The 288358-nt window shown below is 41.3% G+C and overlaps 1 pseudogene; it reads left to right on the forward strand.

Annotated features, from left to right (window-relative positions):
- Positions 1-59048: 59048 nt before the first annotated feature.
- Positions 59049-59165, forward strand: LOC124596972 (annotated as a pseudogene).
- Positions 59166-288358: the final 229193 nt, after the last annotated feature.

Genomic DNA, 288358 nt, shown 5'->3' on the forward strand with positions numbered 1-288358 from the left:
ATGATCTCTGTTTGCGGAATCCATGTTGGTTATGATGAAAGAGATTTGTATTATCTAAGAACGTCATAATACGAGAACACAAAACATGTTCCATTATTCTACAACAGATTGACGTAAGCGAAATAGGCCTATAATTATTCGCATCTGATTTATGACCCTTCTTGAAAATGGGAACGACCTGCGCTTTCTTCCAGTCGCTAGGTACTTTACGTTCTTCCAGCGATCTACGATAAATCGCTGATAGAAAGGGGGCAAGTTCTTTAGCATAATCACTGTAGAATCTTAAGGGTATCTCGTCTGGTCCGGATGCTTTTCCGCTACTAAGTGATAGCAGTTGTTTTTCAATTCCGATATCGTTTATTTCAATATTTTCCATTTTGGCGTCCGTGCGACGGCTGAAGTCAGGGACCGTGTTACGATTTTCCGCAGTGAAACAGTTTCGGAACACTGAATTCAGTATTTCTGCCTTTCTTCGGTCGTCCTCTGTTTCGGTGCCATCGTGGTCAACGAGTGACTGAATAGGGGATTTAGATCCGCTTACCGATTTTACATATGACCAAAACTTTTTAGGGTTCTTGTTTAGATTGTTTGCCAATGTTTTATGTTCGAATTCGTTGAATGCTTCTCTCATTGCTCTCTTTACGCTCTTTTTCGCTTCGTTCAGCTTTTCCTTATCAGCTATGATTCGACTACTCTTAAACCTATGATGAAGCTTTCTTTGTTTCCGTAGTACCTTTCGTACATGATTGTTATACCACGGTGGATCTTTCCCCTCGCTTTGGACCTTAGTCGGTACGAACTTATCTAAGGCGTACTGGACGATGTTTCTGAATTTTTTCCATTTTTGTTCCACATCCTCTTCCTCAGAAATGAACGTTTGATGGTGGTCACTCAGATATTCTGCGATTTGTGCCCTATCACTCTTGTTAAGCAAATATATTTTCCTTCCTTTCTTGGCATTTCTTATTACACTTGTAGTCATTGATGCAACCACTGACTTATGATCACTGATACCCTCTTCTACATTCACGGAGTCGAAAAGTTCCGGTCTATTTGTTGCTATGAGGTCTAAAACGTTAGCTTCACGAGTTGGTTCTCTAACTATCTGCTCGAAGTAATTCTCGGACAAGGCAGTCAGGATAATGTCACAAGAGTCTCTGTCCCTGGCTCCAGTTCTGATTGTGTGACTATCCCATTCTATACCTGGTAGATTGAAGTCTCCCCCTATTACAATAGTATGATCACGAAACTTCTTCACGACGTTCTGCAGGTTCTCTCTGAGGCGCTCAACTACTACGGTTGCTGATGCAGGTGGTCTATAGAAGCATCCGACTATCATATCTGACCCACCTTTGATACTTAACTTAACCCAGATTATTTCACATTCGCATTCGCTAATAACTTCACTGGATATTATTGAATTCTTTACTGCTATAAATACTCCTCCACCATTGGCGTTTATCCTATCCTTGCGGTATATATTCCATTCTGTGTCTAGGATTTCGTTACTGTTCACTTCCGGTTTTAACCAACTTTCCGTTCCTAATACTATATGCGCACTATTTCCTTCAATAAGAGATACTAATTCAGGAACCTTGCCCTGGATACTCCTGCAGTTTACCAATATTACGTTGACTTTTCCTGTTTTTGGTCTCTGAGGACGGACGTTCTTTATCAACGATGATAATGTCCTCTCTGGTAAGCCATCAGGTATTTTATCGTTTCGCCCAAGGGGGGGTCCCTCTAACCTAAAAAACCCCCGTGTGCACGCCACACGTACTCTGCTACCCTAGTAGCTGCTTCCGGTGTGTAGTGCACGCCTGACCTGTCTAGGGGGGCCCTACAGTTCTCCACCCAATAACGGAGGTCGATGAATTTGCAACCATTATAGTCGCAGAGTCGTCTGAGCCTCTGGTTTAGACCCTCCACACGGCTCCAAACCAGAGGACCGCGATCGACTCTGGGCACTATGCTGCAGATATTAAGCTCAGCTTGCACTCCGCGTGCGATGCTGGTTGTCTTCACCAAATCAGCCAGCCGCCGGAAGGAACCAAGGATGGCCTCAGAACCCAAGCGGCAGGCGTCATTCGTTCCGACATGTGCTACTATCTGCAGCCGGTCACACCCAGTGCGTTCAATAGCTGCCGGAAGGGCCTCCTCCACATTACGGACGAGACCCCCCGGCAAGCACACCGAGTGCACACTGGCATTCTTCCCCGACCTACCCGCTATTTTCCTAAGGGGCTCCATAACCCGCCTAACGTTGGAGCTCCCTATAACTAATAGGCCCGCCCTCTGTGACTGTCGGGACCTTGCCGGAGAATCGGCCACTGGCCCAACAGGCGAGGCATCCTGTGGTGGCTCGGAAACGATGTCATCACCACTAGGAAGCACCCCGTACCTGTTGGAAAGGGGTAAGGCAGCTGCCACGCGGCCAGATCCCACCTTCGCCTTTCGGCCAGGCACGCGCGAGCCCACCACTGTCCGCCATTCGCCCTGGAGTGATGGCTGACCGGTAAGATGCTCACTGCCGGAAGACGCAGCGACATCAGGGGTTCCATGCGATTCCAAGGCCACCGAAGTAGGCATAGGTCTCACCACAGTTGCCCCAACGCCACTACGAGCCGACGCCTGCGCCTCGAGCTCGATGAGCCTAACAGACAAAGCCTCCACCTGCCCCCGAAGAGTGGCCAATTCTCCTTGCGTCCGCTCACAACAACCACAGTCCCTACACATGACTATGTTTACCCTACAAGCGAACGGTGTACTCGCCTTATTAGCAGCAGGAAATCGAAGTGCTCTCTCACTGACGGTCTAACCGACACTGAGCTGTTCTAACCAAACAAACAAAAGCCTGTACGATACGAGGGTCGATAGCAACGGCGATACTGTACACTACACTGTTATTAAAATAAACGGTTGTGTCTAGTAGGCACTCAAACACGCAAGAAATTACAAAAATAAAATAGTAACTACCCAGATAACTGAAAATAAGTTGTACCTGTTTGAAGCTCGCAAAAGTGTGTAACAAGCGAACGGTGTACTCGCCTTATTAGCAGCAGGAAATCGAAGTGCTCTCTCACTGACGGTCTAACCGACACTGAGCTGTTCTAACCAAACAAACAAAAGCCTGTACGATACGAGGGTCGATAGCAACGGCGATACTGTACACTACACTGTTATTAAAATAAAAGGTTGTGTCTAGTAGGCACTCAAACACGCAAGAAATTACAAAAATAAAATAGGAACTACCCAGATAACTGAAAATAAGTTGTACCTGTTTGAAGCTCGTAAAAATGTGTAACAAGCGAACGGTGTACTCGCCTTATTAGCAGCAGGAAATCGAAGTGCTCTCTCACTGACGGTCTAACCGCTCGCCATAATTTGATGATAATGTTCATCAAACGCCACGCTAAATAATGGTAGAATGTTTGTCCCGCGACGGCACGTGAAAATACGACATACGCAAACTGAAGATAGATCATTAAAGTCATCCCAGAATTAACACTTCACTTGAAAATGATTTCATGGTTACGCGTAGCCCGAGTAACTTAATACGGCATCCGAGGCTGTTTATAGCAATGATACCGACGCGACGCGACTCCCGACACAGATGGTGTGCTATTCAGCGTCTGGAGAGAACTGGGGACTTTCTTTCTCGCACAGCGTTCTTATGTATAAAGCCGCGGTGCGGAAGGTTAAGGGAACGCCTGATATAATCGGCTCTCCCGACTAGCCGCTGGGCAAGTAATGCACCGCATTAAGTTATTGAATAAAATCATCGCTTCCTTTGCTGATGGCCGATGAAGCTCTCAATTTAAATGTGCAATCAGAACACAGGTAAGTAATCATAATAAGAGTCTGACGTGGCTAAGTAGAATAATTTGGGCGAGAGAATTAATTTAATTACACTACACGCAGTAGACGAGCTCTGAACTTGCCCTTTGGAGATAAGCTATCGCTACAGTTTTATAGTTATTCAATTGAAACTTCTCACATCTTTATGATTATAGCAGATCTTCCTTCTACTTAAATTTAAACATCCTAGCCTTATTTATTCGCCTACTTAATCTATCTTGCTTCCTTAATTTTGAAGACAAAAACCAGAAAATCATGAATTTCAACTAAAATCTTAATTTGTGACATCCAAAGTACTGTTTCTATTAAATTTTTATATAAAAGGAATCTAAATATAAAATTTTAAGTCTCTAGCTCTTTTCTGTTGCGCCAATGATTTTGACAGAAAAACGTCCAAATTTCGAAAATGGTTAAAGTTAATTAACTGACATTCAACACATGTTGATTTAGTATTACTACTGACATGCTAGAAACGTTTCAGGTTATTTACTTGATTTTTAAAGTATTGCACAACATTTATGACGTCAGAGCTAGTTACAGCGGACTAGGCTGGCACACAATGGAAAGACTGATGTGAATTTTATACAGCGTGAGTAGGCTGCTTCCCTACAACAGGACATTTGTTTACTCACTGTCTGTAACCAGATGATGCCTTCTCCTCTACATATTCACGATTAGTGTACCTTGGAAGTCTGGTGACACCAGGACTGACTGCCAACCTTACTGATTTGACTAACTCACAGACACACTACCAAACGTCGACTGGGCCGGTCAGTCATCACTCTGTCGTAATGCCAGGGGCTTTTAGGGCTTTTATAAACAGTGGGTGAAACGAAGTAGTCTGCATCCACGAAATCTGGTAGCTCTCTCGGATTTAATAATCAGGGAGTGAATGGGTTTGACAGGTCTGAAAAAATTTGTCTACTCGCTTCCTCGCCGATGTGAGGCCATTCATAAGGCTATGGGTGATGATACAGTTTGCTGTCGTGACATCTTCTCAGTTGACCAACGATTTCGTCCCGTGTGTGCTTACAAGCAGAAAAGAGGAGGAAAATCGTATCACAAGGAAATTGTCTTTTTCTGCCATTGCGCGGACTGAGCTGATAATCACAGGCAGACTCGGCAAAAAATACGCGGCCCGCTTTCATCATTTTCACTTCTTGTAACAGTGTCTTACGTGATGATTATACAAACTACGAAGTAGGACGACAATATGAAATTGGAATCCTAGCCCAGAAACGACAGAATCAAAATTCTTAAGTTCAAATGAGAAAATTTCAGATGTAGCGTTGGGCTGCTGACGATAGTAAAACGCGTAGCACAGATATTTTTATAACAATTTTATAAACCTGTACAACCTGCACAAGGCACAATAGTTCTTCAAAACAGCTCCTTCTGTGCAGACATCACATGCTCGCGCCAATCTCTATCGTACGACTTCGAACAACTGCGGCACTGTTCGAACTATGTGGTACTTGTGGTATTTGTTGGTGAAAATTCTCTTCATTCTCAAGCGGTGCCTCGTACACAGTGTAGCGCTGCGTTCTCGTTTGCCACCAGGTACCGACACAATGATGTACCAATACGCGGACAAATGCAGAGGAAGCCAAATACAGTATCGTAATTTTGCAAATAGCGTCAAGGTTGCGTTTTGACTATAAAATTATTAATTTGTACAACCGACTATTGAAATTTCGGCCGTGACACCATTGCAAGTGGAAATACTGCAAAACGCAAAAAAAAAGAAAAAAATAGAAAACATTGTATACATCGAATAGAAATCGCGTCACTAGATGCATATGGAATTTAAATAATTAAAGTGCTAAAATTAATAATGTATTACTAATATTGCGCACAAGTCCAAATAGCTATAAACATCATCTGACATATATGAATGTCATAATCACATTTTTCTCTTATTTCATTTCCCACGAAGGTATAGGGCTGGCAGTGGACCAAACCCCTCTTCAGGCAAAGGTTGCACAAATCGGAAAGATGTTCTAAAATACGTGATACCAAATAGCAATAAATGATTTTTTTAAAATAAAAGAGTCATTGGAAGACAATATTTAAGGTTTGTCCATATAAACACATGACAGTAAATGAAGTTTTGTTTAAAAACACATTGGGAACGATATTTATGAGTTTTTAAAACTATATATATAGTTAAGGCTCACCGGCCATTTGACCATTTTCATCTGTGCGGATGCACAAACAGTGCCAGAACTCTTACGGGAATCGGTGATAAAGCAGTGAGTAATGATTATAATGGGCAGGGGCACTATGAACATAGTGCGGGGCAATAAGTTGGGAATGTGGGTCTCACTGGAGGCGTGCCAGAGAAAAGTCCCTGCAGTCGCACTATCCTCTGTGTCCTCGTTGGCTCAGTTGGATCGTGTTTGGTCAGACAGCTCGTTGGTCTATGAAATAAAAAAACTGCGTGAAAGGAATAACAACGAACTTCAACGGATGTTATGTGATGTCCGCCACGACCAAATACAACGAACAAAATAAAATAAAGATGGATAGAGCATCTGCCATGTAAGCACGAGAACCCGGGTTCGAATCCCAGTCGGGGCACACCTTTTTAACTGTCCCCGTTGACTTATATCAACGCCTGTTTGCAGGTAGCGGTATTCATTTCATTGTAATTTTTAAAACTTTACAGATGATTTTATATCACAGTTAAAATACTGTCACTGATGATAACGTGACTGATGCTATGTTAGTATATTGGTGATGGTGATCAAAATTACCATGGTCATTATGGATGTGGTATGGTGCGTATGACTACAGGGTCCTGTGAAACCAAGGTGGCAACTAAAAGTCACTTAAGTGGAGGAAAGAAGATGAAGAAAAATGGTAAGAGGTGGGGGATTGTGACTAAGGTTTGAAAGAGTAGTACATCATGTGACAGATTTCATCATTGAGAAATGGGAGCATGACGAAACTCTTAAGTTGGCTCTTAAACTTCGAAAACGTTTAATCGTTTAAACTAAACAATTAAACAAGAGCGAGGTTATGTACATCGTGAAAATGGCGTAAATTATACGCACCTTCACCACCTTAACAGGTTCCACATCATTCACATCAAATTAATAGTCGTGTTCATTGTAATTACACACGGTAATTGGTGGGAAAACAAATTCACAGGTCGTATGTTTTGCTATCGGCAGCGATCATGCATTTCACGCTAGCCTCGTCAAAGACACACATTTGATGATACTAAAAACAAAAAAGGACCTATGAATGTGTTTTCCTGCTAGTTACCTCATTTATGCAGACAGTGTACACGATTTCTGGTTCGATGTGAGTCATGCATCATACATACACACCATTCAGAATTCTGCTGCATCAAGAATCTGCAATCTGACAGTGAGCTGAGGTCGGCTCTGATCGATCTCATCGTACCAAAGATCTTCGGGTAGCGTGCCTCGCGAGCTTTGTCTCTGAACGCAGGAGGGCAGTGGCGCCGAGCCTACGGGAGAAGTGTCGAAGTCTTCTGCCAGTACGGCTAGACCAAACACAATCTCCAGATTTCTGACTTGTTGGATGGTTGATTTGTGGGACGAGACTAAGCAGCGAGGTCATCGGTCCCATCGGATTAGGGAAGAATGGGAAAGAAAATCGGTCGTGCCATTCCAAAGGAAGCATCCAGGCGTTTGCCTGAAGCGATCTAGGGAAATCACGGAAAACCTAAATCAGGATGGCCGGATGCGTCTAGGAACCGTCGTCCTCTCGAATGCGAGTCCAGTGTGCTAACCACTGCGCCACCTCGCTCGGTCACATTAGACCCAGCAACACACGCGCATTCTGTGACCATAGGCAGTGGGACTCTACGTGGATGTGCAGTCTTGAGAGGAAATTTTGTTTTCTGCTATACATGCCACTGATATTTTTGAAACTGAACCGTTGCTGACATAAGTACCATGTTAAACGTCAGGATACAACTGCATCAGAGCGACTGCACTTCGGTCGTTGTCCCTGGTGAGGATATGCGTTTGAAAACATTGAACACTGCGTCCAGTGGTATTCAGCAGTCTCCTGGTCGTGCTCCGATTATAGCCACACGCCGGTTGCGGTTACAGTTAATTGATTTGCTCCTTCTCTGTGAGCTGTTGGTGTTATTGTTTGCTCTGAAATAATCTTAAGCTCTCCACATATATATGCTTAGTTATATTTTATGGTGTTGGTCTGTTGTCCGTTGAAGTGCTTTTCTAGAATTTCATTCTACACTTAACGAATTGTACTAACTGCAGTGATTCAACTCAGGCTATTACCAGTTGTTCTCAACTGCTATATCATGGAGAACATGAGTAAATATGTACTATTACTGACTGGTGTGGTCTGGTGTCGAGAACGGTTCTCACTATTGTTTACAAGTGTCACTCCGCTATTTCAAACATTGTGTTTTGCCTCCAGAATGAGATTTTCACTCTGCAGCGGAGTGTGCACTGATATGAAACTTCCTGGCAGATTAAAACTGTGTGCCCGACCGAGACTCGAACTCGGGACCTTCGCCTTGACGTATGGTGGCGGAAAAATCTATTTGTATCCGTTCTGTGGAGACTGATTTGCCTAGAATTATTTTCACTTCAGAAGGTGTATCACTCGCAGAATTTCCATGTTGCAAAATAAGTACCTTATATTTGTCAGGTGTTGGTTTATTAGCTGTAATTCTTAAAAAGGAAGAAAACAATATTTTTATCTTCTCTTTGCATGACTTTCGATTCAGTGAAATTGGTTTTTTGCATTTCAGTTCAGTCAGTATAAATTTTGATCAGATTTGGTGTAAACAAAAGGAAACGTATTATCATCCTTTTTAAAATTTTGCCAGACAAAAATAAGTTTATCTCTTGCACTATTTGGTTGTTGAAACAAGTCAAATTTCCTTGCAATACTTCTCTAGGTTAAAATAAGTATCTTATGAAAATTTCCAATTTCTTTCTGTAATACCAGACCTTACCAGTCCCGAGCTCTTGCTTACCTTGCCTAACAATTAATTGACCGGCTTAAGACAGGCACGTGTTCTATCACGGGGCGACACCACCCTGCTACTTTGTTGACACTCCCGCCACGCTGCCCGCTAAGCCAAACATCGTCTAAACCTGCCTCTGATTTCAGTGCACGAGATTTACAGGGTAATGAAATTCGTGCCCCGTGTTTCGACAGCAGAGATATGTCTGTAACCGAGAGAGCGATGAACGAATGAGTTATTTACATACATATTGCGACACGTGTCCACCGAAGTGGGACATGGTTCTGGTGGACTATCAGCGCACTTGTCAACAGCTCTTCTCGCTCGGTAGTGGGGAACGCGATATTTTTTTTATTTATTTTAACGAGGATTCAATGTGTGCTCAAAGTGTTTCATTCTACCAAAGTTTATCTCTGCTGTTAATACATCATGAATCGTTCGTATGTCAATACAGGGTATATCCCATGTAATAGCCGAAAAACTTCTACAAACTGGACCAGCGATTACTGGTTAAGTTAGCTACCTTGGTTATTTCCATTCTCGCCGGCTGGTGCACACATTGTTATGACGTACTTAACATTGAAAAAACCCTGGGTTGCGTAGTTACTTAATTTAAATAAAGCGTTTGGCTCTTTTGGCCTTATCAAATTGTCTACTAAACAGGAAAACAATCCATTAAGAACAAACGGAAGGAGGGACTTAGTCCTGTCTTGTACGAGTATGCGAATAAATAAACTAAAACACGTAGTAAAACTTACGCCAAAGTAACTGGATATAAAACCCACCAATCACAAAGAAATGAGAGGTGAACCTAATTAAAAGAAAGAAATTACGACAATAAGCCACCCCGGGTATGAATAAGACGAGAAACTTTCCAAAAAGTTCTAGAAAACCTATATTACCTTAAGCACAGCAGCAGACACCGCCATCAGACACCGCAATGGCATCACAGCATAGGAACACGCTTACAAAAGACTAAACGCGTCGTTAGCTGCGCACGGCACAACAGGAGAAATACTTCAGCTGATCGATGAATGAAGGACAAAAATGTTGAGGGAAAATCAGGAACACAGAACTAAAAGTCGCTGAGGAATGAAATAAATAGGAAGAGCAGAGAAGCTGAGACGAAATGACAGCACGAAAAATGTGAATAAATCGAAAAAGAAATGATTGAAGGACTGACTCAGCTTATAAAAGGTATATTCACCTTCTGTGAATATACCGTAAAAGCAAGGATTGTAATATTGTGAGTGTAATGGGAATTCCAGATAAGTGCAGATGAGAGAGAGAGAGAGAGAGAGAGAGAGAGGGAGAGAGACAGAGACAGAGAGCAGATAGGTGGAAGGAGTACTCAAATAAGGCAGAAGGGATAGACAACATTCCATCAAAATTTCTAACATCATTGGGCGAAGTAACAACAAGACGGCTACTCGTTTAGTGAGTCTGGCGATATACCATCTGACTTTCGTTAAGACATCATCCATACAGTTCCGAAGACTGCAGGAGCTGTAAGTGCGAGAATTATCGCACGTCAGATTAACATCTAATGCAACCAAGTTACTGACAAGAATACTATACAGAAGAATGGAAAACAAAATTTAGAATTTGTTGCACGACGATTAGGTTGGCTTTAGGAAAGGTAAAGGCACCAGAGGCAATTCTGATGTTGCAGTTCGTAATGGAAGCAAGGCTAAAGAAAAAATCAAGACACGTTCATAGGATTTGTCGGCTTGCAATAAGCGTTCAACGGCGTCAAATGGTGAAATACGTTCGAAATTCTGAGAGAAACAGGGGTTAGTTACAGGGAGAAACAGATAATGTACAAGAACATGTACAAGTGCCACGAGGGAATAGTAAGAGTATAAGAGTAGAAGACCGAGAACGAACTGCTCGGATTAAAAAGGGTGTAAGACAGGGCTGTAGTCTTTCGCCCCTACAGTTGGACATATACATCGAATAAGCAATCATGGGAACAAAAGAAACGTTTAGGAGTAGTATTAAAATTCAGAGTCAAAGGCTATCAACGATGCGATTCGCTGATAACATTGCTATCCTGAGTGAATGTGAGGAAGAATTACATGATTTGATGAACTGAATGAACAGTCTACTGAGTACAGAATACGAACTGGAGTAAATCGAAGAAAGACGAAACTAATAAGAAGAAGCAGGAAGGAGAACAGCGAGAAACTTAACATCAGGACTGATGGTAACAAAGTTGATTAAGTTAATGCATTCTACTATCTAGGCAGCAAAGTAACCAATGACGGACGGAGCAAGGAGAACACCAAAAGTAGATCAGCACTGGCAAAAATGACATTCCTGAGCAAGAGCAGTCTGCTGATATCAAACATAGGCCTTAATTTGAGAAAGAAATTTCTGAGGATGTACGTTTGAAGCACAGCATTTTATGGCAGTGAGGCACGGTCTGTGTGAAAACCAGAAGAGAAGAGAATTAAAGCATTTGATATGTGGTGCACAGAAGAATGTTGAAAATTAGGTGGAATGGTAAGATAAGGAATTAGGAGGTTCTACGCAGAATCGGCGAAGAAAGGAACGTTGACAACACTGGCATGGAGAAGGGACAGGTTGATAGGACATGTGTTGAGACATCAGGCAATAACGTCCATGGTACTAAGGGATCTGTAGAGGGTAAAAACTGTAGAGGAAGACAGAGACTGGTATCCGTATAGCAAGTAACTGAGGACGTAAGTTCCAAGTGCTACTCTGAGATGAAGAGTAGGAGAGGAATTCGTGGAGGGTAACATCTAATCAGTTAGAAGGCTGATGACTTAAAATAACACACCACACACGCACGCACACATCGCTGACAGCGATGTGTTTCAGTTTCCCTAATTTTTTCTACGGAAGGTGAGCTGAGCGGTATCCCACTTATATGGTATACCAGAGACTTGAAAAAGCTCCGTTTGTGCTGGTAAAAATGGCAGGAAGAGGAGTGAATTATATAAAGTCTTTAGTTGTTTTACGACGGATTTGAAATCGAACCCATTTCCCGTGAAGCTGAAACTACAGATGAAAAGAATTAAATGTCCTGTTCCGGTCCATCACTCCGTGAGTAAATATCATGTTTGGATGTAGGGCACTAAATTCTTCACCTAGAAACGGAATATAGGAGACAGTTGAAGACTTTTTTTTTTCAAGTTTTCCCTTCTTCATTTATACAAGTTATGGCTTATTGTTGCAATTTCTTTCTTTTATTAGGTTCACTCTTTAGGCCTCCATGACGGATAGGTTGTCTATCCAGTTACTTTTGCGTAGTTTCTCACATATATTATAATTTATTTATTCACGTAGTCGTTCAAGACAGGGTCATGCCCCTCCCTCTGTTTGTTCTTACTGAATTGTTTTTTGTTTTGTAGACAATCTGATGATAGCCCAAAAGGGCGAAACGCGTTATTGAAATTCAGTAACTTTGCTACCCAGACTGTTTATCAGTTTGAAATGATTTATTCGTCTCAGTATTAAAGGCAGGGCTATGAAGAACTTTAATTTGAATTGCAGAACCCGACCAATTGGCACACATTCATCAGGAAAATTGACTCGTACTGAAGTAAATGCAGAATAACACAAAAGTAAAAAAACACGGATACTTAATTCTCGTGTAGCATGGAGCGTGCTTCGAAGTGGTTGTGGTGCGGTGGTATAAGCCTTATCGACTGCGCCCCTACTGCTGTTTTACAAACGAACAAAAAATACTTGTTCTTGTTACACTAAAAGTGCATATACTGTGTTCCTCCTAAGAGTTTGCAATTACGTTTTTGCAATTCATAGCCGGAATGAGCCTGAACAAATAATGCTTGTGGCGTCTTTTATGCGACGCCCAGTGTAGATGGGAACTGTCGGTTTGTTTCCCTTTACAAACAAAATTATTTTTAAAGTATGAGTTCACGTCCCCATTCCCGGTACGGGATTGGCCTGATGCGATATTTGTTTCGTCGATATGTAGTAATAAGGTTTTTTTTTCTTTATTGTGATTTCATTCCCCTGCCCCATATGGGCAGGGGAGGGCTGTCAGCGGCACAATCTGCGCTCTTCAGCCGAGAGACATGACAACTTAAAAGAATAAAATGTTACATACATAAGGCGGTAAATGGGAACTTAAAACAGAATAATGGGAGAAAATGAAGGTAAAATATAGACTAACACGAAGACGTTCATGGAGGACAGTTACAAAATGTCACCAGAAAGTTAAAAAACACAGTTGGCGATTCTTCAAAACTCGGAGAAGACACTTGAACGGATATGCACAGGTTAAAAGTCGGCCACAGTAGTAAAAACACTCCGGAACAACACACTTAAAACCCACTTGGAGCACACACGACGAAGAATAAAACTGCCAGGCGGGACCTGCCGAGGGAAAGGGCAGAGAGGATGGAAAAGGAGGGGAGAGCAAGGGGCAGCAGGGGAAGCGGCGGGATGAAGAGAGGAGGGGCATCAGTGGGTACACGAAGAGGCAGGAGACACGTGGGGCGGGAGATGAAGAGGGAAGACAGGGCAGGACGGAGTGCAGAGACACTGAAAGGAGGCACAAGAGATGGAGGGGGAGTAGGAGGGGGAAACCGCTCAGGACGAGGGAGGGGGAGGAGAGGGAGCCCTTAGGAGGAGGCAGGAAGATAGGGTTAGAGTTGGTAGGAAATGTTGATGTGAGAGCGAAGCTCATTATCCGGGTGGGGTAGATGCTGGAAGTTGCGTTGGGAAAGGAGATGGAGGGTGTGGAGATGGAGAGATGGAGGGACACAACAGTAAAGGCGCGGCAACTGGTTGGGGTTGGAGAGGAAGGGAGACACCAGGGGGTGAGGGGGATCAAGACGGCGGACAATATATAGTGTGTGGATGAGTTCAAGGAAAAGGAGAAGGTTGGGGAAGGGGATGAGGTCATAGAGGATGCGCGTGGGGGATGAAAGGCGGATGTGGAAGGCGAGGTGGAGCGCATGGCGTTAGAGGATTTGGAGAGCTTTATGGAATTGGGGAGGGGTGAAAATCCAAGCTACGTTGGCATAACAGAGGATGGGGCAGATCAAGGATTTGTAGGTGTGATGGATGGTGGAAGGACACAGACCCCATGTCCGGCCAGACAGGAGCTTCAGGAGGCGAAGGCGATTGTGAGCTTTGTTTTGGATGGTAAGGAGATGGGGAGTCCAGGTGAGGTGGTGGTCGAGTGTGAGGCCAAGGTATTTGAGGGTAGGAGTGAGGTGGATAGGACGGCCATAAATGGTGAGGTAGAAATCATAGAGGCGGAAGGAGCGGGTGGTGTGGTCTATGATGATCCCCTGGGTCTGGGAGGGATTGACACAGAGGAGCCACTGGTTGCACCAAGTGGTGAATTGGTCATGGTGGGATTGGAGGGCACATTGGGACCGTTGAAGGGTAGGATAAAGGGCTAGGAAGGCATTGTCATCAGCGAACTGGAGAAGATGAACAGGTGGGGGAGGTTTGGGCATATCACCAGTGTACAGGAGGTAGAGGAGGGGGGAAAGGACAGAACCTTGGGGCACGCCGGCAGAGGGATAGAAAGTACGGGAGTTGGAATTGTGGATAGTCACATAGGAGGGACGATGGGAGAGGTAGGAAGCAACGAGACGGACAAAGTTGATGGGGAGAGCATAGGTCTGGAGTTTGAAGAGTTGCCTGGGATGCCAGACACGGTCATAGGCGTTCTGGAGATCAAGGGAAACAAAGATAGCGGAGCAACGGAAGTTGGAGGGAAAGAAGATTGGTAAGGTTAAGGAGCTGGTCATTGGCAGAGAAGAAAGGCTGGAAGCCACATTGGGTAAGGGGAAGGAGGCGGTGCTGGTTAAGGTGGCAGTGAATACGGCAAGAGAGGATGGCCTCGAAGACCTTACTGAACACGGAGGTGAGGCAGGTGGGACGACAGGAAGAGGCATCAGAGGAGGGTTTGTTAGGTTTAGGGAACAGCAGGACACGAGAAGTCTTCCACAGGCCGGGGAAAAATTCAGTGGAGAGGAGGACATTGTACAGGGTAGCAAGGACAGACAGGAAGGATGGAGGGGATTCCTTGAGGTGACTGTAGTTGACGCCATCATGACCAGGGGCGGTGTTGCGTTTGGAGCGGAGGACGAGTGTCTTGTGCGATGATGGGAGTGTTGATGTCTGAGGGGGCTAACTGATCCTAGTACTGGAAGCTAGGGGCGAGCAGGGAGTAATAAGGGCATGATGAGCAGCATTTGTATGGGCTGACTCCAGCTATGCGGTGCAAATAACCAACGAAATATCGGTGAAAATACACATGACGGCTCTTAAGAGGAACACTCTGCATGTGCTTATTCATAGCACATCTGGGATTTCGGAACAAGTACGATCGATAATTACAACACATTCAAATATGTAACACACTTTTGTGGATAGAGCATCCCTCCGAGTTTCGAATCGTTATGCGCACTGTGGTGTAGTTGCTGAATGCACTACCAGAGGGCTGGCGTGTCAGAACATGTAAGCAACTCATCTGCTGCATGCGGTCGCACTAATTAGTTCACACTTGCACACTAGTAACCCGCTAAACAATTTCCAAAGTGTGCATAGGCAATATTGTCACATATCCTTTGATTTATAGGTCTGTTTTCTATACGTCTGGTAATTTTCGCGTAATTGTCTTTTGATACTCCGGAGATGTTTATGGAATATGCCGTACATATACCTCCTCGTACCCCTCCATCTTCTTCTCTTCCTTTCCACCTTTCTCTGCCTATCATCTCCCGCCCCTTCTCTCTGTCCGTCTTCACTTTTTCTCTCCTGTCAAATTCCTCTTCCCTCCTTCCCTCCCACCGTCCCAGACCTTTAGCCTTGTTTGTCTTTACTGAAAATTCTGATTCTGTAGCACTAATCCAATCATAAACTGATGAGGCATAACTGCAACTTTCCAGTTTTCTGTGAAAACTCTCTATGAGGAAGAAAACAAAACAGTGGATGGTTGTACATGCAATTTATGTTCAAAAACGTACATAATAACACGTAACTCATACGTGAGAAACAATTTATCTAATGGTTTGCATGCGCCACTATCGTAGTCAAAACTAGCTTTAACAAGGGAAACAAAAACGGCACATTTTTACAGCAGAGTGTTTTGTTTCTCGCAGTCGTTTCTGACAGGAAACCTGTAAATTGATGTTTAAAAAATATAAAATCTAAGCCCATCAGAATGTTTAATAGCATATTGTTTAAAATCCGAAATAAATCGACCAACAGCTCTTCGAGATTTTTGCTAACCGCATTTCACTCTCATATATTTTGAATATTATTTCAAACGGTATACCTCATATTCCTGCAAAGGAATTTGAGTACACTGATCACATTCTCCTGAGATTTTTGGCAACGATGCTTTCCCTTTACATATTACATATATTAAAATATATATAACCTATTGTCCACCTGAATGTTCATTAGAGTATCGTGTAAAATTATAAGTAAGTCTGTCAAGAATGTTTCGAGATTTTTGGTAACAATTTTTCCCATTTGCATATTACGTACAAATGTATATATCACATATATTAAAAGTATATAAATCCTATGTCCGTTCGAATGTTCGTTAGAGGATAGTGTAAAAATCTACAGTAAATCAGTTAAGAATGTCTCGAAATTTTTGGCAACAACGTTCCTCTTTATTTATTACATATGTATTTATTATATTATTTATTAGAAAAACAGATGTATAACAAAAAGTGCGTGTTTGCATGCAATTTTGCCAATACCTTATACCCTTTGTATGCCACTCACATAAGTATATACCATAGGGCGTTCCAGTAGCTATATAAAAACTCTCATATTAGATTGCAACGCATAGGGTATATAGAGCGAGAGAGAGAAGGGGGGGGGGGCGTTGTAACTTGCGTAGCTTGTATGTTTTTTAATTGGAAAATATTTTCTGAATGCTTTAGACCACAGATCAAAGTTACGTGCAGCTGACTGCGTAAAGAAGGTAACAGTGAACCTGCCGTCTGATTGCAGACCAGTTGCACAACAGTCTGAGTCTCCAGACGTGAATGAGTCAGTGTGCCTTTGCTAGGCTGCCTGGTCTGTTAACATGCACTGAAATGACACGTTAAGCTTAGGCGTGAGCGCATTGTCACTTTACGGTCAGAAAGGTTATCAGCACGAAACTCTGCCCACCACTTTAGCGTAGACCACAGCAATGTCATCTGAACACTGAACCACTAACGTGGGACAGAAAACATCACTGCCGATCAAGAATATCAGGTGATATTCGATACCTACAAATCATTACTCGTGTCTACCTCGCGTACAATGCGGAAGATTGGAGCGCTGCCTCTTGGGAGACAGCGGGCAGGTCCGCTCACACCACGCAGTGGACTCCAAGACAGATTTCGCCCCTATACGTCCATTATGAACAACAAAAATCTCAGAGCCACTCTGAATGAAGAAGGGGAGAACACCTGGAACGAAACTTTGATCAATTACAAAGGTTATTTTCTCTTTTTTTTTCATTTATTTTTTCAAGGTCCGATCGGTTACGAACTAGAACCACGGTGAAAGAAACGTTCTATTTCCAGCATTTAGCTATACCATCTAGGTATTTTGCTGCCCCGCCTTAGATATTTGACGTAGCTTGGTACCAACTTTTCAATACCGTCATCATAGAAGGCAGCGCACTGTGCTGTTAATTAATTACCTACGATGGTTTGCAGCTCGTCTGTACCAAAATGCTGTCTTTCTAGAAAGCGCTTCACGTGAAGGAGATGAAAATCTGAGGGACTCATGTACGCGATGGGTGATCAGACACTTCCCATCGAAAACACTGCACGAACGACTTTTTTTTGCAGCTGCAGTGTCTGGCCGCTGAAGAGCGCCTGAGTTCTACAATAAAATATAGAAGTTAAAAAAAAAATGCCGCGCTTGAAGGTCAGCACCCGATTCCTCATGCAAATTCAAGACAAAAGTTTATGTAGCAAAACCAGATCGGGTGCATTTTGAAAACATGTACAGCGTATCGGAATGCACAGAGGAACATATATCACCCCACGCTATTGTACCAGCTTTCATAGTCCACTGATTAGACTGCTGCGACATCAAACCCACATCCAACAAGGAGCAATGGTTTGAGTCCTCTTCTGGTTTCTTTTTTTTATTTTTCAGACATCTGCTCCCTAGTTCTCGTCGTTTATAAGCAGGACAGCCAACCGGAAGTGGCCGAGTGGATCTAGGCACTACAGTCTGGAACCGCGCAGCCAGTACGGTCGCAGGTTCGAATCCTGCCTCGGGGATGGATGTGTGTGATGTCCTTAGGATAGTTGGTTTAAGTAGTTCTAAGTTCTAGGCGACTGATGACCTCAGCAGTTAAGTCCCATAGTGCTCAGAGGCATTTCAACCATTTTTTAAGCAGGACACCAATTTGCAGTTCGTCTCCAGTGGCGGAGTGGCAGGGATGGCTGTTTACGTCCATGCCCGGAAGCACTGCACGTGCAAAGCTGTTTACCTCTTGTGTTCTCGTGAGTAACTACGCTATAGACACATACTGCCGTGTCGTATAGAAAGTCTACCACCATCATCATCTTTACTACTGGATTTCCGCGACCCGAATCTTTAGAAACTGAAGACATCAAAATAGATCCACAGGACCCGACAGGCATCCGCCTTACCATTGTGACTTACGTGGTTTACTTTAAACTGATCAACGATATATGTTGTATTTTCACACCGCCACATCTCGTCACGCAAAACACTGATTTGAGTAATGAAATAGGCCAAGAGCCATTTATTTGCCATTTTATAATATTTAACTACCCATTGTAATGATGTATTTTGACGATTTACAAGGAGAAATGAATTCAACGCCGCTGACGCGCCTTAGAAACTATATACTAATTCAGCGCGCATGTAAAACATCGATGTTAAAGAGCGTAACCCATTGTCCACAGCCGGACGATATTACTCTCTTTTTATCTGCTGACGCACCTTTGCATAGGCGTCATTATTAGATTTGTTATTTGTTTAGTTCTACAGAAATATAATGTTATTTTGTTGCATGTGAGATTGGTGTGTGTGAAAAGCGCAGAGTGGTTAATGAATGAACGTTTCTGCGTGATTTCCTTTGTAGTCTTGTAATTTCGACCCCCACAAACTGACCGACCGTGATTTCTGAACCTTTCAAGCCACTCACGCCCTGCCATTGTTGTTGTGAGTGTTGACCTGTTATATGTGTTTCAAATCCAAGCTCGTAGTTTTGGTGTCAGTTCCTCTAGATCCGTGTGTTTTTTTGGTTGTTGGACAGCCTTGATCATTTGCTTTTTATGTGCCTAGTTTTTTTCACAGAGCCAACCGTGTCCGACGCGTCATTGTGTGGACGGAGCAGTCGAGGCCGTCGTTAACGAACTACTTATATTTCGCCCCCCGCCCTCCCCCCTTGTAATATTCTTCAGGCTCGGTTTTAACCTGGCCCTTGGGTGAATTTTCAGTGCGAGTGACGTCCGGGAATTTTTTAGCAGGCTTCGCTTCTCAAGTCGCACATCGCTCTCACGGGCGTCATACTGATTTTAATTACTTTCAAATCACCTCTGTTTTAAATGTGTTACCAACAATGATAGTATCAGAAATTTAGCAATATTAACAGAATAGAATGGCTGTAAACATTCCTACCGACTACAGTGTCTAAGGCATAAGAAACAGATTGTGTAGGTTTATTTCATGATCACAGTTCCAAACTAAAGTACTTAAGGAATACATGGCGTAGGTTTATTTCATGATCACCTTTCCCAAAGTATAGTATTACTAGTACTACCGATATTGTCACAATTTGGCTATGCTTAGCATTGTTGTTGACATGACATATATCGACACCCCCCCCCCCCCTCCCCCCGGCAGAAAAGATTTGTACAACCAAAGGCTGGACAAAACTTCTGAAGCCTATTCCAGCAAGAGCAGGTTGGTATGATTATACATTTTTTCTATAATTTAAAGGTGAAATAGACGATCGAATTTTATGTAATCAGAACATCATTGAAACTTTCCTATCTGAGTAAAACAATTACTTGTATGCATCTAAATGAGATTAAATTGCTAAGCCTGTAGATCTACATAACTTTAAGCATTAAGTCAGTTGTAATATTACTTAACACGAAATGAATAAAAATATATGATTACCTAATCTCTCAGACATCAATTGGCAAACATAAATTTCCATGTACTTATTTAATAAGGAATCATCGTCTAAACCTACAGTAACACTAGTAACTTCATTCAGCATTGAACAATCGTATTAAATCTTCACTTGAATCATTCCATCTAACTCATCACACAGCAAAGCTTCATCAGTATCATCATTATCATAAGAGAAATCTCTATTAAATTTAACACAAAATTCGTCAATAGATACATCACTCTACATTGAACTGTCGTCTTTAATACCATCATAAATCATTCCATCTAAATCATCACATAGCAAAGCATCACCAATATCATCGTTATCATTAAAAAATCTCTATCGACCTTATCACAAAATTCATCAGTAAACACAAACACCTGGCATCTAAATCATCATCATTTACTTCAGTATTCCTAACATAATCGTCATCAATAGCACCATCATTATTTGTACTTAAATCATTATTCATAGCTTCATCATTTAAGCATCTCTCCATTTTCTAGTAAGTTTCCTTTACTTTACGTCTATACTCACAAACTTTTTGTCAACAGATTACCGATTTAGGTCTATAATGACCATCTTCAGGTCTGTTTTATAAAAACAATGTCCTAATATACATTGTTTTTATAAACCAAATCTGAAGGCGGTCTTTATAGACCAAAACCTGCAATCTGTTGACAAAAAGTTTGTGACCATAGATGTAAAGTAAAGGAAATTTGTTCTATATTCGGGTCACTGTTTTATTCATGATAATGTCGCACCTTGTCTCTACTTTCTTTTCACTACCCCTGAGTACATGACTCTTTGCCACTACACATTCGACCTGAGCACTAACAGGTTCACTAAACACGTCTGCATCGGAATTATTCATTAACCTCAGAGTGCCATACTCATCATAATCACATTATTATTAACATTATGTACAACTGCACAAGTGTTACTTGATTGATAAAAGAAATTTCTCAAAATAGCACTACTAAGATCTGGTTCAGCTTTTTTTCCTCTATTCTCTTTTTCTTTCATCCATTCTCGAATATCCTCCCAAAATTCCATACTAAATTCTAGTCTATTCTTCCATGTGATTTACTGGTGTTTCAGTTCTGGTTTGTCCTATGACAATTAGCTCTCTCCCTCGTCTAAACTTACCGTTGACCTGATTTTAGTGCCCATCATTACTTGACTCAAATCATCATCTGACTTTTCCGTCCATTTTCAAAGTTCCTGTTATCATAATTTGTATCATTACCATCTCCCAATTGTCTATTTCTCTGTTCATGCCCCTCTCTTCATCCCTATGACTATCGTTCCATTGATTATCCTTCCTGTTACTTCTTTTTCTTCTTCTTCTTCTTCTTCTTCTCCTTCTTCTTTCGAATGGGCCATCTAAGGACCACGATATTCAACTTTTCAGCCTGGAGAGGGACTTAATGTTTGCCCAGTAATCCTTCACTCTCTGGCTATGTTTCTCCTTTCTCTCTTTCGTCCAAAAGGCGCCGGTCTTTTTACGGGGTAATCTGTCCTGAAACCTCTTTTCTTTTAGTGTCCTTCTGAGAAGTGCTCGGTTTCTAATGTCACACTCAGCTATGTTCAGTTCCTGGAAGTCTTTCTTGACTTCTATCAGTCATGGTGTTACGGTCTTCCTGCTCTTCCAGTAGTTGAGAAATCGATTTGTCAGTCTTGTTTGATCCATCCTTGTGATATGTCCGTAGAAAGTGAGACGTCTCTTCCTGGTTACATCTGTGATTTTCTCAGTGTGATTGTATAGCTCCTGGTTTGATTGTCTTCTGTACTCACAATCTGTTTTGACCGGTCCCAGAATTTTCCCCCGGATATTCCTCTCCTGAATCTGTAGTTTGTCTGTCAAGCCTGTTCAGATTCAAGCACTCTGAGGCATATAGGACTTCAGGGCAGACAACTATTTGGTAGTGTTTTAGAACTGCCAGATAGGAATTTCTTGTTATAGATGTTCTTGGTTAATCGATATGCTAATTGTAACTTATTAATCCGAGTTGTTAGTGCTGTTCCTTCTGATAGATTAGGTTCCAAACATTCTCCTACGTACTTCAATCTGTCAACTTTCTCAATTTGACCCTTATCACAGCTGTAGTTCACTGGGAGTAGCACTGATGTTGATAAGGTATTTTGTCTTTTCTAGTGACAATTGAAGTCCTACTTTGGCAGCCTGGAGTTTGAGCATTTTGAGCTGCTTTACTGCTACTTTCACTGATATTGCTATAAGTGCCAGACCATCTGCGAAAGTTAAACTGTCTACTACTAGTCCTTTCCCTTTGTGACACAGGTAAATACCATTCGGTACATTTTTTACTTACATTTCTTTCCGCCACTCTCTGATCACCTTGTCCAGTGCACAGGTGAAGAGAAGAGGCGAAAATCTTGTTACTGTTATAATTACATTGATAATTGTTCCTGTTATTCCTCCTCCTTCGCTATCTTATTGATGATCCTTGAAAAAAACGTCCATTCCTACGAAATTCACTTTACCCCTGTCTCTCCCTGTGTCTGTCATTTTTCTCTCAAACCATTACCAATTTACATAAATATTTTAAAAATACCCCTACTAAATCATCTGGCCCAGAGACCAATCCCCATTAAACTTTATGTGGTAATCGTCTTTTAAGAGCAACAGTTTGAATGATTTTGTCTAATGGTTTTTGAAGGTATACTGATGTTTCAATCTGTTCTTCACGAAATGTTTTCATTCTGCTACTACCACCTTTAAAATAAAGTCCATTTGGAAACTCTGACTTTGTTCCAGATCAGTTAGCTTCTGATCAAAATTTGTTCATGAAACATCTTTCAAATGCTACAAAATTCTTACCTGGATTAATAACCTGGTTTGCTCTTGATAAATCCTCATTGTCTAAAACCTTGTTTTACAGATTTGATTGTCAAGTTACTTGACATACTGGTCGAAAAAATTGTCTTTGAATTGACAAATGAAATCTACAGGATGGATTTTAGAACCACCTGGGAAATTTTTGATATTAATATTACTCCAAATATTATTATTACTGTAATAAGTTGTAGCCGTAATACTCTCTTCAAGCTCACCTACTTTTGACTCTACATTCGATATGTTGGTAACACATGCATCAGCATCATTTTTAATTTCATAAAGATTTAGATTAAAAATTTTAGTTGTTTCATCTACTTTCGTATTTATATACTGTATTGCATGCCGTGTCTTGAAATTTTTATTATTACCTTCAATTTCATGAACTACGGATGTATCTCACCTTTTTGTCCTAACATCCACTCTCAATCTGTTACTGATTTTGTGATGTTCATTTCTGAAAACTTCTCTTAAAGGGACTGTTATTCTCAAGGTTTTCCATCTTTTCTATTGTTCGCCTTACATTGATTTTACTTTTAGTTAAATCTTTTGTCACTACTTTCAGAGTTACTCTTTGCTTCTTGCCGTAATTTTATAACTTATCAAACCTTATACTAACTTGTTTACTCTGTTTTCCAGAGAAATGTTTTATTAAACTCGCTAGTCTGTTAAAAAAACTATTCTTACAACTACTGTTCATGCCTTCTCTCTTATCAAAGTGAAATGAAGGTATACAGACATTATTCATTATGTGACCTACTGCCTCCTTCGCAGACTCTACACTATTGTAAGCTTCCACATCATTATTCAGCTCCTCCCCCTGCACCCTCCTTTACATCACCTACTGTTGTTGTTGTTGTGGTGGTTGTGGTGGTGGTGGTGGTCTTCATTCCAAAGAGTGGTTTGATGCAGCTCTCCATGCTACTCTATCCTCTATCGTGTGGAAGCCTCTTCATCTGCGAGTAACTACAGCAACCTATATCCCTCCCTTTATTTATTGCATTTTTATACTTTTTTCCTTTCCTCGGTGAAGGGTATATTGTACATCCTATACCGCCATTGTTAAATTATCGAATTTTGTGACCCATTATCTTGGAAACTTTTTAAGAAAAAAACTTACAATTTTCCATAATTATTGAATGCACCTTTCTTGATACACTGAGCTAGAATTATTACTGAAATTATATTGTTGGGCATGTTATCTTTTTTTTTCAAACACTCAATTTTTGTCAGAATTTTGTAAATAAACTAACATAAAAACAAAACAACTGAGTATATTTTAATTATTCTAGTTCCATACATATTGAATCTCACACTTGGCATGCAGTGAAAATTTCATGTCTCTACCATCAGTACTTATTTAGAAAACATCTTATTTATTGCAAAAGATGTAGTTTAGAGATATTGAGGTATAAAACTTTTTTATTACAAATTCTTATACAGTCTTTTATGTGCTAGAATTCCCCTGGCCCATAGTATGTGTATTCCCGAGTGTTAAAACCGCCCAGTGCTTGCCCCCCCTAACTCTGCTTCACGTACACAAAGCTCATCCATTTCCCGCAGTCCTTTAGCTGTGTTCTGTCCAAATCTTACCCCTAACTTCTCCAGAACCTTAAGTCTTTCATAGTTCCAACCATTAAAAGTTATTTCAGCATCAGACACTGCTAATTTTAGAGGCATAAGGCCAACAAATACATTTTTAAGCACACGGCACCACACAACATCATTGAAGGACTCATTCATATGCTTGGTCTTCCCATGTCAACAATTCTTTAGTAGCTCAGGATTTGCCAACTCTCTGTAAATAGGTTTGATAGTCTCCATTACTCCCAAAGGAAGAGAATGGTTATGTTAAATTTTTGCAGGCTGCCAGAAAATTCAGCTTTCCTATATTTACACCAATTGTTTGGTGTAGGTGGGCACAAAGCATAACATGGCTTTTCGTCGATTGATATTCGATGGAAGGAAGTGCTCCACACAGCTCTTTTCATCTCCTCTAAATTGTCACAGTTATCTCTAGTGGCCATCCCATAATTTTATTTACGTATAAAAATCAATAGAAGTTAGCTTACTACAAAACAGCAAATAATCACACTACTTTCAACGAAAACTAGTATCAGAAACAAAGGACTGATTTGTTTATTCGTAATGCCAACTTCTGAGACGTAGCAGTAGGCACAAAAGAAAGCAATTCACAGCTTTCTAGACTGTTTAGTTCCCAAGATGTGATTGCTCAACTGTGGCCGTACATACGTATCCGTGAAATTTGACAATCACACGTCAACATTCGAAATATTATTTGAAGGTCCCACAATTGTCTGATTTTAATGTGCGAAAATGTTCAGGAAAGATCAAAGTACATTATGCAGTAGAAAACAGAAAATGTCAAATTTCAAGGAATTTCACGTATAATATACCCTTAAATTCAGTATCACTTGTGTTACTCGAGTATTTCTACTAGCCTTAGTTCTTTTACCTACTTGATCCTCTACTGCTCTCACTATTTCATTTCTCAAAGCTACCCATTCTTCTTCTATTGTAACCCTTTACCATGTTCTTATCAATCGTTCCACGATGCTCCCTTTGAAACCCTCTACAACCTCTGGTTCTTTCAGTTAATCCACGTCCCATCTCCATAAATTCCTGGATTCTCGCAGTTTCTTCAGTTTTAAGCTGCAGTTCATAACAATCTGAAACCTTCTGGTTCCTCCAGTGCTCTTCCATGTATACAACCTTCCTTCATGATACTTAAACCAAGTGTAACCTATGATTAGGCTATTCTCTGCACAAAATTCTACCAGGCGGCTTCCTCTTTCATTCCTTTCCCCCCTTTCCATATTCCCCTATTACTTTTCCTGCTATCGAATTCCAGTCCCCAATGACTATTAAATTTTCGTCTCCCTTTACTACCTGAATAATTTCTTTTAACTCATCATACGTTTCTTCAATTTCCTCCACATCTGCGGAGCTAGTTGGCTTATAAACTTGTAGTATTGTGGTGGGTGTGGGCTTCGTGTCTACTTTGGCTACAATAATGCTTTCACTATGCTGTTCGTAGTAGCTTATCCGTGTTCCCATTTTTTTGCTCATTATTACTACTTCTGCAGTACCCCTATTTGATTTTGTATTGGTAACCCTGTATTCACGTGACCAGTAGTCCTGTTCCTCCTGCCACCGAATTTCGCTAATTCCTGCTACATCTAACTTTCACCTATCCATTTCCCTTTTAAATGTTCTAATCTACGTGTGGGTTAAGGGATCTGGCATTCCACATTCCGATCTGTAGAACTCCAGTTTTGTTTCTCCTGTTAACGCCGTCCTCCTGAGTAGTCACCGCCCGGAGATCCAAATGGAGGATTATTTACCTCCGGAATACTTTTTACCCAACAGGATGCCATCATCATTTAATCATACAGCAGAGATGCGTGCCCTTGGGAAGAATTACGGCTGCAGTTTCCCCTAGCTTTCAGGCATTCGCAGTACCACTACAGCAAGGCCGTTTAGGTTGATGCTACAAGGCCAGACCAGTCAATCATCCAGAATGTTGCCTTTGCAACTATAGAAAAGGGTGCTGATAATCTTCTGGAACTAAGCGTTTGTCTGGCCTCTCAACACATACCCCTCCATTGTGGTTGCACATAAGGTACAGCTGTCTTCCCACCAACGGAAAGACCCATGGTTTGTGAGGCGGTAAATTGCATCACCTGTATTTTCCAAATATTTAACTATTCAGAAACATCACTCAAACTAAAATTTTAAAAAATTGCAATCCTAAACAAAAATTCTTACCTGACGTATACTCGCTATTTCTTTGACGAAAAGCGGAAGCGATTGTTTAAATACCTCACTGCAGATTACGGTGTTGCTGGTGCATTTGTACGATGCTGTAGTTTACTGTACTCACTCGTTTGAATTTTGCGTCGTATGTTTGCCAAACAGTTATTGGTCTTTGTTTACTCTCTCCTTTGTCTGGAACGTCAAAACTGTGTTAGCAGGCAGGTCATAAATTTACATTGATCCCAGTTAGTGCACCAGATGAAAATTTTCACATAAAAAGTTCTTCAGCTGGGATCAAATACTTACCCTGTGTTATCTGCTTCAAAAAGATGATGTGGTTACTATTGCTGTAGGAAACAAGACTAAGCAGAAGTCCTGTTGTTACAAACACTGACCAAGTGGGTAGTAATGCCCACGTTAACTCATCCCACACATAATTATGGGTTTCTGTCTTATTTATTTCAAGATACAACTGTTCAAAGTTGGCACAATGTGTGCCTTTTAGAATCGATTACATGTTTACTTAACTAATCGGCACATGTGCCGTGTTGATACTTCAAGCAAAACTGTGCATACGGTAGTGGCTGCTAATGGGCCTTACACACACTATGCTACTATGATGTGATTCCAGAATGAGATTTTCACTCTGCAGCTGAGTGCGCACTGATATGAAACTTCCTGGCAGATTAAAACTGTGTGCCGGACCGAGACTCTAACTCGGGACCTTTGCCATTCGCGGGCAAGTGCTCTACCAACTTCTTTTTCTATTACCACTTTATTTGTTATTTTTATTTTTCCAAATTTCTTAATCCATCTTTTTTAGTTTTTTAGTTTTTTATTATTTATTCTTTTTTGCTCTACAAACTTTTTTTAGAAAGCCCCTTAATAAAAAAAATAAACCTAAGTGCCACTGCCACTTTTCATCCTACAACAAAAAAATCTGGTCCTCTTCAGGCGTTGGCTCCTGACTAAACCTACCCCAGAGAGCTATATACCAGGGGAAATATGGGAAATCAAGGTTAGGGCTATCCTTACAAACAAAACAAAATCTTCCTTTTCTGAATTTTATTTTTATTGTTTTTGTTTATTTTTTTATTAGTTTTGTTGTGTAATTGATCAGAGGCCTTCTGCGCCCGCTGGTAACATATTGAGTCACGTCTTCTCGAAATTGATGTGTTCGGTTCAATTGTTCAGAAATGCTCATTGGTTCAAAAAGGAAACCTTCTTCTCTCTTGGCTTAACACATTCCAGCTGCGAGGAGGGTCGTGGAAAGCACTCCCAAGGAAGTTCGAGAAAAATTGTTTGTATTTTGGGTGACGGACAACGACATAATGACGGTCATTGAGGTATGTCCAAAAATCGAGTACAGAGTCTACAGTTTGTCCAAATAGGTAGTGAATGTCATGTCCGCGAATCCAATTCACAGCATTGGTCTTTGTCCGAGGAAAATAGTCACGTTTCGGAAATAATAATGAAAGGGGAGTAATCCGATCCGGAATGTCCCGCGTTAAAAAAGCCACAATACGACGAATCAAGTGCCAAACCTCCGCCGCCGGTCCGCAAACAAACCGATGTTCATCATTGTCTGGCACTCCACACGTGTAACATAGAGATGATTGGGCGAGGTGGATACGATGAAGGCGAAATTGGTTGATTTGCTTACCATTGACAGTTAGGTACCAGACAGATTGAACATTCGTGTCAAGGTAACAGGCGAACACCGCGCGTCATACATGACGCCAGTCAACCTGAGGGTACTTTTGTTCAGTCGGGTTAGGTGGACTACCTAACTGGAGGATATTGTATTCTGCCTTTGTCTTGAGTAAAAGCTGTCTTGGTAAGGTGAGGTGTAGATAACTGAGTTCAAGAAAGAAGTATCGTATACAATGGAACTGGGCCGGAACATTCGAGATTATCACTGGGGCTGACAGTGAGACCGGCGTATATGCCGACAGGAGGAGACCAGTGAGGCTCGTTGGGCAACGTGTCCATACCGTCATCTGGGAGCTGATAAATAGGGCGCGAGCTCTATCAAGCACGTGAAACAGACCTATCCCGCCTCATTCACGGGGAAGAGTAAGGGTGTCATAGTTAACATGTTCGACCCGTGGTCTAGGGGTAGCGTCTTTGATTCATAATCAAAACGTATTCGGTCCCGGGTTCGATCCCCGCCACTGCCTAAATTTTGATAAATAATCAGCATTGGTGGCCGAAGACTTCCGGCATAAGAAGTCAGCCTCATTCTGCCAACGGCCTTGTCAAAGAGGGCGGAGGAGCGGATAGAGGTTCAGGGCACTCTCTTGTCCTAGGGGTGGGAAATTGCCCCCAAAGGCGGAAGAATCAGCAATGATCAACGACATGAGGATGCAGAAGGCAATGGAAACCACTGCATTAAAGACACGTAACGTGTATCCACAGGACATGTGGCCTGTAATTGAAGAAGTGTCATGATGATCTCTCCATTGGCAAAACTCCCCCATTCGGATCTCTACATCTACATCTACATTGATACTCCGCAAGCCACCCAACGGTGTGTGGCGGAGGGCACTTTACGTGCCACTGTCATTACCTCCCTTTCCTGTTCCAGTCGCGTATGGTTCGCGGGAAGAACGACTGTCTGAAAGCCTCCGTGCGCGCTCTAATCTCTCTAATTTTACATTCGTGATCTCCTCGGGAAGTATAAGTAGGGGGAAGCAATATATTCGATACCTCATCCAGAAACGCACCCTCTCGAAACCTGGCGAGCAAGCTACACCGCGATGCAGAGCGCCTCTCTTGCAGAGTCTGCCACTTGAGTTAATTAAACATCTCCGTAACGCTATCACGTCTCCGGGAGGGGACTGCCAAGGGGGAGGATACCATGAGAAAAAGATTGAATAATCAACGAAAGGATAACGTTCTACGAGTCGGGGCGTGGAATGTCAGAAGCTTGAACGTGGTACGGAAACTAGAAAATCTGAAAAGGGAAATGCAAAGGCTCAATCTAGATATAGTAGAGGTCAGTAAAGTGGAAGGAAGACAAGGCTTTCTGATCAGATGAGTATCGGGTAATATCAACAGCAGCAGAAAATGGAATAACAGGTGTAGGATTCGTTATGAACAGGAAGGTAGGGCAGAGGGTGTGTTACTGTGAACAGTTCAGTGACTGGGTTGTTCTAATCAGAATCGACAGCAGACCAACACTGACAACGATAGTTCAGGTATACATGCCGACGTCGCAAGCTAAACAGATAGAGATAGTGTATGAGGATATTGAAAGGGTAATGCAGTATGAAAAGGGGGACGAAAATGTAATAGTCATGGGCGACTGGAATGCAGTTGTAGGGGAAGGAGTAGAAGAAAAGGTTACAGGAGAATATGGGCTTGAGACGAGGAATGAAAGAGGAGAAAGGCTAATTGAGTTCTGTAACAAGTTTCAGCTAGTAATAGCGAATACCATCTTCAAGAATCACAAGAGGAGGAGGTATACTTGGAAAAGGCCGGGAGATACGGGAAGATTTCAATGAGACTACATCATGGTCAGACAGAGATTCCGAAATCAGATACTGGATTGTAAGGCGTACCCAGGAGCAGATATAGACAGATCACAATATAGTAGTGATGAAGAGTAGGCTGAAGTTCAAGACATTAGTCAGGAAGAATCAATACGCAAAGAAGTGGGATACGGAAGTACTAAGGAATGACGAGATACGTTTGAAGTTCTCTAACGCTATAGATACAGCAATAAGGAATAGCGCAGTATTCAGTACTGTTGAAGAGGAATGGACATCTCTAAAAAGGGCCATCACAGAAGTTGGGAAGGAAAACATAGGTACAAAGAAGGTAGCTGCGAAGAAACCATGGGTAACAGAAGAAATACTTCAGTTGATTGATGAAAGGAGGAAGTACAAACATGTTCGGGGAAAATCAGGAATACAGAAATGCAAGTCGCTGAGGAATGATATAAATAGGAAGTGCAGGGAAGCTAAGACGAAATGGCTGCAGGAAAAATGTGAAGACATCGAAAAAGATATGATTGTCGGAAGGACAGACTCAGCATACAGGAAAGTCAAAACAACCTTTGGTGACATTAAAAGCAACGGTGGTAACATTAAGAGTGCAACGGGAATTCCACTGTTAAATGCAGAGGAGAGAGCAGATAGGTGGAAAGAATACATTGAAAGCCTCTATGAGCGTGAAGATTTGTCTGATGTGATAGAAGAAGAAACAGGAGTCGATTTAGAAAAGATAGGGGATCGAGTATTAGAATCAGAATTTAAAAGAGCTTTGGAGGACTTACGATCAAATAAGGCAGAAAGGATAGATAACATTCCATCAGAATTTCTAAAAGACATTGGGGGAAGTGGAAACAGAACGACTATTCACGTTGCTGTGTAGAATATATGAGTCTGGCGACATACCATCTGACTTTCGCAAAAGCATCATCCACACAATTCCGAAGACGGCAAGAGCTGACAAGTGCGAGAATTATCGCACAATCAGCTTAACAGCTCACGCATCGAAGCTGCTTACAAGAATAATATGCAGAAGAATGGAAAAGAAAATTGAGAATGCGCTAGGTGACGATCAGTTTAGCTTTAGGAAAAGTAAAGGGACGAGAGAGGCAATTCTGACGTTACGGCTAATAATGGAAGCAAGGCTACAGAAAAATCAGGACACTTTCGTAGGATTTGTCGACCTGGAAAAAGCGTTCGACAATATAAAATGGTGCAAGCTGTTCGAGATTCTGAAAAAAGTAGGGGTAAGCTATAGGGAGGGACGGGTCATACACAATATGTACAACAACCAAGAGGGAATAATAAGAGTGGACGATCAAGAACGAAGTGCTCGTATTAAGAAGGGTGTAAGACAAGGCTGTAGCCTTTCGCCCTTACTCTTCAATCTGTACATCGAGGAAGCAATGATGGAAATAAAAGAAAGGTTCAGGAGTGGAATTAAAATACAAGGTGAAAGGGTGTCAATGATGCGATTCGCTGATGACATTGCTATCCTGAGTGAAAGTGAAGAACAATTAAATGATCTGCTGAACGGAGTGAACAGTCTAATGAGTACACAGTATGGTTTGAAAATAAATCGGAGAAAGACGAAGGTAATGAGAAATAGTAGAAATGAGAACAGCGAGAAACTTAACATCAGGATTGATGGTCACGAAGTCAATAAAGTTAAGGAATTCTGCTACCTAGGCAGTAAAATAACCAGTGACGGACGGAGCAAGGAGGACATCAAAAGCAGAGTCGCTATGGCAAAAAAGGCATTTTTGGCCAAGAGAAGTCTACTAATATCAAATACCGGCCTTAATTTGAGGAAGAAATTTCTGAGGATGTACGTCTGGAGTACAGCATTGTATGGTAGTGAAACATGGACTGTGAGAAAACCGGAACAGAAGAGACTCGAAGCATTTGAGATGTGGTGCTATAGACGAATGTTGAAAATTAGGTGGACTGATAAGGTAAGGAATGAGGAGGTTCTACGTAGAATCGAAGAGGAATATGTGGAAAACACTGATAAGGAGAAGGGACAGGATGATAGGACATCTGCTAAGACATAAGGGAATGACTTCCATGGTACTAGAGGGAGCTGTAGAGGGCAAAAACCGTAGAGGAAGACAGAGATTGGAATACGTCAAGCAAATAATTGAGGACGTAGGTTGCAAGTGCTACTCTGAGATGAAGAGGTTAGCACAGGAAAGGAATTCGTGGCGGGCCGCATCAAACCAGTCAGTAGACTGATGACCAAAAAAAAAAGTTAACTTTGAACAACCGGCCAGAGCTGACGAAAGATGCCATCGCTGCCAACATGCGACGTGCCACAGTAAGCGGGAAAAGTAGAACTTGTGCTACATGGGGAACTCGGGATGCGGTATATATATTGACATATCGAGCTCGTTGGAGAATATCTAGAGATCGAAGGCGATGGTCCATAAGACCTGCTCTGATCATTAAAAGGAGGCGTCGGCAGTTGATGGTGGCTGAACGCCGGAGATCAGATGAAAAATCTATTCCCAAACAGCGAATGGTATCAACGGTGGTGAGAGATGTAACGCACTCCACGGGAAGTCCCGTGCCAATCAACATAACTTGTGACTTACGTGCGTTTAAAGAGCTACCCGACGCCTCACCACACGTCGCTACCCACGTCAAAACAGCTCGAACCTCGTCGACATTACGTAAACAGATGACTACATCGTCAGCATAGGCCGTACAACAGAATCGGTAGCGATCTATGGACAACCCTACAGAATGTTGTCTTAGTCCACGTAGCAAGGATTCCAAGGAAAAGGCGTACAAAATCGCTGATAGAGGGCAACCTTGACGTACGGATCGACCTATTTTTATCGGAGGAGTGAGTCTGCCATTGTACATAATCCTGGATGAGGCTCCCCGCAGAAGGCGCATCACTACCGTGGCAACGGTGACTGGGAAACCCATATTGTGGAGAACGGCCGTAACGAACGAGTGGTCAACCCTATCAAAACTTGACTAAAGACCAAAGACGCAAGCGCCCCAAAGAGGCGTTGTGCCTGGGTAACAGCGATCACACCCCTGTAGTGGCATAAAGCCGTGCGGATATTATTATCCCCTCCCAAAGATGCTTGGTCTGGTGACACAGCATATCGGGCAACGTTTTTAAGTCGTGCCGCCAAAAGGCGAGTGAAGATTTTCATATCACTGTTAAGGAGGGTGAGGGGCCGATAATCACCGATATTGTTGCCACCAGGCAGTTTATGCACAGGAATAATAATTCCTTCCATGAAAGCGTCCGGCACAGGTACTTCTGTAGAAATCAGTTCCCGACAGATGGAGGTGAAGGTGGATTCCAACAAATCACTGAAGGTGCGATAAAATTCGAGGGGAAGACCGTCGGGTCCTGGGGAGCGATTGATGGTTCCTGCCCGGATCGCATCGTGGACTTCATCATCAGTCACCTCTGACATCAAGTCAATCGCCGCATCTCCTGGGATACCACCGAAGTTGAGCTGTGAGACTTCCTTGATCAACTCTGGGGAATGTGGAATTGCGGCGTAGAGCTGCTGGTAGTGGGCGTGAAGCACATTCCCTATTGCAGACTGGGCTATGCAGCAACGCCCTTCTTGGTCTGTTAGGACGTGAATCAATTTTCGGCGTCGATTTTGGCGTTCTTGGATGATATGGTACATCGACGGATGTTCATGAGGCATGCGATCAGCAGTACGAGATCGTACTATCACTCCTTCCAAATGCCTTCGCATGAGATTGGAGATTTGGGCCTTAGCATGGTTCATCCTTGTATGGCGCTCAGGGGAGGCTGGCGTCGTGGAGCATTCTCGTAGGATCCTGTAGTAAAAGTCCATAGTGCTCTTCCTCCAGGCGACAACATCTTTGCCATACCGGATCAAAGTTTTTCGAAGAGCAGGTTTTGCACACTGGATCCACCAGGATATGGTAGACGGATACGTGTGAGGGCGTCTATTGCATGTGATCCAAGTGTCTTCTATTAGAAGTCGACAGTCAGGTAAATTAAGAAGTGCCGTGTTCAGTTTCCAAAACCACGTCCGTGCCATACTGCCTGTCTTGTGAGAACAACATCACAGAAGTAAGCCTCATGATCTGAGAAAGCTACAGGCCAGATTTCAGCCTGTCGAGTGTGTTGAATTAGGGATCGCGAGATGTAGATGCGATCCAGTTGGCTAGAGGAGTGTGCAGTGTACTACGTAAAGCCCAAAAGATCACCGTGAACATGTCTCCACGTGTCGACAAATTGTAGCCGCGTGACGACTGTTTCCAGAGCTGCACATGGTGAGTGACGAGGCAATTGATCCTGAGGTCGCTGGGTGCAGTTGAAGTCTCCACCCATGACCCAGTCATCGTGTGGTCCCATAAAAACGGGTCTAACTTTATTCGCGAAGAAGGCATTGCGTTCACGACGGTAGCTGGAGCCCGACGGCGCGTAAATGTTGACGATGCGTACACCATACCTCTGCCGCTGGGGAGGTATAGGACATCTTCGTCAGGAAGAACTTCTCGTAAGATGATGGCAACACCACTACCGGTGTCCGAAGCGGGAGAAAGATGCGCCGTGAAGCCATGTGGTGGTGAAAAATCCGCGACGTGCACTTCCTGAAAAAGCGCAACATCTATGTCCGCATCATAAATCATATCGCGGAGCAGCGCTAGTTTGTGGGGCGCACGAATGGTCGCGAGGTTAATCGTTGCGACACCATAGTGCTGGTGTTCGAGTCCCACAGGCACAGGTGGGGCTCCTTCTTCAGGAGCGAGAGGTCGTCGATCTTGCCGGTCCGCTGAAGAGGTTGCTATTGCGGAGAGTTTGCGGGCGCGGGCGCAACCGATGGGGGCGCCCCATCATCCGCACCGTCCACCCCAGTCCCTTCGATCTCCACGTCGTCTGCCCAAGAGACTGATTCTGCGGTAGGGCACCGGCTGTGCACATCATCCACGTGGAGAGGAGACGTAGTTTTCGGCTCAGCGGATAGGTCTCTTCAGCGTCGACCTGTGGGGGCGACGGCGCCCGTAAGGAGGGGTGTTCGTTGCCAGTGGTCGCCTGTGGCGAGTCGTTCGCATCAGACTTTTGGTCATCAAAGAGCGGTTTGTCGTCCATTCTCGGGTCTGCATCCCTGGTATCCATCTGTAGAATGGATTCATCAGGGGGTGTACGGCTACGTTTCTTTCTCTTTCGTGTCGACCCTTGTTTTCGAGCATGTCGTTCAGAGTCTGATTGCTGGTGGCTTTCGTCATTCTCCGGACCAGTCTGAAGGAAAGCAGAAGTAGGTACCACTCCCGGATCAACGTCCATCTCAGCAGCATTTTCAGTCACAGTGCTGCGAAGATTCGGCAGGTCAGGATCTGGCGTCTGTGGCACCTCAGAAGGAATCTCAGTAGCGGTTGCATCTACCTGATCAGACGACGTCAACGGAGCGGGAAGACACTGTGTAGAGGTGCTACCTTCCTTGGCAACCTTGGCATGTGTGACAGGAATCTGAGTGATCACCGCTGGGAACGCTTCCTCGTCGACCGGCGTCTGCATCAGGCGGCGTCGCATGCAGGCGGATCTGACGTGGCCTTCTTGTCCACAGCCCGCACATGTTCGGGGTTGGCCGTCGTACGTGACAACGGCTCGCACCCCGCCAATTGTCAGGTTTGATGGTATGTTTTTTCATTTCAATTTTGACCTGACGCACACCATTAAGGACATGGTAGGTCGTGAAGGTTTGCCATTTTTCCTCTACGTAACCGATGACGTTACCGTACGGTTATAACGCAGAGACAACTTCGTCCTTCGGCACTTCAAAAGGTAGTTCAATCACCCGAATCGTGCGTTGACCGTACTCTGCGAGTTCAAGTGTTACAGCTCCGACGTGACCATCAGAGTATTTGAACTTGAGTCCAGTGGCATGGCGGCGAATAACATCTTCACACACCTCGGTGTTTGTCATTTTAATATAAACGACACTACTCGTGATCGAAAAATGGATTCCGAGAACGTGGTTAGAATCTAAACGAACTTCTTCACATAGGAACGTTTTCAACTTCATGTGCACGTGGTCGCGCATGTTCAGCTGGGAAGGAAACTGTAAGGGTCGCATGGCGGTAAGCGCTCGACATGTTGTTCACGGTGGACGGACACAAGCCTTACAGCTACGACGCGGAAGTAAACAACGCCTGCAGCGGAGCACTGGCCGGCGCGCAGGGCCGCCCGCACGCTGCCACGGCTGAGAGCCGACTGTGCAACTGAGCTACCCAAGCACGACTCACGCCCCGTCCTCACAGCTTTACTTCTGCTAGTATCTCGTAAAGCTGTGAGGACGGGGCGTGAGTCGTGCTTGGGTAGCTCAGTTGGTAGAGCACTTGCCGGCGAAAGGCAAAGGTCCCGAGTTCGAGTCTGGGTCCGGTACACAGTTTTAATCCGCCAGGAAGTTTCATAATGTGATTGTTAAAAACGGAAAATTAAGGAATTACAATGAATTTTGACATATAACAGTACGTTAAATAACACTGATAAATAGTAAAATAAAATGACATCACACTGTGTACGAATTTCGTTACATAGCAGTCTCATTTACAATGAAAATAGTCAGGTACGTAAATACAAGAACACATGTTACATTTTAGTGGATTATTCGTAAAATATTTAACATAAATTCTTCCTAGCATGTTTCCCAGTTTTAATAAATATGTACTTCATTTCAGTAAAACAATATTCTCGAAACTGAGTTTGGCAGCGAGAACAATTCTTTTACAATACATAGTTACACTTGTGTTTTGGCTGGAATCGGTCCTTTGCTTTTGAATTACTTTAGTTTTAAACTAAGTATCATCGATAACGATTATCACTGAATTTTACTGATTTTAGTTACTTTCAAATGACTTCCTTTTAAATGAGTTATCAACAATGACAGTAACAGAATTTTAGCAATATGAAGAGAACAGTATGGTTTTAAACATTCCTACGAATTACAGCATCTATATGAGGCATAGCCCCCCATGAACCATGGACCTTGCCGTTGGTGGGGAGGCTTGCGTGCCTCAGCGATACAGATGGCCGTACCGTAGGTGCAACCACAACGGAGGGGTATCTGTTGAGATGCCAGACAAACATGTGGTTCCTGAAGAGGGGCAGCAGCCTTTTCAGTAGTTGCAGGGGCAACAGTATGGATGATTGACTGATCTGGCCTTGTAACATTAACCAAAACGGCCTTGCTGTGATGGTACTGCGAACGGCTGAAAGCAAGGGGAAACTACAGCCGTAATTTTTCCCGAGGTCATGCAGCTTTACTGTATGATTAAATGATGATGGCGTCCTCTTGGGTAAAATATTCAGGAGGTAAAATAGTCCCCCACTCGGATCTCCGGGCGGGGACTACTCAAGAGGACGTCGTTATCAGGAGAAAGAAAACTGGCGTTCTACGGATCGGAGCGTGGAATGTCAGATCCCTTAATCGGGCAGGTAGGTTAGAAAATTTAAAAAGGGAAATGGATAGGTTAAAGTTAGATATAGTGGGAATTAGTGAAGTTCAGTGGCAGGAGGAACAAGACTATTGATCAGGTGATTACAGGGTTATAAATACAAATACAAATAGAGGTAATGCAGGAGTAGGTTTAATAATGAATAAAAAAATAGGAGTGCGGGTTAGCTACTACAATCAGCATAGTGAACGCATTATTGTGGCCAAGATAGACACAAAGCCCATGCCTACTACAGTAGTACAAGTTTATATGCCAACTAGCTCTGCAGATGATGAAGAAATTGATGAAATGTATGACGAGATAAAAGAAATTATTCAGGTAGTGAAGGGAGACGAAAATTTAATAGTCATGGGTGACTGGAATTCGTCAGTAGGAAAAGGGAGAGAAGAAAACATAGTAGGTGAATATGGATTGGGGGGAAGAAATGAAAGCGGAAGCCGCCATGTAGAATTTTGCACAGAGCATAACTTAATCATAGCTAACACTTGGTTCAAGAATCATAAAAGAAGGTTATATACCTGGAAGAATCCTGGAGATACTAAAAGGTATCAGATAGATTATATAATGGTAAGACAGAGATTTAGGAACCAGGTTTTAAATTGTAAGATATTTCCAGGGGCAGATATGGATTCTGACCACAATCTCTTGGTTATGAACTGCAGATTGAAACTGAAGAAACTGCAAAAAGGTGGGAATTTAAGGAGATGGGACCTGGATAAACTGAAAGAACCAGAGGTTGTAGAGAGTTTCAGGGAGAGCATAAGGGAACGATTGACAGGAATGGGGGAAAGAAATACAGTAGAAGAAGAATGGGTAGCTCTGAGGGATGAAGTAGTGAAAGCAGCAGACGATCAAGTAGGTAAAAAGACGAGGGCTAATAGAAATCCTTGGGTAACAGAAGAAATATTGAACTTAATTGATGAAAGGAGACAATATAAAAATGCAGTAAATGAAGCAGGCAAAAAGGAATACAAACGTCTCAAAAATGAGATCGACAGGAAGTGCAAAATGGCTAAGCAGGGATGGCTAGAGGACAAATGTAAGGATGTAGAGGCTTGTCTCACTAGGGGTAAGATAGATACTGCCCACAGGAAAATTAAAGAGACCTTTGGAGAAAAGAGAACAGCTTGTATGAATATCAAGAGCTCAGATGGAAACCCAGTTCTAACCAAAGAAGGGAAAGCATAAAGGTGGAAGGAGTATATAGAGGGTTCATACAAGGGCGATGTACTTGAGGACAATATTATGGAAATGGAAGAGGATGTAGATGAAGATGAAATGGGAGATACGATACTGCGTGAAGAGTTTAACAGAGCACTGAAAGACCTGAGGCATGTTCCCTTTTTAAAAGCAGTTGATTTATCCACTACTGGCTTGCTAGGCCTATCGCAGCTTTCCCCCCTTACTTTCAATCACCTGGGAAGCGTGATTGAAAGTAAGGGGGGAAACGCAATGGAAATAAATGAAAGGTGCAGAAAAGCAGGGCAGTTCTACAAATGCATTAGGGAGCTTATTTGGAGCAAGGAGGTGCCACAGAAATCCAAGGGAATTATATACCGAACCTACTTTGTCCCCATATTGGCATACGGAAGTTAGACATGGGTAATGCACAAAAGCGACAAAAGTAGAATACAGGCTAGTGAAATGAAGTTCCAGAGGAGCAGGTTGGGTGTAACAAGACGAGACAGATTGCGAAATGTGTATGTGAGGGAAAGACTAAAGGAGGAACCAGTACAGGACAGGATAGAAAAATCAAGACTGCAGTGGTATGGACACATGAAGAGAATGGATGAGGGAAGAATTCCAAAGAGGATGTTTGATTTGCAACTGGAGGGGAAGAGGCCCAGAGGAAGACCAAGAGATATATGGGTGAAGGGAGTGAAGGAATGTGTGATGAGAAGAGGAGAGAACTGGACGAAGGTGGAAGAGGGGGAATGGTGGAAAGACAGAACACGATGGAGAGGCTTGTGTTCCCGACAGACCCAGCCAGTGGCTGGAAACTGTCCAAGATGAAGTCTAGCATTTGTAGACTTAGAGAAAGCTTTTGACAATGTTGATTGGAATACTCTCTTTCAAATTCTAAAGGTGGCAGGGGTAAAATACAGGGAGCGAAAGGCTATTTATAATTTGTACAGAAACCAGATGGCAGTTATAAGAGTCGAGGGACATGAAAGGGAAGCAGTGGTTGGGAAGGGAGTAAGACAGGGTTGTAGCCTCTCCCCGATGTTATGCAATCTCTATATTGAGCAAGCAGTGAAGGAGTCAAAAGAAAAATTCGGAGTAGGTATTAAAATCCATGGAGAAGAAATAAAAACTTATAGGTTCGCAGATGACATTGTAATTCTGTCAGAGACAGCAAAGGACTTGGAAGAGCAGTTGAACGGAATGGACAGTGTCTCGAAAGGACGATACAAGATGAACATCAACAAAAGCAAAACGAGGATAATGGAATGTAGTCAAATTAAATCGGGTGATGCTGAGGGAATTAGATTAGGAAACGAGACACTTAAAGTAGTAAAGGAGTTTTGCTATTTAGGGAGTAAAATAACTGATGATGGTCGAAGTAGAGAGGATATAAAATGTAGACTGGCAATGGCAAGGAAATCGTTTCTGAAGAAGAGGAATTTGTTAACTTCGAGTATAGATTTAAGTGTCAGGAAGTCGTTTCTGAAAGTATTTGTATGGAGTGTAGCCATGTATGGAAGTGAAACATGGACGATAGTATGGACAAGAAGAGAATAGAAGCTTTCGAAATGTGGTGCTACAGAAGAATGCTGAAGATAAGGTGGGTAGATCACATAACTAATGAGGAGGTATTGAATAGGATTGGGGAGAAGAGAAGTTTGTGGCACAACTTGACTAGAAGAAGGGATCGGTTGGTAGGACATGTTTTGAGGCATCAAGGGATCACAAATTTAGCATTGGAGGGCAGCGTGGAGGGTAAAAATCGTAGAGGGAGACCATGAGATGAATACACTAAGCACATTCAGAAGGATGTAGGTTGCAGTATGTACTGGGAGATGAAGAAGCTTGCACAGGATAGAGTAGCATGGAGAGCTGCATCAAACCACTCTCAGGACTGAAGACCACAACAACAACAACATGAGGCATAAGGAAAACGTTGTGTAGGTTTATTTCATGATCACAGTTCCCAGAGTATAGTATTACTAATATTGCCCGTATTTGGCTATGCTTAGGATTGTTGTTGATATGCAATTAGCTTTTCAGTCAGTTAATTTGAGTAAGAAACAGCTGGTAACTAACTTCAAAGAAGCAGTAAATTTCTAGCTGTTACGTTTCACTACGTATTCTGTTTTTGTACGTCGCTGGTTACTGTATTCACTATTTCCTAACAGCTTTATTTGTGTCATGAACGAAACAAAGTAATCGTTCACCTTTGTAAGAAGTTCATGTTATGTATTAATGTTTAAATAAAGATACAAATAACAGAAAGAAATGCACGTGATATCCCACTGGAGAGGTGTAAGTTGGATACAATTCGATGTTTTAACTGAAAAGAATCCATTTGTGGCACTAGGTTTTGTTAGAAACGTCTTTGTCTTGAATTTGGATGAGTAATCTCACGCTGAACGGCATTTTTTTTTTTTTTTTTTTTTTTTGATCCTGCGTAATCGTAGAAATATGATCCTGCTTTGAACAAACACAAATTCTTTTTGTTTCACAGCCAAATATGCTTCGGTGAACGTTCACCTTTAACACACACTGTCACTGTTTGTCGGATATTCACTTGCTCCCTGAATGATTGGTTAACAGTGATAGTGCGTATCTGAAAACTCTGTTAACATTCTACTTAGACGCTTGAAAATACGGAATCAATAGAAAATTACATACTGGAGGAAAATATCAACTGTACTACAAATGTCAGCCATGAAAACATAAGTGTGTGACACTAAGGAAATGAATTATACCTCTGACGATAGTGAAACTTCACTGTTTTCAGTTTCATTCTGAGTTGCGTGCAAAATTACACTATGTTGATAATTTTTTCTTTTGGACCGTCTAACTACCGTCGTTCCATACGCGTTTCGCCTTTATTCTTTGCAAGGCATCCTCATGGCCTGGTATATGTGCGTATTTTCACTATTTAGTAGACATTTTGGGACAATTAACTTACAGACTATAAACAGTTCTGGTGGCTGGTTTTTCTATGGCGTAGTAATATTTTAATTTCTTCTTACAGTTTCCGTGGATGGTTTTCTACATCTTATATTTCTGTTCTATCTTTGGCGCTGTTGCTCTTCTTATAATAGCCATTTTGGCTTTTATTTTCCAAGGAATCTGTTAGTAGGAATTAAAATATTACTACGCCATAGAAAAGTCAACCACCAGAACTGTGTATAACCTATAAATACATTGTCCCAAAATGTAAACTAAACAGTAAAAATATGTACATATTCCAGACCACTGAAGATGCCTTCCAAAGAAAAAAGGCGAAACACCTATGGGACTAAAATTGTATTTCAGTCAGTTGTTAGACGGCCGAAAAGTAAAAATCATCAACATACCGTAAAATTCACTGAAACCTATTTAACTGTGAAGCGAGAAGCTGTGTTCTCCTACATCTACATCCATACTCCGCAAGCCACCTGACGGTATGTGGCGGAGGGTACCTCGAGTACCTCTATCGGTTCTCCCTTCTATTCCAGTCTCGAATTGTTCGTGGAAAGAAAGATTTTCGGTATGCCTCTGTGTTGGCTATAATCTCTCTGATTTTATCCTCATGGTGTCTTCGCGAGATATACGTAGGAGGGAGCAATATACTGCTTGACTCCTCGGTGAAGGTATGTTCTCGAAACTTCAACAAAAGCCCGTACCGAGCTACTGAGCGTCTCTATTGCAGAGTCTTCCACTGGAGTTTATCTATCATCTCCGTAACGTTTTCGTGATTACTAAATGATCCTGTAACGAAGCGCGCTGCTCTCTGTTGGATCTTCTCTCTCTCTCTTCTATCAACCCTATCTGGTACGGATCCCACACTGGTGAGCAGTATTCAAGCAGTGGGCGAACAGGTGTACTGTAACCTACTTCCTTTGTTTTCGGACTGCATTTCCTTAAGATTCTTCCAATGAATCTCAGTCTAGCATCTGCTTTACCGACGATTAATTTTATATGGTCATTCCATTTTAAATCACTCCTAATGCCTTCTCTCAGATGTTGTTGTTGTGGTCTTCAGTCCTGAGAGTGGTTTGATGCAGCTCTCCATGCTACTCTATCCTGTGCAAGCTTCTTCATCTCCCAGTACATACTGCAACCTACATCCTTTTGAATCTGCTTCGTGTATTCATCTCTTGGTCTCCCTCTACGATTTTTACCCTCCTCGCTGCTCTCCAGTACTAAATTGGTGATCCCTTAATGCCTCAGAACATGTCCTACCAACCGATCCCTTCTTCTAGTCAAGTTGTGCCGCAAACTCCTCTTCTCCCCAATTCTATTCAATACCTCCTCATTAGTTATGTGATCTACCCATCTAATCTTCAGCATTCTTCTGCAGCACCACATTTCGAAAGCTTCTATTCTCTTCTTGTCCAAACTATTTATCGTCCATGTTTCACTTCCATACATGGCAACACTCCATGCAAATACTTTCAGAAATGGCTTCCTGACACTTAAATCTATACTCGATGTTAACAAATTTCTCTTCTTCAGAAAAGTTTGCATTGCCATTTTACCATCATCAGTTATTTTGCTCCCCAAATAGTAAAACTCCTTTACTACTTTAAGTGTCTCATTTGCTAATCTAACTCCCTCAGCATCACCCGACTTAATTCAACTACATTCCATTATCCTCGTTTTGCTTTTGTTGATGTTCATCTTGTATCCTCCTGTCAAGACACTATCCATTCCGTTCAACTGCTCTTCCAAGTCCTTTGCTGTCTCTGACAGAATTATAATATCATCAGCAAACCTCAATTTTTATTACTTCCCCATGGATTTTAATACCTACACCAAATTTTTCTTTTGTTTCCTTCACTGCTTGCTCAATATAAAGATTGAATAACATCAGGGAAAAGCTACAACACTCTCACTCCCTTCCCAACCACTGCTTCCCTTTCATGTCCCTCGACTGTTATAACTGCCATCTGGTTTCTGTACAAATTGTGAATAGCCTTTCGCTCCCTGTATTTTACCCCTGACACCTTCAGAATTTGAAAAAAAGTATTCCAGCTTTCTCTAAGTCTACAAATGCTAGAAACGTAAGTTAGCCTTTCCTTAATCTAGCTTCTAAGATAAGTCGTAGGGTCAGTATTACCTCACGTGTTACAGTAATTCTACGGAATCCAAACTGATCTTCCCCGAGGTCGGCTTCTACTAGTTTTTCCATTCGTCTGTAAAGAATTCGCGTTAGTATTTTGCAGCTGTGGCTTATTAAACTGATAGTTCGGTAATTTTCACATCTGCCAACACCTGCTTTCTTTGAGATTGCAATTATTATATCCTTCTTGAAGTCTGAGGGTATTTCGCCTGTCTCATACATCTTACTCATCAGATGGTAGAGTTTTGTAAGGACTGGCTCTCCCAAGGCCGTCAGTAGTTCTAATGGAATGCTATCTACTCCCGGAGCCTTGTTTCGACTCAGATCTTTCAGTGCTCTGTCAAACTCTTCACGCAGTATCATATCTCCCGTTTCATCCTCATCTACATCCTCTTCCATTTCCATAATATTGTCCTCAAGTACATCGCCCTCGTATAGACCCTCTATATACTCCTTCCACCTTTCTGCTTTCCCTTATTTGCTTAGAACTGGGTTTCCATCTGAGCTCTTGACATTCGTACAAGTGGTTCTCTTTTCTCCAAAGGTCTCTTTAATTTTCCTTTAGGCAATATCTATCTTACCCCTAGTGATATAAGCGTCTACATCCTTACATTCGTCTTCTAGGCATCCCTGCTTAGCCATTTTGCACTTCCTGTCGATCTCATTTTTGAGACGTTTGTATTCCTTTTTGCCTGCTTCATTTACTGCATTTTTATATTTTCACCTTTCATCAATTAAATTCAATATTTCTTCTGTTACCCAAGGAGTTCTACTAGCCCTTGTCTTTTTACCTACTTGATCCTCTGCTGCCTTCACTATTTCATCCCTCAGAGCTACCCATTCTTCTTCTACTGTATTTCTTTCCTCCATTCCTGTCAATTTTTCCCTTATGCTATCCCTGAAACTCTGTATAACCTCTGGTTTAGTCAGTTTATCCAAGTCCCATCTCCTTAAATTCCCACCATTTTGCAGTTTCTTCAGTTTTAATCTATAGTTCATAACCAATGCATTGTGGTCAGAGTCCACATCAGCCCCTGGAAATGTCTTACAATATAAAACCTGGTTCCTAAATCTCTGTCTTACCATTACATAATCTATCTGAAACCTGTCAGTATCTCTAGGCTTCTTCCATGTATGCAGCCTTCTTTTATGATTCTTGAACCAAGTGTTAGCTATGATTAAGTTATGCTCTTTGCAAAATTCTACCAGGTGTCTTCCTCTTTCATTTCTTAGCCCCAATCCATGTTCACCTACTACGTTTCCTTCTCTCTCTTTTCCTACTACCGAATTCCAGTCACCCATGACTATTAAATTTTCGTCTCCCTTCACTATCTGAATAATTTCTTTGATTTCATCATACATTTCTTCAATTTCTTCGTCATCTGCAGAGCTAGTTGGCATATAAACTTGTACTACTGGAGTAGGCATGGGCTTCGTGTCTATCTTGGCTACAATAATGCGTTCGCTATGCTGTTTGTAGTAGCTTACCCGCAAACCTATTTTTTTATTCGTTATTAAACCTACTCCTGCATTACCCCTATTTGATTTTGTATTTATAATCCTGTATTCGCCATACCAAAAGTCTTGTTCCTCCTGCCAACGAACTTCACTAATTCCCACTATATCTAACTTTAACCTGTGCATTTCCCTTTTTAAATTTTCTAACCTACCTGCCCGATGAAGGGATCTGATATTCCACGCTTCGATCCGTTGAACGCCAGTTTTCTTTCTCCTGATAACGACGTCCTCTTGAGTAGTGCCCGCCTGAAGATCCGAATGGGGGACTATTTTACCTCCGGAATATTTTACCCAAGAGGATGCCATCATCATTTAATAATACAGTAAAGCAGCAGGCCCTCGGGAAAAATTACGGCTGTAGTTTCCTCTTGCTTTCAGCCGTCAGCCATTCGCAGTACCAACACAGCAAGGCTGTTTTGGTTAGTGTTACAAGGCCATGTCAGTCAATCATCCAGACTGTTGCCCCTGCAACTACTGCAATGGCTGCTGCCCCTCTTCAGGAACCACATGTTTGTCTGGCCTCTCAACAGATACCCCTCCGTTGTGGTTGCACCTACGGTACAGCTATCTGTATCGCTGAGGCACGCACGCCTCCCCACCAACGGCAAGGTCCATGGTTCACGGGTGGTACTCCCAGATAATAAATGGAATTAACTGCTTCCAGTCGCTGACCTTCTATATTGTAGCTAAAAGATATGGGAACTTTCTTTCTATCTATTCGCAGCACATTACACTTGTCTACATTAAGATTCAATTGCCATTGCTTGCACCATCCGTCAATTCGTTGCAGATCCTCCTGCATTTCAGTACAATTATCCATTGTTACAACCTCTCGATATACTACAGCATCATCCGCATAAAGCCTCAGTGAACTTCCCAAGTTATCCACAAGGCCATTTGTATATATTGTGAACAGCAACAGTCCTCCGACCCTCCCCTGCGGCACACCTGAAATCACTCTTACTTCGGAAGACTTCTCTCCATTGAGAATGACATGCTGCGTCCTGTTATCTAGTAACTCTTCAATCCAATTACACAATTGATCTGATAGTCTATATGCTCTTACTTTATTCATTGAACGACTGTGGGGAACTATATCACACGCCTTGCGGATGTCAAGACACACGGCATCTACCTGGGACCTCTGTCTATGGTCCTCTGAGTCTTGTGGATGAATAGCGCGAGCTGGGTTTTACACGATCGTCTTTTTCGAAACCCATGCTGTTTCCTACAGAGTAGATTTATGGTCTCCAGAAAAGTCATTATACTCGAACATAATACGTGTTCCGAAATTCTACAACTGATCGACGTTAGAGAAATAGATCTATAGTTCTGCACATCTGTTCGACGTGCCTTCTTGGAAATTGGGATGACCTGTGCCCTTTTCCAATCTTTCAGAACGCTACGCTTTTCTAGAGGCCTACGCTACGCCGCTGAAAGAAGGGGGAACAAGTTCCTTCGCGTACTCTGTGTAAAATCGAACTGGTATCCCATCAGGTCCAGCAGCCTTTCCTCTTTTGAGCGACTGCAATTGTTTTTTTATCCCTCGGTCATCTGTTTCGATATCTACCATTTTATCATCTGTGCGACAATCTAGAGAAGGAACTACAGTGCAATTTTCCTCTGTGAAACAGTTTTGGAAAAAGACATTTATTATTTCGGCCTTTAGTCTGTCATCCTCTGTTTCAGTACCATTTTGGTCACAGAGTGTCTGGACATTTTGTTTTGATCCACCTACCGCTTTGACATAAGACCAAAATTTCTTAGGATTTTCTGCCAAGTCATTACATAGAACTTTGCTTTCGAATTCGTTGAACGCCTCTCCCATAGCCCTCCTCACACTACATTTCGCTTCGTGTAGATCGTTTGGCTGGGGGAGCAGTTACTTACCCCCCGTTTTCTGTAGCCCCTCCTGCAGCGGATTTACGGCTTCACATCAAATCCCACTTCGCACAGTCATGGGCCAATTCTTGGGAGGCTACTCCCCTGTCTAATAAACTTCGTGCAATTAAGGTGACACCAGGCCCGTGGCGTTCTTCCTTTCGCATCTCCCGAAAGGACTCGACCACACTGTGTCGTCTCCGCATTGGCCATACTCGGTTGACCCATGGTTTTCTTTTGCGTGATGAGCCACCCCTACTTTGTGGTTGTGGAGCCTTCCAGTCAGTAGCCCACATTTTGTTTGAATGCCCCCTTCTTTTGGCTCTGCGTGCTAAGTACAGGCTCCCCCACACTTTACCTTTGATGTTGGCTAACGATTCCCGGATGATCTCTCTGGTTCTCGGTTTCCTCCGGGAAAGTGGTTTTTATTCTCAGTTTTAAGGTTTTTAATCTCTCTCTGGTGTTGGGGCGGGGCGGTGAGTGTTTGGGTGTCTCCCACTGTAAGCAGGGTTTGGAGATTCCTGATTCACCTCCCTGACCGAATTCCTCTTTTCTTCCCCTTTTACTCTGTTTTTACTCTTTTTTTTAAGGCTTGGTCAGTCTTTCTATTCCCATACGTACTTTCTACATTATAGCAGTTGTACCTTTTAAGTCACAGGTGGTCTTGCCTATGCTGCTTCAGCATAGTGTTGGGTTCGTTCTCTTTCCGACTTCCCGCCTTTTGTTTTTTACCAATGACAACATGACTGCCTTTTTACGTTTTTTCCCTTTTCCCGTTTTATTGTTCTGACTTTACTGAGTTGTCCCATTAGCGGAATGGCGCATATTTGAAACAAGGGACTGATGACATTGCTGTTTGGTCCCTTAAACCTCAACCAACCAACCAACCATCGCTTCGTGTAATTTTTGTTTGTCTGCAAGGCTTTGGCTATGTTTACGATTGCTGCGAAGTTCCCTTTACTTCCGTATCAGTTTTCTAACTCGGTTGTTGTACCACGGTGGCTCTTTCCCATCTCTTACGATCTTGCTTGGCACATACTCATCTAATGCATATTGTACGATGGTTTTGAACTTTGTCCACTGATCCTCAACACTATGTGTACTTGAGATAAAACTTTTGTTTTGAACCATCAAGTACACTGAAATCTGTTTTTTGTCACTTTTGCTAAACAGAAAAATCTTCCTACCTTTTGTAATATTTCTATTTACGGCTGAAATCACCAATGCTGTAACCGCTTTATGATCGCTGATTACCTGTTCTGCATTAACTGTTTCAAATAGTTCGGATCTGTTTGTCACCATAAGGTCTAATATGTTATCGCCACGAATCGGTTCTCAGTTTAACTGTTCAAGGTAGTTAAAAAAATTTCCCTGGATTTTTTGACCCTGCCACCCGTTATAAACATTTGAGCCTCGCAGTCTATGTCTGGTAAATTAAAACCTCCACCCAATACTATAACATGATCTGGAAATCTACTCGAAATATTTTCCAAATTTTCCTTCAATTTTTCTGCCACAACAGCTGCTCAGCGTGGGGACCTATAGAGACATCTAATTACCATATTTGAGCCTACTTTAACCGTGACCTCTGCCCAAATTATTTCACATTTCGGATCTCCGTCAATTTCCTTCGGTACTATTGCACTTCTTATCGCTATAAACACGCCTCGCCCTTCGCTGTCCAGCCTGTCTCTGCGGTATACATTTCAATCTGAGTTTGGAATTTCATTACTGTTTACATCTGGTTTCAGCCAACTTTCCGTCCCTAGTACTATGTGGGCATTGTGACCGTTTATTAATGAAAGCAGTTCTGGGACCTTTCTATAGACGCTCCTGCAGTTTACTATTACCACATTAAATTGTCATTCCCTGTTGATTTTGCCTACTGCTATCTTGTCATGTTTCAGGAAGCGTCTTGTCGGGCCTAGCGAGGGAATTCCCTAACCTAAAAAACCCACATGTGCACTCCACACGTATTCCGCTACACTTGTAGCCGCTTCCTGCATGTATTGCACGTCTGACCTATTTCAGGGGACCCTACGTTTATCCACCCGAAAGCGGCGATTGAGAGATTTGCACTCCAGATCTCCGCAGGATCGTCAGAGCCTCTGGTTAAAGCCTTCCACTCCAAACCAGAGGATCGCGATCGGTTCTAGGATTGACACAACAAATATTTAGCTCAGATTCCACCCCGCGAGTGAGGCTTTCCGCATTCACCAACTCCTGCAACCCCCTGTATGAACTGAGGATGACCTCTGAACCCAGACGGCAGGACTAATTGGTGCCGACATGAGCAACAATTTGCAGTCGGGTGCACCCAGTGCTCTCTATCGCCGCCAGCAGGGCCTCCTCCACATCTCGGATGAGACCCCCCGGCAAGCAGACGTGGTGAACACTGGCCTTCTTCCCCGACCTTTCCGCTGTTTTCTTAAGGGGCTCCATCACCCGCCTAACGTTGCTCCCAATAACTAATAAACCCCTCCCCCCCGTGTGCCTGCTCGGACCGTGCTGAAGGAGCGGCCACTTTCCACTCACAGGCAGAGCGGGCGATCCCACACGGCCAGCCTCCACATTGACCCTCCGCCTCGTGCGCCGCGAACGCCGCTGAACCCGCCACTCTACTTGGGGAGAGGGTGGCCCAACCGCGCCCGGTACCCGCGAAGATGTCTCGACAGCAGGGACCGTGGGTGAAGCAAGTAACACCTGGAGTGTACCATGCGACGCACCAGACTCCCCACTGCCGTTACACTCCGAGGCAGCAGCCTGAAGTCAGCTGACCGTGGCCATCAGCATGTTCAGCTGTTCGCGAACAGTGGCCAGCTCCTCCTGCGTCCGAACACAGCAGTCACATATCCTGCCCATCCTAAGAAATCAACAATTTACTGTAGAGAGTTAAGTAATCAACTTTTAACTAGACTGCTAATTCACTAAAGGCGGCTGATAGTTGACTAAATTGTGGTTACTAGCCACTTCTTGTCGGAAACAATGAAAATATGCACTAAATGTCTCTGGACTATATTCAAAACAAACACGAAATCTATGGAACACTATCACTAGTACTCGAAAATTAAAGCTATCTAAAAGCAAAAACACACGGAAAAAGAAGTGACAAGTAAGAAAAACACAGTTAATACTTAAATTTACGTAGCTTGCTGCGCAGGAGACGTGAAGCAGAGGGCAGAATCGTATTTCCATAATTATATATTGTGCTGCTGAAATCAGGGTCTCTCTTTCTAAAAATTTTTGTTAGAAATTGGTCATACACATTTCAGCTTATAAGAAGTTCGGAGGTAGGACTTCTCAGGTAGTTATCAGCAAACTATACTGTAGGAAACATACAGCTCTTTTCTACGCTAGGAATACTATTGCTCACATTCTGTTCAACACTAAAGATAAAGATTACACCTTTGGAGCAGAGTGGAAGTTACAGGACTTCCTGCAGTTTATGTGCCAAAATATATGCTCGTTAATAATCAGACTAGACTGGAGGTCAAGAAAAAATGATATCACCTTTCAAAGAATGTTCTGAATGAATGCTATCCTTATGTTATTAAATGCGATGTCCTCCATAGATCAAATAAAAGCTAAAGATTGTTTCTGTAAATTCTGGGTATTAATAAACACCAGTCATAGAATCCTGACTTAATCCTTAATGAAAAAATACAGTTTGATTACTCACCGTTCCTAACGTTGCAATAGTCATTTAACATTATTCTCACTACAATATGATGAGTTTGTTGTAAATTGTGTAACTGCTTTCCATTACTCCACATTACCAGTACATTGTTCCCTTCCTCCATTCTGCACTCCAAGTCCTTCTCCTATTTGTCACATTCACCACCCTCCCTACTTTTGTCTATCTACAACAGTAATCTGTCTGTACCTGTACTCACTTGGTGTACTGTTTTGACCTTTATACTCATATATTTTTAATTTTGTAACACAATGTGATATAAGCTTTGTTCGTACATGTCTCCTTTGCGTGTATTAGAATATCGTCATCACTTTTTGTATAGTTTTGGTACTTCAGCTAATAGCTGTACCATTTTTTGGTACAGTACGTTTAGCTCAGCGAGTCACAGGAGCAAGCATACAAAAGTGCACGCTGAGCAGATGCTAAGGCAGAAAAATGCTTAGTTTCGTAGAAGAGGTAGCCTTTACAGTCAAAGAGGAAAAGACATACTGAACTTAACGGACAGCATACTGTAGTACACAATATGGTTTAAGCATTAACGTAACTAAGAGGAAGTAAAGAGGAGAATACTGAGTTGCTTAACATCACAACTGGCAAAGGCACTTTAGTACAAAAAGTAATGGTTTCTCGTATCTACGAAACAAGAGTGTGCAAAATGGTTCAAATGGCTCTGAGCACTATGCCACTTAACTTCTGAGGTCATCAGTCGCCTAGAACTTAGAACTAATTAAACTTAACTAACATAAGGACATCACACACATCCATGCCCGAAGCAGGATTCGAACCTGCGACCGTAGCGGTCGCTCGGCTCCAGACTGCAGCGCCTAGAACCGCACGGCCACTCCGGCCGGCAAGAGTCTGCAAGACGTCCGAAGTGAGGAATATGGAAGTTGAGTGTAGAAGATGAAGAAGGGTTTCATCAAGAAAGGACCTCTGCTGGTATCAGATATTGACAGAGAACTGAGGGAAACAGGTACTGGAGCGCAGTTATGGGTTGGAAACAATATGTCGATCACGGGAAATCTTTATAAGAAAAAGCTGTTAATGTAATGTACAATAAACTGTTGCGCAATGTTAACTGGGCAGAAAACGTATGGAACGAACACTTACGACAATGAAAGATAAGTAGAAATTAGATGGAAAACGTGCACTGTAGGAAGGAATACGTTAGTGAAAAGTATGCTACGGCAGTCTAGAAAGCTTAATGGAACAGTGAAACGAGATGTAGAGGAAAAAAGACATATAAGAAGACATTCATTAGAAAGTGTAAAACATTTAATGGAATATTTTGTAGTAAATATGAGGGATAGTCACAAAATTGTCATTACAACTTCGACAAAAAATTAGGTCATAAATTGTTTGTTTGATTACAGTTAAGTCAGTTAGCGTACGTAGTTGCGACATACATTAAAATCTCTGCGTTACAGTTCATTAGCACGACGCTAGACGAGACAAAACAAAACAGCATAGGTTATTTCCACTATGTCAATCAGCTGATTAACGGTCAAAAATGCAGTTGTGAGCTTAGGAGACAACGCTACGTTCGGTTTCAATGCGTTCTACTACATGAATGCGTTAGAAGCGAAAAAAAGGTCGTAACACAATAACTGAAGCGCATGTGTAATGCATTTGCTGTTAACACATTCTTCTGCAGAAAAAGGTCCGACGTTAAAATAAAACATATTTTACGATCCAATAACTTGAGCTTGGCGTGTATCATATAAAAATACATTTCCTATTAATACAGTATTCTACGGGGACAAAAATCAAATAGAACTTTTGGTGTATGATCTAGTAACTAAGATAGGCGAACAAAGATAAAAGTGCATTTGACATTAAAACATTTTACAGACAAGTGTGTGAAAATAAAATTTATTTTATAATCAAGAAGTTGACATTTAAAGAGTTACGTGGCGAGATACTGCGTAACAAGCGTGCACAATAAGTTTGCCCGATATGTAATGGCTGAACACGTAGCTGTTCTGCGCACAATTCTGTCGCATCTGCTGTTTCGATTGAGCCGCTTCTGACGTCTGAAGCAGCTGTCTGCGAGTCTGGATCTGCTTCGTCAGCCACATCCTCAGAACAACGCGACGAAATTTCGTTATGCTCTCCATTGCAGCCGGAGTCGTTTGTTTAAGTGTAACGCTGCAGACACTGTCCGCTGAAATTTTCTGTTTTGTTAAATTCCGGATCAGTTGGATGGGGTCCAGATCACAAATGTAGGGTGGAAGGTTTAACATTGTAAGTCCCTTTCCCTGATTATTTCAGTACTCTACCTACTGTATATGCTGGCTTATGCCTGTAACGTTTCACAACTTCCATGAGCTCACTCCGCCCCGAACGGAATTTTGTACTTAGTCAGCGATGACTGTATATTTGTTTTAAGAGAAGAAATATTAGGCGGTTTCTTTTTGCGAGCAGAATGGTAGGGTACATTGTCTGCTACTACAATACGTCCAGCTGGAGTATTTGGCATTAGGGCTCTTGCAACCATTTTAAACAATTTTCAGTTTCATTTCGTTGTAATAATGTTCCTACGCAGATCACGAATCATGGATGAACTTTCCACACCCTCGATGAACCCCATTTCTCCTGCCGTGTGAATCAGTGAATCACTACTGCTCTTTGTCCAGAACTTTCATTTTTCATCACACCACTACTTCACTATGCTGCATTAATAGTGGGTACGCATCCATACTTCATCGGTATACATGACGCGTTTCGTCACACCTTTTTCGTTTTTTCCCACTGTTCTAAGGAATGGTACAATGTCCTCCCTCTCATCCAGAAACGGTCTTCTATTTTTACAATATTCAAATGAAATGCCATACCTTTAAAAATTTTCCATAGAGTGAATTACTTCCTTGTGAAGTTAATGTCTGTATTTCTTTTTCTACGTCGTTAATATTGTAAGAACTCTCATCTCACTAAACAGTTACCAAAGCCCTCGAGAGACTTCGTTTTCTTTATCAATTGCTCCTTCCTTGGTGTCAGTATTTCGTGACAACTCCGTCTGGCTTTCGTAACATCATTCACAACATTACGCAATGTCCTTACACTGTTTCCTACTGCGTCTACTGCTCTCTCCATAACGGTATTAGCAAACCTTTCCGTTTGTTTTCTTCACAGAACTGGACTATTATTTGTCGACAGTTTTGCACATGAGCTTACTCTTCAATAGCGTGTATCTGCGCGTTGACTATCCATTTCAGCAGAAGCTAAGAATACGCAGCATTAACGGGACTGTACATTGCAAGGCCATGAGCGTCAATGGTGCATTGTCGAACATTGTCGAAGGCCATCGTCCCGTCTGTAAGTAACGAAGTTTATATTCGTGGTTTGCCGTCGGTAAATATAAAGTGAACAGGGTATAACTGCAAACAAAAAAAAGCTAATAACCTGACTTCTTTTTTTTCGATGTGGTACATAAAGCTTTGGATATTATACATAAGAGAAAGAAAAGTCTGGATTTGTAATTCGATCGCTCGTTGCGTGTTACATGCATATCTTACCCCAGGCTCTGACGGTGAACTTATTCCACTGCTTTACATGCCTATGGGAGTATCTTACAGAGAAATGACGAGGCTTCCCCGCTGGCAGAGATGCTGTTATTATATGACGCCAGACAGGTTTTTAATATCCGGCTGCTGGCCGCCCGAGTTTGGAATACTTGCCGCGGTCTGGGGTGGTGGGGGAACACGGCGCCCGCAGTGGAGCGGTTGAGATGAAGAAGCGAATCCCAGCAAAAAAAACGCAGTTGCGTCACGGCATCGAGACACGACTGTGCATAGTAGGGACGCAAGGACCTTAGTAGCGAGCTCCACTGCAGTCCTCCTCAGACTATTTTAGAGTAGCTGGGGTGCAGCAATAAACATCGACGGCAGTGAATTTGTCTGCGTCCTTCTTGCCACGTTCAGTGAGTCACTGCCCTACAGAACGCTTATAATCGCTGCGAGAGCCATATGTTATATTTAAGCCGGACGGGTCATCAAAACAAACTGTACGAGAGTACTTTGGACTTATACTCCGATTACAATAACTTTGTGACTGATAGACTCGAGCGGTAGGGGCAGTATTGCCAGCATGCAAATGCCATGCTAGAAGAGGGCCGACACGTACCTACAAAACAGGAAACACAGGGAATACGAGGCGCGCTCAAGAATGATTTAGAATTGGCTGATGGCTAGTCCGTATCACTTGACACGCTGAAGTGATCGTAACTGGAGTATAGTAAATACTGCGTACCTCCCTGTGAGTTATTAATTATTACTGGGTCTGGCCAACTCAGGAATACCGGAAAAGCTGATTTATGACATGACATGTGTGACCTGGTTCCAAGGAAGGCAGGATTGGGTCACGATTGTGGACGGGGCCGTAATCAATTGCTGTTGGTTACTTTATTTTTCAATCTCGTACGCATTATTTGGAAACAACAACAAATAAAAGGTGACAATAAATTAAGAAGTGTTCTGCGGCTGAAGGCCTTAATGACAGCAAATTCAAACCATGTCTCGGCTGAAGGCCGGCATAGTGATAATTTAAAACGGTTTCACGGTTGAAGGCCTGAATAGCAATCTCAAGAACCAGTTAAACTTCTTCTACTTCAACCTGCATTTACAGTTATTAAAATATTTTTAAAAGAACATTCATCAAAATGGCACTGCTATAATACAATTGTCTAGTTAAAATGTTTAAGACAAGTAACACCCACGGCTGAAGACCTTAATGACAACAAATTCAAACGATTTCTCGGATGAAGGCCCCCAGTAGTAATAATTTAAAAACTGTAAAACTGTTTCACGGCTGAGGGCCTGAATATCAATGCTTTAAGAACTAGTTAAACACCTTCAGACTTGAAATTACTTCTATTAATTTTTTTTTTTAATCTGACCAAACCAAGGAAAAAGGGGGGGGGGGCAGACATTGCTCCAAGGATCGACCTGGAAAAGTCCCTCTAAATTTCGCAAGCGATGAGACAGGCAGCCAACAGTTGCATTCACTTCACGAAATGGTAACTCAGACTAGTGGCAGTTTAAACGCACGGCCAATAATCATTTGCCGAGTCTACCTAACGTCCGATGACCAATGCAACGAGCCGGCCGGAGTGGCCGAGCGGTTAAAGGCGCTACAGTCTGGCACCGCACGACCACTACGGTCGCAGGTTCGAATCCTGCCTCGGGCATGGTTGTGTGTGATGTCCTTAGGTTAGTTCGGTTTAAGTAGTTCTAAGTTCTAGGGGACTTATGACCACAGGAGTTGAGTCCCATAGTGCTCAGAGCCATTTGAACCAACCAATGCAACGATGGAATAACACACCCAAGCTGGAACCGGCGGTCAGCAATACATATTCAGACTCCGGTATATAGAGTATCCGGAAGCAGAAAGGAGCCACTACTACCAGGGTAGGAAAAACACACACACACACACCACCTGGTCCACAAATCAATGAATGAAGCTATCGAACTACACGTCTTACATGACAGCAGTGGCAAGGCGAGGAAAAGTACACTGCCATAACACACTCTAAGCTCCAGGGCAGGTAATTGGGGCGTTAGCGGCCACTAGGCAGGAAAAATACCACTGGTTGAATTTCACAAATAAGAACATATAGAATGCATAAATTAATAACAAGAAGTAGAGGAAGGCTAATTAGGTTCGCCTTCCCCAAACGCTCCACTCGCTTCTCTTCGTCTCGATGACACTGCGAGCAGCAACACACAAGTAAATGGCGCGATCTCCCAATGGTGGAGGTTTCACTACTTGACTTAAGGTCCACTCAGCATAAACTTCCTGGGTCCGGTTGACAGTGAGGTTGTACCCCCCGCCACTGCAGCCCTTCCATTGGGCAGAGCACGCGTGCCGCCAGTGGTCCCGGAGTGGTCGCGCGCTGCGCGGACCTGGCTGCTCGTCCCTCCCCAACCGCACTGCCGACTCACATCTCCCAGAAACACCACAACGTCCCCCCAAAGATAGAACCATAGTTACTAGATATCGATAACCGCCGCTGCTGCCACTAGTGGACAGACAACGCTTGATAATGGAGTGGCGCCAATGTACACAAAAATACGAGGGCAGTTCAATAAGTAATGCAACACATTTTTTTTCTCGGCCAATTTTGGTTGAAAAAACCGGAAATTTCTTGTGGAATATTTTCAAACATTCCCGCTTCTTCTCGTGTAGTTTCACTGACTTCCGACAGGTGGCAGCGCTGTACGGAGCTGTTAAAATGGCGTCTGTAACGGATGTGCGTTGCAAACAACGGGCAGTGATCGAGTTTCTTTTGGCGGAAAACCAGGGCATCTCAGATATTCATAGGCGCTTGCAGAATGTCTACGGTGATCTGGCAGTGGACAAAAGCATGGTGAGTCGTTGGGCAAAGCGTGTGTCATCATCGCCGCAAGGTCAAGCAAGACTGTCTGATCTGCCGCGTGCGGGCCGCCCGTGCACAGCTGTGACTCCTGCAATGGCGGAGCGTGCGAACACACTCGTTCGAGATGATCGACGGATCACCATCAAACAACTCAGTGCTCAACTTGACATCTCTGTTGGTAGTGCTGTCACAATTGTTCACCAGTTGGGATATTCAAAGGTTTGTTCCCTCTGGGTCCCTCGTTGTCTAACCGAACACCATAAAGAGCAAAGGAGAACCATCTGTGGGGAATTGCTTGCTCGTCATGTGGCTGAGGGTGACAATTTCTTGTCAAAGATTGTTACAGGCGATGAAACATGGGTTCATCACTTCGAACCTGAAACAAAACGGCAATCAATGGAGTGGCGTCACACCCACTCCCCTACCAAGAAAAAGTTTAAAGCCATAACCTCAGCTGGTAAAGTCATGGTTACAGTCTTCTGGGACGCTGAAGGGTTTATTCTGTTCGATGTCCTTCCCCATGTTCAAACGCTCAACTCTGAAGTGTATTGTGCTACTCTTCAGAAATTGAAGAAACGACTTCAGCGTGTTCGTAGGCACAAAAATCTGAACGTACTTCTCCTTCTTCATGATAACGCAAGACCTCACTCAAGTCTTCGCACCCGAGAGGAGCTCACAAAACTTCAGTGGACTGTTCTTCCTCATGCACCCTACAGCCCCGATCTCGCACCGTCGGATTTCCATATGTTTGGCCCAATGAAGGACGCAATCCGTGGGAGGCACTACGCGGATGATGAAGAAGTTATTGATGCAGTACGCCGTTGGCTCCGACATCGACCAGTGGAATGGTACCGTGCAGGCATACAGGCCTTCATTTCAAGGTGACGTAAGGCCGTAGCATTGAATGGAGATTACGTTGAAAAATACTGTTGTGTAGCTAAAAGATTGGGAAATAACCTGGTGTATTTCAATGCTGAATAAAACAACCCCTGTTTCAGAAAAAAAATGTGTTGCATTACTTATTGAACTGCCCTCGTAAGACGACAACCGTAACTATACCAACTAATCGATGCCAACCTAGCTACGGCACCAACGCGAGCCGCAGCATGGCTCAACATGCGTTTCTGTTTTCAAGGGGTGAGCTATTAAAAACAGCCGCGCGGAGTGACCGCTCGGATTAGGGCCCCATGTCATGAATTGCGCGACCCTACCGTCGGAGGTTCGAGTTCTCCCTCGGGCATGGGTGTGTGTGTTGTTCTTAGCATAAGTTAGTTTGCGTTAGTTTAAGTTGTGTATAAGTCTACGGACCGATGACCTCAGCAGTTGGGCCCTTAGGAATTCACACACATTTGAACAGTTGAACTAATAAAGACATTTCTGGCAAATAAGTCGCTATGAAGCTTTGTATAGCTTTGTGTAATGATAATAATGACAGTATGAATTTCTGTTTAATATGTAAAGTACAACTTCTGAAACACACGAATCTGCCTAAAAATATAAGGATGTTGCATACGCTCGTGGCGTTTTTCCGTAAGTTTAATAAACACAACAGATACTGTAATGTTCTTTATAAAGTTTTGTGTTCTTGTTTGCCAATCATTATGAAATTCATAATGTTTGTGTTATGCAAATTTACTGTGTGCTGTGTTGTTGAGCAAACGGTGTGCTTAATCAGTTTTACTGTAATCCAAAAAAATCAAACAACTTAATCTGGAAAACCAATATGCATTGTCCATAATGATATCAAGGGGCAACGGCTTTTCCGCAGTGGATACACCGGTTCCCGTGAGATCACCGAAGTTAAGCGCTTTTGGGCGTGGCCGGCACTTGGATGGGTGACCATCCAGGCACCATGCGCTGTTGCCATTTTTCGGGGTGGACTCAGCCTCGTGATGCCAATTGAGGAGCTACTCGACCGAATAGTAGCGGCTTCGGTCAAGAATACCATCATAACGACCGGGAGTGCGGTGTGCTGACCCACGCCCCTCCTATCCGCATATTCCTCTAAGGATGACACGGCGGTCGGATGGTTCCGGTAGACCACTCGTGACCTGAAGACGGAGTGAGTGATAATGATATCAACCCCTCTGAAATTTACTCAGTCTCGTGAGCACCGAGTTATATGGCCCTGTACAATTTGGCACAGCGAAGTGCAATGCCAGCCGTAAAATAGCTTCATAAAAATAATATCAGTAGATTGCTTCATACATGAATAATCTCGCCAGTGTTCAGTGGAAATACTGGAAATTGGCTCAGCAGTGCAGCACTGTGCAATACTGCCCGCATTGAAGCTGTTACAAACATGAACACTTTTCTGGTTCTGGTACATTAATATTTTTCTGACTCCAGCTGAAAAATGATTTCTTTAAAAAACATTCATTCGGTTCAAATATACACGACATGGAAGAGAATGAGGTACTAAGCCCAAATGTTTCAATTTGAAAATTGTATTGAAAATAAAGTTTCTCCTTCGCAAAATCTGATATGAAACATTTTAAATTAACTTAAAAATCAGTGGACATCTCAACTGTTCTACAGTTCTCACTTACTGTCGTAGTTAAAAACACTTGGATAGTTACATGACAAAAAGTCTGACATAGTTTCAAAAAATAGATTGTAAAATTTAACATCTCTGTATCAGGACTACAAAACATACAAAATAATACAAATCGGGTACACTTAATCAATCTTTACATTAAAACTGATGGGAAACACTTTGTTCCTACATTCAAGGGTCAGCACTGTAAAAATTAGCGAAATCCGCATTCCGTCGCTGCACACTTAAAACTAAATACACAAAATTTCATTACGTTACAGATTCGTTCCAGTTCTTTTACCTTTGAGTTACTGTATGAATTCATTGCTCTTCTGTAATTGCCGTGGACAACGGTCAATATTTGTTAACGATCAGTATGACTTCAGTTCCTGACAATCTTACAGCCTCACAAATTAATAACACACTTTACACTTCTATAGAAATAACTACGACATGACATTTTCTGACTCTTTGTGAGTAAAAACAATATCATTCGTCCATAGACCAACAGCTAAATTCTCCCAGCTAGCCAGCAGCTCTGTCTCACATTCTACTTATGGCAGAGTGCAACGGCAACTGCTACTGCGCTTTGCGCGCCCCTGCTTACAATCGATTCTGCCACTCCGGCAACACCTTTGGTTCAGTGGTGTCAAAATCGTTCCTGCATATGACAATCGTTTCAGGTCATTTTTCATGAATCATATTACAAAATCGGGCTCCACGCACAAGTAGACCCTTCAGAATACACATAACAGACACGTTAGTCATCAATAATCTCCTTCATTGTATACAACAGTCCGCCAACGCTGCGCTAACTTTTCGATTCTGCGACTCTAGAAATCACGAAGTTTCGACGCGAAATAGAGCGTGGAAAAGGTGAAAACCTTAGGGCATAAGTTCAGGTAAATAAAGTGGATGCGGGATGACGTCACAACCCATCTCCTGTATAGCGTTTTTTGTCGGTCTGACGACGGGCGTTTTCGAGGACTGGCATCACTTCAGCTAGTCTTCCTAGTCGTTGTTTTGGGATTGTATCTGCAAAACGTTTCGGTTGTTGACAATTGATATTCGCAATGCTTCTTACATTCCGAACAAGCAGTTCGTCGTACATCATACCGTCGCTGTTCCACCAGATGCATCACATTATCTTTTCTGAATGCCCTCATGTCTTTGTAAGGGGACTTGCTGCTTTGGTTGGGCACGACTATTCCTTTATTTTCCTAGCATAAAGACCCAATTTCTCGACACCAGTAACGATACAGGCTAGGAATGGTCGGTGTTGATCAAGAGCCGCTTGATGAAGAACAAGCAGAGATGCACAAATGGCAACACACAGATTTTTGGCTTACAGCAAGCAGTGCACATACACCAGATTCTTGAACGTTCCCCATTGCATGCAAATGTCGCACGATGGTAGAACGATCACAATTCATCACATTTGTCAGTTCTGGAATACAGTGGCGTGGATCATTGTGGATTGATGCGTTTAAGCGATCTTCGTCAAAACCCCCAAGGCCTTCCTGAACGTGGAGAGTCACTAACGTCAAAACGATCACCCTAAAGCGAGAAAACCATTTTGCTGCCGTGTTCCGTCCAACAGCATTATCCCCATACACGATTTCTGGCTGTCTCCGTTGCTGTCACCCCTGTATTGAACACAAAGAGAAGAATTTGTCGGAAATGCTCCGATTTCTCCATTCGTCACTTCATTTTCTAGCGTCCACAGCTCCACTCACTATCTCCAAATGACAAAATGACGAATTTGAACACAAATAGCAACAGTGAACCACATATAAAAATGGCAGTCGACAAATAAAACCATAGCAGGTGGAATGCCAACATGCAAAACAAAAACGCTACAATCTTATGCACCAACTTAATAGAAAATTCATAACATTTCATGATCAGTGGGTGCCTGGAATGATAACATGTTTTGTGTTAAGGCCAATGAAGAACTTCAGCTAAATACTTTGTAATTAAATAAGTAAGTAACCATCATTTTGGTTTCAGGCAACCGCTGTTACTCGTACTAGATTTGTTGGATTCAGTCGCTTTCATTTCTTGTATTGTCTCAGTGAGTGAGGAGATTATTACGGTTTGTATGTGAAATATTAATAGTTGAAATTTTTTAAGAGTGAATGAGCGTTGGAATCATTTTGCGAACACTTGCTGCTAGTCACGTACATGAGGAAATATGATTACTGCAAAGCAGTCAGTGTTAAGGGGGTACAAGAGAACCAGGAATATTAACACATTACATCAGACTACCTAAGAAGCCAACATCCACATGAATTTGAGGTATTGAAAACAGGTTACAGGAAAAGCAGACTGGTAGAGAGGCCTACACCAAAATTCAGATATCAAGTAGCTACCAAATAAACTGTCATAACTCTGGGGGGTGTATGTGGAAATGACCAGCCCAACTGTTTTTAACACTAGCAATAAGACAATCAAGAATTTACTTGCTGCTCGGCTTCTGACAATAGGAGTTACTTCGGAGAAATATGGAGGGCAGTTACTTCAGGCTCCGACAAAATGACCTTCCGTATTTGGAGAGGTCACTGCTATCGATGTGGAGGGGGTATCGATCGACAGCTGTGTACCTGCCATTTTCGATACGCTTCGCTAGGTGAGCACGTACTTTTGTTGTGGAGGAGTATATTCATAATGTCCGCCCCTCGTGGTCTCGGGGTAGCGTTCTCGCTTCCCGAGCACTGGGTCCCGGGTTCGATTCCCGGCGGGGTCAGGAATTTTTCCCGCCTCGAGATGACTGGGTGTTGTTGTGTCGTCTTCATCATCATCATTCATCCCCATTACGGTCGGAGGAAGGCAATGGCAAACAACCTCCATTAGGACCTTGCCTAGTAAGGCGGTGCGGGTCTCCCGCATCGTTCCCCTACGCTCTGTAAAGAAGCATGGGACTTCGTTTCCATATTCATAATGCGGTTCTGTGATTACTACTCAGCGAACATTTCGCACTCGGTTCCAACTTGACCGACATTATTCTGTCCCTGATAGAAAAACTATTCAAGTTCGGGCATCAGACTTCAGAGTATCAGGTTCCGCGCTGAAAAGAAAATCTACTGACCGACCTCGACCTGCTACAACTCTGGAAAACGAGCGCGTGAGAGAGCGTTCGTCCAGTAGTCTCCAAAGCGTTTAGCACATAATTATGCAGCTACCAGGATTCCCCCCTGGCACTGGTTTGATATTTTCTCGTAACATCCATTACCACTTGTTACATATGTAAACAAAACTGCAAGTAATCCAGATTTCAGGTACTGGTCAGCAGAGAACCTTCAGTGCTGTGCGGAGGAATCCTGCATTCTCGGTTCGCTAGACAAACAGTCAAATAACTCATATTAATGAGCTTTATTATAACAAGACAAATATAATACTTAACTTTGATAGATGTGTGGCAAGCAAAGGGCGACATACAAAGTAATTTCTTCTTCACAGTAGACAAACACAAGTCTGTGCTATGTCGATAGTACTAATGATAGAGGCAACGATGTGTTGGCTAACGAACTGGCTAACGTTGATGCTGCTATCGAAGTGGCTGCCACCATTGGGGAGCAGCGTTTATGTCCTCTTCACCTAGGGGCAGCTGCTGTCGTGTTGTCGTCCTGGAGGAAGGTCGGTCGGCATCCGATTAGCTGAGCTCTTCTCACAGCCCTCTCTTTGTCGTTCCCGACTATCCTGCCGGCGCTGACTTCACACAGTAACATTCAGGAACTTCATCGGTGAATGCTTCTCATCCATCGTGCGATAGTTTGGTGCACCATGGCTAAATGTAGTGTTGAGGTTGTATTTTTTCGTAAAGATGACATAAGATAATGGTTAATTCAAATCGCTACTGTCTGTGAAGCTTTGAGAGGTGAATTAGTGAAGGCAGCAGAGGATCAAGTGGGTAAAAAGACCTGGGCTAGTAGAAATTCTTGGGTAACAGAAGAAATATTGAATTTAATTGATGAAAGGAGAAAATATAAAACTGCAGTAAATGAAGCAGGCAAAAAGGAGTACTAACGTCTCGAAAATGAGATCGACAGGAAGTGCAAAATGGCTAAGAAGGGATGGCTAGAGGACAAATGTAAAGGCATATCTCACTAGGGGTAAGATAGATACTGCCTACAGGAAAATTAAAGAGACCTTTAGAGAAAAGGGAACCACTTGCATGAATATCAAGAGCTCAGATGGAAACCCAGTTCTAAGCAAATAAGGGAAAGCAGAAAGGTGGAAGGAGTATATACAGGGTCTATACAAGGGCGATGTACTTGAGGACAATATTATGGAAATGGAAGAGGATGTAGATGAAGATGAAATGGGAGATAAGATACTGCGTGAAGAGTTCGACAGAGCAGTGAAAGACCTGAGTCGAAACAAGGCCTTGGGACCAGATAACATTCCATTAGAACTACTGACGGCCTTGGTAGAGCCAGTCCTGACGAAACTCTACCATCTGGTGAGTAAGATGTATGAGACAGGCGAAATACCCTCAGAGTTCAAGAAGAATATAATAATTCCAATCCCAAACAAAGAAGGTGCTGACAGATGTGAAAATTACCGAACAATCAGTCTAATAAGTCACGGGTGCAAAATACTAACGCGAATTCTTCACAGAAGAATGGAAAACCTGATAGAAGCCAACCTCGGGGAAGATCAGTTTGGATTCCGTAGAAACACTGGAACACGTGAGGCAATACTGACCTTACGACTTATCTTAGAAGAAAGATTAAGGAAAGGCAAACCTACGTTTCTATCATTTGTAGACTTAGAGAAGGCTTTTGACAATGTTGCCTGGAATACTCTCTTTCAAATTCTGTAGGTGGCAGGGGTAAAATACAGGGAGCGAAAGGCTATTTACAATTTGTACAGAAATCAGATGGCAGTTATAAGAGTCGAGGGGCATGAAAGGGAAGCAGTGGTTGGGAAGGGAGTAAGACAAGGTTGTAGCCTCTCCCCGATGTTATTCAATCTTTATATTGAGCAAGCAGTAAAGGAAATAAAAGAAAATTTCGGAGTAGGTATTAAAATCCATGGAGAGGAAACAAAAATTTTGACGTTCGCCGATGACATTGTAATTCTGTCAGAGACAGCAAAGGACTTGGAAGAGCAGTTGAACGGAATGGATAGTGTCTTGAAAGGAGGATGTAAGATGAACATCAACAAAAGCAAAACGAGGATAATGGAATGTAGTCGAATTAAGTCGGGTGATGCTGAGGGACTTAGATTAGGAAATGAGACACTTAAAGTAGTAAAGGGGTTTCGCTATTTGGGGAGCAAAGTAACTAATGATGGTCGAATTAGAGAGGATATAAAATGTAGACTGGCAATGGCAAGGAAAGCATTTCTGAAGAAGAGAAATTTGTTAACATCAACTATAAATTTAAGTGTCAGGAAGTCGTTTCTCCAAGCATTTGTATGGAGCATAGCCATGTATGGAAGTGAAACATGGACGGTAACTATGGACAAGAAGTTTGGTGCTACAGAAGAATGTTGAAGATTAAATGGGTAGATCATATAACTAATGAGGAGGTATTGAATAGGACTGGGGAGAAGAGAAGTTTGTGGCACTACTTGACTAGAAGAAGGGATCGGTTGGTAGGACATGTTCTGAGACATCAAGGAATCACCAATTTAGTATTGGAGGGAAGCATGGAGGGTAAAAATCGTAGAGGGAGACCAAGAGATAAATATACTAAACAAATTCAGAAGGATGTAAGTTGCAGTAGGTACTGGGAGACGAAGAAGCTTGCACAGGATAGAGTATCATGGAGAGCTGCACCAAACCAGTCTCAGGACTGAAGACCACAACAACAATAACACTGTCTGTGAGCTAGGTTCAACGAGTTTGTTGAGGACCATGAAGTGGGCGAAGTCTGATTCCAGAAAGACTGAGACACAGTTCACACTTCTCGGCATCCTCCAGAAATTTGGAGGCAATTTTTGCATAGATGTTTTCTCTCTTTGTGAGGAGACTTTGCCTGGTTTCCGATAACCACCCGATTTATCAACTTCATATTTTTCTGTGCAGCACTTAAAGGCTCAAGTGTACTAACCTTGCTCCACAACACTGCAAATGCCCCAGGGGGCCCACATTTCTTTTGTGGATACCTACACGGCGAGCACGAGACCCTGGGCTAGTGCACCTCCATTTCCTTTCTGGGCTGTATACCTTCCCTTCTCACATCTCACCCTTTTCCCGATCCTTCCCCCCTCTCCGACCATTCCCTTCCCATCTTCGCTCTCTTTGGGACTATGTTTTGTGCCTGCATCTGGAGATGGACACTTATGACTGTAAGACGTGGTTTCTCTTCTTTTCTCTCTGTATACTGGAAGGTCTCTCTCCTCACTTCATCCTTCTCTTTTCCTTGATTCTTTTGTTAACCTTCTTCTCCGCTGCAGCGTTTGGAACTTCTTCTTTCCTTTTCTTTGTTCCTTCCTTTCTCTTTCTTTCGTCCCTGTGCGTGCCTGAAGGCCGATCCACGCGTTACCATGCGTAGCCGGTGGCGGCGTAACGCGTAATTCCCCGCCCCGCAGAGACAAGTAGGACGTTAACGTACCCCCTGATAAAGGCCAGGCCCAGGGACGGCTCATTAGCCGAGCTGGTACCTTCCCAACTTGCCAATTGGTCCCTCCATCCGTTTCTCAGGAGGTGTGACCTGAGGTGTGCACAATCATCTATCTAAGGGGGGGGGGGGGGGGGTGCCCTCAGAAAGGACCCCCACTAGGAAGGAGCGCGCCATCGGAGACGCCGGTAATCATGGGGGATCCTAGTTGTTTCCCAGTCAGACGAAGGTCAAGAATTCTCCATAGTCGATCCTTTCATTATTCAGAAAGCTGTCGACGCAATCGCAGGCCCTGTCAAGTCTTGTTCATGGTTACGAAATGGCACCTTAGAAACAGACAGCGCCCTCCACGCACAAACATTGCTTCGGACTACACTACTACATACCTTCCCTGTCTGGGTGGAAGCTCACAATGCGTTAAACTCATCACGCGAGGTGGTTTATACGAGATCACTCGACGGACTATCCTATGAGGACATTCAAAATTATCTTCTGATCAGGGCGTAACGGCTGTACATTGCGTCATGAAACGGGTTGAAAAAGAAATGGTAGTGACTCATACTCTCGTCTTGATGACTGACAGAGTTCAACTTCCATCCAACATTAAAGTGGGATATGAGATAATTTCAGTTCGTCCTTACATCCCCAACCTTATGCTTTGCTATCGGTGTCAGCAGTTTAATCATACCAGCCAGTCGTGTTCCAATACAGCCAAATGTGTTACATGTGTCAGGGATGCCCATGAGGGCGATTTTCCACCTCCAATCCCTCGTTGCATCAGCTGTGTGGGCGACCACTATGCTTCCTCTAGAGATTACCATATCTTTAAAGATGAACGAATTATTCAGGAAATCCGAGTGAAGGAAACGGTGTCTACCTTTGCTGTTCATAAATTATTCGCCAGCATAAAACCTACTGTGCTCGCAGCAGGTAAAATATAGCACTGTCCTCGTCTCTCCTCGACCTACTATGGAGGTAACCATGCAGACTTGCGATCTCACCTTTAGCGCCACAGACGTCCGGGCAGCCCAAAGATCGCCTGTTCAACCTCCTCACTATCATCCGCCCACTTTAAGGATCAACCTTCATCGGCTCCTGCTAAATCATGTGCTCCAAAATCAGACGCCTGGACTTCCAAAAAAGACTCTAATCGTGAAGATTTTTTACGTACCCAGACCTCACAACCATCGACTACACCCTCTTCTCAACGTCCTGCTTCCAAGAAGGCTGACAAGAATCAAAGTTCCTCTCCTCCGCCGCGGCCTGTCTCTTCTACAGCACCACCCAGCGGTAGCCGCCCTCGGCCGTCTTCCGTGTCGCCAAGACGCACTGCTGGCGGCCGATCAACCGGCCGATCACTGGCGGCAGGAGCTGCCCCCGAACAACCTATGGATCAGGATCTTCTGCCTTTGGCTGAACGCCGTTCCACGCCATCGACCGCCGGCTCTCAGCGGTCGTTGAGCTGAAGGCAACTGTGGTGAGATTTTTCCCTTTTCTGTCCACCTTATGTCATTTATGAATTGGAATATCCGCGGAATTCGGTCCAATCGAGATGATTTGTCGATCCTCTTACGATTCTACTCCCCAGTCGCATTCTGTCTTCAGGAAACAAAGCTACGTCCCCAATATTGCCTTGTTTTCCCTCGTTTCCAATGAGTCTGGTTTGATCTCCCCTCTGTTGGTGGCACTCCAGCACACGGAGGACTTATGGTTCTTCTCCATGATACTATCCATTATCACCCAGTCCCCATACATAGTTCCTTCCAAGCTGTCGCTGTATGTCTTTCCCTTTTGGGATACATCTTCTTTCTTTGTGCCATATACATTGCATCGTCCACACCAATCGCAAGAACCGATCTCCTTCATCTCATTGGTCAGCTCCCAACCCCCTCCTCCTCCCGTTTGCTGGTTGGGGGCTTCAGTGCCCACCACCCGCTTTGGGGATCTCCACATCCTTGTCCGAGAGGCTCCCTATTGATTGTCCTCTTCTACCAAGCAGGTCTTGTTTGCCTCAACACTGAGAAACCTATATTTTTGTCTACCTCCACGTCAACCTTCTCTCATTTGGTCTTTCGGTTGGTACTGCTCAGCTAGCTTGGCGCTTTGTGTGGTTCACTTTTGCTGATACACACTCCAGTGACCATTTTCCGTGTGTCCTTCGATTACAGCCACAACTGCCATCCATGCGCCCAAGACGCTGGAAGTTTTCCCAAGCCAACTGGACACTTTTCTCTTTTCTAGCAACATTTCATGACCGTCCATTTCCTAGCAACGACGATCAGGTTACTCGTGTTACAGAAGTTATTCTTACAGCCGCGGAACGTGAAATACATCATACCTTCCCTTTGCCTCGCCCCCCCTCCCCCAGTTCTTTGCTGGAATGAGGCGTGCCGTGACGCACGGTAGCGGAGACGTGCTCTTCGCGTTTCCCGCCACCATCCTGCGTTGGCCAACTGTGTCCGCTATAAGCAGTTACGTGCGCGATGCCATCTCATTATCCGCGATAGCAAGAAGGTAAGCTGGAACTTCTTTACCAGCTCCTTTAACACCTTCACTCCCTCATCCGTAGTTTGGAGTCGAATTCGACGGTTATCCGGCACATCTAGTTTCTCCCCGATCTCTGACTAACTGTCGCGCAAGATACCTTAGTGGACCCAGTCGCGATTTATAACTCACTGGGTCAAATTTTTGCTGAGATTTCGAGCTCTTTAAATTACCCGCCAGCCTTTCCCCCGAAGAAACGAGCAGCAGAAGTGCGACCTTTCTTTTTTCTCCTCTCAAAATCGAGAAAGCTCTAATACTTTTTTTTCTCTGCTGGTACTCCAACACGCTCTCTCTTCGTCTCGCTCTTCCACCCCAGGGCTGGACGGCATCCACGTCCAAATGTTGCTGTATTTATCATACCATTGTCTGCGTTACCTCCTTCACCTTTATAATGGAATTTGGACTGTTGGACTGACAGTAGCTTCCCCAGAAGATGACGGGAAGCTATCATCATTCCTTTTCCGAAACTTGGAAAGAACAAACATCTCCCCTCTAGTTTTCGCCTCCTCTCTCTCACGAGCAGGGTATATAAGGTTTTGGGGCGGATGGTTAATTGCCATTTAGGCTGATGTCTGGAGTCCCAAAACCTTTTAACACCTGCCCAAAGAAGTTTCGGGAAGTATCGTTCCGCTGTTAACTACCTTGTTGCTCTCTCCACTTATATCATGAACAATTTTCTCAGGAGACGCCAAACGGTAGCTATATTTTTTGATCTAGAGAGGGCGTACGATACCTGTTGGAGGACAGGCATCCTCCGCACACTGTTCTCTTGAGGCTTTCGGGGTCGGCTACCCCTTTTCATTCGTGAATCTATGACAGAGCGCACATTTATTGTGCAGGTGAACACTACCGTACTTTCTCCCAAGACAATGGGGTGCCCCATAGCTCCGTGCTAAGTGATGTACTGTTTGCGAACGCCATAAATTCAATTATGGGCTGTCTCCTTCCCAATGTCTCAGGCTCCCTCTTTGTGGACGATTTTGCGATCTACTACAGCTCTCAACAGACTAGGCTTCTTGAACGACGTCTTCAAGGATGTATCGATCGCTTCCATTCTTGGAGCATCGAAACTGGCTTCCGCTTTTCTCCCAGTAAGACCGTTTGTGTCAATTTTTGGCGTCGTACGGAGTTTCTTCCGCCTTCCCTACACCTAGGCCCCATCAACCTTCCGTTCATGGACGTCGCCAAATTCTTGGATCTTATGTTTGACAGGAAACCGTGCTGGTCTCCCCAAGTTTCATATCTTTCGGCTAGCTGTCTGTGATCCCTCAACACCCTCCGTGTTCTGATGGTACCTCCAGGGGAGCGGACCGAGTGGTCTTTCCCCACCTATATTGCGCCTTAGTGGGCTCGAAATTGGACTATGGAAGGATAGTTTACTGCTCTGCACGGCCATCTATTCTTCGGCGTCTCGAGTCTGTCCACCACTGTCGATTGTGTTGTGGACTGACAAGACAGCCAGTCCACAGTGACGGGTAACCGAAAGGCACGCTCTTAAACTCACGCAGGCTGGCGTGAGGTCTGAAACAGGATATGTAATGAATGCTATAAAGAAAAGTACGTAGCTGCTGGAATACTTAACTTTAATCCACAGTTGGTGACATTGGTCTTGTTACTGTACACGCTTCATTAGATACATAGCAAAGGATAAATGGCGCCTTGCTAGGTCGTAGCAATTGACTTAGCTAAAGGCTATGCTAACTATCGTCTCGGCAATTGAGAGCGTAATTCTCAGTGAACCATGGCTAGCAACGTCGGCTGTACAACTGGGGAGAGTGCTAGTAAGTCTCTCCAGACCTGCCGTGTGGTGGCGCTCGGTCTGCAATTACTGACAGTGGCGACACGCGGGTCCGTCGTATACTAGCGGACCGCGGCCGATTTAAAAGGCTACCACCGAGCAAGTGTGGTGTCTGGCGGTGACACCACAGATTGCGTTTAGAGTCTAGAGCTTTCTATACCAGCCCCGTGGAGAGCCTATACGTACAGACTGCTGGACCTCCGCTGGCCAATCGGCGAGCTGTCCTTCTGAGTCGTTACGGCAGTCATCTGTCTTCCATGCCAGCTCATCCGATTCATGCCCACTTTTACGATGCCTCCTTGGATTTAGGTTGTGAATGCCGCCCTTCCTCTCTACTAGCACAGGGAGTTCGCTTCCGTCAACTGCTATATTTCCTTTCCTTCCAATTTACAAAAAGTTTCTTCACAAATGGGGGCACAACGCCACCTTGGCTTCGTCCCCGAACCTGCCTTCTCTGTGACCTTTGCCAGCCTCCCAAAGATAGTACTCTCTCTATAGTTTATCTTCGGGCATTGCTGTTCTATGCGCTCAAATGGAGGATGCCACATTTATTTGCACTGACAGCTCAAAGACCACATTTGGTATTCAGATTGCCTATATTGTTAGGGGGTTGATTGGGTTGGGTTGTTTGGGGGAAAAAACCAAACAGCGAGGTCATCGGTCTCATCGGATTAGGGAATGACGGCGAAGGAAGTCGGCCGTGCCCATTCAAAGGAACCAGCCAGGCATTTGCCTCGAGCGATTTTGGGAAATCACGGAAAACCTAATCAGGATGGTCGGACGCGGGATTGAACTGTCGTCTTCCCGAATGCGAGTCCAGTGTGCTAACCACTGCGCCGTCTCGCTCGGTCCTAAATTGTTGGCGACACAACTATTAGATTTCGGCTTTCCGACCAGTGTTCGGTTTATACTGTGGAGCCTTATGCTGCAACTTTCTGGCAGATTAAAACTGTGTGCCGGACCGAGATTCGAACTCGGGAACTTTGCGTTTCGCGGGCAAGTGCTCTACCAACTGAGCTACCCAAGCACACATTTTAATCTGCTAGAAAGTTTCATATCAGCGCACACTCCGCTGTAGAGTGAAAATCTCATTCTGGAGCCTTATGCTGTTCTCCAGGCTGTCCAATACATCCGTCGCCAAAAGTGGATGCAGTATATTACATCCTCGGATTCGCTCAGCTCTCTTCTCAACCTCCAAGCTCTTTATCCCGTCTATCATCTGGTCCACCGGATTCAGAACTGCCTCCACATGCTCCACTGGGGGAGCGTCTCTGTGGCATTCCTCTGGCTCCCAGGGTATGTTGGTATGCGGGGAAACGTAGCAGTCGATACAGCGGCAAAGGCTGCCGTCTCTCTCCCTCGGCCCGCTGTTGGCATGGCTTCCTTTCCCGACCTACAGAGCGCTTTATGTCGTCGTGTTGCTCTTTTATGGCACACTCATTGGTCTGTATTTCCCAATAATAAATTACGGGATGTCAAACCTCTTCCCTGAGCTTGAACCTCTTCCTCTCGGCCTCGTCTCCGGGAGGAGGTAATTTTAACTAGACTCCGGCTAGAGCACTGTCTTTTTAGCCATCGACATCTTTTACGTGGCGATCCTCCCCCGCATTGCCCCCACTGCTCTCAACCCTGGGCGGTGATGCTACGCGGCCGTTTGCAGCTGTCGCCTGACAAATCTTCCCTTTTAGCTGATGACACGCACTCAGCCGATCGCGTCCTTGAGTTTACCAGTGTCAGTGAGATCACATCGGTCATTCGGAGCTCTTTTTCGGGGAAAGCAACCCACCTTCATCTGCAGTTTTCTAAGATTTCCTTCCGTTCTTAGTTTCCGTCTTTCTTGAGTTTCGCTTCCATTGCTGCTCATTTGAAATTTGATTTTTTTTACCCTTCGCTAAGGCACAGAATGGGCGCTTATGACTGTAGCAGTTTTGCGCCGTAAAACTATAACGAAAAAAACCCTGCAAGCACTTAATGAGGCAAACACCCAGACAATTGCTACCATTCCACCGTAAATGCACGAAGAACTGTGGAAAACTTCCTGGAAATACTTTGTACATGTGTCAACACTGGAGGACGCCATTTACCGGACTTAATTAAAAAAAAAAACAGCTAATGGAATATGGCATAGTATTTTTTGTTCAGAAATAAAAGTATTTTATCTGTATCTTCGTTTGTTTGTAATTACATTTTGGAATACGAGAGGTATTTTTGCCGTACCCTGTAAGTTTGCAGGACATAACAGCTGTTGCGAGTAAACTAGTTTTCTTTCCTTATTTTGTGTGGCTGTAAGCAAGAAAAAATTCAGATATGGTTTGAAATTATGTTTGGTGGGAGATGACCTGGGGAGTCGCTGCTACAACCTTGCGACTCTGGCTAAAAATGGGGGTGACATGCGAATACAGGAACTCAACAAGAGAGTTCACCTTAGCCTCACTCACCCCAGTGCTCCACAATCCTATCTACGCGTGGTGCCCTTGTTAAGCTGAGCAACCCAGTGGAAGGTAGGGTAACCAACCCCAGCGGGAAACTAGGTCAGTGGGCCGACAGGATGTTGAGGACAGTGGAAGGCAACGGGATACCACCAATGGAATTACTTCCCTAGGCGCTCATGGGATGGACCTCTTTGTACAATACTCCAGATCAATCGGTTTTCTGGGAGGAGGACTAAAGAGATTAGGGCAAATGGAAAAGGAAGGAAGGAGATGAAGAAGGAAGACTTATTGAGGATTGGGACTTGGAATGTTTTAACAACTCCAGGAAGGGAAATTAGAAAATTCCAAATATGAAACGACAAGAAACAAACTGAATGTACTCGGAATGAGTGAGGTGAGATGGGGTGATTGTGGAGAACTAGAAAGTGCCGACATTCGATTGTACTATTCAGGTGAAGATAAAAATGGAATGTATGGTGTTGGAATTTTGATAGGTAAAACACTGAAGGACAAGGTTATCAAAGTTGAACATGTTAGTTGAAGAATAATGATGATGAGACTGAAAGGGAAAAAGAAGGAAGGAAGGAAGGTCTGAATGCCTACAAGTAGTCATTCAGATGAAGAGGTAGAAGAATGTTATGAGAAAATAGAAAACTTCGCAGAGAGAGAGAAAAGAAAAGCATGTATTGTTATAAAGAAATACAACAATGGACTGAAGGAAGCAGAGGCAGCAGATAGTAAAATGGTGAGTGAACCCCAAGAAATAATGAGAAGATTGGAAGAATACGAGTATATAGAATGGATATACGCTGCAAACATCTGACCAAGTAAGAAGACCTTGGGATAGAAGAAGAAGAAGAAGAAGAAGAAGAAGAAGAAGAAGAAGAAGAAGATAAAGTAGATGACAAAGAAAATGCAATACTAACTAGTGAGATTGAAGAATCTATGAAGGAGATGAAAAATGGAAAGGCAATGGGAATCGATGAGATTCCTGCGTAACTGTTAAAGTCATTGGAGAAAGAAGGGAAAAGGGAGATAACTGCATTGTGTAATCAAATATACGTGACAGGAAAATGGCCAAAGGACCTTACAGAAAGTATCTTAATATCTATACAAAAGAAAAAGAACAGCAAAAAGTCTGAGGAACGTAGAACCGTGAGCCTGATATAGCATGCAGCCTAAGTCTTGCTGAAGACGCCCAACAAAAGGCTATATGGAAAGCCGAATTGCGGAATATGGGATGAACAATGTGGTTTCAGGCGAGGAGTGGGAATTATAGATGCTATTAGGCTACTGAGAGTGATATGGGAGAGGTACATGAAGAAGAAAAGGAAGGTGTATGTTGTGTTCATTGATTTTGAGAAGGATTTTGACTATGTCAGATGGGACAAACAGATGGAAATCCTAAAGAAACTTTAAGTTGACTGGGGGGACAGACGGCTGATTAGAAATTTATTAACCAGTGAGCAATAGTGAGGATAGGAGGTGTGATGAGTGAAGTAATTGAACTGGGAAGAGGTGTCAGACAAGTTAGTTGTTTATCACCAATACTGCTCAATATCTATCTGGAGGAGTAATGAAAGTTTTGATGGAAGGAGAGGAGAGCGTATAGGGGGTCGGAGAGTGGAGTGTATAAGATTTGCAGACGACATGGTTGTGATGGCAGAGAGTGCAAGAGTGGTGGAACAAATGTTAGATGATCTAAACACAAAATTAGAAGAATATGGAATGAAGATTAACAAGAAGAAAACGAAAAGCATGGTAGCTGGAGAAAAGGAGAGATAATGCCGCATGAAAATATGGGGAGAGGAAATATAGCAAGTGAATAAATCGCTCAACAGAAATTAGGAAAAAAATTGCAATGGCAAAAGAAGGATTAAAGAGGAAACAGAAATTACTTTGTGGACCACTAAACAAAAATCTGAGGAAAAGATTTGCCAAATGTTACATCTGGAGAGTTGCACTGTATTTTGCGGAGACCTGGACACTGAGGAAGGAAGATGAAAGAAGACTGGAGGCACTAGATATGTGGATATGGAGAAGACTGGACGAAGTGAAATCGGAAGACCGAGTAAGGTTCAAAATGGCCCTAAGCACTATCGGACTTAACATCTGAGGTCATCAGTCTCCTAGACTTAGAACTACTTAAACCTAACTAACCTAAGGACATACACACATCCATGCCCTAGGCAGGATTCGAACCTGCGACCGTAGCAGCCGCGTGGTTCCGGACTAAAGCACCTAGGACTGCTCAGCCACAGCGGCCGGCACCGAGTTAGGAATGAAGAAGTGTTAAGAAGAGTTGGAGAAGAAAGAAACATGCTGAAAGTCATTATAAAGAGAAAACAGAACTGGATTGGACATTGTTTGAGGAGGGACTGTTTATTGAAGGAAGGTATAGAAGGAATGGTGGAGGGAAAAAGGGAAGAATATTAAGAAGATATTAAATGCTAGACATTATCAAAGGAGACAAATAATGAGAAACGAAAAGACTGGCTATGGACAGACAAAAGTGGAAGAGGCTTAACCCATGAAAAGACCGGCCGTAAAGCAAAATACCATACTACTGCTACTACTGCCGAAAGTCGCCAAGTGCTCTCCTTATCGTCTAACCAGTACCATCCTCACACTTTCCATTTTTCTTTTCAGTATGCAAATCACATCTGAGAGCGATTAAAGGCTTGTGTAGGCCGATCGGTTCGTTTTTTTGATTCCAATCACGAGGATTACGACAGTGAGCGTATGCATCAGCCCAGAATTATTAATTTCTTTCCTCTCTGGCATCTGGAAATTGCTGCGGTCATGTAGAGTACTCGCTTGCAGTCCCAAGCTGTGAACTGCCAGCAGAAAAGGAGGGGCAGTCAGCATCAGGGACCCTAGACGGCAACCTACAGGGCAAGACACCGGCTGGGGCAAGTACGCTGGGAACCTACTGCCCAAGTGGCGGACACAGTAGCCGTCTACGGAGACATTCTGAAGAAAAAGAACTGCGCGTGCAGCCGACGGGTGCTCTAAAAGGATAGACTGTGGAAATGTCCTTTCTGGAAGTGCTCTTTCCGCACAGGGCATTGCACAGTAGCTGGCGAGTTCACAGAAGGCAGGTGACGTAAAAGAAAAGTTTTTCATCCCATCATCGTGGCTAGAGTTTTCTGAAAAAAGATAGCTGAGGCATATAGTAATGGAGGCTGCTTTCAAAATATTTGAGCGGAGAGCGCGAATTGGTTCTTCAAAACTCTCGGAACTTCTTGTTTTTTTCACTGCTGCTGCTGCTGCTCTTTGTAATAACCCGCCATCTTTAAACATATGACGGTCCTTTATAGCCTACAGGCTGGTCTCTTAGCCGACACACAGAGCGATACCACAGTACTGTGTGTGTCGTCGCCCGTGCCCCACCAACGTGGAGATGGACCACTATGCCCTCTTTCTGAGTATTGATTTGCAGCCATAAATACTCATTGAAAAATGACTATACAAAGATTTGACAAAATTATAATTATAGAGTTTTAAATTAATTTTAAAGTTGGGATATTACATAAAGTTAATTAATGATTTAAGATTTTTGTCTTAACATGCAAGAGTGCACTGATAAAATTTTCGTTTCAATTAACTATAGCTTGAACTTACAGTTCATTTAGCAAGAGTGCATACTTTAAACCTGACCTATCTAGGACGTGATAGCATAAAACCTGATATTGACATAAGCATTGACATTGACATAAACAGTGTTATTGAGTCAGGAGCTTAAAATTTTCATACGCAAGTGTAAAGCTTGACATATTACTACTGCGGCAGTTCATAAAACTTACAATTAGTCAGTTCAGTAAACTTACAATTAGTACATCATAGCTGTAATATCTACGTGTACCGCCAGAACATTATAACTCTACAACTCTTGGTTTGACACATGGTGGTAGCTCTCGTCCCTGCCATCTTCCCTGTTTCCTCGCTGACGCTGTCGTTGCTGTGGCCAGAACTGCGCAGCTTGGCGTTGCCTTTCTCTCCTGTACTGGTCCTTAAGGGCCCTTAAGACTCTGTGTGCTGTGTCATTGATTAACTTACATTTATCAGGGTCCCGCAGCGCTCGTCTTGTAGCAGTTGTACTTCCTTACTTGGTTGATGTCTGTTGCACTGGAGAACAACATGCTCTGGTGTTCCCAGGTTTCCACATGTGCAGTTGGCGGCTCTGTCCTGATGTATACGGTTAAAGTATGTTGGGTACAGTTCGTGACCCGTAAGGAAATGCATCATGCCAGCGCCTGGTCAGCATATCTCATTTTTAGGCGCTCTTCAATATTAGGAAAGAACTCAAATACACGCGTGCCTTTTACTCTGGTGTCCCTTGCCTTTGCCACTCCATCAATATCCATCGCTTTAAGTCGTGTGTAGTCGGATATCCTCGTGAGTTATCTCTTGAACTTTAATAACGGGAGATTGGAGGACAACGTTTGCGCAGGCGATAGTGGCAGCATTTAACACTATTAAAAATTACACTACTGGGTTGCGCCAAGCGAGCCTTGTGCTCATTCGTGGGCGATGTTGATCGAATGCGACTCTGAACGAAGTAAGCATGGGAGGCAGGTGCTTTGATTATTCTTGTCGCATTCCTTTGGCAGATTTCAGTCTAGTAGTAATAATCTCATGTCAGGCAGCAGTAGCCGGCCGAGACACAAGCAGCAACAGGAAAGTAACCAATTTTGTAACTTTATGAGTTCCTAACCAGGGGCGAATTTTATAATATCTTCTGTGTGCTTTGTGCTGTGTGTTTCTTGAGCTTCTGCATGTTTATTTAATATCTGATAGCCACCGTTCTCACGTTTTAGTTGGCGTCGGAAAGTAAACCGATTTTGTGACATATTACAAGTTCCTAATCAGGGGCGAATTATTTACTTACACTTGAGTGCTTCGGTAGTTAGGCGTTAGAATCTCTGCGTATTAATCTAATTTATTAGAGACAGTTCCTGCGTTTTCGTCAGGGTCTACAGTAGAGTTACGCAGCACGTGCCGATAGTCCCTTTATCTGCATAGTTTAAGTTTTCCATGGTCTTTAGTATGAACAAGGTCTGCAATTGTTGTGTGCGGATGCGAACCGAGTTGGTGAGACTTCGCCCTCAGCTTCTGGCTGTGATGGCTTCGGTTACACAACTTGAGGCTGCAGTGGATGGGCACCACGGTTGTGGGCCGTCCGTGGGAATCCAGCGGACGTCTAGCACGGCCGAATCCTCCGATCCGCCTTCACCAATGGCCAGCCCAGTTACTGCTCACAGTGAGGTCGACCCCATACATGTGGTCGAGTGGGAGGTCGCTCTGGGTTGTAGCAGGTGGGGAAAGACTTCCCAAGCGGCCGCAAGTAAGGCCTCTCAGGTTTGTCTAACAAACGGGTTCCAGGTGCTGTCTGTGGCTGACACTGTCGCTGAGCCATATGCTGTCGCCTGTCTTTTTTCATAGAAAACCTGTCATCCTGCAAGATCTGGACAGTCACAGTGGGTGGGGTTACTGAAAGTTGGGAGCTCCAAGGTTAGGCGCTTTATGGGGCCCCTTAGGGACATGCCTACCAAGAAGGGAAAGAAAACCAATGTGTACTGCGTGTGCATATCGGGTGGAGTCATTCCAGATATGAAATGGGTTCTTACAGATACCATTCTCCCCTGGCCACCAAGTGGATTTAAACCCAACCGAGAATCTGTGGACTGTTCGTGCCACGGAATACCGGCCAAGAAATTTAGCACAGCTGGCCACGGCAATGGAGCCGGCATGGCCCCACAGCCCTGTCGATACCTCACTGACTGTCTTGCTGCACGTCTCGCAGGAGTTCACGTTGCAAAAGGTGGTTACTCAGGCTTTTACGAGGCGGTCACAATTTTCCAGGGAGGAAGACGACGCTGGGAACCTGGATTTGTGTGTCTTTATCCTCACCCTAATTATAACTGACATTTAGCAGACATGTACCTATGACCACTTGTCCAAACACTGATGATCATTCATTTTGAATGAATGTGGGTGTAATAACAAATGCCTGTAACAAGGCAAATTGACGTGGAGGCTCTGGCTTCAGCTTTCCAGTAGCAGCCTGGGAAGGCAGTTGTACGTCATTTTCGAAGCCCGCTCCAGTGGTGACATCCAGACGTGACAATACGTCGTCAGACGTGGCGGAAAACGGTGTGTTTCCAGGAGTGGAGCCTCGTGATTGACTATTTCTAATCCGAGCATCGTGGACGTCGTCTTCAAAATTTCAGATGTTGAATGGGATGGAAAACTTTAGGCTGGAAGGATCACACGTTTCATCTCCTGTCTTCTGATTCGAAGAAACCCCTGCCCTTTCTAAAAGAGGCAGTTTGGGGCTTGGTCATTACGCTCCAACCATTGTCGGTCCTTGTATGCAGATGAGAGAACATTGAAGGGAATAGTCACCGCAAGCAGTCCCTGCTTCGTGATCAATTAAGTACTGATTTTGGATGGGACTTAGTTTTGAAGTCTGGTTTCTCTATAACGATTTCTCCATCGTTTGGAGCAGTGTGGAATTCTTGCGACTAATTATTTCACTATCGTCTAAAGTAAACTAAGATGGAACAGAATTTGTTGTTTGGTTGGTTACGTAGCAGTCCATATAGCGTGTGCTCAGTTGACTGTCGTGATTCTTTTCACTGAGTGTCACTATCTGGGTCTGATCATTCAATTAGTAACGTAAAGTCGTGAACTTCGCTTCCGAATCGTTATGTGCCAGAAAATGCAGCCATGGTTTGGCGTAGCATCATTGATTGGTAAACATAGCATTCTCGGTCCTAGGTGCGAAACCCGCCACTGCTTAAATGTTGATTAATAATCAGCATTGGTCGCCGAAGACAACCGGCATAAGAAGTCACCCCTATTCTGCTAATGGCCTTGTCAAAGAGGGCGATGCAGCAGACAGAGGTTCAGCAGACTCAACTCACAGTACAGTAGTGATAAGAGCAGACTGAAGTTCAAGCATTAGTCAGGAAGAATGAATACGAAAGAAATGGGATATGTAAGTACTAAGGAATGACGCGATATGCTTTCACTTCTCTAAGGCTGTAGGTACAACAATAACGAATAGCTAAGTAGGCAGTACAGATAAGAAAAATGGACATCTCTAAAAACGACGCCGGCCATGGTGACCGAGCGGTTCTAGGCGCTTCAGTCTGGAACTGTGCGACCGCTACGGTCGCAGGTTCGAATCCTGTCTCGGGCATGGATGTGTGTGATGTCCTTAGGTTAGTTAGGTTTGAGTAGTAGTAAGTTCTAGGGGACTGATGAACTCAGATGTTAAGTCCCATAGTGCTCAGAACCATTTGAACCATAGCCATCTAAGAAGGGACATCACATAAGTTGGAAAGAAAAACATAGCTACAAAGAAGGTAAGTGCAAAGAAACCATGGGCAACAAATTAAACACTTCAGTTCATCGATGAAAACAGGAAGTACAATAATTTTCCAGAAAACTCAGGAATACAGAAATACAAGTCGCTGCGGAATGAAATAAACAGGAAGTGTAGGGAAGCTAACACGAAATGACTACATGAAAAATCTGAAGAAATCGAAAAAGAAACTATTGGCAGAAGGACAGACTCTGCATACAGGAAAGTCAAAACAACCTTCGGTGACATTAAAAGCAAGGGCGATAGTATTAAGAGTGCAACGGCAATTCCACTGTTAAGTGCAGAGGAGGGAGCGGATAGGTGGAAAGAATGCACTGAATGCCTCTGTGAAGGGGAAGATTTGTCTGATGTGATAGAAGAAGAAACAAGAGTCGGTATACAACAGATAGGGGATTCAGTATTAGAGTCAGAATTCAAGAGAGCTTTGGAGGACTTAGGGTCAAATAAGGCAGAGGTGATAGATAACATTCCATCAGAATTTCTTATACCATTTGGGGAAGTGGCAACAAAACTACTATTCACGTTGGTGTGTCGAATGTATGAGTCTGGCGACATACGATCTGACTTTCGGGAAAATATCATCCACACAATTCCGAAGGTTGCACGAACTGACAAGCGAAAGAATTATCGAACAATCAGCTTAACAGCTCGTGCATCCAAGTTGCTGACAAGAATAATATACGGAAGAATGGGAAAGAAAATTCAGGATGTACTAGATGACGATCAGTTTTGCTTTAGGAAAGTTAAAGGCACGAGAGAGGCAATTCTGACGTTATAATGGAAGCACGGCTAAAAAAATCAAGACGAATTCGTAGGATATTTCGACCTGGAAAAAGCGTTCGACGATGTAAAACGGTGCAAGATGTTCGAAATTCTGAGAAAAATAGGGGTAACCTATTGGGAGAGACGGGTAATATACAATATGTACAAGAGCCAAGAGGGAATAATAAGAGTGGATGACCAAGAATAAAGCACTCGGAGTAAAAAGGGTGTAAGACAGGGATGTGGTCTTTCCCCTCTACTGTTCAATCTGTACATCGAAGAAGCAATAATGGAAATAAAAGAAATGTTCAGGAGTGGAATTAAGATTCAAGGTGAAAGGACATCAATGATACGATTCGCTAATGACATTGCAATGCTGAGTGAAAGTGAAGAAGAATTAGATGATCTGCTGAATGGAATGAAGAATCTAATGAGTACAGAATATGGACTGAGAGTAAGTCGAAGAAAGACAAAAGTAATGAGAAGTAGCAGAAATGAGAACAGCGAGAAACTTAACATCAGGATTGATGGTCACGAAGTAGCTGAAGTTAAAGAATTCAAAAAGGGCACTCCTGGCGAAGAAAAATCTACTGGTATCAAACATAGGCCACAGTTCCTTGAATACTGCTGTCTAAAGAAGGTAGCCTTCCTTCTTTATACAGTAGTATTCAAGGAACTGTGACTGACGCCCGAACAACAGGGAGCTGACACGCATAGGGACTAGAGAATAGTGCATTGATAATGGCTAGACACTAGCCGAAATCTGGATTTGCGTAATAAAACCTGCAAAAAAAAAAAAAAAAAAAAAAAAAAAGACGACTGATTGCTGCGCTCTATAATTTATTAATCACATAACAGTCGCTGAGTGCACCCACTTTCTTAATGGAAGGTAAACTGGTTAAGTGAATCTTCTGTTTGCTGTGTTAATTGTTCGCTAATCATTTCTGCTCCTGTCCGGCTTTCCTAAGATGACAGTTGCCACACAACTTTGTAGACGACCCCTCTGTTTTGTAGGAAGTCGTACACAACACTTAGTTAAACTCCTCCCCCTCTGTCCCCTCAACGGCCACACCAGCATATTTTGTCTCATCCCATAATCTTTAACTTCCACAGTGTTGTACCTGATCAGTAGTTCTGGAGTTCACGAACTGAAATTACGTCGTGCCGTTTTCTCTTTAGCATGGAGACCAGGGCTAATAATCAATTAAAATTCATGGACCTTTTAGAGGTTTAGCAGTTAGAGAGAATAAATAATGTTGGGCGCGGTATTTTTTTTTCCACTCAGTGCTCAACTACTGAAGGTCCTTGAGATAAGGCAACGTGAACTTTGGTATAAAAGACATAGCTCACTACTAATAGTAGGGGAGACTGTTGTACGTTAAGGATAGTGTACCTAGAAACACATGATGTATTGTGGTCGGTGTTTCAATCTGATGATCGATTCTACAGTCGCATGACCGCCATAAACAGTTTTCGTCTTTCTACATTGTTTTTGTTGTTGTGAGACACGAGGTTGCGCTACGTACAGCATTTGTAAATATTTCGAGTTTTGTGTGTGTAAGTGTTGTATAATATACGAAAGCTATCTTGAAGATATTGTCAATTCTTCAGTTACAGAAATTTAGGGTGAGTAAAAGTCTGTATATTTAAAAAAATAAATATGTAACATGTGGACAGGGAAGCCATACTTCATCAGTCGCGTACAGTTTTGTACCTTGAAAACAGAAGGAGGTTGTCCGCTATAGAACATGTGATATTCGCAAGTGAAGTGAGTTTTTTAAATGTATCAACACGTTTATCTGTCTGGAGAAAGGAAACTTGTGTCAGTTTGCATAATTTCTACAATGTTGGAATTATTTATTGCATCACATTCTATTACTTTCGTTATAATCGTTGAATATCTTCGGTAAATTGGCTTGATTTCCCTCTGTTGCTATAGCAGACAAATATACAGAAGAACATGTATCAAGGGTATTTTATTTCTATTTCCGTAAATTCAGTTGTTACTTACATTTCAACACTTTCTAAGGAACCACGTAGAATATGTCATCTGATCTTGTTTTCGTCTAAACTATAAGTGTCGGTCTCGGAAAAAACACTTGATATTTATCTTACGACGTAACACTGATAATTTTTAGTGTTTGTACATCCATTGTTGCCATTTAATACTTGGTCAGTCACTCATCGTGTAGGCAAAGAGAGAATTAACTTTTTAATCTATTCCTCGCTCAGTCCATGAACACACACACACCCACCCACCTACCCACACACACACACACACACACACACACACACACACACACACACACTAGAGTCTTCAACAATTACCGTCTATTCTTTAGTTCCTTTTTGCTACAGAATTGCCCGTAACCTTCGAACATTTCTCGATAAGATTAAGATCGGAGCTATTTCCATGTCATTCTAACCTTTGAATTCCATTTAGTCCAAGGATATTTTTTCCCTGAAATGCACAAATTCCTAGCAATTAATTTGGAGTATTGTCTGCTTCATGCTTGATAAAAACGTTGATCAAAGGACTTAACCTTCAAAGTTCTGTGGCATGGAGCAGAATCATCCTGGAAAATTCGAATGGAAACGTCTCCAAACTAGTCTCTTATTACGGTCATATGCTTTATTTCGAGAATGCTGGGATATTCATTGGCATTGGCTGTAACATTTATGAAGCTCAAACGACCTACTCTCTGGGTAGAAATTCATCCCCAGACCATCTCTTCCCCTGAATGTTTGACTGGTGGTGTTATACACGAATGCAAAAATTCTTCACCTATTCTGTGATGCAAGAACGCTTTACCGTTGGAGCCATGAAGATTAAACTTAGACTCATTTGGAACGATTACTCCGCTCCACATCACGTCACATGTAGCTTTTGTCTATTTTAGCCGCTGTTGTCGCATTGTTTTTGTCTATAAAGACTTCTTCCTAGCGCAGCGACTCCAGCTTCCAGCAGTCTCTTTCTAGCAGTTCTACTGGTTACTGAGGCGCCACAAGTTTCTTCAAATGGCTCTAAGTACTATGGGACTTAACGTCTGAGGTCATCAGTCCCCTAGACTTAGAACTACTTAAACCTAACTAACCTAAGGACTCGAACCTGCGAGCGAAGCAGCCTCGCGGTTCCAGACTGAAGCGCCTGGAACCGCTGGGCCACAGTGGCCGGCACAAGTTTCTTCCCAGTCGCGCTTTAGTTCATATGATGACAGACGACGATCGATGAGACAAAGTGTTTTCAGTATCCTTTCTTGTTTGACGGTAGACCTCTCCATTTCTCGGATCAACATTCCCTTTATCCTTATAGTTTTCCAGTAACCTCGAAATTGTAGACTGATTAAAACCTATTTTAGAGGATACCTCTCTTTTGCCAAGAGCAACTGACGCGCAAGCAATTATAGCAGATTTCTTTCTTGGCGTCAACTCCATCGACCTGCCCATCTTTTCAGTTCAGTGTATCAGCAAAAAATTACTGTAGTTGTTGTAGATGACAACAACGGCAACGTAGTGTTGGATATAGTTGGGAAAAAATTGACAGGAAGGAGATGTAACAAGGGACAGGTGTAACCTGAAGCAAAGAGCCACCAAAAAACAATTATGAAGTAATAATTGGTGACACCATAAGTAATTCCATCACTGTATTTCAAATTGTATTTAACTCGTGTCTGGTTTTTGATAATATACCTACTTAATTTGATTTCATTCACTGATTATTGGTGAGAAGCAGACTAATAATGTAACAGTCCATTGAATACAGTATTGACAACGTTTTTCACAATTGCAACACTTTAAATTCTTGTAGAATATTTGTTCGTGGGTAAATGACCATGTTGTACCTTAGAATATCTTTGTCATATTTTGAAAAATTACAGTTTTCTGAGGTAATTTTTGTCATTTCAGAACAAGACTACAGCACTATCATATAAATACAGAATAAAAAATTACATTAAAACTCTGCTAGAGGTGAAAACCTGGAAAGTGTTCGGAGCTACAGCGGTCTGCCATAAATGATTAAACGAAGACGAAAAAGACTGAAAATTTTCATTGAGGCTGAGACGTATGCAAAAGGACGTACTGAAAGTGAAAACGGAGCAGAGGCAGTGAGAAATGGAAATGGAGGTGGAAAAATAGCGGCTGACTGGTCCCGCTGTGTAATCGCAGCACAGCAGTCGCCTCTGCTTCGGAAGACGTTGGGTGTAATTGAGAGTCTGCGAGGGAGAGAACGACAGTAAGCGACAGGAAAATAAACAGACTGCAGGGACGGCAATTAGCTGCTCCACAGAACAATTTTCCAGAGAGCCAGCCATCCCCTGAAATCTCTGCCTCACGAGCTGCACCTCAGTAGGGTTGGAGGAGGGAGGCATCTCGGGGGACTGGGCGCCAGTCAACTGTCACCCACCCACTCCATGCAGCTCACAGGCAGTGGAAAGCGGCACCGACGTGGACACTCGTTCACAGTACGATAATAAGTGCAAATCCAATGAACTAATGGTCTAGAAAAAGAGGAAATGAAAGGATGCAAAGTTGATGATTACAGTTCGGAATGGAGCTAATACTTTACACAAATTTCAGCTAGCTAAATTACAACAAAAATTTTATCCTCTTCCAGTTTCGGTTGAAAGAATGTGGAATTTGTTGTGGGACGTCATTCACTCCCGCTTCAGTCCCTACAGTTTCATGAAGCTCTAATAGATGGCGGCACTATGCGTAGCCTTCAAAATGGCGTCGGCATCGGAGGTGCGTCCCAAGCCGAGAGGTGTCACTGAGTTTCTTTTGCCGGAAAATCAGAGCTTCGCTGATGTTCATAGGCGCCCATACAGACTGTCTACAGGGACCTGGCAGTGAATAAAAGCACGGTGAGTCGTTGACCGTGGCGTCTGTCGCCATCACAACAAGATCGCGCAAACCTGTCCGATCTCCCGCGTGGCTGCCGCCCTCACATAATTGTGACTCTGGAATGTTGGAACGTGTGGACACTCTCATTCGAGGTGACCACTGGATCACAAATACTTCGTTGCACAACTGGACGTCTGTGACAGTACTGCTGACACACCCGTCCACCAGTTGTTGTTGTTGTTGTTGTTGTTGTTGTGGTCTTCAGTCCTGAGACTGGTTTGATGCAGCTCCCTAAGCTACTCTATCCTGTGCAAGCTTTTTCATCACCCAGTACCTACTGCAACCTACATCCTTCTTAATCTGTTTAGTGTATTCATCTCTTGGTCTCCCTCAACGATTTTTACACTCCACACTGCCCTCCAATACTAAATTGGTGATCCCTTGATGCCTCAGAATATGTCCTACCAACCGATCCCTTCTTCTAGTCAAGTTGTGCCGCAAATTTCACTTCTCCCCAATTCTGTTCAATACCTCCTCATTAGTTATGTGATCTACCCATCTAATCTTCAGCATTCTTCTGTAGCACCACATTTCGAAAGCTTCTATTCTCTTCTTGTCTATACTATTTATCGTCCACGTTTCACTTGCATACATGGCTACATTCCATACAAATACTTTCAGAAAGGGCTTCCTGACACTTAAATTTATACTCGATGTTAACAAATTCCTCTTCTTGAGCAATGCTTTCATTGGCAGTCTACATTTTCCATCTTCTCTACTTCGACCATCATCTGTTATTTTGCTCCCCAGATAGCAAAACGCATTTACTACTTTAAGCGTCTCATTTCCTAATCTAATTCCCGCAGCATCACCCGATTTAATTCGACTACATTTCATTATCCTCGTCCACCAGTAGGGGCATTCAGAGCCGTGCGTCCGCTGGGTTCCTCGTCATCTAACACAAGACCATAACGACCAATGAAGCCACATCTGTGCTGAATTGCTTGAGCTCTGAATGGCTGATCGTGACAATTTTTTGCCGAACATCGTCACAGTTGATGAAACGTGCGTTCATCACTTCGAATCGAAAACAAAACGGCAATTCATGAAGTGGTGTCACACCAGCTCTCCCCCGCAGTAAAAGTTCAAAGCCGCATTCTCAGCTGGCAAAGTCATGGCGAGCGTCTTCTGGGACACCACAGGGGCTTCTGTTTGATGTCTTCTCTCATAGTGCAACTGTCAACTCTGAAGTGTATTGTGCTACCCTCAGAAAATTAAAGATTTTAGCGTGTTCGTCGTCACAAAAAACGCTAACGATCTTCTCCTCTTCCATGACAACGCAAGGCCTCAACAAGTCTCATACACCGTGCAGCCATGATCTCGGATCTTCCGACATCTGTCTATTTAGCCCACTGAGGGATGCACTTCGCGGGGAGCAGTACTCGGGTGATGGGAAGGTCACTGATCCAGCAAAACGTTAGCTCCGATGTCGACCAGTAGAGTCGTACCATGCGGGCATACAGGCCCTGCCAGTAAGGTGGCGTAAGGTCGTCACGCTGAACGGAGATTGTGTTGCAGGGCAGGGTTTTGTAGCTAAAAGAGTGGGGACAATATGGTGTATCAGATTCCCTAATAAAACAAACTTGCTTTCAGAAAAGAAGCGCTGCATTACACACTAAACGTCCCTCGTACATTACAGAAACGTTTGATTTGCCCTTGGATGATGTTCGGAATCGTGCCCAGCGAATGAATTGCCTATGATTAATTTAGAGTTCAATGCTTACCTTAGAATTCTGGAAAGTACCAGAGGCATATTTGCCATGGGCACACAACAGGGAACTGCACAGTCTACATAACCCACCAGACAAGTGTCTTACAGCACTCTTTAAAATTTTAAGATTCTACTCAAGTTAAAAATGGAAGTTTAAGTTCTCAATTGGCACTGGTGTGAATTGAGGGCATCCACTCTGATGAAAATCTCGCTGTAACAGAAAAAGACTAATACAAATGTCCTAATTTGGACGGATGCGTGGTTCTAGGGCAGCAAACATTTCATGGAAGTGACACGGAATACTGAATTGAAAAATATATTACTCAACTTTAGCAACGCTAGGGATGGGAAATTGCCCCTAAAGGTGGAAGAATCAGCAATGATCAACGACATGAGTATGCAGAAGGCAATGGAAACCACTGCATTAAAAACACGTAACGTGTATCCACAGGACACGTGGCCTGTATTTGAAGAAGTGTCATGATGATCTCTCCATTGGCAAAAGATTCCGGAATATTCTCCCCCATTCGGATCTCCGGGAGGGGACTGCCAAGGGGGAGGTTACCATGAGAAAAAGATTGAATAATCAACGGAAGGTTAACGTTTTACGAGTCGGGGCGTGGAATGTCAGAAGCTTGAACGTGGTAGGGAAACTAGAAAATCTGAAAAGGGAAATGCAAAGGCTCAATCTAGATATAGTAGGGGTAAGTGAAGCGGAAGGAATACAAGGATTGCTGGTCAGATGAGTATCGGGTAATATCAACAGCAGCAGAAAATGGTATAACAGGTGTAGGATTCGTTATGAGTAGGAAGATAGGGCAGAGGGTGTGTTACTGTGAACAGTTCAGTGACCGGGTTGTTCTAATCAGAGTCGACAGCAGACCAACACCGACAACGATAGTTCAGTGTATACATGCCGACGTCGCAAGCTGAAGATGAACAGATAAAGTGTATGAGGATATTGAAAGGGTAATGCAGTATGTAAAGGGGGACGAAAATCCAATAGTCATGGGCGACTGGAATGCAGTTGTAGGGGAAGGAGGAGAAGAAAAGGTTATAGGAGAATATGGGCTTGGGACAAGGAATGAAAGAGGAGAAAGACTAATTGAGTTCTGTAACAAGTTTCAGCTTGTAATAGCGAATACCCTGTTCAAGAATCACAAGAGAAGGAGGTATACTTGGAAAAGACCGGGAGATACGGGAAGATTTCAATTAGATTACATCATGGTCAGACAGAGATTCCGAAATCAGATACTGGATTGTAAGGCGTACCCAGGAGCAGATATAGACTCAGATCACAATATAGTAGTGATGAAGAGTAGGTTGAAGTTCAAGACATTAGTCAGGAAGAATCAATACGCAAAGAAGTGGGATACGGAAGTACTAAGGAATGACGAGATACGTTTGAAGTTCTCTAACGCTATAGATACAGCAATTATTGGCTTACTTCCCTGTGTGATGACGATCAGTTTCCGCTCTCAAGTTACGTGAGCTTTCAGACCGCGGTGTGTGAGTGCCACCCGTACCGTGCTGCTTCTGACCCAGCCATTTACACCGTAGTTTTTCCTACAATGGGTTTCGTCGTTGCTGGTTCACGCTAGTCATCACCAGCAGTGGGAGTGTCATCAGCATCAGCCAGGCAGTGCCCTTGTCTACAGCCTTCGTTTCCATGTAGTTTTGTACGCCGAAACCTCTCAGTTGCCGGCCGCGGTGGTCTCGCGGTTCTAGGCGCGCAGTCCGGAACCGCGCGACTGCTACGGTCGCAGGTTCGAATCCTGCATCGAGCATGGATGTGTGTGATGTCCTTAGGTTAGTTAGGTTTAAATAGTTCTAAGTTCTAGGGGACTGATGACCACAGCTGTTAAGTCCCATAGTGCTCAGAGCCATTTGAACCATTTTGAACCTCTTAGTCCTATACACTGACAGTAATTGAATTACGAGGTAAGTCAACAATTACGCCTAATTTTCATAAAACACTTTATTTACCTTAAAAAGAGAGTTAGGTTTACACATTATTTTTCAACAGAGTCTCCCTTCTTTGAAATACACTTAAAATGGTTCAAATGGCTCTGAGCACTATGGGACTCAACTGCTGAGGTCATAAGTCCCCTAGAACTTGGAACTACTTAAACCTAACTAACCTAAGGACAACACACACATCCATGCCCGAGGCAGGATTCGAACCTGCGACCGTAGCGGTCGCGCGGTTCCAGACTGTAGCGCCAGAACCGCTCGGCCACCAGCGGCCGGCGAAATACACTTAGCCCAGCGGTCCACAAGCTTGTGTATTGCTGTCGAAAATAAGGTTTTCGGTTGATTGCAAAGCCACTGATGCCCGCTTCTTGCCCCTCTCAGTCTGGGGAAAATGGATGAGCTCAAAAAGCATATTTCAGCCTCCCAAACAAATGAAAGTGTGAAGTAGCTTGACCTGGAGAGTAAGGTGGATGTCTCAGCATCTCAAAACCCAAAGTCTGGTTGGTTTCAGAGCTGAGGTGAGTCGTGTGAGGATAGGGGTTATCGTGCAACAGCAACAATTTCTGCGACAAAAGACTTGTTCGTTTACTGCGAACTGCTGGTTTAAATTTGTTAGTCAACTATGCACAGTAACAGTCTTTGTTGATGGTTTTCTTCTTCTTCATGTAATCTTCCAGCATAGGACCTTTTGCGTACCAAAACACCATTAGCATATCCTCTCCCGACGTTGCTACAAACTTGAATTTTTTCTTCAGTAGTGATTCGTGGTGCTTCCCCTCCACACTCAGGTGTTTCGAGTCTGAGTTATAGTGATGAGCCCACATTTCATCACAGGTCACTATTCTTTCGAAAAATTGCCTGCCTCCTCTGTTACGGTCGAGATCAATATCATATCGTTGCCAGACAAAAAAAAGACTTTTTCGAAGAAACAGTTACAAATATTTCTTAGATGTGTATTAATATTGAGAGGAATTTGTACACTACAGAGACAAGCTAGAACAGCAAAAATGACACTACATGCAAGATACATTTCGATATTTAAAGACAAATGGCAAGATGTCTGAGTTTGTCTTCGTCAGCGAGTTGTCGTAGCATCCATCGCCAACAAACTTTATGGGAGCCAAGTTCGTCATGGATAATGGTAAAGGCAGAACTATGACTGATATTCAACGCAGGCACTACACCATCGATAGTAAGTCCCCTATTCGTCAAAACCATCAACTGAGCCTGCCACATTTTGTCGGCCATTGCGGACGTTGACGGGCGCCCTGTTTCCTTTTCTTGCGTCACATTTGTGCAGCTCTTTTGGACTTAACTGCGGCAATGCATTGTCCCAGTACTGGTGCCAACAGTTTACGACGATTTTCAGACCCTGCACTCCTTTTGACCAAAGAAAAAAATCATATCACTGCCCTTTGTTCTTCCTTCCCGCAAACTGCTAGCGGAGCGGACATGTTTCCACTGCCACTGCCGTCTCACTTCTGTTGAGATGAAGGTCAAACGTGGCGCGCGTCGCCACGGTAGTACCAAGTGTAAGCACGCATTCGTGGAATGTAGTACGACTACTGCAAAAGTGTTTTTTTTTAAAGAAACTCGGGATAATTTTTTACATACTTTCGTAATTATAACAAGGAAAGGCAAGCAATGATTTGTAAGGGATGGGTCATCTCTACCAGGTGCACGGAAAATATGATGACTATACGAACTGCGCGAATTCCGAACGGAGTAAGCCCCAAGACTGTTTAAAAATTGCAAGTGGAAGAATCACAACTGAGTAGCAACACTCTAGACCACTTGACGAGGCAGATGTGCAGATTAAGAAACAAATGAATAACTGCAGGAAAGGAGTCCACGAAGAATATAATGCTCTAGATTTAGTCTCAAATGTCAGATTGTGAGAACACCGCGACTGCATTGCGTAAAGCGAGAACGGAAGCTATTGAGACGATCCAGAACCCTGGCACCCTGGTTCGGAGGTTCAACTGAGGAAAGACATTTAGAAATTAATAGATGGTAAGAGTTCTTTTTTAAAACATTTTTTTTTCAGTGAGACTGTTACTGGCAAATCAATCCTGGTATTCCGTTGTGGAGAAGCTGAGACAGTTCTGTGTGAATGTGGAACTGTTCTTATGGTCGGGACATTTGACAGTTGTTCGAAATAACTTAGATAGTTATACACCATAGATATTAACATCGGAAGCACTTAGGAAATGAAATATTTCCTGTTTTCTTTGGTTTGCTACCATGCAAAAGTCAAAATACATGAGAGGGTATGCTGAAAAGTAAGGTCTCCGAATTTTTATGTAAAAATTCATAAAGCTTTTTAAATAAAACTAACCTTATTAAAATTATACGTTTTTATTCTTCATGTTTACATATTTATTTCTCGAGATAGTCACCCTGGCGTACACGTTTCTCCTAATGAGAGACAAATTTTTTCACACCATCACAGGACAATGTCTGACTTTGTTGACGAAGCTGCAACCTCACTCTGCTTGCACCACTTCATCGTCATCAAAGTGAAGTCCTTGAAGGCATTCTTCAAATTTGGGAACAAATGAAAACCGGATGTGGACGAACTCTTCGAATTTGAAACACTATTACCGCACGCTGTTTGTCACGCACCGAAATAGTTACGTTAACATTGCGATATCACACGCTACAATTCGGAGCCCTCTAACGGTGGAGGGCTGCAAATATGTAGACGTGAAGAATAGAGATGTAGGATGTTAACAGCGTTTGTTTTGCTTAAAAAGCTTTCATATAAAAAATTCGAAGGCACTGCTTTTCTGTAAGCATTCGTATGATACATCTATCTCTGTATTGCAGAATGAGGTGCCTGAGTGGTCACCGAAAAGAGTAGTGCTAGCCTTTCAAATGGCTGCAATTAAAGCCATAAAAACAGTGGTCACCGAAACATTTGCAACTTTCGCTTCAACCAGTGTCTGCGGAAGAATGTACAAGAACTGCGATTAACGGAGGAATACAGGGATAGAGAAAAAATTCAACTGCTTGCCACAAGTGTGCGCCAGTGGCACGCAATCCACAAAACATTGTTAATGAAGCGTGCACGGAGGAAATATCCAGTGGAGAACAGGTCGTGAAATTCGCATAATATATACTCAATCAATGGCTAGAAAATTCTTCAATACCGATTGACATGTGGATTGTCTTAAACTAGTGCCACCGGACTACGAATATTGTCGAAGTTCGGCATAGGAAACTAAACTCCTCCATAACTCAAAAAACATCCGAATGTATATTTCTAACACACAAGCTAAAGAAAGCAGAAGTGAATGCTATATTTGACATTAAAAGAGGTTCTACTGGCTTGCCTCTGCAAAAAAACAACTTGACAGAAGATTAAAAGGTATTAAAAGAAGATATAACGAGTCTGTAGGATTTGAGATGTTTAAAATCTCTGGCGTCATTGCAAAAAGCTGAGTGAGAGATCAAAATTCGTAAAATAAGACAAGAAGTTTATTAATTTACTGTAGTAATGTTTTAGAAACAGAAGAGGTAAATATAAAAAATAAAACATTGTAAAAAGAAAAATTAAAAAGCCTTTAAATATGCCTACGTACTGTATGCACAAGCAATCCTAAACTTAGATAAAATGTGAAGCGATATTATTACAAAGCGGTCGACAGTAGCTGCCTCACTGTTTGTGGTTTCCTTTGACGGCCGGATGAGATATTTAAAGTCGGAAACAACACGCTGACGTCACGGGTTGGAAAGCCCACTGTCGGAAGGCCCACCACACCCTGTAACGTTATTTCCATTGTGAGTAGTCTTCCGCGTGCGTAAAGAGCTGCCGTCGACTGAGAAGAAAAAGATGTTGCAAGGAAATTCTTTTCCAGAAAAGTCATGAACGCTGTAAGCCGCTGGCGGTGCGAGAAGCAACCAAATTTTATAATCTTCTTCCAGAGCTCGCAGCAGGACTATTAAGTTTCCCCTATTGATATCTTTCGTCCATCGAAATTCCTCTCTCCATTACCCATTACGTCTCAATATGTTAAACATTTCCCTCAATAGCGTAACTGAAATTTTCTTTAACTTTACTAGTCGAACACCTAACTTCATCCTATCAAGAAATGAACGTTTCATAGTTCTTTCTCTCTCACGTCTGTGTGAAAGTACATTCACATAACACAAAAATCACTTGTCTCTTAGAAACAGTCGTTCCGTCGCAAGCAGTTTGCGCCGTTAATTTCATTTTCAGTTGATTTTTACTTCCATTAATTGTCATTTCATGTTCTCCATAGCTGATGTTAAGTTCTTTTGAGATAACTACCTTTTCTTCTCAGTAATAGCATGACATCAACAAATACTATGTATTTAATGATCTTTCCTTCTATTTTCACACCATCCGTTCTTGAAAGCAGTTTTTAACTATCTCATATTAACAAATATTAAACAGAGAAAGAGAGTAAGTATAGCTTTCTTTTTTTTGCTAAGTACTGCAAAATGTTATTCTAGGCAGACTGTTCAGTCATTCCTACTGTATGATCAGCACAACTCAGCGTTCTCTTCTTTAAAACTTCGACGATATTACCGTGTACGTGCAGCACTCATAGTTCTTTAATTCTTATTCTTCATTCCATGTTTTCGAAAAATCGACGTCCAAAAGTTTTTCTTAATGTTTTCCTTTCGAATATCAACAGTTTTAAATAATTCTTGATGTATTGTACCAGTACAGTATCTGAATGATACAACTTATTTTTTTCTTTTCCTTTCCTCTCTTTTCCTCAAGACATTGGTACAACTAAAAAGTGCTTTGTTCGCTGCTCCTAGACGGACATCTATTTCGGTACCCGATCTGTTATTTAGCGAAAAGAGTCCCTCAGTACTTGAAGCGGTTAACTGACTTGAAAGTAAATTTATCTACAAAGGTGCCTCATCTAGGATTTTCTTACTTATGACCATACATTCCGACCTCATACATAATACTGCTTTCTCGGCAATTTTGTAATAATTTTGCCTCGTTCTGAATTATTCCGATTTGAAATTACTTATTAATGCTACGTCACATCCGTGGGCAAGTCTAGTAACGCTCACCGCCTGCAGTTGGATCTCTTGTGGATCAGTTTTAGTAAATTCTCTGTCGATCTTCTTTAAGAGAAGGTTAAATAGAAAGGACAAAATAGCGTCCCGCTCGGCTCAGTCTAGTGTACAGCTTAAAATTTACACTTACTCCTACAAATGTCTTATACGACATGAAGTTTTTTTTTTTTTTTCTACGCAAATTTAGCCCGCATCTCGTGGTCGTGCGGTAGCGTTCTCGCTTCCCGTTCCCGGGTTCGATTCCCGGCGGGGTCAGGGATTTTCTCTGCCTCGTGATGGCTGGGTGTTGTGTGGTGTCCTTAGGTTAGATAGGCTTAAGTAGTTCTAAGTTCTAGGGGACTGATGACCATAGATATTAAGTCCCATAGTGCTCAGAGCCATTTGAACCGTTTTTCTACGCAAATTTAACTCAATTGCTTAACTTTGAGGGTGTTTCAGATTCCTTCATTATGTTCTGAAGTGTCTGTCGGTGTATACCATCACAGGCCTTCTTGAGCTCTAAAACTGCATGTGGATCTCTACACTGAATTCCCATGACTTTTCAGTTTGTTTGTCTTAGAGAGAATAAATGATCTATTTCTGCAGAAACTGCATTTTTACTCCGCAGTTAGTTATTCAGTTATAGGGATCAGCCTGTTTAACAGGCAAAAGAATAAGTTTTCGTGATTGAAAAATGAAATGAAATAGCCGTTGGCATCTCTGGCCGGGAGGCCCCATCCGAGGAAGTTCGGCCGCCAAGTGCGAGTCTTAATTCATTCGACGCCACATTGGGCGAATCGCGCGCCGGTGATGAAGATGAAATGATGATGTGGTCAACACAACACCGAGTCCCCGAGCGGGGAAAACCTTGCTGGGAATCGAACCCTGGCCCGTTTGCATGGGAGGCGAGCACGTTACCACCCAGCTAAGGAGGCGGACTTTGTGACATCCAGCAAAGTAGTTCCTCGGTGGTCATCGCACACAAGGGCTTCATTCATCTTAAAAATGCGTCGTATAATTGCGGTTTTCAAACCTGCAGGCATACATTCTCTCCTCCAAATTGTTTCTGTTGAAGACCACAGCTCTAATTCCAGTTGTGGTCTGCCATTTTTGAACAGCTCAGCTTACGTCTGGTCTTCACCGCAAGCCTTGTTATTCTTCAAATTTCTTATTGCTTTCTGTAATTCGTTTACTGATGGCGTAGTGACTTTTACATCAACTGTGTCAAGTTCTTCGCATTTAAAGTTTGACTGTGGATCGCTGCAGTTAAGTCACAGTGAAAATTCTGTCTTCTATGTTTCTGATATGCCACTCTGATTAGTATTTTCCCAAGGTGATCCTTTATAAACTGTTCTCTTTTAGAGAATTTACCAAAATACTTTTGTTTGTATTTCGAAACACCTGCCTCATCACCTTGTGACGCTCGAAACAATTCTACATTTACGTTAGCATGTTGTTGTGGTATTCTTTTCCTCTGTCTTAGGGCTTATTGTGTTTCCTGGTGGATTTTGTGGTATCTTGCCTTCAGCGAATTCGTGATTTCTTCGCATTTCTTCTCTCCGGTACATTTCTTGGCACCTTGTGGTCTACATTTACATCTGCATGATTACTCTGCAATTCACAGTTAAGTGACTGGCTGAGGGTTCATTGAACCACCTTCAAGCTAATTCTCTGCTGTTCCACTCTAGAACAACGCGCGGGAAAAACGCACACTTAAATATTTCTGTGGGACCTCTGATTGCTTCTATTTTTATTATGATGTTTATTCCTCCCTATGTTGGTGGACGCCAACAAAATATTTTCACAGTGTGAGGAGAAAGTTGGTGATAGAAATAGTTGTGGATTGGCAAGACAGCCAACCCACTATGAGAGGAAGCCGAAAGGCACGCGTTTTAGCTCACGCAGGCTGGCGTGAGGTCTGGAACAGGTCAAGGAAATGAGACTAACAAAAAACGTACGTAGCTGCTGGAATACTTAACTTTAATCCATAATTGGTGAACATCGCTCTTGACGGTACATGTTTTACAGCATCAATAGTAACTGGTAATGGCGCCTTGCTAGGTCGTGGCAAATGACGTAGCTGAAGGCTATGCTAACTATCGTCTCGGCAAATGAGAGCGTATTTTGTCAGTGAACCATCGCTAGCAAAGTTGGCTGTAGAAATGGGCGAGTGCTAGGAAGTCTCTCTAGACCTGCCGTGTGGCGGCGCTCGGTCTGCAATCACTGATAGTGGCGACACGCGGGTCCGACGTATACTAACGGACCGCGACCGATTTAAAGACTACCACCTAGCAAGTGTGGTGTCTGGCGGTGACACCACAGAAATTTCACAAGAAGATCCTACTACAACGAAAAACGCTTTTTCTTAAAATGATAGCATCCCAACTCACGTATCGTATCCATGGCGTCTCTTCCTTATTTCGCGACAGTACAAAACGAGATGCACTTCTTTGAACTTGTTCGTGTCCTCCGTAGATCCTGGCTGATGCGGATTCCACACCGCACGGCGGTACTCCAGAAGAGGACGGACCAGCGTAGTGCCAGCAGTCTCTTTAGTAGTCCTGTTGCGTTTTCTTGGTGTTCTGCGTTTGATTTGCTTTACCCACAATGTTATCTATGTTATCGCTCCAAATTAAGTTATACGTAACTGCAATTCCCAAGCATTTAGTTGAATTTACAGTCTTTAGATTTCTGTGATTTACCGTGTAGCCGAAATTTAGCGGATTCCTTTTGGTACTCATGTGAATGACTTTCCTTGGCATTATTTATAATCAATTGCCACTTTTCGCACAATACAGATACTTTGTCTAAATCATTTTGCAATTTGCTTTGATCGTCTGATGACTTTATGTGACGGTAAATGACTGCATCAAATGCTAACAGTCTAAGAGTGCTACTCAAGTTATCTCCTAAATCAGGAGCAGCCGAGGGCCTCTAACACTTCCTTCGGGAACGCCAGATATTACTTCTGTTTTACTCTATACATTCCGTCAGTTACTACGAACTGTGACCTCCCAGACAGAAAATCACGAATCCAATCGCACGACTGAGACGATAGTACATACACACGTAATTTGATTAGAAGTCGGTTGTGAGTACAGCGTCAAAAGCCTCCTGGAAATCTAACAATATGGATTCAGTTTGACATCCCCTGTCAACAGCATCATTACGTCATGAGAATCCGTATTGGCTATTTGTCAATAAATCGTTCTCTTCGAGATAACTTATAAGGTTTGAACATGATATATGATCCACAACCTTACTGAAAATCGATGTTAGCGATATGGGTCCGTAATTTAGCGGTTTATCCATATTTACTTTCTTGGGTATTGGTGTGACTTTTGCAACTTTCCAGCCTCTAGGTACAGATCTTTCAATGAGGATCGGTTGCATATGATTACTATATATGGTGCTATTGTATCAGCATACTCTGAGAGGAACCTGACTGGCCGGCTGGTGTGGCCGAAGGGTTCTAGGCGCTTCAGTCTGGAACCGCGCGACTGCTGTTCTGATTTGTTTAGTGTACTGTGGAGTATCACTACTCTCTCTTATTAATTTATTTGGTATATGTCTCTTTACAGCCGTCGATACTATTCATTTGAATTTAAACCATATTTGATCTACATGTTCAGATTAGAACGAGTTGAGACTATTTCCTAGGAAGGCTTCAAGCAAAACAAAATTTTGGTAGATCGTTTTCTTTTTCCTACAACTCTGGAAGTTACTTCTTGACTACTGTTCTTGTTTTTGCCTATAGGCAAGTCTAGCTTTTGATCAGTTATTTCCTATTACGTTTTCAAAGTTATTTTAATATTATTTTCCGCCAAATTTTCTATGTTGTATCCAATAATTTCCTTTTTATTTATATTTATTAGGGGCAGTCATATGAAAAAAAGATATGTTGAAAAAAATAAACAAAATGCTTATTATGTCAAAATTAATCGCGATAACTGTCAATCAATTTATTCCACGGTGAGACAGGAGGATCAATGCCTTCATCGATACATGTTTGCGGTTGCCTACGAAACAATGATTGTACCCAGGCGTGCAGAAAATGGACGGCCACGAGTGTCTTTCTTAAGGACTCCAGAAATGTGGAAATCGCATGGAACAGAGATCGCCACAAATAACGCACAGCGATACGTGTACACTTGGAAAAAACTGAAGCACGAAATCAAGTCCAGACGGGCGGGCGGAAGGACGGAATCTTTCTGTTGCAGGATAATGCTCCCCCACGTGTTGCCATGGCTCGACTGTTCTATAGAAGTTTGACTGGAAGCCCTTACACATCACTCATACACTCCCGATACCTACTCACGCGATTTCCATGTTTTTGGAATCCTGAAGAAAGGCGTTCGCGGCCGACGATTTGCTTTGGACGAAAGGTTGCGCGCCTGGGTGGAATAATGGTTTGGTAGGCAACCGCAAACATTTTTCTGTGACGGCGCTGACCGTCTCGTCTCACTATGGGGTAAATGCATTAATAGTTCTGGGAGTTACTCTGGAAACAACGAACAACTTACTTTTACCATCTGCCTCGTTTTCATTTGACTACACCTTATAGTTTCCCTTTTAAGGTTTCTAGCTCATTTTCGGTATTCAAGAAAAGTGAAGCAAGCTCTTTTTTTATTCGATGTGTCATACTTCATACCTGTGTACTGAATATTCTTTAAACAGAGGTTTTCAGTAGTCGATGTCTTACGCCATAGAGGTCCTCAGTAGAAGCTACGTGATCTTTGGTTGCTAGTACTAGTCTTGTGCTGTAGCATTCTAAGAGATGCTAATGAGTTGGGTATTTGTCATTCTACTGAGGGGTTTGCAAATACCCAAGACAAAGATACAAAGGACGTTGAATTTCGGAAATGTGATTTGATAAAGATTAATCCCCCCCCCCCCCCCATGAACCATGGACCTTGCCGTTGCTGGGGAGGCTTGTGTGCCTCAGTGATACAGACAGCCCCGTACCGTAGGTGCAACCACAACGGAGGGGTATCTGTTGAGAGGCCAGACAAACGCGTGGTTCCTGAAGAGGGGCAGCAGCCTTTCAGTAGTTGCAGGGGCAACAGTCTGGATGATTGACTGATCTGGCCTTGTCGCACTAACCAAAACAGCCTTCCTGCGCTGACACGGCGAAGGGCTGAAAGCAAGGGGAAACTACAGCCCCAATTTTTCCCGAGGGCATGCAGCTTTACTGTATGGTTAAATGATGATGGCGTCCTCTTGGATAAAATATTCCGGACGTAAAATAGTCCCCCATTCGGATCCCCCGGGGGGGGGGACTAGTCAGGAGGGCGTTGTTATCAGGAGAAAGAAAACTGGCGTTCTACAGGTCTGAGCGTGGAATCTGAGATCCCTTAATCGGGCAGGTAGGTTAGAAAATCTAAAAGGGGAAATGGATTGGTTAAAGTTAGATATAGTGGGAATTAGTGAAGTTCGGTGGCAGGATGAAAAAGACTTCAGGTCAGGTGAATACCGGGTTATAAATACAAAATCAAATAGGGGTAATTCAGGAGTAGGTTTAATAATGAATAAAAAATAGGAGTGCGGGTAAGCTACTACCAACAGCACAGTGAATGCATTATTGTGGGAACGATTGACAAGAATGGGGGAAAGAAATACAGTAGAAGAGGAATGGGTAGCTTTGAGGGTTATATTGTGAAAGCAGCAGAGGATTAGGTGGGTAAACAGACGAGAGCTAATATAAATCCTTGGGTAGCAGAAGAGATATTGAATTTAATTGATGGAAGGAGAAAATACAAAAATTCCGTAAATGAAGCAGGCAAAAAGGAATACAAACGTCTCAAAAATGGCATCGACAGGAAGTGCAAAATGGCTAAGCAGGGTTGGCTAAAGGACAAATGCAAGGATGTAGAAGCATGTATCACTAGGGGTAAGATAGATACAGCCTACAGGAAAATTAAAGAGACCTTTGGATAAAAAGGAACCATTTGCATGAATATCAAAAGCTCAGATGCAAACCCAGTTATAAGCAAAGAAGGGAAAGCAGAAAGGTGGAAGGAGTATATAGAGGGTCTATACAAGGGCGATGTTCTTGAGGACAATATTATGGAAATGGATGAGGAAGTGGAAGAAGATGAAATGGGAGATATGATACTGCGTGAAGAGTCTGACAGAGCACCGAAAGGCCTAAGTCGAAACAAGACCCCGGGAGTAGACAAAATTCCATTAGAACTACTGACAGCCTTGGGAGAGCCAGTCCTGACGAAACTCTACCATCTGGTGAGCAAGATGTATGAGACAGGCGAAATACCCTCAGACTTCAAGAAGATTATAATAATTCCAATCCCAAAGAATGCAGGTGCTGACAGATGTGAAAATTACCGAACTATCAGTTTAATAAGCCACGGCTGCAAAATATTAACACGAATTCTCTACAGGCGAATGAAAAAACTGCTAGAAGCCCACCTCGGGAAAGATCAGTTTGGATTCCGTAGAAATGTTGGAACACGTGAGCCAATACTGGCCCTACGACTTATCTTAGACAATACGTTTCTAGCATTTCTAGACTTAGAGAAAGCTTTTGACAATGTTGACTGGAATGCTCTCTTTCGAATTCTGAAGGTGGCAGGGGTAAAATACAGGGACCGAAAGCCTATTTACTATTTATACAGAAACCAGATGGCAGTTATAAGAGTCGAGGGGCATGAAAAGGAAGCAGTGGTTGGGAAGAGAGTGAGACAGGGTTGTGGCCACTCCCCGATGTTATTCAATCTGTATATTGAGCAAGAAGTAAAGGAAACAAAAGAAAAATTCGGAGTTGGAATTAAAATCCATGCAGAAGAAATAAAAACTTTGAGGTTCGTCGATGAGATTGTAATTCTGTCAGAGACAGCAAAGGACCTGGAAGAGCAGGTGAACGGAATGGACAGTGTCTTGAACGGAGGATATAAGATGAACACCAACAAATGCAAAACAAGGAAAATGGAATGTAGTCGAATTACGTCGGGTGATGCTGAGGGAATTAGATTAGGGACTGAGACGCTTAAAGTAGTAAAGGAGTTTTGCTATTTGGGGGGCAAAATAACTCATCATGATTGTCGAAGTAGAGAGATATAAAATGTAGACTGGCAACGGTAAGGAAAGTGTTTCTGAAGAAGAGAAATTTGTTAACGTCGAGTATAGATTTAAGTGCCAGGAAGTTGTTTCTGAAAGTATTTTGTGGAGTGTAGCTTGTATGGAAGTGAATCGTGCACGATAAATAGTTTAGACAAGAGGAGAATAGAAGCTTTCGAAATATGGTGCTACAGGAGAATACTGAAGATCTGATGAGTAGATCACATAACTAAAGAGGAGGTATTGAATAAAATTGTGGAGAAGAGAAATTTGTGGCACAACATGACTAGAAGAAGGGATCGATTGGTAAGACATATTCTGTGGCATCAAAGGATCACCAATTTACTATTGGAGGGCAGCGTGGAGGGTAAAAATCGTAGAGGAAGACCAAGATATGAATACACTAAGCAGATTCAGAAGGATGTAGGTTGTTTGAGCTTTATTTTCATTTGTGATACTGTTAATATAAATAATCTGTCTCTCAGTCCTCTCCCCTAAGACTTCTAACATCGTTAACACTGTTCTGAAATCTTTCTGGATAGTTACATAGTCAATCTGATTCACTACTTCTTCAGACATCGGTAAGCCAAAGCGCAATCTGGCAGTGTTCGTTCGTCCTCGAAGCTTCCACACATGGATACGACTATCGTGATGCTATAGAGACCATATGGTGCCGGCGTTGCCTCCAGCGTAGTCATTGGGAGCACCACCGGCTCCGCCCGTGTGTCAAGGGGACCCGCAATAATGCTCGCCGTACTGACAGACACTCCATGATTCTGCAGACCTCGTCGCGCCCTACGTATGGCTACATTTCTTTTTGCACACAAGACCATTTCCTGACTCAGAGTACATGACTGGTTCTACGATCCTGCACGGGCATGCAAGTAGTACAAGTTTTGGGACAAACAGAATAGTTTTCTATTTACTTTGAGAAATAACAGATAAACAATTACACGTATTATGTTTGTTATTCCAACAGACAGAGTAATATTGACAGAGCAATAAACTGAACATTTTACTGCATTTAATGACTCACAAAACAAGTTTGATTCCATATTTACTTGAAATGACATAGATTTGTCTTCGCAAAAGTTTTGGGACAAAGTGCAGAAATAAACCGAAAATTAGGAAATAATGAGGAATTAGTATTTTGTACTTCTACCGTAACGTTATAACACTTGTGTCAGCCGTTTTGGCAGCCTTTGTACAAGCTTCTGTAAGTACGAAATACTTAGATTTTTCCCATTCTTCTTGCAGCCGTGTCTTGACGTCTTGTCTGGACTGGCTCAAATGGCTCTGAGCACTATGGAACGTAACATCTGAGGTCTTCAGTCACTTAGAACTACCTAAACCTAACTAACCTAAGGACATCACACACATCCATGACAGAGGCAGGATTCGAACCTGCGACCATAGCCTTGTTAGGACTGTATGGAGACCTTTCGAACATTTCTTTCAAACGCTTCCCGTATATTCTCTGTAGGGTTCATGTCCGGATTTTGTGGAGGGGGGATGTACAACTTTTGGACAGCTGTACAGGAGTCACAACCGTACAATATAGGTGGTGTGTTTGGGGTCGTTGTCCTGATGAAATTTGAAACACTCTCCAATCCCGATATTTGTTGCGCTCTTCTTCAAATTGTTCCCTAGAATCTGCAGGTATACGTTTTTATCCATTGCTTCCTCAATGAAGACCTGCTCACCCACTCCCTCGGCAGCCATACAACGCCAAACCATTACATAGCCCCTGCCATGTCTCACTGTAGCTTGCACATCTTTTTTCTTCCAGCCCTTTGTTGGGTTGCTGCCAGAGCGTTATTCGTCCACCCGGCAGTGATATAATACATTTTGATTCGTCCGAAAAAATTGTTTGATTCCACCACTCCATGTTTTTCTTCATGCGTTCCCTTGCGAATAACTGCCTCTCCTTCCTATTGGCAGGACTGATGTAAGGTTTCCTTCTTGCTGTTCGCCTATGGTAATTTTCTCTGTACAGTACTCGTCTGATTCTCTAGGTCTGGCCTTCTTCCCAAACTCTTCCTAAGCCTCAATGGCAATTCGTGTAGCTGTGATTCGTGGATTTTGGTGTTCTTTTGTACTATTGCCCTCTCTTCTCTCCTCACAAATATCTTTGAACGGGCGGTCTGTGTCAGATTTTCTATCATGTCTTCATATTTATGTCGACGGACGATGTTCCCTGCGGAACTTTTCTTCGTATCGAGTAACGTTGCTACTTCTCGGCATGTTCTTCCGTTTTCGTGGCGGAATGTTACCAACCGCTTCTGTTGAAAGGTACTCGTTTTACCTCTACGTACCATTGTATACAAACACACTTGTGTTTTGTTTCAGATCTCGACAGGTAATGACTGACATTGCAGGAACTAACGAATAACAGAGATATGCACACTGACACTGTTGCCAACATTTGTCCCGAAACTTTTGAAGTGCAGAGTTTCATATCTCGCAGTAAGAAATCGGTCTTGTTCTGTTGCAAACAAGCAAACATATGTTATTGCACTTTTCATCGCCCATAATTATATGTGCAACTTGCAGACGTACATCTTTACTTCTGTATTAACCGTTATAAATTCTTTCATAGGCAGACATATTGTTCACACTGTTTGCCCCAAAACTTATGAGAGGCACTATATCCGTCCTCTCAGGTGCTAGTCGCGTGGGTGGGGCCGTTGAGACCTGTGCCAATACGTCGACAGCATCACAAGTGTCGACAGGTTTGTGTAATAGATTTAACTTGCAAAGAGCTTTCCTCCTCGTGCTTTTGTCGGAAGGACTGACTCAGCAGCCGGCCGTGTCAATATATGGGATGGAGTTCCACGCCTGTTTCACTTGCTAGGAAAATACAGGGGCGGTTAATGCTGGTCGCGGATGACGTTGGGTTGTCGTCCGATAATACCATACGTGCTCGATTCGAGACAGATCTGGTGGTCGAACAGGCAAGGCACTCTGTAGAGCATTCTGGGTTACAACAGTGATATGTGGGCGAGCGTTAGCCTGCTGGAAAAGGCCTCCCAGAAAGATGTTCATAAATGGCAGCAAGACAGGTCGAACCACCAGACTGACGTAGAGTTTTGCAGTCAGGATGCGCGGGATAACCACGAGAGTGCTCCAGCTGTCTTACGAAATTTAACCCCACACAGTAACTCCAGGTGTAGATCCAACGTGACTACAACGCAGACAGGTTAGTTGCCGGTCCTCAGCCGGCCTCCTTCTAACCAAAACACGACCATCACTGGCACACAGTCAGAACCAGCTTTTATCATAAATCACGACAGACCTCCATCTTACGTTCCAATGGACTCTCGCTTAACACCACTGAAGTCGCAAATGGCGGTGGTTTGGGATCGGTGGAATGCACGCTACACGGCGTCTGGCACGGAGATGTACTCCAAATAACCCGTTTGTAACAGTTCGTAGCGTCACTATGGTGCCAACTGATGCTCAAACTGTTGCTGAAGATGCAGTACGATGCGCCACAGCCGTACGTCGAACGGTACGTCGGCCTTTCCTCTCGGTAGTGCCACTTGGCCGTCTGGAGCCCGGTCTTCTCGCGATGCTGTGTTCCCGTTACACCGCTGCCAGCCAAAATGTGCAGTGGCTACATTCATGCCAAATCTTTCTGTAGTATCGCGGAAGGAACATTCAGCTTCTCATAGCCCTATTGCACAACCACGTTCAAACTCAGATAGCCATAATGATGTTTTGTCACCTTAAAGACATTCTCGACTAATATCAACTCACCACGTCCAATCTCAACAGTAACTAACGCTCACGACCGTTACAGCTTGTATTTAATGCAAAACCTGATATCCTTCCTCGTACTGGTGCTTGGCAGCGATGGTGAGTCAATTGGACTTGCCATAAGCAACAAATTTTTCATAATTAATTAACTTTACAATCACAGAATATATACATATATATAGGTGCAGAACATGAAATAAAATATAGTGCACATGCACTGAGTACAGAACATATCAAGCAAAGACAAAATGTATACACAATGAGTACAAATGAAATGACATAAAGTGCACACACACTGTAGTTCAGAGTATATCAGCAAATCACAAAATGTATATGCAATGAACAAAATGAAGAAAGTGCACACGCACTGTAATACAGAACATATCTGGGAATCACAAAAAAATGTATACGTAATGAGTACAAATGGCATAAAGTGCACACACACTGTAAAACTCTCTAACATTTTTACACCAAATAAACATAATGAGTACAAATCATATTGACAAATGACAAAAGTGCACATGCACTGTAGTACTCTTTAGTATTTTTAGGACAACTGATCTTGTCAACAAATGAAATGAAGTGCACACGCACTGTATATGTCTTTATCATTTTACAAGAATTACGGAAGGAATGGGAAGGATTGCGTCATGGTTGTAGCACTTTAGTTTGCACGCAGATGCACTGAAAGTCCATATCTTTCGCCGGCCGCGGTGGTCTAGCGGTTCTAGGCGCGCAGTCCGGAACCGCGTGACTGCTACGGTCGCAGGTTCGAATCCTGCCTCGGGCATGGATGTGTGTGATGTCCTTAGGTTAGTTAGGTTTAAGTAGCTCTAAGTTCTAGGGGACTGATGACCACAGTAGTTAAGTCCCATAGCGCTCACAGCCAGCCATCCATATCTTTCTTCAGAAGCACAACACCAAGTGAGACAATCTGAAGTTCTTTTCCTTGAAGTATTAATCAGTGTAGCCAAGACACCGAAATGTCATAATAATATTCCATGCTATCATTTTGGTAGTACACTAGGTACACCAAACAGTGGGACCGTAATAACATCTCCATCGCTCAAGGTGGTGGACAGCATGTCGTGTCAACACCATGTTCTTGTAAAGTAGACCAACGTAGAATTAGTGCAAAAACCAAATATAGTGCTCCATGATCATGAGGATAGACAGGACAAATGGATATTGCAGTAATTTCTGGAAATTAGGTCAGAAGGTGAAGAACATTAAGTCACATAGTAGTCTTCATTGAGAATTACACTAGTCTAACAATTGGTCTGAGTAATTGGTGGTACTCATCGCCCAGTTACTGAACATTTCTGTACCATGTATGTAGTATTACAGAATAATGTTCATAAATTATCTGAATATAGTAATTATTGGCACTCATTGCCCAGTTACAAACCATCAAAAGTCATCATTCAAAACAGAAGCTAATGAATGGGATAGTATTAACATAATTCACTTAATTGTAGTAATCATTGGCATCATATGTCATCTTATTACAGTAAACATTGGCATTCATTGGCCAGCTACAAAGCATTTTTTTATGCATTATTCAGAAGTTATTATTGAAGTGACATACTATTCAGAGCTGATCAGTATAACTCAGAACTCTCTTCAACTAGTAGCATTATTTGGGACTGGTAATTCCTTTGTTTGCTTTTGAGTTATTGCTGCAAATGAAGATGTGTAACGCCATTCGTCATGAGTCAGCTGTAGCAAGGTTATGAAACAAGTAGAGTATATGTGATCACATTCATAAACGACATAGGTTTAATAAACAACTGCTTATTGCACATTAATTTCATGAATAATTTCTCCTGCAAAACATACAAAATGGATTATCAAACTGAAAGATGAAACGCATACTATGCTGAAAAGTAGTGAACTTCGAATTAACAGGTAGTGAAATGTGTATAAAAAATATATATGTTCTCTAGCTGTCCTTTCCAACACCTTCAGTCATCATACCATGCGATATAAGACATAATGTCAAGGCGAACTGCAACAAATACTTAAATAACTACATAGCATCTCTTAACTAACAGTAAATATATAAACTTCATCATTATTTTCATCTGCAAAGAAAAAACTTCATTATCCATATTATCATAACTCCATTATTATCATCACCTGTAAAGAAAAACTTCATTATCCATAGTAGCGTATTCTTCATCATTATTCATCACTATTCATTATCATCTGCAAAAAAATCACTTCATTATTCATTATACAACTATTCCTTATTTCTAGTATATTTCATCACTAAAACTAAGATGTGTAGTTCTGTCTGACAGCCTGCATCAATCGCCTCGTATTCTGAAAGAAAAAATTAGTTAAGACTGCTATTCTACGATGTGTATAGTATATTCTTGTTAATGCTTGTTAATTCTGATCCATTTACTCTTCATCACGAGGTATTGCATCCTCTTTCGTTCATTCCGATGGTGAAATTCCCATTTCTGTTTAATTTATTTCGTTTACACGTTATTTCTTTCTGAAAATGATGAACAAAGATTAATGTCTTGCATTAATTTATGTACCCATTAGATAAAAACTGGTTTATAGTAACATAATTGAGCATACAGCATAGCATGACAGAAAACGTAATATGTCAAAAACATCGACAGTGTTCAGAAGCAAAAATGTACACAGTGTATCACAATGTAGCAGCAAAAAAGTAAAGTAAACACGATGTTGAGATATCATAAGGGAAAAATGTTAACGTCAACTGGTGTTTGTTATATCTTACCTACATCATAGTGCATACAAACAAACAGGAAAACAATCAAAAATACATGAAGAATGGAAAATGTGCACGGTCTAGGGTGTATAACGACAAGAAGAGCGACCTGCTAACCTTACCTTGCCGGGCACTTGCCAAGAAAAAATGCGATAATCATCAGTAAGTGTTCATGTGAATATAATTGCATTAGTGGTCATAAAAAATTTAGGAAATGGCATTACAGTGTGATGAATCATGAAGTATGTTCATTCAATAAAAGGTTTGATGTTCGATATGTGGCGGTTCCCTTTGGTTTTTCTGGTTCTCAAAGTTTCGACTTGTACTACATTGGGGTGAAGAATGCTGCGAATCCGATATGGACCTGTGTATAGAAGCTCAAATTTACTGCACCTACCTTTTCCTTTATTGGATAAATAGTGTGTACGTACTAATATCTTCTGTCCAATGTGAAAGTCACGGCGTGTACAAACCTGTTTTTGCTGTCTTCTCCGGCGCTCTGCGGCATGTTTGATGTTGTTCAGCGCCATGTCTATTATTTCATGGTGTCGAAGTCGACGAGACGTAGGAAAGGTTACTAATTCTTTAATTTTGTTAGGTGGTTCAATATTTTTCAGTATAACAGACGGAGCTAGCATAGTAGATTCATTTGGTATGGAATTAACTACACCTTGGAATGAGAGTATGTGTGTGTCCCAATCAATATGTTTTTTATGGCAGTAAATTCTACACAGGTTACCAATTTCTTTCATTAATCGTTCACAAGGGTTCGAAGAAGCATTGTACCTGGATATATATATCGGAGAAATGTTTCTTGCTCGTAACATACGTGTCCATATAGCAGATCGAAACTGTGGTCCATTGTGGAAATTACTTTCAACACATGCCCTACATGAAATAGAAAATGTTTTACAAATGCTTTCGAAACAGTTTTAGCAGTTGCTTTGCGTAACGGAGTGAAGGTAACAAACTTTGAAGTGAGTTCAACAGCGACAAAGATGTAGCAAAAACCTCTATTAGTTTTGGGAATCGGACCAAAAATGTCTACAGCGGCCATGTGTCTTAATTTAACAGGTACAATGGGATGTAATGGAGGAATATGTGAAGTCGTGTCTGATTTAGCTTTCTGGCAGATTTTACATGACGCTAAAACTCGTCGTATACGTTTCTCCATGTTGGTAAAATAACAGTTCTGTCTCAGTATAAGAAAACATTTTCTGGCTCCGTAATGTGCGTAACTTAAATGAGTATACCAGATTAATTTGTTAACAAGTTCGTCAGGAATGCATAATAACCAATTGTTGCTGTCAGGATGAGAGCGGCGAAACAGAATGTCATTGCGTACAGTGTAATGGCTTCTAATGGTAACATTATTCCTATCTTGCCAAAGGTGTTTAATCTCTTTCCATACGTTGCCTTTATTCTGCTCTTGTGCTATGTCTTGTAATGACGACGAAATGAAATTTTCAAATGCAACTTGTTGAATGTACATGACGCTGAAATTTGCTTTGCAGAAGTTGGTTGCGATGTCTTGCTGATTGTTGCTAAGAGAACGGGATAGTGCGTCTGCTACAATATTTTGTGTGCCGGGAATGTGAACAATTGTAAAATTAAATTCCTGTAGATAAAGTTTCCATCCGCTTAATCTGTCGTGTGTAAATTTAGCGGAAAGTGAAAACTGTATAGCTCTATGGTCTGTGTAAACGGTGGTATGTCTTCCATAAAGAAAATGCCGAAATCTCGTAAAAGCCCATACAACGTATAATGTTTCAAGTTCTGTAACAGAATAATTTCGTTCAGCAGGTGACAGAATGCGACTTGCAAAAGCGATGTTTTTAATTACTGTACAACCTAAAGCGGTGTTAGAACTGTCGGTAGCAATGGAAAAATTTCTGGTAAGATTTGGGTGCTATAAAAGTGGTGCAATCAAGAAGGCTTGTTTCAAATAACATTCTCGTGAACAAGATTCTGCGTGTCAAAAGTATTGCATGCGTTTCTGGAATGTGCAACCTGTACTGTATCTAGTCAAATTCTATCTGACGTGTTATTATTTTCAGGAGGATGCTGTGGCATTTCGACTGCTTGAACAGTTCTGTTATTTCTTACTGACGTATTACGTTCGGGATGATATCTACTGTCTGGTTCATTCATTATTATATGTTGTGGCGGATGTTCTTGCCGGTGATAAGACCGACTGTTATTAAATGTACGCTGAAAATTGTGCTCATTATTTTTACGTCTGTCGTGATAGTCATTTCTATACGGTGCATTCCGATAAGAACTGAAATAGTGTGTTTTCTGTACGTACTTATTTCCTTGTTGCTGTGCGTTACTATTTGTTGGAGCTGACGCTATACGTGCACGCGGCGAAACATTAAAGCTTGGTTGACCTTGTACATTACATTGTTGGTTAGGTATGGTAACCGGCTGGTTTTGTTCCTATTGCGGTGAAAAACCTGTATTGTCACCAAAAGTATGTTTGCGACTGCTGATAATTTTACACATACTGATGAATAAAATTTTGTCTGTTATTAAGATTATCGTGGTTGTCATTTGTGGAGTGTCTAATCAAAATTGTCGCTTTCGGTAAAACTTGTCGTATAGGGTTTTCTTTACACGTTTCTTAATGCTAGGTAGAGCAATAGTTGAAGAGCTGTTTTAATAGATATAAAGGATAGTAGAAGAGAAGGCAGCAGTGCAGAAAACTAAGGATGAAACAGCACTACTACGGCTCGGGGCCCAGTGCATGCTAGGCACATATTCATTAAAGCGTAATGAATCCCCTGAGGTCTATTACGCGCTGCAAATAAACCTTAGCTTCTGCGTTACAGGCAATGGCGGTGAAAATTCAAAAGCACATTGCTGTATCCATGCTAATTCTAATTTCTGCATTACAGGCAATGCTATTGAAAACACAAAAACAAATTTTCGTATCCAGTTCAATGCGTGTACCTGTGCTCTGACATTTTTAAATACTTTAAATTTTCTCACGGATAGAAAATGCTTATAATCAACGTTCTCATCACTGAATATGTGAACAGGTTCACGATTACATAAGAATCTGTTTGTCTGTGTCTTTTCGGATTTTAAGTCGCGTAGCTTTTCGGATTTTAAGTGGCATAGTCTCTGTAAATTACCTAAGTTACACTGGCTCTGTGAGTGTGACAAATGATCAGATGCTGTGACGTGTTAGTGACCGAAACATTTTACATTTCTGTCACTTTAATACGTTCGTCACCTTGGTTGATCTGTTGTTCAAATTTCTTATCGACTTCCGTATCCACAGCGTGCGAAAGTTCTGTTGACTTTAGATTAAACTCGTCACGTATCTGTGTTGCGTTTTCTGAACATTGTTCAGTGACTGCATTAATTTCATCTCTAATTGATTCTGTTGTGGTTATGTGAGTATTATTTAATTCTTGTGCAACAGATCTATTTTCTTCACTACTTTTCCTAGCATGAGCCTTACTTTCTTCACATGATTCTTCTTTCGTGTCGTGACATTGCATGGTAACAGCTGTAATCTGTTCAATAACTTGTTTGTTCTGTTCGTTAAGGTTGTCGTGTTTTTCGTTCGTCAGTTTGAAACTTTCGTTAATGTTGTCTAGTTTTTCATTAATTTGTTTGACATTTTCATTAATTTCATTAAGCTGTTTGAAATTTTCACTATATTGTAGCAATATTGCCATAATTTGATCCAAGCCAATATTACCTACTCTATTCACTGTGCCGTTTGATGGCGTATCTGCAATTGTCACGTTTTCTGTAACCTTTTGGTTATTCTGTGATTCTTGAAAATGTTTGCTAATCAGATGTGCACTGTTAGTCACTATACCGGAATTAAATAAATCTGTCGTACTCTGATTACACTGTTCATTTTCATAAGAAAACTTTATCTGTTCGTCACGTAAATCCTGCAAACCGGGTGTGTTAAACTGGGCAGCGCTCATTGCAACAGAACCCCCCGCGTCATCAATTGTCGTTAAATTAACAGAGGACACAATCGAATTCGTTTTTTCATCACTAGGATAAAAATCATTACAAGTGGTCGGTACGCACTGATTGTCTGCAAATGGAGGATTGTCATCATTACACTGGGTGTCGCAAGCACTATCGAATAAATTATTCGAGTCGGCTATTTCACTCATTACACATCGCGATGTACTATTAACAGTTTTTCGCGGCATTTATACACGAATCAAAATTATTCCCAAATGAAACAAAGACAATGCAAAATGCAACAAACACAATTATAACAAAGAGCAACAAATTGCCGATGATCTCTGGAAGAAAGAGTGACAAATTAGTAAATGCGTTGCGCCAAATGCTAGTTACATTTACGTAATTAAGAGCAGATATATGACTACTTATCAGAAGATTCCCAAAGAAATACGATCCTGGCCGGATGTCACCAAGTGTAACCTCCCCGCAAAATACGTTAAATAAAAAATGGAAATGGAACCACGCGTAACCTGCCCATAAAAATTAAGGAATGAAAATTGACCATGAACCCACACAATAATATTGATTAAATAATGAACCATATAGGAAATGTAACTTCCTAACAGAAATAATAATGTCTGGTAAATTTTATAAGGACAGCAGCGCTGACCTTCGGCCCTGTATTCTGAATAAAACAAGCAAAAATTCTTACCTCAATAAAACTGCACTTATATCTGCTCTTAGTTATACATTCTTCGACACAGCTTCGTGCAATGCTGGCGTATATATATACATATATATATATATATATATATATATATATATATATATATATATATATATATATATATATATATATATATTGGATTATTGAAAGGAATGATGATCCAATGGAAATGTTCTTTAAATTTAAATGAATGTTTTCCTTTAAAAGAGTTACTTTATAAAAAAGTAATTATTGGGGCATTTTTTTAACAAACTAATTACAATTAACATACATTATTAGATATGCGCAAGGCTGCTTCTTTACCTCCTACAACAATACTCATCCTCCAGAGTCCTGACCAGAGTCGCGAGCAGAGCACGCCGCCGACGCATGCCGACTCCCGCAGACTACAACCCTCCACTCGCTACTAAAGCCGACTGACTACTACAGACTCCGACACGCTACTCAAGCCGACCGACTACTACTGTATCCGACTGACTACTACCGACTCGCTACTACACCAGACTACTACAGTCGACTCGCGCAGTCAAGCGCAGACACGCGACAAGCAACAACTAACAATGAACTACTCTCTGGTCAGAGATTCTGTCATGCCTCGCCCATCGCCGGCGAAGCATACACCTTACAAAGTAGCAGCTGTTTTTCTTGGGTCTGGAAGAGAGTAACGCAGATTATACTGCTGATCTTCCACTCCACATCACGTGACGATAATTATCTTCATTTCATGCGTTTTACAGCGTAAAAGATTAGTCCTTTTACGTACAGGAGTGGTAAGAGGTAACATCTCCCTCAAAGTTCGGGCATCCACTAATTTGTGATCACTTCGATAACTGTATTCGAATACGATACAAAACACACCAAAGACACACAGAAAGTCGAGAACAATGCTGGTGAACACAGCAATGTAGTCATGCCAGCGGCACTTGCTGTGTAAGAGCACAAGAGCACGTGAACACCCTAACTTCCGACACCTTGCCGATTTATTGGCTATTTTTCCGTTAAAAGTAACTTATATGCTGCAATCTGAAACATGTTGTTGTTGTTGTGGTCTTCAGTCCTGAGACTGGTTTGATGCAGCTCTCCATGCTACTCTATCCTGCGCAAGCTTCTTCATCTCCCAGTACCTACTGCAACCTACATCCTTCTGAATCTGCTTATTCATCTCTTGGTCTCCCTCTACGATTTTTACCCTCCACGGTGCCCTCCAATGCTAAATTTGTGATCCCTTGATGCCTCAAAACATGTCCTACCAACCGATCCCTTCTTCTAGTCAAGTTGCGCCACAAACTTCTCTTCTCCCCATTCCTATTCAATACCTCCTCATTAGTTACGTGATCTACCCACCTTATATTCAGCATTCTTCTGTAGCACCACATTTCGAAAGCTTCTATTCTCTTCTTGTCAAAACTAGATATCGTCCATGTTTCACTTCCATACATGGCTACACTCCATACAAATATTTTCAGAAACGCCTTCCTGACACTTAAATCTATATTCGATGTTAACAAATTTCTCTTCTTCAGAAACGCTTTCCTTGCCATTGGGAGTTTACATTTTATATCCTCTCTACTTCGACCATCATCAGTCATTTTACTCCCTAAATAGCAAAATTCCTTTACTACTTTAAGTGTCTCATTTCCTAATCTAATTCCCTCAGCATCACCCGATTTAATTTGATTACATTCCATTATCCTTGTTTTGCTTCTGTTGATGTTCATCTTATATCCTCCTTTCAAGACACTGTCCATTCCATTCAACTGTTCTTCCAAGTCCTTTGCTGTCTCTGACAGAATTACGATGTCATCGGCGAACCTCAAAGTTTTTACTTCTTCTCCATGAATTTTAATACCTACTCCGAATTTTTCTTTTGTTTCCTTTACTGCTTGCTCAATATACAGATTGAATAACATCGGGGACAGGCTACAACCCTGTCTCACTCCTTTCCCAACCACTGCTTCCCTTTCATGCCACTCGACTCTTATAACTGCCATCTGGTTTCTGTACAAATTGTAAATAGCCTTTCGCTCCCTGTATTTTACCCCTGCCACCTTCAGAATTTGAAAGAGAGTATTCCAGTTAACATTGTCAAAAGCTTTCTCTAAGTCTACAAATCCTAGAAACGAAGGTTTGCCTTTTCCTAATCTTTCTTCTAAGATAAGTCGTAAGGTTAGTATTGCCTCACGTGTTCCAGCATTTCTGCGGAATCCGAACTGATCTTCCCCGAGGTCCGCTTCTACCAGTTTTTCCATTCGTCTGTAAAGAATTCGCGTTAGTATTTTGCAGCTGTGACTTATTGAACTGATAGTCCGGTAATTTTCACATCTGTCAACACCTGCTTTCTTTGGGATTGGAATTATTATATTCATCTTGAAGTCTGAGGGTATTTCGCCTGTCTCATACATCTCACCAGATGGTAGAGTTTTGTCATGACTGGCTCTCCCAAGGCCATAAGTAGTTCTAATGGAATGTTGTCTATTCCCGGGGCCTTGTTTCGACTCAGGTCTTTCAGTGCTGTGTCAAATTCTTCACGCAGTATCTTATCTCCCATTTCGTCTTCATCTACATCCTCTTCCATTTCCATAATATTGTCCTCAAGTACATCGCCCTTGTGTAAACCCTCTATATACTCCTTCCACCTTTCTGCTTTCCCTTCTTTGCTTAGAACTGGGTTGCCATCTGAGCTCTTGATATTCATACAAGTGGTTCTCTTCTCTCCAAAGGTCTCTTTAATTTTCCTGTAGGCGGTATCTATCTTACCCCTAGTGAGACAAGCCACTACATCCTTACATTTGTCCTCTAGCCATCCCTGCTTATCCATTTTGCACTTTCTGTCGATCTCCTTTTTGCCTGCTTCATTTACAGCATTTTTATATTTTCTCCTTTCATCAGTTAAATTCAATATTTCTTCTGTTACCCAAGGATCTCTATTAGCCCTCGTCTTTTTACCTACTTGATCGTCTGGTGCCTTCACTACTTCATCCCTCAGAGCTACCCATTCTTCTTCTACTGTATTTCTTTCCCCATTCCTGTCAATTGTTCCCTTATGCTCTTTCTCAAACTCTCTACAACCACTGGTTCTTTCAGTTTATCCAGGTCCCATCTCCTTAAATTCCCACCTTTTTGCAGTTTCTTGAGTTTCAATCTGCAGTTCATGACCAATAGATTGTGGTCAGAATCCACATCTGCCCCTGTAAATGTCTTACAATTTAAAACCTGGTTCCTAAATCTCTGTCTTACCATTATATAATCTATCTGATACCTTTTAGTATCTCCAGGATTCTTCCCGGTATACAACCTTCTTTTATGATTCTTGAACCAAGTGTTAGCTATGATTAAGTTATGCTCTGTGCAAAATTCTACAAGGCGGCTTCCTCTTTCATTTCTTCCCCCCAATCCATATTCACCTACTATGTTTCCTTCTCTCCCTTTTCCTACTGACGAATTCCAGTCACCCATGACTATTAAATTTTCGTCTCCCTTCACTACCTGAATAATTTCTTTTATCTCGTCATACATTTCATCAATTTCTTCATCATCTGCAGAGCTAGTTGGCATATAAACTTGTACTACTGTAGTAGGCATGGGCTTTGTGTCTATCTTGGCCACAATGATGCATTCACTATGCTGTTTGTAGTAGCTTACCCGCACTCCTATTTTTTTATTCATTATTAAACCTACTCCTGCATTACCCCTATTTGGTTTTGCATTTATAATCCTGTAATCACCTGACCAAAAGTCTTGTTCCTCCTGCCACCGAACTTCACTAATTCCCACTATATCTAACTTTAACCTATCCATTTCCCTTTTTAAATTTTCTAACCTACCTGCCCGATTAAGGGATCTGACATTCCACGCTCCGATCCGTAGAACGCCAGTTTTCTTTCTCCTGATAACGACGTCCTCTTGAGTAGTCCCCGCCCGGAGATCCGAATGGGGGACTATTTTACCTCCGGAATATTTTACCCAAGAGGACGCCATCATCATTTAATCATACAGTAAAGCTGCATGTCCTCGGGAAAAATTACGGCTGTAGTATCCCCTTGCTTTCAGCCGTTCGCAGTACCAACACAGCAAAGCCGTTTTCTTTAATGTTACAAGGCCAGGTCAGTCAATCATCCAGACTGTTGCCCCTGCAACTACTAAAAAGGCTGCTGCCCCTCTTCAGGAACCACACGTTTGTCTGGCCTCTCAACAGATACCCCTCCGTTGTGGTTGCACCTACGGTACGGCCATCTGTATCGCTGAGGCACGCAAGCCTCCCCACCAACGGCAGTGTCCATGGTTCATGGGGGATGGATCTGAAACATAAGGGAATTAAATCTGCTGCGCCACTGTTCGTCTATATTCTGTGAAACTTACAATGAGTGACGTGAGCACACCTTCTGTTGTGACACATTTTAAGGAGATTTTGCACATGCACAACTCCCGTGACGAAATTGCCTTATGGGCCTCCCCTTCATAGAGGCCTCCAGTGTACTCTTTCTGTCCGCAGCCCGTGGTCGTGCGGTTGCGTTCTCGCTTCCCACGCCCGGGTTCCCGGGTTCGATTCCCGGCGAGGTCAGGGATTTTCTCTGCCTCGTGACGACTGGGTGTTGTGTGATGTCCTTACGTTAGTTAGGTTTAAGTAGTTCTAAGTTCTAGGGGACTGATGACCATAGATGTTAAGTCCCATAGTGCTCAGAGCCATTTGTACTCTTTCTATCTATCTGCGCTCTCCTCTGCATTTAACAGCGGAATTCCTATTCAACTCTTAACTTTACTGCTCTCGCCGAGGATTGTTTTGATTTTTCTACACTGACGTAAAAAAATTGCCAAGAAGGAGTTGTGCGACATAAACAAAAGTTAGTAGGCGTGTTTCTACATGTCAGAGACGATATCTATTAAAACAATGTGCATGGTTCGCAATGTGCACAGGTAGCCCATGAAGTTTACGTCAGTACCACCAGATGGTAGCACACTGCGGCAGGCGTCATCCCCGTTCGCTCGGCATCAATCCTGCTAGATGATAGCACACTCCTCACATACGCTAATTCATTCAATATATATTATAGTACAATTAGATCGGACGTCAGTATGTGTTATAGTTGTACTGACAGTAAACGTACTTTATATGTTTCTGAATGAGTGTATTAAATTATGGATTTTATCGTACAGTATTCCATTTGAGATGCTGAGAATCACAAGGGTCTAAAGCACATCACTGTCGAATGTGAGATTATAGAATTTATTCATACTTCTGAAATTTGTTTATCTTACGGTGAGTCAGGTTTATCTGTGCTGTGGGCCCACATTGTGTATACGAAAATTCACAGGTTTCTCCGACATTCACTTAAATAAGGGATCGACGGCGGTGTGCTTTAGGCCCTTATGGATTTCAGCTCCTCTTTTCTATTCTAGTCAAGTGACCATGTTGATGGACATAACTACTTGAATTTAATCATTTCCACAAATGGTACTTCGTATTTGGAGTTGGCTGTTTACTGTGCGGGAATAAGGTTTCGTCCGCAATCTAAACATGAACTATGCTGAATCTGTTTTAAATGCTAACAGAAAAGTAAAGCTGTGAGGACTGGTCGTGAGACGTGCTTGGGTACTTCAGTCGGTAGAGCATTTGCCCGCGAAAAGCAAAGGTTCCAAGTTCGAGTCTCTGTCCGGCACACAGCTTTAATTTGCCAGGAACGTATGAGCGCACACTTCACTGCAGAGTGAAAATCTAATACTGGAAACAGAAAAGTACATTAGCAGGAAAAGTTAGGCACTAAGGAACTAGGGCCTCCGACAACAGATCCTTTGGTTGGGAGAATGACGAAACCAAATAAGCGTGACTACAACGACCATTTAACAAGGAAGTGTACTGTTAGTTGTTGTATGGGTACAGCGTAATAATAGGTGATTTTCAGCCTGGAAGTAAATTCGTGAGCTAATACATCTGTTAAGGATCTTGTGCATTTATCCGAAAAAATGTAAAAGTGTGAAAACTCCCAGTTACACGAAAATGCAAAATGGAGAGTTGCGAAAGCTTACACAATGTTTCGTTATTGCCCTAGACTGTACTTAATTATGTACAAAATAACACAATTCCGCAAAATATTTTTTTCTTTTGTCGCATAAGTTACGCATCTTATTATTATCATTACTGTTGTTATTATTATCGGCAGTGGCTGTAGCTGTATAAACTTGTTCATAAGCATAACTGTTATACAGCGGACGCTATTAATTTTACACTAGCACATTTATCTGAAACTAAAACTTTCTGAACAACCAGAATGTATACTCACGAACCACGACTGAGTAAACCGTATTGCAACTTTTGACAATTCTGCTACTCCCATCAACAACCCCCGTAGTGTCAGCTCGGACTGCGCGAATAGTATACTGCAGTTGCGACCAGCAGCATTCCATCTGAACCTCAGCGGCGATCCTCGGACTACGCCAACGGCATCCCTACAGGCTGGTTGGCTTCTTTTCCATCTTTTCAATTTTCACGCAATTCTTTTTGTGTGTGTGTGTGATCAAGCGTACAAAAAAATACAAGTGCCGTCTCGGTGCTCTAGGCCGGTGCCTACCCGGCCTTTGCGTAAATCCGGCCCTGTACACGAAATAGGCAGGTTCTTACGGACCAGTAATAGATATTTTAAACAGTATAAAGCCTCAGCCACCGTTATTTCCCGTGCATCCCCTTAGCACTTCCAGGAAATGTCATCAAGGCGGCTGACTTCGACAGACAAATTAACTTCTGTGTGTTGATATTCAGATGTTCCGCGCTGCACAAAATGTGCGTCGGCAAAGGAAAGGAAAGAAAGACGAGATCTTTGGTTGCCGTCAGTCCATTTAGCGGTTAATTAAAGGGAAACGTGCTTTCCTCGTAGGACGCCACATAATTAGAGGCTTAATGAGTGCTGTATTTGGAATTTCGCAGTAGGGAGCCCATTCTCCCAGCAGACTCGTCAAGAACCATTATTAACCTTGTCTGTGTTTATTCCTCTTCAAACATCCAGAAAATATTCCGCACTTTTCAGTTAAATATAAGTTCATTTACTTTAAATTTAAGAGCCCTGCCCAGCAGCCCACGGGACATATAATTAAAACATTATACCATATTTTTGTACATAATGTGCAAACCATTGCGAAGAGAGTAATTAGCATTTTAACGCAAGTTGGGATATTTTTTCCCCCTTCCGATAGCGGATGGAGCGATAGAAAAGCGACTGCTTAAATGTCTCTATACCTGCTATAATTAGTCTAATCTTGTCCTTCCAAATAGTAGAGCTAGGTTCACACGAGCACAACGGGCCCATTGTTCTCTTTATGTAAGCAATGACGTCACTTTACCTCACCCCCGTGTATTAACAAGATAGACACTTGGCTTAGACTCTGATGTAAGGAAAATTGCAGCAAATGCTTTGATTCTAATGCAAAAAAAAAAAAAAAAAACCTCACTTTGCTTAGTGTCTTTAAGTAAACAAAATGGTGGCCTGATGCTTTGATCCTCATGTAAACAAACCACGCATGTGTGCTCTTAAGTTATGTTTATGCAAGTGTAATTTCTGATTCCAGAGTAAACAAACTGCGCTCTTTCAAGTTTCTGCCTCCTCCCCCTTCTCCTTCTCCTCTCCCACCCTAAACCACTCGCCACATTCCTCCAGGACAACTGCATGACGTATAAATGTTGGATTGGATTGAATTATCCTAATTATCATAATTTTTTCCCAAAAAACCTCAAACACTTTGACTGTGCAGTGGATGTGTGAAAAATAGCGAGACGTTTCCTATTAGCTGAAGTTTAGTAGAATTTATCACCTATAGTTTATTACCCAGTTACATAATCACTATATTTATGCCACTCTTATCTTAATTACTATAAATTTGTACAATTCCACTTACCTTAATTAACATAACTGATGACCACTGGCCGGCCGATGTGGCCGAGCGGTTCTAAGCGCTTCAGTCTGGAACGCGCGACCGCTACGGTCGCAGGTTCGAATCCTGCCTCGGGCATGGTTGTGTGTGATGTCCTTAGGTTAGTTAGGTTTAAGTAGTTCTACGTTCTAGGGGACTGATGGATGACCTCAGATGTTAAGTCCCATGGTGCTCAGAGCCATTCGATGACCACCATCGAAATGTGGCTGCCTCTATCACACCCTTACGTCACTATGATTTATGACCCAAAAATGACATCAGGCACTTAGACAGCACAGAGTATATGTGAAAAATGGAGGGCTGTTTTCCTACCTGCTGAATTACTAAAATTTAACGATATCATGGCTTTCTAGTGATATCTTCTGCAGTGTAGGACCACCTTCCATTTATATTTACAGTTTTGGAGAAACCTGTAGCAATTTTTGTCGCTTTTCTACCAGTATTCAAAATACACACTTTTCAGAATCACGGATAAATACGAGAGTTTAAATCGTTAACAATTATCACAATGCATTATTTCAACAAATTGCACAGACATCTCACATTTATAACTTTTGACGTTGTTAACCAGAAGACACATCCACTGCAGCTCTCACACAAGATATCGCTCACATCCCTTTCTCGCGCTGGCACAGTCTTCAAACATAGATCATGGTCGGTTGTAGTATGAGTGTGTAGTGTTGGCGGACTTGCCAACACTACGCACACTAATTGAAAGAGGCGGCCAGGATGCACGCGCTAACTCACGCAGGTGGGCGTTAGGTCTGAAACAGGATACGTAATGAATGCTATAAAGGAAAGTACGTAGCTGCTGGAATACTTAACTTTAATCCATCATTTGTATGCAGCGTTCTTGATGATACAAGTGAGACTCTCTCTAAATAAATGCAATATAATGCTAATGGCGCCTTGCTAGGTCGTAGCCATGGACTTAGCTGAAGGCTATTCTAACTATCTCTCGGCAAATGAGAGAAAGGCTTCGTCAGTGTAGTCGCTAGCAAAGTCGTCCGTACAACTGGGGCGAGTGCTAGTAAGTCTCTCGAGACCTGCCGTGTGGTGGCGCTCGGTCTGCGATCACTGACAGTGGCGACACGCGGGACCGACATGTACTAATGGACCGCGGCCGATTTAAAGCTACCACCTAGCAAGTGTGGAGGCTGGCGGTGACACCACAGAGTGCAGCAGGATGAGCGACGTAAGCGCTGTATTTAACACAAGCAAAGATGTGAGGGGTTCTTTTCTGTCGTTTGCTTAGTGTGCACCGCGCCAACTCCGGCGAACATTTACACTGTTCCTGCTCACTGCCCAATTCTGGTCAGCTACCGCTGTGGCAGAGAGAGCCACAGAGCTCGCTGTTGTGTGCAGGCAGAATAACGCTGCTGAAGCTAGCGCTCGGAGATCAGTTAGCCTCTGTTCAGTAGCCATGTGCCAGAACCACGATCTGCCACGACCACCATGTCTGGCGGATGGAACTGCCGCAAGTCCTAAACACACTCTAAGAATTTTATGGAACATGTATGGCTGCCACTGCGGATTTTTCAAGAAACGTGACACTAAAAATATTTCTTCATCCTGACGTCAGGTATACTATGTTTAAATGAGTTATGATGGCTATCCCGATGTCACTGAACTAGCACACTTCAAGCAGACAGGGATGCACTGGCATCGAACGTCGTCGTGTATAATCCACCTTTCCTTAGGACACCGAATCTTTAGTACATGTTAAACAACTCCACACGCACACACACACAAACACACACACACTCTTTTTCGACGAACGCTGACTACCACAGATAAAAAAAGTGATGGAACTCTTGTACAGTAACGACATAGTGACTGCATCAACCGTCACCAATATCATGGGTCGTCGATAAAATCACTAGCTGGGCCTTCGCTCGCTGGTCCAACAGTTATTTTACTACCGGGAAGAAAGTTACTTTATAGCCAAATTCTTTACTTACATTTCGTTCCAAAGATGTAAATTCTGGTACTATACTAATTAACTTCAGTCCCTGCTGGTACCACCGTTTAACGTATGTTCCTGTTCCACTCTTCACTGGAGCATGCATAGGATGTTTGTCAGTAGGCCTCCATGTTAACTTCAATTTCTCGCCATGCTTATACCGCCAGATACGTCTAGGAGGAAGTAATATAAGACTTATTTTATAAACAAGTCGATAACTCACATTTCGTTAAGAAGACGCAGTCTTTGTGAGCAGAGTGTAATATGTTACTACTGTATAAACCTAATGCTAGAAAGAGGTCAATTATATTTTGCTTCACAGAGTAGAATCCTCCAATACCAAGGTATCGCATACTACATCAGCGATGACGTCGCTTCCCTTTTAGCTGACCTTATCGTACTCTGCGATCTACATTGTGCATGCACTGTATGATGAAAAGTATGTGGGCATCTACTGGTAGACATTAATACAGTGTGTGTCTACCAGTCAAAATGCAGATCGTATTAAGGTCGCAGATTTAATAAAAATCATTGATACAGCCACGGCGGAATTTTCTTTGGAAAAATGTATTAAGGAGTATTGTGGAAAAGTATGGAAGACGGAATCTACTGTATGTCTCGAAGAGAATGGTTGTGATAGTGAGGATAGGGAGAGCAAGACTAATAGTTCTCCGGAGAAATGATCAAATAACCCTTGCTGTTACGCATTTAACTGTAGATTGTGAAAGACTTGCATCTAGCTTGCACTTCTTTCATTTATTTACGATTTACGATATTGTAGTCATACTGTCATTACTAATACGAAAATAGCATGCCTGCTATTCTGCTCGTTTTTCAGTATCGACAGCATAATGAAACTGGAGGGAGGATTGGAGCAAGGTACCTTTATTTTATTTTCGTATTCAGTAGTCTACATCAGATAACCGTGTTGGCTTTCCTTTCCCGCGCTGACCTTTGAGCTTGGAAGCAAGGGCCGGTAGTTTAAACGACTTGGAGATGCCAAAGTAGTCCTGTTTCGTATTCTTCTGAGTAGCAGTAGCAACCTAAAACTCAGTTTCTCCTGGACGTTTGGCTCTTTAAAGAGGCGTCCCTGACGAATCCCTGACTAAATTCTATCCAATCACGAGTCACCCCGCCAGGTCAGGTATGTGTGCTTGAACGGCAGCTAATTCGGCAGCTAATCCGTTCTCCATCATTGGCCGGCGAAAAGTGCGCCAATTCGCTCCCCTAGAAGGCCAGGCTCCGCTGGAGCAAAGCCAGTAAGTGGTCAGCAGTCGCGGGGAGTCGGTGGCGCCTCAAAGCTTTTGGTTCTTCCTCATTTTGCAATTTTGTTTTTGGCGTCAGAGCCTAGTCGGCTGCAGTAGGCACAATATACGTGGGTCTCTCATTCACCACGTTCGGTAAAATGCAGCCCCCCCCCCCTTGTTACCACTACGCTTTCATGATATTAGTGAACATTCCATAACGGTCTTTTGCGTATTTTGGTTTCCTTTCTTTGTCGCCAATGTGTGAACACGTCCCGAGTAGTACCGGACACGATGTCTAAATTGAGCCAAAAGTAGCATGGTGCACTTCTCTTGTTATTCGTATTTGTAAATTAAGGTGTTGCGGAATGATTTTTATGAATTTTATTAGTTTAGGACTGGAGGCCGCTTTAATAACGTGCATCCACCAGTAGTTCATAGTTTGCCTTTTCAATACATTTACTATTAGCTATTGGATCCTATCTATTACCTTTCACTTATTATTAGAGTAAATTCTTTTCTGGATGGTCAGCTCCCACTTTTCCTTGTCCATTGTGGGTGACTGCTGAATTTAGGCCATATCCCTCTTCCCCATGCCCCCCAATCATGTATTAACATCCATATGTAACAAACTATGTATACTCAATAATTATACTTCGCTTGTGCAACAGTAATTTCGATTTGCAATAAATTGTTGTGCTTTTAATCCAGCTTTCAATGAAAATTGTTAACCCCATTTACAGAGATATCAATGAAATACTAGTATTGAAAAGCCCCCTGTTGAAATGCTCGTCTTAAGAAGGCAAATTAATTGTAAATTCAATTAGTAGTTTTTGTTTGATCGTGGTGGATATTTTTTTATTCAGTCGGATAGACGACCCTTGCGCCAAGCCCTAATCCTTTCTGATGCGCCGACGACTCTCGTATGTGGGGATCTGTATGAAATTCAATCCCTGTCCTCCGTTCTAGATAAGGGAAAGTCACACTAACAGGGCAGTTGTGAGCAAAATCCACGTTATGTGGTGAAAGGGGAGGTCCTGTTATTCCCGATCCCTTTTAATGGGCAAGGCATCTCTTTTAATTGCTTAGGATAACATCAACACGTCTCAGCCGCCAACCTCTGTGTGCTACACTGCTCTGCGGCAGACCTTCTATTAATCGAATCTGGTAAGGCTGGTAGTTTAGCCAGTAATGATCTCTAGACCACCACATTTATTTACGTTCTGCCCCCTTTGCAAGCACCACTCGTCAATCCTCTGCAGGTCTTCGGTAAACAGCTGCAGCCTACCGGTCTTGCAAGCCTCCTATAGAGATCGGCATCGTCTGCAAAACAACCCACATCCAAACACACATTCTTCTAGCGACTATACCGTGCATGATAATGGGATGGATCGTAACAGTACTGCCGATTTTTTTTCTTATTTCACACACGTCCAGACTTCCTCTGTATGTACCCCGATGTCTTTTACCTTATTTTTATGAACGCTACACCTGATATACTCTGAAGATCCAAAGAAACTGGTGCACCTGCCTAATATTGTGAAGTGCCGCAACACGACGTTGCATGGACTCGACAAATGCCTGAAGTAGCGCTGGATGAATCCGACAGGACTGTCCATAGATCCGTAAGAGTACGAGGGAATGGAGATCTCTTCTGAACAGCACGTTGCAAGGCACCCCAGATGTGCTCAATAATGCTCATGTCTGGGGAGTTTGCTGGCCAGCGAAAGTGTTTAAACTCAGAAGAGTGTTCCTCGAGCCTTTCTGTAGCGATTGTGGGCGTGTAGAGGGTCACACTGTCATGATGGAACTGCCCAAGTCACAATGGACATGAATGGACGCAGGTGATCGGACAGGGTGCTTACGTACGTGTCACATTTCAGTCGTATTTAGACGAATCAGCGGTCCCATATCACTCCAACTGCACATGCCCCTCACCATTACAGACCCTCCACCAGCTTGAACAGTCCCCTGTTGACATGCAGGGCCCATTGATTCATGACGTTGTCTCCATACCCGTACACGTCCAACCGGTCGATACAATTTGAAATAACACTCGTTCGACCAGGCAGCATGTTTTCAGTCATCAACAGCCTATTATCGGTGTTGAGGGGTCCAGGCGAGGCGTAAGGCTTTGTGTCGTACAGTCATCGAGGGTACACGAGGGGGTCTTCGGCTCCGAAAGCGCTTATCGATGATATTTCGTTGAATGGTTTGCACCCTGACACTTGTTGATGGCCCAGCATTGAAATGTGCGTCAATTTGCGGAAGGGTCGCACCGATTCTCGTCAGTCAGCGTTGGTCTCGTTCTTGCAAGATCTATTTACGGCCACAGCAATGTCGGATATTTAATGTTTTACCGGATTCCTGATATTCACGGTACACATGTGAAATGGACGTATGGGAAAATCCCCACTTCATCGTTACCTCAGAGATGATGTGTCCTATCTCTCAAGCGCCGGCGATAACACCACCTTGAAATTCATTTAAATATTTATAACCTACCACTGTAGCAGCAGTAACCCATCTAACAACTGCGCCAGACACTTGTTGTCCTATATAGGCGTTGCCGACCGCAGAGCCGTATTCTGCCTATTTACGTATCTCTGTATTTGAATACGCATGCCTATACCAGTTTCTTTGGCGCTTCAGTGTGTAATGCTATTAAAGTCGTCTATGAATGCAAATTCTTTAAATTTTCTGAATAATGTTTCGCACGAAGGAAACACCATGAGCTTCTACTGTATCCCACAAATAATTTTAATCCATGCAACACAAGTAGGCTTTTTTGGATATTCTGCTTAGTTTACATTGCATTAGAAATATATAGTCACAAATCCTAGATTAAATTTAGAAACAAAATACTACACAACTGTATACACCCAAAGGATATCACTGGTTTTTGTTAAGGTGATATACTAAAAACCAATATTCTGTATCAATACACGCAGGTCAACTCTTAATAAGACGGCTATTATTGCATAATGAGCTTAATATTTCATTCGAAAACACTGACAACAGCCAAGACTCGTGATTATAGTGTCAAAATGTATAACTGACAGTCAAGGCCACCGTTCCATAGGGTAAAAACCATCATTTTGTTGCTAAAAGAGTGCTATTGTTAACACCTGTGCTACACAGTTCCCAATCATCCAGTAACGAGTTATTTTCGATGTGAGAATAGCTTGTCAGAGGCAACTTGTGTACTCTGCTAACCTCGTAACCTAGCAACGATACGAGGTTGCTGTGGAAGGTACCCCATGGCGAATACCCAACTCCAGCACATAACAATTGAGCCGTGTGGCTCGATGAGCGATATTGCCGCCGCCGGTGTGGCTCATCTTTCCGGTGGTGTGCGCAGAGCGCGCGGCGGGGCTACCTACCGGGCCAATCGGGGAGCGAGGGGTAAGCTCCAGTCTAGCAAGTGCCGAGGATTTTGCTCTGGGACGTCTGGCAGCAACGTCGTTTGGAAAGTCTGGCGGACAGTACAGGCGCAGTGCGAGGCGGCAGGAAGAGCACATCTAAAAGGGGCTGTTTACCCGGGTGACGGCACCGTAGTAAATATCGCCGGCTTGGAAGCAATCGTGTTACTGGGAAGCCGTTGGTCTGTTTCGCTTCCTGCATGTCTCCTGGCACCGGGATCTGTGGCGGCTGGCTTCATCGAACAAGAAAGAGACTAAGGGCCTTGCTTGTGCTGTAAATTGTGGCCGGAATCGACTACTGGGTGCAGTGCTGTTGACTTCATTTTCTTGGCCGGCCGTTGCTACTCCTACTGAGTCTGTCCTCGAATGTGTTAATTTCAAGTTGCTCAGTACGCATGGCTCTATTGAGAGCTGTATGTGACGTGATGATCGACATTTACTAGGGCATGGAGTTCTGATACATTGTTTGTAGATGGCTACTGTCAGTGTTAACCGCCATTGAAAACAGTTTGGATGGTCCTTTTCAAAGTGCCACCTGGTTATTGTATTTATATCACACGACGGACTTAAGCTGACCAATTACTACAGATATACATGGGTAAAATTTACCCTGGATATATTTTGCTGTGAATTGCAGTAACATTACTTTACGTTTCTGTCTGAGGTGATGGTGTGTCTGAGAGACACGTGTCTAACTCTAAATGGGTAGTTTCATAAATTCTTAAGTTACTGAGAGGCCACTTGTTATTGTGCTTAAATAGTTCGAAAATGATTATATTAATGTAAGTCCAAGAATTCCTTCAATGGCAGTATGTGGATATGGTAACTGATTTAATCACGAATTTGTGACTGTTTGCTGTAAGTCGCCTTGTGTTTTGCGTTTGTGTGTGTGTGGGGGGGGGGGGGGGGGGGGCGGCGGCGGCGGCGGCGGCGGCGGCGGCCCGAGATACACAGTTACCCTGCACGCTAGTTACTTGCATTTGATTTCGTTTTATCGGGACTTCTGCTGTTGTCTTGGTAGCGGGTGCGCGGTCTTGGGTTGCGTCCTGCTGGTGCTGCTGTATGTTTTCCGCCTCCCTTTGCCCGCGCGTGCCGTTCGCTCGTGGCTTAATGTGTAATTGGCCTTACGCACATAATAGATTTGTACTGATTATCTGATGTTCATTAATAGGTTGATTAGTTTCACAGATGTGATGTAATGAATTGTTTTTCTAGCTACTTTAGGCAGATGTCAGTCTGTTGTAGATACCCACTAATTCTGGGATTTTTCGTGCCTATTTGTAACCGTTGCTGCTGCCGTTTGAGGGTCCATACCGAGCCTGTATTGGAAACATCTGAGTGGGCGGGCGTCTGCTTCTGGGCATAGTTTGTTGAATCCCACGAGGTTGCTTGGTCACATGAAATTTTATATTTTATATCCCACATTGTAGGGTGCCTGCCATTTAAGTAACGTGGTTGTGTGCCATGGTATCTGATTTGTTGTTGCCTGTACTCTGAATTCTTTGGTAATACCAACCACTGCAGTAACGAAATACTAAATTTCCTTAAGTTTTAGTAAATTGATCATACTTTTCGAGTAAATTTTTAACTCATTTCACTAAGAGTGCCGTGGCTTATGAATGTTTAAATCTTGAAGTAACTTGCTCTCACCTAAATGGTAATTTTAAAAATGTGTTGGTTTTATTTGTTATGTCTTGTTTAAATGTGCAAAATGTTCGGTGCAACTGACGATGGTTACTGCCTGATGTGTTACTTGGTCCAGTCCTACCACCCCACCGCCTGTTGTGCTGAGCTGGTATCGTTGTGTAAAAGTTGAATTCCATGCTGTGCTGACACACCATTGGCTGCAGAACTTGGTTGTTTCTGGGTCCCTGGCTCAGGCATCAGTATCCATTGTTGTATCTGGTGATAAATTAGGTTTTTTATCTTGATTTTTTTTGTGTGAGCTATCTCTGTTGGCTGTATTATATTAAAGGACGACGAAGGCAGTCACCCGAGCCTCCGGGGGTGTCCGTAACTTAGCCAGTTGAGGAGAGAGCAGGCAGTTCATTAGCTTAAGATAAGTGGGGCGCCGACTGATGGGACGGTGGCGGACCTGAGCGCGCGTTTGCGGGGAGTCTTGGACCGTCCGGTATGCCTCGCTGGGGAAGGCAACGGTGAGGTAGGTTCGGTGTTGTCTGTGTGCTGCGTCGCTTTCCGGTGTGCGGGAGAATCTAGTTTATGAGGGATAGTAACCCTTTCCGTACACGGATTAGTCGGGTTCAATCCCAGCTCATCCACTGGGTTAATAGATTGGGAGGTTTAGAACAGTTGGTTACCCCTGAACAGAAGGCCAATTTTCGCGAGTTGCGTCAAAGAGCTACGGCATTGCAGCTCAATCTCAATGCAGTAGGGTTGCAGGGGGAAGTACATCGGTACAAGACCCGGTTGATGAATCGGGGCTGACAGGGAACTTAACGAAAGTTGGGCAGCCATTGTTCCAGCCATTTGCTATGTTACCCAATCCTATCCTTCTTTTAATTCAGGGATTGGGCGTTCTGGTGGTAGACGAGTTGCAGCGTGTTGTCGAGGTTCTGTGGTTACTGGTACGTTTAGAAACGCACGACGATTCACTAGGTGCTGACCACAGAGTTATTCTTAAACTGATTTATCCTTTGGTGAAGGGGTTATTTGGTATTATTAGTGAAGTATTGAGAGTTAATGGTAGCCTTCCTGATTTGCGGTGGAAGATCATTGAACGTAAATTCACTCCACGCATTAAGCGTAATTTGACAGGCCAATATTTTTATCGCGTCCAGCGTCAAACCGAAACCCTCGAACAGAATATTGATGAAATTCGTGTCGCCATTGAATATAACTGAGAGGGAGGCTGTAGAGCGTTTATTACAGGGCATCAGACAGGAGAACAGGTCGTGGCTTATGTTTGCCCCCAAGCCAACCACCTTCAGTGAACTTCACTTTGGTTTATCAGATCGAGGAGCTCCGTTTTGCTGATAGTAAGAGCCAGGGTGCGAGAGGCGGGACCTATAGCTTCCTGGGTGCAACCTGATCGTATTGAAGGAAAGATAAATGTTGGGAATAGGAGCTGTTTCTGTTGTCGGAGTTTCGAGCATTTGGTGCTTGCTTGCCCGGAGAGACTGAAACCGCGCCCGAGTAGCTGACGGTTAAGGAACAGGGACACCTTTAGTCAGAAGCGTCCGGTGAAGTGATGTAATCGCATAAGTTGGTAGCCAGTGGCTGCCGTTCGTTTGAGGCACCTCGAACCATGAACCAATCTGTGTTAGTAGATTCTGGCAGTAGTGTGTCCTTGTTAGACCATCAATGGTATCAGAAGTATCGTTCAGTATATAAGCTGCCTCCCTTGCAACCGACCTCAGAGGTATGTCGTGCTGTTCATTGGGCAAAAGTTGCCCCTCATGGGCTGATGCCGGGGAATTGTCGATGCAGGGGTTTTTGTGGCCGATTCATTTGTTAGTGGTGGAAAACCTGTCCGTTAATTTGTTATTGGGCTGCGATTCGATACGACGGATGGGTTTAGTATTAGATTACGCCAGTAGGATGTTTCATTTTACGGTTCGCTCCCGCGAAGTAGTTTAGTTTATGTTCATGCCAGGGGCAGACCGAGGTAAACAATATGTCTATTCAGGATTCTGAATTTGAGCTCAGTAATTTGTCAGGCAGTCAGGAAGATGAATTACTGGCGCTTGTCAGTCGTTTTCTTGACGTGCTGACTAATAAGCTCTGTGTGACGGATAAAATTCGTTACCATATCCGCTTTACCGATGATGTGCCAGTTCGACAACCACCGTACAGTCAGTCACCGCCGAAGATGGAGGCTTTGCGCCAGTTAGTTAAGATTTTGGAGGAAGTTGTGATCAAGAAGTAGACTTCTTACGCTTCTCCCATTTTTTTCCGAGAAGGAAATGCACCGTATTTCTTGTTTCTCAGCCGGAAACAATGCTACGGATGCGTAACGTTACATGTGCATTATTTGAAGTCTCTCGAGTAAGCGCGCCAAGCTTGCGTCACTTCCGAAAGAGAGCATAGCTGCAGAACAGTTTCAAAATGTCGTCTATAGGTGATGTACGTTACAAGCAACGTGCCGTCATCGAATTGCAGAGAAAGAAACTGTGCGGAATATTCACAAACGCTTGTGCGGAATCTATGGAGCATCTGCTGTCGACGAAGTATAGTTAGTCGCTGGGCACGGAGTGTTAGGTCATCAGAAGGTGGTGCGGCCGAGCTCGACGATTTGCAGCGGTCGGGCAGACCATCCACGACTGTCACACCTGACATATTGCAGCGAGCCGATGTTGTCATTCGCCAGGACAGACTTCCACTTGCTCGGGCCATTAAAGGACGCCATTCGTGGAAGACATTTCTGGGACGATGAGGTGATTCCGCGCCCAGGTCAAGTATTGGCACCGGCAGGGCATACACGCCCTTGTTTCGCTCTGGAGGAAGGCAACAGAACGGGATGGAGATTACGTGGAAAAGTGGGGTGTATAGATAAAACTCCATTCTTTCGTGTGTGTAATTGTCATTATGTTCAATAAAGAATTGTTACAGAAAAAAATGCGGTGAATGACATTCTGGGCGACCGCCGTACGCTGTGGGGAATATCAGACTCCTATATACCAATTACAATTCATTTCCTACACCTGTATGCCATATTATATCGGTTTATGCACTTAGGAAAAGCAGTCAGCGCAGGGAGTAATCAGGATTTGCAAAAAAAAGCTGGGGCATATGAGGCAGATGACATCACGTATGTGTACTATAATTTAGGGGAGATGATGGTTATAATGCATAAATAAAATTATGTAGCGCATGGTTTCAACAGACTATGGAAGCACATGCTGTTAGATAAAGTTATGCAGCAATATGTTAGAGGGATGACATCCCATAAGAGAGCTCAGGTGCAAATTAGGCAGGGGTATGCTTCTTTAAGCTGCCATCACAACACTTCAATACTCAGTGATTCCTTCATGTTATCATAATTAACAAAAACATTGCAGGTAGACTGGGATTTTGCAGTATGTATCAAGGTAGTAAACGATGTGGTTTTCTACAAGAAGATAGTGAACTGTAGAAGATGGGTGATCATTACAGGGATCTGGATGCACGTAAATCTGCTACAACTAATGTATACAAGCTCCTCAAGCCACTATAGAGTGCGTGGTGCAGGATACCCTGTACCACTACCAATCGTTTACCTTCATGTTCCACTCGCAAACAGAGCGAGGAAAAAGAGATTGCCTGTATGCCTCCATATGAGCCCTAACTTCTCGAGTCTTATTTTCGTGGTCGTTACGCAAAATGCATGTTGGCGGCAGTAGAATCGTTCTCCAGCCACCTTCGAATGACGGTTTCCTAAATTTTCTCGGTAGTGTTCCTCAAAAAGAACGTCACCTTCTCTTCAGCGAATCTCATCTGAGTTCCCGAAATATCTCCATAATACTTGCGTGGTATTCGAACCTACAGGTAACAAACGTAGCAGCCCGCCTCTGAACTTCTTCGATGTATTCGTTTAATCCGATATGGTTCGGATCCCAAAAACTCGAGCAGTACTCAAGAATAGATCTCACTAACTTCCTACATGCTGTTTCCTTTATAGCTGAACCATACTTTCCTAAAATTCTCCCCATAAACCGAAGTCGACCATTCGTCTTCCCTCCCACAATCCTCCCATGCTCGTTCCATTTCATTTGTAACGTTACACGCAAATGTTTAAAAGACGTGACCATGTAAAGTATGGCACTACTAGCGATGTTTTGGAACAGCACGGGTTTGTTTATCCTACTCAGCCTCGTTAACTTAAATTTTCCTATATCTAGAGCAAGTTTCCACCCATCACATCAACTAGAAATTTTGTTAAGTCATCTTGTATCCTCCCACAGCCACTCAATTTCGACACCTTCCCGTTCACCACAGCATCATCAGCCAACAGCCGCAGATTGCTGCCCATCCTATCCTTCAGACTATTTACGTATGTAGAAAATAATAGCGGTCATATCACATTTCCCTGGGGAACTCATGACGATACACTTGTCTCTGAACACACGCCGTCGAGGATAATATACTGGGTTCTATTACTTTGGAAGTCTTCAAGCTACTCATATATCTGGTAACCTGTTCCATCAGCTCGCACCTTTGTTTAGAGTCTGCAGTGCGGTACCACGTGAAATGCTTTTTCGAAATCTAGTAATATAGAATATGCCTGTTGCCCCTCATCCCCAACGATGTTAAAGATACAGGTTCTGTAGTTCTGCGGATCCCTTCTTTTTCCCTTCTTATGTACAGGAGTCATCTGCAATTTTCTCCAGTCGCTTGGGACTTTGCACCGGGCAAGAAATTTGCCGTGTACCGGGCCAATGCCGTACAGCATTCTCTGTAAAAGTGAACTGGGGTTCTAGCCAGACCTGGCGACTTAATTGCTTTCAATTCGTATAGTTGTTTCTTTACACCAGCAGTGTTATTACTATGTTCTCCGCACTGGAGTCTGTGGGAAGGCAAAACGACGGTATGTAGTATATTTGTACGATTCTCCTGTGTGAGCGATTCTTAAACGCCAATTTTAAAACTTGGGCTTTCCTTTCGGTCTCTTCTCCTATCACACCAGACTGGTCAACAGATGACCGGATAGAAGCCATAGACCCGCTTGAGGTTTTGACATAGAGCCAGAATTTTCTCGGGTTCTCGGTAACACTTTTTTGGTAATGCATGACTGTGGTAGCTGTATGCTTTGCGCATCGATCTTGTTATAGGCGCACGAATCTAACTTTTGCCCGTCGTCATTTGCTCGTTCTTTTGAACGGAGAGTGCAACAGCCTTTCATTACGCAGCATTTTCCGAGTATCGTGAAACAACGATGGGTTTTTACCGTCCTTTGTTATTATATCATCAGTCTGCAGGCTGGTTTGATGCGGCCCGCCACGGATTCCTTCCCTATGCCAAACTCTTCATCTCAGAGCAGCACTTGCAACCCACTTTCTCACTTATTTGCTGGACGTATTACACTCTCTACTTCCCCCTAGAGTTTTTAGCCTCTACTGGTCTCTCTAGTACCATGGACGTTATTCCTTGATGTCTTAACAGACGTCCTGTCACCCTGTCTCATCTTCTTGTCAGTGCTTTCAATATATTCCTTTCCTCTCCGATTCTGCGCAGAACCCCCTCATTCCACCTAATTTTCAACATTCGTCTATAGCACCACATCTCAAATGCTTGATTCTCTTCAGTCCCGGTTTTTCCACAGTCTTTGGTTCACTAACATACAGTGCAATGCTCCAAGCGTTCATTCGCAAAAATTTCTTCCACAACTTAAGGCCTATGTTTGATACTAGTAGACTTCTGTTGGTCACAAATGCCGTTTACACGAGTACTATTTTGCTTTTGATGTCCTCCTTGCTCCGTCTGTCGATGGTTATTTTTCTGCCTAGGTAGTAGAATTCCTGAACTTCATCTACCTTGTAACCATCAGTCCAGGTATTAAGTTTCTCGCTGTTCTTATTCCTGTTACTTCTCATTACTTTCGGCTTTCATCAGCTTATTTTCAATCCATATTCTGTATTCATTAGGAATTCATTCCATTCAGCAGATCATATAATTCTTCTTCACCTTCACTGAGGACAGCTATGTCATCAGCGAATCGTACCACCTTTTCATCTTGAATTTTAATTCTACTCCTAAACCTTTCTTTTATTTCCGTCATTGCGTTTTCGATGTACAGATGGAACAGTAGGAGCGAAAGACTACATCCCTGTCCTACTTCCCCTTTAATTCTAGCACTTCTTTCTTGGTATTCCGCTCTTGGCCCTTGTATATGTTGTATATTACCCATTCCTTCCTATGGCTTACCTCTATTGTTCTGAGAATTTCGAGTATCTTGCACCATTTGACACTGTCGAACTTTTTTTTGTGTGTCCGACAAAGCCTATAAACCTGTCTAAAGAAAATTAAGTCTTGCTTCCATTATCGACCACAATGTCATAATTGCCTCTCTGGGGCCTTTACCTTTCCTAAAGCCAAACTAAACCTCATCCAACATATCCTCGATTTTCTTTTGCATCCTTCTGTGTATTAATCTTGTCAGCAACTTGGATACGTGAGCTCTTAACCTGATTGTGCGAAAATTCTTGTCAGATGTTGCAGTCTTCGGAACTGTGTGGATGACATTTTTGCCGAAAGTCAGATGTGTATCGCTGACTGATACATTCTGCACACCAATGTAAATAATCGTTTTATTACCACATCCCCCATGATTTTAGTGATTCTGATGGAATGTTACCTATTCCATCTGCCTTATTTCATCTTCCAAAGCTCTTTTAAATTGTGATTCTAATACTGGATCTCCTTCTATCACATCAGACAAATCTTCCCCCTCATAGAAGACTTCAATGTACTCTTTCAATCTATTCGCTCTCTCCTCTGCATATAATAGTGGAATTCCCGTTACACCCTTAATGTTACCAACCTTGCATTTAATTTCACCGAAGGTTAATTTGACTGTCTTAGATGCTGAGTCACTCCTTCCAACAATCATTTCTTTTTTCGATTTCTTCACTTTTTCATTAGCCATTGCGTCTTAGATTTCCTGCTCTTCTTATTTATTTCATTACTCAGCGACTTGCTTTTCTGTATTCCTGAATTTCTCTGAACATTTTTTTACTTCCACCTTTCATCGATTAACTGAAGTATTTCTTCGGTTACCCTTGGTATCTTTGCATCTTCGCTCTCATCTACTTTGTACCTATGTTATTCTTTCCAACGTCTGCGATTGCCCTTTTTCTAGATGTCCATTCCTCTTCAACTCTACTGCCTACTGAGTTATTCCTTATTGCAATATCTGTAACCTTAGAGTGTTTCCCACTTCTTTTCGTATTGATTCTTCCTGGCTAATCTCTTAAACTTCAGTCTACTCTGCTTCAGTACTATGTTGTGATCTGTGTCTATATCTGCTCTTGGTTACACCTTACAATGCGGTATCTGATTTCGAAACCTCTGTCTAACCACGATGTAATCTCATATCGTCCAGTATCTCCTGGCCTTTTCGAAGTATAGCTCCTCTTGTTGTGATTCTTGAACAGAGTGTTCGCTATTACTAGCTGCAGTTTATTGCAGAACTCCATTAGACATTCTTCGCTCCAATTTCTGATACCAAGCCAATATTACGCTGAAACTTTTACTCCTTCCCCGACAACCGCATTTTAGTCCCCCATGACTATTATATTTTCATCTCCCTTTACATACCTCATTCCCTGTTCAATATTCTCATATACTTTATCTATCTCATATTCAGCTTACGACGTCGGCATGTATAAACGAACTACGGTTGTCCGTGCTCTTTTGCTGTAGATTCTCTGAACCGTTCACAATAACGCACTCTTTACCCTACCTTCCTATTCATTAGGAACCCTGTTCCCGTTATACCATTTCCTGCTGCTGTTAATGTTACTCTATACTCATCCGACCAGAAATAGTTGTCTTCTTTCCAGTTCTCTTCACTGACTCTCACCATATCTAGAATTAGCCCTTGTATTTACGTTTTCAGATTTTCTAGCTTATCTACCACGTTCAAGCTTCAGACATTCCACGCTCCGACTAGTAGAACGTTATCTTTTCGTTTGTTATTCGGGATTTTACTCATGGTCTCCTCCCCCTTGCCAGTCCACTCCTGTAGATCCTAAAGGGGGACTATTCCGGAATCTTTGCCAATGGAGAGATCATGACACTTTCCTAAGAAAAGGTCACATGTCCTGTGAAGATATATTATGTGTCTCTAATCCAGCATCATCAGGCCGTTGGTCATTGTCGATTCTTCCACCTTTAAGGACAGTTTCCCACCCCAAGGGCAAGAGAGTGCCCTGAACCCGTGTCGGCTCCTCTGCCCTCTTTTACAAGGTCCTTGGAGAATGAGGGTGATGATATGCAGGAAGTCTTCGGCCGTCAATGAAGAGTATTATTCAAAATTTAAGTGATAGCGGGGTTCGAATTCGGAAACGAGGCCCGTTTCATTATTCATCAAAGACGCAACCCCTAGACCATCCGTAAAAAAAGTGTGTGAAATCCTATGGGACTTAACTGCTAAGGTCATCAGTCCCTAAGCTTACACACTACTTAACCTAAATTATCCTAAGGACAAACACACACACCCATGCCCGAGGGAGGACTCGAACCTCCACCGGGACCAGAGACCATCCGTACTAGTCAGTTCTGCGGAGCACTATTTACAATCCTGTAAACTTAGCTCATAATTGCTCTGCGGCTCTCGTACTGGAACAAAATGATTTCAGTTCACTTTCTAAGTGAGATGCTAACAACTGCTTATCTGCTCTTTCTAGCAGGAACACTGTTCTCGCCTTCTTAACTGATTTATTAAATTTCGTAACCTTAGTCTCCATGAAGACATCATAATCACTAATCCCCAGTTCTACAATGACGCCATTGATTACGTCCTGTCTGTTTGTAGCTACAAGGTCTGATATTTCCATTTCCCATGGGCTGCCGAACTAGTAAGCCTAAATTATTGCATAAAATAGATGAAGGGGCCCACTACTGTTCTATTATGCTATTGATGATACGTCACTGGCAGCAGTAAACTGCCTACAAGTAACCATTCGAACCGACATGAGTGTAATGACTTAGTAAGATAAATAGCAGGGAAAGCAGGCCCCAGAAATCTTTCCCAAAAAAGAAGTGGTTTACAGAACACTACTCAATGCTTGGCATAGAGAGTGGTTGTGAATAAACGTAACATATCCTGCCTACACAGAATAAGAAATAGAGTACTGTTCTATTACACTACTGCTGGAAACAGTAAATAATGTAAATTACCTAGGAGTGAGTGTCTAATGCGACCTCAAATTGAATGGCTACGTGAAGCAACTTCAGATGCCTGGCTGAGAGAAATCTTAAGGAGATGCATTTCATTCACGAAATACGTGGTTTACAAAACATTACTACCGATAAAACAGCATGATGTGATAAGTTGTGGCTGATCAGAGAAGCAGCCACATCAATATAAATGACAAAGTGGATATGCCACCACAATTACATAACTGGTGTAGCAATCATAAGAATAAGGTAAGAGAAGTTAGGGTACATAGTCATAGAAATACTCATTTTCCTCAATGAGCACGTGTGTGAGATACGAAAGAAATTGGGCAGTATTGTTGCGATCTGTCCCTCCCCATTGCATTGTATAGTGGCTAACACAATATGTGTTTGGATGCAGATTGTTTGCAGACGGTACTGATCTCTATAGGTGGCTTGCAAGAGCAGTATGTTGGAGCAGTTTACCTGAAGACCTGCAGAGTATTGACGAATGGTGCTTGCAAAGGGAGATAAACGTAAATAAATGTGGTGGACTGAAGATTATTACTCGCCAAACTAGGAGCCTGGAGTAATAGATCTGTCTCATAAAGTCGTTTAGTAAGCATGGCTTTTGTGGTAGCTGCTGCAAGAGGAGTGGTGACATAGTACACAGAGGTTGGGGCACGAGGCGTGGATGTCACACTAAGCAATGTATAGTTAAAGGTGCAGCAGCAAGGGTTATTTGATTACTGCTCTGGAGAACTATTAGTCTTGTATTCCCCGTGTCCTCAGCATTACAACTACCATCTTCCGTACTTTTTCACTACAGTCCTTTATACGCACTGCATTTTGACTGGTGGACACACACTGTATTAGTTACAATAAGGTCAGCCAGAAGCGAAGCAACATCGTCACTGCTGGTGTATTGGACATCTAGTTATCGGAGAAATCTACTCTCTAAAGCAAAATATAATGGTCCTCTTTCTAGGATTAAGTGTATACACCAGTAACAGTTTACACTCCACTCACAGAGACAGTGTCTTCTGAACGAAATGTGAGTCACCGACTTGTTTGTAAAATAACTCTTATATTAATTATTCGCACACTCGTCTCACAAAACGGCACGTCAATAAATTCGATTAAATGCGGGAAGTTTACTGTCAAACATGTTTTCCATGCTTCATTCTAGAATGGGACAGGAGTAGATGTTAAATGATGGTAGTAAAAGATGTTCTGTGTATGTAACGAGATACATGTAATTAACTTGGTTATAAATAATTTGTTCTAAGCTTATAAGTACATAATAGAAGAATTCTTTAGCCAGCGAGGGGAAGCCCAACTAGCATTAGTATCAGAGTCCCATGGCCTTGGCTGTTGCCGGTGCGTTCCTAATGTCATTACTGTAAAGGAGTTCCATAATTTTTTTAATCAGTAGTGGTCAACCTTGTCCCAGGAGTGGGCGTTTCAGCTTTCATGGTGGGCTGCAGGGGGTAAGGTTTTTAAAAAATATTTCCATTAGGTTTTCAGAAAGTTTTGACATAAAATGTAATGTAATTATTATTTTATGATTTAACTTACTGTAACTCTGCATTATTAATATAATGAGGAAAAGTTGCGATTACTTCATAACTCACTAGTACTGCGGTACCAATGGGAGGTCAGAAAAGTTTATTAGTAACAGAAATACAAACGTGGACAGAGCGTAAAAAAGCTGACTACCACTGGTTTTAATGTTCATACCTGAAATGTGTGTGTGAATCTCTATACTGGGAAATGTTTAATATGCACTACATATTAGGTGTGTTGAGAAAAGACGAATTACACGTAACAGTGTTCGAAGTCAGAGCATCTCTGGCTGTTGACGTTGGGACAGCCATGATTACTCATTTGAATATAATACAGCTGACATAAAAATGGCTATTGTACTGGTCTTTCTATGGAGAAAATATTTCAGGGTGTCTGAATGTTTATGATGTCTCATTCCTGGACACGTCCCCAATGGGTAATGGACAACTTGTGTAAAATTATTAAAGTGTGTTTAGGACTCGCGGCTACTCCGTCCATCACAAAAGATGGCCATGACAGTGGATGGCTCAGGCAGATGGCAAATCGGACAACGGCTAACTGCTCTCAAAGCGCTAGACTGGGAGGGCTTTACTCTGCTTGCATGAACCAGCGATCACACTGGCTGCATCCACCACAGTGGTGGGCGGTGGCTGTGAGCAGTGTAGAGTTCTGTCGCTGTTGACATGGTGCATACAAAGTACACAACGAAAGATAACATCCTTTACTTTTGATTATTTTAAATAAAGTGCATACATTTTCCGTTTGTTCCTACTACAAACTACTGTGACCTGTGTTTGAGATTGCGCTATTGTGGTAAATTAATTTAACATCAAATATGAAAGATATCTTGTGTGTGACCTGCTGTGGATGCGTACTCAGATTAACAATATTAAGTTGCAAAAATGTGATATCAGAGTAATTTGTTTAAATAATGCATTGGGCTTAACTGTTAAACATTTAATATAAAGTCTCGCATTTATGTGTGTCTGAATGATGATATTTAAAAGTGGGTATCTGAAATACTGGAAGAAAATCAGCAAAACTTGTAACAAGATTGTAACAGATTTCCCCAAAACTGTAAACAAAAATTGCAAAAATGCCATTAGATAGCGATGACGTCATTAAATTACAGTAATTCAGCCAATGGGATAACATCCCACCATTTTTCACTCATTCACTGTACTGCCAACATATCGGACGTATTTTTTTGAAGGAGGCAGGAAACATCGTAATATCAGCACAAACAAAAGTTTATACATCACCCAACTGACTTTGGGGAATGGAGCGAGAGGTTGAGAGGGATGAGAGAGGAAATGAGGTCACAACTTGAAATAGTATCGTACAACAGGGTCACATATTACACTTGAATGAAAGCAACTTAAGTTCACACATGTGCGGTTTGTTTGCATGATTATCAAAGCATCTGGCCGCCACTCTGTTTATATACACTAGTGGCCATTAAAATTGTTGCACCACGAAGATGATGTGCTACAGCAGCGAAATTTAATCGACAGGAAGAAGATACTGTGATATGCAAATGATTAGCTTTTCAGAGCATTCACACAAGGTTGGCGCCAGTGGCGACACCTACAACGTGCTGACATGAGGAAAGTTTTCAACCGATTTCTCATACACAAACAGCAGCTGACCGGCGTTGCCTGATGAAACGTTGTTGTGATGCCTCGTGTAAGGAGAAGAAATGCGTACCATCACGCTTCCGACTTTGATATAGGTCGGATTGTAGCCTATCGCGATTGCGGTTTGTCGCATCGCGACATTGCTGCTCTCGTTGGTAGAGATCCAATGACTGTTAGCAGAATATGGAATCGGTGGAGGGCAATACGGAACGCCGTGCTGGATCCCAACAGCTTGGTATCATTAGCAGTCGAGATGACAGGCATCTTATCCGCATGGCTGTAACGGATCGTGCAGCCACGTCTCGATCCCTAAGTCAACAGATGGGGACGTTTGCAAGATAACAACCATCTACACGAACAGTTCGACGACGTTTGCAGCACCATGGACTATCACCTCGGAGACCATGGCTGCGGTTATTCTTGACGCTGCATCACAGACAGGAGCGCCTGCGATGGTGTACCCAACGACGAACTTGGGTGCACGAATGGCAAAACGTCATTTTTTCGGATGAACCCTGGTTCTGTTTACAGTATCATGGTGGTCACATCCGTGTTTGGCGACACCGCGGTGAACGCACATTGGAAGCGTGTATTCGTCATCGCCATACTGGCGTATCACTCGGCGTGCCGGCCGCGGTGGTCTAGCGGTTCTGGCGCTGCAGTCCGGAACTGCGGGACTGTTACGGTCGCAGGTTCGAATCCTGCCTCGGGCATGGGTGTGTGTGATGTCCTTAGGTTAGTTAGGTTTAAGTAGTTCTAAGTTCTAGGGGACTTATGACCTAAGATGTTGAGTCCCATAGTGCTTAGAGCCATTTGAACCATCACTCGGCGTGATGGTATGAGGTGCCATTGGTTACACGTCTCGGTCACCTCTTTTTCGCATTTACGACACTTTGAACAGTTGACGTTTCATTTCAGATGTGTTACGACCCGAGGATCTACCCTTCATTAGATCCCTGCGGAACCCTACATTTCAGCAGGATAATGCACGACCGCATGTTGCCGGTCCTGTGCGTTCCTTTCTGGATACAGAAAATGTTTGACTGCTGCACTGGCCAGCACATTCTCCAAGTCTCTCACCAATTGAAAACGTCTGGTCAATGGTGGACCGAGCAACTGGCTCATCACAATACGCCAGCCACTACTCTTGATGAACTGTGGTATCGTGTTGAAGCTGCATGGGCAGCTGTACCTGTACACGCCATCCAAGCTCTGTTTGACTCAATGCCCAGCTGTATCAAGGCCGTTATTACGGCCAGATGTGGTTATCCTGGGTACTGATTTATCGGGATCTATGCACCCAAATTGCGTGAAAATGTAATCACATGTCAGTTCTAGTATAATATATTTGTCCAATGAATACCCGTTTATCTACATTTCTCCTTGGTGTAGCAATTTTAATGGCCGGTAGTGTATAAGGGCGCTAGGCAAAGTGAGTGCTTTGTTTACATTAAGATCAAAGCGTCAGCCACAATTTTGTTTAAGAGCCTCAGTCAAGTGACTGATTAACTGAGTGTATGTTTACAAACGACGTCAGAAATGACCTTCTGACTAGTAAATGAACAATCACAACGGTAACAGGCCTGCACGACAAATTGGTGTGATGCAACAGTTTTGTTCATGTGTGTAGACAAACAGGATAACCGATCCACGATCTGTAAACTCCGTTTGGTTAAATAAATATTGCCTGCCCTCAAAAAGAAATACGACGAAGAACCTGGGTGAATCCACGTTACTGAGGCAAATACGTTCCATTCTCTAAGCACAACGCTGACTTACTGGGAGATCTAATCTTAGTGAATGTTTCGGAGTTATTTTGGATTTAGAATCTTTTTAAGGGAGTGGATGGTCCACCTGGTTGATAGGTGGCATGTCTAAGCGTTTTTCAGTATGCGAGGAAGGGGAACAATTTTTTGGATTTTTTCGGCAGCAATGATATTCGAAGATGACAGCTTTGATTTGACCTAGGCGAACGTGTCTTTTTGGCAGCAACCTTATGTGATGACTGCTTTTTCAGTAGTTGCGACCTCACTAAGGCAAAAACTGCTGTCCGTATGTTATGGCAGAGACATTATTCTGTTGAACAAAATTAGTGTGGACTTTTTGTCGGCGTATGATGTCTATTCGTGACTGTTGTTTGATGTCCGCTGTATCGCCGTGGCGCGCGGTGCACATGTGAGGAGTCGTTCACGTGTGAAACTGTATGAAGGTAGCAAAAAAGGTACAGAATCTGTTTGGTGTTTTTGCGTAACTTTCCTCTGAATGCGGCAGACGCGGGTAACATATCTGAAAGTATGATTTTAATGCGCCATATGTTTCCAGTTAAGCAATTGGACATGGATGGGGAGTAGATAGGTCGTGTCTGCTTTAACTAATTTAGGACACCATGAGAAACCTAAATCAGGATGGCAGGTGTAGTATTTGAACTGATGTCCTCCCACAACCAAATCCATTGCTTAACACTACGACCCCTCACCCTGTCACATTCGTCACGTAATTCGCACTTTCTTGTCTTCTTCAGATCAATTACTGGAACTACTCTTTAAACGATTGAAAGTGTGGAAACCAAGATATGTTGCCATAGATTGTTATTTTAGTATATATTTGACTGATATAAACATTTTACACTTTCACAACTTTTTCGCAGTATCGACCATTACAGTGCCCATAGACTTCACGTTTGTGTCATTTATTAATACACTTAACCAAATATATATCTCAGCATATGTCATCAATAACACACTTATTTCATTTTTCTAACTTACACACTATATTTTAAGTAAAAATTTCTAAATAACTCAAACGAAATGTTGAATTATCTGAATTAGTTAAAATAACAGTAAATGAAATGTTAAAACTTCTTACCCATAAGCAATAATACATGAAACAGTAAAAAAACTTAGAGGTAGATCAGTTTTGGAGTCCTTCCCAGAGAGCGCTCGCCTTTCGAGAGTGCCAACTTGTAAGTACAAAAGAAGGAAAGAGGATGAGGAACCTGCTAAAATGTTTGTTTCCTATATGCAGTCGTGTAAAATTTACTGCACAAAAAGATATCTCCAAGTGGAACACTTTTGCCATCATAACGCCGATCACAGCACTTTAAGACATCAGCGTGGAAGAGTAAAGTAACAAGCTTGTGACTGTATCATTACAGGGCTCATGGCTTTTCGGAAACCCGACAACGTTATTGAAATGAAGAGTAGTTATGGTCTCCCGGTGCTAGTGGTTCAATCACAAAAAAATAAATCAGGCTAATCTCGAGACCAGTTGATGGTAACTCTGTTTACCGAAACCGGTCATCGTAAATAAGGTTTTACAAATCCGATCTTGGCTGAGAAATTGTTCCTCAAACTGAATATTTACTGATCTCCCCATGTCACTGAGTATGAGCAAATTAATAGATGAAATATGTGTACAAACATGTATGAAATGTGTTAAATATGTCGTCCCGGCAAGAACAGTGATTCATCTCAGAACTTCAGTACTTGAGAAAACTAGCCTTAATGAATTAACTCTATAATAGTCGTATTGAAATAGTAATAGCTTCCTTTAAATTTCAAGGATATATTGTTGGCAGTAAATTCCACTACATTTTTCGTAAACGTTGGGGTAATTTAGACGTGCTGTTCAGTGACATAAACTAAAAGTTCCGTTTTACGACTTGTCATTTCTCTTGCTGAACTGCAAGATATGTGATACATGTGACACGTGATCATTCGGAAAAAGACGTGACAAAAAAGCTCATTGTAAACCCCTGGATCAATATCAACCAAACTTCGTACACGTGTTACCCTACTAACTGTAAAAAATACTCTGGGGGGCTAGAACGTGCAACCTTCTATTGGGGTGTGTGTGATAACGTGGAAAGAGAAGGGTGGAGAATGGATGAAGGGAAGGAAAGGATGGATGGAGAGGGGAAAGAGGAGATGGACAGGAAAAGGGGAGGACAAGGTCTACAGAGAAAGAGCAGGAGGGAGAAGAGGAGGAGGCGGAGGAGGACGTACTGGACTCGGAGTGGGTGATGATGAGATAGGAGCAGCAGGAGATGGGCATAGAGGGGTGAGGAAGAAATGGGTGTAGAGGGGGAGGAGAAGATGGACGGAGGGGGAAAGTGCAGGTGGACAGAGAGAGGGGAAGGAGGTTGGACAGCGAGAAGGGGAGAAGTCTAGTTAAACGTCTATTTGAAGTGGCCAATGTTACTGAATATCTTTCCGGTTTACGCTCTCTTAGAATAGATAATTTGTTTATTTTCTTTAACGAATGATTTTTAGTTAATTTCTACATGAAATTGTTGACAAGCTTCTGAAGACATCCAGGTGACTGCTCCTGTGTAAAGTAGGTATTCCGGCATTTAGGGAAAAGTGTTCGGCCACATTTAACACTGAGTCCAACTTTCCAATTTTTGGACCTGACATCTCTCGTTGTGTATCCCAACACGCAAGTTCCCTCCGGCGTCCATTCACTCATGGTGATCTTGGTGTTGTCAAAGTCAATTTTTAGACCAGAGCAGACCAACACTGATCCCTACCTGGTATTTTAAGAACATGTCTCAGGTTATTTAATACATTTTGCTGAACTTGGATTCCCTTTATTTTCCACTTTAATTCGGACGTTGATTTACTAAGACTCTTCAGAAAAATTTTGTAGAAATAACGTCTCCTTGTGTTACACCATTTTCAGTGATAATTTCACAGATACAAAAATGAAAATAATGTATAATAAATAAATATGTGAAATTGTCATTGAAAATTGTGTAAAACAATATATACCGGTAAAATTTAGTGCTGAGTCCAACTTTATATATACGAGAGAGAACAGTATGTAAAACCATGCAATACATAGCCACGTTTTTTGATATTTCACTCCCCTCCCCACTGTAAGGGATTTTCTTTAAACTACGCATGATTCATTTATTGCATGTGAATACAGTACTTAAAAGATGGGCGTATAAATAAATAGCGTTTAGGTGTCAATGTGAAGGGAACACTGAGGCTGCAGAGACGATGCAGGCAGCAGGTATCTGAACGCAGCACCCTCTAGGAATCTCTGCTGTTTGCTCTAGCCGGCATGCTCCGTGTCTTGCAAGTGCGCCAGGAACGCAAGCTGGCCCAGATTCCACGCAAAGTTAGGCCTTCCCTGTCCTGCAGCCAGTCGGCTATCCGCCGCCGAACGCCTGTGGTGGCACACAGCCGCAAACTGCCTTCACTGGGGTCTGGCTAGGAGAGCCGTGGGACATCTCTGAGTAATCTCCATCATCGTGCAAGCACAGTCCTTGATGCTTCAGATGTGACTGTTTTGAAACAAAATTTTTAATTTATGAAACTTCACAAGTAATAACAAACATCGTTAAACATAAGTTATTTTCGTAAGTTTAACAAGCATAACAGGAAAGGTGTTAATCTTAATTATTACAGAATGTGGAATTCAAAACAAAATGTTTTCGTCATAACAGGTCGGAAGCCAGTTCATTCTTCGTCTCAGCTCGTAGGCACCCATTCTTGAAACGGTTAAATACAGTCCGATAGTAAAACTGAAACAGAGTAGAGGGTACAGTGTAAAACTATCACAAGATGTACTGAACAGCCAAAGAAACTGGCACATCTGTCTGATATCGTATATGATAGGTTAACCGCGAGCACGTAGAAGCGCCGCAACACGACGTGGCATGGACTCGACTAATGTCTGAAGTAGTGCTGGAGGGAACCGACACCATGAATCCTGCAGGGCTGTCCATAAATCCGAAAAAGTACGAGGAGGTGGAGATCTCTTCTCAACAGCACGCAGCAAGGCATTCCAGATATGTAAGTCTGCAGGCTTTCGCGGCCGTTGTCACTGAAGTTAAAATCTTCTGGATTATCAGGCCGCGTCATGTTTCTTCTAAAATGTTCGACGTTTCGACCGCTCTGCTGGGATCTTCCTCAGGACCTTTAGGTGTCCACTGTTCTAGCGGTAGTGGACACCAAAAGATACTGAGGAAGATCCCAGCAGAAGGGTCGAAACGTCGAACATTTTAGAAGAAACATGACGCGGCATAAAAACCCAGAAGATTTTAACTTCATTCCAGATATGCTCAATCTTCCCTTCTGGGGAGTTTGGTGACCAGCGGAAGTGTTTAAACTCAGAAGAGTGTTCCTGGAACCACTCTGTAGCAATTCTGGACTTGTGGGGTGTCTCACTGTCCTGCTGGAATTGCCCAAGCCCGTCGGAATGCACAATGGACGTGAACGGTTGCAGGTGATCAGACAGGACGCTTACATACGTGTCACTTGTCAGTCGAATCTAGACTTATCGGGGCTCCCACATCACTCCAACTGCACACGCCCCACACCAGTACAGAGCCTCCACCAGCTTTAACAGTCTCCTGACGTGGAGGGTCCATGGATTCACGACACTCTTCCGACAAGAGTACATTTTTTCCAGTCATAAACAGTACAGTGTCGGTGAGGAGTAAAGCCTTGTGTCATGCAGTCAAGGATACGTCGGCCTTCGGCTCCGAAATCCCATATCGATGATGTTTCGTTGAATCGTTCGCACATTGACACGTGCTGATGACCCAGCAGGTTGCGGAAGGGTTGCATTTGTGTCACGTTGAACGGTTCTGTTCAGTCGTTGTTGGTCCCGTTCTTGCAGTATCTTTTTCCGGCCACAGCGATGTCGGAGTTTTGATGTTCTACTGGATTCCTGATATTCGTGATACACTTGTGTAATGGTCGTACGGGTGAATCCCCACTTCATCGCTACCTCGGAGATGCTGTACACTCGCTCGTGCGCAGACTACATCACCAGGTTCAAACTGAGCTAAATCTTGATATCCTGCCATTATAGCAGCAGTAACCGATCTAACTACTGCGCCAGACACTTGTCTTGTATAGGGGTTGTCGACCGCTGCGCCGTATTTTGCCTGTTTACATGTATCTGTATTTTAATGCACATGCTTATACCAGTTTCTTTGGTGCTTCAGTGTATAACCTACTACAGCAAATGAAAAAATCAAAACCAAAACAAATCAAAAATAATCCTGCTACCAACTCAAGTCAGTTAAAAACTGAGTGATTACCCAAGCAGGAAAGTGATTATATTATAATATGTTTCTTGGAATCAGTGTGCAACTAATCACAAGCCTTTAAACGAAAAGCTTAAAATATTTAAGTATTGAAATATCCTATTTCTGAAGCAGAAATGTTAAATGCATTTATAATGAGACAAGTAAGTCTTCAACTGACCAGCTAATGCTCATGGTTTGAACCCAGGCGTCAGTGGAATGACGCACATGTTGGAGGAAGAGGCATGCAGCTACTCGCGTGCCTCTACTTGGGCGTGGGGCAGTCGCTAGCGCGGCGCCTAGGCGCAAGGCCCACAGGTGTAAACGTACGTTTGTAACCATTTGTAAGTGAAATCATGATAATGTGACATGATTTTAAAAAATAGCTTAACAATTGTACTAGAAGAATTTGACTCGGCTAAAGAACTAACCTTTAGTTATGCTATTAATGCTCCGACGCATCGAACACATCCGATGCTCATCTTTTAGTGCAGCCGAGTGAGTTTGTTAGTTCCAGAACCTGTTCCCAATCTGTATTCGTCTGCTGTTTCTACCATCTACAGCTCCCTGTAGTACCATGGAACTTACCCCCTGACGTTTTAACAGACGTGCTATCACTTTGTCAATGTTTTCCTTTACTCGCCGATTCTGCGCAGAACTTCCTCATTCCTTACTTTATCAGTCAACCTAATTTTCAACATTCGTCTGTAGAAACAGATCTCGAATGCTCCGATTCTCCTCTTTTCTGGTTGTCCCTAAGTGTAGGTTTCACTACCATACACAGAAATTTTTCTCCAATTAAGGTTTATGTTTGATAATATTAGACGTCTCCCGGCCGGGGTTCTGCCCAGGTAGCAGAATTTCTTACCTTCGTTTACTTCATGATCACCAATCCTGATAAGTTTCTCGCTGTTCTCATTTCTGCTAGTTCTCACTACTTTCGTCTTTCTTCGTTTCACTCTGTCCATATTCTGTACTCATCTGACTGTTCATTCTGTTTAGCAGATCATGTAATTCTTCTTCACTTTCACTGAGAATAGCAACGTCATCAGCGAATCGTATCAATGATATCCTTTCACCTCGAATTTTAATCCCACTATTGAACATTCCTTTTATTTCCGTCATTTCTTCTTCGATGTATAGATTGAATAGGAGGGACGAAATACTATATATCTGTGTTTCACCCTTTTTAATCCGAGCTTTCCTTTTTGGTCTACCAGTCTTACTGTTCCCTCTTGGTTCTTCTACATATGAAATATTATCCATCTTTCCCTATTTTTCTTAGAATTTCGAACACCCTCCACCATCTTACATTGCCAAACGCTTTTTCCAGGTCGGCAAATCCTGTGAACCTATCTTGATTTTTCTTCAGTCTTGCTTTCATTATCAACCGCAACGTCAGAATTGCCTCTCTAGTGCCTTTATCTTTCCTAAATCCAAACTGAGTGTCATGTGGACCTGGCACATTTTGAATTGCACACTGTAAATGGCGTCAAATTGCTGCGCACGGAGCCGGGTAGATCTCGCACCAACTGCAGTAGACCTCAGTATCGTCAAATAAGCCGCCGATTGTTCTCGGATTGGAGGGTTTATGCCATTGTTAGAACAGATTAAGCCCCCTGCAGAACTTGGCCACAGCGTTGGAAAAGCTTGTGGTGACGTAAATCAAAATAGTCAATGCGCATCTTGCAGAGATAAGGGGTTGACTGCTAGCCGAGACTGCGGTAAAGCCCCTTAGCCACCGGCGACTTGGGCTCACAATCTCCTCGTAGCGCTTGCGACACGCAACGTAGTGGGCGCTACAGCGCATGCCCACCGGTGGCCGTGTCGTAACTGACCAACCGCACTCGAGACAGCACCAAACTCAGTCAAATGTCAGCACTTCGTTCTCAATGGGGAAAAACCCAGGCGTGGCAGAGTTTTCAGGTATACCCAAACTGACTCGTACAGCACCTTGTTCAGGAGATGCATGGATTATGTTGTGAATAAGAGTGGAAGCACTCACTAATGCACATATTAATGCTTATCTAAATTATACTCTGGGAGAAACCTTCAGTAGCACGTGGGAAATTCAGCATCTGGGAGAGCCACAATGGTTATTACAGGAAGCAGACCTAGACAGCAGTATAAACTATTGTACAAGGCTACCTAGTACCTTCAAAGGTTGGCGAACTTATACACTTTTTGTACTCACATCAGAGGACACGGTGAGAACTACCCCAGGGCTTGTCCTGACAGTCACTAGCCTACGTAAATGGTTACATGAAGAATCAACCTTTGATTATGCGCTTGAAAAAGCATTAAAGTATCTAGAAATTGTTGTAAACAAGTGAACCCTTCGTTATGGTGCTAGGGTTCCACACACCCCAGCCAATTTCTCTCTCAACGTTGCCACGAGACAGCAATTTATTTCACCTTCAAGGCTTCGGTAGCTTACTTTTGCAATCTGTAGATGGCATTATTGGGTGTCTGTGACCCATGAGTATCTGGCTACATCATACGAATTCCACAATGGTCCAAAATTGCAGGCCATTTCTGCGGGCATCTCTAATGTATCGGGCCTGCTGATCTGAAGTCCATTGTTTCACACTAACGTGCAAGCCCTGCCCATTGGCTCTAGTCTCACAGATCTGCCCACAGACTGGTCTGTTTAATGTGTATAATAATGCAGTGTAGTTCCATGGTTTATCCAAGGACCCAGGACTGCGGTACTACTCAGCGGGCCAGAGACCACATATTTTTGTTGCCAAATGTGATTCATTTTATTGGAATAAAATAACAACAGTCGTCTTAATGAAACACATTTAGCATTTGGCTGGCTTTCTCTATCTAAAAACAGTTTATTACAAAAGATGTTGATTTTAGTGCTTAAGATTCTTGCTCACATGGGGGAGAAATACAAAACTCCTTACATTTTTTTGTCAACTTATGTTCTTACTCACTTTAGAGATCTCAAAATTTGTCATGGGAAAATGTTAAAATTTGTCTGGAAATAAGGGAAATAACAGGGAATTTCACTTGGGAAAACCTGTAGCAATCCTGATAGTTATTGAGAATGGTGGGAATTACAGTGCTGAATAGAAAGAATATTGCCAACTGGAGGGTCTAACATTACTCAACAACTTAAGGAAGATGCTAATGAAATTCAAAAACATGTGTAAGCTTGGTGTGATGCATTGAAGAGGAAGATGTCCTATCCCAGCAGAAGTTATTGACGAGGTTGCTGTTGCTGTAACTGACCATGCAGTGTGTGCCCCGGGTATGCTAGTAATTGTGCTGTGCCACAAGAGTTGTCCATCCCTTGGCAACAGCTAGAAAAGTTTTGCATTCTATTTTCCATGGGTACCTGGACAAGATTCAGATAGTGCAACTGAAGCCTCGAAATCTTCAGCAATATACTGAATTTGCTCTTCGGATTCTGGCATGAATCAAAGTTGATAACATGTGCCCAGACAATATTCTATGGAGTGATGAGGCACATTTTATACTACAGGATGCAGTGAATACACAGAACTGCCATTGTGTGAATGAAGAGCCATTGCATTCACCATATGTGACTGTGAGGTGTGGATTCACAACCAGCTTCATTCTTGGTCATTTCTTCTTTTAAGAGAATGCACCAAGAGGGCCTGTCAGGTGTACTTGTACAGCAAGTGATTCCTGCTTTGGATGATTGTAGTTGTGTGGAAAATACTGATGGGGCAGCACTTCATGTTGCCCAGTGGAAGCTTTGTCACTTAATTTTTTTTCTTTTTTTCTCATACAGGAGCTGATTTATGGTGCTTACAGAATGAACTGAAGTAAAACTACTGTAGCACCACTTCACTGTGTGTAATTAGTACTTGTGGTTGCTGCTGCTGTTAGAAAGTAGAGTAGTGCTATTTATCAATGTGGTGACCAGTTATGCCAGTGTATGATCATTTGTGTTGAAATTGTGAAGCAACTCAATGATATGTTTACAGCTGTTTTGATTCTCTTTCTGTTTAAAATGTTGAGGTAAGTTTAATATTTTTTGTCAGATTTTACAATCGGTATGTAGTTCAGTCCTTGTTTACTGCTTATAGAGCTCTCTCTGCTTGGCAGGTGCTTCAGTCACAAGTGTTACCAAACTTTTTTCCCTGTTTCATCCTATTTTTTTCTTAGATAAAATTTGTGCAGTATTAACAGTTCTGTATGAATTTCTAATGTTCTTAAATCTTTTAAACATAGCTTCCATTTTTCTTGTTGTCTCCAGACTGTGCAGAAGGTTAAGTTTATGCTTTCTGTGGCCCATTGTTACCCTTGCATTCCCTAGGAAGCAAAAAAGCTAACATTTCGTATATGAACCTTCTGGGTGGATTGAAACTGTGTGTTGGACTGAGACTCAAACTTGAGACCTTTGCCTTTAGCAGGTAAGTACTCTACTGACTGAGCTATCCATGCATGACTCACAAGCCATCTTCACAGCTTTACTCCCATCAGTAGCTCATCCTCTACCTTCCAAACTCCACAAGGTCTCCTGCAAAACTTGCAGAACTAGCCGTCCTGGAAGAAAGCCACAGCGTGAGTGATGTTTCCAGAACAAAATTTGCACTCTGCAGCAGAGTTTGGCAGGTTTTGCAGGAGAGCTTCTGTGAAGCTTGGAAGGTAGGAGATGCTTGAGTAGCTCAGTCAGTAGAGCACTTGCATGCAGAAGGCAGAGGTCTTGAGGTTGAGTCTCAGTGTGACACACAGTTTTAATCCATCAGGAAGTTTCATATCAGTGCACACACAGCTGCAGAGTGAAAATTTTATGTGTGTTGATACATATTTGTGCAGTAAGCCTCTTTGTGTAGCTTATTTTAAGCTCTTATTTATTTGAATCAGGATACCATTTGTTTTACATACTACCTAGGTTCTAATAAGTTGTTTATTTCTTACCAGCAAGCTTTAAAATTATGTTAAGATCAACAAGGACAGGAAACATGATTAAAAAAACATGTTCATTTATTTTCCTGTAAAACATAAGATATAGATAGGAACTGACAGATGCAGCCTCAGTTTTACCATGAGAAGTTATTTAAAATTAGGTATTAATGGCTTCAAAAATCCACTGCTGCTGTTCTATAATATAAAATTATCAGTTATGGTGTATCAGATATTAGATGCTTTCAGGACAGGTCCCAAAGTAGTGTCAATACTTTTTACCACAGTGAAAAACTGAAAGGAAATAAAAGCTCTCTTTGTTTGTATTCTTGAAATACTCTATTGCTCACCAGCTCTCTCTGTTTATATTCTTGAAATATTCTATTGCTCACCAGTGTGACACCTATAGGCAGCTGGGAGTGTTGAGGAACTTATTTGTGGTCTTAAGATTGTCCTCTGGTGCACAGGATTCCACTCTTATTATCCCGGTCAAGCTTGCTCATAATTAAAGGATCAGAGTCAAAAACACCTCAAAATGTATATTAAAATAGATGTCACAACAATGTATTACAGAATTTAAATTATGAGAGGCATTCTGAATATTTCCCAAACAAATAATGAGTCAGCATTTTTGTAACTGTTAATAGAAACTGATGTTGTTTGAACACTAGTAGCTAGTCTTAAGGCTTCACCTTCAAATACCAGTTAGTTATACGTAGTACATGTTCTTGGGTGTGGCTTTCACAGAGCACAGCATTTAGGGGTTCCCAAAGCCTCAACTAGCAGAACACAAGCTGTTGTCACAGGACATGAAAACATATGTGGACAAGGAGCTGGTAATGTTACACTGTGGAATGCAATTTTCCACTTCATTGGAAAACATTAAATGAAGAATCCAGCATGTCAAATTTTTGCCTTGTGCAAAGAAACATGGCCAATGAGATGGGGCATCAGTTTCATGTCACAAGCAGAACACAGGAGCTAAATTATACTATAGAGATAAACTGTGTATTTTGTAGGTTTATTGGCTATAGAGTACATGGTATGAAGAGAAGGTGTTTCAGAACATCAGCACATTGTAGATCTCTTGAAAATGCGACATTTTAGTTATAATTTGTTGTAATAAAATTGGAGGAAACTACATATTGGCACTTGAAGACACATATTTCATGCTTGTGGTGTTGAACTGTCTTCTGTGAAAATATATCATTTGAATGCTACTGCTCATCTATCAAAAGCATGCCATCTTGTGCATAATTCATCATAGTTAAATATAAAATAATAATGATGTTTGTAAATATAGCTGTTACACTGTGTGTACCTTATAACTTTTGTGTTGCAGCTATGTTGGAGCCATAGCATAGTTGATATTGATGTGTATTTCAGATTGAAAGGAAACAAGTTTGTGGCTAGCTACTGCCAACTTTTTTCACCATTTATTTTCTAATTCATTCATGGGATGCATGCAATTGTGGCTGCTTCTGCACTTTATCAGTTTTGTCTGTGGGCAGTGTCGATTTGCACTTTAAAGTATTCAAGCTGTTCTTTTCACTTCTCATTCTTTTTGAAAAATTCCCTTAGGAGTCTTGAGATTGCTGGTGAATCCTTCTTTGTCTAACAGCACATACACTGCATTTGGTACACATGCTGACGAATTTTACAATACTGCTTGTAATAGCACTCTTTTTCTGAGCTCCCACTGTAAATTTTCCATGAGCTCATTAGAAAACTGGTTTCAATTTGATCCATGAATATTTTTAGGAAAGAATTAAATTTCTGATCTATGTATGTCCTTTGTAAACTTCTGCCCTTTTTCACCCTGTTGAAGTTCAGATAAAAGGTATCTGGAATAGTATTTCTTGTGTTATCATCTGGCTGAAACCCTGTTTGGTTTAATACATGCAGAGTATTATTGCAATGGGGTAACACAAAATATTGTTTCATTACCTTGTAGATTTTTTATTTTTTTCTCAAATTTCTTCAGGTCATGTGCAAGCTACATGTTGCAAGCATCACACGGATTCCTTTGTGTTGTTAAAAATTTCATATTCAGGTGTTTGCTTTACAGCACTAGACACAGTACGTTAACTGAGATTGAGTTCTCTTAATTTATATGGTGTGTATGCTGGATGTACTACACCTGACTGGTTTAAATGTGTTTATTTGGTATTGAACCTTGAACACATATTCACAGGCAGTGAACAGAGCAGTAGTCAGCCACCTAAAGATGGCAGTAAGTCCCTTTGCTAAAATGTCCTCGAGAACTTATGACATGATGTGGGTAGAGACCCAAGAATTTTGCAAGTTTGAAGTATACCTGCAATATCTGCCAATTGCACATCCTAGCACAAGTAACAGACAGACATGCAATTACAGCAAGATTCTCTGTACTTCAAAGCACCACCATCTCCCATGATGCTATGAGACTAGCTCCCATAGTACAGTGAATATAGTGGGGAATTTGATCATCCACAACCTTTCATATACTTCTCCCCATCTCTTCCTAATTCGACAAATGCTAGCACCTTGTATCATAAGTGTGTAACTACTGAAGGTGATTCATAAATAAAAATATAATTTGTCTTCAAGACAAGGAATTTTTTATCGCACTGTAGCATACAAAAGGCATAAAAATGAATATTTCTGTAAGTAATAGCACATATTCAGGAGTCCCAGTTTCAAGTCCCAACCCTGACACAAGTTTTGATTTATTACTTCCGTTCTATCTTTCTTGAAGATAAAGTTGAGACTCAGTATGTCTCCAGAAAATGTAATCCCATCAGATCAGTTGTTTAGTCAGTTTCCTCAATGGACTGGAGCTAGTGTCAGGAACATAGCAGTAGGATCATGGTTCCAGAGCCACCAACAGATGTGCAGTGTGCAGCGATAGAGTAAAATGGTGTTTCTACCAAAGAACATTGTATGGTAAGGACTAATTAAATGACACAATGTGGTTGTTAGGACACTGACCTCATATTGAGGAGGGTGAAGCTTGTTCTGTACAGCCAGACTGAATTAAGTTTTCTGTGGTTTCCCTAAATCATTGCAGGCAAAGGTCAGGGTGGTTTCATCTAGGTCACAGCTGTATTATTCCCATAAAGCATACTTACATAAGTATGTATTTTTTGTGTTGTTTATTTTCACTGTATTATGATGACACAAATCCTGTATCATTGTAAGATCATTCCTGGGTGAATGAATGGATAAATAATTAAAACAGAAATGTGGTAAGATACATGTTATAAGACATTGAGGTCAGTTCTGAGAAAGAAGCCTCACAAATCTCAGTTACCTGAGTTGTTTATGTGCCTACAGACCACACTGAACTGTAGCCTTTACTCCTTCCATTATTTATATTCCACTAAGGACTTTCCATTACCATACTTACCATATGAAACAAGTAGATGCAACCAATTATAGTTACAGAAAAATGTAAGCTGAAGTGGTGGCTAATAAATATTCATAATATTTCCAAATGATGTCCCTCTCTATATTTCTTCTGTGTATCAGTTTGAAATACTGAATTAGCTTTTTCTGAAAACAGTATTGTGCTATAATGTTATGCTCAAGAAAGGTAGAAATTATGACATAGTTCTTATGCTCAGATTTCTTCTCTCCTTAGTAATACACTACAAATGGATGTAACATTGCATGATCACTTGCATCATAAACTGATTGACTGAATTTTATTTGGTCCTATTTGATTACATTTTGTACCAAGTGTGTACTTGTAATATAGGACAAGTCAACTTAAACCTATTTTCTTACAGTATTTAACCCATTTATTACAATTGAATACATCAAAGTGGCAATACTTATAATAATGTTGTGTACATTTTTACTCATTTTTTAGGTCCTGAAAATTATTTATGTACTACATTCTATTCATGTTTATATTCTTCTCTCAGTATTCATGTTTTCACATTATTTACATATCATAATATGTTCAGTTAGTTACAGTACCTCTGTAACAGTAATAGTAGCATTTTTCATTCATTGATACATATACTCTTCTACACTATAAAATTCTTTTTCCATTAAATAATCCATTAAAAGTTTTTGAAATGTCTTTGCGCTCACTTTGTCCTGAAAACTCTTTGGAAGGCATTTTATGAGTTTGACACCTGAGTATCCTTTTTCAGCAACTCTCAGTTGGTGTTGTATACTTCATAGCTGATCTTTATTTCTTTTTTCATATGTATGAACATCTGTATTTCTTTCTAGTACTGCATTTCCTTTTATTAATGATATTATTGTTTTTTAAATGTCTAGAGATGGAAATGTCAGTATTGTTAGACTATGGAAAACAGTTCTTCATGAGTCTCTTTGTTTCTTGTTCAAGATAGTCCGAACAATTTTTTTTGCCCCCCCCCCCCCAATGCAAAAATTCTTTTTATATTTTTGCTGCTGGAATTTCCCCAAACAGCAGTTCCATATTGTAGGTGTGCCTCAAATAGAGCATGTTTGTACACAGAAGCTCCTTGATGGCATAATGTGCAAGTTGTTTCATAACAAATATTGCAATGCTTGATTTACAGGAAGCATTATCTATATGTTGACTCCACTGGAGCTTATTGTCACTTGCAATCCACAGAAATTTAATAGTGGTAACTTCTTCCAGCCCTGTTTCATCTATGAATATATCTGTCTCCTCTTCCTTTTTCCTATTTTTTTTTTTTTTTTTTAGATTTAAAATTTGGTCATTTTGTATAAGCCACTGTGCTGTGTTATTTATTTGCATAAATGCACTTCTTTCCAGTGTTTCCAGATTTTTTTCTACATTCATTAGCGTCATGTCATCTGCATATAGTATATTTTGATCTTTTTCACTGACATTGATATTGTTTACAAATAGGCTGAATCGAAGAGGGTCAAGTACAGATCTTTGATGCACTCCGTACTTAAACCTTCTGGTTTCAAATCTGCATCCAGTTTCTGTTTCCACATACTGCTTTCTGTTGCTGATGTATGATTTTATCCACTTGGCTGCATGTCCATGAATCCCATAGCTTTCTAGTTTTTCAATAAGTGTAGTATGGCTGATTGTCAAACACTTTATGCAAATCCATAAACGTAGCAGACACGGTTTCTTTTGTCTAGTGCATCTGTAACTGATTCTGTGAGGCATGGGATGGTGTTTTCTGTAGATTTTCCTTCTTGGAAACCATGGTGTGCGGGAATCAGAATACTGTGTTTCTCCAGGAATGTGGTCAACCTACTATGCATAAGCATCTCTAGTATTCTTGAGAAACCAGAGATGAAAGTCACCGGTCTGTAGTTATTTGGATCATTTTTGTCTCCTTTCTTAAATATTGGCACTACTTTGCTTACTTTTAATTTCTCTGGGAATACTCCTTCTCCAAATGAGCAGTTTTCAGTAGCCAAAACAGGTTTGATGATTTCTTCATTCACATGTTTAATTAAATAATTTGATACTTCAGCATCTTCTGCACTTTTTGGGATTTTATTTCTGGATTATTTTTATGAGTTCTGTTTTTGTCACTGGTTCCAGGAACATTAAGTGGGATGGTTGCTGAAGTGTTTTAAATTGCTTAGACCACAGATGACTTGTTTCTCCTTTTAAATTTTTAATGGCATCTATAAAGTTGTTGTTTAGTATATTAGCAATTGTTGTTCCATCTGTAACTCTGTTGTCATCAATTCTCATTGACTTAATAAAATTGCTGTCTTTTACATCTTTTTGGCTGTATCTTTCACTGTTGATTATATCTCATGGTGTTTTACTTCTTTTTATTTGAAGTTGCTATGTCTCTGTTTATTGAAATGGCTTTTTCTGCTCTTATTAATTGCCTGTACTTCTTCTGATATTGTTTATATGTCTCCATATTCCCTGCTTTTCTGAGTTCCTTCACTCTAGTCCAGAGTTGAACTATTTCTTTTGTAATCCATTTCTTATTGTGTTCCTATCTTTTCTGATAGGCTACTTTGGAGAAGACTACATGCAAATGATGCATTAGTGTGTTAAGAAATACATCATACTTCTCATTTGTACCTTGTGCTTGCACTGTTTCAGCTCATTCTTCTTTCCTCACTATTGTTTTGGAAATGTTCACAATTTTTTACATTGATAATCATAACTTCTTTTTTATCTTGCATTTATTCTGTTTTAGACATGTTTATATGTTTGTGAATTACTAACCCGTGATGGTCAGAGATTGTTGTCTGTAGAAATTTTGCTTCACGTTTACTTTCTTCCATTTTTGTGATTATGTTGTCAATGTTGGCCTGACTATGGTTAGTCACTCTTGTAAGTACACCTATTACTGTTTTCATGTTGCGCTGTAATAATATCTCTTTCAATTTTTGTTTTGTTCTGATTCTTTTTGTTCTGATTACCACTTGAGGACCTGTATAAACAGTTAATTCTGAGCTCTTCACTCATAATGCCAGTAACTTCAAAATCTCTTGCAGTGCAAGCAGGAAGGTTTACATATTTACAGTATTCATTATCTTGTAGGATAACTATGAGCCTCATCTTGGTTTACAAAAGTGTAATTTTCAGAGAAGTCACATGTCTTAACATACTCACCCTCATTCAAGATTTCCTTTAATCCATGTACAAAAAATATTATGGCTATCAGATTGCAATTGTATTAAAAGAACTTATACTTTTACAGTTATTCTTAAATAATCTCCCTTTACACTCATTAGTTACATTTAAAATACATTACAAATAAACTTATGAAAAATTAAGAATTTATTTATGGGTAAGTTCTGTATCTTCCTACTTAAATCTACAAATTTTGCAAAAAATGTAGTTTTTTTTTTTTGAGTGAAATACGTAGTTTTGAAATTTTATACGGATGTGAACCTATGACAGCTCCACTTTCAAATGTGGGGAATTAGTTTTCCATAATGTGAGGTACTACATTCAATTTTTTGAAGATGGAATTTTGACAAATTAAAAATTTAAATTTGAAAAACAATTTTCATCTCAAACCCATATTGTGTTGCACATCACTGGAGAGGTCATGGAAAATGCTGCAAAATGACAGCCCTCCAAATATTTTAGCTTAATTTGGACACTTGCTACAGCAATTTGGAAATTATGCCAGTGGGGCCTTTTTTGATGAGTTTTGACAACTTCAAGCTGCCATATATTCAATGCCAAAGTTTCATCAAAATCTGAGATGCTGAATTAAAATTAATATTAAACTATTGATGTGACATAGAATGTTCTTGCCATAAGAAGTAATTGTGACAGGAAGTAAACAAAACTTATTGTATTTCAAATTACTGATTATTTACTTTTAAGGAAGATTGCTTAAACGTCTAAACAGTGTACACATGTCAATGGTATACACAAAGAATATCACTTTACTTTATTGCTTGAATGTGGATGCAACATTTATAACTCAGTGATTCAAAATTATGTCCTTATATGCTTACATCCTGGATATCATATGAGCCATGAAATAAAACTAGGTAACGTTCAAGTAATGTGGCTATCATTACTTCTTATGTAACCCTGTTAAAACATTCACATAAGTTGTTCTACCTATCCACCAATATTAGGATGATATTGAAAATTAAACATCTGATATATAAAGAAGTAAGAATGATAGAATTTTCTCAAGCTCAAAACAACAATAACAACCAACGAAAAACCCACCGTAAGTGGCTTAGTGGAGAAACAGGTAATAAACTACAAAACCGCTTATTGTACTCTGGTGACACCTATAACACTTTCTGTGCTTGAGAAAACTTCACATCTGATCACATTACTGGATTTTTGTTATTTTCATGCTCTTTAAAGTGAACTGGCATACCTTAAGTTGGACAAGATGTGTTTTGAAAACTACATTTTTTTGTTTCGTTTTGGTGGGACAGAGTGTAACCATCTGCAATACCAAGAAGAATCGCTTCTAAGCTTTTGGCAAGATCAATGTGTAGACTGTTTTGTTAAAAAAAACTCATGGGAAATAATGAAAGGATGGCTAATTTATTTCAGTTGCTATAATAAATGGCAAGGTCACCTGTCACCTTAATTTTTGCAGTTTCCTTGGCTTTTAAACCATACAGTGATGGACTCACACTCATTTATTTTACAATGATTCCTGGTCTTAACAACAAATGGCATATTTGACATGAAATGGGATCTATTAATGTCCTGGCTGAACTCCTTGTTTTCTTGAAAACTGTGATAAGCCATAGTACCTCTGCTATTAAAAGCCTCCGGTTCAACAGCATTCACTGTATCTCCAGGATACCACCTAATTGCAGCAGTCACCCAAACATTACCATGTTGATTTGCATCTTTCTGCTCTAGTGCAAAGTTGAAAACACATCTGCAAAACTTGGATGGCCCTCACTGAGCAACTTTGGTTTGCACATTTCTAGCTATGGTAACGTCTATATTGTCAATGGCCTTACAAACATTAGTAATGTGGGAGCGCAAGTTGTTTAGCATGGGCCGACTGTGTTTTGTTGATGTGTTCTCAACTTTGCAATCTAGAAGAATGATCCAGCTCTACATGGTAATGGTTGGGTGACTGCCTCAATTGGGCAGCATCCTGAAGATACGGTGAAGCCCGTTGCAGGGTTGAAGGCCTTTAGTAGCAGAGATATTATTGCTTATCGCACCTTTCATGTAAACAAGCTGTACAACTGGGACATAGTTGGTCCTATTTCACGTCAAATATGCCATTTTTTGTTAGGACCAGCAATCATAGCTGATTTTCATTGAATTATATTAACAACATAATTTTTAAAGAGCTACTCATGTGTACGAAGGGCTCAGAACTTGAAAATACCTTTTAGCACATGCTTAGCAGTATCAGTTTACTTTCAATAATGTGTACTACCAACTGAATGACCATAAAAAAGGAACTTCTTAAAGAAAATACTACATTCACTGGGGAAATTAATAACTGCTATACAGACTTAAATTTTTGGATCAAGATTAACCAAAGAATGTAACACATGTATCGAATCTAGAAGGAGAATTAATTAAAAACAATCTTTTTTTTTCAAAATATGAAAATATAAAGTTACTTATTAGATTTTGATATTTTCAAGAGGAGGGCATAAATTGCCCCCCCCCCCCCCCCAACCCTGGTATTGCGAGGGTTAACTTGGCCAGTAGAATTGACTAACAGTCTAAGATTTATTCTTATTTCTTGCATCTGTCTCACTGTTGTGCAGCCATGCCAACTGAACTATTCAATTCATAGCTCTATGACAGCATGTGGTGCTGTGTTGCACACCATAGATATTGAGAAGGTCCCAGTTTCTGAAAAGGGCATATTTTTGATCTTGTTATTTCACATGTTTTCCCCACTTTTAATGCAGAGAATAGTCTTATTTTTTTGACTGATGTATTGGGCTCACTACATTAAGTATAGATGCACACATCTACAATATAGCATGGTGGTATTCATCAGTCCACTACAAATGCTCTGCTTTACAACTGACATTGTATGTAAAATCAGCAAATACTCACAGGACTTCTTTGTTGACAGACAAATAGTAAATTGCTGTTGATATTGCTTTGTACAGTGAACATAGGAGACATCCTTAATGGAAACTATGGGCAAATGTCAGGGAAGTACATTTCTGCCAAGTTGATTATGTGCCTAGATTTGGCATCAGTATCTGCAGGTAAGGTTAATTCTAGTCTCAGTTACTTCGTTAGTAGACTGAAAGAGAATTCATAACAATGCCACCTTTTGCATAAACTATGGCTCATGACCAAAGAAAGACTGTGGTGCAGTTTGATAAAGGAAAGAGAGTTAGTGTACTGCTCATGTTTTTGTAATGCATGATAAGAGTTTGCTTACTCATATCAGTGCAGTATCTGCTCACCATAACACCAAAATGTAAACAGAATAAATTTTTAATTTGCAGAATAGAAGAAATTAAGATGAATTGCAACTATAAGCATGTAGAAAGTAATAGGCCTGCCTTACTAGCCTTTTTTAACAGGACCAGTGTTAATTCCATTCAACTGCATCACTACATTTTGATGTACTGGTGATCACATGCAGAGAAATGCATTCCATATTGTGCTGCCGTTGCCTCCCATACATCTAACTGCTCTTGCACCTCCACCTCGCAATTTCTCCATAACATCAGGTCATCGGCAAAAAGCACTGCTTTCATTTTATGATCCCCAATTGCATCCGGTACTTGCTGTAGGATTTCATCTATAACAATAATAAACAATAAAGGCGAAAGTGCACTTCCCTGTCGCAGCCCATTTTCCAGCTTGAACCATGCAGTACGTTCCCTCCCCACTTTCACACAACTCTCACTTCCCTCATACATTTAACTGACTTTTCGTGTTATCTCTTCATCTATCCCTTTTGCGTTCAGCACATCCCAGAGCTTGTCCCTACAGATACTGTCATACGCCTTCTCAATATCTAAAAAGGCCATAATTAAGTCCTTCCCGTACTCATAGTGCCTTTCCTGCAGTTGCCTTACCGCAAATATGAGGTCCGTTGTTGATCTTCCCGGTCTGAAACCATACTGCTCCTCTTGCAGTCTACTTTCAATACTGCTTCTTATTCTCTTCTCTAGGATCTTTTCATAGATTTTTCCACAGTGGCATAGAAGGGTGATTCCTCTGTAGTTCTCACATCTCCTTTTATCCCCTTTCTTGAAGATCGGGACTATAATTCCTTTCTTCCAATCCTCAGGAATTCTGTTCTCCTTCCACACCACCCTCAGCACTCTGTATAGCCACTGGGTTCCTACTTCTCCTGCTGCTCGTATCATATCCACTGTTACTTCGTCCCAACCTGGTGCTTTGCCCCCTTTCATCCTCTTTATGGCTTCTTCCACTTTATTCCAAGTTAGATCATCAATTTCCCCACTATTATAATCGTCTGCTGCCTTAGGCTCTCCATTGCTGTTAGTTACCCGCTTGGCAGCATTCAACAGATCTTCAAAGTACTCCTTCCAAATCTTTTTGAGCTCATGCATTTCCTCCACAACTCTTCCATAATTATCCATGATCCTCAGGCACTCGCTTCTGTCGTTCCTCTTATTTCTTACCATGGTGTAAAGTACTTTTTTGTTCCCTTCACTGTCCTCTTCTAACATTCTTGTCCATTTTTCCATCCACTTCTTCTTCTCCGCCCTTACTATGGTCTGTGCCGCTTTCTTGCTTTCCTTATATTTTACCCTAGCTTCCTCTGTTCGGGTCTGGAACCATTCTCTGAAGGCTTTGTTCTTTCGAAGTACTGCCTCTTTACATATGTTGTTCCACCATGGGGTTTCCTTACTTCTCCTCTTTGTGCTAGTTCTTCCGCACACAGTCTCAGCTCCCTCAACTAGAGCCCTCTTAAAATCTCCCCATTCTTCTTCCCCTGTTCTCTGATCTTCCTTTGGCAGCTTCTTCCTGATCAGTGTCTGGTACTGGGTCCTCCGTTCATCCTCTTTCAGCATCCATGTCTTCAACCTTTTCTCCTGTATATCTGTTGCCCTCCTATCTTTTTTCTCTCTCAGGGTGGCTACCAACAGCCGATGGTCACTATCTAAAGCCTCAGATGGAATGACCTTAACATCTGTGAGGCTGCTCATCATCTGCCTATCCACTAGTACATAGTCTACTACTGAAGTTTGGGACCAGTCTCCACAGTACCAAGTTATTTTGTGGCTACTTCTCTTCTTGTACCAGGAATTTTCGATCGCCAGCCCATTCCTCTTCTTTGTAAATTTTTCAATCACTCAATGATTGAAGGCTGCAGTTCCTAAAACAATGTCACATCTAATAAACATTATTGCTGAAGTGTTGGCAGAAGAGCCAACACCGTGTTGCTAGAGGAGGCCGAAATGCACACGTTTATTTACACGCAGACTGGCGTGAGGTATGCTTCACAATATTAATTATCAAATGCTATGGCGCCTTGCTAGGTCGTAGCAAATGACGTAGCTGAAGGCTATGCTAACTATCGTCTCGGAAAATGAGAGCTTAATTGTCAGTGAACCATTGCTATGAACGTCGGCTGTACAACTGGGGCGAGTGCTAGGACGTCTCTCTAGACCTGCCGTGTGGCGGCGCTCGGTCTGCAATCACTGACAGTGGCGACACGCGGGTCCGGCGTATACTAATTGACCGCGGCCGATTTAAAGGCTACCACCTAGCAAGTGTGGTGTCTGGCGGTGACACCACATTCCTCCCCCGCAAATCGGCGTACGGTTGTGTTATAAGGCTTCCGCCCGCCGTGGGGGAGGACCCCATGTTGACGTATGCGACGAGGTGGGGAGCCTAACAACAGGCGAGGCTGTGCCACCCGCACCCGGCCATTCGGTCCGAGGGGAGCTAGGAAACGCCTGAAAACCTAGTCCAGGGTGCACGCCAACAGGCGGTGTATGCGCCCGTAAAGAGACAGGAGGGGCCGAAGATTCGACCTCCATCGGGGCGGGGCAGCCGACGGGCGAAGACGACATCTGGTCTGGAGCGGGCAAGAGGTCCATGTCGGAGGACAGCTGGTCACGGGAAGCGATCGGCGTCGCGTGACCCAGGGAGGCGCTTGGCGGCTGCAGCGAAGCGTCCACTGCGGGCGGCGCCGGCGGGAGAACAGGCGGCGGCGGCGGCGCGTCGCCATGGGGCAAAATGGAAGGCAGCGTCGGAAACACCTGGGGATGAGGCGAGCCAGTAGATGGGTCCCCAGGGCGCTGACCGGACGGCACCGTCGCTGAAAGGAGACGGGGAGCGGCAGAACCCGTGCGACGACAGAGGCGCAGCTGATTGAGATGCCGACGCACCTCACCAGAGGCCCCCAAAACCAGATACATAGCGCGGCCGAGGCAGCGAAGAAAGCGCCCTGCGAGCCAACGCCGTGAACCTCGAAAGTAGCGATAGTATACAACGTCGCCTGGAGCAAAAGCAGGCGTCTGCCGCCGCACAGGAACCTGATGCGGCGGATGCAGCAAAGACATCAAGTTTCGATGAGGACGACCGTGGAATAGCTCAGCCGGCCAGCGACCATCTCGGGGCTGAAAGCGATACGAGGACAAAAAGAGCAATAACGCGTCCTCCCGAGAATGCGACTCTTTTAACTTCAACATCTGTGACTTGAAAGTCCGGACCAATCTTTCAGCGGCACCGTTTGAGTGAGGAGAAAACGGCGCGGATGTCAGGTGTTGAATACCAATGGCCTTGCAGAATGACTGACATTCTGCGGACATGAATTATGGGGCATTGACGGAAACAATAGTCCGTGGAAGACCTTCTATGCAAAAGATAGCAGATAAAGCGTGGATAGTGGCAGATGACGTCGTGGAAGACATCCTGACAACAAAAGGAAAATTACTGAAGGAATCGACCACAACCAACCATCGGGCATTCCAGAATGGACCAGCAAAATCGATGTGTAAGCGTTGCCAAGGGGAAGTGGCTTTTGGCCATGCAAAGAATTTCCGCGGTGGTGCGGATTGTTGTTCGGCACACGCCATGCAAGAAGAGCACACATTCGTAATCGCAGCATTGATTCCGAACCAAGTACAGTGCTGACGAGCAAGTTGTTTCGTTCGCACTGTACCCCAATGTCCTTGGTGGAGAAGCCGTAAGACAGAGGACTGTAATGAACGTGGGACCACGACCCTGAACTGATCATTATCAGAACGCAACAGCAAAACACCACGTCGTACAAAAAGTCTCTCCTTGTGAGCAAAAAATCGGCGAACCAACGGATCCTCGATCCATGACTTTGACAAGGGCCATTGAGTAGCAACAAAACGCAAAACGGTAGCAAGGACAGGGTCAGCAGCTGTGGCCGTAACTACACGACGAAAATCAATCGGAAACGATTCGACCACGTCATCTGTTTCCGCATCAATGAACATGCAAGCAAGTTCGGAAGAATCGAATGCTCTATCCTCAGCAACAGGCAAACTGGACAACGCATCGGCGTTTCCGTGCTTAGCAGTGGACCGATACAAGATATCGTAGCGGTACTGCGAGAGGAAAATAGACCAGCGAATGAATTTCTGCGCTGTACGTGGAGGTACAGGCTTGTTTGGATGAAAAAGCGATGTCAAAGGTTTGTGGTCCGTGATGATGGTAAAGTGACGACCATACAAGAAATCATGAAACTTAGTAACACCAAAGACGAGAGCCAAAGCTTCTTTCTCGATCTGTGAATAATTTCTTTGCGCAGACGAGAGCAATTTGGACGCAAAGGCAGTAGGGCGATCGTGTGACCCATCTTTGTGCGCAAGCACAGCACCAATCCCGAAATCCGATGCATCTACCATCAACAAAAGGTGTTTCCGGGGATCGAATGGCGTAAGACAAGTATTTGACAGCAACGCCGATTTCAACTGGCGAAAGGCGCGTTCGCATTCCGTCGTCCAGACGAACGGAACACCTTTACGGCGTAAGCGATGAAGCGGAGCTGAAATGGAAGAGGCGTGTGGGATATATTTATGATAATAGTTGATTTTTCCCAGCACACACTGTAGCTGCTTCAAATTCTGCGGCGAAGGCAAGTCTTGTATGGCACAGAGGTTCTCTGGACTGGGATGTATGCCTTGGGCATTGATTACATGTCCCAAATATGGTAAGTCACGAGAAAAAAACACACATTTGTCCTTCCGCAAGTGAAGACCGTTTTGTCGTAAGACCTGAAATAATGTTCTGAGATTGGCTAAATGTTCTTCTTCTGTCTTTCCGGAGATCACAATATCGTCCAGATAGTTTGCTGCAGTAGGGACCGACGCACAAACAGTTTGCAGATATTGCTGAAACAAGGCAGGGGCGGATGCACACCCGAATGGCAGTCTTTTGAATCGATACAAACCAAGATGCATGTTAACCACCAAAACGCTCTGGGATTCGTCGTCCAGTGGTATTTGCAAGTACGCATCTGCTAGGTCCAACTTCGAAAAATATTTACCCGGGCACAGTTTCTCAAAAAGATCTTCCGGGCGTAGTAAAGGAAAAGTTGCAATCACTACTTGTGGATTCACTCTTGCCTTGAAGTCCACACAAAGTCTCAATTTTCCGGAAGGTTTAGGCAAAATTGCTAAGGGTGATGCCCAGAGAGAAGCCTGCACACGTTCAATCACACCTTGTGACTCCAAATCGTGTAAGGTTCTTGCGACCTCATCACGCAATGCGTGGGGAACATTGCGCGCTCTGAAAAATTTCGGTTGCGTGTTTACTTTCAGTTCCAAATGTGCTTTATAGTTCTTAGCGCAACCAAGGCCCGGAGCAAAAATGTCTGCAAACTCTTCACATAGACGAGAAACACTGGCTGAAGGCACAGTCTGATTCACTGATAGGACCTGATTGACTATAGACAAGTTAAACAACTGAAATAAATCTAAACCAAACAAGTTCACAGCAGAAGAAGAACGAAGGACGTAAAAAGACACAAGTTTTGTTTTTCCCTTGTATGTTGCAAGAAGGCTGCACTGTCCTAACACAGGGATAGCTTGTCCTTAATAACTACTGAGCTTAACATTTGCGGCACGCAACGGAGGTGTGCCCAGTTGTATGTACGTGTTGTTATTGATCAATGAAACTGCAGCTCCGGTATCGAGCTGGAATGGGATCACGTTGCCATGAAAGTCCAAGTCTACAAAAAGTTGATTGTCCTGCTGACGACAAGAGCGACTGTCTCATGCAACTTGAACAGACACTGGTACAGAAGCACTTGCGACTTGACGCGATTTCCGGCGATGTCGCCGCACACTATTTGTGGGACGAACAGAGTCACTGTTAGAGAGAGTGGCACTGGGCGGAGTGGATTGAACTACATGAATTTCCATGGGCGAGGGTTCACGAGCCTGAGTATTCTTGGTTCGATTCCGATTCCGGCGCGAAGCAAAGGGCCTGGAATGGGTGTGAGTGTCCGATCGGAGCTTTTTCTGGCAAACACTCTGAACATGTCCTTTTTTATTACAGAAAAAGCAAATAGCCTGGCGTGATGGGCAGTTCTCACGCGAATGTCTAGTAGTACACCACGGGCATGATTTTAGCACTGCATTTGCCTGCTTGGGCGGCATACGTAGCGGACAGCTTGGCGGCAGCCGCGCGGACAGGCGCGAGGGCTGTTTACTGTTCTGTGCAGCGCGCCCGGCGGGACGGTTAATGTGACACACAGCGGGCGAAGTTTCAAATGATTCCTGAGCAAAGTCAAGTGTGTCCTGCCTATCCAATATGCCTATCACTTGTTGAAGGGAGGGATTTACTAGTTTCAAAATCTGTTCCCGTATACGAACATCAGAAACGTTCTGTGCAATTGCATTACGTACCATAGTATCTGAATAAGGGAGTCCACATTCACACTCAAAAGCACAATCCCTAGTAAGGCCTTGCAAAGTTGCAACCCACTCCCAATTAGCTTGACCGACCGTACGTTTTGTACGAAAGAAAGTATACCTTTTTGCAACTACTTTGACTGATTCCTTGAAATATGCATCTAATGCAGACAAAATTTCGTCGTAGGTCAGAGTTGCTACGTCGCGTTGGGGAGATAATTTCACTATCACTCGGTACATCTGGACGCCGACACACGACAATAAGTGAGGCTGCCGCTCATTACCTTGAACTCTGTAGGCGCCGAGATGGAATTCAAATTGGCGTGACCACTCCGTCCAGCTTTCCAGTGCCGCATCAAAAGGACGAAAAGGTGGTGCAACTGCGTGTTGTGGCTGCGGTAGCGGTGGAGCGGCGGCCGCCGCATCGTTTTGCATTGCACGTTGACCCTGGACGAGCCGTCCAAGGGCATGCAATAAGGCCTGCGTCTGCTGATTCTACAAGCGATAAAATTCGGACAGTACATCTGGAGATTGTGGCGAAGCCATGACACAAGTAATTTATCAATACGAACACAAAATCCTCGGCGCCAATATGAAGTGTTGGCAGTAGAGCCAACACCGTGTTGCTAGAGGAGGCCGAAATTCACGCGTTTAATTACACGCAGACTGGCGTGAGGTATGCTTCACAATATTAATTATCAGATGCTATGGCGCCTTGCTAGGTCGTAGCAAATGACGTAGCTGAAGGCTATGCTAACTATCGTCTCGGCAAATGAGAGCTTAATTGTCAGTGAACCATTGCTATGAGCGTTGGCTGTACAACTGGGGCGAGTGCTAGGACGTCTCTCTAGACCTGCCGTGTGGCGGCGCTCGGTCTGCAATCACTGACAGTGGCAACACGCGGGTCCGGCGTATACTAATGGACCGCGGCCGATTTAAAGGCTACCACCTAGCAAGTGTGGTGTCTGGCGGTGACACCACAATTGCAGTTGCTGATAGTCTTTCTTGGTCCATAGTATTCTGGAAGAAGTTTTTGATATGTTTCAGTGATGAAAAACCATGTTCTGATTCTTATGTGATCATTGGAAGTGGAATTATCGCTTTCAAGAGTTTCACAGTTCTGCTTAATGTCTCAAAATTTTATTATCTATTCTGTAATCCATCAGCGTCAAAGTTCCATACATACTTTTGAACTCCTCTATTCCATAAATAAGAGTTCTGTTTGAAGTTACTTTGCTTCCAGAAAAGAATAGCATTAAATTGTAGCTCTGAAAGAACTTTCTGGAGAACTGGAAATTTCTCTAGTACAAAAAGAGAAGCTGCAACCAGGTGCTCAGTGAACTTGAATTTTTCTTTTGCCTCGTAACTTATAACATCACATACTTCTTTTGCCTCTCACAGTAGATTGCACATCACTCCTCCCTATTCATTTTTGCCTCTTTTGTGATACTGGCCCAAATCTCTTGAATTTTTAACCCCTCTTGTAATGTTTGTAATTTCGTGCTCCAATTCTGTCAGCTGGTTGAGCCAATATGGCTTTTCCATAGCTGGTCACACAAAATGCCACATGGAACATAATTTTAAGAAAAAGTCATAAAATGAACCTTGCATCCTTTGATATCATTACTAAGGTGCATGCTTGTAAGATGGTGTTATCATTACAGTTTTTCCCCGTTGTTCATATTATTCATCACTTGGTAATATGTTCCCTATATGCGAAGACAGCATTGTCACTTCTCGACTGCAAATTGTATTGTATTGTATTGTATTTTTATTGATCCAGGCAATCATAGTATTGTACAGCTGTACATATGATATTGGATAGGTCAAGTGAACTATTTACAAGTAATTTTTACAAATTGATTTTTACATTATTTTGTAGCAAGGAAATTATCTATCTTAAACAAAACAGTTAATACAAATCATAGAATTGTAAGGTTGTACATACGATATTGCACAGGTCAAGGGAACATATTTGCAAGTAATATTTAATAAGTTGATTTTACATTATTTTGCAATGAGGAAGTTAGCTATCTTTAACAAAACAGTAAACACAAATGTTGTATGGTAAAATACAAACAGCCAATACAAATGTAATAGTAAAGTAGTCCAGTGTATTTCATAGACATGCACAGTATATAATAATCCAGTATATTTCATAGACATGCACAGTATATAACTTTCAGACCCAATTGAACATTTATCATACTGTTTACATTTTTAACCCCTTTCAAAAAAATTGGTCAACTGCATAAAAGCAATAGTCCAAGAGACATTTTTTTAACTTACGTGTGAAGGCTCTTGGGTTCTTTGTTGCTTTGATTTCATTGGGTAAATTATTATACATTTGTATCCCAACATTTAAAACACTTTTTTGGTAGCAGGTAGTTCTGGACTGAATCATATGTAGGTCAGATTGCTGCCTTGTTGCATAGTTATGAATATCTCCATTGAATTTTAGTGTGCAGTCATTGTTTAACAGGTATGACTTGACAAATGAGACGATATTATAAATGTAAGCAGAGGGCAGTGTCATAATGCCATTTGTTTTGAAATGTTGTCTGCATGATTCGTTATGTCTTAGATTACATATTATGCACATTGCCTTTTTTTGCATTTTGAAAATATATCTACCTCCAGGTGAAGTCCCCCCATAATATGATTCCATACTGTAATGTAGAATGAAGTAAGCATAATATACATGTATGAGAACAGATTGTGTGACTGATTTTTTGAGTATCCTTAAAATGTAACACACAGTTGAGAGCTTTTTTGAGATATAATTTTTGTAAGTCTCCCACTTAAGATTTCCTTCAAGCCATATGCCAAGAAACTTGACAGAGTCCACACACATAAGCTCTTGGTTATTTAGAATCACATCAGGCATTTCTTGTTTTTGGAATGAGAGTCTGAAGTTGATGTACGTTGTTTTCTGTATGTTTATAATCAGTTTGTTCTCGTTGAACCATTCGCTGAATGACGACATAAGCGGTTTAATTTTTTGGTTGTGGTCCTCTGTATCAGTACCCGTTATTAGTATACTTGTGTCATCGGCAAATAGTGTGGTATGTCCTGTAGCAAGCTTCGTGCTTGCAATACCATTGAGTAGGCTCAAAGTGACAGTCATTTCCATTCTATTCCATCGAGAGTTGGTGTTCTTTGTGGAGGTGCTGAAAAGAAGCTTCAAAGTCCCTGGGCTTCAGTGAAACTCATTCATGCAATTTAATTAATTGAAGTGGCTTTAAGCATAATGAGATTCAGCAGATGGACATAACAATGAATGTATGAAGAATTGGAAAGATTTTCGTAAACAATAGGCTGCACCCTATATGGTGAGCTGCTCTTGACTGCTTCACCATCAAATGTTTTTGTACTATTGGTTTGTTTTGACAATTCTCCAAGGCGCAATTTATCTGTTGCATGACGTACATTAGCTGAGATCGGGCATCATGTTTTTCTGGTGCTATGAAGCTGCAAAACCTTTCAACTGGTCTTGCATTAACACTGTACCTGTAAACCTGGAAAACGCAGGCTAAATCACTGATTTCATCAGCTGTTACAGCCAAAAACCCCACATCTTTCATTTCCTTTCTAATTTCCTCTTGGCAGACTTGAAGTATGCACTGAAGGAGTTCATTCTAGGTGATTTTATAGGTATCTTGAAAACTGTTGCTTTTTCTAAAGGCAATTTTAATCCAGGGTCTAATTATGCACTAAAACTGATCAAAGTACAAAAATTCCAGGATTTAGAAATGATTTCATCTCATGTCCTCTGATGGTAAGTTCCAATGCACCACAGAAACATATGTGTTATTAGATTTAATATGTACCCATTATCAGTAACTTTTTGGTTGTACAGTTCCACAGATCTTCTGTACTGCCTGTCTAACTGGGCAGTTACAGTCACATTACCTAGACTTATCAGATTTAAAATGTTATTCACAATGACTGAAGAAAGTCCATGTTTCCAGATTTGTCATGCAGGAGTTAAATGTCAGACTCCATGTTTACTCCATAGCAGCTGTCCTCCAAACAATAAGCAAGTAAAACAAAATAAAGCATTTTTTTTTTTATCTCAACCACACAGCCATTTATGCTCGCAATACAGTTTGTAGTTCAATTTTCTACTGAATTCATGACTTGTCATTTTAAGTCTGTTAAATTGTAGATGTAGGACTCAGCCTATCTAGCCTCTTGAGCTCTAATTTTTCTCTGAACTTGCATGAAGTGAAGTGCCTGAAGAACATGGAAATTACCTGATTCATTATTTCATTATTCCCTTCTTACTTGAGCCTCAAAATTCACTATAGTACATGCTGAAATAATGCACACAATGCACAGCAAACAGTTACTTCATTCACAGCTAGCACACAAACTGGTAAGGAAGTGCAAGAATCCCACTTTGTTCAAAGCTCTGACAGTTCCAGCTCTTGTCAGAAGAGTTTAGCAGACACCGTTTCTGCCCCTGTCAGGGTGGCCTGGTTGAGGTGAGTGTATACACATAAGACCCGTATGCAAGAACTGTGTTGTAAAGTATCTTATCAGTTCCATATGTGGCCAGTGTAAATTTCCAGTGTAAGGCTTGCTCAATCTGTTGTTTTCAGTACACATTCTATTTCTAAGCTTCTGTCAGGTGTATTAAGTTGTTCAGACAATCTTTCTTTGACCATCAGCTCATATCCCTCATTTGGTACAATTGCTGAACAATTTTACAATACTGGTTGTAATGCCAGCCTTATTACAGCTTCCACTGTAATTTTCTCTGCCTCATAGTAAAAGAAAACTGGATTACTAAGCTTCTAACAATATATTTCGAACATAATTAAATTTCTTATCTTTTCTGTGTTCTAAGTACACTGCTACCCACTTTTAATTGTGCTGGTATACAAATGGAAGCCATATGGCATAGCTTTTCAGAGGATCAGCATGATAGCCAGTTTGGTTTAATACCATCGCAGAGAGCAGCCTCAAAGTTTGTTTGTATTGATACGACTACATACAGAGAGTTAGAAAAACAAGGTTGGCCTTACAAAATATTGATTTTGATCACAAAATATTGTTCCATGCTCTGTAGACTTAATTGGCTTTTATATCACTTCAGGCCATAGGAAAGTGATGTCACTTAGCTTCAAATCGATTCTTCCCTTCTGTTACAAATTTGAAAATCAGGTGACTGGTTTACTGCACTATGTACAATTAACTGAGATAAAGTTCTCTCACTTTATGTGGAATGTATGCTGGGTGTATTACACCTCACTGGTTAATATGGTTTGTTAATTTTGGGCTTGAACCTTGAACCCATTTTTTAGGGGCTGTGAGCAGAGCAGCAGCCATCAGTGACAATCTTAAGATGGCAGAAAGTCTGTTTGCCAAAAGCTGGAAAAACATCTGGTCACATTTCAGAGGCAGTGCCTATGAATTACACATCCTAGCACACTCCACAGACCAACTTCAACAAGCTTCTTTGAAATTCTCCCAGTTACCAGTCTTCTGTGGGATTAGCACCTCTGTTACAATGATTTTGATGGGAATTTGGTGATCCACAACTTTTCATAATCTTCTCTCCATTTCTTCCAAATTCTACAAACACTCTCCAACAATGTTGTGAGGCTAGCACCTGGTGACAACAGTGCATGTATATAAATGAAAGCATAATATGTCTTCAAGACTAGGAGACTTTTTTATTGCATTGTAGCATGTTAAAAACAGTTTTATCACAAAAATAAATAATTCTGTAAGTATTGCAAGATGTCAATTCCAAGTAACATGACACACTTATCATAGGTAAGTTTTCTGAATGGACTGGAGTCAGTCTTCCAAACGGTCTATAGTCAGTGCAAGTGGTAAAGCAGCAAGTTCATGGTTCCATAATCACCAGCAGATGTCTTGATGTGTTCCAGCAATGAAGAGTAAAACTATCTTCGTATCAAAGAACAGTGCACAATAAGGACCAACCAAATGATGCAGTGCTGTTGTTGAGGTAAAGATCTCATATTCAGAAAGATCAGGTTTGCTCTGTATGGACAGTCTGAGTTACGTTTACATTATTTCAGAAAAATGACAGCATTGTTCCTTCATCAGCATCACAGCCAAACACTGCCCTATCCTCACAAGTTGTACTTATGTATTATGTGTGGTAGTATATTTTCTGAGCTTTTTATTATTGTTATATTATCACAAATCCTGTGTCAATGTAAGACGATCCCTGGATGAATGACTAAATAAGACAATATAGTAGTAAGATACATGCTATAAAACTAATTGAGGACAGAAAGCTATATGTATGTGTGACAAAGAAATTTGCACTGAAGACAGTTTTGAAAAGCTGAGTATCCATGTCATTTACACGCCAGCAGGCCGCTGTGTCCGAGCAGCTCTAGGCACTCCTGTCTGGAACCGCGCTGCTGCTGTGGTCATAGGTTTGAATTCTGCCTTGGGCATGGGTGTGTGTAATGTCCTTAGGTTAGTTAGGTTTAAGTACGGGTCTGATGACCTCAGATGTTAATTAAGTTCCATAGTGCTTTGAGCCATTTGAATTTACATGCCTGTAGACCATACTGAGTTGTCACCTTTACTCCTTTCACTTTTTACATTCCACTAAGGACTTTCCAATACCATATATACCACAGAAATCAAAGAGATGCCATTCACAGCCACAGAGAAATGAAAGATGGTGTGATGGCTAATACGTTCATTATATTTCAAAATAATGTTCCTCTGAATATTTTCCCATACCTTGGTGTGAAACAATGTACTATGAGGTAATGAAATGTTAGCGGTGTCCCCAAGATAAAAATCTTGTAACAATGCCATAAATGAATTTTGTTTTGTTTGGTCAGAGCAATCTCCCCAGTATAAGCTGCAAGTTACAAGAATGGTCTGAGAAGCTATTTGAAGGCATCCATTACTCTGGAGATATTGTATTCTCCTGTGCTTTGTTGGCATATCTACTTTTCATACCATGCCTCTAAAATAGATTCATTCAAAAGATATCCTAGTTTCCTCATGGACACACTCTGCATGTACCACAAATTTGCAGTATAGTAGAATTGTAAGTTTCCTTGTTGTAAAAAACATGCACAGCATTATGGGTCATTGGTTTCCACAGAAAATCATCTTATATACTGGAAGTTTCTAAAATTGCCATTGACATCTCATAAGTTCAGTTTAAAAATGTACACTATGTGATCAAAAGTATCCAGACACCCCCAAAAACATACTAGGTGCATTGTGCTGCCACCCTCTGCCAGGTACTCCATATCTTCAACCTCAGTAGACACTAGACATCATGAGAGAGCAGAATGGGGCACTCTGTGGAACTGATGGACTGTTTCCGATGTGATAGTGAAGTGGAAATGTGAAGAGACATGTACAGCATGAAAGCATACTAGTCGACATCGTCTGACAGAGATCACTGACAGTCGAAGAGGTTCATAATGTGTAATAGGCAGACATCTATCCAGACCATCACACATAGGAATTCCAGACTGCATTAGGATCCACTGCAATTACTATGACAGTTAGGTGGGAAGTGAGAAAACTTGGATTTCATGCTCGAGTGGCTGCTGATAAGCCACACATTATGCCACTAAATGACAAACGATGCCTTGCTTCATGTAAGGAGCGTAAACATTGGATGAATGAACAGTGGAAAAATGTTGTGTGGGGTGATGAATCATGGTACACAATGTGGAGATCCAATGGCAGGGTGTGGGTATGACGGATGCCGGGTGAACATCATCTGCCAGCGTGTGTAGTACCAACAGTAAAATTCAGAGGCGGTGGTGTGATCATGTTTTTCATGGAGGTGGCTTGCACCCCTTATTGTTTTGTGTGGCATTATGACAGCAAAGGCCTACATTGATATTTTAAGCACCTTCTTGCTTCCCACTGTTGAAGAGCAATTCGGGGATGGTGACTGCATCTCTCAACCTGATGGAGCACCTGTTCATCATGCATGGTCTGTGGTGGAGTGGCTACACAACAACATCCCTGTAATGGACTGGTCTGCACAGTCCTGATCTGAATCCAATAGAACACCTTATGGATGTTTTGGAACATCTAATTGGTGCCAGGCCTCACCGACCGATATCGATACCTCTCCTCAGTGCAGCACTCCATGAAGAATGGGCTGCCATTCCACAAGAAACGTTCCAGCACCTGACTGAATGTATGCCTGTGAGAGTGGAAGCTGTCATCAAGGCTAAGGGTGGGCCAATACCATATTGAATTCTAGCATTACCGATGGAGGGTGCCACGGACTTGTAAGTCACTTTCAGCCAGGTGTACGGACACTTTTGGTCACATAGGGTATCACACCTCAAGAAATGAATATAACAGGAAGTAAACAAAACTTATTGTATTTCAAATGCGTCCACCCTGATAGCTGAATGGTCAGTGTGACGGACTGCAATCCTCAGGGGCCCGGGTTCGATTCCTGGCTAGGTTGGAGATTTTCTCTGCTCAGGGACTGGGTGTTGTGTTGTCTTCATTATCATTTCATCCCCATCCGGTGCGCAGGTTGCCCAATGTGGCATCGAATGTAATAAGACCTGTACCAAGGCGGCTGGATCTGCCCTGTAAGGGGCCTCTTGGCTAATGATGCCAAATGCTTATTTTCATTTTTCCATTGTATCTCAAATGACTGATAGTTATCCATGTAGTCCTTTTAAGGCAACAAACCACTCTTTATGTGGAGCAACCACTGATAAATTAATGCATGATTGGTGGAATTGTAACTTTCATGCTATATTACTATGGAAGTTGTTATTAGGAAATTAATGTTACAATGAATAGAAGTCCATATGACCACATTTCTTAGCTGTTTATTGTAGTCCATTCACATACCCACAACTAGTTTCATGTGTTATAGTTGCATCATCAGGTGCATTTAAGCAATCACTTCACACATAATGAGAATTGCAGTGTTCTAGGGTGCAAATATAAATGAAAGTGAGTGATCCCTCAAAGGTTGTCATCAAACTAAAAGACTTAAGCACTGACACCCACCATTGGTGTGTAATAGCCTTTAGGCTTGATGGCAGCTGTTGAAGGCTCACTCACTTTCGTTTATACCTGCGTGTTGGAACATTGTAATTCTCATTAGGCATGAAGTGATTACAGAAATGTACCTGAGGATGCACCTTGAAGGTGCAAAGCTGGGCTTGGGTCTTTAAGTTGGGCATGAAAAATAGGTAATGTGGTAATATGGACTGTAATTAATTTAATTTTAAATTGCTAATAACACCTTATGTAATATTATGGTATGAAATTTCCAGTTCCGACAATCATTTTAAGATTGATTATTTTAATGTCTCAACAGATACATATCACAGTAGTACATGCAAAATATATAATTTTACATTATTAATATGAATATGGATACAACTTTTATCACTCAGTTAAGTGAAATTATACTCTCATACTATTAAATGCAGTGCATCAAATGAGTTATGAAAAATAGCCAGGCAGTGTTCACATTAAAGTTATCATAAATATTCTAGTAATGTTAGGTTGATACTGAAAATTAAACTATTGGAGGTAAGAATGATTGAGAAAATCCCATATCATGGCAACAAAAACAACCAACCTAAGAAAGCCACATTAATGCCCCTCAAAATGCAAAACTGGGGAATAAACTTTAAAAACTGCTTATTCTACTTTCATGGCTTTTATAACTCTTTGTATGGATGAAAAGTTGACATTTGATCACATTAATGGAGTTATGTAATAACTTTCATGATTTCTAAAATTGATTAGCACAACTGAAGTTCGAATTTTTTTTTTTTTTTTTGAAAGCCACACTTCTTTGGTTGGTTGGAAAGAGTACCAGTATACAACTAGATGAATGTGGAAATCTCCCTAAACCACCATCAAATTGGCAGGTAGAATTGGCTTTTGAAGCGAAGCAATTGTTTCTCAAGTCTGTCACATTGTCATGCAGCATGTATGGCTGCATGTGGTGCAATGTTGCACACCATAGAGGTTGGTAAAGTCCAAGTACCGTTACTGTCTAATAGCTGGTGACCAACAGCTGATGTGAGTTCATCCGCCACTCCTGCTGAAATTAGGAAGATAATAAACTCTCTCATGAATAAAAGCTCACATGGAATTGATGGCATTTTCAAGCAGGATAATAAAAGCTTGTTCCCAAGAAATAAGTGGGATTCTTAGCCACATATGTAATAGCTCTCTGAAGCAGGGTATGTTCCCAGATAGACTGAAGTATGCCATTGTTAAACCACTGCATAAAAAAGGGGATGCATCTGATGTCAACTACTACCGCTCAATCTCTCTTCTGACTGCCTTATCCAAAATTTTTGAAAAAGTAATGTATTGTAGAGTAGCTTCATACCTTAGTAAAACTAAAGTTTTAACAAAGTGTCAGTTTGGTTTCCAAAAGGGTTTTTAATGGAAAATGCTATATATACTTTCACTAATGAAATATTAAATGCTCTGAGTAACCGGAAGCCACCCATTGGGATTTTTTGTGATCTATCAAAGGATTTTGATTGCGTAAATCATGAAATACTTCTAGATAATCTCAGGCACTGTGGTATGAATGGGACAGTGCTCCAATGGTTTAAATCATATCAGTCAGACTTTGCACATTTTCATTGCAAAACAGACTCCATCATTCAAGCTCAGCCCTGGCTAATCTTGTCACTAAACTCAGACCAGGTATCTGCCTGATGACATTTCCAGAACGGGTCCAAACTTGTTGTTGCAGTGATTTTTGCACCTCTCGGAGCCATCCTTTCCAAAGTAATATATACTCCATACCTGATTTTCCAATCGCTTGACTAATTCTGGTAACACAGCATTGTGGGCAGTATTTTGTAGCTCTTTAGTGGTATATTATCTTCTTTGTTACTGCCTTTACTTCTACCTTGCTCAGTACCACTACTGCCATTGTGCTCACTTACACAACCTTAATTTTAATTGCAATCTGTCATAAAGTCGTTTTCGCTGCCTGATAATTCTTCCAGCCAATGACTTATATGCTCAGCCTCCTTTTCTTTACTGACCATTTTGACTAAAATCACAAAACATTCATTAAAAAGGATAGACTGAAAAATGGCACAGAAATACTACTTTGCAGTTGTTGAAGGGCTAAAAATACCCTCTTACCGTTCACACTCATTTATCTCCTTTCACAGACAGCAGCTGACTGAGTGTGTGCACCCATTAGGGAGGGGAGTTCAATAATTACAGCTACTGGAAACTTCAACAATGTGCAACTGCACAACAAAGAACTGTCAACAAAATAAAATGAGCAGGGTCAAATTGACCCTACCATACCCTTGCTGTGTTAAAGTACTGTGCTGCACATGTTAGATCTATACTTACAAGGGGAGGCCGCCAATTGTGAAATTCAGATTCGATTCATACTGCGCGTAATAAAAGCTCATGGCCAGAGGTGTAATGTGGCAAAGCACCAAGATGCACTTCTCAGCCATTGTCGAGAAAATCGACAGTTAAAAGAAACCGTTGCGGTGAAATACTCTCTACGATTTACAATTTCCTACAGCGTCGTGGAGCAGCGGTAAGCGATTCCCGGCAATCAGTTGCAACAATTATGCATATAATAAGTTGTTGAATGTCATTTGTCGTGGAAAAACTAGCGACTTTGAACATGATTATGTTTTCCGCAAACAAAGTTGTATTTCACAAATGTTATTAATTGTCTTTGTAATGTTTACACGTGTAGTTAACAGAAGATGTAGAAATGATATTCCGAAATGAATACGTATAGTGCAAGTCAAACGTTCGAATTAGAGTAGAGACCCCACTATATATATATATATATATATATATATATTAATTACAAAAAATAAATACTAGAAAAAAAGAATGTTGCGTGGCCCGAGATTCGATCCGGCGACCTTCGGATTACGAACCCGAGCTACCGCTGCGCCACGACACTGTAGGAAGCTGTAAATCGTAGAGAGTATTTCACCGCAACGGTTTCTTTTAGCTGTCGATTTTCTCGACAACGGCTGAGAAGTGCATCTTGGTGCTTTGCCACATTACACCTCTGGCCATGAGCTTTTATTATGCGCAGTATGAATCGAATCTGAATTTCAAAATTGGCGGCCTCCCCTTGATAGTCACAATTGTAATTTTCCTTTTGATAATGGTCAGATTCCTCAGTTTTACCTCAGTGTGGTACGGGACGGGTTAAACAAAAGGTTTCAAATGTTAGGCATATTTTTTGATTTAACTAAGGTATTTCATTGTATTGATCACAAAATATTGCTCCAGAAGTTGGACCATTATGGAATACGGGAAGTAGCTCACAGCTGGTTCACCTCTTACTTTAACAACAGACAGCAAAAGGTCATTATTCACAGAGAATGGCTGTGACGAGGGGTCTGAGTGGGGTATGGTCAAATGGTGGGAGCTCCAGGGATCAGTGTTGGGGCCACTCCTGTTCCTTATTTATGCACATGGTATGCCCACTAGTATTATGGGTAACTAAAATATTTCTGTTTGCTTGGTGTGTCCACTCCGACAGCTGAATGGTCAGCATGACGGACTGCCATCCTAAGGGGACCAGGTTCGATTCCCAGCTGGGTCGGGGTTTCCTCCACTCAGGGACTGGGTGTTGTGTTGTCTTCATCATCATTTCATCCCTGTCTGGTGCGCAGTTCACCCAATATGGCGTCAAATGTAATAAGACCTGCACCAAGGTGGCTGGACCTGCCCCATATGGGGCTTCCTGGCCTATGAAGCCAAACACTCATTTCCATTTCCACTAGGTTGGTAGTAAAGGATGTCATATGCAACACTGGTGCAATTTCAATGAGTGTTAGTTCATGACGTAAGTTCATGGTTTTTAGAAAATAAACTAATGCTAAATTACATTAAGATTCAGTTTTTACAGTTTCTAATAGAATTCAAGAAAACAGAATTTCACAGAATGGGCAGATTATTAGGCAAACTAAATGGTTCAAATTTCTGTGTGTTCAGATAGATAGTAAACTGTCATGGAAATCCCACTTTCAGGATCTTGTTCAGAGACTTATTCAAACAGTATCTGAGGTAAGTGATCATTGGACATGAAAATTAGTCTACTTTGCCTATTTTCATTCACTTATGTCATATGGTATTACATTTTGGGGTAACTCTTCCCATTCTAAAAGAATATTTTTGGCTTCTATTTTGTTGAGGAGTTCCTTGAAAACTATAGCTGATTCTTATATTATATTGTTTACTTAAACTTAAGGCTTGTCTTCTATTCGAGTCCATAAACATTTTATTTTGATCTTTTATTACTTTTATGTTGTAACTTGCCTGATACTGACGCATCCATGACTTGGGGGATTTGCTTCTCAGGTTGGTCCTATGGAAACTAAATAAAATGCACTATATACATATTTATTATGCCAGATTTGTCCTTAAAAGCACATAAGTATTTCAAAAACACAGTACATTTCTTAAATCTAATTACTGTTGTGTACCCATATAAGAGGATTCCATTGCCTTATCATGCATGTATGCTTTGTTATTGTTATATTCACCTTGGTGAGTTGAGAAACAATCTTCAGGTACACTCTCTACCTTTAAAAATGTTACTTTAATTCCCTTGTAGTATTTGCCATGTTCCACTGAGGTTTGTCTTAAATCTACATGAATATCCTTGCCCTCAGTGTATAAATGGCATTTACCCAAAGAAAAGTCTCATTTTTCATTCTTTTCTCAGAAAAACTCCATACCAATCAAGCAGTTGATGACAGGATTTTTTAGAATCAGGAACATGGATAACATCATTCAATTTCCAATAACAATATATACTTGTGTCTGCAACTTGACAGGTTGCAACTTAGCACCTAAAGCTCCAACAATATGGCAAGTTTTGTACCCTGTACGCTGGTACTGTCTCCTTCTTTAATCTTGTTAAACAAGTTTTGCAATAAGATATTAATAGAGGCAACTGCATCTAAAACTATTTTTGTAGGAATTTTTCCCACTATGGCATGCACTGAGAGCTGCACCTGTATTTGTTCATTGTGCATAGGTTGATCCATAGTCAACTCACCTCTGATATTAATACTGTCATTTTATCCTAATAAGTTGATATAATAGTCTTGATTGCCCCCACCTTGTGATATGACTGTCATTAGTGTTCTTAATGAGGTCAAAATTAGTTTGATGAAGCTTCTGTGGTAGTGGTTCTGGAGTAACTTCAACAATTTTTACCGAATGACTTGTATTTTGCCAACAACTAGTGGGGCACCATGTTGTAGGAAGCCATTTTTTGGATAAATACTGTGTGTATTTTCTCCATGCAGGGCTTCATTACATGGATACCAGTAATTGTTATTGTCAGTGGCAGCAGCTGTGTAAGAGCACCAGAGCACATGAACACCCTAACTTTTGACACCTTGTGGATTTATTGCTTATTTTTCTTTGCTTGCTGTTCAGTTTAATGTAGATGTGATCATCTGAAATTCATGGCACTAAATGTACTGTGCTCTACTACATTGCTACTCCTCTGGACTCAGTGAAACTTGGCATCAGGGTTGTGAGCACACCTTGGATTGTGCACGTTTCAAAGGACTTTCGTGCATGCACAGCTGGCGTGACATATTAGAATTATGGGCCAGATACATATGGAATTCATCAACAATATGCATTGTTAACAGTGTGCACAGCTATTTCTTGAACTCACCAACAAGTTTACTTCAATGCCATCAGATGGTAGCACACGGGGCACCGACTAATAAACAATACTGGGAGGACCCATACTATGGGGGAATTGCCCTGGGAAATTTTCTAAGTTTTAGATGAAAAACAGTGAGTTTTAAAGCTTTTTTAAGAATTTTATAGTTGTATTATCTACATTAGAACCCCAAAAACTGGACTCTGGACAACTTGAAACTCCAGAAACTCAACAAGCCTGACACATTTTTTGGCTTTGAAAAAAGAAACAAAACATAAACATACATGTTATTTTTGTAAAATGCTAATTTAATTTACACTAATAATCATGCTTATAGACTATTACAGAACAGTGAATATATAGCTCTGAAAAGACTGACATTATATTTGAATAAAGTCTAAACTATCATTAAAAGAATAAAACATAAATTTTTAATATTGCTCTAAATGCCATTATTAGGACTACAGTGTCTTTAGAAAGGTGCAAATGTCAACCGTCTCACTAAATTACTGAGTATGTATTCATTGATGAGTGATTGTATATTCTCTTTGCCTCTTTCTTGTCACTGTCAGCATGTCTTTTTTGTCAGACTAACTAGTCTGTTTGCTATTGCATCTGGTTGTATCTTGGAGCACTTAGTACTGAATTTAGGAGTACACTGCTACCAAGTTTCTGCAAAACAGAGCATGCTTTTTGGCTGGAGACTGTCTACAACTGCCAAGTCTAAACTGTGAGCAGTGCAGTGTACATAACATGCATTTGGTTGTATATCCAAAACTAACTTCTTTTAGTCCTTTGAACTTACCTCCCATATTTGAGGCACTGTCCTCTTAAGTTATCCATTGACAAATCAAGACAAGCAAAAACATCTTTTAAAATACTAAGCAGAGTCTGTGATTTATTGTTGGGGGTCTCATATAAGCCAATAAAGTCTCTGTTGATGATTAAGGAATCATTGACAATATGAATACAAAATGACACTTGTTCGTGAATTGAAGTATCACTTGTTTTGTCAACCATAATAGAAAAATGTTCAGTCTTCTTGATTGAAGTCAATACCTTCTCAACACAGACTTTCCTAGTAGATCATTGATCTCATTTTGAATATCGTGCAATGTCCACTTATACCCCAAATGCCATAACCAATCTTTAAACTCAGTTATGTCACTCTTTTAGAGTTCCAATAATTGAAAAAAATTTGAGTTTACATCTTCATGCTCTCTAATTGCTAGTCCTTGTTGGCAAAGAAATTGCACAGTAGTAAAAATTGTCTCAAGAGCTAAATGGCCTTTCTTCATATCACTATCTAACTGTTCATTCAATTGGGAGGGCACTCTTTGGTTGAAGATAGAATTTAGTTTCAGGACACCTTCTTTATGTGTAAACATATTTTCCTGAAGACAGAATTTTTCCAAATCCTTTTTCCAGTTAGAAAACCCTGTGGAAGTATATGCGTCTTCTTTTTTTGAAGAAAATTGTAATAGATTTTTAGCATCTCCCTCTTTTCAGGTTGTGCAAGAAAATTTTTTGGTAGCCTGTATATACTAGAACTATGCAAATTTGTGAAAAGTAATATTACAAAATTTAATAAAAATGTAAATGTCCATGACTATGGTACTAGACAAAAAATGAAACTCCATGTTAAAGAAATGTGCACCTCTGTCTTTAAAAACTCTCCCTTTAACAAAGGCATTAAAATATACAATAGCCTGCCATCAGAAATAAAATACAGTAAGTCCCTGACTGCATTTAATAAAAAATTAAAATCATACCTACTTGATCATTGTTTCTACAGTGCAAGTGAATTTCTCCTCCACATGAGTGGAAGAGAACATGAAACAAATTGCAGCAAAGAATTCTGTAAAGAGTAAAACATTAATGTAAGTATGTGCAAAAATCTTGCATCTATGTCATCTGCTACTAAGCAAATTAAGTGCAGAAAGAATATCCGACCAGGTACTATTGTGTATATGTGTGAGAGGAATACAGCACTAAAATGCAAATGTGTGACTGAGTATGTAATTTGTATGTTCATAACTTCTCAGAAAATATGTATGTAAGCTCATGTTTGTGTAAACTTTCAGCATATTACTTCATGCCAGCAAATTGTCATAATGTCCAACATCAAATGTATGTTTGTGCATCACCGTGTGCATGTCATGTACAGTATTGATTCAGAGGACAATAAATAAATAAATAAATAGATGCTTCATATTCTAGTGTTGTACATTTGATCAACCAAGACTTCTGAAATGATCTTCCCATACCAGATTGTCCAGGTTTTGGCCGTGAATGGTTCTCGCCTGAAGACAATGAAGCAATTGACGACAGTAATTGTTGGAGGATGACTTGCATATCATCAACTCCAAGCACTCCTTTTTGGTAATAAATTTATCCACTGCAAACTTAATTCACAATACACTAAGAGACTAAAGTAATCAAATAAATTATAGTTATATAAAATATTCCAGTAGTCACTAAAGTTGGAACACTAAACATGTCTGCAGCATGCACTGAATGAAACAACCCGCACTGAATTGCTGTGATAGCGGGGTGGACTTTATACAGCCGTAGCGTCGTAATGTCTTGAAGCGTCAAGGCAACGTGAGGCGGAGGGCTCCAGGTGCTTCTGCTGCAATCCTTTTCACGTAACCGAGGCTGCAGCTCTGGCCTGCTGGCACCAGACTTTACCCGAAGGTTTGCGCACCAGGAAAAATTCTAAGTGTTGTGTTCCCACAGGACAGCAACACCATCATGATTCACACCACTTGTTTTCAGTTAACCTGTTTACTATTGTAATAATTATGGCTTAACTCATTACTGAATGTATTTTAAAAGGTAACTTTATTCAAACAAGGAAAATAAAAAATTCCAACATAATTTTATGTTTTTACAAAGCATAATATAACTAATAATTTTCTTAATTTATTATGGGGGCTCCACCCTCCCCCGCCCCCCTCCCAAATGGATTTTTGAGGGGGCTCAGGCCCCTTGGAGTTGGTACCTCTGGGTAGCACACTGCAGAAGACTTTTGTCCTCCTGGCATATAAATCCTGCTAGACAGTAGTGCACTCCTTAGATATGCTCATTCAATGTATAGCAAAATTAGTATGTTTTATCCTGGGTATTCGAAGTTTTTCCCAAGTAAAACACAGATTGTTACTTCTGAGTTCTCAGTATGAGAAAACTCAGTCCAAATTTGTATTTACATTGCGAATAAGGGAGGAATTTGCAACATCATAGCAACTTCTACTTCTGCTTCATATGAAATTATACTCAGTATATGTTATTGCTATACTAATAGAAAAATCTGTTTTGTGGGGACTCTGAATGAGATATAGTACATTAAGTTTTGGTTTTTATAATGCAGTAATACATCTGAGGTGCCGAGAACCATAAAGCAGTTGTGAGATTGAAGCATGTATTCATACTTCTTATATCAGTTGATTTTATGGTGGGTCAGGTTTATCTGTGCTGGAGGCCAACATTGTATAAATGAACATTCACAAAAAGCTGTCTCACTGGTTTCTCTGATATTCACTTAAATGTTGGATCAGCAACACTGTGATTTTGGCCCTTACAGTTCTCAGGGCCTCAATTGTATTCTGGTCAAGTGACCATGTTGGTAGCTATTACAGCTTGAATTTAATCATTTCCACAAACTGTGGCTAGTGTTTGGAAATGGTTGTCTACTGTGCAGGAATCGGAATTCATGTGCACTATCAGCATGAACTCTGTTTAATCTGTTTCAATTGCTAACAGAAAAGAAAATTACCAGGTAAAGTTAGCTGCAAAGGAACTAGGACATCCCAGACCAGATCCACTGACTAAGAAAGTGATGAAATCAAATATCCGTGACTAAAAGTAATTATTTAACAAACACTTGCTCAGTAAGCATATGCTGTTGTGCAGGTACAGCTTAAGAATATCTGATTTTCAGCCTAATACATTTGTTAAGTAACTTGTACATTTATCCAAAAAAATAAAAAAAGCACTAAAAGTCCCACTTACACATAAATGCAAAATGGAGAGTAGCAAAAGCTTGAAAATTATTTTGTTCTTGCCCTAAACTGTACCTACTTAAGTACAAAACAGCAAAGTCCCACAAAAACAATTCTTTATTTTTTCAGATAAGTTATGCATATTATTATTATTACTATGCAAGATGCAAGATTCCAGGATGTAGCTTGCTTAATGCAATATTTCACAAAAGTTATGGCACTGCAACACATGTAAAAAGCACCATAAATGAAGCTCAAACAATAAACACAAATGTGAACAAAAATATGTTTGCCTTCAAAATGAAGACTGTGGGCACTGGATTACCAACATCTATAAGCCTCCATCACAACCTTGGGTGTTTGAATGAGGCCATCCAGAACATTCAACACCCAGCTGTAATCCTTGGAGATTTTAACAGCAGGAGCACCAACTGGGGATACGATTATACTGACAAAGAGGACCAAGACGTGTCAGACTGGGCCAATGCTAAAGAACTCTTTCTCTTGTATGATGCCAAGGTAAAGGGCTCCTTCCACTCTGTTAGATGGGACAGGGACTATAACCCAGATCTATGTTTTATCTCAAAGGACTCATCTGGAAGACCTCTGAAGTGCAGCAGGAAGATTCTAGACAACTTCCCACAAGGTCAACACAGACCGGCACTTGTCAAAGTCAGCCTAGAAATGCCTACCATTAGATCAGTCCCATTACTATGCTTGCCAAAGCCAACTGGTCGAAATTCACTAGCAAACTGGAACATAATATACAATTGATCCCACTTATAATAGAAAATTATAAGCACTTACAGGATTAGTACATGCCATCGCAAAGAAACATATCCCAAGAGGATACAGGAAGGCTTATGTCCTTGGCTGAAATCTAAAATGTAACAAGCTATATGAAGAATATAAACTCAGTGGTGACCCTGAAATTGCAGAAGACTTACTAAATTCCCTAGACTCAGCTAGAAGGGAAAAATGGATCAACCTCATGGAAAAAACAAATTTTCAGCACTCCAGCCAAAAAGCATGGTCTGTTTTACAGAAACTTGGTAGTAGTGTACTCCTAAATTCAGTACTAAGTGCTCCAAGATACAACCAGATGCAATAGCTAAAAGACTAGTTTTTCCTACAAAAAAACCCTGCTGACAATGACAAGAAAGAGGTAAAAAGAATTTGGTCAGAATTAAAATCAAATATGTCCCAGGCCGAAGCAGTTTCTCAGTTTTCACCTGTTATCACCAGTGGTGAGATTTCATCTTTGCTAAAGGAAGCAAATTCAGGAAAAGCATCTACACTATTATCCAGAATTTCTATTACACTGTGGTTCTCATACAACTGAATGGCTTGCTAAATTTTATGTCTTACACAATGGACAGGCACCACCAATGCTCCAAAGAGCTAAAATAGTCACAATACTGAAACCTGGGAATAGTGGGGATATTGCAGAAGATTATAGGCCTATTGCCCTCCTCAGTGTCTGTTATAAGCTGCTGGGAGGAACAATATGTAACAGAATCTCAGCTACAACCCTAGATAACATACCAACAGAGCAAACTTACTTTAGACCAAAGCACAGTTTTACCAACCAGGTACTAGCCCTAACAAGTCACATAGAGAAAGGGTTTCAGGATTGCAAGAAGACTGTAGCTGTGTCTGGGGACCTGACATCAGCATACGACACATTTTGGCGAACAGCAATGATCCTCAAATTCCTTAAAATAATCCCCTGCAAAAAAACTTGCCACCCTTCTGAATGACATGTTGGCCAGCAGAGTGATTGAATTGCACCTAAATGGTGACATAAGCAGATCTACACACTGAATTATGGATTACAACAAGGATCAGTCCTTGCCCTATTGCTGTTCAACATACAGGCCTACACTGCAGATTTACCAGCTACTGCTGCTAGAAAGTTTATGTACACTGACGACCTTGCACTGACAGCCCAATCCAATGACATCACAGCAGCAGAAACTGTGCTCACAGAAGATCTTCAGAGACTTGACAAGTTCTTCAAAACCTGGAGACTGAAACCAAACATAATGAAAACAGAGGTCAGCAGATTCCATATGAGTAACAGACAAGCGAACTATATTCCTCAGGTTCAATATCGCGGCCACCTGCTGGAGATCAATCCCCACCCTAAATATCTAGGAGTCATCTTGGATCAATCCTTGACCTACAGTCCACATCTAAACAAAACTTCGGCTAAACTCAAAAGCCATAACAACATCATACACAAACCCAGAGACCTACAGCACTTGCCCTAGTGTACCCAGTAGCTGAATACTGCAGTCCTATATGGCTTAACAGTACCAATACAAAGAAAGTAGATGTCCAGCTGAAGGACACAATGAGGATTATATCAGACACCATCCAGTCTACTCCTCAGAAGTGGCTACCAATACTTTCTAACATTCCACCTCTCCAAAGAGCATTAGCACTGAAGAAAGAATGGCATAAGTATTGTGACAACCCTCTCTTACCAGTACTTGAAGACTGTCTACATGAAGATCTCAGGCTGAAATCTCAGAATCCTTCATGGATTCTAGGAAAGAAGGTGGCCCAAGAGCAGTATACAGTAAGTGAAACTTGGTGTAGCGACTGGCTGTCTTCAAACCCAGACAGATCTGGACTGATGTCAGACCCAACCAAGCAACCCCTTGGTTTCAACCAACCCAGGAAAATCTGGACATCACCTAACTGGCTAAAAACCCAATAGGGCAGATGTCAGTTCTGGAAGCACAAGCGGAAGATTGCTGATAGTCCTTTCTGCAACGGTGCAGACATGCCTCACACCATCAGCCACATTGTTATGGATTGCCCCCAACGGAGGACATCCATCAGGCCAGTGAGGAAGCTGTGGAGTGGTTAAGGACACTGGACATTCATCTGTAATAATACTGATGTTATTCATAGATCAAGGGCTAAACCTGTATATGTTTGTAAATATGTAAATAATTGTACATTGCATTTTGTAAGAACACACTGTATCTTCAAGCCACACACACACACACACACACACACACACACACACACAAACACACACACACACACACACACACACACACACACACACAGATATATAATAGAGGGAAACATTCCACGTGGGAAAAATATATCTAAAAACAAAGATGATGTGACTTACCAAACGAAAGCGCTGGCAGGTCAATAGACACACAAACAAACACAAACATACGCACGAAATTCAAGCTTTCGCAACAAACTGTTCCCTCATCGGGAAAGAGGGAAGGAGAGGAAAAGACGAAAGGATGTGGGTTTTAAGGGAGAGGGTAAGGAGTCATTCCAATCCCGGGAGCGGAAAGACTTACCTTGGGGGAAAAAAGGACGGGTATACACTCGCACACACACACACATATCCGTCCACACATATACAGACACAAGCAGACATATTTAAAGACCATGGTCTTTTCGTGCGTATGTTTGTGTTTGTTTGTGTGTCTATCGACCTGCCAGCGCTTTCGTTTGGTAAGTCACATCATCTTTGTTTTTAGATATATTTTTCCCACGTGGAATGTTTCCCTCTATTATATATATCTGTGTGTGTGTGTGTGTGTGTGTGTGTGTGTGTGTGTGTGTGTGTGTGTGTGTGTGTGTGTGTGTGTGTGTGTGTCTTGAAGTTACAGTATGTTCTTACAAAATGCAATGTACAATTATTTACATATTTACAAACATATACAGGTTTAGCCCATGATCTATGGCAGTGGCTGTAGATATGTAAATATGTTGATAAGCATAACTGTTGTACAGCAAATATTGCTTTCACACTCCTGTGTTTATTTTGTCAGCCCCCATTCTGCTGCTACCAAAGGTGGTACTGTTTATTATTAAATCTCCTCCTGTTGCTATTATTTGACTCCCACGCATGTATCTGTGTATCATGCATCATAGTTGGGTGATGCAGGAAATGATATCACAGGAGTGGCACAGGATGGATTTGAATGACCAGTGTTGTGATCCTGTGTGCATGGCTGTCTTTAATGTCATGCACTACAGTATTGTAATCATTATTGTTATGTTTATTGACCTTCATGTCTTTATGAATAAGATCAACAGAATCTAGAACAGACATAAAATGTTCTAGATCCTGATGTGGCTCATCTACAAATTTCTCATGAATATCAAAAGGCAACTTTGCCTTCAGAATTCTCAATACATCTTCATGAGAAATGGGCTCTTCCCAGTAATGGGTTTTCTTCAAACAGTTTTCAAAGTACTTATGGAGACTACCCTGTTTAGTATGGGAAGGCCCTGGGACAAAAACCTGTTACCACAATCTCTTGATGGCCTCTCAACCAATCTTTAGATAAAAATGCTCTTTCAAACCCTCATAAGTTTGACAGAGTTTAGCTGTGTCCGTGGCCAAAGCGGCTCCATCACCATGTATCCTATGGTGCTGTTCAGTCCAAGATTGTATTAAAACAAGTTAGAATGATTGTATAAACTCAACTGGATCCAGAGTATTTTTCTCTGGTATAAAGACTTGGAATCATGTAAGCTTGAGCAAACTTTCTTCAAGAAAGATAGAAGAAAGTTGTTTTGCTGTCATTACTTCATATTGTGTGTGGTTTAGTGAAATATTATTGAAATTGGTTTTGTTATGAAATGTTGTATGACCTGCAGCAGTAGGACTTCCATAACTATCACATACTTTAATAAAGATTGGCGGGGTGCCTTGAACCATGCCCTTGATTGTAGACTATTCTTGTCATAACTTTGCAACTTTATTTTGTCATACCATTCCAGTAAATCTTTGTTCACAGTGACTTCTACTCAAGCTAATTCTGGTGTTAAAGTTTTGCCAAATTGTCTCATTTGGACATTGCAGCATTGACAGACTCATTTACAGCATGCTATATTCAGACTGTAATTTATCATTAATTTCTACATATTTGTTCAAAAGCTATTGTGAAGAATCATCAACAGTGTGCTTGCAGTGATCAATGAACTATTTTTCTACTTTTACCTCCTCTTCTTCCATGCAAGTATCAGCTTGTATCCTAGTTTTTCAGCAATACCCTTTAATTGTCTTAGATCTTTAGACAATTTCTGTACAGCTTTTGAAAGGCCATGATCAGCTTCCTTTAATTTTCAAACATCATTTGCTAGAGTATGATACTGTAATGACAATGTGTTGAGATTAGCAGTCCGCTTTTCTAAGTTACTAGATTTTTTTTTTTTTTTTTTTTTTTTTTTTTTTTTTTTTTTTTTTTTTTTTTTTTTTTTTTTTTTTTTTTTTTTTACTAATCACTAGGCTCTTCTTATAACTCATTGGACTAGTTTTGACAATATTATGAAAAGGGAAGACAGCTACTCACAATAAAGTGTAGGTGTTGAGTCGCAGACAGGCACAACAAAAAGACTACTAAATGTGCAACCTTTTGGCCAGAAGGCCTTCTTCCTAATTAAACATTCAAGCAAATGCAACTAACATACACATCTGTGTGTGTGTGTGTGTGTGTGTGTGTGTGTGTGTGTGTGTGTGTGTGTGTGTGTGTGTGTGTGTTTGTGTGTGTGTGTGTGTGTGTGTGTGTGTGTGTGTGTGTGTGTGTGTGTGAACTGTGTTTTAATTTTTTTCTGCTTCTAAATGTAGATTGTCTGTTTAGATGTGATACATTTAACATAGAAAACCAAAAACATCAAATGACAATAAGTCCTTTTGTGATCTTGTCATTTATATTCGCTCTTTCCATTTAGTGAGTTGTTAATATTGGTTCTAGTGAATGTGATAGGCAAAAGAGAGAAAAGGTGATTATAAAGATGTGACAAAACGTGAATATTAGTGACACCTATGTTGTCAGCCAATCTTTAATATGATGTTGTGTGGCTCTGGGAATATTATTAATAGGTTTTGTGCATCACAATTAACTCTGCAATAAAATGATGCTCATAAATTGGCACTGAACTCTGTAATCATACAACTGAGTGAAGATAGGTACATTTTCTGGTATGTGCTGTGAGCACAAAAGGCTGCCACATTGGTGGGTGGTCTATGGCATCATCATACAAAGTTGACGAACAATGAATATTTCCTGAAAACATTAAGAATTATCAGATGAGGACGAAGAGTAAACTAAATAATACAAAAGAAAAAAGTAAATGTTCAGACTAATGTAATTCAACTTAGCTAAATGAATATCATGCTTCTTTTGTTCAACCTGTTCACTGAGATGGCTATGACAGAAGAGACTGCAAAACAGTACTGAAACACTAGCATTTGTCCTAAGAACAAACTCAGCATGAAGATTGGCAGGGTGCCTTGAACCATGCCCTTGATTGTAGACTATTCTTGTCATAAGTGTTTGTCACAAGTGATACATAAAAAATTAAATTATCTCTGAGATTGGAAAGCTGCGATGATGTTAATAGAATGTGAGAGTCCATCAGATAATGGGCATCTGTTTTGGGTGCAGATTTTGATGCTTTCTGGCTGAAGAATGACATTCATCATCTTTCCACCCCAAAGCCAATTGGTGAGCTGAGAAACTTGTCCACAATTTTAAAACCCAGATGAAGAAATATGTAGCTATATTTCCTATTGACAATGTTTTAATAACCATTTTTCCTGGCTTTGTAGAGGGCTTTACTGATTGGGGAGAAGAGTCTGGCAGAACTCCTCCTTGGCCACCAGCTGCTCATGCTCTTGCCCCTCTTGCTGCCGATGCCAGTTGTGCTGCCCACTCTGCTATACACATGCCTCACATTTGGCATCTGAGTGTGGGTGTGGGATTTCAGGTGTCAACACAAACTGATCTCAGCAGTCATCCAGCTGCAGAGGGGCCACCATGTTTGTTTTTTTTTTTTTGGACAGGGGTGACTGGTTGGTGATTTGTTATTAAAACCATCTTCACCTGTGGCAAGGTAAACAAACACTTCCCTCTCTGACCACTCTCCTAGAAGCTCTTTGTAGTGATACTGCCTTAAGTTCCCCTACTTTTTTTTCTCACTCCAGCTCTGAAGCTTCTCCTTCTCCCTTGACTGATCCCAGCAGTGCACTCAATGCTTTCATTTTCTAAACTACCCATTAAGGAACTGCCATCAAAGGAGTCACAGTAGGAGACACTGCCAGACCTTCCTCAGAAACACTTCTAGCCTGAGTGCCCTCACCATTTTGAGCAGGATGTGGAAATAGAGTGCCATCCACACCCTCCTCTACATCACCGCTACCCAGACACTGCCACTGTGTGGTCTCCTTCTCCCCCTCTGGCTCCTGAGTGGACTGACTGAAGGCTGGTCAAGCCCACCTGCCCCTATGACACAAAAAGGATATTTTTAGTATGTTAGTGTGGCACTTATGAGCAAAGTATAGATTTTACACTGAGATTGCTGTGCATCTACCATCTCACAATATTTGTTGTTGATAAAATCCACTTTTCTGTGGAAAAACAACTACATCCATTCAGTGAACAATAGAGAGAAATGATATGTGTTTGAGGAGCATCTCCTCCTTCATTTTTCAGAAAAGCATGTAGTACTAGTGCATTTGTTTTCAACACAATTTGCAAAAACTGGAGGTAGTCAGTGTCAGACTGCAAATTTTGAAGTGTAAATTGAAGAATTTTGTCATAACAGATTCCTCTTTTTCTCTGCAGGAACAGTTAAACTCCATTTACATGCATTTTTTTTTTTTTTTTTTTTTTTTTTTTTTTTTTTTTTTTTTTTTTTTTTTTTTTTTTTTTTTTTTTTTAAAGGAAGACACAGGAGTTTCATATAGTCCAATGAATCTTTTGAGGCTTTTCATGACCTTTTCAGATTATTCTAGTAGTGTGGGGGGACAATAATTCACATGCTGAAGGCTGCCCCCTTCTGCATCTCCTGCCCACTGTCACTAAAGTTACCTTATCATGCAGTCATACTATTAATATTAAGGATTTTTCATAAATTTTTGCTTGATGTAGCTTTGTTTAAATAGATAAGCTTAATACAGGAAAATGCTTGCTGTGATCCTCACATAACACAAGCTGTGTTAAAACATCTAAATATTTTATCATGTTTCATGTAATATCTAGAAAATGTTGAACCCAAGAGATCATAGCCTATTATTAGCTGTCACATGTACACATGTTGCCCTCATTTTCCTGAATTTGTTAGGTTGGTGCATACCGTCATTTCTGTTTTCTGTTTTGGTATTCCTGTTGCTATGGGCTTATTTATCAATTGTCATTATTTATTTGTAGTTTAGTCTAGCTATTTGAGTTTACATATTGTGATTTTGTCATTTGGTGATAGTGAGTGGAGCTGTGGACGATAGAAAATGGAATTCCAAGTGGAAAAATCGTAACAATTTTGACACATTCCTCTGTTTGTGTTTAAAAGAGGGGCAACAGCAGTGAAGGCAGCCAGAGACATTCACACAATTATGATGATAATGCCATTGGACAGAGCATGACAAGAAAACAGTTTTCTCATGTTAAGGAGGATTGTTTTTGACATTAGTGAGTTTCTACATTCAAGGAGACCTTCAATAATTGATGAAGATTATTTATACATATTAACCCACAATGACCCACATCAGTGTATCTGAGAACTGGCACATGTGATGAACTGTGATCATTCCATCATTGTACAATATTTTCATGCAACAGGAAAGGTTCTAAAATCTGATGTACAGGTACTGCACGCTGTAAGCCAAAATCACAAAAATCAGTATGTGGCAAAATGTGCATCACTGCTTGTTCATCATCAATTGGCTCATGAACAACACCAACCATTCATACCCTGTATCATTACTGGTGACAAGAAATGGTATATTTATGCAAGGAAAAGAAAGGAATGTAACAATACATAGAAAGGAAAGTTGCTACTCACCATACAGCAGAGATGCTGGGTCACAGATAGGCACAACAAAAAGGCTGTTATAAATAAGCTTTCAGCCAATAATGCCATTCTCAAAAATAGATCTCTCTCTCTCTCTCTCTCTCTCTCTCTCTCGCTCTCTCTCTCTCTCTCTGTCTCTCTCTCTCTCTCTCTCTCTCTCTCTCTCACACACACACACACACACACACACACACACACACACACACACACACACACACACATACACATGCAAATGCACCTCTCACACACAGTGACTGCAGTCTCTGGCAGCTGAAGCAACACTGTGAGCAGCAGCAGCAGCAATAGCAGTGCATAACCGGAGTGGCAACTGGGTGAAGATAAGGAGGAGGCTTGGGTGAGGAGGGGAAGGGATAATAGGATAGAGGAGGGTGACAGTGAAGTTGTGCTGGGGAGCATGCAGGGACAAGGTGGAGAGAGTGAAGGGCAGCTAGGTGCAGTCGGGAGGTTAGATGGAGGGCAAGAGACAGGAGAAGAAGGGTGGCTGCTAGCAGAAAATGAGAAAAGACTGGAGGTGTGTTGGTGGAATGAGGGCTGTGTAGCATTTTAGTGGGAGCAGAGAAGGTGCTGGACAATGACTAGCAAATGTTGAGGCCAGTAGGGTTACAGGAATGTGAGATATACTTCAGTGGGAGTTCCCACCTACACAGTTCAGAAAATCTGGTTTTGGTGGGAAGGATCCATATGGCACAGGCTGTAAAGCAGTCATTGAAATGAAGGATGTTGTGTTGGGCAGTGTAATCAGCAACAGTAGTCCACTTGTTTCTTGACCAGAGTTCGTTGGTGGCCACTCATGTGGACAGACAGCTTGTTGGTTGTCATGCCCACACAGAATGGAGCACAATGGTTGCAACTTAGCTTGTAAATCACATGACTGGTTTCACAGGTAGCCCTACCTTTGATGGGATATATGATGTTACTGACTAGACTGAAGTATGTGGTGGTGGTGGTGGGAGGATGTGTGTGACAGGTCTTGCATCTAGGTCTGTTACGGGGATATGAGGCATGAGATAAGGGGTTAGGAGCAGGAGTTGCATAGTGATGTATGAGTGTATTGCATAGGTTTGGTTGGTGGGAGAATACCACCATGGGAGGGGTTGGAAGGATAGTGGGCAGGACCTTTCTCATTTCAGGGCACAAACAGAAGTAGTCAAAATCCTGGTGAATGTAATTCAGTTGCTACAGTCCTGGGTGGTACTGAGTTATGAGAGGAATGCTCCTCTGTGTCTAGATGGTGAGACTTTGGGAAGTGGTGGGAGACTGAAAAGATAAGGCACAAGAGACGTTTTTGCACAAGGGTGGGAGGATAATTAAGGTCTGTGAAGGCTTCAGTGAGACCCTCAGTGTATTTAAGGAGGGACCACTCATCACTGCAGACCATGGAAGGGACTTTTTGGTATGGAACAGGTGGCAGCTCTTCAAGTGGAGGTATTGCTGGTGGTTAGTAGGTTTGATATGGACAGAAGTACTGATGTAGCTGTCCTTGAGGTGAAGGTCAACATTCAGGTAGGTGGCTTATTGGGTTGAATAGAACCAGGTGAATCAAATGGGGGAGAAGCCGTTGATTTCTGGAGGAATGTTGATAGGCTGTCCTCACCCTTGATCCAGATCGCAAAGATGTCATCAGTGGATCTGAACCAGGTGAGGGTTCTGGGATTCTGGGTGTTTAGGAAGCACTACTCTAGATGGTCCATGAATAGGTTGGCATAGGATGGTACTATGCAGGTGCTCACAGCCATACCCTGGATTGGTTTGTAGGTAATGCCTTCGAAGGAGAAGTAATTGTAGGTGAGGATATAGTTGGTCATGGTGACTAGGAAGGAGATTGTTTGTTAGGAATCCATTGGGGAAGGTAGTGTTCAGGTAGTGGTAAGACCCTGGGCATTAGGGATGTTAGTGCAAAGGGAGGTGACATCAATAGTGGAAGCAGGGCACCATGTGATAATAAGAGAGGAATTGTGGAGAGACAATGGAGGAAATGGGTGGTATCTTTTAATTACGAGGGTAGGTTCCAGGTAATAGGTTGAAGGTGTTGGTCTATGAAACCAGAGATTCTCTCAGTATGGGCACAGTAATGTGCACATTGGGGTGTTCTGGATGGTTGGGTTAATGGACTTTAGGGAAACATGTAGAAGGCAGGAGAGTGAGGAGTGAAAGGGGTGAGCAGAGAGATGGACTCTGGGGAGAGGTTCTGAGGAGGGCCAAAGGATCTGAGGACTGACTGGAGATCCTCCTGGATTTCTGAAATGGCATCACTGTGGCAAGGTTTGTAGGTGGATGTACCTGCCAGCTGGCAAGAGTCCTACTGCCAGGTAATCCCTGCGGTTCAAAACATCAGTGATGGAGCCTTGGTCAGCAGGTAGGATTATAAGGTTGGGATGAGTTTCTAAATGGTGGACTGTGGTTCTTTCTGTGGATATAAGGTTAATTTGTATGTTGAGGGATTTGGGGAATGATGGTGAGACAAGGTTCAAAGTTAAGAAATTCTGGAAAGTTAGCAGGAGGTGAATTGGGAGCAGTGGGGGTGGATCACAGCTGGATGGAGGAGTGAACTGAGTCAGGTGGGTTAAGCATTGGTTTTTGGTTAAGTCTGATTGGTGGTGAAAAAGTGTTTCCACTGTAGATACCAGGAGAAGGAAAGCAGGTCTTTGACAAGTCCTGCATAATTGAATTTGGATGTGGGGAAAATTTGAGGGCTTTGGAAAGGACTGATATTTCTGTGGGATGTTATGTGGACATGTGTCTGGAAACGCTTAATTTCCATGTTAGAGCTCATTTTAGTTTCGTCCACCTATGCTCAATGGAGCACGTTATCATGATTTCACATGAGATACTCTACCTGTGCTGCTAGAACATGTGCCTTTACAAGTACGACACAACATGTGGTTCATGCACGATGGAGCTCCTGCACATTTCAGTCAAAGTGTTTGTACGCTTCTCAACAAGAGATTCGGTAACCGATGGATTGGTAGAGGCAGACCAATTCCATGGCCTCCACACTCTCCTACCTCAACCCTCTTGACTTTAATTTATGGAGGCATTTGAAAGCTCTTGTCTACGCAACCCCGGTACCAAATGTAGAAACTCTTCATGCTCGTATTGTGGATGGCTGTGATACAATATGCCATTCTCCAGGGCTGCATCAGCGCATCAGGGATTCCACGCGATGGAGGGTGGATGCATGTATCCTCGCTAACGGAGGACATTTTGAACATTTCCTGTAACAAAGTGTTTGAAGTCATGCTGGTACGTTCTGTTGCTGTGTGTTTCCATTCCATGATTAATGTGAATTGAAGAGAAGTAATGAAATGAGCTCTAACATGGAAAGTAAGCATTTCCGGACACATGTCCACATAACATATTTTCTTTCTTTGTGTGTGAGGAATGTTTCCTGAAAGTTTGGCAGTACCTTTTTGTAACACCCTGTATAAGGTGGAAGCCATAGTCAAGTATTCCTGCCCAGTTACAATTAGGGAGCTACATTTTTTTCTTGGCATCAGTAATTTCTATCACTGATTTACACACAATCATGCACTAATAGTATCCCTACTGAATAAACTCCTGACGGGTGCATTGAAGCCAAATAATAGAGTGCAATGGACAAATTAAACAGATACTGCTTTTCAGGCTGTAAAAACAGCAATGGCAGAGGCTACAGAATTTGTTCATCCAGCATCACATGATCCACTTGCACTCATGTTGGTGCCATACTTGTGTCAACACACAACTTGGCTCATCCCAGGATCTGAGGTATGGCAAAATTGGTCAAACAGAAATTTGTCTGGCTAGGAATAGGTGCAGACTATAAGATATTTGTCAGAAACTGCACAAAGTGCCAGAAAACTAAGTTCACTTGGCATGTGAAGGCACCATTAGACACATTTCTGCTGCCAAGTCAGTACTCTGAACATGTTCATACAGTCATTGTGAGCTCCCAACCAATGTAAGAAGGCCACAGCTACTGCTCATGGTTGTGGATTGATTTTCAAGATGGCCTGAAGCTATTGATATAAAAGACGTTACAGCCAAGTTGGCAGCGCAGAGGCTTTCTGTGGATGGATCACCTGGTTCTGCATACCAGTACACCTTACAAGAGAACAATGATGCCAATTTGAGGCTTATGCACTCGAAGCACTCACTAGTTTGTTGGGAACTAAGCACATTCATATTACCCCATATCATCCAGCTGCAAATGGAACAGTAGAACATTTGCATTACCAACTCAGGTCAGCCCTTCAATGTCATGCTACACAAAATTTTATGGAGGGTTATGCATTGTGCTCCTTGGTCTCTGTATATCATTTAAAAGTGACCTGAAGACTTCAGCAGCTGAATTAGTCAACAGAAAACACTGCACCTATCAGGGTAAATCATGCATAATGGAATGGATATGGCTGATGCCTCAGAGTTTATCACCAAATTACAACCATGCAACTGACAACTTCTTCCAGTGACACCTAGAGACTTCTCCAGCTGCAACCAAGTATTCATATGGAATGATGTGGTATATAAGCCATTGCAGCCTGTAATCTTACCCTCCCACACATCACCAGTAAGTATTCAGTCTCTTCATTCATTTCAAAAGCTTCAAGAGGTGTAAGATGTACAAATAACTTTTTTACTTATCTTCATTTTCTCATTGTTGGCTGTAGCTCATCAGGTCTAGGGGTGGATTCTTCAGGCTGATTTTTTTTTTTAATTTTGTGGGTTCCAGATAACTAGATAAATTTTAAGTAAGCCTATTGCACTTTTTTTATTATGTCTCATTGTTCTGTATCACACAGACTTTACAACCTCCACTTCCATAAAACAGAAATTTATGTTATTATTGCCAAACATAAAAACACATCCAATTCCATCAGAGGCATGCCCACTACTCTCATTCTGCAGTACTAACAATATTCCAAAGAGTTTACAAAACAAAAGAGTTTACAAACTTCCTTGACAGAAGAAAAATCTTCACCAAGACATATCATGAAACTTCCTGGCAGATTAAAACTGCGTGCCCGACCGAGACTCGAACTCGGGACCTTTGCCTTTCGCGGGCAAGTGCTCTACCAACTGAGCTACCGAAGCACGACTCACGCCCGGTACTCACAGCTTTACTTCTGCCAGTACCTCGTCTCCTACCTTCCAAACTTTACAGAAGCCATGTCTCCGCAATATCCTTTCTTTCAGGAGTGCTAGTTCTGCAAGGTTCGCAGGAGAGCTTCTGTAAAGTTTGGAAGGTAGGAGACGAGGTACTGGCAGAAGTAAAGCTGTGAGTACCGGGCGTGAGTCGTGCTTCGGTAGCTCAGTTGGTAGAGCACTTGCCCGCGAAAGGCAAAGGTCCCGAGTTCGAGTCTCGGTCGGGCACGCAGTTTTAATCTGCCAGGAAGTTTCATATCAGCGCACACTCCGCTGCAGAGTGAAAATTTCATTCTGGAAGACATATCATTATTTTGTAAATGAATCCAAAAATAAAATTAATAGTTAGCGTCAGACTGTGTAAATAATAGGAATTTTAAGTGTGCCAGATGTTTCGTAATTTCAGTTATTTGCAAGAGAAAAGTAATGTTAACCATACATACAGAGTTAGTACATATCAATTGTAATAAATTATCTTTTTTTACATTTTAGCCTGAAATACAATACATCATATACAAAATCCTAAGAAATTCTTTTAATGAAACAGCTGAGATAATGTTTACCTATACAAGATTCAAAAATATTCCTAGTATCGGCTATTTCTATTAAAGAAAGGTGATGATAGAAGAGGGTGTCCTATTACAAGCTACTGTACAAAGGGCCATATAAATTGCTTGGTAGGAGCAACAACACTTTAAAGATATACATCAGAGATGTGCCTACCACCATATCCATTGAAAGACTCAAACCTGCCTTCTACACTATACGAGATCCAACAAAGACAGCCAGTCCTACAAACTGCCAAAGATAAAGATGCAGTACCTGAAGCTACACATGTCCAACAGAATGCAAACAAGATAAGACAACCAATAGGTGCTGTAATGAAGTAAGTGATACCAAGAGGAGTTCCCCCTATGAAAAACTGCTACACCAGATTCAGTAATAAAATAACTGGTTTCCAGAAAACAGTGGCAATGCATGCTGTATATCATGTACAATTCAATTCCAGATACCGTTGACACTGACAGGGTTAGATGTGTACAGAATCACACCATGACAACAAACACAATGACAGTGTGCATAAATATTCTGTGATAGATATAATTCTGTGTGTTGCATTATTCTTTGATTTTCAACTTAGTTTAGTATCCCTTGCTTCATGTATTAATATATTATCATGTATTAATATAATGTTTATATATTAATATTAATTAATAATAATATTAATATACTAAATAATAATAATATTAATGTAATGTAATATGTGGAAATAACTCATTAACTCTCAGAAGTTAACCACCGATGTTTTGGTAGCTGCTGCACATATGTTACTGTAGGAAAACTGTGAGTACCTCAGAAATGTGTCAGACCAGCAGTGTTTGCATTGTGCATAGAAACAGATTTCTATTTGTATCACATCAAATCACTTTGATTGCAGAAGATGGATGAAATTCTCTTGCTTGGTTCTCATACAGTAGGAGGACAATAGCGTCTTTCTTCAAAGAATAGTCTTAACTGGCACTGGAACTTTCACACTTCAGGGAAAGCTGTTTGAAAGAAATATGCATTGTTGGACCACTAAGAATACACTCTGGATGCCATAATTTGAACATCAATGCAGTGAAATATGAGCACTTGGTGAGGGAGTATTGGAGACTACACAACTGGTCCTTATTTCATTGAAGAAACCTTAATAAATGACAGGTATATGTAAGTTATTGCCAATGGTCTTGCCACAGTGGTTAACACCAGTTCCCTTCAGATCACTGAAGTTAAGCACTGTCAGCTGGGCTAACACTTTGATGGGTGACCATCCAGTCTGCTGAGCACTGTTGCAAGTAGAATGCACTCAACCCTTGTGAGGCAAACTGAGGAGCTACTTGATTGAGAAGTAGTGGCTCTGGTCTCAGAAAATGACATACAGCCGGAAGTGTGCTGACCACATGCCCCTCCATATCCACATCTGGTGACACCTTGAGGCTGAGGATGACATGGCAGCCAGTCAGTACCACTGGGCCTTCATGGCCTGTTCAAGGAAGAGGATACATAAGTTACTACAAAAGTGCCAAAAGTGCTACTGGCATTCCTGGAGGAAGTACGACTTCAAGTATATAGATGTAACTGGTAACAACATTATGTGTGCCCAGCTTTGTACACGCTTTTAGCTAGGCAGATGCTCACTCACCTCCTTCATTTCATTGTATTGGTCATGATGGTATTATTAATGAGTTACAGGCACTGGACTTTGTTTCTCTGTGGTTCATTTTAACAGGAAATCTGTCATACATGCTCTCCCTTGTATTAGTCTGTTTTTGATTTTGGAATAACTGTGTTGGGACGCAGCCCAACAGTGAACACAGAGAGTATGAATTCACATGAAATTTATATAATGAGAGGTAATTACTACTTGCATTACTAGAATTAAAGGACAGATGCTTGTTGAAACTAAATTGGTGCCATGAACAATCTTCCTTGCAACACAAGGAAAATACAATGCAATGTACAAATACTAAAGATGCAAAAATGAATGATATATCTAGGATAAATTTTCTTACTCTGTCAACATAGGGTTTTAGACTGTCTGATTTTTCAGCAAACATGGTGCTTAACAAAAAGTCAGTTGTTCAATTCTTACACATATATATACATCAAAAAATGTTTTGCGTCAACCTGGTTCCCAGAACTCCAGAAGATAAACATTGACTGTGGATATTGTATCACAGACTCTGTCCCTTTAACAGTTCAGATATGTCACTAAACCCACCCACAGATGTAAACAACTATGCATGAGCTGGGGGTCCAAAAGCTGATCAGTTCCAGTCATTCCACCAGGAAGAAGGTACACGGTTGGTGTTGTCTGTAGCTCTACCATGCCTAGATGATCAATCCCACATCTGCATTGTTACTTTGTGCCAGGAAATGCTCTCAAAAAGGATAGTCTCTAGGTGTCTTGGAGTGAACCAAAGTGATGTTGTTCAGACATGGAGAAGACACAGATAGACAGGAACTGTCAATAACAGGCCTCACTCAGGCAGCCCAAGGGCTACTGCTGCAATGGATGACTGCTACCTACAGATTATAGCTTGGAGGAACCTGACAGCAATGCCACCATGTTGAATAAAGCTTTTGTGCAGCCACAGGATGTCAGTTTACAACATGGATGGTGCGTAATATGCTGCATGGTGCAAAACTCCTCTCCTGACATCCATGGCGATGTCCATCTTTGCAACCACAACACCATGCAGGGCAGTACTGATGGGCCCAACAACATGATGAATGGATTTCTCAGGATTGGCATCATGTCCTTTTCACCAATGAGTGCCGCATATGCCTTCAACGAGACCATTGTTGAAGACGTGTTTGGAGGCAACCCGGTTGGGCTAAACGCCTTAGACACACTGTCTAGTGAGTGCAGCAAGGTGGATGTTCCCTGCTGTTTTGGGGTGACATTATGTGGGGCCAATGTGCAAATGTGCACCACTGGCCGACATGGAAGGCGCCGTAATGGCTGTACGATACATTAATGCCATCCTCTGACAGACAGTGCAACCACATTAGCAGAATATTGGCAAGGCATTCATCTTCATGGACAACAATTCACACCCCCATCATGCACATCTTGTGAATGATTTCCGTCATGTTAACAACACCACTTGACTAGAGTGGCCAGCATCTTCTCCAGATATGAACCCTATTGAACATGTCTGGGATAGATTGAAAAAGGCTATTTATGGATGATGTGACCCAGCAACCACTCTGAGGGATCTACACCAAATTGCCATTGAGGAGTGGGACAATCTGGACCAACAATACCTTGATGAACTTGTGGATAGTATGCCATGATGAATACAGGCATGCATCAGTGCCAGAGGACGTGTTACTGGGCATTCGAAGTACTGGTGAGTACAGCAGTCTGCACCACCACCTCTGAAGGTCTTGCTATATGGTGGTACAACATGGAATGTGTGGTTTTCATGAGCAAGAAAGAGAGTGGAAATCATGTTTACATTGATATCTATTCCAATTTTCTGTACAGGTTCCAGGACTTTCGGAGCTGAGGTGATGCAAAACTGTTTTTGATGTGTGTGGATATATATTTAATAGAAGTCACTATTAAGTTACACTGACATCATAAATTTACCTCTAATTCTCTGTAGTTGCCAATCATATAATTCATTCATTAAATCTTGATGATTAGCACATGTATGTCTTGCAAGATGGCAGAAATTACTGCCTATCATTATGACTGTCGGCAAATGTCATGATTGTGAACAAACATTGGTGCAATAAATAAAAATATTCTTGCAGCTATGCTAACTTTTAACATATATTTTCTTGTATTTTTATACTTGATTTATAAATGTAATTTTATGGAAATCTTTATACCATTCTTTTGTGCTTTCAATTCTGTTGATGTTCCTGATGTAATTTTACAATATAAGTGTGTGTCTCAAAATGAAACTCATGTTAATTTTCTTTTGTTATTCAGAAGCTGTTATTTATTCTGAAGTCATTATTTAACTATCTTTATCCCACAACACTTTCCTTGTTTTACAAATTCATTCAACCTGTGATATTCACCTTTCTTTCAAGGCTCTTACAGAAACAAGAGTACAACTGCTACCATAATTAATTGCTGAATTACCATTTGTCTTGGTATTGGTGTTTCACAACAACCACGTGTAGCCATGTCTCAGTGGTATCAATTTGTAGTTAAACTTTTATCCAGAATTCTGAAGTTGTAACTAGACTAGCTTAGCTGCACCAAGCACCCCATCTCTCCAATGTGTCAGTTCTATATGATAACACAACTTCCACATAAGACAACAATTACTATTCAAAATAGTTTGCTATTCAAAATAGATAAGCTCTATGTTCTAAACACTGAAACAATTAAATATAATGACAGCACCAAACCTTTATATCTACAGTGATACTGACTTTGTTAAAGAAGACCCAAGTAAGTACGACCTAAGCAGGATATTTTATATATATAGGTTGAAGAGGCAAGTGAAAATTTGTACCAAGGCCAGGAATCAAACCTGGGTCTCCTGCTTACTAGGCAGGTGCATCAGTCACTAAGATACCCTGGCACACCAGTTCACACAGCTACATAGATTACCCTGGCACACCTCCCTTGTTGATCCAATTTCTCACTGCCACCCCAGTCTACTTTAAATTCCCCATTTTTTCACGAACAGAATTGCCGAGGCTCTCCATGTTCCATGCAGTTATATGAATCACTGTGCCCAGATGGCTTAGTGGCTAACGCACCAACCCAGAAAGCAGGAGATCCAACTTCAATTCCCAGCCTTGATACAAATTTTCACTTACCTCTTCATTCTATATGCAAAAAATCATACCTGTATCAGACCAATAAAGTCTCTAAAATTGTGTCATTTCATTTGTATAAGTACCTGCACCTGGGTTTCAGGCAGGATCCTGCATTTGTGTTTCATTGTAAGGTGCTATTTGATTATGTTAAGAGTAGAGTGGGCGGCAGCGAGAGTCTGGATTGAGGAGAGAGGCAGGCCAGGGAAATCCATGCAGTTGCGTAAACCACTATGCCAAGGCTGCCTAGATGCTAACACACCTTCCTAGTAAGCAGGAGCCCTGGGTTTTATTCCTGGCCTTGGTACAAATTTTCACTCAGCACAGACGGCCGCGGTGGTCTAGTGGTTCTAGGCGCGCAGTCCGGAACCGCGGGACTGCTACGGTCGCAGGTTCGAATCCTGCCTTGGGCATGGATGTGTGTGATGTCCATAGGTTAGTTAGGTTTAAGTAGTTCGAAGTTCTAGGTGACTGATGACCACAGAAGTTAAGTCCCATAGTGCTCAGAGCCAATCACTCAGCACATCATTCTATATACATAAAATCATGTCTTTATGAGACCATCTCATTTGTCTAAGCAGGATAGTCTATGATACCAACACTGCTAGTATGCCATAAGCTTGGTGGGCAATGCTTTGCAACAGCTACAAACATAACGGTCTTGTCAACTTCAACAAATTACCTGAAAGTCCCTGTACAGTGTGAGTAATGTGGATGAAAAGTAAAGAAGTCTACTCTGCTCAAGAGTTCCTTGAGTATGTGACAAAGACCTACATTTCTTATAAGAGTTAATTATAAATAAAAAACAAACTTTATTTGATAACTATAGCAGCGTTTACCCCTTGGCTTCACCTGTGTTGTGCTTGACCCATATTTTGAACACACCTCCACCTCCTCCTCCTCCCCCTCTGTGTCTACCCTTTCCTCCCTCTGTCACCTCACCTTATGCTCCCACCTCTATCACCTCCTCCTAATTCTCTCTGCTTCTTCATTTTCTACTTCCCCTCCCTTTTACCATTTCCTCCATCCCCTCTCCCTTTCCATCTCTGCCTCCTCCTCTTCCTCTTCCATCTGCCCACTACCCCTATATACCTTCCACCTGCCTCATGCAGCTCCCTCTCCTCTGCCTCAATCTGTCCATACCCTCCTCTGTCTACCTCAACCTGTCCCCAGCCATGCACATCAGCATGTGTAGCCTCTGAAATACAGTTCAGTAAAGCAGGCTGATTCTACTCCCTCAGCATGCCTGTCTTACAGGGCAGGCTACATACATCAGCGACTTAAAAATCATTTATTTGCCCCTGGCATACAGGCTGCCATCCAAAGAAGGTCAATAAAGCAGGCCAATACTTATCCAACACAGCATGCCTGTCATGCAGGGCAGCCTACATATTGGACCCAGAAAAAGTTTCTAGGCTCTGACATGTAGGGTGCCATGCAAAGTGGTTTGATTTTGCAGGCCAGTGCTGTAACCATACAGATCCCTATCATGGAGGGCACACTGTACAACCAGAACTTGAAAGAAACATGTTTTTTCCCATATATCTGCTCCTATGGAAGCTAGGAGGTTATAAACAGTGCTAATACTCATGACAGATGCTGTTTCTGTTTCAAATTTTCCTGACATTGATCCAAGCATTTGGCAGGTGATCATGGACATACACATATACATAATTTCTCTCTCCTTACTATATATAGCAGTTATGTCATGTTGTGAAATTTTTACTGTCTTGTGCTTATTGTTATTTACCTGTCGAATTATTTATTATCTCTTCCATTCATCTAAGTATGTTGTGCAATTTTCTTGTAATTGCTATGTTATGTAATTATTTATTGTTATTGTCATTTACTTAGTTGTGCAGTGTATCTGTCTTTATAATTTTCTTGTATGTAATGACATTTGTGAAAGTATTAAAAGAATTTTGACAACATCAATAACGTGTAAATGTACTCAAGTTGAATAAAGCACTTTTATTTGTACTCTGATTTCCCCAAAACTATTTACTGGATTCCAGAGAGTGAAACACAATGGTTTTAATCTCTTTGAGATATATCATACCAGCAAAAAAGCTACTATAATTTGGTTTGAAAAAGCTAAGACCAATATCTCTCTAATTAAGAGAAGCACAGATTACGGCTCGCCATGTAGTGGAGGTGTTGAGTTGCAGACCGGCACAACAAAAAGTAATTGTCTACGACTCAACATCTTCGCTATATGGTGAGTAACAATCTATCCTTTTCATAATACCATCATTATTACATCGCTTAATCTCTATTATTAATATAGCTATGATAAGCAGAGTATGTTCCATTTAGTGTGAGGATATTCTCACAGTTAGTATGACTGGAAACAGATTTATGGCCAGAAGTATTTGAGGTCAACAGCTTACCTGAATCTATGTATATAATATAATAAAGTTAAGATATGGGACCTAGAAAAAAATAATAAAATGCCGTGTGAAAGTATTTCATCGTGTTTCAACTGTAGCAAATAGCCTCCTCTTAAGTTATCCGCTCTGTAAACTTTGTTCAACTACAAATCAAAGCTATTCCAAGAAATGGGTATCATTTTATAATTTTGCTCTATATTTGACCCCACGTGAGTAGCTATGTTTTTAACTGTTTTGCCAAAATCTCCAATACAAAATGATTTGACAGACTGGAAGGACAGATCTACTTAAATTTAAGACATGAATTAGCTGCAAAATTGATAGTAAATAAATGACAATACTTGTATGTAAAATTTTGTCATAGTAGAACTAGCAGGAGCACAAAGACCCTTGGCACAAAAAGCAGATTAATGTAGTTGTTTGCATTTATATTCTAGCTGTGCTGATATAGATGTCAATGAGACTGTGATGAGCATACTTGGCATTGAGCAATGTTAGTAGTTTCCAGTTGAATTCTAACTCCAAGACTGTGTGGCAGAAGTGGTAATTATGATTAAGAAGTATAGAATTGTTACTGTGTTTGTAAATCTGGCACCAACTTACCACAGCATGTTTTCCATAAATGTTAATAAATGAATTACAAAGGTAGAAGTTGAGTTTAAAGAAATGACTTATTGCATTACCATTCACATATCAATCAGCTATCATGTAAAGACGTGCTGAGCTGTTAGTCTGGAGAGGAAAAAAGATAGAAATCACACAGTATGACCATGCTGCAGTAGTTCTACATAATGAGATAGTAAAATATATAAATAATGCAACAAAAAGCACTTACAGATTCTTTTTCACTTGAGAATGTTAGTGAATATTATTGTGATCTGTAATACCATTACACTCTCATTTAAATCTTCTTGTATATGTGATGTCTGTTCATTCAGACATAAATATCTGAAAGAACAGACACGATTTTGATCCTGCACTCATTGTGAATCAAGACACAAAGGAATTAATAATGTGTAGCTACTAGTGGGTATCAATTCAAAACAATGGGGAAAGTAGAAAATTTTGTGCTGGTCTGGGATTCAAACCTGGTTCTCCTGCTTGCTAGGTGGATTCAAAAAATGGCTCTGAGCACTATGGGACTTAACATCTGAGGTCATCAGTCCCCTAGAACTTAGAACTACTTAAACCTAACTAACGTAAGGACATCACACACATCCACGCCCGAGGCAGGATTCGAACTTGCGACCGTAGCAGTCGCGCGGTTCCAGACTATAGCGCCTAGAACCGCTCGGCCACTTCGGCCGGCCTAGGTGGATTCTCTGACCACTTAGCCATCTGGACACAGTGGCATTTGCAACCACTTGTACTGCCCTAGCATGCCTCCTGTCACACGCCAATTCTCAACTTATCCACACACCACTGATGTAGTGCTCCTGCCCATTATTCTCATTAATCAAGGTATTTCACCAGTTACCATAAGAATTTGAGCATGGTGTGCATCTACACTGAAGGGATCATTGGTCAACCTCACCTTAATTATATACGTGGTGTATCCTCTTTTAAATATGTCAAAAAGAACAGACACCATACATGTAATTAATGTGAGGCTGTTTCAAAATAAGTGATTCCCTTGCTGTGTGATGTCATTTCTTAAATTTGTCAAGTAGTGCATTAACCCTGGTCCACTAGTCTGATCTCCTGTCTCCCCTTAGAAATTACATCATGTATCTTTGTATAGTACATTTGTGTTTTTAAAATAATATTCACATATGTCTCACTTTCATTAGTCAGAAGAACTAGGGTATACCTGAATTTCATTCTTACTCCATTTCTCTGTTGTAAAACATATGTTGGGTTTTTTCCTAGCATTTTTGGTAAATGTACTACATCTCATTTGACTCTTCTTCCAAACCCACTAACTCATCTTTAAATCAGAACATTAATTACTCAAAATATATAGTAGTGCAATGAATTGGATTTTTAATGTCTATTTTGTAGTCCATTTAGTCAAATTCATGTAGCAGTGTGCAGGTATGGAAGTAATTGGGATTGTGCTAGAACCTTAAGCTGTTACCTAGCTTCCTCAGTCCACTCATCACAACAAAGTTTCATCTGGATTAGAATACAAATATTGCAGGTTTATTCAATTCATTGCTCCCAATATTCTTTTGTCCATACTGGAACAACAGTATCCTTGATGTTACACATAGTAGCTGAACTCGTGGGATCAACCTTGTGTCAGCAAGTATTTCAAGTTGTCAGGCAGTATTGTTATTTAGCTGTCATTCAATCTATGTGTCACCCTAATGAAAGAATGGAAACTCCAGGTTGGAATACCAAAAAGTAAGGAAAAGCTGAGTCACAGATAGGCACAACAAAAAAACTGTGACAATTAAACCTTTCGGCTGTTAAGGCCTTCGTCAGCAACAGACAACAGGCACACACACTCACACACTCATGCAAATTCAACTCACACACCCAACTGCAGTCTCAGGCAACTGAGACCACACATGTAATCTGAAAGCTAATATGCAACCACTGTGCTGTATTCTATGTAGGCATGACAACCAACAAGCTGTCTGTCCGCATGAATGGCCACCGGCAAACTGTGGCTAGCAAACAAGTTGACCACCCTATTGCTGAATATGCTGCCAAACACGATATCCTTCATTTCAATGACTGCTTCACAGCCTGTGCCACATGGATCCTTCCCACCAACACCAGCTTTTCTGAATTGCACAGGTGGGAACTTATCCTGCAATACATTCTATGTTCCCATAACCCTCCTGGTCTCAACTTTCATTAGTCACTGTCCTCACCCATCCAGCCTCTCTCCAGTTCCCACTCCAGCACTACACAGCCATCATTCCACCATCACACCCAGTCTTTTTATTTCGCTCCAATTCCACTTCTTCCCCTCCGCCCTCCCCCCCTCACACCAGCCCTCCATCTAACCTACAGCACTTTACTGTCTGCCACCCCCACCATACTGTCCCTCCCCCTCACCACCCCAGCTTCCTCCTTGCCCCACCCAGTTGCCACTGCCATCATGCACTGGTCCTGCTGCTTGCAGTGTGGTTTCTGTTGCCTGAGACTGCAGTTTGTTGTGAAAGTTGCATTTGTGTGTGTGTGAGTGTGTATCCTGGATTTTCCATTGTTCAATGTAAGGAAAAGATAGATTACTACTTACCTTAAATATGACACATTAAGTTGCAGACAGGCACAATTAAGTCATTTATGCATTAACTTTCAGCCACGGCTTCCATCAGAAAAAGAAAGAGAAACACACACTCAATCATTCACACAAACAAGCACACCTCATACACACATGGTTGTCATCTCCAGCAGCTCAGACCAGAATGTAACTGTCAGGTGAAATGGAAGCAGAAATCTGGATGGGGCAGGATAGGGGAAGGGATAGTAGTGTACAGCTGGGGGGAGAGAAGAGCATTGCCCGGCGAAGTGTGCAGGGACTAGACTGCCAACTATGTCATGAGGCTGTAGGGAAGTTGCTCAGGAGGTGGGAAGGGGAATGGAGCAAAAATGGAGAGGAGTGGGAAAAGATGGGTGGGTGCATTGGCAGAGGAGGACATGCAAAGAGGGTGGGGGTGATTTCAATGGCTGCTTCACTATCCGAGCCATCTGGATCCTCCCCTCCACCACCATCCTTTCTTAATTGTGCAACCAGGAGGTATTTTCACAACACATTCTCAGCTCCAATAATTATCTTGGCCGTAACTTATGGTAACTTATTGCTCCCACACCACCCACCTAACTGTTTCACCTGTTGTGTCCTATCACCTCCACCCATTCTTGTCGGTCACCCTCTTTGCATCCCCTATCTGCCAATGCACCCACCTGTCTTTCTCTGCTCCTCTCTTTTTATGGTCCATTCCCCTTCCCTCTTCCCCCCTCCCTGCACCACAGCCTCCTGATACTGCACTAGCTGGCTGTCTAGTCCATGCAGATTCTGCCAAACGGCATTCTCTCAATCCACCCATATATTGCAATCCCTTATCCATCCCAACCACCTCCAGATTGCTCCTTCCACTCCATGTGACAGTTGCATTCTGGTCCAAGCTGCCGGAGATGACAGTCATGTGTGCGTGACATTACCTGCTTGTGCGAAGGTGCGTGTGTGTGTGTGTGTGTGTGGCTAATGTATAGGTGCCTTTTAATTGTGAATGTCTGCAAAATAATGTGTCACCTCCATGGTAAGTAGTATTCTATTTTTTCCTTACAGTGTTGATATCACCATGATAAATTACACCAAGAGGGTAGCAGACTGTGATGCAATTCAGTATTAATACCTTGTACATATTAAGTTCCTGTAAGTTGCTTGTCTTTTGGTAATGTATGCCTTGAAGGTTCTGCTTCTTGACAGGATCTATAGGACATGATAAAGGATGAATGAATGAATGAAATGAGTGAATGAATGAATGAATGCTGCTGCTTGCAGCATAGGTTGATGTGTTGGCCATCCATATTTGTTGTGCATACAGGGATCCATAAATATTGTTATGTTATAGACACTAACAACTGCACAGCATGAACATCTGGTCTGGACATTCAGATTTTTCCTGACTGGTTCTCTTGACACTTATGAAGATGTTGCTAACAATCAGCCCAGTTCTTAGAAGAGTCACCTTTTGCAACTAATTCGTCTTTCCACAAGTTACAGAATAAGAGATGTAAAACATAACCCCTCCAGTTGGTCATGTCTCTTCTGTGAGTATGTGCATGGTGAGCAGGGGCCCAGAGCTATTACAGCACTTCCTCCATTTCCTGTGCTGCAATCTCTCACCCCTGATCGCCTCCTCTAGTCCTGTTTCTCATGGTAGTAGCCTTTGATGCTAACCCAGCTGTTCCCTAGGTCCTGCCTTCCTTTCTTGGAATATTATTTCATTCACCACCTTTTGGTTGAAGTAACTTGTGGTTCCTACCAGGATTTGATCTTAATTTTCCAAGTTTTTCTGTAGTGTGTACAGACTGGGGGAAGAACATCATAATAGCGCCTGTTACATGCAGTGTTAAAGACCATCTGCACACAATACCTGTGTATGCTCTTATTTCTGATTCAAAGCTGACATGGTAGCCAATCTGACATGGTGTGGGCCTTATGCACGCTTCCAGTTAAGCCCCCTGATTACACAAATATTATACTACTGATGCCTGAACTACTAGCTACGCACATGCCAAGGAGTATGACTAGATGCCTGTCTACCAGGAACATCATGAATTCTGGCAATGGCCATCACAACAGATGGACTTTGCTGTGGCTTAGTGGCACCCATGAGGACAGCTCTTGATCTGGATAGGTGCAATCAGGGCAGACATTTGACAAATGAAATGTGTTAAATTACACTAGGACACTGGGCATTCTGATACACACATCTCTTCAGATAGGAATCAAAGCTTCAATGTGGACAGTTACAACCCTACTGTTTTCACTACCCTTGTTATCCAATGAGAAGAAGGACAAACCAGATGTTTAGGAGCTAACAATTTATTCAGTACTTAGTACATACTCAAACTGATGGAGATACTTTTACTGTGAAGCATACTTCTAGGGTAAAGCATACTGAAGATAAATTTGGAAAAGCTGAATCATTAGGGAAAATGTGGAATGGACCTTCTCTGCTGCACAATCTAGAGCTCTTCAGGCATGTGAATGTGTGGGTGACACAGTAATGACAATTGCCCCACACAAGACTTTAAATATGGTCCAAAGAATCAGCTTCCCCTGAGATCTTACACTCAAAACAGATGAGCAACTACAGTTTAATCTGGAGTGGTGAGGAGTACATTTTGTCCAGAAAAAAGTTGAAGTCATGATGTACTTGTATGAAACTTACATCTCACCATCCATGAGGTGTGCAGTTTGGTCATGTATCATCCTGATGCACAGCAGACTCAAAATATGGTGACATCAGACAATCGCTCTGTGACGGTAGCACTTGTAAGCAACCACCTTTGTTTGTCAATTTCATGGAACAAGATCCTCCATGTTCACCAGTTTCCCCAGTCTTCAAGAAAGAAAAGAAAATACTGGAATATAAATCTGTGGCTGCCGGTTGTATACTGAAGCACAAAAATGTATGCCTACATCCATTGATATGACATCCAGTTATGTGTAACACACAGCCTTCATTCCCTACTTCAGATTTTTCGAAACCAGTTGCCCCATTGTCCTTCTTTCTTGTGATTCCTGTGGCACCGTTTTCAGGAACTACTTCCCACATCCAGTTGTAGTAGCAGCCTCTTCCTCCAGCAACTGCATGTCAGGGCTCCCTCTTAGGACCCCTCTCCCCTGAAACCTACAGATCAGTGGCTCAGTGCCAGCCAATGACTGAGGGGACTGCAACCAGTGGGTCCCAGAGCTGCCTACTTTTAAGTCGTTCCACACTTTTCACAGACATGCTCTCACTAGAATCCTGGCTACCAAAAGTTGCAAAGGAGGAGGAGAATAATAAGAAGAAGAATTGGCAAAAGGCTCCTCCAGTGACACTAGGAGTGCCAATTTGTCCACCACCCTTAGATTCTGAACCAGTGCTCATTGGTCCACTTCAGTAAGTGATAATTCTGGGATGTGACCTGTCCTTCTGACCCCTTCATGTCTAACCTGGACACCCATAATGTGGACTGATGAAACTACAATACCTTATTTCCTCCTCTTCTGCAATCTGCATTTCTCTACAAGAAATTCACTTCACTAACAACCATTCCCCAACACTCCATGGTTATTATACATTGTGCTGGAATTGTGCTGGCACCGAGGGGGCATCTGGAGGGGTCTTTAGGTTTGTTCAATTCCCCTTTTTACCACTTTGGAAGCAATGCTGGTGCAAAAGATATCAGTGATCACCATTTCCAATGTTTGAATATCTCCAGGCACGTCTTTCACTTACCTTGAGCTGTCCATCTTAATCCAACAGCTCCCCCACCCCTCAACCCCTCCTTTGCTCCTACCTAGGGCTTTCAATGTGCACCACCTCTTTGGGTAGTATCACTTCATCTGGTAGTGAACTCCCACTTGACCAGCTTCTTACTGACCATAATCCGTATCTCCTCAATGATGGTACTCCTACCCACTTCAAAGCTCCCTACTCTTATGGCTTCACTATGTCGGTCACTACATGATGATCTTTCTGATCTCTCTGGGCATCAATGGAGTAGTGCATTACGTCTCAGATGTGATCACCCAAACTTCTGGCAATGCTGTTCCGTTTTCTACAGGTTCCCTTCAGCACTGGCCATTGCCATGGTGGGCCAAAGAAATTGCTATAGCTGTTCAGGATGACTGAAGAGCCCTGCAACATTTGAAATGACACTTTTCACAGACCAAACTTATCTTGTTGAAGCAACTTCATGGTAAGGCTCACTAACTAATTGAATGAACTAACATTTGCCTCTTCATCCCAGGTGTGGTACAAACTCCATGTTTATCTGGGTTGTCAATGATTAACAACTATTCTGGATGTTTTCCTTCAGGGTGGTCTTTGTTTTGATTTGTTGGTTCATGCTGAACACCCGAATTTTGCAACAGTATTGGTGTCCTCTTCTTATCTGGCTACCATTCATCTGCAGAGATAACCAGGTGAAGATAGCCCCCATGTTTTGCCCACTGCCAAGCCAAATCATATAACGAACGTTTCACTGCCTGGGAACTGCTTCAGGATCTTGACTTGTCTCATGATACAGCCACAGGACATCATTCAATTCATAATCAGATGATCCAACATTTGAATGTTACTCAAAGACTATGTCTATTCAAGGGTTTCAACTGTATTTGGTTTGAATGGGTCTTCCCTTTGCAATTGCAAGATAGTGTTGTCATCCCAATCTTTAACGCCAGGCAAAAATCCAATGTCTGTTGATAGCTGCCAACTAATTAGCCTCACTGATGTGCTCTGAAAACTGCTTCAAAAGTTGGTTGCCAGTAGATTTTGCTGGGGTTTTGTGTTGTGGAGCCTTTTGTCCCTCCATCAGTGTGGTTTCTGGGAGGGATATTTCACAACCAACCATCTGGTGCAGTTCCAAAGAGCAATTCAGTAGGCTTCTTCTAAACACCAACACCTCATTATAGTTTTTTTTTAACCAAATAAGGTGTATGACACTACTTGGCACCATCACATATTAATTGCCTTCTGTGACTGGGGTTTCTGAAGTTCACTACTGCTTTTTATTCATCAGCTTTTATCCCACCAGCTGTACCGCTTTTGAGCTGATATTTCACTCACCTCTCCCTGGGTCCAGGAGAACAGAATTCCATTGGACTCTGTCCTGTCACGCTCTTCCTCATTGCCATCAATGTGCTGGTGGCCTCCGTTGGACAGCTGGTCACCACTGCACTGTATCTCAATGAAGTTTGTGTTTGGTACAGTTACCACTCAGCAGCCTCACTTGAATGCTAGCTCCAAGGAGCCATCTGTGACCCTTCTCCATAGTTTCCAATTTTCTCCTGAAAAATGCAGGTTATGTATTTCTGTCACTGCACCACAGTCCATCCTGACCCAGAACTCTACTGTAGTGTCCAGCACTTGGAATTTGTTGCACAGTCTATTTTATGGCCTTCTTCCTGAAAAATAGTTGACTTGAATGCCCCATGTTCATCAGCTAAAGACTGGTTGTATGCAGGAGCTTAAGGCTGTGCTTCCTTGCTCACACCTCTTTTGGTGCAGGTCAAGCTACTCTTCTCCATATGTATTGGGGCCTTGTCTCATACCAACTGGCCTATGGTTGCCACATTTATGGCTCAGTGATGGCTTCAGCTTGGAAATTGTTGGACCTGGTCTATCAGTATGGAGTTCATCTTGTCACAGTATTAGCCCTATAGACAGTCTCCTCACTGAAAGGGTGTCGGGGGTTCTGTCTTACCTCTTCAGTCCCCACGATACCAGCTCTTGGTCTCCTATGCAATCAACATTTGACAATTCCCTGATTGACCAACACATTCCTGTCTTTTTGTACATTGAAGTGCATTGACCTCCTGATACTCACTACTCACCCTCAGGGGAGATTACCAGTTGGGATGCGCTTTGTAGTCCTCTGCCAGGATCTCCATCTCTCCTCTCTGAAATGTGCTCCCAGTGGTTTCTTGTGGACACCCCCACCATCTTCCCCCTTTCCCATCCCCTTGGTTCATTCCCAAGCCATTAATTAGGATTGATCTATTTCAAGGTCCCTGAAACTCAGTTAATGTCTTTTATGTTCATTTCTTCTTGAATTTTAGGGTGCTAGATCTTTTACAATGGCTCTAAAACCATGGATAATATAGGATATGGTTTTCCATCTCCCTACAGTTAGGGACACATTTTGTTACTAGTAACATGTAGCGTGTTTACAGAGGAGCTGATACCCATTAACAGGGCCATCTAATTCATTAAACAGGCCTCCCTTGACTATCTATCTATCTATATCTATCTTCTCAGCGTTCACAGACCCTGTAAATCACATGCTGCATCAACGATCTGCTTCCACCGCCATCTATCTCTCACAACCTCTCTCCACCCTGCGGAAATTCCTAATGCTCGACTGTTTTTTTTTTTTTTTTTTTTTTTTTTTTTTTTTTTTTTTTTTTTTTTTTTTTTTTTTTTTCTAATGTAGTTACTCAATGAGCAGTCTTCAGGCTATTGATGAATATTAGTTTTATTCATGACTTTCTCATGCAACTTAGTCAGTGACTGCTCAGTTGTCTTTCTCTGGGTCCCAAGACATATGGGTATCCCAGGGAATGAACTGGCTGGCTGGCTAGAAGAGCAATTACTTGCTCCCCATTCACTTTGTGGGTCCCAGGTGTGGGTATGCAGGTATAGATAAGATATTTGCTCTCTTGGTTGTGGAATGACATCTGGTTGGCTACATTATCAAGGAGATTTTTGCTGCATATTGCCCTTCCTTTCATTCCTCCTGGAAGGAATCCACCATCCTATGTTGCCTACGCACTGGTGATACTGGGCCAACCCATAGTTTCAATTTACGTAATGAGCCACCCTCAGATTGTCGTTGTGGAGCCTTACAGACAGTAGCTCAATATCCTAGTGGAATGCACCCTTCCTGTGTTCCTACATGCTAAGCTTGGCCTTCAAAATTCTTTGCTTCAAATACTGGTATATGATTCTGGTTCTCTGTTTTCTCTGTAAAATGGATTTGATTTTTTGATATGAGGTTTTAAGTTACAATTCGGGCAGGGGTGTGATGGTTGGGTTTGGGGCATTTCCCATTGCGTACTGGTTCTGAGGGTCACTCTACCTAATTGACCAGCTCCCTCCTTCATCCCTCTCTTACTCTTGTTTTAACTGCTTTTTGATGTTGTTTGTGTTTTTTTTTTCTGTCACACCCTGCTTTCTATTTTAGAGGTAAACACTCTGTTGAACAGTAAGTGCTGTTAACAACTCAACTACAGTGGAGCAGGGATGGAACTGCTGTAAGTGGGGTGATTACTGTTGATGCAGAGTTCTGAGGATGCTCACTTGTTGTTTTACTTACCTTCCTCCTCTTTTTTTCTATTATAGATGTTCCAGCTGATGTTCATTAAATTTTGAGCCTTTCCTCTTTTACTGCTCTGAATATGATGATTTGAAGACAAACTTTGCTCTGTAACCATCTTCTCCATTCATCAGGCTGGCAGGGGTCAGATGTGAGGTGGGGATTTCTTGCCATTGGATGAGCACTGGGGACCCCACATCTCTTCTGACCTATGTACTGATCTGATCCATACACTTCTCCATAAATTCTTTCTCAGCTGTGGCATCAATATTCCCTTCAATGTCCCAGTCTTACCACTCCTACATACTTTAATCATGAGAACACATACTTCACAGACATCACTAACTCCAAGATCTACCCCTGGACTGAGGGACTGATGGCCTTACTATTTAGTCCCTTCACCCCTAATCAATCAATCAACTAACCTACCAAACAACTAAAACACAATGAATATTTCACTTAAATGTCTCATGTTATTGCTAGACAAAATTTATTTCTTACTTCTGTGTGAGATGTAAATTTACAAAGAATGTTATCAATACACAGATGTTTCCATTGAAAAGGGATGCATGTTTTACTTAAACTTTAAGAACAAATTCATCATAACACAATATTTCACAAAATAATTTGCCTTCTTTACACTATATGTTTATATTAAGTTGTTTGGTGACTGTGGGCATTAACTACATACTGAACACTGATCTGGTTCCTTATATCAGTTTTTCAGTTTCTTCGTACTTAAGGTTTAAGGTTTCTGATATGTATCTGTGTACAAGGATTCATATTATACAGTTTCAAATAACCATAAAACCCGTGCCAGTAGCTGAAGTAAATTCCTTGTAATCCAACTGATCAACAAGTTAAAATTGAGTTAACAGATAAACTAATGAAGTAGCTCAGTTTATCACATTTCACTCTTAGAAGTACTTCTCATTGTATTGACCTAACAATGAGAGTGCTGGGTTAATTTCATGTTTTCAGTCCTTGTTGTCTGGTTTTTGCCATAAAATGTACACACATTTTCAACCTGATTATAATTCAATGATGGTAATGTAATAACTGACATCCTTTTCTTACACTCAGCTCACGCAGTACCAGAGCTGCTAACTCTTAAACCCCATCGTCACTAGGGACAGCAGCCTTACCATCACCAATGATGTTTGTCAATGCTGGCAGTGTGTTGCTGCCTGTTGAATAAGAGTGAGTAGCTTGTTTGATTTTGAGACTTGTTCTTGTCACACTGTCCTGAACAACTAACAATTGTTCAATATTTATTTGTATCTATTTTCATCATAATTGGTAATGAAAATCTTGGACAGTGCATTTTGAAAAGAGGCTACAGACCTCTTTCCATAAGTGGTTTCACTGACTCATTTGATAACAAAGTTTCAAAGGTAAGGTAATACAGAGGGCAAATAACCTGGACTGAAAATATGTGTGAAACACCAAAACATATAAAACTCAGTTTGATTCTCTATGAGCAGTTTGTCAATATCAGTGAATCGTGTTACATGATGATTTACAATTCATTTACTAATGACCTGTCCATGATGAGAGCTTTGAACATATTCGGCACCAAATATGTCTCCAGGAAACTGTCAAAGACTGTGGAGATGGGTTCCTGTGTGGAAAGTTTATTTATTTATTTGTATAAATTTGCTTTACTTCACATCTATGATCACAATTTTTTTGTTATCAGACTACCAGTTTCGGTTTATAATTACAATATTCAGATCTGCAGCATAATATGTGATAACACAAACACACTAGAAGGTTCCCTACAGCTAAAACAATAAAATAGCATAATGAGAAGTATTATATACATGTGCATTTGTGGTCTTCAAATATGGGGAGGTATACCTGTTTTATAAAAACGTGTCCTAATATACTGGAGCCATAGTGCCATTGTCAAATGTCAAACACAAAATCAGCACCAGCATCATCAAATAAATATAAATAACAGCATATGCATGAGTAATCTTGTCAGCAGCACTACTGAAGAAAACAAACTGCCATACAGTAGCCACAAAATGTTAGTGTTGCAAGTTCACCAGATGTCACTACTGTAGGCAAATTATTTGGTGTCATTCCATCTTGGAGAGTCCTGAATGCAGAGGTGAATAGAGTGAGTTTGGTTTTCTATTGAAGTATGATATATTGCTGGTGTTGTGTGCCATCTATGTCCTGCCTGAAAAGTTATCCCCCCCCCTCCCCCCCCCCCCCCCCCCCAAAAAAAAATTGGTAAATGCATTTAATTGCTTTATTTATATTAGTACTATTATATATAATAAAAATTTGTCATAAATAACTTGTAAATAAAATACTGCATTAAACACTATGGAATTGAAAATTTAAACTCAGCTCTGATCAGTCATTTTTCTGTCCATCATCTCTTAAAAGCAAAGTCCAACAGTACTAATCAATTTTTTGCATGGGCAACATGTGGCACACTGTGAATATCTGTAGGGCCTACCCTGCTTCACAGAAATGGACAACTTATCTGCACTTCTCTCTGATATTAACTTGTGAGGCACATGGTTTATTACAGGGCTTGTGAACAGAATTTTATACATTTGAAGTCATTATTATGTGGTTTCCGCAGAATTTATTTATTTTATTTGTTTACTTGCTGAAAAGGAACCACTTTACTTAGTCTTTCTTTTTAATTTGTTTTTTGAACTGGAAAATTGCACTTAATCATCTCATTCATATTGACTCTTTCTTATTCAATGTATATTCCTATAAACTATACTTGAGGTTTTGCTTTTTGGTACAAAGGTGTTTCATGGTTGTCCACTGCACAGACATGCTGTATTTATTTGTCCATGTGAATACCACAATTCTTTAAAATTCTCTCCACAACTCTGGAATGTTTACTCTTGTACTTTATTGATAGCCATACTACATGTTCACTAATCTTATTGGAAACTGAAGCTTCTTAAAGCTGAATGATAAGGTAGCAAAAATGAGTGGAATTTGTAGTATGAATACTGACTTAACTTTTTTATTCTTCTAGTTGACATTTCCAGTTTTATGATGATGTTTAGAAGCTTTTTTATGAGGGCATACTGAGAACACTGAGCTAGTTTAGGAATATTTTTGGAAGTTTAAACTGTCTTGGTTCATCATCGTATCAGTGGACTTAAAGTTTAAATGTTATATTTGAGAATATTCATAAAATGTCAATAGCGTAATACAACTAGCTCAGATATTTTCCCTGGAAAAATACAGTGATGCAAATTAGATGATAGGCATCACTGCACAATCACTGTAGTAAGGCAAAAGCAATTCTTAAATTTGCACTCAAAAGAAAAGCTGAGACAATTTATGAGAATGGGTTTTTTTTGTTAAATCTTGAAAACCCTCCAACACATTGAAATGAAGGATCAAAAACAAAATGCCATAAATTAATTTTGAAGACTCTCTGTTCCTAAAGTATGTAAACTCTATGAAAGTAGGTTGAACATTCTGTGGCTCCCATGTGCAACTTTATAGAGAACCTAGATAATGGAGCCACAAAACTGAAATTGAGACTACCAAGTAGTGGCAAACTTCACTCAGAGCCCTTTGAGAAGAAGTCATCTTATGCTGCTTGCACATTGGCCACACTAGAGCTGCACATGAATTCATCCTGTGACACACAGACCAAAGCGTACAAGGGTGTCTCATATCCTCACTGAGTGCTCACGCTTGCCAATTTGTGATTGGAGCTGAATTCATCATTACCTCAAATACTAGATTACTGTAAAACAGCTGCCAACAGTATTTTGTTTTTTGTGGAAATGTGGTGATTATAAAAAAAATTTATGATTTTTCATTTTATGTTGGTCCATATGGCAGATCTGGAAGGAATGCTTTTGGACAGAATTCTGATCTTGTGTACATTCATCTAAGCTGCAGCTCTGAACTGACACATGTGATAGCTTTTTCCTTCTGTCACTCTACATGTATTTTGTCCATTTAATCCTTTTGACATACTGCACAGTCTTTAAGACTACTCCTGAGGGAGCTATATGCATAATGTTGGTGGATGGAGGGGGTTAAGATGTCTTTTGGCATGGACATTAGTCCAGCAGGTTGTGGCACCTCCATTCTGTCACACCTTTTACTCTTCCTTTTCACCACAGCAATTTAATCACTATTATTAGCTTTTAATTTCTCCTTTTTAAGTCCTACTTATTGCAAGTGACACATTGTAGAACACTCTCTTTGTCAGTTTCATGAGGGTGGAGGGCCTGATAACTTCAAACCTGTATCTTTTGCTTACTGTGCCATCTGGATACAGTGATCATCACAACCACAAGCCTCCTGTCTGACCCAAATTCTCAACTTATACCACACACTATTGATGTCTGACATGTCCGAAAGAACAGACACCACATAGATAATTAAGGCGATGACAGGCAATGATCCCCTCAGTGAAGACTAGTACCAAGCTCAAAGTCTTATGGGAACTGCCAAGATGGCATGAGTAATGAGGCTAATGAGTAGCGGCACTACATCAGTAGTCTGTGGTATAAGTAGAGAATTTGGGTATGATGGGAGATGTACCAGGATAGTCTGTGCAGTTGTGATGACTACTTTATCTAGATAGCATAGTGGTTACCGTATTTACTCAAATCTAAACCTCACTTTTTTTCCGGATTTTGTAATCAAAAAATCAGCCTGTGGCTTAGAATCAAGTGCAAAGTAAGCGGAAGTTCTGAAAAATGTTGGTAGGTGCTGCCACAACTAACTTTTGCTGTTGAATATATGTAGTGCTACAAAGGCATGCTTTGCAGGCACAAAGATAAATATTGGTGCCAAAACCTCTGCATCAGTAAATAAACTTAAAAAAAAAAAGGTGGAAGACGAGCTTTCTTTCTCCGCCCCGAATTTCGACCACTGCATTTTCATACATTATCCAATGAAGTAAATATAAATTCCGTATTGTTCATCTTCAAATGTAGCAGCATTTCAATGTACTATGAAAATCTGACTAGAAAGACTGTTCGGGATGTTTGTCAATATGGCCAACTCTACATTCTAAATTTTTTCCTACCTGTGAGAAGAGATGTTTACTAATAGGAACTTTTGTGAATAGTGAATCACATGCAGTATTCTCTTTACCATAAGAATATAAACATTTAGCCATGTATTCTTTGGTGTTTGCTGCTATCTCATTTAAATCCCGTGTGCCTAATAAACTATGAAACTAGAGTGAGGCAACAGCAAACGCGGAAGAATATACATATCATGTCATGTTTATATTTGTATTATTCTTATGCCTAATAGTGATACAGTCAGAAATGAAGCATGGCAATTGACTAGATTTTTAAATCTAAAATGACTTTAATTTCTGAGCAGAATGTAATGTACTAAAGAGGCATCAGCAAAGATTTTCAAACGGAGAAAGTCTCTTTCAGAACATCTTCTATCACATGCAGTCTGTTATTTGGTTCTTGTTGATCATTATCAAAGAAAGCAGCAGTGTAAGTAGCAACAAATAGCAGTCTCTTGCCATTGTTTCACTAATAATGAGACGATTTTTCTCTCTCTCTCTCCCTTTTTTTTATTTTTTTATTTATTTTTATTTATTTATTTTTTTAAGTGGCGGTAGCGTGCACAAAAGCAAGCCATGCCATGAGCGATGACTGGCCATAAACACTCACTATCAGAATGTGACAAACAATGCGTGACACAGTACAGTAATGCATTTTCAGCTTAGAGTGACGTAAACACCTATAACAAAGAGAACGGCACTTATCAGATCAAAGAAAAACAAGCAATCAATTCAAACCAGATGAAGCACGTGAAAAAGGAAGAGTACCCATATAAATACGGACGGAGCACCTGACGCATAGCAATGGCTATCTGGTAAAGCTTAACTGCTAAGCTTACGACTTGAACCAAACTACTGTAGCTGTATCATGATTCATTCAAGCTAAATAGTGTCTCATATTACAATGGACCAACTTTGTTTCGATTTGGAGGTGTGGCCTAAAAATTTTCTTTTCCCTTGAATTTCGAGTTTCAAATTTCAGGTGCGACTTAGATTCGGAAATTTTTTTTTCCTTGATTTCGAGTCTCATTTTTCAGGTGTGGCTTAGATTCGAGTGTGGCTTGGATTCGAGGAAATACAGTAGTGGATCATCTAGGATTAGGAACCCAGATTTGTATCCCAGTCTGGCATAAATTTTCAGCCTGCCCCATTGATATAAATCAGTGCCTACTGGCAGCTAATATCTTTAATTCCTTTGTGTCTTGATTCCTAGTGGTGTGTGTTCTTCTGGATACACAGATACCACAGACACCACATATGTATATTCTTATATTAACTTGCAGTAATTACATTATACTAAAGAAACATCCTGGCAGGTTAAAACTGTGTCGTGGACTGAGACTCGAACTTAGGACCTTTGCCTTTCATGGGCAAGTGCTCTACCAACTGAGCTACCCAAGCACAACTCATGCCCCATCCTCACTTGTCGACGGGACGTTAAACACTAACCACCACCACCACCATCCTCACAGCTTTGCTTCCACCAGTACCTTGTCTCCTACCTTCCAAACTTTGTAGAAGCTCTCCTGCGAACATTTGCAGAACTAGCACTGCTGGATGAAAGGATATTGTAGAGACATGGCTTTGCCACAGCCTGGGGGATGTTTCCAGAATGAGATTTTCACTCTGCAGTGGAGTGTGTGCTGATATGAAACTGGCCAGTGGTTGACTACCAGAAGGTACTAAAGGTTCTGCTACAGCCAGTACCTCTTCATGACTTGCATTCAGCATCTGGATGGTTTAAGGAAGCTCATGTGTACACCACATTCAACCTTAACCAGGCCTGTAATCAGATACTGTTGGATGAATTTCCAAGCCACTAACAGCTTGTGTTACTGACAGGATATTAATTTAGTTAATAAAATCCCATTGGGCCTAGTGAAAGGTGCAGCTGTACTTTCTCAGTTAACTGACATGGCTTTATTTTATTTCATTTTAATATCAATTTTGGTAACATGTTCCATAATCTGGATGAGGTCATCATATACAGCCATTCTATACAAGAGGATATTCAACATCTATGTGAGATATTTGAATGTTTGAGAATGCCCACTTCCTTTCGTCTTCCCCTCTCCTTCCCTCTTTCCTGATGAGGCAACAGTTTGTTGCGAAAGCTTGAATTTTGTGTGTATGTTTGTGTTTGTTTGTGTGTCTATCGACCTGCCAGCGCTTTCGTTCGGTAAGTCACCTCATCTTTGTTTTTATATATAATTTTTCCCACGTGGAATGTTTCCTTCTATTATATTAATGAAGAGAAAAGTAGAGAAAGAGACTGGAGGACTAGAATCCAAAAAAAACACCATATATGCACAATTCTTTATAATTTTTGACAGTATTATGAGAAGGAAAGTTGCTACTCACCATACAGTGGAGATGCTGAGTCACAGATAGGCACAATAAGAAGATTTTCACACTTAAAGCTTTTGGCCAATGGCCTTTGTAACATTAGAGACACATATACACGCACATACACACACACACACACACACACACACACACACACACACACACACACACACACACACACACACACACTAATGCACGTGAAACTCACACACATGACTGCAGTCTCAGGCAACTGAAACCACACTTCAAGCAGCAGCATCAGTGCATGATGAGAGTGGCAACTGGGTAGGGGGAAGTAGGAGGCTGAGGCTACGAGGGGGAGGGATAGTATGGTGGGGATGGCGGGCAGTGAAGTGCTGCAGATTGGTTGGCAGGCAAGGGAGAGGTGGGGAGGGGGGTATAGTGGAAAAGGAGAGACATAGAGAGAACTAGAGAGAAATAAGTAGGAAGTAATAGAGAGGATTAAAATAATAAAATAAATAAGAAACCTCACTCGGACAGCTGCCACCCACTCCATACCAAGAAGTCTCTTCCGTACAGCCTAGCTGCCCATGGTTGTCAAACCTACAGTGATGAGCAGTCCATCCTGAAATATGCCAAGGGTCACACTGAAGCCTTCACTGACTGTAATTATCATCTCAACCTTGTACAAAAACAAATGCCCCATGCCTTATCTTTCCAGTCTTCCACCACCTCCCAAAGCTATACTGTCCAGCCACAGAGGAGCATTGCCCTTGAGTTCAGTACCACCCAGGACTGGAGAAACTGAATTACATTCTCTGCCAGGGTTTTGATTACCTCTTGTCATGCCCTAAAATGAGAAATATCCTGCCCACTATTCTTACCACCCCTCCCACAGTTGTTTTCCACTATCCACCGAACCTACACTATATACTCGTCCATCCTTACACAACCCTGGCTCCCAATCTCTTACCTCATGGCTTAGACCCCTGAAATAGACCTCGATGCAATACCTGTCCCATACATCCTCCCACCACCTCCACCTACTCCAATCCGGTCACTGACATCACGTAGACCATCAAAGGCAGGGCTACCTGTGAAACCAGTCATGGGGTCTACAAGCTAAGCTGCAACCAGGGTGCTGCATTCTATGAAAGCATGTCAACCAACAAGCTGTCTGTCTCCATGAATGGCCACCGACAAACTGTGGCCAAGAAACAAGTGGACCACCCTGTTGCTGAACACGCTGCCAAACATGATATCCTTCATTTCAATGACTGCTTCACAGCCTGTACTGTTTGGATCCTTCCCACCAACACCAGCTTTTCTGAATTGTGCAGGTGGGAACTTTCCCTGCAATACATCCTACGTTCCCGTAACCCTCCTGGCCTCAAACTTCGTTAGTCGCTGTCTCACCCCTCCAGCCCCTTCCCTGCTCCCATTCCAGCACTACACAGCCATCATTCCACCACCACACCAAGCCTTTTTCCATTTATTTATTTATTTTATTATTTTACTTTTATTTCTATTTCTCTTTATTTCTCTCTATGTCTCTCCTTAACTGCTATCCCACCCCACTTCCCACCTCTCCCCCACTCACCAACCAACGTGCAGCACTCCACTGCCCACCATCCCCACCATACTATTCCTCCCCCTCCATGCCCCAGCCTTCTCTTTCCCCCCACCCAGTTGCCACCTCCATTGTGCACTGGTACTGCTGCTCACAGTGTGGTTTCTGTTGTCTGAGACTGTAGTCATGTGTGTGAGTTGCGTTTGTGTGAGTGTGTGTGTGCATATGTGTGTCTACTGTTGACAATGTCACTGGCCGAAAGCTTTAAGTGTGAAAATCGTTTTGTTGTGCCTATCTGCAACTCAGCATCTCCACTATATGGTGAGTAGCAGCTTTCCTTCTCATAATATTGTTACATTCCATCCTGGAGTTTCCTTTATTATTTTTGTTATGACAATGTGCACTGCTGTGCTTAGATAATAATCATTCCACTTTATTTGCCTGATCCCTTGAGACAAATTGCCAAGTGCACCTCCTCTTATTCCAGCTTATACAGTGTTTTGCCACTGACATGTGGAAGTAAGTGAGCATGCACAGTGTGTTAAAGTTGTTGCACATTATAAGGAAAACTGTTTGTATTATTGTAATTTTGCAATCATACATTCACTTATCTCCTTAGGTGATCTAGATTGATTTATGGACTTCAGTGCTACCAGGACAGTATTTAACTAATGTGAATACACTGTACTTTTTCCACAAATTCAGACCAGCTGCCAACCAACTCTTTCTCTCCATCCAGCTCCTGCTAAACCCTAGTTGGTTGTACACAGGCTCTCATTGCAGAGAGTTTACTCAGCACCACACCTACTGTATTTACCACATTAAATCATTTTACAACATACTAGCTAAATACCTGACATTCCCCGTGTATGTATTTATTCCAATTTTATTTATCCATCTCCTTCTTCCCTGTCTCTGTGTTCATCTCCTCCTCTCCTCTTTCTGTCCACCTGCTATTTCCCCCTCTCTCTGTGCATTCTCCTCCGTCCCCATATCTGCGTCCATCTCATTCTTGCGCCACCCCCCCCCCCCCCCCCCAATACTTTTCTGGCTGTCCATCTTCCCCTCCATTTCTCTCTGGTGTTATTATCCCCAACCCTATAGGAGGTTGCTAGTACTTTTCCCCACAGTATTTCTTTCCAGATCGTGAGAAATATGTTTTCCAAGTTTGTCTGAAATCGATCCAGGATTTTAGAAGGACACAAATATCAGTATATTTCACATATATTTAACGCATTTCACATATTTGTACACATATTTCACCTGTATCTCCAGCAAATTTCAATTTCAGTTTTATTTTCATGCAGGGCAATGATTATATCATCATATCTCCTCAATTGTCTTCACTGATACATGTGGGCACTTTCTGTAAAATATATCACAATAGAGTTAGTAGCAAAAACGTTATAAATTAAAACATCATACATGGTGTGGCAGGTGTCATGCAGCTCAGTGCTTATGTAGTCATATCTCCAGAACTATGTGTCATACAATGATACATTTTAGTGGGTACATTCAGTGGTAGATGTGAATACTGCCTCCAAAGTTTGTTGTGACTAGAGTTATTAGCAAAGAAATAACAATTTAAGTGGTCATGTAGGGTGCAGTAGTTTTGTGCATGAACAATGAAAATGTAGTAAGTAATAAACTATTTTCTTTCATTATTTTGAGCATGCTGTCTGCGTGTGAAAGTCTCATAAAGGTTTGAAGTTAGGTGAAAAGTTTCTTGAAAGTCACTGATTGCTCTCATCCTCAAGTACTGGATGAATATAGCCTGGCTATTTGCACATCATGAGCTATATTTTTTTTTCACTATCACCCCTTCAAGAGGTGGGTGGTTCTCACCCCCTTTCCCCTTGAATGGATTCTTTCCAGATAGTAGTTGAAATGTGTACCAAATTTTCTTTAAATCAGTCCAATGGTTTATGAGGAAATGTGGAACATACATATATACATACATCAATTTTTATATTACATATTGACTCTTACAGTCTTGTTACATGTAAAGTATTGAATAATAATGACCCTATTAAACAGGAAAATTATTCCACTGGAAAATAGTTGTAAGGTTTGTTTATGGCTGTATACTTCCAAATGTATGTTGCAATTCTTATCACTAATCACTGGATCATGGTCGATAACATTCTTGTAGCTGGTGTTATGCATGTGGATATAGCTACTAATTTCACAGAGAGTAATGTTCCTTGGAATAAAGGGTATGTATTGGGATGCAGTGGCAAGTAATTACAAATACCTGAACAGTCTGTTGTAACAAGTTGTTGGACTTCCTCTAGAGATAATTGTAATTCCTTTGTAGGCAAAGAAGATTTTTAGGTAAAGAGAAGAATTTTCTCAGTGTGGAAGACCTTCCAGGGGAATAGGTGTAAAGACTAAAATTATTATGTTCTATTCATGCTTAATGGACATGCATTTAATACAGATCTCATATTCTTGGGGCCCCACAGTCTTCCATTCTTCATTCTTTTTTTTTTTTTTTTTCAAAATTCTACTATAGCTTCAAAAACTTCTTATATTTGGAAGTTCAACCTGTGTAAATATTTTGAGGTTTCACTAATAAGAGATGTGCAGTGAAATGGAAAGCCAGAATAGAATACATTACAATACAAAAATCTATATGGTGAATCTGCCCCCCCTCCCCCCCCCCCCCCCTCCCCACACTTCTTTCTTTCCTTCTGTTTTTTTTTATGATTTTTTACTTAAAGTTATGAAGTCACTGCGCATTAAATATTATACAATTCTTCAAATTAGTTGTATTTTGCATTAGCACTTTTCATTTTCATTGTAAATTCTTTTTAACTGTCAAAATATTTTCTACTATTTCTTGTCAATTTCAATGTAAATTCTTTTTAACTGTCAAAACATTTTCTACAATTTCTTGCTGTAAGTTCAGAATTATGCTGTTTCCCAGCTTCCTTGCTATCGTTTTCTATACTAATGAACCTACATTGATAGGAGCTTCTTGCCAGATGTAATGTTAATATGTACCAGGAATTTATTGTTATCAAAAATTGCATTGTCTGTGGATGTTTGTATGGGAGTGCAGTTACTTAAACCATTTATCTCACAACATGGTGATTTCATCTCAACTCACACAGGTCATGTCAACTGGTGGTTATGAATTTCTCTGGAAAGAATATATATTAGACCTTTGTATCATAAGTGTTAAGAAACAATGTATTTTCATTTCATCTTAATTTTTGTAAATGGTCTGGCCCTTTGAAAAATGTGTATTCTGTAAATAACTCTTAAAACAGTAGAGAACAAAAGAAATGTAACTAATAAACCAAAAGTAGTGGAGACCTGGCAGATGTTTTGCATTAAAGCTCCTTCTTAGTATATAGAAAGTTAGCTGAAATCCTTCCTTTGACTTACAAATTAAGGCAAAAATATGAATTTTAAGTTAATTTTTCCACTCAAAATCTTTTCTATACTTTGGAAAGTAACAGAAGACTATATTTTCTGTCATATCACCAGATACTACTGATGTAATTATAAATAGTATCTTCTCTGCTCCAGCTATCATTATTATGTAAATATTTATTACTAAAAATGTAAAAAATTGCATTTTTATGAGTTTTTATGAATTATTTACTTGAAAACCCCCAGCCAAAAACTTTTGAGAACTAGACAAAATATTGTTTGTTAATATTTCAGTAGTCAGTGCAAACACAGAGGGCTCAATTTTTCTGTGTAAAGTGTTAAAAATTTTTCAACATTCTGTATATTTTGGATTACTGAATTTCTAGTGTAAAATATGCATGTTAGCAAGATTATTTCCAGTTCTCTTCAGTTTATAACTAATAAGTGAGAATGTTCACAGACAACATTCTGCATTGAGTTTTGTGTTTGGTTTGAACTTTTGAACTTTATGTTAGGTACACTGTCAGTAAGGAAATACACGAGTGAAAGAGTGAGGTGAATAGAATAGAATAGAATAGAATCTTTATTTGCCTTTCAGTATGTTTTCCATACAACTGGCATTGTCAGTGTGTTCAGTACATTTTTTTTTTACAGTAATTATTATTGTACATAATTGTGCCTGTGCAGGGCAAGCAAATATGCATGCTAAAGTAATATATATAATACAACAATTACTCATTCACAATAGTAATAATAAATCATAACACTTAATTATACAATGGTATATATTTATGGTACATCTTATGTATCTATGCAAAAAGTCTTTGTTGGTACATTCCTGTCACAAACACATAGGTATAATTCATATGGCAGTTTTTTGTTTCATGTAGCATATCTATTTTATGTTACTGTTCTGAAACCCATCAAGTGAGTAATATGGTGTACATTTGAGCCACACTTCTATTGTTCGCTTAAACTTATTCACTGGCAGTTTGCTCACAGCTTTTGGGAGTTTGTTATAAAATTTCAAGCTAAGGTGTTTATGGCTCCTTTGTGTATGGTAGGTCTATGTTACTATTATTTTGAGTATTATGAACATGCACTTTAGTTATTAAATTAAAGTTCTTTATGTTCTCTTTAGCATATATTGAACAATTATAAATGTATATACTAGGTAGTGTCATTATCTTTAGTTCTTTAAAATGATGTTTGCAACTTTATCTTGGTGCTAGTCCTAAAATGCATCTGACTGCTTTCTTCTGCCACTTGAAGATGGTACTTGAACCCACTGAGTTGCCCCAAAGAAGTCCCCCATATTGCAGTTGTGAATGGAAAAAAGCAAAGTATGTGGAGATTAGCAGATTTTTACTGATAACGTGTCTCAGCTTGTGTAATAGAAAGAGAGTTCAAGCAAGTTTGCCACATATATAATTTGTGTGTCTGTCGCATGTAAGTTTTTGATCTATATGTAAACCTAGTAACTTGACATTTTTTGTATTCTGTTCAATTGGTTTCAGTGTGAAGTAAATTTCTTCAGTTTTCAATTTGTTTATTGATAAAAGGTTGGCTCTGCACCAGTCACTGCTCATTCAGTTACTACTTTGTTGTATTCTATGACATCTTGCATATGAGGGAATATGGTATAGTTGTAGGTAAACAACTAGAATTCTCTCATATACAGATTTATTCACACTTAGCGTCTACACAGACACAAGTCTGGAGGCTAACTGCCGTTAGCGTCCAACATCCTGCCCCAAAGCCCTCTCCTCAAAGGTAGCCCACTTGCGCACAGAACAAATATCGATATTTATGGCGCTCTACGCCACATAGCACCCCCCCCCCCCCCCCGCACAGTATGGAGTACGTCAGGCGGAAGCGGTCGACTGGTAGGAGACCGGGGGGTGAAACCCGGTACATCGACGGTGAAGTCCGCAAGCGACGCCGGCGGCTGAAGACGATGTCCCGTCCTGGAGTGGAGGTGTAGCACTTCGTCAGCTGGCAGACGGAGAATCACCTTGCCAGAAGGCCTGACAAAGGCATGCAAATTGCCACACGCAGCACTTCTGCTCAATTTAAAGTGGCGCACCACATGAGATTCTGCACTTCCACCCTCAGTATTGTCACAGGCGAGTACCACACACACCGTATCGCCATCTATGACAACAGATTATTTATGTATATCATCAGGGTGCACATGTGTTGTGAATTCTTGGATGGCACCCATATGAGCAATGGTAGGGAGGCAGGGAGGTGTGGGAAAGCCATGGCAGGGGGAAGCATCTGCTAGGAGGGGGGTGGCAGGTGCACTGGACTGCGCAGGAGACAACCTCGGGCGATCAGCTGACAGACGAGGGAGCGTGACCGAAGGCAACGAGGAGCCAGTGTGGATTGAACGGCGTGACAGAGAGCTGTCACATGAAGATGGTAACACAATGGTAGAATCCGAGTGGTTGGCAGTTCGACTGCGAGGGCTGTGAGGAGTGAAGCCCCGAAAAGATTGGCCGCTCGAATTAGATGAACGCGGAGAAGGAGCAGTGCTCGGCAGAGAAGCATGCTGTGGAGAATCAATACCCAAATGCATGGTGTGGGAAGATGGATGGCCGCTCGAAGCAGGAGTGGGAGAAATAGGGGCAGAATCAGGGAGGTTCACCTGAGGCTCAATGAAAGCTGGTTTCACTCGGTTGAGTGAGACCGTGGTTACAGAGTCTTTTATGAGGAGATCCATGTTATTCTCAGAGCATTTGACGACCTTGCAAGGACCTGTGTAGGGCGACTGAAGTGGGGTTTTGACTGAGTCGTCTCTGAGAAACACGTACTCACAAGAGTCTACCGTGCGTGGTACGTATGCGCGCAGGGGTGTATGAGCAGCCGGAGGTGGCGGCTGCATTTTGCTGCGGTGCAAGCGCACCCGCTCGAGAAGTGAAGGGAGTTCAGAGGGCCGTGGAAGTGGGGTCGGAGTGACTAATTCTCCAGGCAAAACCAGAGGTTGGCCATACACAAACTCAGCTACGGAACCCTTGAGGTCTTCCTTGAAAGTCGCACGAAGGACAAGAAGCACGAAGGGCAGTGCCTCTGTCCATAGTGAGTCATGGCAACGCAGGGCAGACTTTAAGGTGCGATGCCATCGCTCGACAAGCCCATTGCTTTGGGGGTGGTATGCAGAAGTATGAATTTTGACAATACCACACATTTTACAGAAGTCAGAGAAAACTGTCGCCGCTGGTCTGTGGTGAGGTAAACAGGTGAGCCAAATCTAGAGATCCACGAATCTAAGAATGCTCGACTTACTGTCTCGGAGTTAATGTTCGGAATAGGCACAGCCTCAGCCCACCGAGTCATCCTGTCAATAGCTGTAAACAAGTAACGGAAACCTTCGGAGGGGGGCAAAGGGCCTACGAGGTCGACATGAACATGGTGAAACCGACCTGGCGGTTGGGCAAAACAGCCAAGGGGTGGAGAAGTGGGCCTGGAAACTTTGTTCTGTTGACACACCATGCATGCCCTTGCCCAAGACTGGCAGTCACGGCGTATGTCTCTCCAGACAAACCGTTCAGTTACCAGACGGGTGGAAGCTTTGACACCAGGGTGTGCTAATGTGTGTAGTTTGTCAAAGACCTGGCGTTGAAGGGGCTTAGGAATGAATGGCCGCAACGTACCAGTCGATTCATCACACCACACTAAGTCAGATATGCCAGGGAAAGTAGAGCGTACCGGTTGGAGAGAGGAGCTGTGGTCTGAAATTAACTGCATGGTATCGGGGTCTGCCGATTGCAACCAAGGTAGGTCCGTTAAGTCAATTAAGGTTGTGACAGCACCAACACACGAGAGAAAATCAGCGACCACATTGTCCGCTCCTCAGATGTAGCGAATGTCATTTGTAAATTGCAAGATGTAATCGATGTGATGAAAGCGTCATGGGGGCGGATCAGCTGCAGGATTTTTTGTGGCAGGAACCAATGGCTTGTGCCAGAAGATTGCGAGTCCAGATTATTGGCATCCCATAATGCGGGAATCGCAAAATTCACTTGACGGCGGGGGGAAGGGGGGGGGGGGGTGGCAGAGAAGCGACGGACGCTCGGACGGTGTGAGGATCGTAGTCAAAATGTGCATTCTCATTGATGTGGTAGCTCGGAGAGAAGCCACAAGTGCTTAAGTGCGCAGGTGAATGTCTGTTATGCACACATTATTCACTCGACCATGAGTGGTGGGGCTGGTTGTAGATGTCGGAGTAATTACTGTCCAGCACAGAATTGTTGACCTGATTAGAAGCAACACAAGGATCCCACACACGTCCACTAGGATGCACACTTGGTGTGATATTTGCTGTTTGGCGAGCATTGAACACCTGTTGACTAGCCGGCGCAGAAGGATACACACGTGGCAGGAACTGATTCGAGTTTGAATTTACTACTGGATTTTCCAAAGTAGCAAAACCTCGCTCAACGCCACGAACTGTATTGAATTGTGTGTTCGACACAGGAGTAGGAATGTTCCGGACCAACACTCTGTGGAGAACACGTGGGAAGGTCCAAGCTAACAAAGCCAGAGTCCACGACCGTTGGCGGTTGGATGAAACTGGCGGCACTCGATGAATTCCACTGCATGTTCTAGCTGAAGGATTCTGAAGATTCTTGCGGCATGTCCACTACGATGGCAGGAGTGCTGGAGAGATGTTGCTGGAATCCGGGCGGCGGTGAATGCTGAAAGGCCATTGTCTGGAGCTGAACAAAGGCCCTCGCGAAGTCGGAGAAACCCGATGCGGAAGGCGCGTAAATAACCTTCAGGCGGTAACTCGGATGCGTATTACACAAAAACGGGGTCACCAGTGAGGGAATGTGGTATAGTTGTAGGTAAACAACTAGAATTCTCTCATATGCAGATTTATTCACACTGAGCGTCTACACAGATACAAGTCCGGAGGCTAACTGCCGTTAGCGTCCAACATCCTGCCCCAAAGCCCTCTCCTCAAAGATAGCCCACTTGCGCACAGAACAAATATCGATATTTATGGCGCTCTACGCCACACATATATTCTCCATCTTTTATTAGTGTCATATCATCAGCATACAGTACATTGTTGCATGGCATATAATTTGAGAAGTCATTGATGTAAACAATGAACAGGAAAGGGTCAAGCACTGAGCCTTGTGGAATTCCTCTCTTTACTTTCATGGGTGTTGACATGGGTGTTGACTTTTGATAGTTTGTTTTTACTAATTGTAACCTACTACTTAAGTATGATTGAAAAAAATTGTAATGAAACTTCCTGGCAGATTAAAACTGTGTGCCCGACTGAGACTCGAACTCGGGACCTTTGCCTTTCGCGGGCAAGTGCTCTACCAACTGAGCTACCAAAGCACGACTCTCGCCCGGTACTCACAGCTTTACTTCTGCCAGTGCCTCGTCTCCTACCTTCCAAACTTTACAGAAGCTCTCCTGCGAACCTTGCAGAACTAGCACTCCTGAAAGAGGATACTGTGGAGACATGGCTTAGCCACAGCCTGGGGGATGTTTCCAGAATGAGATTTTCACTCTGCAGAGTGAAAATCTCATTCTGGAAACATCCCCCAGGCTGTGGCAAAGCCATGTCTCTACAATATCCTTTCATCCAGCAGTGCTAGTTCTGCAAATGTTCGCAGGAGAGCTTCTCTAAAGTTTGGAAGGTAGGAGACAAGGTACTGGCAGAAGTAAAGCTGTGAGTACCGGGCGTGAGTCATGCTTCGGTAGCTCAGTTGGCAGAGCACTTGCCCGTGAAAGGCAAAGGTCCCGAGTTCGAGTCTCGGTCGGGCACACAGTTTTAATCTGCCAGGAAGTTTCATATCAGCACACACTCCGCTGCAGAGTGAAAATCTCATTCTGAAAATTGTAATGGTTTATCTACAATACCATAATGTTCTAGTTTTTTATCATTATGTCATGTGTGACTGATTCGCAGGCCTTTGTTAAATCTGACAGTGTAGCACAAGTGAGTTTCTTGTTTTCTTATCCTTCATATATATTACTAAGGAGGCATTCAACTGCTTTGGTTGTCAATAGTTCAGATCGAAAGCCAAACTGGTTTTTACTCAATAATTTATTACTTTCAAAATAATTGTAAATTTGGATATGTATGCAGTTTTCTATTACTTTTGATATAATGGGAACTATTGACATAGGTCTATAATTGTTTGGCATTTTTCTGTCACCTTTCTTATAGATTGGGAGTGTAACTGTCATTTTCAGACATTCAGGGAATATTCCTTCTTCAAGTATGCGATTCGTCAGATATGTTAGTGGCATTAAGATTGCAGTGACTATGTGTTTAACAATACTGTTACTAAGCCCATAATAGTCCTCTGTTTTTGAGTTTTCAAGTTTCTTTATAGATTTGATAATGTGGCCGGAGGTGATTTTTGACCAAGAGAATTTCTTGGTTACTGGTGCTGTGTGGACTATGAAAAAAGACACAAGAATGTGGTGTTTAAGAAAAGTGAAAAACACTTCACAGTTGTTGGAAATCTGTCAGAGGTACTGCAGATATCACATCCATTGTGCAGGAATTGCTACAGTCACTACAAGAAGAAATTTAGTTACGACGCACCTGAAAAATCACCATCACCCATTTGGAATCGAAGGAGATGGTGCAGGTGTTTATATACCTGGGTGTGAAGTTGCTGAAGCATTGAATGTTAGAATTTCTGCTGTAGCCCCTACTATATCCCCACTTAAACATTCAGGAAAGATAAGAGGCAAAAGAAGAAAACAGTATGTATAAAGAAAAGTGGAATAAATTGAAACAAATTGTACACAAGCAGCATCTTCAAAACTTTGTGATGCACTTGGTGAACTTAGAACATGAAATGTCATGTGTAGTTTCAAAATCTAATTACTGCTATCTCAGCAGCCACCTATACTGAGAAGGTACAGTTACTGACTCTGATACCAGGTAGCTACTCTAAGCAGCAGACAGAGAAATACTTACTCACTTCCTCACATTATTTGATTTCAAAAGCTTACAAAATAAAGAATGAGAAGCTATTTGGGCATGTCCAGATTCTTACTTCGTGCATCCTTTGGAAGCTGATACTCTTACTGTTGCTCTGGAATATTCCCTAAGTGTTGACAAAGATTGCAGCATGCGAAGTCCTAACCAGGCTGATGTGAAAATGGTGAAAAAGTTGAAAAGGTAAAAAGATATTTGACAAGATTAATAAGAGAAGCATATCTCCTAATGAAAATGTAGAACATGAATTTAAAAATTTGTCTCACAAAATTTTATTCCTTATGACCAAAATGGGTAAAATGCCAGCCAGTGAAGTGAAGGTAGTACTGAAACGTATTTGCTGCACTAATTTGAAACTTGTTTGTGCTGCCATATGCAGTGCGACAGGAAAGAAGTACATGGAGCTGATGCTTTTGTGTATATGTCAAGAGCTGAGAGATAAATGCTGGTTGCAGGAGTGTGCAATGTGTCCTGGTGCTGAAGTGATAACTGCTGAAGCATTACACCTTTAGGATACTGACAGTGACATAACCTGTGCATTGTGGGAGGGAGGAGACTTGGTGAAGAAGGCAGTAGAGCCAGAGAGGTTTGTTACAGAGGTTAGGCACTGGATCATGGAAGGAATAGCTCACCATCATACCTTGAGGATTCAGAGCCAGGCCATAGCAGAAGTAAAGTCAGCCACATCCCAGAATACTGACACATTAGTTCTTCATTTTGATTTTACTGAGAACTGGTCTGTTGTTTTTCAGAACAAAATTAAAAGTCACCAAGGGCACACATCCCAGGTATTAGTATTCTCTTGTGCTGCTCGCTTCCTTGGAACATCACACTGTTCTGCTATTGTCAGTGATGACGATGATCTCATTTGTGACAGTGCACAAGCATGCTCCACTGTCAGCATGATAATTGATGACATAGCATCTAGAAGCCACACATTTTTTAAATGTGTGTATGTGACTGATGGTGCAGTATATCATTTTAAAAACTACTTTCAGCTTTATGAGCTTGCTCAACACTGTAGTACAGGAATTAAGACAAAAAATTGATATTTTCAAAAACGGGCTGTGAAAAAAGTGCATGTGATAGAGTATAAGGTCTCTGTAAACATCTTACAACAAGATTTATCTCCAGCATGAAGCTGTTGATGCTGTAAGAGATACTGCTGGATTTGTACTCACCATATCAACATTAGTAACAAGCATGAAACTCTTAATTCTAAATGAAAGCACATTAAGGGAATCCCATTTAGAAAAGAGTGGTCTCCTATAAAGCCTGTGGTAGGAATTCAATCAAGTAACTACTGGGTTGCATCCTGGACCACTACATACATTGCAAGAACGTTTCTCCACAAAATGCAGCCTGTTACTGATGTGAAATGCAGAGATCACAGTATACATTAGAAGACTTTGCAGTGAGCTACTTCATTTCTTGTGTGTATGACAGTCAGTGGTGGGTGGTGAAACGTAACAGTCTAATTAATTTTAATTAGACTGTTATGTTTCAACAATTTCTCTAACTACACGTAATAATGGAGTTGATTGTAGGTACTCTTCGCCTGCTGCAGTCATGGTCCTGAGAACATTAAGGTCATGTAACACAACTACTGGAGAGTTGATTTAGTTTAATCTTGTATTAATTTTATTCATTTTTATCATGCCTTCAAAACAAAATAAAAGTATTATTACAAAAGCAAACAATACCTACAATACAAAAGGAGCAGCTACATGCTCACTGCTCAAAACCCAAAACAAGACTGACTGACTCTGCCAACATGGCAGTTAGTATTTATACTTTCTTAACAATGCCGAACAATCCTCGGCATTGTTTAAAATTATTATTTCATTAATTAACAATTAAAACTCTCATCCCTAAACAAGTGTCACACTTTGAATATTACCTAGAACTTATATATTGAAATATGAGTAAATTCTACTCTATATACTATTTATATAGTGTACAAATACTTAGGTGTTAAATATTAACAATACACTTGTTATATTTAGTAATTACAGAAGATTCATGTCATATAAAATGCTCCTACCAATTAACAGACTTCTACACATTAGTGTAATTAAGATTCCGTAATCATTTCCTTCGTAACTTTTTCACAAGTACGTATTTTTCATACACCTCTGTCAGAAATTACTGTTCATGGCTAAAATTTATGTGTTTAAATTAATTTTAATTAGACTGTTACGTTTCAACAACCCCCAAAAGGATTTGTGCAACTGAAAGTTTTCCAAAAAATTCAGGTTCTTTAACTTTATGTACAAATGTATTGACAACTTAAGAGGTTCATGCATTAATGTCATAGCTGACAGTTAGCACTCCTTCAACTTTATCATTTGTCAAGACAGTTAACATCCTGTGACTATTCATATTTTCAAAATATAATTTTAAAATTCTCAAAAAAAAAAAAAAAAAAAAAAAAAAAAAAAAAAAAAAAAAAAAAAAAAAAAAAAAAAAAAAAAAGAAAAGAAAGGCCAGAAGTGTGTATGTGTTAATGATGAGTCCTAGTATTAGGAACAAAGTATTTATATCTAAAATCAAAGATGATGTGACTTACCGAACAAAAGTGCTGGCAGGTCAATAGACACACAAACAAACACAAACATACACACAAAATTCTAGCTTTCACAACAAACGGTTGCTTCGTCAGGAAAGAGGGAAGGAGAGGGAAAGACAAAAGGAAGTGGGTTTTAAGGGAGAGGGTAAGGAGTCATTCCAATCCCGGGAGCGGAAAGACTTACCTTGGGGGAAAAAAGGTAAGTCATTCCGCTCCCGGGATTGGAATGACTCCTTACCCTCTCCCTTAAAACCCACTTCCTTTTGTCTTTCCCTCTCCTTCCCTCTTTCCTGATGAAGCAACCGTTTGTTGCGAAAGCTAGAATTTTGTGTGTATGTTTGTGTTTGTTTGTGTGTCTATCGACCTGCCAGCGCTTTCGTTCGGTAAATCACATCATCTTTGATTTTAGATATATTTTTCCCATGTGGAATGTTTCCCTCTATTATGAGAACAAAGTATTTACTGACAATAAATTCAGATCTCTGTTACTTTTGGTTTCTTTATTAAAATTTTTCCATTTTCTCTTTTGCAACAACATTTACACAAATACTATCATTTAGAGAGGTGTGTAATGTTTTAATGAATCATCAGAAACTCTAAGTATTGTAGTTTTGGTGTGTTATCATGTGGAACTTCAACATATATTTTGTTCAGAAAACTTTGAAATAGTGGTTTTACACATTCATTCTTGACCTGTATGATTTGAGATGTAATTGCTCAGCCCTTGATAGTATCTTCCCTTCTCCAACTAAAATGCATTTTGCATATGGGTTTCAGAGATGAAAATTCAGTGATGGGCCATCACTTCTTATACATGCTCTGCCATCAGTTTTCATGATTTGCAACTATACATTTTATTTGTATGCCTCCATGATCAGTACACACATAACTACAAAGTTATCTCTCTACTTATCTCTGGTTGACCATGTTTCATGCAATGTTCCATGTGTATCACCTGTTTCTCATACAAGGAAGTCAGCTCCTTAGAGCTTTCCTTATGTAACTATCCTGGTATTCATTAGATTTCATGCTGCATATAACATAATTAATGAAATAAATAAATAAAAACAAAAACCAATTACATTCGAATATAGTGGTATATCTCAATCAATTTCTTTTAGCTATTTTTCCATTGTCTCCAGATAGAAAATATCAAGTAGCTTGTGCTGGATTGCAGACTCAACTTCCTTTGCATTTAAATACTTTTGCGCTTGAAAGATGAGTGAGCAATTTGACACAAAATCTGATGCAACTTTTCTAAAGCCTACTCCTCCCAGATGCATCATGTGGGACTTACTTTTAGCAAAATCCCTTTTTTATAGATGACAGTGACTATTTATTAAAAGTAGTTATGGCGCTTCACATCTCAAGCCCAGTGTGAATTAATGCTCTTCTTCCTGTTTTTGTGTCAGATATGAATATTTTGGACCATATTTTAATTCAAATGTAGCTTAATTCCCACATTAGAAGCAATCCCAAGTTTTAGTCTGCAGTATACTGCTTTGTTCATTAACTGTCTTCTTTTGAATCTGTTGCATTTTACTCATTTTATTTTGTGTTTATTTTCATTTTGTGAGATTTTCCCCCCTTTTTGTGTTGAGACACTCTCCATGCAGTATTGTTCTGCTTTTCAGGTGTGTCTGTTTTCTGGGTTTTCTTTTCAACATGTTCCTTGTTTCCCATCTTTGCTTTAACTGCAGCTTACATACACTTGTGAACTGAGGCAGGTATGATAAATTTCTTTACAAACACAAAGAGAGATCAAATATTTGCTAAGCCACTGAACTTTTATTCACCAGGAGCAGGATTCAAAACATAACGAGGGCACCAAATTTAGCTTTTTCTTTGTTTTCCTAAATCACATAAGATGAATAGCAGGATGTATTCTTTGAAAATTACATTCAGCTTTATTGATCAAATCAGTCACATGCTCTGTTGCCAATGACCTCATCATTTAAGAATTCAACACTAATTTCCTTTCCTTTTCATTTTTCTTCCAAATGACCAATTATTAATCAGAATACGTTACAGCTCACAATTCACATCAGTGAATCACTTCAACTTTTCCATATCCAATGTGGAAAATGACAGTAAATTAAGATTTTACTTTCAACATATAAAAACTAGCATTTGTTTACAAGGTGTCAGCTATTTAATTGATATCCGGAAATGTAAATCAAAATGGCCCCTTTGAGAACTGGAGCTCTGATCAGGATGTGGAATTACCACAATGAATAAAAAAATAAAGTAATATCAAAACAAGATGTTATCCACAAACAAAGACATGCACAAAGTTCTCATTGATTTCAGTTTATTAAACATTTATTAATATTGTTTTACATGAATTTAAGCAGTCTCATTAATAGTATAATACTATCACAATTACTATCATACTTAGTTACTATCTTATTTAACACTATCGTAATTCAAATGGCCTATCCTGGTAGTTTCCGTTGGAGCAGCTGACAAGGATTTATGTTGCAAAAAACTTAAAACATATAACTGAGATTCATCCCTATTTGCAATGGCAATAGTTTATTTTCCTTTTTGAATGGAGCCTTGGAAAACCTTGAGCTTTTTTGAATGTGATTCTAAAAACATTCATTTCCATTTTCTAACTGACAGGAGATCATAATTAAAATCATGCACAGATAAATCATTTTAATTATTATCTGAATTTCTTTTCCTGTTACAACACCAGTGACTTTAATTTCTCCTTTTATTTTAGCCTCAACAAAAGTTCCCAACTTAGCTACTTTAACATAAATTGGTTATTCCACTTTCTTACTGTTAATCAATTGTTCCATTGCTCCAGAGTCCAAGAGTTAGTTTACATAGTTCACTGATTGACCTCCACTTGATGCTGCAAAACAAAAACCATCTTTGTCTTTGATGTTAGCCATGATCACTGAGCTGCTGGTTCCTGAGTTCTTGTTTGGTCACTTAACTCTGTATTTAGCCATTTTTAAACTAGGTTTTCTACAAAAATGACAAATAAAGTTGAATGAGATCCACACAGACACACACAGAGTTGAGCCTGAAAAGCTGTAGGGAATGATGTATCACCATTTTTATTTTCTCCTGATGACTCCGTTCCACTATGACTCTTCATCCAGTACCCTATTTTTCACAAAGCTCAGTGTCAAGCCTTTCATTGAAAGCATTTCAATCCCAGTGACCACTGTGTTGTATTCTGCGGGTCTCATTAAAAGTAGATGGCATGTGAAGTCAATTTCATCGACAGTAGCTCCAGCCAAACATAAATTTCGAATTGATTTATCAGACTTTACAAAGTGATTAACTAGCACATCATTTGTTTCATTATATTTCATCATTAACAATTCTCAACAAAAGCTTTGCTCACAATCCCTTTCGTCTCAAATGTATTGCACAGAGATGTCCATAAATCAAAGGAGTTACCTCATCTTTCATATATTCCAAGTGACCATCAGCAGTGCATTCAATAACATGAGAATTATATTTAAGATACTGTATAGCCAATTCAGCTAATCATGTTTCCTTTGTAACACACTGCATGTCCTCCTCTCCATACAAAAATTCCATCTTTGTGAGATAATTTTCTTACACAAATGATAAAAGCTCCGGTTTCTCTAGAATAGTTTTCATCCTGAATTTCCAGTTATTGACATTTCTTCCATCTAATAAAGGAATACAATATTTTTCCACTTCTGTTGCCATCTCAGAAAACTTTAAGGTGAGAGTCCACTTGTGGCCAGGTATTTTATAACAAATTCCATTTTAAAATGGAACCTGGAAACTGTCAGTTTCTCACACTTGAGTAACACTAGCCAATTGTTAAAACTATTAGTTATTAGTTGATTTTATGTAATCGAAAAAAACTGTTATTACTGAGGAATGAAGAATTATAACAAACATGCTTTTAGATCTTTGAAATTATTTGATATATCTCACAGATATAATCCTTAAATTGCAGTCTCAACAATTTCTAACTTTGCAAAACTTTACATCTGTTTCCTGTACTGCTTTCATTATTTTCTTTTCATAGTCAATTTCTACATTCTCTATTTTCTTATTTAAGTTTCTGAGAATAGTATTAACTACACCAGTCTCATTTTAGTTTCTTTTGTATCATCTTTTACTCTACAAATTTCCTTTTTAATGTCACTACTTTAAATACTAATTTTCAAGAATTATTGCCTATCAAATGTGCAGGCTCCTAATGTTGTCCACATTATTCTGGTGGCTTGAATTTTGGTAAATGTTTTGTGCATTGCCAGGGGAATATAGTTTATCCTTTTTGGTTGTAAATTGCAATGAGTGAAAGTGTTGCAGTTGCAAGCACCAACAGTCTCACAAGGCAAAATCTAACTCCTTAGTTTTGTAGTGTAGAAATTTGTTTGAAATTTTGTTGTGTCTTCAGATTGGTTCCTAATTGAGATTCCAGGGACTGTGTAGAATGTCATGGGCTCAACTCCATTTCACAAGAAACATGTAGGTTCTGATTTTCCTTTGCAGTTGTACTGCAACCCAGAGTCACAAGAGGGAAGAACACATGGTTTGGCAGTTCCAAGCTATCATCAAGAGGAGCATCATTTAAGTTTCTTTTGGAGTAAGAGACTAAATGCTACAAACAACAGCTTCTGTAACACAATTGTCCCTGAGTGCCACATGTGACTACTATGGGTTCTGCTGTTATGTTGTAGTCATGAATGAGAATATTCCAGATGGCAGACAAAACAAAGTTGTTGAAATAGACGGATTGCATATAGTTGCTAAGAAATATAAGAGAGAACAACCATTTAAAAATGAAGTTGAACATATTTCTTTATTTGGTGGCACTGAAAGAGAATCATGCAAGTGTTTTAGTGTTCAAATTTATTCAATGCAGAAGAAAACTTTGGTGTTTCTGATAAAGCATTTTATATTGACAGTGCTAACAGAGGGCTTTACGTCTACAACACCTTATAGAAAAAAGGTGTTCAATGTGAATTTTTGAATCATCCTGTTGAATTTGAGTCACTGGGCAATCCATCTGTTCACACACAGAACAATGAATGCTTGTAGAAAGCTGTGAAATCATCAATAAAAAGAGAGGGATGTCTAGGAGACAAGAATGAGCTCACTTGTTCCAATTACTGTATTTCAACAACTTGTGGTTGCGTAGAAAAATTGACCCTCCTGACACTCTCCTGATGTCTGTGAGTGGCATAGTGAGAGTGTACTCATGTTGTAGGATAAAAGAATTGCTGCTTGCAACTTATACAAGAAGAGGAATTGTGCAGAAAGGTGACAAATAAAGTAAGTAAAGTTAATATTTTCATTTGTAATTAATTGTAACTTAGCAAATGTTTGTCTTTTGTCATTGCTCTAGTGAATGCTGTAAACAGTAATCATAACTCATGCCATCATAATCATGTGGTTGATACAGAGTTGCACATTCAATGTATATTCTTAGGGGCATGTGCATTCAATAGGCAATAATTCCTAGAAATTACCAGCACAACTGTCAATCTTATTACACATGTTCATCTTATGTGATTTTAATTCTCTCATGAACTTTAAAATTTTGGACAGCAAATTCTCATTTATTGCACCTCCTGCACTCTTCTTCTCTCGTCATTCTATTCTTGTTCAACATTAACTTGTTCCACCACTATGGAACTGTTCTTTTCTACATCTACACTACAAGGAGCAGTGAGTGACGCACCTTGTCATTTCATTCACAATTTGGCTGCCTTGTCATATACAGACAAGTCTAATCCTGTACAAAATCCACTGCCATCTATAATTTCAATTATAATTACTATTTTACACACATCTACCAAGTGAAATTCTTCCATTTCTTCCCTGAGTACATTACTTTCCTCGTGCCTATCCTCAGTCTTTACTCCCTGATCATCACCACTTAACATACTGTTTTTAATCTCATTATTACTCATTTTTACAAATAATCAAAATATCACTTTGCCTTAATAAACCTCCATACCAATTGTGGCTGCCATTACCTTGTCTGCTAACTGCTGCATCTAAAATTCTCCAGGTTGGTTGAGCTTCCCATTGCTTGCATCTACTCCACCTTGCATCATTCAGCTGCCATGCTGTGGGCTGTGACATCAGTTGCACATTGTTAGTGTCAACAATATACAGGGTGAGTCACCTAACATTACCGCTGGATATATTTCATAAACCACATCAAATACTGACGAACCGATTCCACAGACCGGACGTGAGGAGAGGGGCTAGTGTAATTGTTTAATACAAACCATACAAAAATGCACAGAAGTATGTTTTTTAACACAAACCTATGTTTTTTTAAATGCAATCACGTTAGTTTTGTTAGCACAACTGAACATATAAACAAATACGTAATCAGGTGCTGTTTGTTGCATTGTAAAATGTTAATTACATCCAGAGATATTGTAACCTAAAGTTGACACTTGAAACCTCCAACGTTCAGTTGCGTGTTGTAGTAAACACGGGCCACGGTTGGTGAGCAGCGTCTGCAGGGACATGTTTATGATGACGACCGTGTTTACGAGTGTGGATGTTGCAGTGTCCGCATGTAGCGCTTGCTGCTATTGTTATTCTGCATTCATCTCCGCATGCAGACCAACTGTAGTACACCATGCTACCAGACGTCTGTGATAGTGTAGTGTTGTAGGAACTGTGACCATGGTGTATTCGAACTCTGAAAAGGCGGAGATGATACTCATCTATGGCGAGTGTCGACGAAATGCAGCTGAAGCCTACAGGGTGTATGCAGAATGGTACCCGGACAGAGAGCATCCAACGTGCCGCACATTGCAAAACATCTACCGCCAACTGTATGCAACAGGTATGGTCGTAGCACGCAAACGGGTCCATAACAGGCCCGTCACAGGAGAAGCGGGTGCAGTTGGTGTGTTACCTGCTGTTGCCATGAACCCACACATGAGTACATGGGACATTGTGAGAGCCGGTGGACTGAGTCAAAGTAGTGTCATGCGCATACTGCATCGTCACCACTTTCACCCATTTCATGTGTCGCTACATCAGCAATTACATGGTGATGACTTTAATCATCGAGTGCAATCCAGTCAATGGGCATTAACAGAGAATGCGTTGCAGTTCTACCTGTTTACCGATGAAGTGGGTTTCACAAACCATGGGGCAGTGAATCTACAGAACATGCATTACTGGTCCATGGACAATCCTCGCTGGCTCAGACAGGTAGAGCGACAGCGACCGTGGACTGTAAATGTATGGTGCGGAATCATTGGTGACCACCTCATTGGTCCTCACTTCATTGCAGGGGCCCAAACAGCTGCGACATACATCGCGTTTCTACAGAATGATCTGCCAACGTTGCTCGAAAATGTCCCACTGGAAACGCGTCGACGTATGTGGTATCAGCATGATGGTGCACCTGCACATTCTGCAATTAACACTAGGCTGACCCTTGACAGGATGTTCGCCGGGCATTTCATAGGACGTGGAGGACGCATAAATTGGCCAGCCCATTCTCCTGATCTTACAGCTCTGGACTTCTTTCTGTGGGGTACATTAAAGGAGAATGTGTACTGTGATGTGCCTACAACCCCAGAGGATATGAAACAACATATTGTGGCAGCCTGCGGCGACATTACACCAGATGTACTGCGGCGTGTACAACATTCATTACGCCAGAGACTGCAATTGTGTGCAGCAAATAATGGCCACCACATTGAACAACTATTGGCCTGACATGTCGGGACACAATCCATTCCACTCCGTAATTGAAAACGGAAACCATGTGTGTATGTGAACCTCACCCCTCATGGTAATGTGCATGTGCGTCAGTGAAAAAGACCAATAAAAAGGTGTTAGCATGTGGACCTAATGTGCTGTTCCAGTCTCTTCTGTACCTAATGTCCATCACCGTTCCCTATGGATCCCTGTGTAATTCGGTGCTCTCCAATACACACGATCGAACAGCGGAGGAGTGGTACTCAAGCGTCAACTTTAGGTTACAATATCTCCGGATGTAATTAAAATTTTTCAATGCAAACGGCACTGATTACGTATTTGTTTATATGTTCAGATGTGCTAACAAAACTAACAGGGTTCCATTTAAAACAACGTAGGTTTGTGTTAAGAAACATACTTCCGTGCATTTTTTTATGGTTTGTATTAACCAATTACACTACCCCCTCTCCTCACGTTCGGTCTGTGGAATCGATTTCTCAGTATTTGATGTGGTTTACGAAATATATCTAGCAGTAATGTTAGGTGACTCACCCTGTATATGAGCCCTTTAATGAACTTATGACATCACATTAGTCAGCTTGCCCATAACACTTCGTGAATGCTCAGCTGTGTGCAAGGCCCACAGTAAATAAATATTTAATTGAAAAGGTATCCACTAAATGCCTTAATTTTGTCATGTGCCATTGACAACTTGCACGCAGTTAAACAAGCAATCAAAAATTATTAAAGTCTTCTCAAATAGTTACTTGCTCCCTGCCGGGGACAGCTGCTGGTACTCATAAGACCTGCAGTGTTACTTACTGTGATGTATGTAACATGTCCTGTCTATCTAATGGCTGTTGCACATTAATCAGTGGGTGTCCAAAATAGAATAGACACCGATGTCACTCAGTGCTTCATTTTTCATTGATAAAAGATTCATTTTCTCAGTAAACAAAATGGCATCCATTTCTACTCATAAATTCAGTCAATCAGGATTCCACTGTTCTGTGCCCTGTTCCATTCACTGTTCACATGCACTTTTAGTTAATTTATATGTCACATGATCATATTTTTCACTATCCAGCAGTTATTTCTTCACGTCTGCTATAAATAGTTTTGAAGTTCACTGCTGTGATATTTTTACTGTAAAGTGTTCCAAAGCTCTGGGTCATCAAATGAAGCACAACCTTATGTACATGTGCTAATTTGGTGTCAATAGCTGCACCTCCATTGAATCTGTCTGAAAAGTGGTTCTCTGAAGAAGGATATTTTAAATAATGGGGCCCACACAAAGTCTACAGTACAGACACTTTAATTGTACTTTGATCTCAATTATCCTACTGTCCTCCCCCCCCCCCCCCCCCCCCCCCCCCCCCCCATGAACCATGGACCTTGCCATTGGTGGGGAGGCTTGCGTGCCTCAGTGATACAGATAGCCGTACCGTAGGTGCAACCACAATGGAGGGGTATCTGTTGAGAGGCCAGACAAACGTGTGGTTCCTGAAGAGGGGCAGCAGCCTTTTCAGTAGTTGCAAGGGCAACAGTCTGGATGATTGACTGATCTGGCCTTGTAACAATAACCAAAACGGCCTTGCTGTGCTGGTACTGCGAACGGCTGAAAGCAAGGGGAAACTACAGCCGTAATTTTTCCTGAGGGCATGCAGCTTTACTGTATGATTACATGATGATGGCGTCCTCTTGGGTAAAATATTCTGGAGGTAAAATAGTCCCCCCATTCGGATCTCCAGGCGGGGACTACTCAAGAGGATGTCGTTATCAGGAGAAAGAAAACTGGCGTTCTACGGATCGGAGCGTGGAATGTCAGATCCCTTAATCGGGCAGGTAGGTTAGAAAATTTAAAAAGTGAAATGGATAGGTTGAAGTTAGATATAGTGGGAATTAGTGAAGTTCGGTGGCAGGAGGAACAAGACTTCTGGTCAGGTGACTACAGGGTTATAAACACAAAATCAAATAGGGGTAATGCAGGAGTAGGTTTAATAATGAATAGGAAAATAGGAATGCGGGTAAGCTACTACAAACAGCATAGTGAACGCATTATTGTGGCCAAGATAGATACGAAGCCCACACCTACTACAGCAGTACAAGTTTATATGCCAACTAGCTCTGCAGATGACGAAGAAATTGAAGAAATGTATGATGAAATAAAAGAAATTATTCAGATTGTGAAGGGAGACGAAAATTTAATAGTCATGGGTGACTGGAATTCGAGTGTAGGAAAAGGGAGAGAAGGAAACATAGTAGGTGAATATGGATTGGGGGACAGAAATGAAAGAGGAAGCCGCCTGGTAGAATTTTGCACAGAGCACAACATAATCATAACTAACACTTGGTTTAAGAATCATGAAAGAAGGTTGTATACATGGAAGAACCCTGGAGATACTAAAAGGTATCAGATAGATTATATAATGGTAAGACAGAGATTTAGGAACCAGGTTTTAAATTGTAAGACATTTCCAGGGGCAGATGTGGACTCTGACCACAATCTATTGGTTATGACCTGTAGATTAAAACTGAAGAAACTGCAAAAAGGTGGGAATTTAAGGAGATGGGACCTGGATAAACTAAAAGAACCAGAGGTTGTACAGAGATTCAGGGAGAGCATAAGGGAGCAATTGACAGGAATGGGGGAAATAAATAAAGTAGAAGAAGAACGGGTAGCTTTGAGGGATGAAGTAGTGAAGGCAGCAGAGGATCAAGTAGGTAAGAAGACGAGGGCTAGTAGAAATCCTTGGGTAACAGAAGAAATATTGAATTTAATTGATGAAAGGAGAAAATATAAAAATGCAGTAAGTGAAACAGGCAAAAAGGAATACAAACGTCTCAAAAATGATATCGACAGGAAGTGCAAAATGGCTAAGCAGGGATGGCTAGAGGACAAATGTAAGGATGTAGAGGCCTATCTCACTAGGGGTAAGATAGATACCGCCTACAGGAAAATTAAAGAGACCTTTGGAGATAAGAGAACGACTTGTATGAATATCAAGAGCTCAGATGGAAACCCAGTTCTAAGCAAAGAAGGGAAAGCAGAAAGGTGGAAGGAGTATATAGAGGGTCTATACAAGGGCGATGTACTTGAGGACAATATTATGGAAATGGAAGAGGATGTAGATGAAGATGAAATGGGAGATATGATACTGCGTGAAGAGTTTGACAGAGCACTGAAAGACCTGAGTCGAAACAAGGCCCCCGGAGTAGACAATATTCCATTGGAACTACTGACGGCCGTGGGAGAGCCAGTCCTGACAAAACTCTACCATCTGGTGAGCAAGATGTATGAAACAGGTGAAATACCCTCAGACTTCAAGAAGAATATAATAATTCCAATCCCAAAGAAAGCAGGTGTTGACAGATGTGAAACTTACCGAACTATCAGCTTAATAAGTCACAGCTGCAAAATACTAACACGAATTCTTTACAGACGAATGGAAAAACTAGTAGAAGCCAACCTCGGGGAAGACCAGTTTGGATTCCGTAGAAACACTGGAACATGTGAGGCAATACTGACCTTACGACTTATCTTAGAAGAAAGATTAAGGAAAGGCAAACCTACGTTTCTAGCATTTGTAGACTTAGAGAAAGCTTTTGACAATGTTGACTGGAATACTCTCTTTCAAATTCTAAAGGTGGCAGGGGTAAAATACAGGGAGCGAAAGGCTATTTACAATTTGTACAGAAACCAGATGGCAGTTATAAGAGTCGAGGGACATGAAAGGGAAGCAGTGGTTGGGAAGGGAGTAAGACAGGGTTGTAGCCTGTCCCCGATGTTGTTCAATCTGTATATTGAGCAAGCAGTAAAGGAAACAAAAGAAAAATTCGGAGTGGGTATTAAAATTCATGGAGAAGAAATAAAAACTTTGAGGTTTGCCGATGACATTGTAATTCTGTCAGAGACAGCAAAGGACTTGGAAGAGCAGTTGAATGGAATGGACAGTGTCTTGAAAGGAGGATATAAGATGAACATCAACAAAAGCAAAACAAGGATAATGGAATGTAGTCTAATTAAGTCGGGTGATGCTGAGGGAATTAGATTAGGAAATGAGGCACTTAAAGTAGTAAAGGAGTTTTGCTATTTGGGGAGCAAAATAACTGATGATGGTCGAAGTAGAGAGGATATAAAATGTAGGCTGGCAATGGCGATGAAAGCGTTTCTGAAGAAGAGAAATTTGTTAACATCCAGTATTGATTTAAGTGTCAGAAAGTCATTTCTGAAAGTATTCGTATGGAGTGTAGCCATATATGGAAGTGAAACATGGACGATAAATAGTTTGGACAAGAAGAGAATAGAAGCTTTCGAAATGTGGTGCTACAGAAGAATGCTGAAGATTATATGGGTAGATCACATAACTAATGAGGAAGTATTGAATAGGATTGGGGAGAAGAGAAGTTTGTGACACAACTTGACCAGAAGAAGGGATCGGTTGGTAGGACATGTTCTGAGGCATCAAGGGATCACCAATTTAGTATTGGAGGGCAGCATGGAGGGTAAAAATCGTAGGGGGAGACCAAGAGATGAATACACTAAGCAGATTCAGAAGGATGTAGGTTGCAGTAAGTACTGGGAGATGAAAAAGCTTGCACAGGATAGAGTAGCATGGAGAGCTGCATCAAACCAGTCTCAGGACTGAAGACCACAACAACAACAACATCCTACTGTTTATGAACAGGTCAAGTCTCATTTACTTTAGTTTTTGCACAAATAAAAGGTTAGCCATGTACTACACCCTCTTGAGTCGTATAATGTGGTTGCTTGAGTTCAGTGAAGTGACACAAAAGTATACAAAATGGCTCAAATGGCTCTGAGCACTATGGGACTTAACAGCTGTGGTCATCAGTTCCCTAGACTTAGAACTACTTAAACCTAACTAACCTAAGGACATCACACACATCCATGCCCGAGGCAGGATTCAAACCTCTGACCGTAGCAGCAGTGCAATTCCGTACTGAAGTGCCTAGAACTGTTTGGCCACAGTGGCTGGCAAAAATAAATCATCAGTATATTCCATAATTATGCTATCCTTAAAGTATAATAGTCACATCAATATGAAAAACTATGTGCACAAAAGTATAGTTTGGAAATAACACAGTTCACAATCCAGTACTATTCACACAGTTTGCAGAATGCCTTATTGAAGATTGATAGAGTTCCTGAGATTAATTGCAAGTTTGCAGCCAATCATTGAAAACGGTCACTGATTTACAGAATGACCCCTGGATAGTGAAATTTAAATAAAACTCACCACAGTTTATGAGTTGCAATTTGTGCTAACTCATTTGTGGTGGACATAGACACTGCACATTTTGTAAACATCCATGGGGCGACTAAAATAGCTTCCAAAAGCCTCTCTTTTATGAGATTACAATAATCAGAACTACACTTATCTATTGTTGCTCATTGCTTTTTTACAAATTGCAGTTAAATATGTACATATCTGATTAAGTGAACAGTGGAGGGATATTCTTCTGACTGTAAACTTTCAGATAAAATAATAATTGTTATTCAATTACATTGTCTAGTTTGGCAAAATGTAGTATTCTATTTAAGTAACAGTGTTTTAACTATGAATGCTAGTTACTCTGAAATAAAATGAGTGCAGAAGTTGCACATATTTTCAGCATTAGCTGTATAAATTCTACCGCTCTTAATATGGCTTTTTTCATCAATATTATCAGAAAGTTAGCTATCAGGCATTTGTTTACATATGGACAATAACATCAAAAAATGAAGTTACTGATAATCATAATTAGCACTGTTTTTAGGTAAACTAATTACACTTATGAGTTTGAATTAACCAAAAGAATGTAATGGATAGTAAAGTTAAGTTGGCTAAGCTGTGAGTTAATGTTTAAGATTTTGGGTACTGTTCACATCCCATATAAGTGATCATATTGGTAGTGTTTTCAAACAAATAAATAAATAAAAATAAAAAATTAAAAAAATTGGGGGGAAAAAATCTACAGCAGCTGGATGGAATCCACATGCTTTGTTACATGCGACTTGTCGTATCACAAAGCAGTGAGGGGGCACAGCTGTGGTAAACTCCTGTGTTGCTTTTACAAACTCCAAAATGAAGTATATGCTTTTCTCTCTTGAAAAGATAGAGCTGATCCACAGCTGGCAGATCCTACTTGGCATTCAGAGTTGTCATCTTGGTCCACATCACATCTTACAGGAATGAAATGAACTAGAAACCTTAGAAAAAGGATAATCTTGTATGTTATCTCTAGACAACAATCAAAGGATTTTGGAGAAAGCTGTCATCATTTGAGTCATCACTGGAAGGAGAAAACCATTTTCACTGTTTCAAGGTTTTGTGCTGCAATCCCCAATTATGTCAACCCTGATTTTCCAGAAAAAATTGTTTGTGACTGGTAGAAGAATTTTTTACGCAGATTGGCAAATCTTAGAGAAATGAGAGCGACATGAGGCTCATTGATTTGCAAGCAAATGATTTGTTGACAGAGAAGCACAGAGAAGTAAAATTTTATTGCTGCTTACCTGATGTTGGGTATCCAAAACTGAGGAAATTTGCAACTGGTATGGCACTATTGAATGAGAGTGACTGATGAACATTTGAAAGCAATTCTTTGGATTGGATGCAGCAATAACAAACCAAATATTGATGATTCTTGAAAATTGAACACCAGTTTCACAAACCTCATGAACCTTTTTTTCTACTCGGTTTGTGATATTCAGATATTACACACTAGGTCTGACGTTCCCACCTTTTTGGTAATGTCACTGTCTTTGATAACTTTTTTGATAAATAAATATGTTAGTTGCCCTTGTTTTTAGACATTATGTGACATTCACCCATGATTAACATGAAATGTTGAACTTAGTTTTCAATCTTTTTTTCCATAGTTCGTTTGTTCCTGCTTGCAGGTATTGTATGGAATGATGTTGCTGTCAATGCTCAACATTTTTTCAGCTATCCAGCCCACTAAGGAAAACGTTTGGTGAACTCTGATTTAGAGAATGCACTTCATCCTCATTTCATGTTTTGCTTTGTGCACATCAGTTGGTGTTATGAGTGCAGTGGCTTGACAGAATGGCAACAAAGCCAGAAAACAGTTTTCGTAGGTTACAGTGAGAGCGATTATTATCTGTTCCAACAGTGCAGCATGCATTCAGAAGGAATTGTAGAAAATAAGAAAATAAGTGCCATTTAAACAGAAAATTCTCCCAGAAAGACACAGTATCCCTTCATTGGATTATCAAAGTGCATCACCACCTAAACGACAAACTTCGACCACATTGCTGGGTTGGGTGTAGAAGTTAAAATGAGTTAACTCTAGCTCTCAGCTCTCTTCCCTTGCCCGCCAGTAGCCTAGTGACATTTTCCTTCGGGTGTGTGATGGGGGGGGGGGGGGGGGCAGGGTACATTTAGGACCATGTTTGTGGTGCACCTCCACTGGCAAGAATACTGGAGCAGCTCAGACAATGCATCGTTGCTGCTGTGATTACCATCAACCATCAACAGGATATCACTACATGGAGTATGTAAAGAACTTCATTCTGCTTGGACATGTGTTGTGTCGTCAGAGAAGCACTCATAGAATATTTGTAGAGTGCAAAATGCAAACTTGGTGAGTTTATAGTTTCATTCTTGCTTGAATCATATTTGTATCTGTAATACTTGTGAATGCGTGTACTCTCTCTCCTTTTTAATGGGATATGTCAGAATGTACCTGTACAGACTCAAGTGATGAGTTTTCAATAAAGTGAGCAGTCATGGAGTTCTGTGTGTTGCGTCACTGAGCCCACAGACACAGCAGGTTCAACAGACTCAAGTCATGTGTTTTCAGTTAAATCAGTACCGATGGAGACTTGTGTGTCAAGTCTGTGAGCACAAGGAAACAGCAGGTTCAGAGATGATATTGTTGGACTCAATGGTGAGCTTAAGGCAATTATACATAGGCCATTCCTGATCTTTGTTAGACCATTATGAACAAGAGAATGAGATTCCTTAAAAGCTCATTTTAAACATAACTATGTTTGCTCTTCCAATCAGTACAGTGTGTAGTACTCCTTCATCCTAATGAAACTCTTCATTTAAACTGATAACACCCTAGGATGCATGGTGCCAAAAATACACATGAATGCATATGCTTCCTCTTTTCATATAATCATTCTTTGGAGTTAAATTTATTTCTGTCAAATTTATTGTCATATTGAAAGATTCATAAGATACAGTAACAGGATCTGGTGGGCCTGATTAACATTTTATTAATTTTTTTTTTTTTAACTCTAAGACTGAATTTTTATTAGTTACATCCATTTGCATACAACATATACAAATAATTTTATTAATGCACTTATAAGTTGCAGTTTACATTTTATAACATTTATTACAACCAATTTCTTCAATTAAAACATACTCATTATTCACAATATTATGTATATAGGCAATATTATGACAAAATGTTATTATTCATTGTTCACATAAAATTGCATTTTTCTTAGTTTTGAACATGTGACAAACAAGACACACAAAAAACACCACTATGTTCCTTACAAATGTTGGTTTTACACTTAAAGCATGTCATAGCACTTTTCCTGTGTTTACTATAAGGACATTAATTGCATCTTCTTCTTTTTCCTGAAACAGGTAGTTGGTTTGGCAATATGACATATTTTTGAACACCACATCTTTGCATGGCATCAATGATTTTCTTTGGAAGATTAGGGATCTGAATACGAAGTTCCATTAGTGGTTTTACCCTTTCCTCTCCTAAATCTTTCAGGAACAAACGCCTTTTATCACTTCTTCCACTATGGTATGTCAGATGTTGGGCGGAAAATAAAATTTCACTGTTCATTGCTGCAATGTCCATCATATTCATCCATAATGCAAATGGCCATCTTCTTGTTTGTCTCTTGCAAGTGAAATAATGAATTTTCTGGTCCATTTGATCTACTCCACCCTTCGTAGAGTTATAGAACTTTATTATATCTGGTTTCTTTTTTGCATGAGTTTCATCAATGTTTCTGTCATGATGCATTGTGCTAATGAGAACTACAGACTTTTTCTTTTTGGGAACATAACTCACCATTGTAATGTCACCTCTAAATACAAACAAAGCGGACTGAATGCTCTTGAGCCAGATGGTTTCATCTCATTAGGAATTTCTGATTTATTTTATTTGATTGTTCCCACCACTGTAATTTGCTTCTGAAGTGTCTCTTCTACCAGCTGCACACTAGTAAAGAATTTGTCAACAGTAATATTTTTTGATGCTCCTTCAATGCTTATAGCAAGATCTTTCACCTCATTCAGTCCTAGAGTTTTCTGAATAGGTCCATGGGGCTTCCTTTCCGTGTAAACAATGCTGTCTAAAGCATATGCAGATGTAGCATTACATAACCAAAATATTTTTATGCCATTCTTGGCTGGATTAGAGGGCATATATTGGGTGAAGCTGCATTTTCCACGGAATGGGACTAGCTGTTAATCAACTGTGAAAGAATCATTGGGAATCATTCTATTTCTACACTTGTCAAGAAATAGTTCCCATACATAGTAAACAGTTGCAAGTTTGTCATCTGCAGATTGAGCTTCATGGGTACGCCTGTCATCAAATCTAATCATTCTCCTTATATCCTTGAACCTATTTACTGACATGGTGGCCTTATATGTAGTATTTGCCTTTTCGTCCAAGAATAATTCTCTAATAGGGACATCCCAACTCTTCTCAACACCAGAAAGCAGTAAAAGACCAAGAAAACCCTCCATTTCAACAAGTGAAACGTTTTTCCACGTTTTACCACGTAAAGCACCCACTCTTCTGCCTTCAATATTTGTGCAGTTGATGATTTCCTCGAGTATTTCTTTGGAGATGAAATAGTCCCAGACATCCTTAGGTTTACAAGTTTTCAAATGACGGGCTGGACCAGGTGCCTTCTTTGTGATATTATGGACAGGTGTACGAAAAGTTGCAGGAGGATCTAATTTCCAAATAGTTCCATTCCGACTAATGTATGTGTAGTAACACTGTTCACGTTTACGTAACACTTCACTTAGCGTAGACCGGGACTGTGTCCTAGGCATGCCCGATGTTAACCTACTGGGCACGGCCCATGCTGCCAGAGTTGTTGTTGTTGTTGTTGTTGTCATGCCGGCAGAGGTCGCGTCCAAATTCTCGCGTGCCCTTTGGTGGACGGGACTCTACTTGCGGCAACTACCGTCCGTGACGCGCCGTGCCAATGTGCGCCTCCCATGATCTTTCTGGTGGCTACTACAGTATGTGCAGTGTTCTATACCTTTTTGTGGTGATTCTTCATTTTCATACCCTAAAGAAGCAGTATTATTGAAAGGACTGTCATCTGCCTCAATATTCACATCTGCAGGTTGATTGGCTGATTCTTCAGTACTTGCATCTTCAAAAATATTTCCTTCCTCACAAGAATCATCTTCTTCAAATCACTGAGCCACAATGCTTTCAAAATTAGCTGCATTTGCATGTACTGACTCTCTTGCTTTGTGTGTCAAAGCCATAGCAAAAGGCGTGTCTCACGAACAGCAGCTTGTGCAGCACTAAACGAGTCATACTCGTAACAATATGGGCCTTGCAGCAACAAACAACCACAGTAACAATGAGGCTGACGAGAGCAGCAGAGGATAACAACACTATGCAATAATAAAACATTTGATAGCAAAAAGATCAATAATACACTGACATCGCCAGTACATGAAAGTAGTGTGTATTATTTTTTAGTTATACTATTACTACTACAGCTACTGCTGCTGTTGGCACTCCTGTTGCTGGAAATACCACTACAGTTATTGTTGAATTAATAACTGCTCCCAAACAAAACATTGAAGACAATAAAGGCTAAAGAATATTTATAAATGTGTGAGGGCTTCTGAAGCCCTGCTTATGCATTCTCGGTGTATGGGTAAACATATTGAATTATACAAAAAACTTAAAAAGGTATCTCATTCAGACTTGATAGGAGGAATTTCACAGTGTTAGTGAAAGAGTACTGGAAAGCAGTTTGAAATCAAACAAAAAATTACAGAATTTTTTTTTTTTTTAATGAAGACATACAAGGGCCTCGGAGGCCTTGTATATGCATCCTAGGGTTAAAACCTCATTTTAAACATAACTATGTTTGCTCCTCCAATCAGCACAGTGTGTAGTACTCCTTCATCCTAATGAAACTCTTCATTTAAACTGATAACAACATTAGAGGGCTTAATAATTAAATACAGAACTCAAATTCTCTCTAGAGTAGAATGTCTGTGTCTACCTGAACCATGCTAATTGTGGTTAATCCTGTGTTAACAGAAAATGAGACACCAGTCTTTGTTTAGGTTCCATTGAGGTTTCAGTGTCTCTTATTAAAATGCAAGCCGACTTGTTTGTCACTCCTGGAAGACTTCAATAAGTGCATATGAACTAATGCTCTGAAAAGCTAAGCCACAGGTCTTAGCACAGTTTGAATATTGGTTTATGATACAAAGCTCAGCCAAGCCCAGATTACATAAGCATATTAGAAATTGTTTTCCAGGGGTGACTTAGGATAGTAACAGGTATTTTTTAGGGACAGCACAGACCCCAGTATTGGTGTTGAAGCTGTTCAACAGCTGTTTGCAATGCAGGGATGATTCGATATTGTAGCATCCTGTATATGAATTTCTATTTGAAAAGTGGTAGCCTGAAAAAAAGTAGTATCATGAATTTTGTTGAGTTTAAAAGCTCACTAATTCCCCGACATTTCATGGGTGCAAGAAGAGTGTGAACCTCTCCAATTATCCATCTGTGATGACAAATGTGTTAGATTTTTATGGATGAAGAGGTTCTTTCATTATTATATGAAATTTCATTAAAAATTATTACTAGTTATTATACAGATTTCATTGCTTTATGTAATGATAGTATTTCTTAATTATTTGTGTGCAGCCATAAATTATTTATGTGTAAGTTGAGAATGATTTCTCAGAATGAGGGGGAAATAAACATTTTGTATGTGTGTGTGTGTGGGGGGGGGGGGGAATATAGTTACTATTTAACCAAATGGAAACAAATGAATTAGCAACATTTATCATGTGTCGCTTTACTGTAACGTGGCCCTTTAAGATACACCAGACTTACTTGAATAATGCTACATTGTTGGTGTCCTGCTATAATAAAAAGAAAATCTGGCATCAAATTAATGGAATTCAGTATTTAAAAACAGTTTTTCATTATAGGCAATCCCTGCAAAAATAAGAAAGGTTTGTGCTAAATTACATAATGGACAACTAGCCAGAAGTGAAGATATGTCTGTTGCATCAATGCACTGATGGTTATTTGTGATTTGATAAAAGGCACAAAACTTTTAAAATGCATGAAAGACCAAGAAAAACCACATATCCTGACTGGTTGCTCAGAGGGCCCGTATTCTCTATGCAGTTTACTTGAGGAACAGTAGTACTACATGTGGTTTGTGATTACAAGTTGTGGTCTACAGTGGGAAAAGGCATATTAGAAGGCAGAAAAGATACTGCTGCCAGGACTGGCCAATGGCTTGCTGTGCAGAGGCAGGCAGTGGTAGTCCTTGTATGGTAGGGGAAGTACATAATTGACGATTAGGGCAATCAATTTACACTGCATTTTAAGACAGGTACAGTGAATTGGACCATTAGTGCAGGGATGGAAGACCTGCAATGTCATCAGCAAAATACTGCAGACAACACAGGAGTGACAGACATTGGCAAGACATCTATCTCAAAGGAGCAGAAGTTAGTGAGGCATCTTGACTCTTCCAAGCTTCAACCGCAACAGAGCTTTTTTGTTATGAAGTGTTCCCCTCTCTTGCTCTTCTTTGTACCACGGCTTGCACACATATGTTCATCTGCTGAGCAACCATCAGCCACTGGGCTTTAGCATTACAAATTTATGGATTACACTAGGTCTTCATTGTGCTCACATTATTCATCTGCAAAAGTAATTCCACCAGAAACATGTTACCTTCAGAATTTCTATATTTAGCTACCGCATTCTTCTTTGCATTTGAAAATTCCTTCTAACATGATACAGTTCTCTTTGACCCACTATCATGTAGTGCCATATTTTAGTTAATTTGTTGTGCCCTATTGCACTTTTTTTGTGAAGGGTGATGGTACAGGGTACAGAGAGGTATACTAAGCCATCTGCTGATGAACAACTAATTGACTGTTTCCAAAAATGTACATTCTTGTGGCACTAGTATGCCAACCTTTCCCATAGGCTGTCATTGTGGTCTGAATCATAGACCGAGCTTACATCAATGGTTGAATTTTGTTTCATACACAAACAGTATCACATGTACATTAAATCACTTCATTCCTATATTTATCAGCATGTGTGCACAATTCCGTCACAATAGTGCAGAGTTGCTACTAGGAGTTATATATGAAAGAAGATTCAACAGATGAATCTAGCAAGGATGGCAAGTGGGTATTCATCCATATAGGTACAAATATCATAAATCAATCAATAGATGTGGAGCACAAGCTCAGATTGGATAAGAATCCATAAGGAAACCAGCCACATCACTTTCAGTGAAGGCATTTAATCATACCTAAAGCAGTACAGGAAATCTATGGAAGACTTTGTTAACTAGATGATGATTTGAACCATGCTTCTTCTGAATGCAAATACAGAGGAAAGCCAGGAACTTAATTCAGTCTGCCATAAGCCTCTATAAAACATCTAGTGTTATACCTTGTGGCACTGTATATACAAAATTTGTGACTGATACATATATGAAGTGTTAAAAAGGAGTCTCACATATTCATACATGAGTATTGGCCAAATCTAGAAGGAAACTGCAAGTGTATGTCCAGAAACAAATACCTCTTGAGAAATTAGGAGTTGTATTGTGATAAGAAATCTGCAGTACTCTTAGGTAAAGGCAGAGTGCATAAGACATGGCATCATAAAGTACTACACTTATGCACATCGACATCTGCATCTACACCCACATATATTCTCTGCAAACCACTGTTAAGTGTGTAGCTAAGAATATGCCCCATTGCCCAGTTATTAGGATATCTTCCAATGCCATTCACACATGGAGGGCATGAAGAATGACTGTTTGAATGCCTCCATGTGTGTTATAATTAATGTAATCTTGTCCTCATTATCCTTGTGTGAGCAATTCACAGGGGGTTGCAGTATATTCATAGAGTCATTATTTAAAGCCAGCTTTGTAAGTATCATATCTTGGGATAATTTACATCTATATTCTAGAGTTTGCCACTTCAGTTTCTTCAAAATCTCTGTGATACTTTCCCATGGATCAAACAAACCTGTGACTACTCATGCTACCCTTCTCTGTGACGATGATAATAATGAGGTCCCATACTCCACGGAGTGTAGCCCACATTGCCAACTAGACAAGGTCCTGGTGGAGGCAGTTATATGTTTGGTAGCAAAAGAAGTTTGACACTAAAAATTTTAACACAGAGAGCTCAGTTATTTCTTTCATTATACAGTGAGGCGACAAAAGTCATGACATACCAATATGTACTATTGCATTCACAAGGCGTAAAATGGAAGTCGATTGGTGGAGCTGCCATCTGTGTACAGGTGATTCATGTGAAATGGTTTCCAACATGATTATGGCTGCACGACGGGAACTAACAGACTTTGAATACTGAATGGTAGTTGGACCTAGATGCATGGAACATTCTATTTCAAAAATAATTAGGGAATTTGGTATTGCTAGATCCACAGTGTGAAGATTGTGCCGAGAATACCACACTCCAAGTATTACCTCTCACCACAGGCAACACAGTGGCCAACGACTTTACTTAACGACCAAGAGCAGTGACGTTTGTGTGGAGTTGCCAGTGCCAACACTGCTTGAAATAAACGCAGAAATCAATGTGGGATGTAAGCCAGATTTCTCCTAAAGGACTGTGAAGCGAAATTTGGTGTTAACGGACTATAGCAGCAGACAACCAATGCGAGTGCCTTTCCTAACACTGTGACATCACATGCAGTACCTCTCCTGGGCTCATTATCATATCAACTGGACTCTAGATGACTGTAAAACCGTGTCTTGGTCAGATGAGTCCCAATTTCAGCTGATAACAGCTGATGGTAGGGTTTGAGTGTGGCCAAAACACAATAAAGCCATGGATCCATGGTGTCAACAATGCACTGTGCAAGCTGGTGGTGTCAACATAATTGTGTGAGCTCATCCCGAGATGGCTCCTTCGTCCAGGTTCTTACGCGACAGGTTGATGACAGTGCATGCCATTCCGGAAGATGACACCGATATTTGCGTGGTTGCAAGTCGCTCAAACTTCTTTGTTTATTTCGCTGTTTTATTGCTATAGTGAACTCTTTGACGAGTTACCGTCGACATATCAACCGTCTTCCAGTCGGAATATGAGAGAACTACACATGAAAAGAGATGGCAGGTGTAGCTAGTATCAAAATGTACCACTGAAGATACCTAGAAAATTATACCATTCTACAAAACGTTATTTAAGAGAGAAACTAGCTTTTCATGGAATGTTTCGGTTTTGGATTTTTCATTACTACGTGGGTGAATAATCGAGAACTAATAAAAACCATCATAATTACGGTTTTACGAAAAAGCTTGATATGTCCTCACCACATAGAAGAGGCGCTGAGTTGCAGACAGACACAATCAAGAAAACATTAAAGTTTTCGGTCAAAAAGCCTTCTTCGGAAGTAGAATGCGTACACACATATTGCGACAAGCACATGGTTACTGCCTCTGGCCGCTGTGGCCATGTGTGTTGTGTGTTTGAGTTGTACTTGTGGGACTGTGTGTGTGCTTTCTATTTCCAAAGAAGGCCTTTTGTCCGAAACCTTGAATGTTAAATAGTCTATTGATTGTGCCCGTCTGCAACTCGATGCCTCCTCTATGTGATGAGAAGCGATCTTTGCTTTTCGCAATATTGTTTTTATTCTATCCTGTACTGTCTGTTGTACAACTAGAGTTTTGCGTCTTGAACCACAAAGCTTTTACATTAATGGGACGATGCGACTTGTCAACGGACATCTACTGGAACAAGTCGGCAGGTGTGGAATAGCTTATCCCAGGACGGTATTCACCATCTGTATCATTGATTGGATGCCAGAGTCAGTGGCTGCACTGGCACCCCTGGACGCTACACCACGTATTAATATCGGTGTTTCAGCATCGGTCGATGTCTGGTGACTCAGAACCGCTTTTGTTATTGATCTGTAAATGTAATCATTTCGTTTACGCCATATGAACTGATGCAACATCAAATCTTGAGTGAACTGGAAACTTCTAAAAGGGTGGGCTATTTGTTTTCAGCAGTTTATAAATTTTATATCACATATATTAAAGAAGTATATACCCTGAGAACATCGAAACTTCATTAGAGTATTGCGTAAAAATATGAGGTAAATCGGTCAAGTACTTTTCGAAATTTTTCGTAACAGTGTTAAATAATGACTTGTCTTTATATAGTAGTACATATTTTTGGATTAGCGCTGCTGGTTTTTCACGATTCTCAGCTAAATTTATATTTCGCACTCATTCTACGATACGTTCCAGGCAGGGAAGGATGTTCTCTGAAGCGGCGGTTGGAAGCACGGCTACCTGTCAACGCCGGCCAATGCGTCCCGCTTTTGGGAGATTGCAGACCTTGGTGTGTGATCAGAAGGACTAAAAGTTGTAATTTGTAATATTATTGGATTTCAGATACTTTTCATGAGATATTTGTTATAAAAGAAAAGGACAGCCAACGAGCTGTAGTGCGTAAAAATGCTAAGCATCACAGCGCGAGAGTAAAGAGTCGAAATATTTTTTTTAATGTGCGCCTATATCAAAACGCGCGTCCAACGTTTAAATACTCTAAATAAACGCTATGACCCGCTGGGCGCAGATATTTAAAATCATTGCCGCAGCGCTTGATAGCAAGAAGCTGCGAAACAGAAGAAAGAATAATCAACTTTTGTTAAGAAATATTCTAGAGACATCATTATCCCTTGTACTTTTGGTTGCAGACATGTTAAGACGTACTACACAGCATTGCTACAAGTTGTATTTTTATTTTGTGTAAAAACTATGTGAAACGAAGAACAAACATTTCGGTAACTCGGGTGAGGATACAATGTACTTACGCACACGCAAGGACATTTAATTTTAAGAAGGAACGGACCGACAGAGCAGCGATGATTCGACTGTGCCATCCACAAAAGATATATCAGATGTAAGTCATGCATTTATTGTGTATTTGGCAATGTCTAGTAGTTTAAAGCCAATTTGTTCAAAATATATTAATATTTTAGGATGCAGTAATTTTCTTCTTATTCTGTTCTTTCACTAACCAAAAATGATGTTCAATTTGTATATGAGTTTTGTTACAGGTTCACTCTTTATCGCGGTGTCTCGATTGTATTTGGGAGGCCAGTAATGTGTTCAACTTCCGATCTGTTAATCTTTCTCTTACGAAATTCCACTAATTTGGTTTCATTTCCATTTTTATATTCAAATAGATCCCTTAGGTATTGTCATCGAAGATTCTGATTGCGCGAAGGCAATCCGGGTCAATAGGTCAATTAGGAAAACCCCTTCGCGTAATCTATCCGTACATCTTCTGAACACAATCGAGAACCGACGCATCGGTGATCAATTAATAATCTCTCTCTCTTTTCAAGTCGTACTGAAAAACGGCCACACAGGATAGCCGTAAGTACGCAATCTGATGTTAGGTTGCATTTTGCCAGTAAATATTACCAACCAACAGTTACAGCATCACTATTATTATCTACTACTACTTTGTATCCAGAATAAGCAAGTTCCTAACGGCAGAAATTTTGTATTCTGATACCACGGAAAAGTACTCGTGGTTAAGATAAATGACTAATTACACATGTGATATTCAGTTTCATGTTTTCTCAATCCTATAAACAGCCTTAGCAGTTTATAACTACTATCGCATAGGTATGCCGCTGTTGGCAGTTAGTCGGCCCTCCCTCTCCAGCATTTGAGACAGGATGTCAAAAATTTAAAAAATCGATTTTTAAAAGATACGTTCATTTTGTAGTGAATATCTTTTTGAAGAGTTTGATATATATATATATATATATATATATATATATATATATATATATATATATAAAACACATACATTCGAGGAAATGTAAGGCATGTTATTTTGTATTACAGTATTCTTCTATCACACGTCGCTGTATTTCCCTCTGTGGAATTCAAACTTGTTTGTTTTGTAATAGAAGTCATGAAACATATATTCAGGACAGTGGAAATTAAAATGTCTTGTGGTGCCTCTCCTGCACCCAGTCGGTCGGTTTGACATCCTACCCCTCTTAAAAAAACTTACAATTAATACTGGGTGGGATTATTTGTGACGGAGGGAATAAGAATTCTTCAAAAAGTCTGCACTCTTTATTATCTATTAGCTAACAACTTTTTCTTTTGTATGAGGTAAAATTAAATATAGGAAACATAAAACCACTAAAGACAAGAGCCAAGCAAGACAGTACACGTTTCTTCAATCCTTAGGTCCCAGCACTTTTTCTCTCTAATCTTGCTATAGCTTTACATGGCGTGATTTCCTTTCTGCCAAAGAATCTCATCAAAGTTCGTCAAACATTTTGCTACATGAAAAATTAAAATGTCGTTGTCTATTACTGAAAACGCTGTTAAAACGAATAAATGGTTCAAATGGCTCTGAGCACTATGGGACTCAACTGCTGTGGTCATAAGTCCCCTAGAACTTAGAACTACTTAAACCTAACTAACCTAAGGACAGCACACAACACCCAGCCATCACGAGGTAGAGAAAATCCCTGACCCCGCCGGGAATCGAACCCGGGAACCCCGGCGTGGGAAGCGAGAACGCTACCGCACGACCACGAGATGCGGGCTAAAACGAATAGGACCCAAGAGTGGTGTGGTTTGTCGATTTGATGACGTATATTTTGCCACTGTCTGCTAGATAAAATGAAATAGGCCTTTGTAATAATGCAGTAATAGTAACACATACCAAATAAGCGAGACTTTTGGCACAAATGCTAACTTTTATCTACCTCATTTACATTATTAACACGACAGTATGTAATTCACGATGTACCAATATCAAATGCCTACTAGGCCTACTATAAACAAAAAGTTTTATGTTAGGAAATAGTTTCATATTTCATTCATATGCACCAGTTCCTCAAGCATGAATCGAGAAGTATTACTATGAAAATTATATATAAATTTGGAATCGTCATATTCTTCCATATAATTTGTGTGATGTCTCAGTTTCTTCCACTTCCTCGTTCTAACAAACGATCTTGTCAACACTAATTCTTTAACTATTCCTGCCGCTGTCAAAACTTATTCTCCGGTTAACTTCGCTAAGCGTTCCAGAATCACCGGTTTAGTTATTCAGCGTTTATTCCCCGGTTGGGTGTTATTACGTGTTCGTACAACGCGTTTTCCGCGTTATTCCGAGAAAGTAGAACTTATGCAACTGCTAACCGGGAACTGTACAACTGGCCTTTAGTAGTCCAGCGATCTGGCAAAAATTTTCTCTCAACATTTCATTTTCGCGGATAGATAGAGAAGATAATACGTAACCTTTCTTGCTTGTTATTCCTGCTAGTAGTTTATTTCAACTCTGTTAGTCTGAATCTATGGATTTCGCTAGCAATTACAACAACGGTAATTCGCACCCAATCAAGGACATGAGCAAACAGTCATTGGTATTCACCTGTTCGCGTTTATTCGGACCATCTCGTATGGCCCCGTCCCCTATTGCGTGCGGGAAAGCTAGATGCGACAGGGATTACCCTGTCAGGGACATCACGTACGCTATGTACGCATTCAACAATCAACATATGATTCGTTCAGAAGTCAACTTAGGATGTGTTCAAAAATGTTCAAAAACCAACAGGGATGTGTTTCAAATCATATGAATAATCGATAGACCAACGTCCGCTGGTTGCTAAGCGCTTTGTGAAACAAGGTCTTTTTCTTCTCGGATATGAATTTGGCGCCCCCCTGAAATTGCCGCCTGGGGTAGCAGACAGCACAAATGTGAATGTGGTATTCTCCAGAACAACTTCGCTCACCGAAGTTTCCAGGAGTAGATGACCGACAACTGTATCATGCATCATAAATATAAATCTAGTTGTGTATGACATTTCAATACGCTTATTCACAGCAGCAACAGGTGACTGTCAGGATGCCCTAATACTCAAAAGCTGAATAAACTCAATTTTGTTGAACCTGTACATATGCTCAGTGAGTATAACTAAAAGCTGAAACATAATTTAGAACATTCTTCTGTGTTACAGGACTGTAAAATACAATACATAATCATCTGACTGCTTCTGTCTCAAAAATACTCATGAATTAAATAAGAAAGATAAGTAAATCTATTTTTGTCTCAGTTATTCTGGATGAAATAACACATATGTGTTATTTCTCATAGGTCTCTTCAGTTTTTCGTTATATCACAGTTGCTCGTCAAATCGATAGAAGATTTTTAAAATTTATTTTATTTATTTATGTAACCATCAGGCTCTCTCTTACATCGGACCATTGTTCCACACATGCAGCATTTTACACATCATAGTTGCATCTTGACAGTACTTTGAATAAGAAAAATAGCTTGATCTAGTGACAATATGAATAAAGAGTAATAACTAAGACCTAATAAAGTAAATACTGGCAGTATTTTTACAATAGCTGCTATGCATAAAAATCATGATAAAAGCAATAATCACAACAGTAAAAGAAAAAGTGAAATAGTAATGGTAAACATAAGAAAAATTAGGAATAGTAATGAAGATTTGTGCAGACGTACATTAATATATTGGCGTATAAAGTAGATGTTTACTGGTCTGGCCGGCCGGAGTGGCCGTGCGGTTCTAGACGCTACAGTCTGGAACCGAGCGACCGCTACGGTCGCAGGTTCGAATCCTGCCTCGGGCATGGATGTGTGTGATGTCCTTAGGTTAGTTAGGTTTAATTAGTTCTAAGTTCTAGGCGACTGATGACCTCAGACGTTAAGTCGCATAGTGCTCAGAGCCATTTGAACCATTTACTGGTATGGTGAGTTTTGGGAACGGGAGATTTAAGGAGGCTGCATCAGTTAAGAAAAAAACTGGGAACTGAGGAAGATCTAGTAGGAAAGAAGGAAGTAATGGAGTGAAGTGCATTCATGTACAGAGGAAGGCATTACTGTTGCTTAAGTAGATACGTCATTAATTGTTTTTCGAAGCCGGACATGCTCCTAAATTCTCTAATATAATGAGGGAGGTTATTCCAGAGTCGGATTCCTGCTACTGTAAAGGACTTTGAGAAGGTGACTAAGCGATGAAGTGGAACAGAGAGGATTTTATTATGATGGGAACGTGTGTTTCTGTCATGTTGTTCAGACATGAGCGTATAGGACAAGGAGAGATATGAGGGACAGTGTACGTTTATAAGGCAGTAAATGAGACAGAGTGTATGGAAATCTCTGCGTTTGTCTGCACGCAGCCAGGACAGTTGTGCATATGCTGGTGAAATGTGATCAAAAAGTCAAACATCACAGATATGTCGGATGCTGGCATTCATGACCAGTTCCAGACGTCGCGAATTTTCCTGAGATAGACCTTGTAGGATAATATCGCTGCAGTCAATGATTGGGAGTATAAGCGTTTGTACTAATTTCTTTTTCAGATCCAAAGGGAAAAGTTTTTTATATTTTTTTAGCGCATCAAGAGATGCTGATGCTTTTTTGCACTCTGTCCAATTTAGATTTTCATCTGTTATTACTGCTGAGGGAGAGAAGTTGATATTTGTTCCATTTAGGATTAGAGATGGTACGGATTCTCGATGGTTTGGGTTAATGAGCTTAGAGTGATCAACAAGTTTTAGATGGGTTGAGTTTTAGTCCTATGTTCTGTGCCCGTTTTGATAGTGCACTGAGGTCAGTATTGAAATTGTCAATAGCTTCCTTAAGATTGATTAGTTTTGCACTTAGATACATCTGAAGGTCATCAGCATACATGTGATGTTTGCAATAGTTCAGAACCGATGACACATCATTGACATACATAGGGAAGAGTATAGGACCTAATACTGAGTCTTGGGGAACGCCTGACGCTACCTGCCGCCATTGTGATTCTATATTCCCAGACAGGACTCGTGCTGACGAGACGTTATGTATGAGCGAAACCATTGCACTCCACTCGGTGAGAAATTTGGACCGCTAAGTTTGGCAAGTAAGATGTCGACGTCGACAGTATCAAATGCTTTGCTGAAATCTAAGAAGAAAATGATAGTCGCTTCTTGTGTATCCATGGCAAGTTTCAGGTCATCTGTCACCTTTATCAGTGTAGATGTTGTGCTTCGATGTTTATGGAGACCTGATTGGTATTTGTCTAGTAGGTTGTTAGCAGTTAGGTAGTTGGTTAGCTGGTCATGGACTGTATATTCAGAGGCTTTTGATAGTGCAGGAATAATGCATATGGGGCGGTAGTCAGAGGGTGCTGTGGCAATGTACTTGGCTTAATTTGTCCCAGTTTCCAGGCCTCAGGGAAAACACTTGTGATTAAGGAATCGTTGAAAATGTTTGTTATAGAGGGCAGCAGTGGATCAATAATAAGGTTTACCATCTGGATAGTGATGCGGTCATGTCCAGTAGATGCTGATCTAATGCGCATGATGGCTTTCTTGACAGTATTGCAAGTGATGTGCTGTAGATGGAGTTTTTCTTTGCTACAGTCGTTCGTACCCATGAAGTAATCAATGATTCTCTGTTTTTTTTTTTTTGTTTTTTTTTTTTTTTGTTTTTTTTTTTGCGGTTCAATTGTGGTTGTAGGTAATGTGAAGAAACGGTTTAGTTCTTCAGCTGGGATCATGGGATTTTCTGCAACTTTTATTTTGCGTAAACCGAGACTTTTCCACCGGATAGCTGGTCTGCATCTATTGTCAGTTAACGTACGGACATGCCTGAGCTTAGCGTTTCTCTCCGCTTGACTGACTAGTTTCATTTCTGCTTGTATACAGTATGTTTTGCAGGTGTACGGTGTATTTTGTACGCTCGATGTGCAGTGTCTATGAGATTCATGAGCTGTTTTAGTTCACGAGTCGGCCAAGGTCAGGTTTCCGTTTTACTTTTCTGGTCTTTATTGGAGCGTATTTGTCATACAGTTGAGTAATTTTGTTAGTGAAATCCTGTGCGCTGAGAGTGGCAATGGGCATCCAAATAGATTTTTCACGTTACTTACACAGCAAATAAACAGAGATCATGCTCAGTATATTGTATTTACTAATATTTTCAGAAAATACTTGTAAAGGAATGGCAAAGGAAAACTTGCGATTGCAAATAAATTTCCATAAAGGGCTTGCAAGACGTACAGAAGAACTTCGTATATAAAATTAATTACTTTTATCATTTTACTGTTATTGATATACACATGCTAGGCTCATACACTGAGATGACAAAAGTCGTGGGCTAGCAATATGCACTTAAATAGATAGCGGTAGTGTCGGGTCCACAAGCTATAAAAGGGCAGTGCAATGGTGGAACTGGTATTTGTAATCAGGTGACTGTTGTGAAAACGTTTCCGACGTGATTACGGCCGCTCGACGGGAATTAATGCATGGGACATTTCAGTTCGGAAATCGTTAGAGACTTCACTATTCCCAGGTCCATAACGTCAAGAGTTTGCCGAGAATACCAAACTTCAGGCATTACCCTCACCACGGACAAGGCAGTGGGCCATGGCCTCCACATAACAGTGACATTTGAGAAGAGTTGTTATTGATAACAAGCAAGCAACACTGCAAGAAAAATTCGCAGACATCGATGAAAGACGGACGTATCTATTAGGACAGTGCGACGAAAAGTGGCACGGCAGCAAAAAACCGACGTGAGCGCCTTTACTAACAGCACGACACCGCCTGCAGCGCCTCTACTGGGCTTGTTACCATATCTGTTGCGCCATAGACGACTAGAAAAGCGTGGCCTGCTCAGATGAGTCCCGATTTCAGTTTGTAAGAGCTGATGGTAGGGTACGAGTGTGGCGCATACGCACGAAGCTATGGGCCAAAGTTGTAGACAAGCCACTGTGCAAGCTGGTGGTGTCTTCATAATGGTGTGGGCTGTGTTTACGTGGAATGGACTGGGTCCTGTGGTCCAGCTGCACCGATCATTGAGTGGAAATGATTATGTTTGGGTACCGAGAGACCGTTTTCAGCCATTCGTTAACTTCATGTTCCCAAACAACTATGTGCCATGTCTCCAAGCCACAGCTGTTCACGATTGGTTCGAAGAACATTCTGAAAAAATCGAGAAAATTATTTGGCCATGCAGATCGCCCGACGTGAATCCCATCGTACATTTATGGGACATCATCAAGAGGTCGGTTCTTGCTCAAAATTCTGCACCGGCAACACTTCCGCAATTGTGGTCGGCTATAGAGGCAGCATGGCTCAATATTTCTGTGTGGGCTTCCAACGACTTTCTGAGTCCATGCCACGTGGAGCTGCTGCACTACGCGGAGCAAAAGGAGGTCCGACACGGTATCAGTAGGTACCCCACGACTTTTGTAACCTCCGTGTATTCGTCATAAAAACGGTGGAAGCAGTAATTTTCCTCATGCGTCATATAAGCCGCGTTTTTGCAGTTACATGGTTATTTCAAAGTTTATAGTAAAAAACAAACTTGGTTTATATTCATAACAGGTTTCTTTCTTTCAGTTTGACAGTAAATCACCCTAATGCATCATTTCATCGAATGTTGGCGAGCATAGCTCGTGATTTACAGTGCAGTGTATTTTCATGCAGTGTTCTGAGGATGTGGTTTTTCTCTCTCTCGACACGACTAGTTCTGAAAGTTTCTGATCAAGTTCTTTAAAAATGGTTCAAATGGCTCTGAGCACTATGGGAAATACTTCTGAGGTCATCAGTCCCCTAGAACTTAGAACTACTTAAACCTAACTAACCTAAGAATATCACACACATCCATGCCCGAGGCAGGATTCTAACCTGCGACTGTAGCGGTCGCGTGGTTCCAGACTGTAGCGCCTAGAACCGCTCAGCCACCCCGGCTGGCCAAGTTCTTTAGCTGACGATAAAATCAGATATTGCAGGGTTACATTAGCGGTGTTTATTCGTCGGGGGGAAAGGAATCTGTTCAATACTGCACGATGGCAGCCCTTCCACATCTTGAGAATCTCGTCCTGTAGTTGTGAATTTGTTTGTCCTGCGCAGGAGCCAGGTAACAGAAGAAAATTATTCTCTTGCACAAGAAGTTGAAGCACATGAAACGGAATACATTAAGTGTTATCTCAGTTTAAGTGCAATGTAAGTAACGTAAAAATTGAAACTAAAAAGAAAGATGCATAGCAACTCGAAGGCATGACGTGTCGGATTACCGTTCCCCTCTCTTTCCACTACGCCGATTACTGGCTGGAATCTACGCCAACACTAATTGCTTATGCTTCACCTGACCCGCACCAAAAACGTTTATTTTTCTAAGCGCTTGGTGATTTGGAAATCCTATTGCTATGAATTTTATTTCTAGTCAAGACCTACTCATACCATATGTATGGAAGGAATCGGTGATGACGAATTGATGAAAATAAACAGTACTACCTGGAACCTGCACACAATCCTAAAAGATTTCTGTGAATTATTTTATTCTTTTTCTTGTTTAATATCACAGCTTGTGGTTACGTATAACTATGGAGAAATATGCCACAAAAGTGTTAATGATCTGTTAAATTTTATTCCCAAGTAGACTCCAGTCTGCATACTGTGAAATTGTAAAACTCTCGTAACTTCTTTCAACTGTTTCTGTATCCAGTGCCTCAATTGAGAAGCTTTTCAGCCGTAAAAAGGATACCAAAGACGATGTTATGTAGTTAAAAAACTCAAGAATGGCTTACAAAGTTACCTCTTTTATTAGTCAAAAACAATCTCCTCCTGTACTTATTGTCTGTGTTCTGGTAATCAACGAATTCGTCAAAAAAGTAATTTCTTATTTAAAAACAACATTTTACTCTATTGTAACTGATCATCGAAATGAAAATTTCAGCATGTGCCACAGGTGTACGCTGTCACTGATTAGAGAACAATGAAAAAACGAAGAGAGGAGATAAAGACAACTGTCAAAGAGAATAAATGAATAACTGAGCTGAAGCGGTACACACTTTGCAGCGGGAAATCGCAAGATTACGTGTATACCGGGTTGAGGCCAGAGTAACACTTCATGAAACACGGGCTGTGGACCCTGAGCTACAGATGGCACCAAGAGATGTATGGGGACTTCGTCTATTGCTACTACCGCTTGGAAATTATGCACAGCGACATGAGCACTATCTGCCATTATCGAGGCATAACTTTAGTAGGTAAGTGCTGTGCAAGGGAATTTGAGTCTTCAGTGTGCAGAGGAACTTCGGAGAAATAACACATACACACGCAAACACCATAAAAACTAACGCCAACACAAACCAAATGTGATAATCAACGGATGAAGTAACATTAATTATCTTCCTCAGTTTTTTGGCAAGAGAGAGCGCAGAATTCCATGGGGAACTGAAACAAATACCACCATCTCTATTTATGTGTTTACTTGGTAATTGAAACTGCTCCTTTAATAATACTATCCTAGCAGCTGGAAGTACGAGGTGCATTCAAGTTCTAAGGCCTCCAATTTTTTTTCTCCGAACTGGAAAGAGATAGAAACATGCGCATTGTTTTAAAATGAGGCCGCGTTAATTGTCAATACATCCCAGAGATGGCAGTACCGTACGGCAGATGGAATTTTACCGCCAGCGGCGAGAATGAGAACTGTTTTAATACTTAAAATGGCGACGTTTTCCTTACTTGAACAGCGTGCAATCATTCGTTTTCTGAATTTGCGTGGTGTGGAACCAATTGAAATTCATCGACAGTTGAAGGAGACATGTGGTGATGGAGTTATGGATGTGTCGAAAGTGCGTTCGTGGGTGCGACAGTTTAATGAAGGCAGAACATCGTCTGACAACAAACCGAAACAACCTCGGGCTCGCACAAGCCGGTCTGACGACATAATCGAGAAAGTGGAGAGAATTGTTTTGGGGGATCGCCGAATGACTGTTGAACAGATCGCCTCCAGAGTTGGGATTTCTGTGGGTTCTGTGCACACAATCCTGCATGACGACCTGAAAATGCGAAAAGTGTCATCCAGGTGGGTGCCACGAATGCTGACGGACGACCACATGGCTGCCCGTGTGGCATGTTGCCAAGCAATGTTGACGCGCAACGGCAGCATGAATGGGACTTTCTTTTCGTCAGTTGTGACAATGGATGAGACGCAGATGCCATTTTTCAATCCAGAAACAAAGCGCCTGTCAGCTCAATGGAAGCACACAGATTCACCGCCACCAAAAAAATTTCGGATAACCGCCAGTGCTGAAAAAATGGTGTCCATGTTCTGGGACAGCGAGGGCGTAATCCTTACCCATTGCGTTCCAAAGGGCACTACGGTAACAGGTGCATTCTACGAAAATGTTTTGAAGAACAAATTCCTTCCTGCACTGCAACAAAAACGTCCGGGAAGGGCTGCGCGTGTGCTGTTTCACCAAGACAACGCACCCACACATCGAGCTAACGTTACGCAACAGTTTCATCGCGATAACAACTTTGAAGTGATTCCTCATGCTCCCTATTCACCTGACCTGGCTCCTAGTGACTTTTGGCTTTTTCCAACAATGAAAGACACTCTCCGTGGCCTCACATTCACCAGCCGTGCTGCTATTGCCTCAGCGATTTTCCAGTGGTCAAAACAGTCTCCTAAAGAAGCCTTCGCCGCTGCCATGGAATCATGGCGTCAGCGTTGTGAAAAATGTGTACGTCTGCAGGGCGATTACGTCGAGAAGTAACGCCAGTTTCATCGATTTCGGGTGAGTAGTTAATTACAAAAAAAAATCGGAGGCCTTAGAACTTGAATGCACCTCGTACATGCCAAAATCTCCATGTTATGTTCCATATGATGACTTGTGCCAAGACGATGTTCTTTGTGGATTTTCTCGGTTGTTGTAAACTTGTGTGATGCTTATACTCAGTACACTTGTCCACCACAGTCCTGACAGTATGAGCAGTACCGGTATATTACAGACTGCAACTGGAAGGAATATGGCAGACACCCGACTTGCGCAAACCAAGATCAGCCTTCGTTGGGTCTGAAACGACTCTTATCTTAGATGGTGGTTGGAAACGCATTTCGTGCCGTATTTCCGCAAAATACGACCAGCTCTGTTCGAAATGCTCCCTGCGTAAGGCAAAAAGGCCAAAGACTTTGGTGAGCTCAAGGTGGATTAACTCAGCTGACAAACTCTGAGATGACTTTGGCTCTGTGAAACAAGGTACAAAGTACCCCTCCACACTGAGCCGGATGTTGATAACTATCAGCTTGCTGATATAAGTCACTGTGAATAGGCTTCCTATAAACTGTATGCCCCAGCATAACATCAACCTTCCTCCCGACCAGCACATCAAGGAAGAGAAGAAAGCCATGCTTTTGCACGTCATTCATGAAACAAATATTCAGGTAGATTCAAATCAGGTGTTCTAAACAGTCGCTCAAATTGTCACTGTTATAGGCCAAACAACAAAACTCTCATGTACATATCTGAAAAAACACGCAGGTTAAAAATCGCCGATCCAATGCACGTTCCTCGAAGTCTTCCATAAACAAACTGGCAAAAGTAAAGGTCAACGAACGTCCCACCGCAACTCCATCTCGTAGTACTGGCCACTGAATAAAAAGTAAGTCGAGGCCAACACATGCAGAATGAAGTTCATTAATTCAGCGCGAAACCTAACCTCAGTCAACTGTAACGAATCAGGCAGAGGAACGAGAGAGAAGAGAGGGATCACATCAAAACTTACTAGAATAGCAGAGGCAGTCAGACGCATTCCCTCTAATCAAAATAAAAAATCCTCCGAGTTTTTAATGTGATCCTTACATAGACATGCTGTAGGGCTCAACAGAGTAGCAAGTTGTTTTGCTACGCTATATGTCAGAGTACCAGTGTTGCAAATGGACAAAATGGAACCCTTTCCTTGTGGACCTTAGCAGACCATATCACTTAGGAACAACAACACAGTAAGAAGTAAGACTCTTGACAGTCTCCTGCGACAAGGAACTTCTCTTCAGGAGGCTGTTAGCCTTCCTCCCAACATTTTTGTGTGTTAAATTCTGTATGGAAGCCTGCTCCCTCACTTTTCGAAACATGGAGGGTCAAAGTTAATGTTATCTCACCCGTTGGTTATCATTTTCACTATCAATAAATTCTGATGAAGGGAAACAGTGGTTGAGAAAGGACTGAGACGGTTATTCAGTCTTTACATTGAGGAAACCAAAGAAAAATTTGGAGTAGGAATTAAAGTTCAGGGAGAAGAAATAAATACCTTGAGGTTTGCCGATGACATTGTAATTCTGTCAGAGAGAGCAAAGGACCCGGAAGAGCATTTGAACGGAATGGGCACTATCTTGGAAGGAGGATATAATATGTACATCAACAAAAGCAAGACAACGATAACGGAATATGATCGAGTCATGTCAGGGGATGGTATGGGAATTAGATTAGGAAACGAGACACTTATGGTAGTAGATAATTTTTCTGTTTGGGCAGCATAACTGATGATGACTGAATGAGAGAGGATATAAAATGTACACTGACAATGGCAAGGAAAGTATTTCTGAAGAAGAAAAATTGTTAACATCGAATGTAGAAGACTTAGAAACTCTGATATGAAGGTATTTGTCTGCAGTGTAGCCAGGTTCGGAAGCGAAACATGGATGACAAATGGTCTACACAAGAAGAGAATAGACGGTTTTGAAATGTGATGCTACAGAGGAATGTTGAGGATTGGATGGTTATATCACGTCACTAACGAGCAGGTCTGAATAGAATTAGGGAGACAAGAAATTCGTGGCACGGCTTCACTAAAAGAGGGGATCGCTTAATAGAACACATTTTGAGACATCCAGGGGTCACCAGTTTAGTACTGGAGAGAAGTGTGAGTGTTAAAAATTGTAGAGGGAGACCAAGAGATTAATATAGTAAGCAGATTCAGAAGGATGTAGTTTGCAGTAGTTATTTGGAGATGATGAGGCTTGCGTGGGAGCGAGTAGCATGGAGAGCTGCATCAAACGGGTGTTTGGATTGAAGACCACAGTTAACATCTACTTCTGACGTCACTCACCTTTTGTTTGTGATGGTGCTAATGTTTACAGCGTGCGTGCGTGCGTGCGTGCGTGCGTTCGTGTGTGTGTGTGTGTGTGTGTGTGTGTGTGTGTGTGTGTGTGTGTGTGTGTGTGTGTCTGTTTTCTGTTTCTAGAGTTTTTCGCAAACTGAGATTTTGAATTCCCTTGCACAGCGCTTCATTGAGTTGCAGTTATGCCTTGAAAATGGCAGGGTGCACTTCTGTCGAAAAATCAGCGGTTGTCGACGACGTCACCCGACAGCATTTCCGTGAGTTATGTGAACATTTTTGCTGTTGTTTATTTTTATTAAGATAAGCACTTTCCTTGACACACAACAATTGTTTGTAGATTCACACATTCTTACAAATTTGGGAATTTTGGAAATTTGTGGTAAGGGCTTATGGGACCAAACTACTGAGGTCATCGGTCCCTGAACTTACACTATTTAATCTAACTTAAATTAACTTACGCTGAGGACTACACACACACACACACACGCACACCCATGCCCGAGAGAGGACCCGAAACTCCGACAGAGGGAGCCTCGCGGACCGTGACAAGATGCCATAGACAGCGCGGCTACCCCGCGCTGCCACATTCTCACATACATTGTTGGAAATGGAATTACTTTTGTTTCAAAAGTGAATGTGTGAAGATTCTTGTCGTTTGCGGTTCAGATGTAGCAACAATTGTCAATTTGTTTTCTTCTGTGTTTAGAAACAATTTTATCGATTTTGACGTTTTATTATCACGTGTGTTGACTTTTCCTTTAAGCTGAAGTTGTGGTGGCTTATTTGGTACATTAAATAACTTAAGTATAATTTTCCACCCAACTGTCCTACGTTCCACATTCACTGATTTGAATAGAAGTGTAGTGAACAAAACTTCACGTTGCTGAGAAAATATACCACGTCTCCCTGCAAAAGGAAAGTTATTTTGCAGTTTACTTGCCATTTTCTGCTCCTAAAAGAAAGCGACATTGTTCAGTAAATGCCTGGAGGTTACAAGATGGCCGTAAATAAACTGCCGTATAATGTACGCTTTCATACCTCCCAGAGTCCTTAGGAAGCAAAATAAAGACAAATGTGATTTCATTTTTTAGTTATTCCAGATTTTTATGGCATCACATACGCTCCCTATTGTAAAAACTATGTACAAATCAATATAAACGATACTATCCGCACTCATCCTATATCGTATTCAGAAGCATGCCTTACTGGACACTCGGAGAGCTACTGTTGCAGGGGTATAACCAGGGTCTATGTAGGGAACAAGTTGACACCAGTGTTCCTTAATGGAGCTGCCATACTGGGGATGGGAGCAGCCGACACATTTTTAATGTTGCCAGGAAAGAGAGCCGTTGCTTTGTGAAATTATTATCGTTCTGACATGACAGCAGTCTCCTTTAACTATTCGCACCAAACAGCGATGTTTTAAATTGGAAATAGCTGAGCCTCAGTGTACTATACCGTGCTGCCACATTACTGCCATAGTAATTACAGAGAAATTGTATTTGTGGCCAAAAGTGTCAACCAAAAGAATAACAAACAGATGAAACCAATTTTCTGAAGGCAATCACTACAAGCAAAATATAAACAGTTCTAAAATAAAGTATGAGATGTGTTGTAGACGGTTTGCTTAGCACAGAAAAAAGAGGTGAAGGTCAGGTAAAGGGTAGCAACTTACAGTAGCACTACATTATTTCTAATACTAATGCTGAGCAATTTAAGGAGACCAAGCAGCTCAAGTCTTAAGTCTCCTATCAACTCCAACCCCCCCCCCCCCTCCCCATCACAAACACACACAATACAGAAGAAGTGTACTGTTCCTAGCCTGTGTGCGTACAGAGCAAATTCTGTGTGCAAGTGTGAGAAAATGTTCTTAATCTTTGGACAGCGTCTATCTGAGACATAACATGGGAACAGCCCAGTATTAACCTAGTGGGATGTGGTAAACCACTTGAAAACCACATCGAGTCTGGCTAGCACACGAACCTTTCGTTGTTAATCTGACAGGCTGCCAGCATAGCTTCCCATCCCAGAAGCAGTTGTGCTAACACGCTCGGTCACCTGCATGGGTATTATTTCTGAAAATTGGCACTTTTTTGCCTAAAGGAACTGTAACTGGCACAGACTTTTTATTTACTATTGAAACGGATTTTTAACCTTCGAAAAAACTGTACAGTCTTACAGTTCCCGGTTAAAAATATACCTCATCCTGCTTCCAGTACTCTGTTGCACCACAAAAAGTAAAGCATATATGGCCAGATGTAGTTCTGATGAACTGCTTAACTGTTAACGCACAAATCCTTTATATTTTTATAAACATTTGTCATATTCAACAAATGACAGACTGCAGCTTCACAACTAACCACTCAATAATGTCATCCTGATTACCAGATGCGAACTTGCTTGCTCCAGTCCTCCTCCTCAGTGTTGTAGCTTGAGAGCAGCATCTGAGCCACGTGATAGACAGTAAAAAGCTGAGTTTCTCTCGTTAAGCACTAAGCGAAGTGGAGCCATCAGTTTTAATTTTTCTCAATTATAGCTGAAATAAATCTCTGATTTTAACAGTTGAAAGACATATGGTGGGCATAAACACTTGGACACATATGGTAAAACCAGTTGAGGAAGTGAGTACGTTAAGTTTTATGCGTATTAGCTATATCACAGATGTAAAATCTGTAATATAATGAACATCACAATGCACATTGCAATGGGCTGTAAAAGACCCCCAAAAAAAGTGAACAAGAAGGTGAGAAGTTAAATGAAAAATAAAGTCATCAGTAAAAGAATATTGAAACGAACAATAAATAATGAATGAAAAAAATAACAGTGAAAAAAATAGTAAATCTACACTGAAGAAAAGCTTACAGTGGACTAAGCTAGAGGAACACCAAGCATAAGCCTTAAATATGAACAATATGGTAAGGAGTTAAATGAAAAATTAAAATCTGCCGTAAAAGAACATTGAAATGAATAGTAAATAAATAATGAAAAAACAGTAAACCGATCAGTAAATTTACACTGAAGAGAATTTGACAGTGAATTGATCAAGAGGGACACCAAGCATAATCCTTAAATAATAATGTCTAAATTAGGAGACTGCTGCATGCTTCAGTTTATATAGATTTTAGTTTGGTCCTGCGTATACTCTGATGTTACAGTCACAGTATGGTCTATTGTCTGGTGCAGAGCTACGCAGTCACATTGCAGTTTTGCCTCATTTCTGCAGAAGGTCCTAGTAAACAACATGTGGTGTTGGAATCCTATTAAGAACTTTCCATTGTTGGTGGGAAGCTTTAATTCCGTAGGTCTTCGAATTGAACTGGAAGTGGGTCAATGAATCATCAAAATGTTGGTGCTCCAGTCTGCTCACAATTGTGCACTGATGTTGAGCGCAGTATCTGATAGTGGCCCTGCTAAGACTAGTGGGGATTTCCTGGATCTCAGTCCTATCACTAGTATATGAAGGATGTCCCTATGTCCTGGCAATTTTCTCTTCGGTTGTCGGAACGAGAATCTCCACCTGAGGGGCGTAGGTAGGGAGGTGTGGCTCAGCACAGGTATCCGTTGCTGTGGTTGTAACACTATTATGGATGTTAGCTATATTTGTCTTATCAAACTTCATTATCTGTTTCTACTTAACATAACATGTGTGCCACCAAGATTTTTGATTATAATCTATGTAAATATTTTATTCATTATTGATGGTAATGTATGTCAATATCATTAATCTATGGTTGTAATTTGTTTTAAAAAAGAACATGTTCTTTAAAAGAGTGGAAATGTTAGAACTTCAGTTGTAACGTTTGTTTATGCTTAGGGAAAGTAGGTTTGTAATCATGTAAAGCTTGGAGGGAAATCCCTCTGCAATGAAAGTGGCTTGGCAGGAACAGAAAAGTTGGATTTGTCCGTAAACTGCAAGGTCCCTTCGTGGCAGGAGCTAGTCAGTGGCTAGCTGGCAAAGTGTTCACATCTTGAGAACTAAACGAGGCAACAGCAGCAGCAATATTATTTTTGTACAGCATGAAACGTGGAAGAAATAGGCAAATTATCCATGCCATTCGTTGGTTTGCTCTGAAATAGAATAATGCGGTACCACGAATGGACTTTTCAGAGCCTGTTATACAGCAAGAGCCATGGAGATTTTTGCCGCCTTCTTTGAATAGCCACAAGTGATCAACACTGCCATCGCCTTCAGATCAAACAATTACTTGGGTACTGTACAACTGCATCAAACAGTTACGTGTGTTATTAATCAGTAATAAATGTTTGTTCCTTGTGTTGGGCACCTGTATTTCATTCTTAGTTGTTTACCCGGACAGGATCCTATTCAAGTGCTACAATAATTCAAGCATTCTCCTTTACTGAAATCAAAACTAGTTACCTTCCTTAATAAAATCTAATAACTTTTGTGGAGTAGTAAATTTCATAATTATTCAGCGAGGCTACGTTATGAAGTGAAGTGCAACACGGAAGGAAAATTAAAGTTTACTACTGGTGTAGGATAACTGTCAAGAAAAGTTTTCAGCTTAAAGATTGTTCTTATTGAAGTCTCTGTACAGTATTACGGTTATCTGTGAAATCTGTGACAATTCATAATAGTTACTGAGCAGTAGACAGCGAGGTTTGGAAATAACACTGTTTGCGTTTTCATATGAGTGTTTCTCATATTATGTGTTGCAACTAAAATGTTCCATCTGGGTCTGACTCTACTGACCGATTAATCGATTAGATTCGGGGTCGCTTTGCTAACTGTTGAGCCAGATTTTAATTTCACACTACAACTATAGCACTAAAGAGGTGCATCTCCCAGCCTTCTAACATTTTTTACTGTAAGAAGCAAATAGCTACAACTGCTCAAACTATGCTACATCCAGATATCACATGTTCCATTTGAGCTACATGGTATAAACAAGTGAGTGCTTCTTGGGGATACATACAGTACTCAGGACAGAGAACATTATTATCAGGAAACCATTCCAGTGACATTATTTTCCAATAATCAAACTGAAAAAGAGGACCTCATGTCCAAGTTAGTAGGGCCCCACCCATCAGTAAATCATTTACTTGTAATGAACCTCAGTTTGGTGCTTTAGTATACAGCCAATCTACTGAGAGCCAATTATTGCCATGAGGTATTAATACTCCTTCTGTGTAGTTCATGCCAAATTATTGTTACATGGTATGTAAAAAGTACTGCTTTCTCGTGTCCTGTACACAAAAATAGTGTTTCTGTATCACCTAAAGTAAATACCAACAGTTAATTTTCTTTATGAATAGTGCTACAGCTTAGTATAACTTTGCACAAATAGGCTGACGACCATTTCCTATTGCGTAACTACGCTTTAATTTATTAATAATAGAACCTTTGTTCGATTCTCGTTTGTTCTGCTGTTACTTTGTTTCGAAAGAAATATTCAGAGAAACCATATACACAATCATGGTCAGTCTGAAATCATTTCAAAGGAGTAAAATTATAGGTGTACTTTTAATTTAGTATAATCCAGTAGTGTTATATGGTGTAATTTTGGTGCTCCACTAATGATAAGCTTGGTGCTGTGTATTTCTGCATCTAGTTTCCGTACACGACTGCTGTTCACCCACACAGAGGAGCATTATCTCGCGACGGAATAGAGACCTAGGGCAGAACCTCTCCGTGTGGAAGCATATGATCCCCATCTGCTGCCATATAATTTGTACTGGACATAGTTGCATGTGTTGAGGCACAAACCTAGATTTGTTGTATCAGTGTAACATATGTACCAGCGTAGTTAAAGTAATTTGTCCTACGTTCGCAATATTAGTGCGATTGTTATCGTTTGATAACAAACAGTTTGAGCCGTTGTACTTTGCTTACACCGAAACAATATCAATATGAAATGTAGAACATATTAGCAAACGTTGGTTATTGGGGAAACTCTTGCAGTGAATTAGATATTAACATTCTGTCGTCTCAAGGTCATCGTCATTCACTGAGTTTTAGGTCAGAAGACCAATGCATTTTCATGAGATGGACATGTATTGACACTTACCATGCAGTCTGTAATAAATTAACACAAATAAAAGCTCTTAAATACAGTGCCGCTCGCACATGCTTGGTAACGATATCGCTCCTTAGCCTCAGCCTGTAAATTAACTCACTCTCTGAAAACGTGCACTTACAATTGCTTTATGTTTTTAAAACAACTTTACTTGTGGAGCTAAATATCACTTTATTTGGCATATTTTTCGCTGCAACCAAACGCTACCCTAAACTTCGCCATTGCAGTAACGATACCTTTCCGGAAAATACTACGATCAAGACAAACTGAACAGTATACCAAAAGTTGCCTGTTTCCTAGGTTAATAGAGGTTAGTACACACGTAACACCTCAGTAAGACGATTTTCAAACATTTACAAAACGGTCACACAATTCTACGTGGGCTAAAACTAGACACACACAGTTGTGGTACAGGGATTCCGTCCACGAGTAAGGAAAGGAGTGGCGACAGAAACAGCATCTGGCCCGCCTCTACCATTAACACTGCTAAATCCAAAAATTAACATTCCTACCGCGTGAAGATATGGGATAAAGTCCTGCAGTCCATCGGTCCTGAGCATCGTGATTTCCCGACCTCACAGCTTTGTTGCCCCATCTACACTGCTACAACGCAATAGGCCAGCGACGGCTGAATGTTCTGTGTTCACGTGTAGTTTCATTCTTCCGAGGAACGGTGCATTGACGTGTATTTGGCAGTGAGTGAAACGCAGGAGCAAGGACCTATGTGAATTGCTACTCTGGTTTGTGTGTGCAGAGGGCAAGAAGACATTACAGAACCATTTTAAATTGTCGTATCGAACGTGCTATAGATTATTTTTTATTTTATTTGTTTATTTATTTGTTACTGAACTGGTCAATAATGAAGAGACCACGAATTATATACATTTCGCGAAAGTTCACAAAATGGCAGCAAATTGTTGTGGTGTCCCTCAATCGACTGTACTCCTTATTAACAGCGCAGCAACATCAGCACAGTCTCTAGATGTGATCATGTGTTTTGATTCTACAAGGAAGGGATACAGACGACGATGGACCTTAACGGAATTTCGACGTTTTGACAAAACATTAGCGCGGAGAACTGTACTTCCATGCTACAACAGAGGAGAGTACCCGACGGTTAGAAAAACACAAAGTGATCTCCGAGAAAAAATGAATTATTCTGGCTCAGAGACCTCCGTTCTTTGTCTTTTCTGCTCATTGATTTTTAATTCAAGTAAGTGCAATTATGGACGATAACTTTTGATGTTGTGCAGTGACGTTGCTGCAGCAGTAAAAACGTTTTGTGTAGAACGCACTTACTGCATGCTGAGGGCAATAGTCGTGTAGTATACGTATACAAAACTTGGATTTCACAAAACTATGCAAGGAAATATATTTCGCTCGACTTCAGTGGAAACGTTTGTCTGAGCACTATGGGACTTAACATCTGAGGTCATCAGTACCCTAGAACTTAAAACTACTTAAACCTTACTAACCTAAGGACATCACACTCATCCATGCCCGAGGCAGGATTCGAACCTGCGACCGTAGCGGTCACGCGATTCCAGACTGGAGCGCCTAGAACCGCTCGGCCACAACGGCCGGCTCTGAGTGTACCTACAGTTCCTTTTGTATAGCGTATGTCGGCGATTTTGGCGGTAGGTGCAGTGAAGAAGCGTCAGAAAGGGCTGAAAATAAAAAACAAAAATCCAGAAGATAGGAATGATCTCGTTCCTATTAAGGCGAGTCGCCGGATCTAAAATCCTGGCAGCGGCATACAAGTA

The sequence above is a fragment of the Schistocerca americana genome, chromosome 2, assembly GCF_021461395.2.
Source record: "Schistocerca americana isolate TAMUIC-IGC-003095 chromosome 2, iqSchAmer2.1, whole genome shotgun sequence".
Classification (NCBI taxonomy): Eukaryota; Metazoa; Arthropoda; class Insecta; order Orthoptera; family Acrididae; genus Schistocerca; species Schistocerca americana.